This window comes from Oncorhynchus mykiss, chromosome 9, assembly GCF_057628025.1.
Source record: "Oncorhynchus mykiss isolate SJ-2025 chromosome 9, ASM5762802v1, whole genome shotgun sequence".
In the NCBI taxonomy this organism is placed as follows: domain Eukaryota; kingdom Metazoa; phylum Chordata; class Actinopteri; order Salmoniformes; family Salmonidae; genus Oncorhynchus; species Oncorhynchus mykiss.
The window spans coordinates 49,990,403-50,278,760 of record NC_143030.1 but is presented as its reverse complement, the minus strand read 5'-3'; the positions used below and the strand labels follow the sequence as shown (position 1 = coordinate 50,278,760).

General features: G+C 41.9%; 7 protein-coding genes and 2 long non-coding RNA genes across 23 annotated transcripts; 4 read left to right on the top strand and 5 right to left on the bottom strand.

Annotated features, from left to right (window-relative positions):
• Nucleotides 1–16,217: 16,217 nt before the first annotated feature.
• On the bottom strand, nt 16,218–34,598 carry LOC110532191 (serine/threonine-protein kinase 35). Of its 2 annotated transcripts, none has more exons than XM_021615877.3 (3): nt 33,823–34,598; nt 28,933–29,731; nt 16,218–20,417 (listed from the first exon to the last, which is right to left on the bottom strand). In XM_021615877.3, the coding sequence occupies exons 1-2, from the start codon at nt 34,364–34,366 to the stop codon at nt 28,995–28,997; spliced, it is 1,281 nt and encodes a 426-aa protein (XP_021471552.1). In that variant the 5' UTR covers nt 34,367–34,598; the 3' UTR covers nt 16,218–20,417; nt 28,933–28,994. The 2 variants fall into 2 exon arrangements, with proteins under 2 accessions (XP_021471552.1, XP_090040554.1); XM_090184428.1 differs by lacking the exon at nt 16,218–20,417 and adding an exon at nt 24,490–25,705.
• Nucleotides 34,599–51,100: 16,502 nt separating this feature from the next.
• On the bottom strand, nt 51,101–64,806 carry LOC149981243 (uncharacterized). Of its 4 annotated transcripts, none has more exons than XR_016483296.1 (4): nt 62,556–64,806; nt 56,810–57,010; nt 56,080–56,454; nt 51,101–54,258 (listed from the first exon to the last, which is right to left on the bottom strand). It is a non-coding gene; the product is annotated as an uncharacterized LOC149981243 (long non-coding RNA). The 4 variants fall into 4 exon arrangements; XR_016483297.1 differs by having other exon boundaries at nt 56,080–56,366; XR_016483298.1 differs by lacking the exon at nt 56,080–56,454.
• Nucleotides 64,807–122,128: 57,322 nt separating this feature from the next.
• Nucleotides 122,129–124,292, top strand: pdyn (prodynorphin). The gene is made up of 3 exons (XM_021615876.3): nt 122,129–122,229; nt 122,723–122,857; nt 123,317–124,292. Exons 2-3 carry the CDS (start codon nt 122,735–122,737, stop codon nt 123,989–123,991), a joined length of 798 nt encoding a protein of 265 aa, XP_021471551.1. The 5' UTR covers nt 122,129–122,229; nt 122,723–122,734; the 3' UTR covers nt 123,992–124,292.
• A 5,282-nt stretch (nt 124,293–129,574) lies between these two features.
• On the bottom strand, nt 129,575–137,638 carry LOC110532189 (glucocorticoid modulatory element-binding protein 2). 2 transcript variants are annotated; one of them, XM_021615875.3, is made up of 10 exons: nt 137,331–137,638; nt 136,370–136,516; nt 135,882–135,955; nt 133,440–133,564; nt 133,063–133,166; nt 132,186–132,343; nt 132,011–132,085; nt 131,512–131,649; nt 131,146–131,268; nt 129,575–130,928 (listed from the first exon to the last, which is right to left on the bottom strand). In XM_021615875.3, the coding sequence occupies exons 2-10, from the start codon at nt 136,495–136,497 to the stop codon at nt 130,327–130,329; spliced, it is 1,527 nt and encodes a 508-aa protein (XP_021471550.1). In that variant the 5' UTR covers nt 136,498–136,516; nt 137,331–137,638; the 3' UTR covers nt 129,575–130,326. The 2 variants fall into 2 exon arrangements, with proteins under 2 accessions (XP_021471550.1, XP_021471548.1); XM_021615873.3 differs by lacking the exon at nt 137,331–137,638 and having other exon boundaries at nt 136,370–136,687.
• A 4,607-nt stretch (nt 137,639–142,245) lies between these two features.
• Nucleotides 142,246–155,067, bottom strand: LOC110532188 (stathmin-3). Its single transcript, XM_021615872.3, has 5 exons — nt 154,758–155,067; nt 145,303–145,401; nt 144,934–145,127; nt 143,146–143,337; nt 142,246–142,944 (listed from the first exon to the last, which is right to left on the bottom strand). The coding sequence occupies exons 1-5, from the start codon at nt 154,774–154,776 to the stop codon at nt 142,885–142,887; spliced, it is 564 nt and encodes a 187-aa protein (XP_021471547.1). The 5' UTR covers nt 154,777–155,067; the 3' UTR covers nt 142,246–142,884.
• Nucleotides 155,068–159,498: 4,431 nt separating this feature from the next.
• On the top strand, nt 159,499–216,027 carry rtel1 (regulator of telomere elongation helicase 1). 3 transcript variants are annotated; one of them, XM_021615871.3, is made up of 33 exons: nt 159,499–159,862; nt 160,219–160,417; nt 160,701–160,794; nt 160,889–160,970; nt 161,321–161,381; nt 161,690–161,765; nt 162,469–162,553; nt 163,324–163,389; nt 165,944–166,097; nt 167,968–168,006; nt 168,729–168,801; nt 173,219–173,316; nt 173,623–173,678; nt 174,006–174,089; nt 174,198–174,279; nt 178,796–178,928; nt 179,157–179,270; nt 180,929–180,969; nt 181,708–181,793; nt 183,465–183,542; nt 183,707–183,784; nt 188,641–188,787; nt 189,027–189,142; nt 191,909–192,032; nt 199,712–199,892; nt 203,636–203,799; nt 206,714–206,809; nt 211,097–211,310; nt 213,564–213,701; nt 214,429–214,587; nt 214,920–215,144; nt 215,315–215,434; nt 215,781–216,027. In XM_021615871.3, the coding sequence occupies exons 1-33, from the start codon at nt 159,761–159,763 to the stop codon at nt 215,843–215,845; spliced, it is 3,630 nt and encodes a 1,209-aa protein (XP_021471546.3). In that variant the 5' UTR covers nt 159,499–159,760; the 3' UTR covers nt 215,846–216,027. The 3 variants fall into 3 exon arrangements, with proteins under 3 accessions (XP_021471546.3, XP_090040553.1, XP_090040552.1); XM_090184426.1 differs by having other exon boundaries at nt 159,515–159,862; nt 160,209–160,417; XM_090184427.1 differs by lacking the exons at nt 188,641–188,787; nt 189,027–189,142; nt 191,909–192,032; ... (7 more) ...; nt 215,315–215,434; nt 215,781–216,027 and adding an exon at nt 185,011–185,183 and having other exon boundaries at nt 159,507–159,862.
• Nucleotides 216,028–216,852: 825 nt separating this feature from the next.
• LOC100136637 (decoy receptor 3 protein-like) lies at nt 216,853–218,553 on the top strand. The gene is given in 4 exon segments (NM_001124614.1): nt 216,853–216,874; nt 217,095–217,494; nt 217,635–217,817; nt 218,036–218,553. Coding segments are annotated over 4 exon segments (858 nt in total). The 5' UTR covers nt 216,853–216,865; the 3' UTR covers nt 218,302–218,553.
• A 6,289-nt stretch (nt 218,554–224,842) lies between these two features.
• Nucleotides 224,843–254,690, top strand: LOC149981242 (uncharacterized). 8 transcript variants are annotated; one of them, XR_016483521.1, is made up of 7 exons: nt 224,843–225,210; nt 235,005–235,154; nt 240,242–240,327; nt 245,161–245,274; nt 245,366–245,543; nt 245,765–246,272; nt 251,366–254,690. It is a non-coding gene; the product is annotated as an uncharacterized LOC149981242 (long non-coding RNA). The 8 variants fall into 8 exon arrangements; XR_016483520.1 differs by having other exon boundaries at nt 245,161–245,543; XR_016483518.1 differs by having other exon boundaries at nt 245,139–245,543.
• On the bottom strand, nt 248,921–264,180 carry chrna4b (cholinergic receptor, nicotinic, alpha 4b). Its single transcript, XM_090185744.1, has 6 exons — nt 263,574–264,180; nt 260,211–260,383; nt 255,726–255,770; nt 255,296–255,405; nt 252,402–253,899; nt 248,921–249,734 (listed from the first exon to the last, which is right to left on the bottom strand). Exons 1-6 carry the CDS (start codon nt 263,632–263,634, stop codon nt 249,609–249,611), a joined length of 2,013 nt encoding a protein of 670 aa, XP_090041870.1. The 5' UTR covers nt 263,635–264,180; the 3' UTR covers nt 248,921–249,608.
• Between the last annotated feature and the right edge of the window lie 24,178 nt (nt 264,181–288,358).

The window sequence follows — 288,358 nt, the reverse complement described above, 5'->3', positions numbered from 1 at the left end:
ACTGGGACAAGAATTGCAGACCCCGGTCGGACACCATGTCCACCGGGAATCCGTGGATTCAGAAGATGTGCTGCACCATAAGCTGGGCCATCTCCTTGGCCAAGGGTAGTTTGGGGAGAGGAATGAAGTGGGCGGCTTTGGAAAATGGGTCGACCACAGTCAGGATGGCAGTGTTCCCCTCAGATGGGGGGAGACCCATGACAAAATCCAGGGATATATGGGACCAGGGACGGTGAGGGACAGGCAGTGGTTGGAGAAGACCAGCCGGAGCTTGCCGAGGAGTTATGTTCTGTGTGCAGACCGTGCTGGCGGCAACAAACGCGGCAACATCAGGAACCATAGTAGGTCACCAAAAGCGTTGTCGCACGAAGACCAGGGTCCAACTAGAGCCCGGATGACAGGCAAGCCTGGAGGGATGGGCCCACACCAGGACCGTGGAGCAAACAGCGCCAGGAACAAACATCTGGCCAGGCACAAACATCCAGTTATCTGGGCCTCTCACCACGGGTTTGGCTGGGACCTCTGCACCAGGCACGAGGTGGGAAGGATGGTCTTGGGCTCCGGGGTGGTAACCGTGGGGTTATAGCTGCGAGACAGGGCATCCGGCTTGACATTTTTGGACCCCGGCTGGTAGGAGAGGGAAAAGTTGAATTGGGTAAACAGCAGGGCCCATCTCGCTTGCCTGGAGTTGAGGCGCTTGACAGTGCAGAGATACTCCAGGTTTTGTGGTTGGCCCACACAATGAACGGATGTTCTGCCCCTTCTAGCCAGTGCCTCCATTCCTCCAACGCCATCTTCACCGCGAGAAGCTCCCAATTCCCCTCCCCTCCGTAGTTCCTCTCCGTGACGTTGTGGCAGTGGGAGAAGAAGGCGCAGGGATGCAGCTTAAGGTCCAGCGCAGAACATTGGGACAGGACAGCCCCCACTCTGACATTTGACGCATCGGATGTGGTGGTGAAGCTGTGTTTAAGGTCCCGGAATGCCCGGTCAGCAGCAGAGGACCACGTGAACCTTGGTAGATGTGAGTGGCCATGGTGCTGTAACCCTGGATAAAGTGGCGATTAAAGTTGTCGAACCCCAGGACGTGTTGCAGCTGCACCCTGGACGTAGGCTGAGGCCAATCCACCATCATTCTCACTTTCTCTGGATCCATCTGGATACTCCCAGCAGAGATGATGTAGCCCAGAAAGGGAATGGTTGAGCGATGGAACTCACACTTCCGCACTGTTACTTGAACTCTGAAGCATTTATTTGGGCTGAAATTTCTGTGGCTGGTAACTCTATTGAACTTACCCTCTGCAGCAGAGGTAACTCTGGGTCTTCCCACCCCTACCTTGTCACAACACAACTAATTGGCTCAAACTCATTAAGAAGGAAAGAAATTCCACAAATTAACTTTTAACAAGGCACACTTGTTAATTGAAATGCATTCCAGGTGACTACCTCATGAAGCTGGTTGAGAGAATGCCAAGAGTGTGCAAAGCTGTCATCAAGATAAATGGTGGCTACTTTGATGAACTGTAAATATAAAATATATTTTGATTTGTTTCACACTTTTTTGGTTACCACATGATTCCATGTGTTATTTCATAGTTTTGATGTCTTCACTATTATGCTACAATGCAGAAAATAGTCAAATAAAGAAAAACCCTTGAATGAGTAGGTGTGTCCAAACTTTTGACTGCTGCTGTATGTATATATATATATATATATATATATATATATATATATATATATATATATATATATATATATATATATATATATATATATATATATACACACATTATTTTGGCCAATTTGAAATACTTCACATGTATCTAAAAATATATTTTACATTTATTTTTTACCATTTGGGTGTTAGGAGAAATAGTGATATTGCAAAGAAATAGTAGAGTATGTTTGCGTGTGTGTGTGCATAGCCACGAGAAATACGGGTGCTGAGGGCGCTACAGCACCCCATGAAAAAAATCTGATTTTGTAAAAAAAAAAGTAATAATAATTGCACTGGGCCTTTACTAGTCCTGTATTAGCAGACCGATATAGCCATCTGTAGCGGGGGGTAAAAAAGTATTAATCATCTTAAGATAGCTATGTGGGACAACCACATATCACAGTCATAGTAAATACATAGTAAATACATTTTTCCTCATAGCTTTCAGCAAAGTCAGAGCTAGTAAGAGGGAAAGAGTAAAGTGCGAGAAACGAGTCAAGTGCTGTGGGTTTATTTAAGATACTCTTTTAAGAGGTAATGTTTCAGATGTGGGAGAATTTTAGGAAGGTTAAACACCATGGCGGGCTGCAGCGTTCTGGATAAGCTCCAGCAGTTTGTTGCAGTAGTCCAGACGGGAGATGATAAGTGGCTGGATTAAGACCTGTGCCGCTTTCTGTGTGAGGTAGGATCGGCCTTCCCCGGTAGGAAGAGCAACTCTGTCTTGTCGAGGTTGAGCTTGATGTGGTGGACTGACATCCAAGCGGAGATATCTGCCAGGCATGCAGAGATGCGTGTCGCCACCTGGGTGTAAGAAGGGGGGAAGGAGAAAAGTACTTGCGTTTCATCCGCATAGCAATGATAGGAGAGACCATGTGAGGATATGACAGAGCTTAGCATAGAGAGAAGAAGAGAGGACCTAGAACTGAGCCCTGCAGGACACCAGTAGTGAGAGTATGTGATGCAGACACAGATCTTCTCCACGTCACCTGGTAGGAGTGGCCTGCCAGGTAGGATGCAATTTGAGAGCGTGTAGAACCTAAAACACCCAGCCACGAGAGGGTGGCGAGAAGGATCTGATGGTTCACGGTGTCAAATACAGCGGATAGATCTAGGAGGATGAGAACAGAGGAGAGAGAGTCAGCCTTGGCAGTGCGGAGAGCCTCCATGACACAGAGAAGAGCAGTCCTCGTTTGAGTGACCCGTCTTGAAGCCAGACTGATTAGGGTCAAGAAGATCATTCTGAGAGAGATAGCGAGATAGCACGCTCAAGTGTTTTGGAAAGAAATAAAGAAGGGATATCGGTCTGTAGTTTTTGACAACGGGGTCAAGTGTTGCTTTCTTGAGGAGGGGAGTGACTCGGGCCATTTTGAAGTCAGTGGTCAGGGATGAGTTAATGAGGGAAGTTAGGAATGGGAGGTCTCCAGAGTTGGTCTGGAGAAGGGAGGAGGGGATGAGGTCGAGCGGGCATGTAGTCAGGAAGCCAGACCTCACTAGTCATAGGATTTCATCTGGAGAGGGAGGTGAGAAAGAGGTCAAGGCTTAGGGTAATTATTTGTGAGCAGGACCAGTGGATTCAATAGGCTGAGTGAATGAGGAGCGGATATTGTGAACCTTCTTTTCAAAGTGGTTGATGAAGTCATCCACAGAGAAGTAGGAGGGAGGGGGTGGAGGATTAAGGAGGGAGGAGAAGGTGGAAAAGAGTTTCCTAGGGCAGAATCTTGAAATGTAGAGTGATAGAAAGTGGCTTCAGCAGCGGATACATTTTTGCACAGCTGCCCACAGCCCTGCTCTGTAAGCTTGCAATGAGTCACTCAGCCACAGAGCAGGAGGGGAGGTCCGAGCCAGCCCGGAGGAAAGGGGACAGTGCGAGTCATAGAATGGGGAAAGGGAGGATAGCCGAGTCAAAGAGGCAGAATCATGAGACAGGAGGGAGAAGGATTTAGCAGAATGAATAGATGATAGGATAGAAGAGAAGAAAGTAGTGGGAGAGAGAACAAAGATTGAGATGGCGCATGACCATCTGGGTAGGGACTGAATGGCTAGGGTTGGAGGAGAGGGAGACAGAATAGGAAACAAAGTAGTGATCAAAGACCTGGAGGGGGTAGCTGTGACATTAGTAGATGAACAGCCTCTCGTAAAGTCAAGGTCACACATATTACCTGCCTTGTGAGGGTGAGGGGACTTGGAAAGGAATAGGTCAAAAGAGACGAGGGGAAAGAAAGAGTTGGAAAGAAATGAATCGAAGGTAGATATTGGGAGGTTGAAGTTGAGACGTACGAAGAGCCATTGTCAGGAACTGATCTTATTAAGGTGTCAAGGTTATTGAGGATCTCTCTAAGGGCACCTTGTGGGCGATAGAGGACCACAATGTTAAGCTTTAGTGGACATGTGAAAGTGACACCATGGAATTCAAATGAGAAAATGGACAGATGAGTGAGAGAGAAAATAAAAAATCTCTATTTAGGAGAAATGAGTAGCCATGTTCCACCACCGCGACGACCATATGCTATCGGACAATGAGAGAAAATGTAGCCAGATAGAGGTCACATAGAGGCATATACAGTTAAAGTCGTAAGTTTACATTCAGTCATTAAAACTCGTTTTTCAACCACTCCACAAATTTCTTGTTAACAAACTATAATTTTGGCAAGTCGGTCAGGACATCTTTCCAACAATTCTTTACAGAAAGATTATTTCACTTATAATTTACTGTATCACAATTCCAGTGGGTCAGAAGTTTACATACACTAAGTTGACTGTGCCTTTAAACAGCTTGGAAAATTCCAGAAAATGATGTCATGGCTTTACAAGCTTCTGATAGGCTAATTGACATCAGTTGAGTCAATTGGAGGTGTACCTGTGGATGTATTTCAAGGCCTACCTTCAAACTCAGTGCCTCTTTTCTTGACATCATGGGAAAATCAAAGGAAATCAGCCACGACCTCAGAAAAAAAATTGTAGACCTCCACAAGTCTGGTTCATCCTTGGGAGCAATTTCCAAACGCCTGAAGGTACCACGTTCATCTGTACAAACAATAGTACGCAAGTATAAAAACCATGGGACCACATAGCCATCATACCGCTCAGGAAGGAGATGCATTCTGTCTCCTAGAGATGAATGTACTTTGGTGCAAAAAGTGCCAATCAATCCCAGAACAACAGCAAAGGACCTGCTGTAGGAAACAGGTACAAAAGTATCTATGTCCATAATAAAAGGAGTCCTATATCGACATAACCTGAAAGGCCACTCGGCAAGGAAGAAGCCACTGCTCCAAAATCACTGTCATGCCCTGGCCTTAGTTATCTTTGTTTTCTTTATTATTTGGTTAGGTCAGGGTGTGACAAGGGTGGTTTGTTTAGTTTTTATTTTGTATGTCTAGGGGTTTTTCTAGTCTAGGTGTTTGTCTATGGTTGCCTAGATTGGTTCTCAATCAGAGGCAGCTGTTTATCGTTGTCTCTGATTGGGAATCATATTTAGGTAGCCATATTCCTTGGTTATTTTGTGGGTTGTTATTCTATGTTAATTAAGTTGCCTGTTCTGCACTAGCCATATTGCCTCACGGTTCATTTTGTTGTTTTGTTTACTTCTGTTCAGTGTTCTCTCTTTTATTAAAGAGTTATGTTCGCTTATCACGCTGCGCCTTTTTTAATTTTTTTAATTTAACCTTTATTTAACCAGGAAGGGCTCATTGAGAAATCTCTTTTTCAAAAGCGCCCTGGCCAAGATAGGCAGCACCAAGTCATTACAAAGAAATTACAGACAGACAACATGAGAAACTACAAGTAATCTAGTAAAAACCATTGAATTCACAAGAGTATAAAACAGCAAATTAAAAACATTGACAGGTCAGGGAATCAGCCTCAAAATCCTTCATCAGTGATTTAAAAACACCATTCGGGACAAGTTCTTCCAGTTTAAAAGTATTTTGTAAGGTGTTCCAAGACGATGGCGCAGAGTACATAAAAGCCCTTTTACCAAATTCAGTTCGGACATTTGGAACAGTTGGCAGGATAAAGTCCAGCGAACGAAGAAAGTACCCACCACATTTATGAACAATAAAAATACCCAAATAAAAAGGTAGTAAACCCAAAATGGCTATGTAAATAAAAGTATACCAGTGACTAGAGAAGGCCAGCCAACCCTGGTATACAAAGTGCAGTGGTGCGTAAGGGTTATGCAGTTTAAAATAAATCTCAAAGTGCCATGGTAAAGAGTGTCAATAGATCTCAAACACTGAGCGGAAGCATTCATATATAAAATATCCCCATAGTCTAGTAAAGGCATAAATGTAGCTGACACTAGCCTCCTTCTGGCTTCAAAAGAAAAACAGGCCTCATTCCTAAAATAAAAGTTGTTGAATATGCACTTTAAAAGAGAGGCCATCATCAATTAAAATTCCAAGATATTTATGAGGTTACAACCTCAATCTCCTTGCCCTGACAAGTAGTAATAGGTGAAAGGTTCAGAGGTCTATTTCTTGCATTACAAAACACCATTAGTGTAGTTTTGTCAGTATTGAGGATAAGCTTCAATTGACTCAAGGTATGTTGAACAGTATAAAAAGCAGTTTGCATTTTCTGGAAAGCTTTTGCAAGAGACAAGGCACAACAGTAAATAATAGTATCATCAGCATAAAAATGAAGTTGTGCATTTTGGACATTTTTGTCTAAATTATTTATATAAATAGTGAATAAGAGAGGACCAAGTACAGAGCCTTGGGGCACACCATTAAAGACAGACAATTTAACAGACATAAGCCCATCAAATTGAGTGCACTGAGTCTATCAGACAGATAGTTAGCAAACCATGCAACTGCATGCTCCGAAAGACCTACACTCGACAATCTCTGCCTTAGTATAGCATGATCAACTGTATCAAAAGCTTTAGAGATCAATAAAAAGTGAGACAGTGCTGTTTTTTGTCAATGGCTTCAGTGATATCATTTAAAACCTTCATGGCTGCTGTAATTGTGCTATGCTTCTTCCTGAAGCCCGATTGGTACATTGATAAAATAGAGTTAGTAAATAAAATACTCTTTTAGCTGTTCACTTACAACGGTTTCAAGTATTTTCACCAGGGGTGACAGCTTTGAGATTGGCCTATAAAAAAAAGAGTTAGATCTCCCCCTTTTAAAAGTGGTAGGACAAATGCTGATTTCCAGATCTTTGGAATGTTATTACATTCCAGGGTTAGATTGAACAGAGATGTAAGTGGTTCAGCTATGAAATCAGCTGCCAGATTTAAAAAGCAGGGATTCAAAAGATCAGGACCTGCAGGCTTTCTCTGATCTAAGGATTTCAGGGCTTTATGTACCACCTGCATGAGAATGGAAAAAAGCTAAAAGTTTGAACAGTTGTCACTGGTTCATCCACACAGGGTTGTACAGAGACAGAGGACACTGAATCAAACAGCCTACCAGATGATACAAAGTGCTCATTGAAACAATTCAGCATTTCAGTTTTGTCATACAGTGGGGCAAAAAAGTATTTTGTCAGCCACCAATTGTGCAAGTTCTCCCACTTAGAAAGATGAGAGAGGCCTGTAATTCATCATAGGTACACTTCAACGACAGACAAAATGAGAAAAAAAATCCAGAAAATCACATTGTAGGATTTTTAATGAATTTATTTGCAAATTATGGTGGAAAATAAGTATTTTGTCAATAACAAAAGTTTATCTCAATACTTTGTTATTGAACCTTTGTTGGCAATGTAGCATTACTGTTACCAGACATAGACTTCATAGCCTTCCAAAACTTTCTAGGGTCATTCAGGTTATCAATGGTAAAAGAGAAGAAAAGAACACGTAACTGCCCAAAAATAAGCCAATCAGCATCAGAACATGATTTCCTTGCTTTAGCCCAGGCTAGATTACAGTCGTGAATAATACAAGACAGCTCAGAAGAAAACCATGGATTATCCCGCCCTTTAACCCTGAACCTGCGGAATGGGGCATGTTTGTTTACTATTTGGGAAAAACCATCATGGTCTCATCAATATGACGAACGTGACAATAGCCATAAAAAAGCCAGACTACGGTTTGCAACTGCACATGGGGACAAAGATCGTAGTTTTTGGAGAAATGTCCTCTGGTCTGACAAAAATAGAACTATTTGGCCATAATGACCATCGTTATGTTTGGAGGAAAAGGGGGAGGATTGCAAGCCGAAGAACACCATCCCAACCGTGAAGCACGGGGGTGGCAGCATCATGTTGTGGGGGTGCTTTGCTGCAGGAGGGACTGGTGCACTTCACAAAATAGATGGCTTCATGAGGAAGGAAAATGATGTGGATATATTGAAGCAACAGCTCAAGACATCAGTCCGGAAGGTAAAGATTGGTCGCAAATGGGTCTTCCAAATGGACAATGATACTTCCAAGCATACTTCCAAAGTTAAAATGGCTTAATGTGAACAAAGTCAAGGTATTGGAGTGGCCATCACAAAGCCCTGACCTCAATCCTGTAGAAAAGTTGTGGGCAGAACTGAAAAAGCGTGTGCGATTAAGGAGGCCTACACACCTGACTCTGTTACACCAGATCTGTCAGGAGGAATGGGCCAAAATTCACTCAACTTATTGTGGGAAGCTTGTGGAAGGCTACTCGAAACATTTGACCCAAATTTAAAAATGTAAACGCAATGCTACCAAATACTAATTGAGTGCATGTAAACTTCTGACCCACTGGGAATGTGATGAAAGAAATAAAAGCTGAAATAAATCATTCTCTCTACTATTATTCTGACATTTCACATTCTTAAAATTAAGTGGTGATCCTAATCGAACTAAAACAGGATTAAATGTCAGGAATTGTGAAAAACTGAGTTAAAATGTATTTGGCTAAGGTGTATGTAAACTTCCGACTTCAACTGTAGCTTTTAGGGAATATGGTATGGCTCATAAACCCCCCCCCCCCCTCCCCCGCCAGATCAATATATTTAAAATCATCCAGTGTAATCCAGACTCCACATCACCTGACAACTTCAAATGTCATAACAACAGAACAGAGAAGTGCATAAGATGGACAGATGCAATGCCTATGATGGCTCATAGGGGGCACTCTTGCCACGGCATGTTAGTTCAGGGCCATGTGTGGGTTTAGTGGTCTGTAGCCTACTGCCTATAGACGTCACTTCTCTAACCTCTGGTCCCAGCCTAGCTCACAGCACGCAGTCCACTCACAGTATAGAACACTATGTACTAGTGAAGACATTGTACTAGTGAACATTTGTTTCTTTATCTGTGTATTGTAATGTGTCGTTTAAAAAAAAATCACTGATTGACATAGGGGCTCATTTTCTTAAGACATTTTCTTCTTGTTTTTGTTATACAGAACATAGTGAAGCATGTCCTAAATCTCTCTCAACCCTCTCTAAAATCATTTTGTGTGGTTTGTGTATCAAGTTCATGTAAGGCTCTTGTCCAGATAGCATTTACAACTCCAGTCTTGGAGGGCTACTGGGCCTTTACTAGCACACCTGATTCAAATCTTAATCAACTAATTATGGTCTGCAGTTTGGAACATGGTTAGGTGAATCAGTTGTGTTATTGCAACGCTAGAAGGAAAGTCCTGAAGTTGGAGTGCTCTTGTCAGTTAGATATTGGGAAATGTTTCATACCTGTTTGTGTCTGTTGTCACGGGGAAGGGGTCCTTTAGTCATCCTGGGAAATTCTATTTCAATTCAGGAAATTATTCTAGAATCATTTCCATTCATCTGCCGATTTAGTTGGAAGTTAAGTAGAATTAGCCCCGAAGTTAGAGAAGGATGTTTGGAGGATGAACCCTGTTGTAGAGGCTTTAAGAGTGGTGTTACATACTAAAAGGACACGCTTTTCATTCACTTTCCCATTATATTTTCCATAAGCCATCTAGCCAGTTGCCTGTCAGTGCTATACAATTGTATTCAGCAGGGAAACCCTTGTGTGGTGGCATCAGCAGATATTGCACCAATTGGATTCCCATTACCTACATGCAGTCTATTTAAGTTGACCAGTTCTACACATCCCACTGGGCACACACTGGTTGAATCAATATTGTGAAATGACATGGGAACAATGTTGTATTGACGTTGATATGATATGCGACCAATGGAATGCTTCCTCAACGATGGATGTCACGTTCACGCAAGCGCTGGTGTCTCTTGCTGCCATTGCTGTTGCTGCTGTAACTAGCTGTTACTCGCTACGCTTGCTGTTTTCTGATATCCCCCTCCACCAGTCTGGGTGCTGTTTATTTCTTCAGGGGTTTTGGTAGAGCATATCATCACAGAACCATGAGACAGATATTTCACCGGATGCATCCGCTTGGCGTTTCCACTCACTACCAAATATGGTAGTGAGACGAAGCCCAGTGCCAGAAGTGAGAGAAGATGGAACGAGATGGATTTTGGCCAACATTCTGCTAATTTTCTCATTGATGAAACATTTGATCTCAATATCGTTTTCTGTTCCCAAAACTAGAATATGTTATGAACAGAGTGGACTAAGTTGTGTAGACTTTATCATTTGCCAAAGTTGTAAAAAATTGTGTTGTTCAGAAGGCGTGCAAAGGCAAATTGAGTTATTGCAGACGTGCAATTCCCAGAGTAGGCGTTCCCTAATGGAAATATGCAAATGCAGGTTTAGGTTACACCTCCGAAGAATGACGAAGGCCACTTATACATATTCTCGATTTGGGTGTGGGAATTTCCAACTGTATTTGATAAACACCAACAAATAGGGCACTGGCAGCTGTCAGTGTAGCAAGCTAGTTAGCATGCTAACCTTATTTAGCTAGCTAATGTTATCTGTTGTTGCTGTTTTTATAACTACACCATATTCAAAAGATTAGCCAGCTGGCTCTATAGCTGGTTCTGGAGCTGGATTTGTCATAAGAATTGATTTAGGGAAAACATGCTACAGATGGAATCCCCTGGACTATGTCCAACGTTTTGGCATCTTCCATAAATTGCGACCGCGAATCCGCTAAAGAAATAGTTAGAAAGAATAAGATAAAGCTCCGGTAATATGGATAACTATTGAACGATAGCTGATATGCGGTTTTCTACATTGTAATGGACACAGTGCAACCTTTGCTAAGTAGGCTGCTGGCAAGCTTCGGCTGTGGTACAAGTGAAATGATAGGCTTCAATAACTTTGCTCATGATCATGCATGCTGCAAATAACATTGAACTTTGCAGGTGTTTCTTATTAATAAATAATGCCATGCTGGTGGGTGGTAACATTCAAACAAAGCCCAGCCCCGAAACTGAATGTAGACTGAAAATAATTTGTAGGTTATATCATAGGAAAGACACCACATTCACACGGATATGCACAAGTAGGCAGTTCGGATTTGTCAATTCAAGCCCAAATATGTCATACTTTGACTAAAACGATGACTTATTGTCTTAAATCGTTTTGCAACATCGTGGGTAAACTCTGGCCATCGTCTTTCAGCCCGAAACAGTGGATTTCTACTAGAGTGGGTGTTTAAATGAACACGTGCTGTTGCCTTTCTGAACTCCCATATGTCTTTAAACCACATTCTGGAACAGTGTTTGGATGGAAAAAATGTGGCATTAAATATTACATTAGCTTTATCTATAGAGCTCAGTGAGGTAGAATAATAGATTAATGGATGTCTCACTCAACTAATTGAAACTGTTTCCTGATGTTGTCAATGCATATTTTTACATGTGATCAAGGTGGCTGTGTGATACTTACTAAGTGGAATGCGGGTGTTACAGATTTCAGAGAGATTGTTGAGCAAGTTATGTGCTGATGCATGAAAAAGCCACCTCTGTCTATCTGTGTTTGGGTGCATGACTGTGTACTGCAGGAGGTTGGTGGCACGTTAATTGGGGAGGACAGGCTCTTAGTAATGTTTGGAACGGAATTAATGGAATCGAACTCAAACACATAGATTCCATGTGTGTGATACCATTCCATTTACTCCATTCCAGACATTATGATCCATCCTCCCCTCCCCTCTGCAGCCTTCTGTGGTGTGTACCGTGCATGTGTCAGTCTACAGTACATTCTGTCCTAACCATGATTTCCTGTCAAAGGCTTTCATGGCACGTGCCACTTTCAGACCGCAGAAGTCCCCTCGTCCTCAGTCTCTCTTACAAAACCTTTTTCAATTTCCACTCATCTGGGTCACAGGAGGCTGTAGAACAATGCTGGTGCTATTGACTCCCTGCCCACGTCTCGACATGTTACTGATACTCTAATGGCACAAGTGCCAGTGCCTTATCGCACAACAGCCCTTGCCCTTGAATACTACACAAGTGGTTCCACAGTGGAATATAGCAATCAGGAGGCAGATAAAGGGCCACCTTCTTAGGGGTGAATTCCAACTTTCACTTAAGTAACATTTTCTCTTAGTCATGCATTGATGTCAATGGGAGAGTAAGCCAAAACTTGACTTAACTGGAAGTAGGGATTTGCCTCTTAGGCCTTTACTGGCACACTAAACTCCCCAGGGATCAGCTCTTGGCCCAATCAGTTATTAGTCAAAAGTTGCCATTTTGTGATGACTGACATAAAACCTCTTTAACCCGTTTGATTGGCAAGACAGCAACAGGTGTTCTGTGACTTTCAGAACAGTGCAGTGTATCCTCTGTCAGGTGTCTGTACTGCAAGTTACATCACCTCATCTCATGTGCTTCTCCTGCAAGGTAGTTCACATGTGAGAACATATTTGGCTACAGCCCCAGTCAGTGTGAACGTGAAACGCCCTACTCTGCTAACATTACCTGAAGGTGAGTTATTGAGAAGCGAGAGACTGGTCTGACTGTATGTACGGCCTGCGTGTAGCCCATAAGAAATCAAAGGATGTGTAACCAATGTGTGCAAGTGTGTGGATGTGGTCCGTGTGTGTGTGGCATCTGTGTTATGCAAGCATATAAGTGTCTTTGTTTCCATGAGTATGTGGGTCGATGCATGTCTACATTTACAAAACATTAAGAACACCTGCTCTTTCCATGACAGACCAGGTGAAAGCTATAATCCCTTATTGATATCACTTGTTAAATCCACTTCAAATCAGTGTAGATGAGACAGTTGAGACATGGATTGTGTGTGTGTGCCATTCAGAAGGTGAATGGGCAAGACAAAATATCTATTAAGTGCCTTTGACTGGGATATGGTAGTCAGTAGGTGCCAGGAGCACCGTTTTGTGTCAAGAAATGCAATGCTGCTGGGCTTTTCACGCTCAACAGTTTCCCGTGTGTATCAAAAGTGGTCCACCACCAAAACAACATCCAGCCTAGTTCACACAACCATTGGAAGCATTGTAGTCAACATGGGCCAACATCCCTTTGGAATGCTTTCGACTCCTTGTAGAGTCCATGCCCCGACGAACTGAAGCTGTTCTGAGGGGAGGGGGATGTCTATACATGCATTTGTGTTTGCATTCCTATTGCGAGGAGGGGTGTGTGTGTGTGTGTGTGTGTGTGTGTGTGTGTGTGTGTGTGTGTGTGTGTGTGTGTGTGTGTGTGTGTGTGTGTGTGTGTGTGTGTGTGTGTGTGTGTGTGGGGTATTAAACTACGTGTCACCGACACCACTGCGACCCAGACAACCTCCTCAGCTGTCCCACAACTGCTTTTCCAACGTCGCTCACTCTCCCTTTCTTTCTTGCTTTGCCTCTGCAGCTCCATGGGCATAACAACACCCACTCCCCGCCTGGCCCCACCTTACTCTCCTGTTCAAATATGGCTACTTATCTCCAGCCCGCTCTCACTCTCCCAACCTATAGCCCATGTTAAAGTACACGCTGTACCCTGGCACGTTCCCCTGTTAAAGGCCGCCCTTCTGTTCTATAGGCGACGCTAGCTTCGTGTTGTTTTCTCCCAGCTGTGCACAGTCCCAGTCCAAATGTGTTGGATTGGAGAATCGGAGTCTTGAGTGATGAGATAATGTAAAAGTAGGCTGCAATGCATGTATTTTTTTTCTACATATGCCGTATATAGGTGACACATAGAGAAGCTAGTGCATCTGGTGAAGACATGCAAACCTGTGACACACAACTCCAGATGTCTGTGACTTCACTGTGGTCCAAACTGCAGTTGGTTTGTGACCACAATATTTATTTAATACTGTACTCTTAGAAAGGTGTTTGATTAGGTAGCAGAACTTGAACAGGACAAAATGAACAGCAGCAGCTGTCTACATGATTCTAAAATGACATTCCATACTGAACATGAATTAAGAATACCCAGAAAGCCCCTTTTAACCCGTTGAAATATAATCTTTATGTTTTCTAGGAAATTGTAATAAGACCACAATTGAAAGATAAAATAGAATATGATTAGAATAATTATGCTATGTATACCACCATATCAATTGTAAAAATTCTAAATAATATTTTTGGAACTGTGTGATATTTATTGTAATTCTAACACACTGCCCCATATAACACAACATTGTAATATCCCTGACGGTGTCCCAGTTAGCATCAAGCAATTGGCAGGCAGGTGGCCCTCCAATGTGATAACGGAGCACCGTCAGTAACCTTGTACAGAGGCCTTACTGGTGGGCCGCCAGCTTTAGTGTGCAAATTAACCCATCAGAGATGCAAATCAACCCATAAGCAGCAAACTGCTTACCCGCTGGTGTTAGGCCTTGATAGCAGACTGCTTATGGAAGAAGTATCACAGCAAGCAGCACTTTTTTTGTTGCTTGCTGGGGTATTGGGTGCTTTTGGACACTACGCTTGCTTGCTGGTATCCCTACTGGGTCATTACCTCCTATGTCAGAGCTGCCCTTCTCTCAACATCACCCCCCCTGCCCATTTCAACTTCCCCTCCCTCACTCCTCTTTAGCCCACACCGCCCCGCTTCGCCTCCCAAACCTCCCCTCACCGCTCCATATACTCTCAGTACATTGTGTACCCAGCTGAACATGGGAACAAGCTACACATTGTCTGCAGAGCGTGTGCGCTCCTGTGTCTTTCACGTACAGTATTAGAGACAGGGCGGGGCATTTAACATGTTCTGGTCTGATAGTGTGATGACAGCACTCTGTACGTATGGTTCCCCAATACCCCACGTTCCTCTTCTATTGGAAGGAAATACAGGTCAGTCAGACAATAAGAGAGGAGAGACAGGGGTCAAAGTTCCTCTGGACGGCTTTCACTGAGCTTTGTTTTGGACCTTGACCGGGGGGTGGAAGTGGCCATGATCGAAGATAGAGATGGTTGGATAATAACTTCAATTGTGATGAATGACGACTCTAATTCTTCCTTTCTCTCTGTCAGCTTTCTAATAAAGATCAATTATCCTCATCTCATCATTAGCATACACATGCAGGATTATCCTAATTTTATCATTAGCATACACATGCAGGATCATCCTAATTTTACCATTAGCATACACATGCAGGATTATCCTAATTTTATCATTAACATACACATGCAGGATTGTCCTCATATTATCATTAGCATACACATGCAGGGGTAATATGGGCAAAATCTTTGTAATAATTGGTAAGAACCAGCTCAAGACTGGATGACAATGAAGACGTTACCCGTCACTGTGAATTTATTTTGGTTCAAGGAGCGTTGTGAACGGACATGGCCCTTGGCTGTTCCTAGTAGAGGTCGACCGATTATGATTTTTCAACACCGATACCGATTATTGGAGGACCAAAAAAGCCGATACGGATTAATCGGCCCATTTATTTATTTGTAATAATGACAATTACAACAATACTGAATGAACACTTATTTTAACTTAATATAATACATCAATAAAATCAATTTAGCCTCAAGTAAATAATGAAACATGTTCAATTTGGTTTAAATAACGCAAAAACAAAGTGTTGGGGAAGAAAGTAAAAGTGCAATATGTGCTATATAAGAAAGCTAACGTTTCAGTTCCTTGCTCAGAACATGAGAACATATGAAAGCTGGTGGTTTCTTTTAACATGAGTCTTCAATATTCCCAGGTAAGAAGTTTTAGGTTGTAGTTATTATAGGAATTATAGGACTATTTCCCTCTATACCATTTGTATTTAATTAACCTTTGACTATTGGATGTTCTTATAGGCACTTGAGAATTGCCAGTGTAACAGTGTAGCTTCCGTCCCTCTCCTCGCTCCTCCCTGGGCTCGAACCAGCAACACAAAGACAACAGCCACCATCGAAGCAGCGTTACCCATGCAGAGCAAGGGAAACAACTACTAGAAGGCTCAGAGCGAGTGATGTTTGAAACGCTATTAGCGCTATTACTTTCGGGTAACAGGCATTGTGGAGTGCAACGACAGAGAGGCAGGTCGTTATTGCGTTGGACTATTGCAAGATTGAATCCCCCGAGCTGACAAGGTGAACATCTGTCGTTCTGCCCCTGAACGAGGCAGTTAACCCACCATTCCTAGGCCGTCATTGAAAATAAGAACGTGTTCTTAACTGACTTGCCTAGTTAAATAAAGGTATACATTATCAGTTGGAGCTCTGCTTTACTGCAGCTTGGCTACCAAATAAAAGGTCGTCTCTGTGGTCTTTAAAATGACTATAGAAAAGTTATTTTGAAAGTGGTTTATTAGTTTTCATTTTCAGGGATCCACTTCAATGAACAATATATAAAGCGTATAAACACCCAGTTATATAATACCAGTACAAACAGTAATGTTATTTTTGAGGAATACAATGGTGAGAGACAGGGTAATGTGTTGAGCTCGTTAGAACCAAAGTATTGCAACAAAGACACAGCACCTGCGGGTTACCACTGGATTTCTTAACAGCTACTAACGGAGATTACACGGAAATCCGAGCCACAAAAAAAAAAAAAACTGGTTGCAGCGAAAAACTGTAGAATAAAACTAGCAGACCATCTGAACTAAATCAAAACAGGAAAAAGATACATGGAAGACTGACATCAATAAAATGATCAGACTGGAAATGTAGCCTACGCCAACTACGATAATTTAGTTAGCACATTTATTTACAGACAAATACAGCACAGGAGGCTGCTGAGAAGATGACGTCTCACAATAGTGTCTGGAATGGAGTGAATGGAATGGTATCAATGTTCAAAACCATTCCATGTATTCTGTTTCAACCATTACTATAAATTACATTTGTAAAGACTAGGACCAAAATGGTAATACATTAAATGTGGGAGTATAATTTGTTAATGCAATCTGTCTATTCTAGTTGTGCCATGCACTTGGTGGTTAGATACTATAGGTGGTTCAACCAGTTCATAAACGATTAGATCGCTAGCGGAGGTTTGTTTGAGCCCAATGTATATTGGACAATTAATTATAAAATGCAGTTTATGTCATGTGTAATGAAAGATTTGGTCCTAATAAAAAAAGAAGACTTCTTTTTTTTTCTAATTTATTTCAAGAGAAACTGAAGTTGTCAAACATTTACAGCAACAACAAAAAATATGCTTTACTAAAACATTTAATGGCTCAAGTTAGCTTCTTAAACAAAAAAAATCATAATTTACATGATACGTACTGTATACACACACTTTGACATAGGTGTTGAAAGAAGTAGTAGTTCAGGAGAACAGAACACCAGGAATGGTTTGGTTCCTTGTACAGTGAAAGAAGGTTGCATAGAGGAGTGGGTTGGTTTTTAAGCATAATCATTACGGTAGCTGTATGCCTAGTGCTCCCCTTAAACCATGGCAATACACATGTAACCTACATGCAAAGTCTTCACTACTCCCAACAAGATACGACATCATGTATGAACAATAGGTGGCGGAAAGAGCTTCAGTTCCCTTATCATATACAGTATATTTCAACGTAAAACATGAACGTAGAGTAGTCATGCAACAGTAGACGTTGCCATGACGTTAAAGGGAGTGCTCACTTACTTGTTAACACCGAAAGAGGTCAGAGGTTACAAGATGTTTTTCCAGGTAACAAACTGGTCTCTTAAGTAAAGCTGAGTGTCACTGGGTGTACAGTCTAACATTAAAATAGAGGTATCTGAGAAAGAGGTGTGTTAACTTCTGAGATTATCTGTAAAAATAAAAAAAAATCTAAAAAGGCAAAGTTATCTGCAGAGAAGCTTGAAGGTAAAGTATTCAAAATCTCAAACGGCGATCAGAGTAGCTAACGGTAGCGAAAAAAAGAAAATCTGAAAGCGTCTTAGAGGAGTTTGAGGTTAACCTCAGTGAGGTTGGTTGAGGTTAAAGAAAAACTGACTCGGGTCTAAACCTATCACAGTTAAAGAAATGGCCCTCTAAAAACGCAAATTAAACAGGTCTAGACCGAAACCAGTTTAAAAGTAATCTAGTGAGACGGTCTAGTGAAAGACAACGGTCAGAGAAGGAGACTGAGGTAGGACTAGACTATCAAACACAGATCCGAGTGTTTGTCAATAGCCGTTAACGAAAGAAAAGAAAAAAAACAGGAAACTAGACTAGACTAATAAAAAAAAGGAAAGAATGGGTTGCCTTGACACAAGTCCCAACTGAATCCTGGAAACACGTCTATGAATCAATCGTCAACTACCGTGCTCACTTAAAATAAAAGTGAATAGATCAACACAGAGAACATTCCCAATATGCTGTGGTTCAACTGTTTGTTGGTTGGTGCTTGCTGAAGTCCACATTCTGCAATCCAGGATTAGCTTTTTGGAAAGATCCAGCCCTGGTTTAGACTGTCAACCATTACGTGAACGGGTATTGTCACTCGGACTTAGTAAAATACTAGGAAGAGTCATTACAAGTCAGAAACATTGCAAAAAGACACTTCACAATCTAGATGGTAGACTCTTAAGTGGTAGTGTTTGAAAAACGACGACGATGACTATGTGTTTTTGTGTGTGTACAATAGTATCTGTCCATTCAACTGTTATTCCCACACACATCTCGTTTATAGTGAAGTGACACAACTAAAAACGGCTCTATGGTGAGCGAGGAAAAGGTGATTTTTTAAAACCACTTTTTTTTTTAGTCGTGGTGCTACTTGGGGGAACTATTACCAATGCCAAACAATCGACATCCTAAACTGAAGACCCTCCAACAGATACTCAAAAGCCATTCAATTACAAAGATCAGACGTTGTTGATCACAACTGTCCTTTTGATCCCATTCCATAGCATTATTTACATGATGTTATCAGCAAATGTTATGGTTACAATATCCAAAGTCAAAGAAGTAAATGAGAGTTTAAAAGGAATTTCGAAGCGCTCAAAGTTGCCTGCTTTGCCTTTAATTGGCACTAGGCTTAAAGTGAGTCTAAAATCCCCTTTGGTGAGGGTCCTGAATCTTCATACACAAACCTCACATTGAAACCATAACATGTTCACAGTAGCCAACAGCCACATTTCATTATTAATTTCTGTATATAAAAAAAGACACTGTCAATGTCAACTTAAGTGAGTGACATACAATAATGTAAGACTTTTCATCGTAGTTACTAGCTAATCAGTCAATTTTTCGGTCTGAAATTAACATGATTCCGTTTCAAACCAAATGTTTTGGGATATATAACAACCAATTTATATTTAGCCCAATATAAAAATTGTGACATCAGTGTCCACAACTCTGGTACAATTTGGTTTACGCAATAGGTAATTCCCCTAAAACCATTTTATGATCTTATATAGGGAGATGGCACCGTTTGGCTTCAAATGCACGACATAACAATATTATCATATTATATAGGCCTGCTACCAAGGGAAAATGATATACTGCATGTAAAAAACCCCACATCAAACTACTTAGGAATCAAATTGGTTACCCCTCCATTTGATGAAAGTCTAATAAGGCACAAGGGTGTAGAGGGAGGGGAACAGGGGTGTTGATGATGCTGCTTGGTTGATACTAGTGCAATGTGTCCACATTGAGGACAGGGGACATGGGGCGCTGTGTACTGAACTACCCAATATAACCCACCTTTATAAATTGTCTATAAATAAAGTTGTATTGAACTGAATTCACATTTCCAAGTCACAGTATACAAGTCCCTTCTTCTACATCATTATCGTCGGTCGTTTTAGGAATACTTTTTAAAACTCTGGTATAGAGGGTACACAGTGCAACATGTTATCCTCTCCGGTATATACGTGAACGATTATCCATCCATACTAGCCTATGTGGCCCCATCCAACACACGTCAACATCGGAGAAGAAGGAAGAAACAGTACATGTCCGGACCAATTCAAATTAAAAAACAACATTGAGAAAAATGTATTGTGAAAACCAGCTCATCAAATAACAAATGATTATTACTCCTTGTGGCCATTAAGATATACTTTATTAGTCCCTACAGGATGGACATTTCATCTAACCCCCCGGATACACACACATCCACACAAACACACATTAGGTTGGAGAGGTAGGTGGCACCTGCTGGCTCACTCCCGCCATATTTTTTGCCCTCTTCAGCAGTGGGATTCGAACCGGCAACCCTCCAGATGCTGGCCTGCTTCTCCAACCTCAAGGCTACTGCCGCCCCCATTCCAAACCAGGTGTGCCAAGGAACACTTTGTGTTCTGGCATACTTGACCGTCGTCCATTAGTGAATGTCTTTGGGCTTTTTAAAAATAAAAGGTGCGGTGGGGGAAGGGGAGCGGACCTGACTTTTCATATGACTTATTGCATAGCTTTCCCGATAAAGGTGTCCTGATTTTAGAAGCGCTGACCGCAAACCCTCCATTCTTTCACATTTGGGAGCAATTGTAGAGGTTTCACAGTTCAGAGTCCCTTTTTACACCTCTGTACAGATGTGGAATCCCACCTTCAGTTTGTATACCAATCTGTGGAGAAAGAGAGAGAACCAGATGATTGAATGTTCGGCAATATGAAATACAGGCCCACAGGTTATCATTATTCGTTAGGCAGTGCTAATAGTGTACTGTGGAACTCTGATCTGTGCATACAAAATGTATAGCCTATAGAAATATTCCATTATGCAAGGCCATTCAGATGTGCGAGATTGGTGGGATTTAGACCCTGATTGGTTGACAAGTCCGAGATTTCCGATAGTGTCATGGTATAAATACCATGACAACCACTCCAAAAAACAAACACTGAAACTTGATGACGTAACCCAGATCCTTTAGTTTTCGCTTTAATCTCAATGATGCACACTATTAAGTAGTGAAGTACGTGCCATGGATAGGTTGCATAACTCATACCACATGGTATGTGCACAAGTGGGCCAGCTGGACTGATGCATAAAAAGAAACCACTTGACATGAAAAAGACAAACTGCTCGAATGTCATTTAAAAAAATGACACTGATAATTATATTGATATATTGATGATTTTTACAAGTTTAAAAAATAGCTTTTTTACAGTGGTCTCCACTGAGGCTGTAAAAAGTCTGCACAACCCCATGAATCTCCCCCTCGTGCAGCAACCACTGCAGCACTTGTGTTCCATGAGCAAAAGGGCCCCTTTCCTTCACTAACTGCTTGCAGCACTCTCAGCTGCTGTAAGGGCCCTGCGGCAGCTGACACTGTCAGGCTAAAAGCCAGCCATTATGGATTGCTCTTAAGCCCAGAGGGGATCGATCGATGGTGGTAGCCGACTTCACCTCCCATTCATGTGCAGGCTTGTTGAGGAGGAAGACTGTGCCAGGGTCACTTTATTAAGGCAAGCAAAAGAAAATGCTTTCAAATATTTTGCAACGAAAAAATGGAAATGAGCAGTTCTTATTGGAAGAGTCCATGTAGTCCCTTCCTGTTGGTCTGTTAGTGCCTAATGAACACAACCCAGCTAAAGATCCTGTCAAGACTCGTGGGAGGTGGGAGACACCTATTCTGAGCAGAGGGCCATTTAAAGTCTGCTGAAACTACTTTCACCCATGCCACTAGCATGCAGAGCAATTTCTCAAGCAAGACTTTTGCTAGGACTGTCAATGGTTTGAGCTGGGGGAGGGGAAAACTGAACATTTGCTGTTGGCAAAGAGGTTTGGAACTCTATTTTTGATCTATTAACTCATTTACTGCATGGTGCTGTCACCATGGAAGGCCAAAACTCCACCCCACCGAAAAAGGCTGACATTTCAAGCAGTTCTCATAGTAAAAGGGTTTCATCATACTTTTCACAGTATTATTCCAACCTCATAGCGTGGAAATATACTGAACAAAAACAACAATTTCAAAGATTTTACTGAGTTACAGTTCATATAAGGATATCAGTCAATTTAAATAAATTAAATTAGGCCCTAATCTATGGATTTCCCATGACTGAGAAGGGGTGCAGACATGGGTGGGCCTGGGAGGGAATAGGACTACCCTCTGGGAGCCAGGCCCTCCCCTCTCAGATGATCATGCAGGTGAAGAAGCCGGATGTGGAGGTCCTGGGCTGGCATTGTTACACGTGGTCTGCAGTTGTGAGGCCAGTTGGACGTACTGCCAAATTCTCTAAAACAATGGAAGAGGCGGGTTACGGTAGAGAAATTAACATTAAATTCTCTTGCAAAAGCTTTGGTTGACATTCCTGCAGTCAGCATGCCAGTTGCACGCTTCCTCAAAACTTGAAACATCTATTGCAATATATTGTGACAAAACTGCACATTTTAGAGTGCCTTTCATTGTCCCCAGCACAAGGTGCACTTGTGTAATGATCATGCCGTTTAATCAGCTTCTTGATATGTCACACCTGTCAGGTGGATGGATTTTCTTGGCAAAGGAGAAATGCACCTTAATCAGGGATGTAAACACATTTTTTGCACAAAATTGGAGAGAAATAAGCTTTTTGTGTTTTTGGAATATTTCAGGGATCATTTCAGCTCATGTAACAGTTTAAAATGTTGCGTTTATATATAAAACACAGGGAAATCACGTTTTTGACTGCACTCGGTCTTTAAGCTCCTCTTTAGATCTCCAATGTGCCACCCTCTTATACTCAACTAACTATAATAATTTCTGCTCCTGCGTTTTATAAGGACTGAAAAGCCTCAGTCCACCACTGCCAGGCAAGTTCTGTAACAGTGAGTGAGTGAGTGCAAGCAATTAAAACTAGCAGAGGAGTCTGGTCCTCACCCAAACCCGAAACCAGTTATAACATTCTCTGTACGACCACAACAGCACCAGCGAAAACCATTAAAAGCACTTAGGGAAAAAAAAGCAAAAGAGAGAAACTGACAAACTTATGCAACGCAACTTACGCAATGCCCAAGCTCACACCGAGGTTGGCTGTGCCTGCCTGTTTGTTTTCAGGTTTGGGAGGAATTCACCGTTCCAGCCTCAGGTAATTCACCCATCTTGAAGTGATTAGATATCAACGGGGGTTGAGTATTTGTGGGATAGTGGTGATTCATGGTTTCGGTCAGGGTTGGCAAACGTGTGTGGATCTTTGAGACACTCAGTGAAGCTATAGCAGCAGTGAGACTTATCTAAAAAAAATCTGAGTTCATCACTAAAAATATCCCTGAGAGCAAGCTCCTAACTACTTTTTTGCAACAACACCAGCTGATCACGCACGTCTTATCAATAAATGAGAGTTTAAAAAGGCTCCAGCCAGAAGACCAAACTGAGGCTCAGCAGAACAATGCTCAAAGACACACTGTATAGCCTACTCCAGTGTGCCTGACAAAAGAAAGTGATTGAAACCAAAACACAGCACAGATACGGTCGACTCACAACTGTACATGCCAATGCAGAACCCCAGCACTGCCAGTCAGTAACACAGGCAGTCGCAGGCAGGGTGAAACGAGACCGAGGGGTGCATACAGCAAAACAAAGTTCAAAACACCCCGGTTACATAACTAAGCAAAAACGCTCTCGTTCTTGGACACCCGCCCTCCACTCCCCCCAAAAATCATATATAAAAAGTGACCCCCTGTTGGCATTTCTCAATCAACTCAAATGTGTTTAGCTTTCACTGACTTCAGTCACCCCCCCCAACCGGTTTCCATGACAACAAACCTCTATACATACGGTGAGACACACCCACAGAACACATTGAGTACATGCTGTACCATACAGCCAAATCACTGTCTAAACGACACCATTTCCATATAGACTGATAGTAGATGGAGAGAGAGAGAGAGAGCGACTTCCAAGTTTGAACATGCGTTCTTCTGCTCACCTAAAGTGTACCGTGTGCCCTAGGATAGGGTTGAACTAGACCCAGTTTGGAACCTATACACTGTACATAGAAAGACTTGCGTAAGGCACCACAGTCAATATTCCCTGTTGATGTTACTCATGTGCAGGGCACTCAATCTCAATAAAAAAAGATGGCCAACAAAACACAGATGCTCAAAATAAAACAGAACCTCAGTTTAAGTAAAGGCGGGGGAAAAGCTAAAGCGCATTGGCCTGGTTTATCTGGGTAGAGGCACACAGATACACAGGCTGGCAGGCAGAGGACAAAATGTTCCAAACGTGAGCCTCAGTAAACCCTTGCATAGAAGGAGCTAACAGTAACCATAGACCGCTCTGAGAGTGCGCAAGTGTGTGTGTGTGTGTGTGTGAGAGAGACGTTGGACAACAACAACAGTGATGGAGGATGCCCACGGCAGTGGTGGTGGTACTGGACAGAGAAGATGCACTTTCAGTTCAGCCTGATCCTTGAACACTGAAAGGATTTGTATTTAACACAGGTTTAAAACCCCACCACCTCACTGTAAGCCCCCGATAACCCCCTCAACCTACCATATTCACCCCCTCCACCCGCTCTGTGTTCTCAAGATCTAATCCCCCCCCCCCCCCCCCCCCCCCCCCCCCGTGTGACAGATGATGGATTCTCCCATCAGACAGGGTACCAGGGGTGGGTTACATAACAGGCATAACAGATATCCCTGCATCCTGCAGGAGAAAATGAGGCCACTCCACACCGGTCGAGAGACACGCAACACTACGCAGCTGGGCGATATGGCCTAAAAATCATATCTTGATTATTTTTATAGGTGGAGATATATGAGAGATTTTTTTGTTAATGTTCTCTAAGTAAGCTTTGTTGCACAATTAACTTTCAAATACACTGCATTTCAAACAGTCAGCAAAAATCAAATGAATTCAGGGCTTGTGAAGTTATACCTAAGCTAAATATTATCCTTCCACAACCATAATACCCACTAATAATTGAATTATTTTATCAAAATAGTTTTACCTGCTTTTTTGCCATATTCACTGATATGGCTTTCAAGTCAGTCTATGAAAATGCCCTTTTTGTTACAAATTTAACCAGAACAGCTAGTATATCCGTCTTTGGCTAAAATGCTTCTAACAATAAGTGGTACCGCACAACAATCAATATTCATTGATACTTCTGTTTTAGTAGTCTGCTCTGTGTGCAGTTTGAGGAGTTGAAACATAAAAATAGGAGCAATAGAATAGCAATAGTAACTTCAATAGAGGGTAACTTCTCTATTACAGTAAAATAAAGTCAATGTCTTTCGGTGTCAATATGATTCTGTTGGGCCAAATCAGTCAGGAAGACGTGATCGCTCATCTTTGATGTGGTGAGTGGCCGGGGGGAGGTGTTTCCTGTATGTGTGGAAATGAGAAGGTGAACAGTAACAGCAGGAGTGAAGCAGATGAGACCAAAAAGACAGCACGAGAACAAACATTTCTACAAAAGCTTGATTCTTGCGCCCGGCCCTACTTCACAGTTAACTCACTGACACTCATGGCACACTGGGCAGCTGGGAGGGGAGTGGCGAGGGGGAAAAAAGGTGAACGGCAGTCTAAAGCATTGGGGAATGGTCGGAGTGCCCCAAAAACTCTGACCATCTGGGTTCAAGTTCAGATTGGAAGTTCAGATTGGAACTTCAGATATCTAAACCGTCCAGTCCTCAATCTCATCTACGAGAGATTAGGGTTATTAGAAGGATCCTTAGAGAATGAGCACAATCTAACACATTCAACCAATTCCATTAAAATGTGAGCTAACGTAGCGTGAGGCTACTGTCTTAATCCACAGAGGTTTTGAGTTGACACGTTTTTGACGAGATTCTTGACAAGATTGCCCCATTCCTCTGAGCTGTCTGCTGCGTGAAGTCTCAGTTGTATCCCATGCAACCAAGCAGAGCGCTGCATTCCCGTGGGCCCCGACAGAGATCATTGCGGCGCGATCAGCGTTTTTCATGCTGCGGGCGGGAGAGGGCGGTCAGACAGACAACCTTTTAAGTCCAGCAGATTTTCTAAAAGGTTGTCTTTCTGTTGTTTCTATTGTATTAAAAGCACCTCTGTCGCACTATTCATAAAGGCTAATTCTCGCTGACTATCTGCATTGATCCTGCTTTGTACTAACTCTTCTGACTCATCACATACACTGCTGCTCATCATCTATCCTGTTGCCTAGTCACATTACTCCTACCCATACAGAGCCTTCAGAATGTATTCATACCCCTTAACTTATTCCAGATTTTGTTGTGTTAAAGCCTGAATTCTAAATGGATTTCTCACCCATCTGCGCACAATACCCCATAATGCCAAAGTGAAAACATGTTTCCAGAAATGTTTGCTAATTTATTGAAAATTAAATATCTAATTGACATAAGTATTCATACCCCTTTGCTATGACACTTGAGCTCAGGTGCATCAAATTTCCTTTGATAATCCTTGAGTGGCCCAGACATGAATCACATTGAAAATATGTGGAAAGACTTGAAGATTGCTGTTCACTGCCGCTCCCCATCTAATTTAAGAGCTTGAGAAAATCTGCAAGGAAGAATGGAAGAAAATCCCCAGATCCATATGTGCAAAGCAGATAGAGACGTACCAAAGACAACTCAAAGCCGCCAAAGGTGCTGCTACAAAGTATTTCAATAAATTTGCAGAGAATTCTAAAAATATGTTTTCACTTTGTCATTATGGGTTATTGTGTATAGATGGGCGACTTAAAATATATTTAACCCATTTTGAATTCAGGCTGTAACAACAAAATTTGGAATAAATCAAGGGGCATGAATACTTTTTGAAGGGACTGTGTACATATCTAATTAAATAACCTCGTAACCAAGCACATCGACTTGGTACTGGCACCCCTTATCTTTACTCATTGTGCATTTATTCCTTATGTTATTATATTTCTATTATATTACAATGTTTATCTCAGCATTGTTGGGGAAGGACCAGTAAGTAAACATTTCACTGTTAATCTACACCGGTTGTTTACGAAGCATGTGACAAAAAAATTGGATATGATAGGCTCCAACATCGACTAAATATTAATTACATTTATTTTACTCCCACTCCTAAACGTATGCAAAACATAGCTCAAGTCAAGTGTCTGATCTCCTATTCCATTTCGCCTCAACTCTGCTCTCTTCCAAACTATGTCTAGCCTGTTGGCTGAAATAGCCCAATAATGGGCACTACTGATAGCCAAAAATTAGATGTCCCATGTGAGAATCTCTGGTATTTTTAACACATTGTTTAGGCTATTTTTGTGCATTTTGATCTTGCCTATATGGCGTTAAATTCCTGGGACAGGGGTTGCCAAGCAAGCTGCGTCACATACGCCTAAAATAACATTTTCAGGACTAGATCTTGTGGGATGAACAAAATCAGTCCCGCACAGACTTAATTAAATCAGCTCATGAAGAATGGAGCCTGTGGCTCACCCAGTGTCTGACAGTTACTCTTTAAGGGTTTATCATAGTCAAAAATGTGTACGCCTAGCACAACAGCAGTGTTGTAGAATATTGGACGATTGATTTGCAGTTGAGAACTGTGGGGAGGTCCGTGTTCGGGATTATTATCCACCGTGGATGGTGGTCTCAGAGCCTTGTAGCTATGTCACAATGGGAACCCGGACTATTGTGTCTCAGCGTCTGTGGACTATGATTTACACTTTTTGTTCCGTGCTGCATTTCACCCTGGCAATGAGAGTGCCGAAACCTGGGTTCAAAGTACTGGTTTTCTTTCAAATACTTTGAGTGCGAGCAGATCAAGTATTCAAAAGAAACGGGTGTCTTACAGCCAACCACAGAGGCACTGGGAGTAGTCTACTTAGTCTCTCCGAAAAACAAGGTGAGGACATCCACGGCCCAAAGACTAACATGGCACAATGTCCTTAGACGCCCTGAAAGTCCAAATGGCTAAGACAACTGGAATTAAGCAGCCTGCCAAGAAATTCCAATAAGTCATGATCAAATGTGATGTGAGTGTACCTGAGAGGTAAGCAAAGGGCATCGGTTACTCAACTCAGCCCAAGAAGAATAGGGCTTGTTTACAGAGCACTGATACCATCTCCCATACTCACGCAGAGGAGGAGCAGCAGGAAGTGGAGGGCTGGGCCAGGTTTGGCTTTGGAAAGCGGACGAGCCCGACTGATCTGCTCATCTACAGGCAAACATAGTGTTAAACTAAAGGCCCCTGAGGGGATGATCTGTCAGAGCAGGAGAGCGTTATGAAAGAACGGAAAGTGGGCCAGAGAGAGGGAGGGAGCGATGCAGTTTGGAATGGCACTGGCAACCGTACAGGGTACACTTTGCCCCTCAGGGCAGGTAGCATGGTTTTGATTAAAGCCAGAGAGAAAGAAGAAATATAAAAAAATAAAAAAAGAGGGGGAGGGAGGAGCGGTCAGATGAATAAGCAGAAAAACGAGTGAGTCGTAAGAGACTGAGCGAGGGATCTCTGGCATGCAGAATTGCTTGTCTGGACTCAGGACCAGCATGTTTGTATTTGAAATAGCAGACTGTGCGTCAAGGCATTACCAGCAAACCAGTTCTCTTGTGTTGCGGCACTGAGTGCGACTGAACAGAGAGGGGAGGCTAAAGCCTCTACTAAGTCAAGAACAGTTTATCTCAGATTAAAGTCAATGTGGCAGTGAGGAGAATAGCTTTCACTGATTTACATGGGTATTAATACAAGGCTCCCGAGTGGTGCAGCAGTCTAAGGCACTGCATCTCAGTGCTAGAGGCGTCACTACAGACCCTGGTTAGATTCCAGGCTGTATCACAACGGGCCGTGATTGGGAGTCCCATAGGGTGGCGCAGAATTGGCCCAGCGTCGTCCGGGTTAGGGGTTGTCCGTCATTGTAAATAACATTGTAAATTTGTTCTTAACTGACTTGCCTAGTTAAATAAAGGTTAAATAAAAATAAAATAAATAAAAAAGAACTGACCCCCTAGGAATGCGATTCTTGAAAATTAAGTGGAGGCAGACCAAACACATGAGTGACATACTAACAAATCAGGAGGGCACTGACAGGGCTGCTAAACAGCTGACTAATATAGGATCAATTGACAGTGAAATAGGAGCAACTGCTATTAGGTCACATTTAATAAGGGTCAACTCTTCAGTGAAGCTATATGAGTGAGTGAGTGAGCAGGTGAAATGTGTCTATGTGAGAAGGAAGATAACCTACCTGGTAAAAGAGCAGTCCCTTCTCTGACTGACCAGGGGTTGGAAAGGGGAATGGGAGCGGTGTCACGCAGCACGCGTGACTTGGTCCACCCGCTCCTCCAGCTGGAAGGCGTCGGGCCGGTCCTGGGGGTTGACCGCCAGCATGTCCTGCAGCAGCTTCTTCACCCCCTCCGACATGGTGCTGCGTGTCTTCTGCGGGATGTGCAGGACCATCTTGGGGTTCCCCAGCAGCGCCTCGCCCACTGGCACGATCTCGCTGCCCTGCCGCACATAAGTGCCCAGCAGCTCGCGCTTCGACTCAGCGTCAATGAAGGTGATCCGCTCCAGCATGGCCCAGATGATAATGCCCAGGGCGAAGATGTCCGCCTTGGCCGTGTAATGGCCCTCCCACACCTCGGGCGCCATGAAGAAGTCTGAGCCGCAAGTCGACGACAGCCAGAACTTGTTCACGTTCTTGTTGTTGCTGCCGTCCCCGCCACCAGCTGTGGGTTGCTCTTCGCCATCGTTGCCACCGGCGCCAAAGCCAGCGCAGACCTTGCTGAGGCCGAAGTCGGCCACTTTGAGTACAGGAAAGCCCGACTTCTGGGAGATGAGGATGTTGTCGGGCTTGAGGTCGCGGTGCACAATGTTGTTCTTGTGTAGGAAGGCCACGGCGCTGGTCAGCTGACGCATGAAGCTCTTGTTGGTGCGCGGGTCAGGCCGCCGTGACAGGATGTACTGGTTAAGGTCCCCGCCCTCGCAGAACTCCATGACAAACCACAGGTAGCACGGCTCCTCTGGGTAGCCCAGAATCCGCTCACCTGGGGAAAGACAAAATGGCATTAAAGGGTAGCAAAAACACACACACTTGACAGTGAGAGGCCTCATACACTAGGCTTAATTTATCGTAGCTCAGCAATATTGCGGAGGCCTCGGATACCCGCTTACACCCGCTCGCTCCCCTATGCCTTGAGATGATTCTTGGATGAAGTAAAAAGAACAGTGTGCGACTCAGCGTTTTGAGCATACAACAAAGACTGAAGGGAACACAAAGCCAATCTGGTGGCAAGCACCATGGTGCTTTTAATCACTAACATTTATGACAATATGGGATTTCAAGTGTGCCATGACAAAAACTTGGAAAAACAACAAATCACAGTGATGTAGGCTAATGAATGGGACACTAACATGCTGACCACACCACTTGAGTTAGCGTGCGAGCGCTGAAAAATAAACGTACACATACATGTTATTTAACAATTTCACCCAAACCGTTAACGTGCGTATGTGTAGCCAGTCGTTAAAATAGAACTTGGTTGTATTTTTGACGCGCTCGCCGCTCCCATCTCCTCATTGGTTTTTAGGATCATATACCCACGTGGGTAATTGAAAGATGAACTGAGGTCCACATTCCAGTGCAGTTGGTGATGGTAATGCACCTTAAAGTTGGTTGCCAACCTACATATAAAGTCCGAAAAAGAAGCATGAAGGATGAGAAATTACTAGAAACTAACTAGGTTTACCCTTTTATCTGTGGATGAATTGTCAGAGTAGAGGACCTTGTGCATTTCAGGTAAAATAACAACCTAATGTTTATATCTCAGGACAAATTAGCAAGCAACAGCAAGCTAAATTGCCATGAATGTTTCATGCATTTCGACCTGTCCCCAAATTAATATAGTTGGTTCAGAGTTTGTTTTGATATTTCAACCTGCGTGTCCTGATCGCATCTGGTGTGGATGGACAAAATCAACATGTGTGCGATGGCGCGACCCCGGTCAGCATGTAATGGTCTATGGTTTCATTCTGGTCCCCATCAACCAGTAGACTAACATTCTCAATGGGCGGCAAATAATAAATGTACTTATAGCATTATCCCCAACTTGCAACGCGTCCAACATGTTCATGCAACAGTGGAGGAGAGAAATGCTTGTACCAAAACAATGTCTCGCTAATTTGATCCAGATCTGAGGGAAATGACAGAGTGCTCAAGTAACATATGGTACGAAACGGATGCTTCCGATGCTGAGTCATAGGTCAGTCTTTTTATGCTGGCTCGTTAGAAGTTAAATCAGGTTAGGTCGGTTTTAAATATCAAAGCGGGTTTAGCAAGGGTAGGCTGCCATCGTACTGAGCGGTTTTCCGCTTTGAAAACACTAACTACGCCCCGCCCCCTTCCACATCATGTGCAACGATCTCTATTAAAACAAATGGGACTTGTTGCTTAGGCCTAAAAAAACTGTTGCGCACTATCTACACACATTAAGATAGGGCTGTGTGCAGCAGTGCAATCAGCAATGCACTGATCTTGGCTAGGGTATCTGGGACTGTGTCCAAAGACTACAACTCAATGCAAACACAGGTAATCTGTCTGTGCCCTACAATGTTCTGGCTTAGTCAGCATATTTGAGAGCTGAGGAGGGTGAGTTGAACTAATGCAAGCTATAGGACTACAAATCCCTTCAGACAGTCGAGGCCAAGTCCCTCTAGTGTCAGCAACATGGTGGGGTTGAACCTGGGATTTAAATGGGTATGTAAACAGTATCCCAATAACCCCCTTTATCCTATTTGTTTTTCATCCCTGCACTGCCTTCAACATTCAACAATGTCACACCCCCAGTGGGACAAGGGCAGAGAGAAGTTGGAGAAAAAAAACAATAGGCACAACTACCTGTCTCATGAATTGTTTTAAACCACAATGTCAACCATTGTTTTGGTATTGGCTAACGCATTAATTGACTTGCTGATATTGGTACGGTCCGAATAGGCAACATTTTTGCTCATGCAGCTTCTGAGTTCTGAAAACATATGGGGGAAATTTAAATAAAACTTGTTTCAAAATGTAGTATTTCAGTTTATAAAATGCAGGGAGTAACCTAATTGTGCAGATTGTGCAAGATACAATACAACAACTAGCTTACTTTATCAACTCAGACAGAAACTTGTTCCAAGATGGGATCAAGTTGATATTTTCCTGCCGGACAAGCCCTGAGCAACACAATGTAGCTTTGTGAGATGGCATTGCAGACAACACTACAGTGCTGTATCCATGTAGCCTAGCCTACATATAAGACAGTGCTGAAGTGTGTTACCTGAGCACATATTGACCAACAAGCTTTCATAAATATGATGATCATCCTATGTTCATTAGACTTCAGAACACTATGCTCTCAAATCTGTGCAGAAAGTGGGTTAACCTGATCGATATTGATGATAATGTTTAAAAAAACTGCCAAAACATTTCTATTGACTTTTACACTATTTAGCCCAGAGAAGCTCCTTCTGTCTTTAAAATGATGGCTATTGGCTAAAAAGAAGTCTAGATTAATATTTAATTTGTTGACAAGTGTAATGGCCCGAATGGTGACACTTACATAAGGGCATTTCCATGTAAAAGGACCCATGAGCACCAACATGTGAAGTTTATAGGAGCATGTCAAATAAAAGCTAATAGTCACATATATATATATATTTTTTTTTTATTTTTAATTAAGGCATATACATTTTTCAACCAGTTTCAATCCTAAAAATTAGGAATACGCAAAGGTTCTGATTTCTGGTCAAACAGAAAAGGGGTCTTAGATAACATCTACCAGAAAAATACATAAGGTAATATAAATAACACACAATAATGTTGATGTAAAGAACCCTGCCAACTATTACCTACACATATTTAGTTTTGATAAATGATTTGCCTTCTGTACGTTCAGAAAACATTGCCTTATGCTTGGTAATTTTTAAAGATATTTTCTAATTTCTCTCCCTCATGAGGAGGATCATGAAATGTCACAGAAGGTAGACCTACCTACCAATTAGTTACAGTATTTTTACCGATATCATGTTTGTTTTAATAATTAAGTGATGATAACTCATCATTCTGTTACCAAACTTAGCATCTGCACAGTTCTTTCAGTAAATGTGTTTTTGTAAAATGTTCAGTGGAAATAGTTCAAATGTGTCCTTGACTAGAGTTGTATAGATTGAGGAACTTTGAAATCAATGGTTTTTGTTTTGCAACATTTTGAAGTAAAAAAAAGTCAGCCTAATTTAGTTACCGTGGAATTGCCCATTGACAACTATAAAAAGGGCAGCAAAGACAGTACAGGGGCTAAAAGCTCTAAACTTTAAGCCTAGAGATTAAAAACAAGATTCAGAAGTATATTTTTCTCAAATTATAAAAATGTATACTCCTATGTAATATAAATTTTACATTTAGGTTATATAAACTTGATTAGGAAAAATACAATTAAGTGGATTGCATTTAATAATAAGAAAAATTAGGAAATAGCATAGGTTAATATCATAAATTGCATGAAATATTGATTGCTTAATTTAAAAATGTATGCAAATTTGCAACCAGGAGAGGTTTAACTGATGGCCAACTAGAACACTGTGTTCTCTCAAGTGCTGGAAATAGCAAACTGCCTATACAACAGTATGGCTGCGTGAACCTATAGGTGGGACAATCTTTTTTACTAAAAACAAATGTATGACACTGAGCAACGTACAATTTATTACGAAATCAATAATGATGGATAATCTATTCTAGATGTTTACTTACTGCCCTCCCATCTAACAAGTATCCTAATAGAAACAATAGGTAACGTGTTACACAATGTTTTCAACACTTTTGGTTTATTTCCATTATCCACCTCGTTTTTTTTTTTATATGCTGATCAACACTTTTGCAAAATTAGCCTACTTTTTGCAAACAATGGGTAAAACACTGAGCTAGCAGCTAGCTTGCTAATGAAACCATTGTTTTGATTGGCCTGCTCTGTATTGATCACAGATCTAACGAGCAAGCTATCTTATCAATTCAATCGAGTTACTGTCATTAAAAGGGTTACAAGACAACCAAACAGGCAGTGGTTTTCGTCAACGTAAACATGAACTAGCTAACGTTAGTTACCTTTTAGTGAAGTCTCCACCAACCGCAGGTATTGTTTGGACCTTTTATTTCCATGACTCATTTTCTGGGCCATGCCATTCCTTTGTAGCACACATTCCTCAAGCTGCACCACATTCTCGTGTTTCGTCTCCAGGCTTGCCAAGGCCCAGAATTCGGCCAGAGCGAGTTCCACATTTTCGGGAGCGTTGCACTGCAGTTTTTTAACCGCTACCCTTGCCCCAGTCCTCAGAGCAATTGCCTCGAACACTACCCCATAGCTGCCCCTTCCCACCTCCCGCAACAGATTGTATCGTGGTGCCATTACTATAGCATGCTCCAGGTTCTCGTTCTTGGAAAAGTTCATAGAGAAACAGTCCTCCTCCATAGGGACATCGATGTCTTCATTGTTGTTCCCTACCACCAGCGCCCTCAAGACTTTGACCACCTCTTGTTTTACCTCCCGTTTCGTCTTCATTGTGGCGTTCTGTGCTTCAACCAGCCTTTTGAAAGCCCGCAGACTTCTTGGGGTTCTTATCTTTCGCCTTCTCGCGTTGCATATATCCATGACTTCTTTTTAGTTGAAAACAAGTGTTTAGGAAAAATATGTGTATCTTTCATTACTTGAGTCAAAACGAATGATCAAACCTGTGACGTTTAACTGTAGATTAAACGTCAGATAGCCCTCTCTACTTATATGATGCCGCTCTTTGAACAAATTTGATTAATAAACAACTGTACAGCCCCCAATGTACAAAAAGAGAGAGGAGGGAGTGGCTTGCTCCGAATTCTTCTTCTATGATATCATGGCGATCAGCAAACAATAGTTTAAGTGCATGGCGCCACTTACTGTGCTGGGATGTATGATCAATCATGATCTGCCCAATTCTGTACTACCATGAAAATACAATTCTAAACCAAATAAATCACTAACTTCCACCACACCCTGCTGCTTTACACAACCCGAGTCAATTGATAACCTTACCAATAAAAGCAATGAAGTGAACTTTATTCATTATCAAAGTGTCTTTTGACATCGCACATTCATGAGCACAAGATTTCTGAACAGGCCTCGAAACCCTGCCAGGACCATCAGAAGCACCAGCCCCGACTGTAGGTGTCCACTTATTACAGGTACATCCATGTAAGCTCCATCAGTCCGCACTGTAGTTCTACCAATCTGTTTTACAGCCTCTGCATACGATACACCATGACTGATCCTATATCTCTGAGCCTCTCTAGACTCTCCCTGTACCTGGCATCCACCAAATGCTGGATTGTGTTCTCCCCCAGAATTACAGCACTTAACCTTCACATTGCTTCCACATTCACCGTAATCATAAGCCCCTCCACACATCTTTTCTTTCCTTTACACTGAGCAGCTACATGTCCTATTCTTTGGCATTTAAAACACTTCAGTTCATATTGGACAAATTCTCTAACATTCAAACTAAGGAATCATATCTGTGCTTTTTCCAGCAAGACTTTCTCAAACCTCAGCATCACTGATAAGCTTTCACCTCTTTGACCCTCTTTCCTACTGATCAACCTTTAGGCCTCAATCACTCTGCCCCCCTTCACATTTTCTTTAATATCATCTGTGGACAAATATATTCCAATCAAATAAAATGTTATTGGTCACATACATGGTTAGCAAATGTTATTGCGAGTGTAACGAAATGCTTGTGCTTCTAGTTCCGACAGTAATATCTAACAATATGTAGCAATTCCACAACAACTACCTAATACACACAAATCTAAGTAAAGGAATGGAATAAGAATATATACATATAAATGTATGGATGAGCGATGACCGAGCGGCATAGGCAAGATGCAATAGATGGTATAATATACAGTATGAGATGAGTAATGCAAGATATGTAAACATTAGTGGCATTATTAAAGTGACCAATGATGTCAAGTCTGTATGTAAGCAGCACACTCTCTGTGTTAGTAATGACTGTTTAACAGTCTGATGGCCTTGAGATAGAAGCTGTTTTTCAGTCTCTCGGTTCAAGTTTTGATGCACCTGTACTGACCTCACCTTTTGGATGGTAGCGGGTGAACAGGCAGTGGCTCGTGTGGTTGTTGTCCTGGATTATCTTTTTGGCCTTCCTGTGATATCGGGTGCTTTAGGTGTCCTGGAGGGCAGGTAGTTTGCCTCCGGTGATGCATTGTGCAGACCTCACCCCCCCTGGAGAGCCTTGCGCTTGTGGGCGGTGCAGATGCTGTACCAGGCGGTGATACAGCCCAACAGAATGCTCTCAATTGTGCATCTGTAAACGTTTGTGAGGGTTTTAGGTGACAAGACAAATTTCTTCAGCCTCCTGAGGTTGAAGAGGCGCTGTTGCGCCTTCTTCACCACACTGTCTGTGTGGGTGGACCATTTCAGTTTGTCTGTGATGTGTACGCAGAGGAACTTGAAACTTTCCACCTTCTCCACTGCTGTCCCGTCAATGTGGATGGGCCAGTGCTCCCTCTGCTGTTTCCTGAAGTCCTCAGTCATCTCCTTTGTTTTGTTGATGTTGAGTGAGAGGTTTTTTTCCTGACACGACACTCCGAGTGCCCTCACCTCCTCCCTGTAAGCTGTCTCGTTGTTGTTGGTAATCAAGCCTACAACTGTTGTGTTGTCTGCAAACTTGATGATTGAGTTGGAGGCGTGCATGGCCACACGGTCATGGGTGAACAGGGATTACAGCAGGGGGCTGAGCACGCACCCCTGTAGGGCCCCAGTGTTAAGGATCAGCGAAGTGGAGATGTTGTTTCCTACCTTCACCACCTGGGGGCGGCCCATCAGGAAGTCCAGGACCCAATTGCACAGGGTGGGGTTGAGACCCAGGGCCTCAAGCATAATGATGAGTTTGGAGGGTACTATGGTGTTGAATGCTGTAGTCAATGAACAGCATTCTTACATAGGTATTAGGTATAGGCAGTTTGATGGCGATTGTATTGTCTGTGGACCTATTGTTGGCGGTATGCAAATTGAAGTGGGTCTAGGGTGGCAGGTAAGGTGGAGGTGATATGATTCTTGACTAGTCTCTCAGTTACCTTGGCTTTCTTGGGAACAGGAACAATGGTGGCCATCTTGAAACATGTGGGGACAGCAGACTGGGATAGGTATAGATTGACTAATGTTTTACTCAAGTCGGTCACGGAGAAGGAGAGCCCACTGCCTTTGGTAGTGGTTTACGTCGGTGGCACTGTATTGTTCTCAAAGTGCGCAAAGAAGTTGTTTAATTTGTCTGGATGCAAGACGTCAATGTCCGTGACTGGGCTAGTTTCCTTTTTGTAATCTGTGATTGTCTGTAGACCGTGCCACATACGTCTCATATTTGCGCCTTTGAATTGCGACTCCACTATGTCTCTATACTGACACTTTGCTTGTTTGATTGCCTTGCGGAGGGAATAACTACACTTTTTGTTTTCGGCCATATTCCCAGTTGCCTTACCATGATTAAATGCGGTGGAATGTGCTTTCAGTTTTGCGCGAATGCTGCTATCTATCCAGGGTTTCTGGTTAGGGTAGGTTTTAATAGTCACAGTGGACTTCCTTATAAACTCACTCACAGAAGCCCGGAACATTTCCCAGTCTGCGTAATCAAAACAATCGTGAAGGGTGGATTCCGATTGGTCAGACCAGCATTGAATAGTTCTTGTCACGGGTACATCCTGTTTGAGTTTCTGTCTATAGGAGGGGGGGAGAAACATTGAATTGTGGTCAGATTAGCCGAAGGGAGGGCGGGGGAGGGACTTGTATGCATCCCGGAAGTTAGAGTAGCAGTGATCCAGTGTATTGCCCGCACGAGTGCTACAATCAATATGCTGATAAAATTTAGGTAAACTTGTTCTCAAATTTGCTTTGTTAAAATCCAGAGATACAATAAATGCAGCCTCGGGATATATGGTTTCATTTTCAAAATATTATCTTGCTGAGCCTGGCTACCACACAATGTTAACAATCTACCATTTCCAATGAACCAAGCTAATTTCACTTCACCTACCTCTTTCTCTACGGCATTAGTTACAGTAGTCTGATAGGGTGTAAGTGAGGCCCTGTGGTCTCATCAAGCACTATCACCACTTTCCATTCCAACACATAATTACTCTTGCTTCCTACCTTGGCCCTCTTCTGGCTTTCTTTACCATACGCTCCACTGCTGTCTGTACCTCTCTTCTTCCTGTCTTTCAACTAACGACCATTCCGGCCCTTGACCCTTATCCTCCATACCATCAGAACAGACACCCATATTGTTCGTATTCCAGCACAGCTGTTGCTTCACCAACTTTTTTGTCCACACTACTTGCCACCATTTCCCATTAACCTCATACCACATTTCTGTAAAAAACGTTCAACTTAATCAAACAACTCTCACTCAAACAATCAGTCTCATTCGTTTCTAGTCGCACTGCCCTGCGCATCAGAACCCTGACACAAGTTCGCCCTTGCTCCATCTCACAGAAAAAGCAGGGCCATGTTCAATTGCCAAATGTTCTCGAACTTTACAGATAGAAATGCCATGCATAGAACCAATGTGATTCTTTATTCTACATGTCAGAGAGGGATGTTAGTCCTACATAGGGTATTTCCATCTGATACTTCTAAAATGTTCAAATCAAATCACCTTCCCCACATTGAGTATGTTATAGTTCTCCACTGTTACTTTACTTTTAAACGTAAACAATGATCATGCCTATTATATCAAAATGTGTTATGTAATATAAATCAAAGAAAAAATCCCACAAACGTAGGAAAAATATTGTAACAGAGGTAGCTAATACACATTGACATTATGCTGCATTGAGTGTGTTCATAACCAAGTGGGAAGGTGGTAGCCTACCCCTCCAACTGGTAATTACTAGTGGGAAACTTGTGTCATCTCTGACAAAGGCACCATGCACATTTGGGGGTGCCTTTGAGATTTGCCATCTCAGATGTTTTTCTTCTATTTTTTCCTCTGTAATATTACTAGCCACTTAGCAATTTTATGACGTTCGCTTCAGCTAGCCTAGATAGGTTCCCAATCTCCCAACATCATAACTACAGTAGCTACCAAGAAGCCATTTCATGCTATCAATCAAGTTCAAGTGTAATGAACACGATGGGAGACAGAGAGCTGGTTTCAAGCGCAGGGCGCAGCAGGTGTTTATTTGTAAAGGACCACACGAGGAGGCAGGTATCTGGGTCCAGGGGCAGGCAGATGGTCATACACAGGGGTTCCAAAAAGGCAACAGTACAGGCAGGGAAAAGGTTAATAACGTCATCTTGGAGATCAGGCAATAGTTTGATAACTGGAAATCCGAAATCCGGCTAAAGTAGAGGCAGGGAATAGGCAAACAGCGTAGTTAGTAAGGCAGGCCAAAACTATCATACAGGATTAAGGATGATTAAGGATTAAATCACGGGAGAATTAAGTCACGGGAGGATTAAATCATGGGAAAAACAGCGCTATAACTAGAAGTGTGTCACAAAACAAACAATACCTCACAATGATGGGGTGCAAAGAACTGAACTAAATAGTGGGTGATAATGACATACAGTTGTGTGAACAGGTGACCAGAATTCAGGTGATTGGGATCTGGAGAGTGAGCTGAGTTCAGGGGATTTATGTGTTTGAGAGTGTGAGCTAAAAAGTGGGCTGGAAAGTGAGCTGCGTTCAGAGGATCTATGTGTTTGAGAGTGTGAGTTGGAAGCAGACATTACATAAAGTAGCTAGTTTGTCTAACTATCTTAGCTGGCATACCTGCTGGGAAGGTTGGTGTACTTTAGAAAAGCAATAAATAACTAAATGTACTGTATATTTTAGCAGAGATGCATATGTAGTAGTTTTAAGAAAATAATGACCATACAGACAGCTCAAGAGGTATGCTTAGATATGTAGAAAAATATACATATTTTTAAGTTGAATGAAGCATGATTATGACTCAGCTGGTGCTCTCGTGCATGGCTCAGTGTTGCTTGCCTCGAAGTGAGCTTAGAAGGCATTTTGCTTGTCTGGTAGGCTTGCGTCACTGGGCAGCTCGTGGCCAGGTTTCCCTTTGTAATCAGTGATATTTTTTAAGCCCTGCCACATCCGACGAGCATCAGAGCCGGCGTAGTAGGATTCGATCTTAGTCCTGTATTGACGTTTTGCCGGTTTGATGAGTCGGAGGTTGTAGCAGGATTTATTATTAGTGTCCAGATTAGAGACCCGTTGCTTGAATGTGATAGCTCTAGTCTTTAGCTCAGTGCGGATGTTGCCTGTAATCCATGGCTTCTGTTTGGGATATGTATGTACTGTCACTGTGGGGGTGATGTCGTCAATGTACTTATGAATGAAGTCGGTGACTGAGGTGGTAAACTCCTCAATGTTATCAGATGAATCCCGGAAAATATTCCAGTCTGTGCTGGAGAAACAGTCCTGTAGCTTGGCATCTGTTTCAATGGACCCCTTCCATATTGAGAGTGTCACTGGTACTTCCTTAAGTTCCTTGTAAGCATAAATCAGGAGGATAGAGTTAGGGTGAGATTTGCCAAAGGGAGGGCGAGGAACAGCCTTGTATGCGTTTTTGTTTTGTGGAGTAAAGGTGATCTAGAGTTTTGTTGCCTCTATTGGCACAGGTGACATGCTGTGAAAAATCTGGTTAAAATGATTTCAGTTTCCCTGCATTAAAATCACTTGCCTTGAGAAGGCCGCCTCTGGATGTGCATTTTCTTGTTTGCTTATGGCCCTATACAGCTCTGAGTGTGGTCTTAGTGACAGCATCGGTTTCTGGTGGTAAGTAGACAGCTACGTAAAATATAGATGAAAACTCTTGCTAAATTGTATAGTCTGCAGCTTATAATGGGGTATTCTAACTCAGGTGAGCAAAAATGTGAAAGTTCCTTAATATTAGTGCCTCATCACTAAGATGGGCCAACATAACATAGCACATCTCATCTTACCCAGGTTAAGTAACAAAGCCTTACCTATTGCGCTTTTCATCTCTGCCGTGGTAAATGGTGCATTCAACGCATCATTGACATCCTCCCTCCTATCCTCCTATCCCTTCTGACCCCACTCATCCTCTTAATCATCCCTCGCATTTCTTCCACAGGTGTCGCCCTTCCAATGGTGTCACACAACTGACGCCATCATGACCTCTTTGCCTGACGGATAGTTCTCCTCACAAGGACTTGGGCCTGCTTATGTTGAATCAGATGTTGGAAGTTATGCGTCCTTTTCAGCACTCTAAATGCCCTGTTCCTACTCCTCACCATTGCCCCACACTCCTCCGCCTACCATTGGACTGCTGTTCTCTCCTGCCCCACACTCCTCCCATTTTGCCCTTCCAAACACCCACCTGCCTACTCCATTCACTGACACCTCCCACCGGCCTACTGTGCATACTATGAGGTAATGATCACTCCCTACTGTCAACTCCTCCCATACCTCCCACTCACAGATTCCTGCCATCGTACTACGTAGTTACCAGTGAGGTCCAAGGCAGACTCTTTCCCTGTGGCTACATCAATCCCGGTCTCTCGGCCATCATTCAGGCACATCAGATCTTTGATTTCTATCAGATTTTCCATCACTTGGCCATTTCCATCCATTCGTTTCCCCCTCCCCCCAAAAGCGTGTTGTGGGCATTAAAATCCTCACAACAAATGACCTTACTTCTGACTTGGCCCTCCACCCTCTCCAGCACTTCCAGGTCCAATATCTGACAATGATTATAGTAGTTCACTACTTCAGAGGCATTCAGAGACGCTTCCCCTGTTGTTTCGAGCTCATTCGCATACGCATCAACAAAACTCTTGCGTACAAAAGTTTATATTTGTGGTTCTACCGACGGCACTAAGAAGATGGAGTACTGGATGTATTTGTTTACTCTGCTGCAAGCCGCAGTGAGGTGTGAGACTGTAGAGTGTACCAAACACTCAGATAATGCAGAGACCTTGTTAACATACAGCCGGGATGCACTCCATGCCCTACAGCCAAGTAATGTTGGCCGACGTCAGCTAGATCTGCCACCTAAAATGAAATGAAGGAAAAAGAGATGCAGAAATCAAATCAAATTTTATTTGTCACATGTGCCGAATACAATAAGTGTAGAGCTTACCGTGAAATACTTACTTACAAGCCCTTAACCAACAGTGCATTTCAAGAAGAGTTAAGAAAATATTTACCAAATAAACTAGTGTAAAAAAATAAAAAGTATCACAATAAAATAACAATATAGAGGCTATATATACACGATACCGATTGCCGTGCGGTAGCAGAGAGAACAGTCTATGACTTGGGTGACTGGAGTCTTTGAAAAAGTAGTCTCTTCAGGATGGCGACACAGCTGTCTTTCTTGCACCATCGCTTCCACTTTCAAGACCCGTGGATTAGGGCCTGGTCCGGAGTAAGCAGAACGTCCAGAGCTGCCGATTAATTGAAGTAGAAATTGTAATCCAAATCGAGGTTAGTGATCGCTGTTCTGATGTCCAGAAGCTGTTTTCTGTCATAAGAAATTATGACAGAGACATTATTTACAAAACAAGTTACGATCAGCGTAAAAAACACACATAAAATAGGAAAATTGTTCAGGAGCCTGTAAAATGGCTGTTGTCCACTGCAGCACCGTCTAATGTGGCCAACTGGAATGTACAACTTCACAACTGATAAATACCACCTTCCCACTTGGTTATGAATGTAGCGATAGTGAGGTGCCATTGATATGCAAATGAGGGAGAGACAACTATGGTCGCAAGGGTGAAGCATAGTTAGAGCTCTTTAGTTAAATTTTTTAATTTTTTAATGGAATTGAGTGCCGCATTCACATGCTAGTCGGAACTCTAACTGTTTGTACTTATACACGTGCCACATTCAAACAGTTAGCAAGTCGGAAGTTTCGTAGTTCCGAATAGCACGTGAATTCAATATTCCCACAATAACACTGATTTTACACCGAACAAAAATAAATGCAACATGTAAAGAGGACAATAAAAGGCCACTCAAAAATGTGCAATTGGCATGCACCAGAGCTGTTGCCAGAGAATTGAATGTTCATTTCTCTACCATAAGCCGCCTCCAACGTAATTTTAGAGAATTTGGCAGTACGTCTAACGGGCCTCACAGCCGCAAACCACATCTATGGGTTGTGTGGGCGAGCAGTTTGCTGATGTCAATGTTGTGAACAGAGTGCCCCATGTTGGCGGTGGGGTTATGGTATGGGCAGCCATAAGCTACAGACAACGAACACAATTGCATTTTATCAATGGCAATTTGAATGCCCAGAGATACCGTGACAAGATCATGAGGCCCATTGTCGTGCCATTCATCCGCTGCCAACACCTCATGTTTCAGCATGATAATGCACAGCCCCATGCCGCAAGGATCTGTACACAATTCCATGAAGCTAAAAATGTCCCAGTTCTTTCATGGCCTGCATACTTACCAGACATGTCACCAATTGAGCATGTTTGGGAAGCTAAGGATTGACCTGTATGACAGCGTGTTCCAGTTCCTTCCAATATCCAGCAACTTCACACAGCCATTGAAGAGGAGTGGGAGAAGATGCCACAGGCCACAACCAACAGCCTTATTAACTCCATGCGAAGGAGATGTGTTGCGCTGCATGAGGCAAATGGTGGTCACACCAGATACTGACTGGTTTTCTGATCCACGCCCCTGACTTTTTTTTATGGTATCTGTGACCAAAAGATACATATCTGTATTCCCAGTCATGTGAAACACATAGATTAGGGCCTAATTAATTTCTTTCAAATGACTGATTTACTTTTATGAACTGTAACTCAGTTAAATCTTTGAAATTGTTGCATTTTGCGTTTACATTTTTGTTCAGTGTATATTCAAAATGCAAGTTTAAAAATATGTTCTCATAAATTCATAGTGGATAATGCATTTATCTTGTGCATTTGGTCATATTTCTTTGTTTCTCAGCATCCCATCATGCTCATTGTAAACATGTATTTCATCCAGTGCAGCATGTACTTTCATGTGCGCTCAAGCCTGGTACCGAGGGCATGTGTATTAAGGCATGCAATTGTACTGAGATGGGCGTGGGGCCCAGTCAATAATGCCATAATAAAAAAAAGTGGATTTATCCATTTCAGAGCTAAACCATTGAATAAACATCTTCAATATGCCTACTTAAAACACATTTACAGGTTATGAAATTACAACCGTGTGGATAGATACATTGTTATTGTTAATAATGAACAATGACAATAAGTCAATTCAGCTATCCACATATCATATAGTTATTGGTATTACTATTATTGTTGAAATATTACTTATGTTGTGTTTTTGTTGTTATTGTACTATTAACTGTACACCAGTAATAGCTCATAAACATTTTGCAACATTAAGATGGACATTGAAAGTGTGTCAACCACATTCCAGATTCAAAATTATCAACTTTGCCAATCAACAAACTGATAGATCTTGCAAGAGAATTTGTCCAGTCTGCATCTTTGTACCACCCTGGAATTCAATATAGTGCACACCAAACACATAAACAAAGAGCTTACTGGGCATGTTGTCTGGCAGCTGGTCCATCGCCTATTGGTCAGTACAGTGTTTTCTGCAACTGCAATCAAAAGGGGTATTCAGCGGGGCTTAGGAGAGTCCACTGTTGTCAGCAGGAATATAATTGGACTATCAAGACTGTGCTGAGCAGTTTTCATTGATATAAACATGTGTTCACAATCATAATGGATTTTGAATGGCGCAAATAGTTTTAAAAGGAATTGCCATAATTAACTCTCAGTAGAGATCTCGACTGGCTAGAACACTGTAGTCAAGTTGGCACACCTGATAAATAAGATGCAAACAACTTTAAAATGTATTTTTTGGGGGGCTTTGAGCTACATTATGGATTATTGCATTGCTCTCTTTTTTTTTAAATATTCCTTGTCATTCAAGTACAAAGACAACACTGGTGGCAGTAAATACATTTAATCTTATGGACCATCATCGTAAATCATTGATATAAGGTAATATTGGCTTGGGCAATTGAAAGCAAAAGGCAAAGTGGCGGCATCATTTAGTTATTAGTGTGCCTGCGAAGCAACACACTACTGTTATTCGTCATACAATGACTTCTTATTATTATTCCCACGGCTACTCCTCTTACAGCTTTTAAGCGAAACATACCATTTCAACTTTACAGTGCATTCGGAAAGTATTCAGACCCCTTCACTTTTTGTTACAGCCTTATTAAAAATTGATCAAATAGTTTTTCCCTTCATCAATCAACACACAATACCGCATAATGACAAGGCAAAAAAAAAATAACATTTAATTTTAGCAAATGTATAAACAAATTAAAAACAAAAATATCACATTTACATAAGTATTCAGACCCTTTACTCAGTACTTTATTAAAGCACCTTTGACAGTGATTAAAGCCTCGAGTCTTCTTGTGTATGACTCTACAAGCTTGGCACACCTGTATTTGTGGAGCTTCTCCAATTCCTCTCTGCAGATCCTCTCAAGCTCTGTAAGGTTGGATGGGGAGCGTAGCTGCACAGCTATTTTCAGGTCTCTCCAGAGATGTTCGATTGGGTTCAAGTCCGGGCTCTGGCTGGGCCACTCATGGACATTCAGAGACTTGTCCCGAAGCCACTCCTGCGTTGTCTTGGCTGTTTCCTTAGGGTCGTTGTCCTGTTGGAAGGTGAACCTTCGCCCCAGTCTGAGGTCCTGAGGGCTCTGGAGCAGGTTTTCATCAAAGATCTCTCTGTACTTTGCTCCGTTCGTCTTTCCCTTGATCCTGACTAGTCTCCCAGTCCCTGCCACTACCATGCTTCACCGTATGGATGGTGGCAGGTTTCCTCCAGACGTGACGCTTGGCAATCAGGCCAAAGAGTTCAATATTGGTTTCATCAGACCAGAGAATCTAGTTTATCATTGTCTGAGAGTCCTTTAGGTGCCTTTTGGCAAACTCCAAGCGGGCTCATGTGCCTTTTACTGAGGAGTGGCTTCCGTCTGGCGAATCCAACATAAAGGCCTGATTGGTGGAGTACTGCAGAGATTGTCATTCTGGAAGGTTCACCTCTCTGACCAAGGCCCTTCTCCCCCGATTGCCAGCTCTAGGAAGAGTCTTGGTGGTTCCAAACTTCTTCCATTTAAGAATGATGGAGGCCACTGCATTCTTGGGGACCTTCAATGCTGCAAAAAATGTTTGGTACCCTTCCCCAGATCTGTGCCATGACACAATCCTGTCTCGGAGCTCTACAAACAATTCCTTCGACCTCATGGCTTGGTTTTTTCTCTGACATGCACTGTCAACTGTGGGGCCTTATATAGACAGGTGTGTACCTTTCCAAATCATGTCTAATCAATTTAATTTATGACAAGTGGTCTCCAATCAAATTGTATAAACATCTCAAGGATGATCATTGGAAACAGGTTGCACCCGAGCTCAATTTCCAGTCTCATAGCAAAGGGTGTGAATACTTATATAAATAAGGTATTTTTATGTTTCATTTTTAATACATTTTCAAAAAAATCAAAACATATTTTCACTTTGTCCTTATGGGGTATTTTGTGTAGATTGATGAAGAACATTTTGTATTTAATCCATTTTAGAATAAGGCTGTGATGTAAAATAATGTAGAAAAGGTCAAGGGGTCTGAATACTTTGCGATTGCACTGTACATGTAACACAGACCTTTAATGTGTATTCTTCTTCTTTTCAATGTCACCAAAGTGGAGTCGCAATTCAACGACTCAGACACGGGACGCATGTGGCAAGGTCTACAGACAATCCCGGATTACAAAGGGAAAACTCCCCACGTCGAGGACACCGATGTCTTGCTTCCGGACTAGCTAAACAAACACCTTCTTCGCCTGCTTTGAGGATAACACAGTGCCACCGACGCGGTCTGCTGCAAAGGACTGTGGATTCTGCTTCTCCGTGGCCGACATGTATAAGACATTTAAGCGTGTTAACCCTTGCAAGGCTGCCGGCCCAGACGGCATCCCTAGTCGCGTCCTCAGAGCATGCGCAGACCAGCTGGCTGGTGTGTTTATGGACATTTTCACACAAGCAACTAACATAGACATCCAATATAAAATGCCCACCCAGCTCACGTCCTGACCAACACTAAAACAAGGAAAACACAAAAGAACTATGGTCAGAACGTGACATGGTCAAATCAAAGTCAAATCAAATTGTAATTGTCACATACACATGCTTAGCAGATGTGTAGTGAAATGCTGGTGTCACGTTCTGACCATAGTTCTTTTGTGTTTTCCTTGTTTTAGTGTTGGTCAGGACGTGAGCTGGGTGGGCATTTTATGTTGGATGTCTATGTTAGTTGCTTGTGTCAGCACAGTTCTCATTATAGCTTCATGGTCGTTATTCGTTTATTGTTTTTGTATAGTTTGTATTCAGTGTTCAGTGCTTTCTTTAATTTAAAAAATCATCATGAACACATACCACGCTGCATTTTGGTCCGCTCCTTACGACGATCGTGACAGACCATCCCGATAGGTTTGACCAAGTAGTCGGCTAATGGTACGTGCTTGATACTGCTACACCACAGACACCACACTTCTACATGCACTGAAAATAATAAGAAAAAAGTACCAGTTAAGACGGTCCACATGTCAAATGGGAAAAGTGTTGCAGCTGTGTGGGGGGTCATAGTGTGCCATATAGTGAGTGGGAGGCAATGAAGCAGGCAGTGGAGGTGCAACAAGTGAGAGTGGAGAGAAGGGTGTCATATGCTGAGGCAGTGAGGGTGGTCCAGGTCCAGGGAGTTACAGGTTCAAGGGAGAGATGGGTAGGAGCATCTAGACCAGGGATTACGGGGCAGGTGGGCGGCGATATGGTATACATAGATAGGAGAAAGATGATGACGTTCATAGGAGGAGCTATCAATAACAGTGCTAAAGTAGAGTCTAAAACAGAGAGGATTGAGCTAATAGCGAGACATCTGTGTCTGAGAGCGTTCACATGGGAAGAGGTTTGAGATGACCTCAATCAGCCGCGGGTGGAGTCATGTACAGTTGAAGTTGGAAGTTTACATACACTTAGGTTGGAGTCATTAAAACTCGTTTTTCAACCATTCCACAAATTTCTTGTTAACAAACTATAGTTTTGGAAAGTCGGTCAGGACATCTACTAAATAACTAAGTTATTTTTCCAACAATTGTTGACAGAAAGATTATTTCAATTATAATTCTCTGTATCACAATTCCATTGGGTCAGAAGTTTACATACACTAAATTGACTGTGCCTTTAAACAGCTTGGAAAATTCCAGAAAATTATTTCATGGCTTTACAAGCTTCTGATAGGCTAAATGACATAATTTGAGTCAATTGGAGGTGTACCTGTGGATGTATTTAAAGGTCTACCTTCAAACTCAGTGCCTCTTTGCTTGACATCATGGGAAAATCAAAAGAAATCAGCCAAGACCTCAGAAAAACATTTGTAGACCTCCACAAGTCTGGCTCATCCTTCGGAGCAATTTCCAAACGCCTGAAGGTACCATGTTCATCTGTACAAACAATAGTAAGCAAGTATAAACACCATGGGATCACGCAGCCGTCATACCACTCAGGAAGGAGACGCGTTCTGTCTCCTAGTGATGAACGTACTTTGGTGTGAAAAGTGCAAATCAATCCAAGAACAACCACAAAAGACCTTGTGAAGATACTGGATGAAACAGGTACAAAAGTATCTATATCCACAGTAAAACGAGTCCTATATCGACATAACCTGAAAAGCCGCTCTGCAAGGAAGAAGCCACTCCTCCAAAACCACCATGAAAAAGCCAGACTACGGTTTGCAACTTGGGGACAAAAAGCACATGGGGACAAAAATTGTACTTTTTGGAGAAATGTCCTCTGGTCTGATGAAACAAAAATAGAACTGTTTGGCCATAATGACCATCGTTATGTTTGGAGGAAAAGGGGGGACGCTTGCAAGTTGAAGAACACCATCCCAAACGTGAAGCACGGTGGTGGCAGCATTATGTTGTGGGGGTGCTTTGCTGCTGGAGGGACTGGTGCGGCTACAAAATAGATGGCTTCATGAGGAGGAAAATGATGTGTATATATTGAAGCAACAACTCAAGACATCAGTCAGGAAGTTAAAGCTTGGTCTCAAATGAGTCTTCCAAATGGACAATGACCCCAAGCATACTTCCAAAATTGTGGCAAAACGTCTGAAGGAGAACAAAGTCAAGGTATTGGAGTGGCCATCATAAAGCAATGACCTCAATCCGCTAGAAAAATTGTGGGCAGAACTGAAAAAGCGTGTGCAAGCAAGGAGGCCTAAAAACCTGACTCAGTTACACCAGCTCTGTCAGGAGGAATGGGCCAAAATTCACCCAACTTATTGTGAGAAGCTTGTGGAAGGCTACCCAAAACGTTTGACCCAAGTTAAACAATTTAAAGACAATGCTACCAAATACTAATTGAGTGTATGTAAACTTCTGACCCACTGGGAATGTGATGAAAGAAATAAAAGCTGAAATAAATCATTCTCTCAACGATTATTCGGACATTTCACATTCTTAAAATAAAGTGGTGATCCTAACTGACCTAAGACAGGGAATTTTTTCTAGGATGGATTAAATGTCAGGAATTGTGAAAAACTGAGTTTAAATGTACTTGGCTAAGGTGTATGTAAACTTCGGACTTCAACTTTAGGTCACTACAATCACCACAGCACTGCTGTAGAACATACAGTGCCTTTTGTCACATACGTTACAATATCTCAGCTTCCCTAAACAGTACAGTCTAGATTGGGCTTTTTTGTAGACTGAGATGTCTCCTTCCAGTTCAGTCTGTTGTCTACTATTACACCCAAGTACCTATAAGAGTCAACAGTGCCAATCTCTTCACAATTAGTAGAAATGGATTTAAATACATATATATTTTTTTCTTCTAAAAATCTACCACTAGACCCTTGGTCTTCAGTACATTCAGGTCCAAGTAATTGTCCTCGCACCATTTCACAAAGTACTCTGATATATCCCTGTGATGAGCATCGTCTCCTCTCATGACACAGCTTACTATAGCAAAGTCTTCTCTCATGACAGTTTACTATAGCAGAGTCTCCTCTCATGACACAGCTTACTATAACAGAGTCTTCTCTCATGACACAGTTTACTATAACAGAGTCTCCTCTCATGACTCAGTTTATTATAGCTGAGTCATCAGAGAATTTCTGTAAGTGGCTGAGTTCGTTGTTGTGTGTGAAGTAATTTGTGTAAAGGGTAAACAGAAAAGGTGACAGGACCGTCCCCTGCAGTGCCCCCGTGTTTGTACATATCCAAACTGATACTACCTGGTTCAGTCTTACGAACTGTGGTCTACTGGTCAGGTAGTTCACAATCCATTTGATTTTGTGTAAATTTACGTGAATGTCCTTTAGCTTTTGGGCCAGCAGGTGGGGTTGTATGCTATTGAAAGAACTTAAGAAGTCAAAGAACATTATTCTCACCACACAGCCGGGCTTCTCCAGGTGCTCATATACTCTGTGGAGGAAATAGAGCCGAGCATCTTCAACACCGGTTTTGGGTGGTAGGAAAATCGCAAAGAATCCATATAGGTTGCCACCTCAACTCTTAATAAGGGTATTAAAACATGTCAAAGCCATTGGTCTAAAGTCTTTCAGTCCCTCCTGCTTTCTTTGAGATAGGCACTATGCAGGATGTTTTCCATTTAGTAGGAATATCTGATCGTATTAGGGACAGGTTGAAAATATACTGCAGAATGAAAGCCAGTTGATTAGCACGTACCTTGAATCCTCTGGCTTTAACTCCATCAGGCCCTGCTGACTTAATGGGATTGATCCTCTTCAGCTGCTTCCCTACTTGTTCCTCTGAGATGCTCATGGGCTCAGTGCTTCCCAGATCAGAGTCCAGCACCTCCCATATCTGCTGTTGCTCTGCTGAGAAATCATGCTTATCGAATCTGGTAGAAAACTGGTTAAACTCTGTGACTCTGTCCCTTCCCTCATCACGCTGTAGTTGTGCTGTAGCCTGTTATCTTCTTCATACCATCCCAGACATCCTTCATGTTATACGCTTGCAGCTTGCGTTCTAGCTTCAGTTTCTATACATAATTGCCTTTCCCGATCAGCCCTTTAATTTCCTTCTGTACCACTCTCAACTCATCCCTATTTACAGTTTCAAAAGACGTATTTGTCCTGTTCAGTGCGTCCTTGGTTTCCGTTGTGACCCATGGCTTATTATTTGCATTTCACAGTTTTGCTTGGCACCACATTGTCAGGACAGAAGTTAACATAGTCTGTTCAGAAAATACCATTAAGAGCCTCCTCCCAATTGTCTATAAATAAATTCCAATCTGTACCTTCTGTTAGTTTTGACTCTGTTTATTTAGAACCCAACGGACAACTAGTCAAAGCTCAAACCAAGTTTACAAGCACATGTATTTCATACCTTCCTCCTATGCTGAGTGTGATCCTTGCACACCTGGACAGCCAATACATCTCCGTTGCTAGACAGGATTTTAGTGATGCCTGTTCTTTCTCACTTCATCTAACCTGCCCTCAGCCCAAATTCCTCACTCCTCCCCAACTCACGGCTGTCCTACCTTCTCTGTTGACTGGAACCAGACTGTGGCCCTTCTCCTCTCCTTAGGATACCTGCGATTTAACAATAACATGTTCTTCCTGCACTCCCCTTTCTCTCTCAGTAGATTTCCATACCCTCAGTTCTAATATGATAACATGAATAAGGATATTTAATACTTCAAGTTTAGAAGTTAGTACCCAACACTTCAAAGCAGCTCTGTAGTGCCAATCCAGCTTTGGATGTCCATTCGTGAATCACCGCCTGAGTGACGAGATGCCTCTGGACCAGTGGGCGGTATTTTGGTAGCAGCTGGATGAGGTTGTGGTCCGACTGTTCCAGCGGAGGCAGAGCAGTCAAGCAGTAGGCATCATTCACATTGGCGAAGAAAAGGTCTTTGAAAGTAGGAAGTGTCGCGGACGGCAAACAGCGGTGGAAATCTCCAGACATAACAACAGCCGACTCGTGTGATCGATTGAGTAGGCCTGTGGTGAATTTGTGGATAGAGTCTGTGGCCAGGTTTGCGTTTGCGGTCGGCGGGATGTAGACAACCATCACTATCACCCTAGGGAAGGTCTGCAGCCCACTGCTAATAGCTCCACACGAGGAGAACAAACCCTCACCTTCACTGTGACATGGTTAGTGTGGCACCATTGATTGTTCACATACAGACAGACACCTCCTTCCTACTTTTCCCTGAAGGTTCTGAGCTCCTGTCAGCTCTGACGATTGTGAAACCATCCAGCTCCACACGGGAATCAGATATGACCTCCGTTAGCAAACTTTCCGTAAAGCATACTAGACTTGTTTGCCGATGTAATCTCATATGAAGTTGTTGCCTATAGTTCCTCTGTCTATTTTACAAGCGAGCGGACATTTCTCATGATAATGGATGGGAGATAGGGCTTATTTCCTCTCCTCTTGCTTCGTAGTCGTACACCTCGTCAAATGGCCACCGGACTATTTACATTGACCCTCCCTCCATTTGTTTTGTACACTGCTGCTAGTCGCTGTTTATTATCTATGCATAGTCACTTCACCCCTACCTACATGTTCAACTGACCTCAACTAACCTGTACACCTGGACACTGACTGGGTACCGGTACCACCTGTATATAGCCTCGTTATTGTTATATTATTGTGTTACTTTTTATTATTTGTGATTTTTTTACACTAGTTTATTTGGTAAATATTTTCTTAACTCTTCTTGAACTGCACTGTTGGTTAAAACTTCTTAGGGATAGGGGGCAGTATTTTCACGTCCGGATGAAAAGCATGCCCAAAGTAACCTGGTTGCAATTCCTATGGCCTCCACTAGATGTCAACCGTCTTTAGAAATTGGTTGACGTTTTCTTTTGAGAAATGAGGAAGTAGGGCTGTTCTTTGTGAGTGTCAAGCCTAGTGGACTCTTCTGTTTGGTGCGAGAACTGGAACGCGCTTCACGTTGTATTTGTCCGGTATTGAACACAGTATATTCCGTCTTGAATTTGATCAATTATTTACGTTTTAGGATACCTAAGGTTGGATTAGGAACGTTGTTTTAAATGTTTGGACCAAGTTTACAGGTAACTTATTAGATCATTTGTAGACATGTTGGGCGAGTTGGAACCGGTATATTTCTGAATCAAATGCGCCAAATAAATGGAAATTTTTGGGACATAAAGAAGGACATTATCGAACAAAAGGACCATTTGTGATGTTTCTGGGACATGAATGGATGGAAATGGCCAAGTGATGGATAATCTGATAGAAATCCAAGATCTGATGTGCCTGAATGATGGCTGAGAGACCAGGATTGATGTAGCCACAGGGAAAGAGTCTGCCTTGGACCTCACTGGTAACTACTGTAGTACGATGGCAGGAATCTGTGAGTGGGAGGTATGGGAGGAGTTGACAGTAGGGAGTGATCATTAACCCATTGTATGCACAGTAGGCCGGTGGGAGGTGTCAGTGAATGGAGTAGGCAGGTGGGTGTTTGGAAGGGCAAAATGGGATCAGTTTCAGGAGCTGAGTGAGCAGGTGATGGCTCGGGTGGATATGAGAAGGGATGTGGATAGTATGAATAACTGGGTGAGAACAGCAGTCCAATGGTGGACGGAGGATTGTTTTTGATGTGGAGAAGGTGTATAATATGATGTGGAAGGAGGGGTTGTTAATCAACCTTGATATTATGGGGATAGGAGGAAGAATGTACAAATGGATAAAGGATTTCCTGTTTGGAAGTTCTATCCAGGTGAGGGTGGGGAAGTTTCTACCTGATGGATAACGGTACATTGCAGGGGAGCGTGATTAGTGCTCTGTTGTTCTCAATCATGATCAATGATGTTTACTCTCAAGTACAGACAGATATTGGGAGGTCATTATTTGCAGGTGATGGGGCCTTATGGACTCAATCAATCAAATGTATTTATAAAGCCCTTCTTACATCAGCTTATGTCACAAAGTGTTGTACAGAAACCCAGCCTAAAACCCCAAACAGTAAGCAATGCAGGTGTAGAAGCATGGTGGCTTGGAAAAACTAGAACCTAGAAAGAAACCTAGAGAGGAACCAGGCTATGAACCAGTCCTCTTCTGGTTGTGTAGGGCGGAGATTATAACAGAACATGGCTAAAATGTTCACATGTTCATAGATGACCAGCAGGGTCAAATATTAATAATCACAGTGGTTGTAGAGGGTGCAACAGGTCAGCATCCCAGGAGTAAATGTCAGTTGGCTTTTCATAGCTGATCATTCAGAGTATCTCTACCGCTCCTGCTGTCTCTAGAGAGTTGAAAACAGCAGGTCTGGGACAAGGTAGCACGTCCAGTGAACAGGTCAGGGTTCCATAGCCGCAGGTAGAACAGTTGAAACTGGAGCAGCAGCACAACCAGGTGGACTGGGGACAGCAAGGAGTCATCAGGCCAGGAAGTCCTGAGGCATGGTCCTAGGGTTCTGGTCCTCCGAGAGAAATGGAGAAAGAGAGAGAAAGAGAGAGAGAGAGAGAAAGAGAAAGAGAAAGAAAGAGAGAATACCTAAATTCACACAAGAATAAGACAGGAGAAATACTCCAGAAAATACAGACTGACCCTAGCCCCCTGACACAAACTATTGCAGCATAAATACTGGAGGCTGAGACAGGAGGGGTCGGGAGACACTGTGGCCCCGTCCGACGATACCCCCGGACAGGGCCAAACTGGCAGGATATAACCCCACCCACTTTGCCAAAGCACAGCCCCCATACCACTAGAGGGATATCTTCAACCACCAACTTGCCTGGATCCACATTGGTCTGCTTGATTTACAGCAGGGTCTCGTTATATTTAACAGAGAAAGTATTGAGATAATGAGTTAATGTTTTCATATATTTTTGTTCCTCGGATTGGACATAGTCCACTGTACTCAATTGTGTAGGATAGACTACCGCGCAACACCCAATGCTATTCCTATTATTCATTCTGGATATAATAACAACAAATTGCATAGTCTAGTGGGCTTATTCACAACATGATCTAGTAATGAAATAACATGACAAATACATTTTGGTTTCCATGTTACACCTGCCATTTTAAACAATTACAAGGGGCTTGAAGTCTCCTACTTGAACTTGAAGCTTAGAAATTCAAGTATTGGAATAGGCCTACCTTGAAAATCTGGCATTTCCTAAATTTGGTTCTTGAAAAGTCATTTTATAATCTATAATTTCCCCTACGCCCTTATAATTATCTGTGATTTAATTTTTGATCCGTTTGTGAGAGATGTGGCCACTTTTGTTTGTTTCCTGTCACTTCATTTGAAGGGTGTTGCGCTACTCTGTTGCGGTAAAACCACGTGCGGTTATTATAAGGAGAACAATATCTGTTGGCTTTCTATAAAAATGGAATCTGTTTTTGGTCACTTTTTCATTATAAAAACAGCGATGGTGAGATTAATGCTACCTTTATTCATGTATTTATTATGTGTCCCTGTGTCGGCCACATAGGCTACAGAAGCATCGCCATGCATCCAATCGATTTGTCAGACAGGAGTGAAAACCTACAGGACCGTGGCTCTCCAGGAACAGGGTTGGAGAGCCCTGAAGTAGAACCCTTGTGATGGAAATTCAACACCAGGGACACCTGAAGTCAATCTTGAAATGAATCACTCTTTCTTATCAGCAAGCTGGGGAGATTACAAAAAAACTCTGCACACCCTACAGGTCTATCAGAAGCTGTTGGGGTGGTCCCAGCAGTTGTCATACATACGGCTATACACAGACAAGTTATATTTTCATGATTTAGCATAATTAATGAATCACTACTGGTGGCTCACAAGGCTCTCTCTCCAAGTTGAGACCATGAAACTGAGATGCCTCGGGTTGTTCCCATAGTAATATTCTGGGCGTACCGCCAAGTTGAGGAACAGTAATAGTGAGGGTTCCATCATACACGATCAGTCAGTCACCTGTATGAAACTTTCTAATTAGTTATTAGAAAGTAGCATTGATTCGATACTTTGTAGTATTGATTTGATACATAAACATAACATTTCCCTCACATTCCCTCTTTTTATCACTCTGTGATAATTATCGTCACATTTTAACTTAAGCATTAGATCATAGCTTCTATCAAAGAAGGTTATATTAAAATAAGTGAAATCAACACGTTGCACCAAACACTCCATCCTTACAAGCCCTTCACTCTGGGTTTTACAACCTAAAATGCACACACATACACAAGGGATCCGGACACTTAGGCTTGACTAAATCTCTCAATGTTTAACCATTGTTTATATAGTTTTTACCACCATTGGGCTGCAGCGACATCGATTCTGCACCAACTGTTCCTGAGACCACCGGATCTGGCGAAGCCCCATCTTTTCTAGGATCAGGAACTTGTCTGCAGTGCGTTATCCTTGATCCAGGTATCTCTTTCAGAAACCTTCACCACAGTGGGGGTGGTCAGAAGAACTTGGTATGGCCCTCTCCAACAGGGATCCTTCCAACTCTTTCTCCTGAAGTCTTTGACCACCACGAAATCACCTGGGCTCAAACAGTGCTCAGCTCCATCAGCCAAGTTCGGCAAAGACGCCTTCACTTGAGGAAAGAGAGTCTTGAGAACACTGTTAAGGGTGACACAAAACTCAACCATGTCTTCCTCCATTCCTTGCAGGGACAACCTGTTCTGGGCGAAAGGTGCATTTGTCATTCGCATAGGACGGCCAGTCAGCACCTCGTATGGAGAGAGACCAGTTACAGTATGGAATCCGCCAAGGGAAAGCGTCAATCCATTTAGAAAACATGTCAACAATCACCAACCAATACTTGTTCCCCTCACAAGGGGTCAACTCAATGAAGGCCATCATTAAATGCTCAGAAGGTCCTTCAGGCCTTGGATGGAGATACTGAAATGCCGCGTCCAATATTATTAGTCATGCAAATCAAACATTTCTTACATTGTTAGCCCAGAAAATCTTAAGTGTTATTACATACAACCGGGATGAACAATTGGATATCAGAGCAATGTCAACTTACCAATATTACGACCAGGAATACGACTTTCCTGAAGCGGATACATTGTCCGTTCCACCACCCAGGGCATTTGATCTGATTCCAGAGGCCGACCAAAAACAATATTGCCGCAGAAGAGGTAGATGGAGCGACCTTCTGGTCAGACTTCGGAGGCATGCATACCACCCACCGCTTCCAAGTATATTACTCGCCAATGCTTAGTCTCTAGATAACAAGGTAGACAAAATTAGGGCAAGGGTTGCTTTCCAGAGAGACATCAGGGATTGTAATATACTCTGTTTCACAGAAAAATGTCTCTCTCGGGATATGTTGTCGGAGTCGGTAGAGCCACCGGGATTTTTTATGCGTCGCGCCGACAGAAATAAACATATATTTGGGAAGAAGAAGATGCTTCATGTATGCTTCATGAATAACAACTCATAGTGAAATCGTAAAAACATACAGGAACTTAAGTCCTTTTGTTCACCTGACCTAGAATTCCTCACAATCAAATGGCGAATATATTATCTCCCAAGAGAATTCTCGTCGGTTATTATCACAGCCGTGTATATCCCCCTTCAAGCCGATACCATGACGGCCCTCAAGGAACTTCACTGGACTCTATGCAAACTGGAAACCATATATCCTGAAGCTGCATTTATTGTAGCTGGGGATTTTAACAAAGCAAATTTGAGAACAAAACTATCTAAATTAAATCAGCATATTGATTGTAGCACTCGTGCGGGCAATACACTGGATCACTGCTACTCTAACTTCTGCGATGCATACAAGTCCCTCCCCCGCCCTCCCTTCGGCAAATCGGACCACAACTCCATTTTTCTCCTCCCGTCCTAAAGGCAGAAAATCCGAAAATGCACCTGTGACAAGAACTATTCAATGCTGTTCTGACCAATTGGAATCCACACTTCATGACTGTTTTGATCATGCGGACTGGGATATGTCCCAGGTAGCCTCAGAGAACAATATCGATTTATAAGCTAATTCGGTGAGTGAGTTTATAAGGAAGTGCATTGTGGATGTTGTACCCACTGTGACTATAAAAACCTACCCTAACCAGAAACCGTGGATAGATGGCGGCATTCACGCAAAACTGATAGTGCGAACCACTGCATTTAACCATGGAAAGATGACTGAGAATATGGCTGAATACAAACAGTGTAGTTATTCTCTCAGCAAGGCAATCAAAGAAGCGAAATGTCAGTATAGGGACAAAGTAGAGTCGCAATTCAACGGCATGTGGCAGGGTCTACAGGCAATTACAGATTACAAAGAGAAAACCAGCCACATCATAGACACCAACGTCTTGCTTCCAGACAAACTAAACACTTTTTCCCGCTTTGAGGATAAGAGTGCCACCGATGCGGCCCGCTACCAAGGACTGCGAGCTCTCCCTCTCCTTCTCCATAGCTGACGTGAGTAAGACGTTTAAACGTGTTAACCCTCGCAAGGTTGCCGGCCCAGACAGCATCCATAACCGCGTCCTCAGAGCATGCGCAGACCAGCTGGCTGGTGTGTTTACCGACATACTCAATCTCTCCCTATCCCAGTCTGCTGTCCCCACATGTTTCAAGATGGCCACCATTGTTCCTGTACCCAAGAAGGCAAAGGTAACTGAACTAAATGACTATCGCCCCGTAGCACTCACTTCTGTCATCATGAAGTACTTTGAGAGACTTGTCCAGGATCATATCACCTCCACCTTACCTGCCATCCTAGACTCACTTCAATTTGTATACCGCCCCAATAGGGCCACAGACGATGCAATCGATATCACACTGCACACTGCCCTATCCCATCTGGACAAGAGGAATACCTATGCAAGAATTCTGTTTATTGACTACGGCTCAGCATTCAACACCATATTACCCTCCAAGCTCATCATTAAGCTTGAGGCCCTGGGTCTGAACCCCGCCCTGTGCAACTGGGTCCTGGACTTCCTGACAGGCAGCTCCCTGGTGGTGAAGGTAGGAAACAACATCTCCACTTCACCGATCCTCAACACTGGGGCCCCACAAGAGTATATGCTTAGCCCCCCCCCCCTGTACTCCCTGTTCACCCATGACTGCGTGGCCAAGCACGCCTCCAACTCAATCGTCAATCGTCAAGACACAACAGCAGTAGGCTTAATCACCAACAATGACGAGATAGGGTATATGGAGGAGGTGAAGGCACTCGGTGTGTGGTGTCAGGAAAACAACCTCTCACTCAATGTTAACAAAACAAAGGAGATGATTATGGACATCAGGAAACAGCAGAGGGAGCACCCCCCTATCCACATTGACGAGACAGCAGTGGAGAAGGTGGAAAGTTTTAAGTTCCTCGTACACATCACGGACAAACTGAAATGGTCTACCTACACTTCAGGAAGCTGAATAAATGTAGCGTGTCACCTAAAACCCTCACAAACTTTTACAGATGCACAATGAGAGCTTCTTGACAAGCTGTTTCACTGCCTGGTATGGCAACTGCACCGCCCACAACTGCAGGGCTCTCCAAAGGGCGCATCACTGGGGGCAAACTACCTTCCCTCCAGGACCCTTACAGCACCCGTTGTCACAGGAAGGTCAAAAAGCTCATCAAGATGGGCCTCCCGGGTGGCGCAGTGGTTAAGGGCGCTGTACTGCAGTGACAGCTGTGCTACCAGAGACTCTGGGTTCGCGCCCAGGCTCTGTCGTAACCGGCCGCGACCGGGAGGTCCGTGGGGCGATGCACAATTGGCCTAGCGTCGTCCGGGTAAGGGAGGGTTTGGCCGGTAGGGAAATCCTGCGCGCTAACCAAGGTTGCCAGGTGCACGGTGTTTCCTCCGACACATTGGCTTCCAGGTTGGATGGCGCTGTGTTAAGAAGCAGTGCGGCTTGGTTGGGTTGTGTATCGGAGGACGCATGACTTTCAACCTTCTTCTCTCCCGAGCCCGGGAGTTGTAGCGATGAGATAAGATAGTAGCTACTAAACAATTGGATACCACGAAATTGGGGAGAAAAAGGGGTAAAAATCAAGGACAACAACCACCCGAGCCACTACCTGTTCACACCGTTACCATCCAGAAGGCGATGTCAGTAGAAGTGCATCAAAGCTGGGACAGAGATACTGAAAAATAGCTTCTATCTCAAGGCCATCATACTGTTATACAACCATCACGAACACAGAGACTTGAAATCATTGGTAACTTTAATAATGCCACTTTAATAATGTTTACATTTCAAGTTACCATGTAAACATTATTAAAGTGGCATTATTAAAGTTACCAATGATTTCAAGTCTCTGTGTTCGTGATGGTTGTATAACAGTATGATGGCCTTGAGATAGAAGCTATTTTTCAGTGATATTAATCATTCAGTATGTATGTACTGTATTTTATACCATCTATTGCATCTTGCCTATGCCGCTCGGTCATCGCTCATCCATATATTTATATGTATATAGATACTTAGATTTGTGTGTATTGGGTAGTTGTTGTGGAATTGTTAGATTACTTGTTAGATATTACTGCACTGTCAGAACTAGAAGCACAAGCATTTCTCTACACTTGCAATAACATCTGCTAACCATGTGTATGTGACCAATGAAGTTTGATTTGGTTTGGATAGCCTGTAAGAGAGACGTCCTCTGGGGGACCTCAGGAGGCTGAAGATATTTGGCGAGAGGAAACAAAGTTACTGTGTGCAATCTGTTCAAAAAATCAACGCCCTAGTGTCCTCGTGACAAATCTTCTCTGTTTTTGAGCAAACCAAAAAATCGTCAACATACTGAACCTGTGTTACAAGGCGAATTCGGGAAGGGAACCAGAACGCCTCTTTGTAAGGTCTGTGGGTGCTTTTTGGAATTACCACAACTGGTGCAGCTCCTTGCCATCCAATGTCGGTCTTTGGTTTAGCCCACAGTTCTTCAGGGATATATTTTAGCCAATCAATGTGTGAATTATCTTGTAATACCACATACATGGTTTCAACAGGAATTGGTTATTTTCTTGGTGTTATCATTGCAGTAGCTTAGCACGGGGAATAGAAAGTTGTTGTAGAAGCTGACCACTGTCCTTCCCCTTCCCAGGCCACCCAATCAGTTGTTTCCATCACTTTCTTCATCCAAATAACCGCATCTTTCCATTGCTTTCCATTGCTTTTGATAAGCTACAATGGGGAACAGAGCCAGGGACTTCATACAAACCCATCTGAGTATTCGTCAACAACACTCCAGCTGCTACGAAGTCTTCTTCTCTGTATATCCCATTCATGGTTATCTCAACTTCCTCTTCTTTGTTTTGACCATCTCTGTTGATATTCAGGGTCCTCTTCGCATGATGGAACAGCAGCAGTACAATGTAGGTATTCAGACACTTCCCAGTTACCATGCAACGGGGAAGAGAGCGATTGCTCTCTCAGCTGACCCTTAACATGGTGATATTTCAGGTGCCAAGCATAGTAGCAGTTCATCAGGCATGGGAAGATTTAATTTTCTCTCGATCCCAATGACAATCCTTCTTCGGTACAGGCAACAGATGAATTCAAATCACATCAAATCTCTTCCTAATAAATTTACTGGGCAAGCAGAGGAATCGGTGTCTCCATTTGCCCCAGGTGAAAAGTCAAACATTCTTCAGTGAATTCCAGACACTCCAACCGTGTGCATTGTTTTCTTTGAGGGGGAGACAGACATTTTCAACACTGAGACGGCGGCCTCAGTGTCCAACAAAAATGTAATTTTATGTTTGTTCACTAAGATATCAATAAGGGGGTTTTGGGTTGACAAGGTGGTCAATTTTAGCATTTGACAGGTTTCTTCTGGTTCTTCATCAGTGTTCTTCATATGGTTGGTAGCCCCCTCGTCCACTGCCCCTTCCAAATGGATGATTAACCTACACGCTCACAGATAGGGACGGCCACTCTCCTTGGCCTTCTTCAACTGGGCAGTGTGTTGAATGATGCCCTACCTTCCCACAGTTGTAGCAGCTCCAGTCTCTCCTTCCGTCAGCTCCAGGGTCCACTCCAGGACAATGTTTGAAATATACCCTAACTTCCCACAGGTGTAGCCAGTGGTGGTTCTAGCTTATATGGCTCCCTGGGCGACCCCCCCACCCCCTTCAGCCCCCCGACCCCCAAAAAGTGCCATTCTGCACTAACTGTCATTTTTATTCAGACATTTGGAACAACACAAATAAATAATCATAAAAATATATTTAAAAAAGTACTCATAAATATATTAAAGAAGTAACAAAGACAAATAGAAACAAATATGTGTTGATTTGGCACTCGAGCATCATTACATTACCCTGTCAACAAAGAGTCAAGTCCAAAACATTTCGCCTTGGTAGTGTGCGGACTGGTTTTATGTTATTCTTAACGATTTCGAACAAACCAGAAAAAATGCAAGAATACGTCTATGAAACTATAAACAGTTGAAGTCGGAAGTTTACATACATTTACTAGGTTGGAGTCATTAAAACTCATGTTTCAACCACTCCACACATTTCTTGTTAAAAAACTATAGTTTTGGCAAGTCGGTTAGGACATCTACTTTGTGCATGACACAAGTAATTTTTCCAACAATTGTTTACAGACAGATTATTTCACTTCTCATTCACTGTATCACAATTCCAGTGGGTCAGAAGTTTACATACACTAAGTTGACTGTGCCTTTAAACAGCTTGGAAAAGTCCAGAAATGGATGTCATGGCTTTAGAAGCTTATGATAGCCTAATTTACATAATTTTAGTCAATTGGAGGTGTACCTGTGGATGTATTTCAAGGCCTACCTTCAAACTCTATGCCTCTTTGATTGACATCATGGGAAAATCAAAAGAAATCAGTCAAGACATTTGAAAAAAAATTGTAGACTTCCACAAGTCTGGTTCATCCTTGGGAGCAATTTCCAAATGCCTGAAGGTACCACGTTCATCTGTACAAACAAGAGTACGCAAGTATAAACACCATGGGACCATGCAGCCGTCATACCACTCAGGAAGGAGACTCCTTCTGTCTCCAAGAGATGAATGTACTTTGGTGTCAAAAGTGCAAATCAATCCCAGAACAACAGCAAAGGACCTTGAGAAGATGCTGGATGAAACAGGTACAAAATGATCTATATCCACAGTAAAACGAGTCCTATATTGACATAACTTGAAAGGCCGCTCAGCAAGGAAGAAGCCACTGCTCCAAAACCGCCATAAAAAAGCCAGAATATGATTTGCAACTGCATTGGGGATCTGAAAAATGTCCTCTGGTCTGATGAAACAAAAACAGAACTGTTTGGCCATAATGACCATCTTTATGTTTGGAGGAAAAAGGGGGAGGCTTGCAAGCAAAAGAACACCATCCCAACCGTGAAGCACGGGGATGGCAGCATCATGTTTTGGGGGTGCTTTGCTGCAGGAGGGACTGGTGCACTTCACAAAATAGATATACTCAGCAAGAAAAGAAACGTGCTCTCTCTGTCAACTGCGTTTACTTTCAGCAAACTTAACATGTGTAAATATTTGTATGGACATAAGATTCAACAACTGAAACAAACTGAACAAGTTCCACAGACATGTGACTAACAGAAATGGAATAATGTGTCCCTGAACAAAGGTGGGGTCAAAACCAGCTGCATTAAGTACTGCAGTGTATCCCCTCCTCATGGACTGCACCAGATTTGCCAGTTCTTGCTGTGAGATGTTACCCCACTCTTCCACCAAGGCACCTGCAAGTTCCCAGACATTTCTGGGGGGAATGGCCTTAGCCCTCACCCTCCGATCCAACAGGTCCCAGGTATGCTCAATGGGATTGAGATCCGTGCTCGTCGCTGGCCATGGCAGAACACTGACATTCCTGTCTTGTAGGAAATCACGCACAGAATGAGCAGTATGGCTGGTGGCATTGTCATGCTGGAGGGTCATGTCAGGATGAGCCTGCAGGAAAGGTAACACATGAGGGAGGAGGATGTCTTCCCTTTAACGCACAGCGTTGAGATTGACTGCAATGACAACAAGCACAGTCTGTGACATACCACCCGAGACCATGACGGCCCCTCCGCCTCCAAATCAATCCCGCTCCAGAGTACAGGCCTCGGTGTAATGCTCATTCCTTCGATGATAAACGTGAATCCGAACATCACCCCTGGTGAGACAAAACCGTGATTCGTAGGTGAAGAACAGTTTTTGCCAGTCCTGTTTGGTCCAGCGACGGTGAGTTTGTGCCCATAGGTGATGTTGTCGGTGATGTCTGGTGAGGACCTTCCTTACAACAGGCCTCCAAGCCCTCAGTCCTGCCTCTCTCAGCCTATTGTGAACAGTCTGAGCACTGATGGAGGGATTGTGCTTTCCTGGTGTAACTTGGGCAGTTGTTGTTGCCATCCTGTACCTGTCCCACAGGTGTGATGTTCGGATGTACCGATCCTGTGCAGGTGTTGTTACACGTGGTCTACCACTGCGAGGACGATTAGCTGTCCGTCCTGTCTCCCTGTAGCGCTCTTTTAGGCGTCTCACAGTACAGACATTGCAATTTATTGCCCTGGCCACATCTGCAGTCCTCATGCTTCCTTACAGAATTCCTAATGCACATTCACGCAGATGAGCAGGGACCCTGGGCATCTTTCTTTCAGTGTTTTTCAGAGTCGGTAGAAAGGCCTCTTTAGTGTCCTAAGTTTTCATAACTGTGACCTTAATTGCCTACCGTCTGTAAGCTGTTAGTGTCTTAACGACCATTCCACAGGTGCATGTTCATTAACTGTTTATGGTTCATTGAACAAAAATGTGAAACAGTGTTTAAACCCTTTACAATGAAGATCTGTGAAGTTGGAGTTTTACCAATTATCTTTGAAAGACAGGGTCCTGAAAAAGTGACGTTTCTTTTTTTGCTGAGTTTGTTCACAGTATTATGAATTAATTGTGGTTTATTAGATAACATTTCGTAGTGTGACTGATTTTACTAATTGCATTTGTATTGTACAAAGAGGTGCGCTATTTGATCGATTCCCCCGCTTCCCCTACCTCGGGCTTACAGTGGGGAGACCTGAGGTCAACCTACCCCCGCCCCCCTCCCCATCTCGTACTTCTGAGTGGAAGACCTTCCCAGGCAGTAGCATGCCTAGCTCACAAACTAGAATCAGGGCGCCCACTCCGACAAGGTTAATTGAGCCACAGTCCCACATGGTGACATGATCTCGTTAACGTGGTGTGCAAATGAGCGTCAGAAAACTGATCACGCAAATGTTACCATTCCGATTGTTTTTGTGCGGGAGCCTGTGCCGCCTTTGGGCAAGATGCCGCCCTGGGCGGCTGCCCATGCCACCTATACCTAAAGCCGTCACTGGTTGTAGCACCTCCAGCCTCCGTCATCTCCAGCAATAGCCCCTCTGTCTCTACCTCTCTCTCTTGTTTTCCTCGGTTGCCACCATTTTCCCAATGTCCTCTTCCTCCTCCAGAGTAGTCCATCAGCTAAGCCTTCTTCAGTGTCTTTCCATCCTTCGTTTCATTTCATTTAACTGTCTTTCCTTGACCTTCGTTGCTGTCCAACTGGGTTAGGAGGGAGTTAGGGTTAGGAGGCCAACCATCTCCGTGTGCTGGTGGAGGATTTGGCAGTGGCGGATACAAGGTGGGCCCCATGCAAGGCTTCCCCTCAGAGAAAGGCCAGCCAGGCTACTTCTTTTTTATTTTTTTCATCTTACTCTTTCTTCTCCAGTTTCACTTGATTTACCATCAGTACTCTTACTTTTGCATTTTCTGCTTCGCTCTCACACTTTCTGAAATTGTCCCAATTCACTTTAACCTTCTTGTGTTTTCTTTCTTTACTTTAATGTTGGCCTTTCACAGACAGACTCAAGTCTTTCTGTGCTCAGTGTACCATCAACAGGGAAATGTCCATCTGTCCATTTTGTCCTGTCCTCTGTTTGGTTCAGTAACCCCCCAACCAATTATTTTTGCCATTACACTACATGGCCCTTTTGGTTCCCAGCAAGGATCCTCCATTTGACTATTTCCCTTTCCCAAGCTAAAACCATTTGTTGAACTTCCAACTTAACACGTCATCCCACATTCACACAACTCTCACACCTGGGCTAAACCCCTATTCAGTTAATTAGTCATCACTCTCATCCACACACTGTAAAGTCCAAGGAGAACAATAGCACCTCCTCCCAGCTGCCCAATGCACTGAGGCTAGGTAACACGGTCACCACCGATAAATCCATGATAATCGACAATTTCAATAAGCATTTCTCAACGGCTGGCCATGCCTTCTTCCTGGCTACTCCAACCCCGGCCAACATCCCTGCCCCCCCTCCCCCCGCAGCTACTCGCCCAAGCCCCCCCAGCTTCTCCTTCACCCAAATCCAGATAGCAGATGTTCTGAAAGAGCTGCAAAACCTGGACCCAGAAATCAGCTGGGCTAGACAATCAGGACCCTCTCTTTAAAACTATGTTGCAACCCCTATTACCAACCTGTTCAACCTCTCTTTCGTATCGTCCGAGATCCCTAAAGATTGGAAAGCTGCCGCGGTCATCCCCCTCTTCAAAGTGGGTGACACCATAGACCCAAACTGTTACAGACCTATATCCATCCTGCCCTGCAATTCTCGGGCCGGCTCTTTTCTCTGTATATATCAATGATGTTGCTCTTGCTGCGGGAGATTCCCTGATCCACCTCTACGCAGACGACACCATTCTGTATACTTCTGGCCCTTCCTTGAACACTGTGCTAACTAACCTCCAAACGAGCTTCAATGCCATACACCACTCCTTCCGTGGCCTCTAACTGCTCTTAAACGCTAGGAAAACCAAATGCATGCTTTTCAACCATTTGCTGCCCGCACCCGCCCGCCCTACTAGCATCACCACCCTGGACGGTTCCGACCTAGAATATGTGGACAACTATAAATACCTAGGTGTCTGGTTAGACTATAAACTCTCCTTCCAGACTCATATTAAACATCTCCAATCCAGAATCAAATCTAGAATCGGCTTTCTATTTCGCAACAAAGCCTCCTTCACTCACACCGCCAAACTTACCCTCGTAAAACTGACTATCCTACCGATCCCCGACTCCGGCAATGTCATCTACAAAACAGCTTCCAATACTCTACTCAGCAAATTGGATGCAGTCTACCACAGTGCCATCTGTTTTGTTACCAAATCACCTTATACCACCCACCACTGCGACCTGTATGCTCTAGTCGGCTGTCCCTCGCTACATATTTGTCGCCAGACCCACTGGCTCCAGGCCATCTATAAGTCTATGCTAGGTAAAGCTCCGCCTTGTCTCAGTTCACTGGTCACGATAACAACACCCACCCGTAGCGCACGTTCCAGCAGGTATATCCCACTGACCATCCATAAAGCCAACACCTCATTGGCCGCCTTTCTTTCCAGTTCTCTGCTGCCAGTGACTGGAACGAATTGCAAAAATCACTGAAGTTGGAGACTTTTATTTCCCTCACCAACTTTAAACATCAGCAATCTGAGCAGCTAACCGATCGCTGCAGCTGTACATAGTCCATCTGTAAATAGCCCACCCAATCGACCTACCTCATCCCCATACTGTTTTTATTTACTTTTCTGCTCTTTTGCACACCAGTATCTCTACTCTACATCATCATCTGCTCATTTATCACTCCAGTGTTAATCTGCTAATTGTAATTATTCGCTCCTATGACCTATTTATTACCTACCTCCTCATGCCTTTGCACACACTGTATATAGACTTTCTTTTTTTCTACTCTATTATTGACTTGTTTATTGTGTTATTGGCGTGTTTATTGTTTATTCCATGTGTAACTCTGTGTTGTTGTCTGTGTCACACTGCTTTGCTTTATCTTGGCCAGGTCACAGTTGTAAATGAGAACTTGATCTCAACTAGCCTACCTGGTTAAATAAAGGTGAAATAAAAAAATAAAAATAACTTAGTACTATTCCCAAACACACTCAGTAATCTCCCGTATCACTCACTCATTGTTACCTCCTAATCATGCATATGTATCTTCTGCGGTTCCTCTATAGTCTCCATAGTTGTCATACTCTCTACAATGGTCCCTAGCATCAATAGTCCCTGAACATCTATGGTCCCAATAAAATCCATAGTCCCTATAGATATAGCATCTATGGTCCCTACAGCATCTATAGTCCCTCAGCATCTTAAGTCAGAAAATGGGATACCTAGTCAGTTGTATAACTGAATGCCTTCAACATGTAGTCATAAATGCTATGGTCTCTATAGACTATAGTTTTGCCGCTTCCCCATACATATAGAATAGTACCTTGTGCACCTTATGCTATTCTCAGTGGTTCCCCCGACCACATAGACACTTCTCATAAATGCCTAAAATAATACCTTGTGCTATTACCAGTGGTTCTCAGACCACGTAGACACTTCTCATATAAATGCCGACAGATGCTAAACCACAGGACTGTTTTGCTATCACAGACTGGAACATGTTCCGGGATTCTTTTGATGGCATTGAGGAGTACACCACATCAGTCACTGGCTTTATCAATAAGTGCATTGAGGACGTCGTACCCACAGTGACTGTATGTACATACCCCAACCATAAGTCATGGATTACAGGCAACATTCGTACTGAGCTAAAGGGCAGAGCTGCCGCTTTCAAGGTGTGGGACTCTAACCCGGAAGCTTACACGAAATTCCGCTATGCCCTGCGACAAACCATCAAACAGCAAAGCAGGGCTAAGATTGAATCATACTACAAGGGCTCTGACGCTCGTGTTATGTGGCAGGGCGTGCAAACTATTACAGACTACAAAGGGAAGCACAGCTGTGAACTGCCCAGTGACACGAGCCTACAAGATGAGCTACATCACTTCTATGCTTGCGTCAAGGCAAGCAACACTGAGGCATACATGAGAGCATCAGCTGTTCCAGGACGACTGTGTGATCACGCTTTCCATAGCCGATGAGTAAAACCTTTAAACAGGTCAACATACACAAGGCTGTGGGGCCAGACGGATTACCAGCACGTGTGCTCCGGGCATGTGCTGACCAACTGGCAGGTGACTTCACTGACATTTTCAACATGTCCCTGATTGAGTCTGTAATACAAAAATGTTTCAAGCAGACCACCATAGTCCCTGTGCCCAGGAACACAAAGGTAACCTGCCTAAATTACTACAGACCCGTAGCACTCACGTCCGTAGCCATGAAGGGCTTTGAAAGACTGGTCACATCAACACCATTATCCCAGAAATCCTAGACCCACTCCAATTTGCATACCGCCCAAACAGATCCACAGATGATGCAATCGCTATTGCACTCCACTCTGCCCTTTTCCACATGGACAAAAGGAACACTTATGTGAGAATGCTATTCATTGACTACAGCTCAGCGTTCAACACCCTCAAAGCTCATCACTAAGCTAACACCCTCAAAGCTTATCACTAAGCTAAGGATCCTGGGACTAAACATCTCCCTCTGCAACTGGATCCTGGACTTTCTGACGGGCCACCCCCAGGTGGTGAGGGTAGGTAGCAACACATCTGCCATGCTGATCCTCAACACTGGAGCCTCCCAGGGGTGTGTGCTCAGTCCCCTCCTGTACTCCCTGTTCACCCACGACTGCATGGCAGGCACGACTCCAACACCATCATTAAGTTTGCAGACGACACAACAGTGGTAGGCCTGATCACCGACAACGACAAGACAGCCTATAGGGAGGAGGTCAGAGACCTGGCCGGGTGGTGCCAGAATAACAACATATCCCTCAACGTAACCAAGACTAAGGAGATAATTGTGGACTACAGGAAAAGGAGGACTGAGTACGCCCCCATTCTCATTGAAGGTGCTGTAGTGGAGCAGGTTGAGTGCTTCAAGTTCCTTGGAGTCCACATCACTAACAAACTAGAATGGTCCAAACACATCAAGACAGTCGTGAAGAGTGCAAGACAAAGCCTATTCCCCCTCAGGAAACTAAAAAGATCTGACATGGGTCAGATCCTCAAAAGGTTTTAGAGCTGCAACATCGAGCGCATCCTGACCGGTTGCATCACTGCCTGGTACGGCAATTGCTCGGCCTCTGACCGCAAGAAAATACAGAGGGTAGTGCATACGGTCCAGTACATCACTGGGACTAAGCTGCCGGCCATCCAGTACCTCTACACCAGGCGGTGTCAGAGGAAGGCCCTAAAAATTGTCAAAGAACCCAGAATGTAAATATACATTCATGTACATATGTACATACTACCTCAATTGGCCCGACCAACCAGTGCTCCCGCACATTGGCTAACCGGGCCATCTGCATTGTGTCCCGCTACCCACCACCGGCCAACCCCTCTTCACGCTACTGCTACTCTCTGTTCATCATATATACATAGTCACTTTAACCATATCTACATGTCCATACTACCTCAATCAGCTTGACTAACCGTGTCTGTATGTAGCCTCGCTACTTTTATAGCCTGTCTTTTTGTTTTATTTCTTTACTTACCTATTGTTCACCTAATACCTTTTTTACACTGTTGGTTAGAGCCTGCAAGTAAGCATTTCACTGTAAGGACTACACGTGACGAATAAACTTTGAGCTGAATTGTCAGTGGGGTCTCTCCTGCACTCACTCTAGCCTTCTCGTAAGACTAGTTCTATCGTTCTTCTAAGACTAGTTCTAGCCTTCTTCTATACAGTGCCTTGCGAAAGTATTCGGCCCCCTTGAACTTTGCGACCTTTTGCCACATTTCAGGCTTCAAACATAAAGATATAAAACTGTATTTTTTTGTGAAGAATCAACAACAAGTGGGTCACAATCATGAAGTGGAACGACATTTATTGGATATTTCAAACTTTTTTAACAAATCAAAAACTGAAAAAGTGGGCGTGCAAAATTATTCAGCCCCTTTACTTTCAGTGCAGCAAACTCTCTCCAGAAGTTCAGTGAGGATCTCTGAATGATCCAATGTTGACCTAAATGACTAATGATGATAAATACAATCCACCTGTGTGTAATCAAGTCTCCATATAAATGCACCTGCACTGTGATAGTCTCAGAGGTCCGTTAAAAGCGCAGAGAGCATCATGAAGAACAAGGAACACACCAGGCAGGTCCGAGATACTGTTGTGAAGAAGTTTAAAGCCGGATTTGGATACAAAAAGATTTCCCAAGCTTTAAACATCCCAAGGAGCACTGTGCAAGCGATAATATTGAAATGGAAGGAGTATCAGACCACTGCAAATCTACAAAGACCTGGCCGTCCCTCTAAACTTTCAGCTCATACAAGGAGAAGACTGATCAGAGATGCAGCCAAGAGGCCCATGATCACTCTGGATGAACTGCAGAGATCTACAGCTGAGGTGGGAGACTCTGTCCATAGGACAACAATCAGTCGTATATTGTACAAATCTGGCCTTTATGGAAGAGTGGCAAGAAGAAAGCCATTTCTTAAAGATATCCATAAAAAGTGTTGTTTAAAGTTTGCCACAAGCCACCTGGGAGACACACCAAACATGTGGAAGAAGGTGCTCTGGTCAGATGAAACCAAAATTGAACTTTTTGGCAACAATGCAAAACGTTATGTTCGGCGTAAAAGCAACACAGCTCATCACCCTGAACACACCATCCCCACTGTCAAACATGGTGGTGGCAGCATCATGGTTTGGGCCTGCTTTTCTTCAGCAGGGACAGGGAAGATGGTTAAAATTGATGGGAAGATGGATGGAGCCAAATACAGGACCATTCTGGAAGAAAACATGATGGAGTCTGCAAAAGACCTGAGACTGGGACGGAGATGTGTCTTCCAACAAGACAATGATCCAAAACATAAAGCAAAATCTACAATGGAATGGTTCAAAAATAAACATATCCAGGTGTTAGAATGGCCAAGTCAAAGTCCAGACCTGAATCCAATCGAGAATCTGTGGAAAGAACTGAAAACTGCTGTTCACAAATGCTCTCCATCCAACCTCACTGAGCTCGAGCTGTTTTGCAAGGAGGAATGGGAAAAAATGTCAGTCTCTCGATGTGCAAAACTGATAGAGACATACCCCAAGCGACTTACAGCTGTAATCGCAGCAAAAGGTGGCGCTACAAAGTATTAACTTAAGGGGGGTGAATAATTTTGCACGCCCAATTTTTCAGTTTTTGATTTGTTAAAAAAGTTTGAAATATCCAATAAATGTCGTTCCACTTCATGATTGTGTCCCACTTGTTGTTGATTCTTCACAAAAAAATACAGTTTTATATCTTTATGTTTGAAGCCTGAAATGTGGCAAAAGGTCTCAAAGTTCAAGGGGGCCGAATACTTTCGCAAGGCACTGTAAGTCCCCAGGCCCAGATGGATTCCACAGAGACTTCTACAAAGCTTTTTGGCCCCAGCTTAATCATATTCTCATGCCAATGCTGGATGATTTTTGCAAAAAACGGAGCTCTCCCAGACTCTATGCACACAGCTCACATCACAGTGATGTTCAAAAAAGACAAGGACCCTCTATCCTGCTCGTCCTTCCGGCCCATAAGCTTGTTGGATTTCGAATACAAAATAATTACCAAATTGCTCGCCAAAAGACTAAAGAAAGTAGAAACTAGTAGAAACTAAATCCTACCTGCCAGCCCCGTTGCTCTTAAAAAAAGATAACAAAATATTTCAGACTATGTCTACTGACGTTCTACTCAATATACTCTTTAAACTAATTTCCTGTAACCCCTTCTCCCGCATATTAGATCTCAGCCTCTCTCTGTCCCTCTCATACTGCCCACACTGTAGCAATACATGCTCCACGGTCTCTGTTTCCTGGCAATAATCACACTTTCCTGTTGGATGCTTTTTTATCACATGTAATGTCTTGTTCAACCGGCTGTGTCCCACCCTTAATCTTGTAAAAATAGCCTCCTCTCTTCTGTCCCTTCCTGCCGTCCTCCCCTCCCCGACTTTCCTCTGTACTCTTTCCCCTCCACCCCCACATGGGCTGGGACCCAAGGAAATCTTATCTGTATACCCATCTGTCTAATCCTGCCATGGGTTTGTAGCACATCATACATTAGGTCTCGTCTGGTACATAATCTAAAGGACCGGAGACTCATCAACACTGCACATAAATCAGAGCAAATAACTACTCTGTCTTGCTTGACTTCACACACTGCAAGGGCAACAGTATGGCCATCAGCTCCGCCGTATATACAGCCAGATGATCTGTGATACGTTTCCTGACTGCCACCCCACATTCCTGCACTACAATGCTGACCCAGTACGTCCTGTCCTTGGATTTGTTTAATAATCTGTGTAAACCTTTATTTAACTAGGCAAGTCAGTTAGGAACAAATTCTTATTTACAATGACTGCCTACCCCGGTCAAACCCAGACGACGCTGGGCCAATTCTGTGCCGCTCTATGGGACTCCCAATCACAACCAGATGTGATACAGCCTGATACACAGATCGGATCAATGCAACATACATGGTCCTCAATGAGGAACGCCCAGCCCCCACTCCTGCCCTGTCAGACAGCGCATCACATTTAGCCCCTTCTTGCACTTTCCGACCACTCTCTCATTGTGTTCTGCCCAGGTCAGCCTAGTGTCAAAGTATACCCCAAGGAACCTGAAGGCCCCCGCCTTCTCCAAGTTTCTCCCATATAACCTCAAGCATACCTCATCTCCCACCTTCCTCCGGGTAAAGAACACTGTCTGGGTTTACTCTACAGAGAACCTGAATCCCCACATTAATGCCCACCACTGTCATGACGTTGGCCTGGGGGTAGGTTTATGAACTATATTCTGGGGGGGAAATTAACTATATTCTGGCAATTCGACCAATTGAACATATGCGGTGGTTCTTAATGAATATGATGTCTGGGACATTCTCATCAATGATAGGATGACATAAACTCTACAGTGGAAAGTCTGCACATTGTAGTTATCGGAGTCACACGGAATTCAATTTAAATGTTTGAATATAAATTTATTGGTGAAGAGATGAAATGTAATTTTAGCTTCCAAATGAGATATTTGGGTTTTCATAAGGTTAGAGCTCTGCTCAATCAGTGGCCCGCCCCTGTGAAGAGACATGGGTTATAAAACTTTTCAGACACACCCTTCTCGCTCCACTATATAAAGCCTTGACGAAAATGTAACCTCATGTTCCAAGTACGTGAGGTCTGCAGCCTCTGCGTTAAAAGGACTAACATGTCAACTACAGAACTAAGCCAACATCAGCGTGAGCTTTGGTTGCGAATGGTATGAACTTCAAACTCTTATTCACTACAGAAGTGATACCTCCTAGCCGTTGAGGAGGTATCTGGAAAAGAACAGACAGAGTATCTACCACACAACGATGTTACTACAACGTATCCAATTGACCACCAGAGACATTCTTCAAAGGTCAAAGTACTCGGTTGGGCAACACGGCCTTCCATCTACCACCAACCTACCGAAGCGCAGCTCAGAGTAAATATTTATTGCATTTTCCAAAAGGGCGTTAATTTAGAATGCATAAGATACTGTATTTACAATAGCACAGCTTCTCCCTTTTGTTCCTCAGTCTTCCCGCTCTTTCACTCAAACCCAGACCCTTTTCTTTTGTGTAACCAGCTGTCATATCTGTTCTGCCCACTAGGGACGTTTTCCTTTATGACGTAATTTGTAATCAAGGTATAATTCATTCTGTGTATATGTAATTCTGTGTGATTAGTTAGGTATTTAGTAAATAAATAATTAAACCCAATGTTGTATTGCTGATTCAACTTGTTAGCCAGGGTTCGTGAAGATAACCAAGAATTTACAACTTTCAGAAGAGACTGAATTAAGGTGACGATTAATATTGATGCTATTGATGTAAAATATTACTAGGTCTTTAAGAGTTTATTCGGAGGATAACAGCTCTATAAATGTTATTTCGTGGTGCCCCGACTCTCTAGTTAATTAAATTTACATGATTAGCTCAATCATAGAATATTAATTACGGCGAAAGGATTTTATAGAATAGCATGTCATATCACTTAATCCGGGATAGCCAAAGACACGACACCGCTCTACCTCATCAATTGCTTCCTGTACGTTCTGACTATGTATGGCACATTTCTTGCCCTCTTCCATAAGGCCCCATCATCTACAAATAACAATCTCATTAATATACCTGTACCTGAGAGTAAACATCATTGATAAATTCATGAACTTCTTTGACGAAAAGGTCATGATCATTAGAAAGCAAAATACGGACTCTTTAAATCTGCGTATTCCTCCAAAGCTCAGTTGTCCTGAGTCTGCACAAATCTGCCAGGTCCTAGGATCAAGGGAGACACTCAAGTTTTTTTGTACCATGTCTCTTGACACATTGATGAAAATAATCATGGCCTATAAACCTTCAAGCTGCATACTGGTCCCTATTCTAAATAACTACTGAAAGAGCTGCTTCCTGTGCTTGGCCCTCCTATGTTGAACATAATAAATGGCTCCCTATCCACCGGATGTGTACTAAACTCAATAAAAGTGGCAGTAATAAAGCCTCTCTTGAAAAAGCCAAACATTGACAGAGAAAATATAAAAAACTATCGGCCTATATCGAATCTTCCATTCCTCTCAAGATTTTTTGAAAAAGCTGTTGTGCCGCAGCAACTCACTGCCTTCCTGAAGACAAACAATGTATACGAAACGTTTCAGTCTGGTTTTTGACCCCATCATTGCACTGAGACTGCACTTGTGAAGGTGGTAAATTACCTTTTAATGGCATCAAACCAAGGCGCTGCATCTGTCCTCGTGCTCCTAGACCTCAGTGCTGCTTTTGATACCATCGATCACCACATTCTTTTGGAGAGATTGGAAACCCAAATTGGTCTACACGGACAAGTTCTGGCCTGGTTTAGATCTTATCTGTCGGAAAGATATCAATTTGTCTCTGTGGATGGTTTGTCCTCTGACAAATCATCTGTAAATTTCAGTGTTCCTCAAGGCTCCGTTTTAGGACCACTATTGTTTTCACTATATATTTTACCTCTTGGTGATGTCATTCGGAAACATAATGTTAACTTTCACTGCTATGCGGATGACAGCTGTACATTTTGCTCAAACGTGGTGAAGCCCCAAAATGTCCCTCCCTGGAAGCCTGTGTTTCAGACGTAAGGAAGTGGATGGATGCAAATTTTCTAATTTTAAACTCGGACAAAACAGAGATGCTTGTTCTAGGTCCCAAGAAACAAAGAGATCTTCTGTTGAATCTGACAATTAATCTTGATAGTTGTACAGTCGTCTCAAATATAACTGTGAAGGACCTCGGATTTACTCTGGACCCTGATTTGTCTTTTGACGAACATATCAAGACAGTTTCAAGGACAGCTTTTTTTCCATCTACGTAACATTGCAAAAATCAGAAACTTTCTGTCCAAAAATTATGCCGAAAAAAATAATCCATGCTTTTATCACTTCTAGGTTAGACTACTGCAATGCTCTACTTTCCGATAAAGCACTAAATAAACTTCAGTTAGTGCTAAACACGGCTGCTAGAAATTTGACTAGAACCAAACAATTTGATCATATTACTCCAGTGCTAGCCTCTCTACACTGTCTTCCTGTTAAGGCAAGGGCTGATTTCAAGGTTTCACTGCTAACCTACAAAGCATTACATGGGCTTTCTCCTACCTATCTTTCAGATTTTGTCCTGCCGTACATACCTACACATACGCTACGGTCACAAGACACAGGCCTCCTTACGGTCCATAGAATTTCTAAGCAAACAGCTGGAGGCAGGGCTTTCTCCTTTAGAGCTCCATTTTTATGGAATGGTCTGCCTACCCATGTGAGAGACGCAGACTCGATCTCAACCTTTAAGTCTTTATTGAACATATCTCTTCAGTGGGTCCTATGATTGAGTGTAGTCTGGCCCAGGAGTGTGAAGATGAACGTAAAGGCACTGGAGCAATGAACCGCCCTTGCTGTCTCTGCTTGGCCGGTTCCCCTCTCTCCACTGGGATTCTATGCCTCTAACCCTATTACAGGGGCTGGCTTACTGGTGCTCTTCCATGCTGTGAGTCACTTGTGTGGGTTGAGTCACTGACGTGATTTTCCTGTCCGGGATTGCGCCCCCCCCCCCCCTTGGTTTGTGCCGTGGGGGCTATACTCGGCCTTGTCTCAGAATGGTAAGTTGGTGGTTGAAAATAGCCCTCTAATGGTGTGGGGGCTGTGCTTTGACAAAGTGGGTGGGGTTATATCCTGCCTGTTTGGCCCTGTCCGAGGGTATCGTTGGGACGGGGCCACAATGTCTCCCGACCCCTCCTGTCTAAACCTCCAGTATTTATGCTGCAGTAGTGTATGTGTCGGGGGGCTAGGGTCGGTCTGTTATATCTGGAGTATTTCTCCTGTCTTATCCGGTGTCCTGTGTGAATTTAAGTATGCTCTCTCTAATTCTCTCTCGGAGGAGGAGGACCTGAGCCCTAGGACCATACCCCAGGACTACCAGGCCTGATGACTCCTTGCTGTCCCCAGTCCACCTGGCTGTGCTGCTGCTCCAGTTTCAACTGTTCTGGCTGCGGCTATGGAACCCTGATCTGTTCACCGGAAGTGCTACCTGTCCCAGACCGTTTTCAACTCTCTAGAGACAGCAGGAGCAGTAGAGATACTCTGAATGATCGGCTATGAAAAGCCAACTGACATTTACTCCTGGGGTGCTGACCTGTTGCACACTCGACAACCACTATGATTATTATTATTTGACCATGCTGGTCATCTATGAACATGTGAACATCTTGGCCGTGTTCTGTTATAATCTCCACCAGGCATAGCCAGAAGAGAACTGGCCACCCCTCATAGCCTGGTTCCTCTCTCGGTTTCTTCCTAGATTCCGGCCTTTCTAGGGAGTTTTTTATAGCCACCGTGCTTCTACACCTGCATTGCTTGCTGTTTGGGGTTTTTGCTGGTTTTCTGTACATACCTTTGTGACATGAGGATCAGTGTGGCGGATGTGATGTTACCTACCCTTACCAGCTGGGGGCGGCCCGTCAGGAAGTCCAGGATCCCGGTGCAGAGGGAGGTCTTTAGTCCCAGAGTCCTTAGCTTATTGATGAGCTTTGAGGGCACTATGGTTTTGAACACTAAGCTGTAGACAATAAATAGCATTCACACATAGGTGTTCCTTTTGTCCAGGTGGGAAAGGGCAGTGTCGAGTGCAATAGAGATTGCATCATCTGTGGATCTGTTGGGGCGGTATGCAAATTGGAGTGGGTCTAGGGTTTCTGGGATAATGGTGATGATGTGAGCCATGACCAGCCTTTCAAACCACTTCATGGCTACAGACGTGAGTGCTACTGGTCGGGAGTGATTTAGGCAGGTTACCTTAATGTTCTTGGGCACAAGGACTATGGTGGTCTGCTTTGTATTACAGACTCGGACAGGAAGAGGTTGAAAATGTCAGTGAAGACACTTGCCAGTTGGTCAGCGCATACTCGTAGTACATGTCCTGGTAAGACTTGTGAATGTTGACCTGTCTAAAGGTCTTACTCACATCGGCTGCGGAGAGCGTGATCACACAGTCATCCGGAACAGCTGATGCACTCATGCATGTTTCAGTGTTACTTGCCTAAAAACGAGCATAGAAGCTATTTAGCTCGCCTGGTAGGCTTGTGTCACTGGGTAGCTCTCGGCTTTGCTTCCCTTTGTAGTCTGTAATAGTTTACAATCCCTGCCACATCAGACGAGAGTCGGAGCCGGTGTAGTACGATGTGATCTTAGTACTGTATTGACACTTTGCCTGTTTGATAGTTCGTTGGAAGGCATAGCGGGATTTCTTATAAGCTTCCGGGTTAGAGTCCCGCTCCTTGAAAGCGGCAGCTCTACCCTTTAGCTCAGTGCAAATGTTGCCTGTAATCCACGGCTTCTGATTGGGGTATGTACGTACAGTCACTGTGGGGACGACGTCCTCAATGCACTTATTGATAATAGGCCAGTGACTGATGTCATTGCCAACAAAGGGTATATAACAAGACATTGAGATAAACTTTTGTTATTGACCAAATACTTATTTTCCACCATAATTTGCAAATAAATTCATTACAAATCCTACAATGTGATTTTCTGGATTTTCTTTCTCATTTTGTCTGCCATAGTTGAAGTGTACCTATGATTAAAATAACAGGCCTCTCTCATCTTTTTAAGTGGGAGAACTTGCACAATTGGTGGCTGACTAAATTATTTTTTGCCCCACTGTACATGTTATGTTAAAGCTATTGGCCGATAGCTTGTTGGCCTCGCCGGGTCCTTCCCTGGCTTCCAGATTGGTACCACTACGGCCTCCTGCCAGCCACCTGGTAGTTTACCATCCTCCCACACTCTGTTGTACAACACCAATACCTTATCCAGTGCCTCATCACTAAGATGGGCCATAGCACACCTCATCTTTCCAAGGTGAAGTAACCCAGCCTTGCCTATTGCCCTTTTCATCTCTGCCATGGTAAATGGTGCATTCAACGCATCATTTACATCCTCCCTCTTATCCAGCACTCCAGGACGCTCCTCTGTCATTTTCTCTCTCCCCCTCTGACCCTCCTCTGTCGTTCTCTCTCTCCCCCTCTGCCCCTCCTCTGACAAATTTGCAGAGCTATGCACTTGGACAAACACTTTGGCCATCGTCTCTGCCTTCTCCTCATCTGTTACTGCCACATCCGTATCACTTGTCAACACTGGATAGTCCCACTCCCTTCTGACCTCACTTATCCTCTTAATAATCCCCCATATGGGGGGATCACGTGACCCTTGAACGAGATGGCCGCATGAACTAAGAGCTCCGCACAAGTAGTTTCCAATTCCTAATCTTACCTCCACTCCAAGTTCACACTCATTTAGCTTTAGTAAGAAAAAGTCATGGCGGCTACAAAATACAGGTGACATTTTTACCCGGACTCGAGTATTAGCGACGGAAAAAGCCTCCAAGAAGAAGCTAGCTTCAGAAAAAACTAGCGCCATTAGCCAGGAGCAAGAGAACCCGCTCCCCCACGAGGCACAACGAATGCCAACCTCGCACTCTGTCGAAGACATCCTTTCTGAGTTGAGATCCCAACGTACAGAACTAAACACTAAATTAGATGCCATTAATTCTCAGCTCAGTGCGATAGGGGGCAAGGTGACAATCCTGGAAAACGCTTTGCCTGACATCAACAACAAGATAACCATAAACACGGGGCGCCTGGACGAGGCAGAGGGGCGAATCCTATCCATGGAAAACTTATTGACAGATGCCATGGAAACAATAGCATATGCTAAAAAGAAAATCGAGCATCTGGAAGAGAAAACAGAGGACCTGGAAAACAGGGGGCGAAGGAATAATTGTGTTCTATTCAATCTGGGCGAAAAAGAAGAGGGAAACATGCCACTGATCCGCTACATGCAAGACAAACTTCCCGAGTGGCTCCACCTGCCCACCGACAGGCCCATAGAACTCGAGAGAGCTCACCGAGCACTGAGGCCCCCACCAGCAGCCAGACAACCACCGCGCCCAATCACCATACGTTTCCTGAGATTCACCGACAAGGAACGAGTCCTACAGGCGGCGAAAAACAACACCATCACAGTGGGAAACGCCAAACTCGCTTTACACCAGGACCTGTCAGCTGGAATACGCCGAGAATTTGACGAAGTGAAGAAATACTCCATTGACCGAGGCATCTTCAGGGGATTTAAATACCCAAACGAGCTCAGGATTCTTCACCAAGGAGCCTTGCGACACTTCAAAACTCCCGAAGAGGCAAAAAGTTTTTTGAAAGACAATCCTGGCCAATGAGAAACAGACCAATGACTAAATGCGATTAATGCCATTACTAAAGGAGGTAAGGAGGTGATTATTATTTTTTTATCCCCGGATTCCCACCAGATTCCCACCGCAAACGGAACATTTTCAGCTGGGTCTTCACAACTAGCTAACTGCAACCCCGGATGTTAACTCCTGGCTAGCGTTTCCATCCATTTAGCTTGAAGCTAGCCCGGCCAGAGCTCCTGTGCTACCACCGAAGCATACTCCTGGGCTACAATATCCGGACCCACGACAGGTTTATCGATGTCACCGCATGAAGAGGCATAAACAGACTTACCCCATCGCGACGTCCCCCAAAGGCTAACTTTCTAGCCCTTGCTATCTCCTTGCTTGCTAATTCGGCCTGCTAACTGCTAGCTTGTTTAGCCCCGGTCCGCTAACTGCTACCTTGTTCAGCCCCGGCCTACTAACTGTTAGCACAGGCCTGCTAACCGTCTGAATCGCAGCGTCCCAACCACTCACCGGACCAAATATTTTCTTTCAATCTCTTTTCGATTTTTAATTTGATTATACCTTCTGGTAACCTGCCTCACCCAATGTGATACGGAATCGCTATTATTTTTAATTTTTAGTACACATTCAAGAACCTCCAGAAGCTAACCAGCTAACTAGCTACAAGCTATTTAGTCATTGTTAGCCACTGCTAGCGACCTTTACCTTCTGCACAGCCAGCCAGTTTTCTTAACCTGGATAATACTCGCCAGTCTAGCTTCTCTGCCCCGCCCACCGCTGCCCCCTGGACACTGATCACTTGGGTACAAAACAGTATACAACCACAGACACAGCTAAGGACAATAATAAAAAGACTACGACCAACACTACATCACAGCAAAACAACGGGACTTTCTCAACGGTACAGACACCCCACGACCTAGACTATTCTACTTACTGTTAAAAGTACACAAGGAACCGGAGACATGGACAATTCCCTTTGAAGTTCCTCCTGGCAGACCGATTGTCTCAGACTGCAATAGTGAATCCTATAACATTTCACAATATATAGATCACCATATCAACCCTCTCTCCACAAGGCACCCCAGCTTTCTCAGGGACACCTACCACTTCATGGAGAGGATTGGACCCATAGTTGTTCCCTCCCATACACACATATTCACGATAGATATTGATAGCCTATACACCAACATAAATACAGCAACAGGAATACAAGCAATTAGAAATATCTTTAAGAGATACCCAGACAACACTAGACCGGACAAAGAAATATTACAACTGTTAGAAATCAGCCTGACTAGCAATGACTTTTTATTCAATGATCATTATTACCTGCAGGTGGAGGGAACAGCTATGGGCAAAAAATGGGTAATAGATCCAACGGGATGTGTCGAGTTGTTTGGGAACTTGGCTGGGGTGTTCAGAGATTATTATTTTATGTACACCATTTATTTTCCTTTTATGTGAACGCAGCTGTAATTACTATCCACTTTTACCCAGCGATGACTTGCACTAAAGTTCGATTACTGCTCGATGACGATGACTAGTACCTTAAATCTATTGACATGGAACTGCCATGGTCTAGGGCATGCAATAAAACGAAAAAAGATACTATGTGCTCTAAAAAAGGAAAAAGCAGACATTGCGCTATTACAAGAGACACACCTCTGTGATGCTGAACATGCCAAACTCCGCAGAGCTTGGGTGGGACAGGTGTATTTCTCATCTTTCAAATCAAACAGTAGGGGCACAGCCATACTTATCCATAAAAATGTTCCATTCATAATTGACAAAAACATATCTGATCCGGAGGGGAGATTTATTTTGATAACTGGGTCACTATATGGTCAACCAATTACTATATTAAACATATACGCCCCTAACACAGATACTCCTGCCTTCATGTCAAAAATTATGACCCTGTTCAATGAGCATTGTGTCTCCTTTGGCGTGGTGTCCGGAGATTTTAATTGTACCCTTAACCCAACCCTAGACAAATCATCTCAAGTCCCCACCACAAATCCTAGATCTGCAAAGATGTTGAACTCTCTTACTAAAGAGATGGGACTGATAGATATCTGGAGAGAGAATAATAGCTCATCTATGGACTATACATACTACTCTAATGTCCATAACACCTACTCCCGTATAGATTACATTTTTATCCCAAAGAGTTTCATAAATTCAGCCACATGTACAATCGGACCCATAGCACTTTCAGATCACGCCTTTGTCCACCTCTGCTTTGACCTCTGCAAAAACATCCCGAGGTCAAAGAGCTGGAAATTCAACACCCCCATGCTATCAAATGACGAGTTCCATACATTGGTAACTACATGGATAGACAACTACACACAAGACAATAAAGACTCTCCTGTTTCTCCGGCCACAATGTGGGACGCTGCTAACGCCACACTGAGAGGTCATCTAATTGCATATGCTCCCTCTAAGAAAAAAGCAATGGAAGCACACAGGCTAGATCTTGAGAGGGAGCTGGAATGCTGTGAAAAAATACATAAACAATCCCTAGACAGCACCTCCTGGAGTCATCTTAAAGCAGCCAAAGGCAAACTGAATTTGGACTACACTCGGGAGATAAAAAAAAAAAGTTTTCTTTACTAAACAGAAATACCATGAGTATAGCAATAGGCCCAGTAGATTGCTTGCTTACCAATTAAAAAAGGAGCAGTCAGAGCGTACAATCATGGCTATCCGAACAGCAGAGGACGAGGTCACATATGACCCAAAAAAGATAAATTTAACTTTTCATGATTTTTACTGCAAACTATATACCTGAGAGAAAACACACAGAGGCAGAACTCCACTCTTTCCTAGAGGGAATCTCGCTACCTAAACTATCAGAGACCGACCAGGAAGATCTCAACTCCCCCTTCACTCCTGAGGAGATCCTGGAGGCAATTACCTCCATGCCACCTAATAAGTCCCCAGGCCCAGATGGATTCCCCAGAGAGTTCTACAAAGCTTTTTGGCCCCAGCTCAGCCCTATCTTCATGTCAATGCTGGAGGATTTTTGCAAAAACGGAGTTCTCCCAGACTCAATGCACACAGCTCGCATTACAGTGTTGCTAAAAAAAGACAAGGACCCCCTATCCTGCTCGTCCTTCCGGCCCATAAGCTTGTTGGATTTCGACTATAAAATAATTACCAAATTGCTCGCCAAAAGACTAAACACTCTTCTTCCCAAAATAATAAAAGCGGACCAAACTGGATTTATTAGAGACAGACACTCTTCTGATAACATTCGCCGTCTTTTTGATATTATTGATCAAGTAAACGCACAAAAGACCCCTGTCCTGCTGGCTTCACTGGATGCTGAGAAGGCGTTTGACAGGATGGAGTGGAGCTTTCTGTTTTCAGTCTTAGAAAAGTTCAATATGGGCCCAAATTTTATTAAATGGATCAAATCACTATACTCTCATCCAAATGCCATGGTGACTACTAATGGACTGAACTCTGACAGATTCCCTCTGGAACGGGGCACAAGACAAGGGTGCTCGCTGTCCCCGCTGCTCTACTTGTTGGGGGCGGAGCCTCTGGCAGAGCTGATAAGGAGCAATCCAAGTATTATGGGTGTTTCTGCAGGTGGCCTGCAGCACAAGATTTCGCTTTACGCGGATGATGTCTTGCTCTACATATCCAACCCTGAGAAATCCCTCCCTCTCATTTTAGACACAATTGCTCAGTATGGCAAGTTTTCAGGTTATAAGATCAATTTTAACAAATCCACTGTCTGCCCTCACAATATTACACTCACCAGCTCTATGAAGACACTTTGTCCTTTCCAATGGAAAACACACGGGTTCCAATACCTCGGGATCTTCATAACACCAGATCTGAATAGCCTTTTTAAGGAAAATTATCTTCCACTCCTGGATCGAATCAAGAACGATCTCCAAACCTGGATCTCCCTCCCAATTAGCTTAGTAGGAAGAATCAATGTAATCCGTATGAACGTCCTCCCTAGACTAAACTACTTATTTCAGATGCTCCCATGCTATCTCCCAGTTTCCTTCTTCAAAACAACTAACCAAAGCATCACCAAATTTATATGGGACAATAAAAAACCTAGGATCAAGTTTTCCACTTTATCAAAACCTGAATCTAAAGGTGGTCTTGCCCTTCCCTCCCTTCAACTGTACTACTGGTCTGCCCAAATCCGCAACATGCTAACATGGATCACAAACAGACAAGAGTCAACGTGGATTCAGATAGAAGCCCAATCCTGTGGTTCATTGCCCTTAAGCTCAATTATTTATTTAGTGAATTAACTTTAGTGAAGTGGGCAACATAGCCAAAACCTTTGCGATTTACAGCACCCTACTAGCGTGGAGGGACTGTAAGAAATACCTGGGCATTTCCTCCCAAATATGTTCTCACTCGCCTATAGTAGGCAACCCACACTTGCCAAAAGCCCTGAGGGATGCCAACTTTAATCTTTGGCATACTCTAGGAATCAGGACCTTCGTCTCAGCGAATGCTTGAAATAGCTGATAAGAACCTTGATAGTGCTGCTGCAAGTGTTATGTTTTTTGTGTGTTTTTATTTTAATTCTGTTTTTGAGTACGTGTGTGTGTGTATGTATATGTGCGTATGTATGTACGTACGTATGTATGTATGTATGTATATATACATGTACCAAGGAAAATATATAGATTAAGAAAAATAAATGCTTTTATTTGACTTTATCATTCATTTTAATTGTATTTTTATTTTTTCAAAAGTATTATTATTTTTTTTATTTTTTTTTTTTTTTTTTTTTTTTTTTTAAAGCCTGTCACATCTGTGAATGTGGAATGTGTTTTGTTGGTTGATTGAAAAACAAGAAAACTTAATAAAACTTTAAATTGAAAAAAAAAAATAATCCCCCATATTTCTCCCACAGGTGTCGCCCTTCCAATGGGGTCACAGCACTGACGCCAACCTAACCTCTTTGCCTGACGGATAGTTCTCCTCACCTTTGCCTGCTTATGCTGAATCAGATGTTGGAAGTTGTGTGTTCTTTTCAGTACTCTAAATGCCCTATTCCTACTTCTCACCATTGCCCCACACTCCTCCGTCCACCATTGGACTGCTGTTCTCACCCAGTTATTCATACTATCCACATCCCTTCCAATATCCACCCCAGCCATCACCTGCTCACTCAGCTCCTGAAACTGATCCCATTTTGCCCTTCCAATCAGCCACCTGCCTACTCCATTCACTGACACCTCCTCCTTCTGGCCTACTGTGCATACTATGTGGTAATGATCACTCCCTACTGTCAACTCCTCCCATACCTCCCACTCACAGATTCCTGCCATCGTACTACAGTAGTTACCAGTGAGGTCCAAGGCAGACTCTTTCCCTGTGGCTACATCAATCCTGGTCCCTCGGCCATCATTCAGGCAAACCAGATCTTTAATTTCCATCAGATCACTTGGCCATTTCCATCCATTTGTTTCCCCCTCCCCCCAAGAGCGTGTTGTGGGCTTTAAAATCTCCACACCACATTACCTTATTTCTATCCTTGCCCTCCATCCTCTTTAGCACTTCCAGGTCCAATATCTGACACGGATTATAGTAGTTCACTACAACTAGTACCCCTCCCTTCAACCACACCTCCACTACCACATATTCCTGTTCAATATCTTTTCCTAGCATCCTGTAAGGAAGTCATTGCTTTATGAAGGTGGCACAACCCCCGCACCCCCTCCCCCTCCCCCTACATGTCGGTCCCTAAGAACCACTACATATCCCTGTATGATAAACTCTACAGACGGTTTGAGCCATGTTTCCTACACAAAAATCACAGGGTTAGCTGGCATATCCACAATGAACTGCTTGAACTCCTGCCCATTAGCCAACAGGCTTCGAGCATTCCACTGTAGTGCTACCACCATAAATAAGATCCAGTAATATGTGACTCCACCCTCAGCTGATTGAGGGGTGGCAGGGTAGCCTAATGGTAAGAGCATTGGACTAGTAACCAAAAGATTCCAAGTTCAAATCCCTTAGCTGACAAGGTAAAAATATGTTGTTCTGCCCCTGAACACTGTTCATAGGCTGCCATTCTTAACTGATTTACATTTTTAAATAAATTGAGGTTATCTCAAACCTCTTCCCATGTGAACACTCACTATTAGCAGATTCCTCTCTGTTTTAGACTCGACTTTAGCAGTGTTATTGATAGCTCCTGCTATGAACATCACCAGCTTTCTCTTATCTATGTATACCATATCGCTGCCCACCTGCCCCATATTCCCCGGTTTAGATGCTCCTACCCATACCTCCCCTGGACCACCCTCACTGCCTCAGCATATGACACTCCTCTCTCCACTCGCACATGTTGCACCTCCACTGCCTGCTTCATCACCTCACACTCACTATATACCACACTATAAGCACCCCCACAGCTGCAGCACTTTGGTTGTACATCATTGTCTGCTTATATGCCCCCGTTTATTTATCCTATGGTTCTGACTTGGTGTACAGGGAGAATACTGTAAGAACAACCCATGTTCGGAATTCTGTTGCTGTACATTTCAAAAGTGCTAAACAAATAGTTATATTGATTGTGTCCATCCTAGCTCGCTCATGAATGTCTTAATGGAAATTACAGATTGTCTCTTATCGGTTCATCATCCCCTATCATTCTTATCTGATAACCTACCTTGATGTTTAATTCCAAGCTGAAATGTTTCTGATTTGTACATGGTAACATGATTGATAGTGACACTTTTATATTTATTGTTGTTTGACTGTAACACTTACCTAATCTTCCTTGATATTTCATTCTGAGTGAACATCACACTTGGTGTAAATCTTAATTTGCATTCAACATGGCATGTACTTGAAATGACATTGTGAAATACATTTTCATTAATGCTATTGAAATTGTAAGATTATTCCAATGTCTTGATTACCATTTACCTTTTTATGAAATTGAGCACCTTGATAGATATTAAGTCAACTTTGAATAAGAGCGTAATTGAAACTGTACAGCCTGTCAGTCTTCATTGGAGACTACCTGTCCTGGAGGACATCTGCATTTTCTATGGGATTGAGGTCAGGGCTTTGTGATGGCCACTCCAATACCTTGACTTTGTTGTCCTTAAGCCATTTTGCCACAACTTTCGAAGTATGCTTGGGGTCATTGTCCATTTGGAAGACCCATTTGCAACCAAGCTTTAACTTCCTGACGGATGTCTTGAGATGTTGCTTCCATATATCCACATAATTTTCCTGCCTCATGATGCCATCTATTTTGTGAAGTGCACCAGTCCCTCCTGCAGCAAAGCACCCCTACAACATGATGCTGCCGCCCCTGTGCTTTACGGTCGGGATGGTGTTCCTCGGCTTGCAAGCATCCCCCTTTATCCTCCAAACATAATGATGATCATTATGGCCAAACAATTCTATTTTTGTTTCATCAGACCAGAGGACATTTCTGGGATTTCTGGGATTGATTTGCACTTTTCGCACCAAAGTACATTTATCTCTAGGACACAGACCGTGTCTCCTATGGCAGCTGCGTGGTTCCATGGTGTTTATACTTGCATACTATTGTTTGTACAGATGAACGTGGTACCTTCAGGCGTTTGGAAATTGCTCCCAAGGATGAGCCAGACTTGTGGAGGTCTACAATTTGTTTTCAAAGGTCTTGGCTGATTTCTTTTGATTTTCTCATGATGTCAAGAAAACAGGCACTGAGTTTGAAGGTAGGCCTTGAAATACATCCACAGGTACACTTCCAATTGACTCAAATGATGGCAATAAGCCTATCAGAAGCTTCTAAAGATTTTTCCAAGCTGTTTAAAGGCACAGTCAACTTAGTGTTGGTAAACTTCTGACTCACTGGAATTGTGATACAGTGAATTATAAGTGAAATAATATGTCTGTAAACAATTGTTGGAAAAATGACTTGTCATGCACAAAGTAGATGTCCTAACCGACTTGCCAAAACTATAGTTTGTTAACAAGACATTTGTGGAGTGGTTGAAAAGCAATCTTTAATGACTCCAACCTAAGTGTATATAAACTTCCGACGTCAACTGTATGGGTGAGGTCCCTCAGTCAAGCAGTGAATTTCAAACACAGATTCAACCACAAGACCAGGGAGGTTTTCCAATGCCTTGTAAAGAAGGGAACATGTAGGTAGATGGGTAGAAGAAGATAGTAAATATCCCTTTGAACATTGTGAAGTTGTTAATTACACGTTGATGGTGTATCAATACTCCCAGTCACAACAAAGATACAGTCGTCCTTCCTAACTCAGTGGCCGGAGAGGAAGAAAACCGCTCAGCGATTCCACCATGAGGCCAATGGTGACTTTAAAACAGTTACAGAGTTTAATTTCTGTGATAGGAAAAAACTGAAGATGGATCAACACTATTGTAGTTACTCCACAATATTAACCTAATTGACAAAGTGAAAAGAAGGAAGCCTGTACAGAATACAAATATTCCAGAACATGCATCCTGTTTGCAACACGGCACTAAAGTAATATTGTGGAAAGAAATCCTGAATACAAAGTGAGGTGTTTGGGTCAAATCCATTACAACACATTACTATGTATCACTCTCCATATTTTCAAGCATAGTTGTTGTGGCTGCATCATGTTATGGTTATGCTTGTAGTCTTTAAGGAGTTTTTCAGGATAATAAAAATATACTTAATGGAGTTAAGCACAATGAATTCTGGTTCAGTCTGCTTTCCACAAGACACTGGGAGATTAATTCACCTTTCAGCAGGACAATAACCTAAAACACAAGGCAAAATATACACTGGAGTTGCTTACCAATAAGATAGTGAATGTTCCTGAGTGGTAAAGTTACAGTTTTGACTTAAATCTACTTAAACATCTGTGTATCTGAAAATAGTTGTCTAGCAATGATCAACAACCAATTTGACAGAGATTGAAGATTTTTTTAAAGAATACTGGGCAAATGTTGCACAATCCAGGTGTGGAAAGCTATTAGAGATTTAACCAGAAAAACTCACAGCTGTAATCACTGCCAGAGGTGCTTCTACAAAGTATTGACTCAGGGGTATTTCTGTATTTCATCTATCAATACATGTGAAATCATTTCTAAAAACATGTTTTCACCTGTTCATTATGGGGTATTGTGTGTAGATGGGAGAGAAAAAATATATATTTAATCCAATTCAGGCTGTAACAAATGTAACCAAATGTGGAATAAATCAGGGGTATGAATACTATCTGAAGGCACTGTATATACAGAGAAATTATTATATTGATAACACAGGGTTTTATAATAATAAAAAGATGTAAAGTAAAGATCAACATAAAGAGGTGGGCCTACACCCCCAACTCACCATTCCCCCCAGCCCAAAATGTCTCCAAAGAAAGTAATAATAAAAAATAAAAAATAGGTACACTATATAGAGTGCATTTAAAATGTTCAGATCCCTTGATATTTTCCACGTTTTGTTACCTTACAGCCTTATTATAAAATGTATTAAATAATTTCCCCCCTCCTCAATCTACACACAATACTCCATAATGACAAAGCAAAAACTGTTTTTTAGAAATTTTAGCACATTTATAAAAATAAAAAACATCTAGCCACTCTACCATAAGACCTGATTGGTGGAGTGCTGCAGAGATGGTTGTCCTTCTGGAAGGCTCTCCCATCTCCACAGAGGAACTCTGGAGCTCTGTCAGAGTGCCCATCGGGTTCTTGGTCACCTCGATGACCCTTCTCACCCGATTGCTCAGTTTGGCCAGCTCAAGAAAGAGTCTGGGTAGACCAAACTTCTTCCATTAAAGAATGATGGAGGCCACTATGTTCTTGGGGACCTTCAACGCTGCAGAACTGTTTTGGTACTCTTCCCCAGATCTGTGCCTCGACACAACCCTGTCTCGGAGCTCTACGGTCAATTCCTTCGACCTCATGGCTTGGTTTTTTGCTCTGACATGCACTTTCAACTTATATCAAATCAAATGTTATTTGTCACGTGCTGAATACAACAGGTGTAGTAGACCTTACAGTGAAATGCTTGTAAGTATTACAAGCCCTTAACCAACAATACAGTTTTAAGAAAAATAAGTGTTAAGTAAAAAATAGATAATTTTGTTAAGTATAAGTAACAAGTAATTAAAGAGCAGCAGTAAAATAACAATAGCGAGGCTATATATAGGGGGTACCGGTACAGAGTCAATGTGCAGGGGCACCGGATAGTCGATGTAATATGTACATGTAGGTAGAGTTCAAGTGACTATGCATAGATAATAAACAGGGAGTAGCAGCAGCGTAAAAGAGGGGTGGGGGGGGCAATACAAATAGTATGGGTGGCTTAGGGGTAGAAGCTGTTAAGAAGCCTTTTGGACCTAGAGCTCTCCGGTACCGCTTGCCATGCGGTAGCAGAGAGAACAGTCTATGACTAGGGTGGCTGGAGTCTTTGACAATTTTTGGGCCTTCCTCTGACACTGCCTGGTATAGAGCTCCTGGAAGGCAGGAAGCTTGGTCCCAGTGATGTACTGGGCCGTATGCAGTAGCCTCTGTAGTGCCTTGCGGTCGATAGCCGAGTACTTGCCAAACCAGGTGCAGCTGCAGAAATTTTTGAGGCTCTGAAGACCCATGCCAAATCTTTTTAGTCTCCTGAGGCGAATAGGCTTTGTCGTGCCCTCTTCACGACTGTCTTGGTGTGTTTGGACTATAATAGTTTGTTGGTGATGTGGACACCAAGGAACTTGAAGGCAGGTGTGTGCCTTTCCAAATCATGTCCAATCAATTGAATTTACCAATATATATATATATATATATATATATATATATATATATATATATATATATATACACACACAGGATTATACTCTAACCACTTGACAAGTCTACAAGGGTGCCAAATTCAACCTGCGAGTATCTGTCATTACTTTCCTCATGTTTTTACATTTGCTAAATCGACTAACTATACATTATCACTCTCAACACCCAGTCATAACCAAGATTAGGCATACCTGCCACATTGGTGTAGTCTTACAGTTGCCTAGGCTACATGTATTTCATTATGTAATTTCACCCTTTTATACTCTGTAAAAGCAGAGTGACAGCATTATTACTGTAGGCTTACTTTGGATCGCTGGCAATCGTGGATTATATTCAACACAAAAATATTTTTTTTGAACCAAGGGGTATGAGAATATGTTAATTGTGTAAATAATAATCTCAGAAAACCAGAGCTGAATACAACATCAAAAAATATGTAACTCTATGCATTTTTTGTCAAGCAGGACCATACAGTACTGAATGAGAGCAAATTTGACTTGGAAAGTTGTGTAAGGAACAGCTACCAAAAAGTGAAGTTTAAATTCATCATAAATACCATATTCATAGTTTATACTTCTGACTATTGTATCTGTGTTAACAGGCCTACATTTCCAAAATGCATGAAGATATCCTAATGCTGTTTGTGTATGTAGGGCAGAGAACTGACTACTTCTTTTCCAAAGTTTTGCAATATCAAAGCTTGCAATTTTGGGTTACATGAGCATAGGTGTGGGAAGGTTGTATGGGAAAGTCTAAGAAACATGGTTCTCAGAATGTTATGTGGTAGCTGGGCTACCAATGACTTATTATACACAGAAATTAGACAATTTCTATGTCCCTGGGTCTTTCCTGGTGTCTTTCTTTCAGTAGAAATAGATTTGAAAGGACAGAATAATAAATAATCCAGCAGATACTTTATTAATCTATTTAGTTACAACAGATATTCATTTTTTTGCCTTTTTCTCAACTCCCCCAGACAGACGTTGAGAGACACAGGGTCAGCTGCGTTCCAGTGCCTTTGGATTGTGTACAATTTGAGGTTGATTGCCTTGCTCAAGGCCACATTGGTGGTGGTTTGTACCTTGGATCAGAGACCAGCTTGCTGAGCTGAGCTGCCAGCTCAGTTCCCACATGTTCCAGCATACATAGTGCTGTTACCCTAGGTCTGGGATTTCCGAGACTAGCTCTCTAACCTCCAAGCTACCTGCCACCCCTGCATCAACAGGTTAAGGTTAATCTGCAGAGCCCTCACACCCCTCTCAATGTAAAGAACTGAAAATCAAAGTGATTTCAATTACCTGTGGATTGGTTTGTGGCACCACCGGAAGGGAACATAACTTCACTGGCTGATGGTGAGGGTGGTTGGTGGTCGATACTCTAAGAACAGATCAGCGTGGAGTACAATCCCTCCAAGGGGACACAAGTTGGGAGCGGGGGCACATACTACCCATCGAGCATACCTTGGTTGAATCAACGTTGATTCAATGTCACTTGTCAACCTATTGTGATGTGGAATCTATGTGGAAAACACATTCGGATTTAGTCATCCATCAGTATTGTTTTCATCTCATTTCAAACAGCATTGTAAACATTTAAATGAGGGTAAAACGTAAACTTAAATACAATGACTTAACTTGACTAACAGGTTGTTACATCAACATAGTCATCAGAACTATGTATACATTGAAATTGCGTTAATTTGGAGTCACGTGGGACCGCCGAAAAAGATGCCAGCACTTTAGAGCTCTTAATACCCACATGTTAAACACTGAAATTCAACAACATACACTTTTGTTTTTGTCTTAATATATTGACTTGAAGCACAGTTTCATATAAAGATCGTTTACATTTTGAAACAACCACGCTAAAGTGGCGTTATTGGAATGTCGACACACGCTAGAAACTTCTTCAAGCCTAACGCGCGGTACAGAAGGTCACATCAGCTAGCAAACAAACAGCAAGTCCTCCCTAATCCTCCCCACCAAGACAAACAAACATGTAAACCCAAAGAAATCAGTAAATCTGAAGGATCTATTTGAGCAAATGGGAAAGATGAACACGATTTTGCTGATGTTGCATCCGATATAGCCACGATAAAAACAACAACTACCGAGCCAAAGGAAAAAGTTGATGCCATACAAGAGAGGATGGATAACAGCGATAATGATAAGAACAGATCCAGAAAGTAGGGGTGTACATGGAGGAGGAAAAGAACAAATGTTGCTTATGTATACAGACGATATTCTACTGCTGGTCTCTGATCCTCTTCAGTCTGTACCACGATTACTTAGATGCATTGAATCATATTCTAGTATGTCAGGCTACAAAATGAATTGGAATAAGTCGTAAGCAATACCAATTAATGCCATATGTTACTCTGGAACCGCTACCTCATTTCATTTCAAATGGGTTCCTACTGGGATGAAATATTTGGGTATTAAGTTGAGCTCAAATTTGGAGGAAGTGATGGGACTAAAATTTGAGCCACTACTAGTCAAGATTAAGACCAATATAGAAAAATGGGAAAAGATCAAATGTTCTTTATGGGGAAAGATCAACGTGAAATAAAATGGTTGTGGTCCCACAATTTAATTATATCTCTGCAATGTTACCTATGAATATTCCAGACCAGTATTTAAAACAATATGACAAATTAACTAAATACTTTTTGTGGGATATGAAAAAAACCCTGGATTAATATGAAGAAATGTGCTCACCAAGGATGTAGGAGGCTTGGCTTTACCAGATGTTAAGTTGTACAATTTATCATTTGAAATGGCTAAATTGGTGATGCATTGGGGAAAAGGGGATGCTGGCTTGGATTAGATAAAAATAGAGCAGGAACTAAGTTATCATTTCACTCCTGTTAATACTCTGTCACATAGTCTTAGAGGGGAGAGGTCTGTTGATACTCTGTCACATAGTCTTAGAGGGGAGAGGACTTTTAATACTCTGTCACATAGTCTTAGAGGGGAGAGGTCTATTAATACTCTGTCACATAGTCTTACAGGGGAGAGGTCTGTTAATACTCTGTCACATAGTCTTAGAGGGGAGAGGTCTGTTGAAACTCCCAAACCAATTTTGTTACACTCAAAAGAGGTGTGGAGAACAGTACACAAGATATGTGGAATTTCACATCTAAAACAAGGATACTCATCATTGTGGCACAATCCTAGACTACGGATAAGAAAGAAGTCTGTGTACTGGAAACAGTGGCTGACTAAATTAATTCATACTATAGGTGATCTGTACAATGAATATGTTTTAAAGTCATACCCAGATTTGGTACAAAAATATGATGTGGGAGACGGGACATTTCTGGAAATATTTACAATTGAGAGAATGTTTGTTAACCGGCTATCAACGAAATCCAGGAAAGAACCCAATAGCTGAGTATTTGGAATTACCTAAACATAAAGTATACATTTGTTCCTCAATATTTACTCATCTATAGAGTAAAGACTGTAAAAACCTCAGAACAATATGACAAATTGACCTAAAGTGTGAAATTTAACCTGGTTGAAGATCTTGTCCAGCTCAGGGAAGAACATAAGGGAAGCCAGGGGGAAACTTACTCCGTATAAGATACTAGATAGGTTTTTATTGGACCTCAACAAGGCTTCATAAGATGAGGCTGATCAACCATTCTCTGTTGGAAATTCCAAAAAGACACTGGGACATTTTAACACGCAATATAGGATGTTTCGAAATATCTGGAGGAATGGTTGGGGTTAACAATTCCAGTTTCACCAAGAATATGTCTCTTGGGCAATAGAACAGTTACCTAATGTAACAATTGAGGAATTTTCACTGATCACTGTTGGTATTATTAGAGCAGCTAGAGTAATCCTTAGAATTTGGAAGGGTCATGCCACTCCTACTCTGAAACGTTGGATAGAATCAATGTCGGAGGTAGCATCTTATGAACAAATGTTTGCTAGGATCACTGGTAGAAACGGCAATTCTAGAAGCTGGACAAGATTTATTTGTCATGTTTCTAAGACTGAGTGGTGATTACTTATGCTTGTGAACCCATTTAGTTCTGTATTGTGACTATTGTGAGATATTATTTGACTGTGTATATGTGAAACGATGTACACTGAGAGTCGTGAAGCAAGTTCAGGGGGTGAATACGTTTAAAAAATAAATGAGCAAAAAGAAACATGAGCAACAAGAAACACAAACAGTGCACTGACATGAAACAGCCACAATGACGACTGGGGAAGAAACCAAAGGGAGTGACATATAAAGGGCAGGTAATCAAGGAGGTGATGGAGTCCATGCGTGTCATTATGCGCGTGACGCTAGTGACAGGTGTGCGCCCTACCGAGCAGCCTGGTGATCTAGAGACTGGAGAGGGAGCACACGTGACAGTACCCCCTCCCCGATGCGCTGCTTCAGCCGCACGCTGATCAGGAGCAGACCGGTCACCTCTGCTAAGGCATGGGAACCTGTCGATCTGGCTGAGCCGCGGGAGCATGACGACCTAGAGCGCCAGAGAGAGAGCATATGTGACAGTACTCCCCCCCCCCCTGGTGCGTTCGGCTCCAGCCACAGGACGCAAACCACAGGGACGATCCCAGGGATCCGGAGCGGGCCGGTCGCCTCCGCTGAGGTACCTGACTAACCGGCTGAGGAGTGAGAGCCTGATGAGCGGCTGAGACCTCCCCGGTTGCCTCGGTTGAGGCCCGGGAACCTGTTCACCCAGCTTAGGCATGGAAGCATACAAACCGGCTGAGGACTCCCAGGTAGCTCTGGCTCCAACTCCCAAAAAAACACTCCCTGATGCTTCCCTTTGTCGAGTCATCATTCTGCGCATAACCCTGGTCTTGATCTTGATGTCATGCTCAATGTTTTTATGCTGTATAATGTTATTTTATATACAACTTTAACAACATAATTAAACGTTAACAATCTTTGTCATCCTATATTCAATACACACTGAGTATACCAAACATTAGGAACACCTTTCTAATATTGAGTTGCTCTAACTCCTCTAACTTATTTTACACAAGCTGTGGTTGAAAGTCATTTTGGAGTGACGTTGGGTTGATATATGGTATATTGACATCTGATTTGCACAGCCAAATATCAATATTTGAAGGAGATGTATCTTCTTCTTGGATGTTGTAGACAGTGCATTCTGAAAGTATTCAGAGCCCTTGACTTTTTCCACATTTTCTTATGTTACAGCCTTATTCTAAAATGTATTATTAAAAATAGTTTTTCCCCTCATCAATCTACACACAATACCCCATAATGACAAAGAAAAAACACGTTTTTAGACATTTTTGCTAATAAAAAAAATATTTAAAAAATATCACATTTACATAAGAATTCAGACCCTTTACTTTGTTGAAGCACCTTTGGCAGAGATTACAGCCTTGAGTCTTCTTGGGTATGATGCTACAAGCTTGGCACACCTATATTAGTGGAGTTTCACCCATTATTCTCTGCATATCCTCTCAAGCTCTGTCAGGTTGGATGGGGAGCGTTGTTGCACAGCAATTTTCAAGTCTCCCCAGAGATGTTCGATATGGTTCAAGTCCGGGCTCTGGCTGGGCTACTCAAGGACATTCAGAGATTTGTCTGGAAACCACTCCTGCGTTGTCTTGGCTGTCTGAAAGATGAACCTTCACCCCAGACTGAGGTCCTGAACGCTCTGGAGCAGGTTTTCATCAAGGATCTCTCTCTACTTTGCTCCATTCATCTTTGCCTCGATCCTGTCTAGTCTCCCAGTCCCTGTCGCTGAAAAACATCACCACCTCATGTTACTGCCACCACCTCCAGACGTGACGTTTGGCATTCAGGCCAAAGAGTTCAATCTTGGTTTCATCAGACCAGATAATCTTTTGCTTTTTAGCAAACTCCAAGCGGCCTGTCATGTGCCTTTTACTGAGGATTGGATTCCATCTGGCCACTCTACCATAAAGGTCTGATTGGTGGCGTGCTACAGAGATGGTTGTCCTTCTGGGAGGTTATCCCATCTCCACAAAGGAACTCTGGAGCTCTGGCAGAGTGACCATCAGGTTTTTGGTCATCTCCCACAGCGCTAGCTATGCCACTCTCAAGGATAATTAATGGAAACAGGATGCACCTGAGCTCAATTTAGAGTCTCATAGCAAGGGTCTGAATACATGTTTAATTGATTTTTAACATATACATAGTTCTGATGACTATGTTGAAATTAGATTTAAGTAACAACCTGTTAGTCAGGTTAAGTCATTGTTGAAGTGTTACCCTAATTTCAACGTTTACAACCGGTTGAAATGAGATGAAAACAGTACAGGTCGATGACTTTTTGCAAATCCAAATGTGTTTTCCACATAGATTGCACGTCACAATAGGTTGACAGATCACGTTGAAACAATGTTGGTTCAAGCAGTGTGTGCCCAGTGGGTTTGTGCCTCCCACTCCCACTCCAAGCCTTGCGCTTTGTGCCTCCTTGAGCCTCCTTTGCTTTGGGACTGTATCACTCTGATGGTGAAGCGGCTAGTTTCAATAGACTTGGGCTTTTATTCTGGCCTGTTCTGCTCCTGGCTAAATATCTTTCACAAGTTTCAGGGGCACTTACTAGTCTCTGACTCACAAGAATTCGCAGAACTCGCCGTCTTTGTCTCTCTCCCCCTCTTTCTGTCTCTCTTGTTGTACAAAACATGATGTCATTTGCGTTTCCATGACAACCGAAAGACATCATCCTTTTAAAGAAAGTGAAAGGAAATACCATAGATAACAAGAAGCTTTTAATAAATGCTTTTGTGTTACACTGAGTGAGTTCATTACAAGGTGGTATGTATGTGCTAGTCAGATATTTGATAGGAACACATTAGACACCTTGAAATAGGATCCAGAATGATACATTGTCACATAAAAATGCAAAGACCGATGCATGAATACGAAAAAGGAGTGTGTTTATTATGTAAATTACTGTGTCAATTAAATCTGTAAATTAAATTCATTTTCAATAGAATGTTAACATGTTACATTAGTTATTCTGACTCACAGTGTATTTTATGTTATGGTAATTGATGCATCAGGAGTATGTGTACTGATATACGCTCAGTTTGGGTTTTTAAATCATAATAAGATTATATGGACAGGGGGACATGATTCAAGATTAGCACTCCCACTCTGAGACAGTTTGTGAACACAAGCCCAGGGATATAAAATGATAGCCTGGTCCCAGATCTGTTGGTGCTGTAAGTTGAGTGAGCTTTTGTATGTTTTGCTACTGTCTATGCTTCTGTGTATGGTGTTTTTATCTAAACTTTTATCTGATGTGTATGTTTTTATTGTTTCTATGGAACCCAGGACTTTGTGGAAAACAGTGGAGTTGTTATTGCTCTCCTGCCAGCTCCTATGGACATTGTTTGTCTGGCGTGACAAAGTGATGGCATTATTCACGAAAGCATGCAATGTATTTGTTGCACCTTTATTTAACTAGGCAAGTCAGTTAAGAACAAAATCTTTACAATGACGGACTACCCCAGCCAAACCCTAACGACGCTGGGCCAATTGTGCGCCACCCTATGGGACTCCCAATCACGGCCGGTTGTGATACAGTCTGGAATTCAACCAGGGTCTGTAGCAACAGCTCTAGCACAGAGATGCAGTGCCTTAGACCGCTGCGCCACTCGGGAGCCCAAAAATATACGCATTTTCACATGTAGAAATATGTCCCTGAAAAATATAATCACTATTTTCGAAGTGGTCTTTTCAGGCATTCTAACACTGTAGCCTATTGTCCCCAGCTCTGCAGAGGCTAATCTGTCAACAACAAGCGCCCCCTGCTGTTTCCCTGAGTGAACTTCAATCTAAAATTGAATAACATATGATGTTGAAGTGTGGGCAATGATAGTTTCTTAAGAATTTCCATGTGCAGAGACCAGGAGCCGTATCAAGGGTATTAGATTAAGAGTGCAGTCTCATAGTAGTGCTGATGTAGGATACAAGTTCTGACTTTTAGATCAAATTTTACATTTAGCATCCAGAGTCCCTTATAGTCACTTTAAAATCAAGTACAACAGTAAGATCATATACAGTATATATAAATATATATAATATATATATATATAAAATAACAAAGTGAGTGGGGGTAACAAAAGAGTTTGACTATAAATTTAATTTAGATTATTAACCATATCAGTCATTGAATTCACTATTGCCAAAGCTCTATCTCACACTGATCCAGGAACTGCTCTCTCTGCTTTATTTTTGGAGTCTAAGAGACTAACCCAGAGACAGTACTTACAACTCTTGGGCATGGATCAAGCATCTCGGAGTAGGAGTGCTGATGTAGGATCAGGTCCACCATGTCCATACAATGTTATTCATTATGATTGATTGATTCATTCATTCATTATGATGAGTATTTCACAGGGGTCTCATAATACTGAATACATGGAAGAAAAAAAAATGGAAACTATGCTGGGCCAAAAAAGGCATTTAGTGAGATCCTTAAAGAAAATGGTTAATGAGCTCACTAAATGCCTTTTTTTAGCCCGCCATATTTTTTTGAAATGTTTTAAGCGACTTCATAAAAACAGTTTAAATGCATACAATGCTGAAAATGCATCATAGGCAAGTCTACTGTATTCCAAAGTAGATGCTGTTGGAATTTGAATCACACAAAGGATTATGTTCCGTTGTATGAAGTACATATTTTAACTCATTCATCCAAAATTAAGTATATTTCACAAACTCAATAAAATACTCTGGCAATTCACATCAATCTTTTCCTTTCAGTCATAATTTCTGGGTGTTTTAACCCTGAATGTAGGACAGTGAAATGTTTTGAAAATTAGTTTTACTGTCCTTGGTTATGCAGTTATAAAGCAAACGTATTTAATAATTTTGGGAAAATTGGTCCTTGGTCCGGGCCATGTATGTTTTTACGTGAACATGAAGATCTACTTTAAGATGCTGACGTCAATGACGAGAACAACAATGATTGTTCCGCTATTGTAAAGTGGCCGTTATGTTAGTGAGCCTGCGGCCTTGGTCATGAAGGGTCAACAACACATCTATATTTGCCAGCCCAATTATAATACAATAGATTTAGGTACAGGTAAAATATCCTGCTGCTTTGCTTCCTGTGCCAAATCTAATTTGATCCCGTTCCAACTCTGGGACAGAAAAAGAGCCCGTGTCGAGGGTTATAAAACGACAAAATGCTTTTAAGCAGCTCCCAGGAAGTCCAAACACCACGCTGGGTTCGGAGCCACAAAGAGGAAACGTGGGAAGTCAAGCAGGTGACTCCATGATGCATCATTTATCATTAGTCTCCCGAACAACGGCGTCCGCTGTTATCTTCTTCAAATATACATATAGCAGGCCAAGCCCGAGGACTGGATGCCAAACAGAAGGGGGGTTTAGAGTGGATCCAAGCGAGCACTTCCCCATGGTTTGAAAAACAACATCATTAATATTACCATTCATACGGTGCCTTCAGAAAGTATTCATACCCCTTGATTTATTCCAAAATTGATTCCAAAAAACATTTCCTCACCCATCTACATGCAATACCCCATAATGACAAAGTGAAAACATGTTTTTAGAAATGTTAGCAAATTTCTTGAAAATTAAATACAGAAATATCTAATTTACATATATATTCAGACCCCTGAGTCAATACTTTGTAGAAGCACCTTTGGCAGCAATTACAGCTGTGAGCCTCTCTGGTTAATTCTCTAAGAGCTTTCTATTCCTTGATTGTGCAATATTTGCCCATTATTATTTTCAAAAGTATTCAAGCTCTGTCAAATTGGTTGTTGATCATTGCTAGACAACCATTTTCAGGTCTTACCATAGATTTTTTAAGTAGATTTAAGTCAAAACTGCAACTTGGCCACTCTGGAACATTCACTGTCTTCATGGTAAGCAACTACAGTGTAGATTTGGCCTTGTGTTTAGGTTATTGTCCTGCTGAAAGGAGAATTATTCTCCCAGTGATTGGTGGAAAGCAGACTAAACCCGATTAATGATTACAAGCATACACATAACATGATGCAGACACCGCTATGCTTAAAAGTATGGAGAGTGGTCCTTAGTAATGTGTTGTATTGGATTTGCCTCAAACATAACACTTTGTAATCAGGATAATACTTTAGTGCTTTGTTGCAAACAAGATGAATGTTTTGGAATATTTTAATTATAGACAGGCTTCCTTCTTTTCACTCTGTTAATTAGGATAGTCATTTCTTTTTGATACTGTTGCAAAGCTAACTAAAAAGCAGCATTCCCCAAGAGAGGATGGCTTTCACTTCAGCAGTAATAAATTCATGAACTTCTTTGAGGAAAAGATCATGATCATTAGAAAGCAAATTATGGACTCCTCTTTAAATCTGCGTATTCCTCCAAAGCTCAGTTGTCCTGAGTCTGCACAACTCTGCCAGGACCTAGGATCAAGGGAGACACTCAGGTTTTTTAGTACTGTGTCTCTTGACACAATGATGAAAATAATCATGGCCTCTAAACCTTCAAGCTGCATACTGGAACCTATTCTAACTAAACTACTGAAAGAGCTGCTTCCAGTTCTTGGCCCTCCTATGTTGAACATAATAAACGGCTCTCTATGCCCTGGATGTGTACCAAACTCACTAAAAGTGGCAGTAACAAAGCCTCTCTTGAAAAAGCCAAACCTTGACCCAGAAAATATAAAAACATTATCAGCCTGTATCGAATCTCCCATTCCTCTCAATTTTTTAGAAAAAGCTGTTGCGCAGCAACTCACTGCCTTCCTGAAGACAAACAATGGATATGAAATGCTTCAGTCTAGTTTTAGACCCCATTATAGCACTGAGACTGCACTTGTGAAGGTGGTAAATTACCTTTTAATGGCGTCAGACCGAGGCTCTGCATCTGTGCTCGTGCTCCTAGACCTTAGTGCTGCTTTTGATACCATCGATCACCACATTCTTTTGGAGAGATTGGAAACCCAAATTGGTCTACACGGACAAGTTCTGGCCTGGTTTAGATCTTATCTGTCAGAAATATATCAATTTGTCTCTGTGAATGGTTTGTCCTCTGACAAATCAACTGTACATTTCGGTGTTCCTCAAGGTTTTGTTTTAGGACCACTATTGTTTTCACTATATATTTTACCTCTCGGGGATGTCATTCGAAAACATAATGTTAACTTTCACTGCTATGCGGATGACACACAGCTGTACATTTCAATGAAACATGGTGAAGCCCCCAAATTGCACTCACTAGAAGCCTGTGTTTCAGACATAAGGAAGTGGATGGATGCAAACTTTCTAGTTTTAAACTCGGACAAAACAGAGATGCTTGTTCTAGGTCCCAAGAAACAAAGAGATCTTCTGTTGAATCTGACAATTAATCTTGATGGTTGTACAGTCATCTCAAATATAACTGTGAAGGTCCTCTGCGTTACTCTGGACCCTGATCTCTCTTTTGACGAACATATCAAGACTGTTTCAAGGACAGCTTTTTTCCATCTACATAACATTGCAAAAATCTGAAACTTTCTGTCCAAAAATGATGCAGAAAAATTAATCCATGCTTTTGTTACTTCTAGGTTAGACTACTGCAATGCTCTACTTTCCGGCTACCCAGATAAAGCATGAAATAAACGTCAGTTAGTGCTAAATACGGCTGATAGAATCCTGACTAGAACCAAAAAATGTGATCATATTACTCCAATGCTAGCCTACACTGGTTTCCTGTTAAGGCAAGGGCTGATTTCAAGGTTTCACTGCTAACCTACAAAGCATTACATTGGCTTGCTCCTACCTATCTTTCCGATTTGGTCCTGCCTTACATACCTACACGTACGCTACGGTCACAAGACGCAGGCTTCCTAATTGTCTGTAGAATTTCTAAGCAAACAGCTTGAGGCCCCTTGGGTTGTGCCGTGGTGGAACTCTTTGTGGGCTATACTCGGCCTTGTCTCAGGATGGTAAGTTGGTGGTTGAAGATATCCCTCTAGTGGTGTGCGGGCTGTGCTTTGGAAAAGTGGGTGGGGTTATATCCTGCCTGTTTGGCCCTGTCTGGGGGTATCATCGGATGGGGCCACAGTGTCTCCTGACCCCTCCTGTCTCAGCCTCCAGTAGTTTATGTGTTGGGGGCTAGGGTCAGTCTGTTATATCTGGAGTATTTCTCCTGTCCTATTTGGTGTCCTGTGTGAATTTAAGTGTGCTCTCTCTAATTCTCTCTTTCTCTCTTTCTTTCTTTCTCTTTCTCGGAGGACCTGAGCCCTAGGACCATGCCTCAGGACTACCAGGCATGATGACACCTTGCTGTCCCCAGTCCACCTGGCCGTGCTGCTGCTCCAGTGTCAACTGTTCTGCCTGCGGCTATGGAACCCTGACCTGTTCACCGGACGTGCTACCTGTCCCAGACCTGCTGTTTTCAACTCTCTAGAGACAGCAGGAGCGGTAGAGATACACTCAATGATCGGCTATGAAAAGCCAACTGACATTTACTTCTGAGGTGCTGACTTGTTGCACCCTCGACAACTACTGTGATTATTATTATTTGACCATGCTGATCATTTATGAACATTTGAACATCTCGGCCATGTTCTGTTATAATCTCCACCCGGCACAGCCAGAAGAGGACTGGCCACCCCTCATAGCCTGGTTCCTTTCTAGGTTTCTTCCTAGGTTTTGGCTTTTCTAGGGAGTTTTTCCTAGCCACCATGCTTCTACACCTGCATTGCTTGCTGTTTGGGGTTTTAGGCTGGGTTTCTGTACAGCACTTTGATATATCAGCTGATATAAGAAGGGCTATATAAATACATTTGATTTGATTAGATTCGTATTCTGGAGTAACTACAACATTGTTGTTGATCTATTCTCAGTTTTCTCATGTCACAGCCATACAACTCTGTAACTGTTTTAAAGTCACCATTGGCCTCATGGGGAAATCTCTGAGCGATTTTCTTCTTCTCCGTTAGGAGAGTTAGGAAGGATGTTTGTATCTTTGTAGTGACTGTGTATTGATATACCATCCAAAGTATAATTACCATGCTCAAAGGAATATTCAATGTCTGCATTGGAAGACCTCCCTGGTCATTGTGGTGGAATCTGTGTTTGAAATGCACTGCTTGACTGAGAGACCATACAGATAATTGTGCTGTATGCGTGGGTACAGTTATGAGGTAGAAATTCCAAAATCATGTTAAACACTATTTTTTTTTCTCGACATGCCGTTGAGACCCTGGCCACTTCCAGGGCTTTCGAATCTCCGGAGCCCAGAATCAATAACCCGCCGTGTTACTCTGGGGAGCCCACTGAATGCCGCTCGTTCCTCACCCAGTGTGATATTGTGTTTACTCTCCAGCCCAACACTTACTCCAGGAGCACTGCTCGTGTCGCCTACGTCATATCTCTCCTTATTGGACGGGCTCGTGAGTGGGGCACGGCAATCTGGGAGGCAAGGGCTGAGTGTACTAACCAGTATCAGGACTTTAAGGAGGAGATGATACGGGTTTTTGATCGATCTGTTTTTGGGGAGGAGGCTTCCAGGGCCCTGTCTTCCCTATGTCAAGATAATCGATCCATAACAGACTACTCTATTGAGTTTCGCACTCTTGCTGCCTCCAGTGGCTGGAACGAGCCGGCTTTGCTCGCTCGTTTTCTGGAGGGTCTCCGCGCAGAGGTAAAGGATGAGATTCTCTCCCGGGAGGTTCCTTCCAGCGTGGATTCCTTGATTGAACTCGCTATTCGCATTGAGCGACGGGTTGATCTTCGTCACCGAGCTCGTGGAAAGGAGCTTGCGTTCTCCGTTGCCCCCCTCTCCGCATCACTACCATCTTCCTCTGCCGGCTCGGGTGCTGAGCCCATGCAGCTGGGAGGTATCCGCATCTCGACTAAGGAGAGGGAACGGAGAATCACCAACCGCCTCTGTCTCTATTGCGGTTCCGCTGGTCATTTTGTCACTTCATGTCCAGTAAAAGGCCAGAGCTCGTCAGTAAGCGGAGGGCTACTGGTGAGCGCTACTACTCCTGTCTCTCCTTCAAGATCCTGCACTACCTTGTCGGTCCATCTACGCTGGACCGGTTCGTCAGCTTCCTGCAGTGCCTTAATAGACTCTGGGGCGGAGGGCTGTTTTATGGACGAGACCTGGGCTCGGGAACATGACATTCCTCTCAGACAGTTAAAGGAGCCCACGGCCTTGTTCGCCCTGGATGGTAGTCCTCTCCCCAGGATTCAGCGTGAGACGCTACCTTTAACCCTCACTGTTTCTGGTAATCATAGTGAAACCATTTCTTTTTTAATTTTTCATTCACCTTTTACACCTGTTGTTTTGGGCCATCCCTGGCTAGTTTGTCATAATCCTTCCATTAATTGGTCTAGTAATTCTATCCTCTCCTGGAACGTCTCTTGTCATGTGAAATGTTTAATGTCTGCTATCCCTCCTGTTTCCTCTGTCTCTTCTTCACAGGAGGAGCCTGGTGATTTGACAGGGGTGCCGGAGGAATATCACGATCTGCGCACGGTGTTCAGTCGGTCCAGGGCCACCTCTCTTCCTCCACACCGGTCGTATGATTGTAGTATTGATCTCCTTCCGGGAACCACCCCCCCCCCCCCGGGGTAGACTATACTCTCTGTCGGCTCCCGAACGTAAGGCTCTCGAAGATTATTTGTCTGTAGCTCTTGACGCCAGTACCATAGTCCCCTCCTCCTCTCCCGCCGGAGCGGGGTTTTTTTTTGTCAAGAAGAAGGACGGGTCTCTGCGCCCCTGCATAGATTATCGAGGGCTGAATGACATAACAGTGAAGAATCGTTATCCGCTTCCTCTTATGTCTTCAGCCTTCGAGATCCTGCAGGGAGCCAGGTTTTTCACTAAGTTGGACCTTCGTAACGCTTACCATCTCGTGCGCATCAGGGAGGGGGACGAGTGGAAGATGGCGTTTAACACTCCGTTAGGGCACTTTGAATACCGGGTTCTTCCTTTCGGCCTCGCTAACGCTCCAGCTGTCTTTCAGGCATTAGTCAATGATGTCCTGAGAGACATGCTGAACATCTTTGTTTTCGTTTACCTTGACGATATCCTGATTTTTTCACCGTCACTCCAGATTCATGTTCAGCACGTTCGACGTGTCCTCCAGCGCCTTTTAGAGAATTGTCTTTTTGTGAAGGCTGAGAAGTGCACTTTTCATGCCTCCTCCGTCACATTTCTCGGTTCTGTTATTTCCGCTGAAGGCATTAAGATGGACCCCGCTAAGGTCCAAGCTGTCATTGATTGGCCCGTCCCTAAGTCACGCGTCGAGCTGCAGCGCTTTCTCGGCTTCGCGAACTTCTATCGTCGTTTCATCCGTAATTTCGGTCAGGTGGCAGCTCCTCTCACAGCCCTTACTTCTGTCAAGACGTGCTTTAAGTGGTCCGTTTCCGCCCAGGGAGCTTTTGATCTCCTCAAGAATCGTTTTACATCCGCTCCTATCCTTGTTACACCTGACGTCTCTAGACAGTTCGTTGTCGAGGTTGACGCGTCAGAGGTGGGCGTGGGAGCCATTCTTTCTCAGCACTCCCTCTCTGACGACAAGGTCCACCCATGCGCGTATTTTTCTCATCGCCTGTCGCCGTCGGAACGTAACTATGATGTGGGTAACCGCGAACTGCTCGCCATCCGGTTAGCCCTAGGCGAATGGCGACAGTGGTTGGAGGGGGCGACCGTTCCTTTTGTCGTTTGGACTGACCATAGGAACCTTGAGTACATCCGTTCTGCCAAACGACTTAATGCGCGTCAGGCGCGTTGGGCGCTGTTTTTCGCTCGTTTCGAGTTCGTGATTTCTTATCGTCCGGGCTCTAAGAACACCAAGCCTGATGCTTTGTCTCGTCTCTTCAGTTCTTCAGTAGCCTCCACTGACCCCGAGGGGATTCTCCCTGAGGGGCGTGTTGTCGGGTTGACTGTCTGGGGAATTGAGAGGCAGGTAAAGCAAGCGCTCACTCACACTCCGTCGCCGCGCGCTTGTCCTAGGAACCTTCTTTTCGTTCCCGTTCCTACTCGTCTGGCCGTTCTTCAGTGGGCTCACTCTGCCAAGTTAGCCGGCCACCCTGGCGTTCGGGGTACGCTTGCTTCCATTCGCCAGCGTTTTTGGTGGCCCACCCGGGAGCATGACACGCGTCGTTTCGTGGCTGCTTGTTCGGTCTGCGCGCAGACTAAGTCCGGTAACTCTCCTCCTGCCGGCCGTCTCAGGCCGCTTCCTATTCCCTCTCGACCGTGGTCTCACATCGCCTTAGATTTTGTCACCGGACTGCCTTCGTCAGCGGGGAAGACTGTTATTCTTACGGTTGTCGATAGGTTCTCTAAGGCGGCTCATTTCATTCCCCTTGCTAAGCTTCCTTCTGCTAAAGAGACGGCACAAATCATCATCGAGAATGTTTTCAGAATTCATGGCCTTCCGTCAGACGTCGTTTCGGACAGAGGTCCGCAATTCACGTCTCAATTTTGGAGGGAGTTTTGCCGTTTGATTGGGGCTTCCGTCAGTCTCTCTTCCGGCTTTCACCCCCAGTCTAACGGTCAAGCAGAACGGGCCAATCAGACTATTGGTCGCATCTTACGCAGTCTTTCTTTTCGCAACCCTGCGTCTTGGTCAGAACAGCTCCCCTGGGCAGAATACGCCCACAACTCGCTTCCTTCGTCTGCGACCGGGCTATCTCCTTTTCAGAGTAGCCTCGGGTACCAGTCTCCGCTGTTCTCATCTCAGTTCGCCGAGTCCAGCGTCCCCTCCGCTCAGGCTTTTGTCCAACGTTGCGAGCGCACCTGGAAGAGGGTCAGGTCTGCACTTTGCCGTTATAGGACGCAGACTGTGAGGGCTGCTAATAAGCGTAGAACTAAGAGTCCTAGATATTGTCGCGGTCAGAGAGTTTGGCTCTCCACTCAGAACCTTCCCCTTAAGACGGCTTCTCGCAAGTTGACCCCGCGGTTCATTGGTCCGTTCCGTATTTCTCGGGTCATTAATCCTGTCGCAGTTCGACTTCTTCTTCCGCGATACCTTCGTCGCGTCCACCCGGTCTTCCATGTCTCCTGCATCAAGCCCGTCCTTCGCGCCCCCGCTCGTCTTCCCCCCCCCCCCCATCCTTGTCGAGGGCGCACCCATCTACAGGGTCCGTAGAATTTTGGACATGCGTCCTCGGGGCCGTGGTCACCAGTACCTGGTAGATTGGGAGGGGTACGGTCCTGAGGAGAGGAGTTGGGTTCCCTCTCGGGACGTGCTGGACCGTGCGCTGATCGAGGATTTCCTCCGTTGCCGCCAGGTTTCCTCCTCGAGTGCGCCAGGAGGCGCTCGGTGAGTGGGGGGGTACTGTCATGTACTGTCATGTTGTGTCTTGTCTCTGTCCTTTCCCTTCACCCTGTCTCCCTCTGCTGGTCGTTGTTAGGTTACCTTTTCTCCCCCTCTTTCCCCCAGCTGTGCCTTGTCTCCTCCTAACCACCTCGTCACCCCTTTTCCCACCTGTTCCCTTTTTCCCTCTGATTAGGTCCCTATATCTCTCTCTGTTTCTGCTCCTGTCTTTGTCGGATTCTTGTTTGTTGTGTTTCATGCCTGAACCAGACTGTCGTCATGTTTGCTGTAACCTTGTCTTGTCCTGTCGGAATCTGCCGGTCCGTCTGAGCCTACCTATGTTTGGTAATTAAAGAAGCTCTGTTTAAGTTAATTCGCTTTTGGGTCCTCATTCACGCACCGTAACAATTTTTGCAACTTATGTGACTAATTAAGCACATTTATAAACTGCATGGTTCGAGCACTGAATGCTGATTGGCTGACAGCCGTGGTATATCAGACCATATACCACAGGTATGACAAAACATGTATTTTTACTGCTCTAATTACATTGGTAACCAGTTTTTGATAGCAATAAGGCACCTCAGGGGTTTGTGAGATATGGCCAATATATGACGGCTAAGGGGTGTGTCCATGCACTTCCGTTGTGCATAAGAACTGCCATAGCCGTGGTACATTGGCCATATACCACACCCCCTTGTGCCTTATTGCTTAATTATACCCGTGAACTAGTTTAGGCAAGCCATAACAAAGGGGTTGAATAGAGAGAGACTCAAGACCTTTCCACTTTTCATTAATTTGCAAAATTTCAAAATACATAATTCTACTGAGGCATTATGGGGTATTGTGTGTAGGCCAGTGACATAAAACTCTCAATGTAATCTATTTTAATTTTAACACAACAAAATGTGGAAAACGTTAAGGGGTGTGATTACTTTCTGAAGGCACTGTGTACAATATATACTGCATACAGTTGAAGTCGGAAGTTTACATAAACTTAGGTTGGAGTCATTAAAACTATTTTTCAACCACTCCACAAATGTCTTGTTAACAAACTATAGTTTTGGCAAGTCGGTTAGGACATCTACTTTCTGCATGACACAAGTCATTTTTCCAACAATTGTTTACAGACAGATTATTTTACTTATAATTTACTGTATCACAATTCCAGTGGGTCAGAAGTTAACATACACTAAGTTGTCTGTGCCTTTAAACCGCTTGGAAAATAAGTTGGGTGAATTTTGGCCTATTCCTCCTGACAGAGCTGGTGTAACTGAGTTAGGTTTGTAGGACTCCTTTCTCGCACACGCTTTTTCAGTTCTGCCCACAAATTTTCTATAGGATTGAGGTCAGGGCTTTGTGATGGCCATTTTAATACCTTGACTTTGTCCTTAAGCCATTTTGCCAGAACGTAGACCTCCGGTACTGGTGCACGGAATGAACAACCGTACTGGGGGGATCCGTTACAGTAACCAAAAAAGTGTTGAACAAAACAAAATATATTCTAGATTTGAGATTCTTTAAAGTAGTCACCCTTTGTCTTGATGCCAGCTTTGCACCTGCTTGGCATTCTCTCAACCAGCTTCATGAGGTAGTCACCTGGAATGCATTTCAATTAACAGGTGTGCCTTGTTAAAAGTTAATTTGTGGAATTTCTTTCATTCTTAATGTGTTTGAGCAAATCAGTTGTGTTGTGACAAGGTGGGGGGGGGGGGGGGGGTATAGATAAGATTTGGTCTATTTGGTAAAAGACCAAGTCCATATTATGGCAAGAACAGCTCAAATAGGCAAAGAGAAATGACAATCCATCATTACTTTAAGACATGAAGGTCAGTCAATCTGGAAAATTTCAAGAACTTTGAAAGTTTCTTCAACTGCAGTCACAAAAACCATCAAGCGCTATGATGAGAGTACCTCTCATGAGGACCACCACCGGAAAGGAAGACGCAGAGTTACCTCTGCTGCAGAGGATAAGTTCATTAGAGTTAACTGCGCCTCAGTAACTGCAGCCCAAATAAATGCTTCACAGAGTTCAAGTAACAGACACATCTCAACATCAACTGTGAATCAGGCCTTCATGGTCAAATTGCTGCAAAGATACCACTACTAAAGGACACCAATAATAAGAAGAGACTTGCTTGAGCCAAGAAACACAAGCAATGGACATTAGACCGGTGGAAATCTGCCCTCTGATGAGTCCAAATATGAGATTTTTGGTTCCAACCGTTGTGTCTTTGTGAGAAGCAGAGTAGGTGAACGGATGATCTCCGCGTGTGTGGTTCCCACCGTGAAGCATGGAGGAGGTGTGATGGTGTGGGGGTGCTTTGCTGGTGACACTGTCAGTGATTTATTTAGAATTCAAGGCACACTTAACCAGCATGCCTACCACAGCATTCTGCAGTGATACGCCATCCCATCTGGTTTGCGCTTCGTAGGATCATCATTTGTTTTTCAACAGGACAATGACTCAACACACCTCCAGACTGTGTAAGGGCTATTTGACCAAGGAGAGTGATGGAGTGCTGCATCAGATGACCTGGCCTCCACAATCACCCGACCTCAACCCAATTGAGATGGTTTCAGGGATGAGTTGGACTGCAGAGTGAAGGGAAAGCAGCCAACAAGTGCTCAGCATATGTGGGACCTCCTTCAAGACTGTTGGAAAAGCATTTCAGGTGAAGCTGGTTGATAGAATGCCAAGATTATGCAAAGCTTTCATCAAGGCAAAAGGTGGCTACTTTGAAGAATCTGAAATATACAATGTATTTTGATTTGTTGAACACTTTTTTGGTTACTACATGATTCTGTATGTGTTATTTCATAGTTATGATGTCTTCACTTTTATTCTACAATGTAGAAAATAGTAAAAATAAAGAAAATCCCTTGAATGAATAGGTGTGTCCAAACTTTTGATATGCAAAAAAAACGTATTAATTTACTATTTTGCATGTTCTGCTCTAGAATGCTCTGTTCCCTAGGGACAGAATTGGGCAGATATACAACCACATGGCAATATAATATAAGGCATGATCTTATCTTCATAGGCATATAATAAAAATTCACTCCAAGTTTTTGTATTAAATTACTGTGTACTAGGATCTCTTCTCCTACGCCTCCTTATAACTCTTGGCTCTATGATTCCATGACTGAAAAAAACAGTCTGTCTTATTTCGTTCCTTTCCCAGAGCTCCGATAACGTATCCATTATTCATTTCAAATGGTACAAAGGTTCAATGGCACAGTTGAGTCACTCTGCGCTTGTCCTTGATGGCTCCATACATCATAGTCAATTCACAGCTGTCAGTGAAGGATCTGTGGGGAGATGAAACAGTCCTGTCTTATCCCTCTCTGTGGACCAGGACGCACGCAATCCTTTGACTATCTAGTCAATTATCTAGGCAGGATCCAGTTGTTGAATACGTCAAAATGTCTTCTTTTCTATATCTGTCCCAAACTACTTGATTATTTAAAAAAAGAACATGTAAAGCCTACTTACAGGTGATGTAAACATCTACCCTTTTCACACCATTTTCAACTTCTCTTTATTCATCTATTCACCCCTCTAACCCCTCTTCATCATCCATAAACTAGTTCACTTTCATTCATTCATCCCTCCATCTATACCTTCCTTCATCCTTCCATCAATCATACACTGAACAAAAATATAAACATGCAACAATTTAAAAATTTTTGCTGACTGGCATTTCATATAAGGAAATCAGTCAATTGAAATAAATTCATGAGGCCCTCATCAATGGATTTCCCATGAGTGGGACTACAGATATGCATCTGTTGGTCACAGATACCTCCAGCTTCCAGGAATTGTGTACAGATACTTGCGACATGGGGTCGTGCATTATCATGCTGAAACATGAGGTGATGGCGGCGGATAAATGGCACGACAATAGGCCTCAGGATCTCGGCACGGTATCTCTGTGCACTAAAATTGCCATCAATAAAATGCAATTGTGTTAGTTGTCGGTCGCTTATGCCTGCCCATACCATAACCCCACTGCCACCATGGGGCAGTCTGTTCACAACGTTGTCATCAGCCAACCGCTCGCCCACACGACGCCATACACTCTGTCTGCCATCTGCCTGGGTACAGTTGAAATAGGTATTCATCCATGAAGAGCACAATTCACAGCTTCATCAGCTGTCGAGGGCTGGTCCCAGACAATCCCGCAGATAGAGAAGCCAGATGTGGAAGTCTGGGCTGGCATGGTTATATGTGGTCTGTGGTTGTGAGGCTGTTTGGACATACTGGCAAATTTTCTAAAATGACGAAGGCGGCTTTTGGTAGAGAAATTAACATGAAATACTTTGGAAACAGCTCTGGTGGACATTCCTGCAGTCAGCATGCCAATTCCACATTCCCTCAAAACTTGTGACATGTGGCATTGTGTTGTGTGACAAAACTGCAAATTTTAGAGTGGCCTTTTATTTTCCCCAGCAAAAGGTGCACCTGTGTAATGATCATGCTGTTTAATCAGCTTCTTGATATGCCACACCTGTCAGGTGGATGGATTATCTTGGCAAATGAGAAATGCTCACTAACAGGGATGTAAACAAATATGCATAACATTTTAGAGAAAAAAGCTTTTTGTGTGCATGGACATTTTTTGGATCTATAATTTCAGCTCATGAAACATGTGACCAACAATTTACATGTTGCTTTTATATTTTTCTTCAGTGTACAATACATCCATCCGGATACAGGTGAAGTCAGAAGTTTACATGCACCTTAGCCAAATACATTTAAACTCAGTTTTTCACAAACCCTGACATTTAATCCTAGTAAAAATTCCCTGTCTTAGGATCACCACTTTATTTTAAGAATGTGAAATGTAAGAATAATAGTATTTTTTTCTTAATTTAAATAGCCTCTAAATTGTTTATCTTGGGTCAAACGTTTCGGGTAGCCTTCCACAAGCTTCCCATAATAAGTTGGGTAAATTTTGGCCCATTCCTCCTGACAGAGCTGGTGTAGCGGAGTCAGGTTTTAGGCCTCCTTGCTCGCACACGCTTTTTCAGTTCTGCCCAAAAATGTTCTATAGGATTGAGGTCAGGGCTTTGTGATGGCCACTCCAATACCTTGACTGTGTTGTCCTTAAGCCATTTTGCCACAACTTTGGAAGTATGCTTGGGGTCATTGTTCATTTGGAAGACCCATTTGTGACCAAGCTTTAACTTTCTGACTGATGTCTTGAGATGTTGCTTCAATATATCCACATAATTTTCCTGCCTCATGATGCCCTCTATTTTGTGAAGTGCACCAGTCCCTCCTCTAGCAAAGCACCCCCACAACATGATGCTGCCACCCCCGTGCTTCATGGTTGGGATGGTGTTCTTCAGCTTGCAAGCCTCCCCCTTTTTCCTCCAAACATAACGATGGTCATTATGGCCAAACAGTTCTATTTTTGTTTCATCAGACCAGAGGACATTTCTCCAAAAAGTACGATCTTTGTCCCCATGTGCAGTTGCAAACCATAGTCTGGCTTTTTTTATGGCGGTTTTGGAGCAGTGGCTTCTTCCTTGCTGATCTGCTTTTCAAGTTATGTCGATATAGGACTCATTTTACTGTGGATATAGATACTCTTGTACCGGTTTCCTCCAGCATCTTGGGATTGATTTGTACTTTTCATACCAAAGTACGTTCATCTCTAGAAGACAGTACGTGTCTCCTTCCTGAGTGTTATGACGGCTGCGTGGTCCCATGGTGTTTATACTTGCATACTATTGTTTCTACAGATGGACATGGTACCTTCAGGCGTTTGGAAATTGCTCCCAAGGATGAACCAGACTTGTGGAGGTCTACAAGATGTCTTGGCTGATTTCTTTTGATTATCCCATGATGTCAAGCAAAGAGGCACTGAGTTTGCAGGTAGGCCTTGAAATACATCCACCGGTACATCTCCAATTGACTTAACTGATGTCAATTAGCCTATCAGAAGCTTCAAAAGCCATGACAACATTTTCTGGAATTTTCCAAGCTGTTTAAAGGCACAGTCAACTTAGTGTTGGTAAACTTCTGACCCACTGGAATTGTGATACAGTGAATTATAAGTAAAGTAATCTGTCTGTAAACAATTGTTGGAAAAAAGACTTGTGTCATGCAGAAAGTAGATGTCCTAACCGACTTGCCAAAACTATAGTTTGTTAACAAGAAATTTGTGGAGTGGTTGAACAACGAGTTTTAATGACTCCAACCTAAGTGTATGTAAACTTCCGACTTCAACTGCATACTAATCCGACTGTTGAGCTTGAACTCTACAGTACAGTACATCAGCCTCTAACTATTTACACTACCATAAACAATCGGGAACTTTATATTTTCTTGTAGTCACTTTTTTTTTTTAATGGTTAACCTGGCATCCAAACAATTCAAGAAAATACATATTGCTAGATCGATTTGAAAACAACTTGGCTTACATGATGAATAGTTCAAGGTCTGGCATGCGCTTGTCTCTATGAATGTTAAATTGTTTCGTTAAATTGTTTTGTGAGCGTGTACATGTTTGCGAATGTGTACATGAGGGTGCACCATCAATCGGTGTGTCTCTTGCGTCTGTAATGTCATCCATGAGCACACGTGTTTGAAAAGTTTTCAAAAAATATGTATTTGTTTATTAATATTCTGTTTAACCAGAGAAGTCAAATTGAGATTTATATATTTTTCAATTGAGCCCTAGCCAAGAAAGCAGCATGCATATAGTAACACATGCGTGATGAGTGTTTGCCTGTATTGTGTGTGTAGAGGTGTATACAGACCGCATCTGTGTGTTTGTGTGTGTGAGTGTTTGTGCGTGCGTGAACAAGTGGTTGACATTCACAAGGGAAATGTAAACAGCAGTAAAATGACCTTGGTCTCCAAAGATGTGGGAAAAGAAATATGACCACGCTTGGTAACCAAGGATATGTGTGCTCCACTCATCTTTAGAACAGTGATATCAGAATGTGCTTGAGCTGTGTTCTGTCCTATTCTCTCGTCTTTCATGGCCGTCATGAAATCCTATCAAATAATTCACTCAAAGGGGCTTGTTTCGTTACCCATAACAGCAAAAATGTTGACAGACAACATATTTCTGTTTGCTGCAGATAAAGCCACTTCTCAACTGCCTTACGTCAATAATATTAAATTATGTTGATATGGAAGGTTGCATATAAAAGGAAAAAGTGGGTGTGTTCGTTTTCAAGAGTCAACACCATACGCTTGTCTTTCCAATTTCCAGTATTCCCTCATGCTCGTCCTACCACATGCTCGTCTTCCCACATGCTCGTCTTCCCACTTGTCCAAACAATTTCCGGGAAATCCCATCAGCGGGTGGAAATAAAATAAAAAATGGGGTTGTGCATCAGCAGTTTTCTTCTTCTTATATGTCACTCACTAGCTAGGTTTCCATGAACTTATATGTCACTCACTAGCTAGGTTTCCATGAACTTATATGTCACTCACTAGCTAGGTTTCCATGAACTTATATGTCACTCACTAGCTAGGTTTCCATGAACTTATATGTCACTCACTAGCTAGGTTTCCATGAACTTATATGTCACTCACTAGCTAGGTTTCCATGAACTTATATGTCACTCACTAGCTAGGTTTCCATGAACTTATATGTCACTCACTAGCTAGGTTTCCATGAACTTATATGTCACTCACTAGCTAGGTTTCCATGAACTTATATGTCACTCACTAGCTAGGTTTCCATTAACTTATATGTCACTCACTAGCTAGGTTTCCATGAACTTATATGTCACTCACTAGCTAGGTTTCCATGAACTTATATGTCACTCACTAGCTAGGTTTCCATGAACTTATATGTCACTCACTAGCTAGGTTTCCATGAACTTGTCCCGGGATTTTTTTGTAAACATTTTGAAAGTTCCAATAGAAAATAGATGTGGCATATGGTTTTGATATGGTTCGTTTCCATTTAACATTCTTGAGTCGATAAAAACAGCTGGAAGCAATGGCGTCACACCTATAAAAAAAAAAAAAATTCTCGCAAAAACCTAAAGTGTTGAATAAAAATGTAGTGGTTGAAGTTTTTCCATTACCCATTTAGGCAAATTGCGCATTAATAAATTGGTGACAGCCGTATGCCCTCCCCAGGCAGGTCACCCGTGATACAAGTGCGTATTTGACATCACCCTTCCACCTATCTGTTTTATGTCTCAGGTAGCCCACAAAAGCCAGCATGAACAGAATGCAATAATTGACTCACAGTATTTGCCATATTCTAATAATTCTCATGTGCCAACGTATCGCCAACGTTCATGCCATGGTGAAAATTGCACTCCTGTAGAGCTGAAATAATTGGATGGTGAATCGTGCCAGCCAACCAGTAAAGCAAAGCGAAGCAATTCAGGCATTCTTCAAAGTCAGGACAATCTTTGTCCTGCAAAAAAAACATAATTTTTGTAGTTTCACTTTTTTGTTGTTGCAAGCATTAGGCATTTAGCATTAAATGTGGAGTGGAACTGTATAGTTATGTGGTGACATAACGGATAAAAATGTTGTGGATTTTTAGAAAATGTATCCTTTGTCTTTAGTTTCCATTACACGTCACAACGATTTTTGCGACATTTGCATTTGACGAATAAGCCTTGGTCAACAGAAACATGCCTACTGACAGTCACTCAATTAGCCCATGTCACCAACCGGTCATGTCTGACACGTGCCCAGGGGCCCTGACCTCCAGGTGGCCTCAATTGATTTTGTCACTCTCCCTCAGATATCATATCTGTGTGACATAAGTAATGGCAAAATGTGTAGAATTGCAAGAAATTAGCTTTCAAACGACAAACATTTCTCCCCACTCCATGGCAAAATGTGTATAATTAGAGGAAATTAGCTATAGAACTGCAAAAAAGATCTGCTAACATATCCCTCTGTATGTATTAAAATATTGTTTTTAATCCCGGTGCTGAGGTAATGTGAGTTAGTGTGTAGCGCCTAATTGTATATCTAATAGGCTATCCATTTTTTGATCGACTGAAGTGAATGAAACTACAGCAATCAATGTGTGATAATGGCTGGGGCAATTTTTGCTTGTTTTGCTCTTCTCAATAACAGCATTTTAAAGTTTTTAAATTGCATAGAAATGCCTTGGTAACCCACTGGCTCTACAAACCATAGCCAAAGTGTTACGGGTGTGTACAAGTCAGGTGCAGGAGAGCAGAGTGTAGTTAACAGGTGCACTTTTTATTCCGGTCCAAATGAAAGCACATAAGTACATAAATGTGCCCAAAACACGGAACATAAACAAAAGTCTGCCACATGACAATACCCACATAACATAAAACAATTTCACACAAAGACATGGAGGGGAACAGAGGACTAAATACATGCAGTGTGATTAGGGAATGAAAACTAGGTGTGTATGGAACAAGACAAAACAAATGGAAATATGAAAAATGGAGCGGCGATGGCTAGAAAGCCGGTGACGTCGACCGCCGAACACCGCCCGAACAAGGAGAGGAGCCGACTTCGGCGGAAGTTGTGACACAAAGAACTGCAATGAAAAGGCTTTGTAAAAAAACGAACAAAAAATGTATATTTGATCACTGCTTCTCTGTTTGAGAGATGGGCTATTCATTCTCAACAGTATTGTTTTGAATCTATATGGCAATCCCAAGGAAGCCTCCAAAGTGCCATATTGTATGTTACACCCAACCCAATGTCAGTAGCACACGCCTGAGGAAGACACATGATGATTGCAATCATAACACATTTAACTGAGAATTCCCCCATGACAACCTAACAGCAGACTAAAAACAAGTCACCCTCTCCCCCCAGTTGAAAAAGGACAGAAGAAAAAGAAGAACATCCCCCTCAATATTATTTATGGTAATGGTGGAAGTTCATTCTTAACTGCTGCTATGGTTACCTTCACACATGAATAAAGTTGTTGCTAATGCTTTGCTCTACTTTAAAATGCACAAGTTTCTCCCAACAGACTTAGTTCATTGCTGGAGGTGCTAAATGAGGAGGAGTCAAGGAGGGGGCGGGAGAAAGAATGACGTCAAAGAAATCACCATGTAACATAGCATGTCTTGGATGACGCCGTAGTGCTGTGCTGTAACTATTTACTCACGTGAATATCATGGTGTGTTAAAATCTAATGTAGGCTACCTTGTTGTTTGCCTTAGTAGGATATAGGATATACTGTGGACCGTGGTCACCCACACCTCTTTAGAAATACTTTTATACTTAATATTTAGTGAACAATGCACTTATCAAACTAGCAATTCAGTACATCAACAATATACAGGTAACTGCAAAAAAAAAAAAAACACGAGTAAATGAGGGATATAAAGCATATTGAAATCATGTGCTTCCACACAGGTGTGGTTCCTGAGTTAATTAAGCAATTAACATCCCATCATGCTTAGGGTCATGTATAAAAATGCCCAATTAACCATTACTTTGGCTACAAATGGCTAGAAGAAGAAATCTCAGTGACTTTGAGAGGGATCTCAAAAGCCTTTTTCACCTTGCAGGCCTATAGTGCTAAATCTATTTTGTTTTTCAAATCCGTTTTGCAATACTGACTGTCCAAACAGCAAGTTACAAGTGACCAAATTGGATGCATGTGTTCAGACAGCAGTCATTTACTGACATGGCTATGCTAGTTGCCATAGTAACAACAGGTGTGTGCACTGTGGTTTTAGCTGATTGGTGGTGGTGCTCTTGCTTCCTATCACTCCTTGCCTGCCAATGATGTTTCCCAGTTGCTTTGGATGTTCAAAATCATAGTGTAAGAACACTTTCAAAGCCTCAAAGGATAAGGTGATCCAACTTTTTGGCTAGCCACAGCAGTGGTGTGGTCACTTAGCGAGCTAGCTAGGTAGCTGTTTAGCTTTCGGGCACATTCACTAATTTGTTTGTAAACAATTAACAAGCTAGTTAGCTACCACATGTGCTTGTCAAACTAGCACGTAGCTAGCAAGCAGCAAGATATGCCAAATAACAGTCTAAAAACCACTTGAGGGAAAATACATCAGATTTGACCATTCAGACAAGTTGCATGGCCAGGAATCAGATTTGTATCTGACTTCAAACCACCAACAGAGGTGGTTTGAAATGTGGCTTGAAATATCTGATTCCATGTGCTTTTTGGCAGTTCAGACTTGGAGTTGTCAGTTCATTGTTCGCCGATAGGGGATCCTGCGTGTTCTGGGCGTTACTGACACTTATGGGAGATTCTAGAGCGCCACCTGAGACGGTGTTTTCCAGTACCATCAACAAAACACCAAACGATGGAATTTCTCTTGAAAGAATGGTGTCACATCCCTCCAATAGAGAGTTCCAGACACGTGTAGAATCTTGCAAAAAAAAAATCTGTAGGAAACAGTACGTGTGTAATGGCAGAGATATGTCTAGCTTGTGGGAAGAGCAGAGTTTCATTTCAAATGCAAGTGTTTCCAAGATACTGGAGAATGTAAATGTAGATCTCAGCCAAAGACACAACCATTCACACACACACAGAGAGAGAGAGAGAGAGAGTGTGTATATGAGGCAGTATAATAACCAGAGCCAGAGGGCATATATCATCCAGTATCTTGTTTGGAAAGGCCTGAGGAGTGGATTAATAATTTATTTAAAAAGCAGCGTTGACAAACAGAGCCAACCCTACTGGAGAAATAAAATGGTTGTTTGGATACCTAAGCCGGAAGCTAATGTTTCCAGCGGCATGCGTCAAGAATGTTAGTCTATGTGGCAGGGGCACAACTTTGGTTTAAGAAGTGGGGGGGAAATAACATTTTATTTTATTTCCAAACAGCCTACCCGACCGCTCGGAGGCGTCCACATGTTCCTAAAGCCCATCGTTGCCTTGTTTTGTATCACATTCCAATGATAAAACTGGGGGGGACCAAAATTCAATTTCTGAATGTGGGGGGACATGAAAGTTGTGCCACTGCTATGTGGTGTCCATGACTTTAGAGAACCCCACTCGTCTCAATAATTTTGTGGGATCCACTCAACCATCACTCATTGCGTCAGAGGTTTTCACCCCCCAAGTGGAATATGGTAATTATTACATGACATGAGCCTATGCATTTGAAAAACGTGTTGTTTCATGAAGAGTACTTTGAAAGAGATGGGATTAATTGAGGAGTCTGGCGTCGGACAATAGTGAAGCGGTGCGCACACACTTATCAGTCGCCTCTCGCTCAGACTCTCCCCTGATAACGTCAGTTTGGGAAGTAGAGGCGCGCCGAGGCTCAGTGAAAGAAATGGTGCAAATCAAACAGCAGATCAAGACATCAGAGAAAACACGAGAATGCCCACTCAAGGTTGCCTAGGGAACGCTTTGCCAATTTGATTGGAGCTAATTAAAAATGGGACGACGCATCACATTATCTTCATCCAACATTATTGCTCCAATTTATGTTACGGTCATTCTGTAGAAGGGTATCATTTGATGTGTCATAAGCAAAAACACTCAAATGATGTTTGGGTTAAAGCTGCTTAGAGTTCATTCTCATACGTCATACACGAAAAATCAAAGAAGATACAAAGGTTCTGTCTACTAAAAAGCCAATATGAAACAACGTTAATCGGTGCAAAATAACATTTCTCACAAATCATTTCTCAGGAATAACTGGGGATTCCATTCACTCACACCTGCCAGATACTCATTCCCACTTTGCATCATTCTCTGGCAGTCCTTTCTGACAAGACAGAATGTTTCACTAATTTCAAGTATAGGCTACTTCTCTGCTTATGACCTACTTTGATCATCAGATATCGAAGTTATCACATTAACTTCTTGCTTGGATTTACACTATTAATTTCGAATTAAATGTAATTAAATTATTATTATTGTTGTTCAATACATGTGTTTTGGATTAATGTAAAGCATTTTTATTGGGGCCAAGATGCGTAGGCCAATGTAAGACCAAGCATGTTCGTTAACTTTTTACAAAATATATATTCGGGCATTTTATCATGTAAATATTTCAACAACAAAAAACTATTTTAAATGTGTTCTTGAAATCCTACTACTGAATTTGTCATATTTATTCTGGTATTGGTACAAAAAAATATATATAATGAAAAGATAGGCCTATATCAAAACATGACAGTCCAATTCAGTTGATGGTCTTCAGGAGTGGTCAGCTGTGCTCCTGAATGTTTGTTACAACTCCAAGGTTTCTCCCCGATTCAAATAAATAATGTGAGGGGAGACCATTCTGCATCCTTGCTCTTTCAATGAGCTCCAATTACCAGAATTTAATCTTGAAATAAAGTTCATTGTGATTTCTCTATATTGAAGACTTCCTGTTTACACTACTTGACATAAAGAAAACAAACATATGCGGTTATGACTATTCAAGAACCCTATTGAAAGTGCAACTCCTCGCAATTACCTATTGTAACCCAATAACCTCTATGAATGTGCTAGAACGTGTGTGATTATTGAGTTGCCAAGTTTCTGAAGCGAATGTTGAGTGGGCGTCAGAAAATAGAGAGGGGGAGGGAGAGAGGCGGTGACGGGCACGAGTGGGCTTATTTGCGCAATATTTATCTCCCATTGGTCACTTAATAGAAGCTATTCTGATGTTCTTCAGTGACACGACGAAGATTCCGTCAATAAAAAGAAAGACGACAAGCCAGTCAAAAGAAACAACTGTTGGGGAAGAACATACACTGACTTGCATCATATGCGCTCCTGTTCCACCTGCACCTCTCCACGCCTGGGTTGAAACAATTATCCAACATTACTGCGGTATTTATATTTGATTTATTATTCTATTTTTGTCAGTCTGGTTATTACCGTGTACTGGCGTTATAATATTTACAAATAATAACATTTGTTAGTCGTGGGATTGCAGCTGTTACTCGCAATTACTGTATTTTATAATCAGTAATGGACTTGCAAATGTCCTGTTTATTAATCGAAATGCTCCCGTGAAGAATTATACTAGCCTATTACAATTTGGTAAACTGTTGGCAGTTAACATCGTAGACTAATTGAATAGCGTGGTGGCCACACCATTACGCATGGTGCTTGATCAATCAAAAGAGAGAAAAGTTGTGCCACTAACATGGAATTGAAACAAAGACTAATCAAAGTTCAAAACAAATACATGCTTATTGTCGAGGGATATTTAAAAAAAAAAAAAAAAAATCTGTGATAAGTCTAAATCTCATAGGCAAGTGTTACATTTTCCCTGGCAAGTGAACATGACGTTTTCTTCGCGTTTTCTCCTTCATTTCAGGGATTTGGCAAAATGGAGTGGTATGTCCTGGTGTTGATACTTAGCTTGCCATCTTCGACCCAAGCAGACTGCTCTTCCCATTGTCTGCAATGCGCGCAACAAATCCTCAATACAGAAATCCCAGTCAACAGTCTGGTAAGATTTGCTTTACATCATGACAAGATAACTTTGCTTTTATCCAATGGAAACAAACAGAAAGTGTTGTTTTACGTTGATGTGTGTTTATGTATCTATGATGGTGTAATTTTTGTTAATCAAAAATCGTAGAGCGTTGAGCTTGTTGTGGCGGTGCGCAAAAGCTCGTGGCCCATTTCAGCACCATGGAGAGCACGCGTGGATTGTGGAAGCGAGTGAGAATTGTCTTCAGACAAACTTGCCATTTTTCCCAAATGTGTTCTACAGAAGCCTGTGGGCACAAATTAATGACAAACTCAGATTAAATGTTTTCTGTAGTAAACAAACAAAGACATAGAACTGAGTGTAGGTAAATATATTATTCTCCTTCTGCCTACTCTTTTTCTTTTCTAGCCTTCTCATAATGTGGTTAGTAAATTGGCCGATTTTTACTCACTGCTCTTTGCATTTTCCTTTCAGACTTGTACCTTGGAATGTGAGGGAACTCTACTGACCACGGCCGAGTTAGACAAATGCGGGAAGACTCAACAATCGCGTGCAGTGGGCTCGGAGTTCAGCGATGAAGATGCAGGTCCACGGTCCACGCCAGAGAGGGAGGACGACCAAGACGCTTCAATTGCAAACGTGGTCAAGCGTTACGGTGGATTCATTAAACGAATTGACAAAAACAAAAACAAATTGTTAACCTCTCCGTGGCGCGAAAATGGCGTTTATAAAGGAGCATACGCGTTCCCTAAGAAATACGAGGACTTGCTTAGAAAATTTGGAGAGAGAGACCTCTCGGAGTTTTCGGAGGACTATCAGGGCGGAGATGTTGATTCTGAAAACGATATGGGAATGTTCAATGATGATGAAGCTGCAGCAATAAACAAGGTCAAACGTTACGGAGGGTTCTTACGCAAATTTGGTCCAAAGACAAAGTCAAAGAGAAGTGACTCCAGGGAGCAAGGTAGTCGAGAGGAGTTACAAAAGCGATATGGAGGTTTCATGCGAAGGATTCGGCCAAAGTTGAACAACTTGAACACCTTGAAGTGGGACAATCAGAAGAGGTACGGTGGCTTTCTACGTCGCCACTACAAATTGTCCGTTCGTTCAGATGAGGAGCCTAGTTCATATGATGACTTTGGTCTATAGAAAAAACGAACTTCTTTCGCTAATTCACTTGAATTCTCACGATTATCCGTATGTGTGCTACCTATAGCCTACTGCTTACCTGGTTGCACATTGTTGCGGCAGATTTCATATCTGTAAAGCAAAGGCCAATAGGCCTACCTGCTTGTGTCAGTCATGTTTAAACGCTTTCTGTGTTACGGACTTACCCGTGACGAACCAATTAATTTCTGTGTTATTAGTAAAATATTATTTATTACAATATATGATGCTTGTTTAATAAATCATTGAATAAATACATTATTTGTCAAAGTAGTAAGTAAAACTTGTTTGTGTCGCTTGAATGAAAAAAAAAATGTCTAGGCGAATTGATTATCAAACTCCAAAATGACTCATTGAACGCGAGCACACAACCATCCAGCCACCCACACGCACGCCTGATTTATGTACGTAGGCTACCATACAACCTACAAAATTAAAATCGAAATCTTGCCATTCACCTTGTAGCGCAGACACATCCTTGGCCACCACCAACGAACGACCTGTTACCATTCGGAGAGAAAAAAAATACATATACTAATGAGATAACTGTAATATTTCAACAAACATAAAGAATAACAACAGCAAAAACTAGGCCTACAGCATAGCGTACATAGAGGATGATATGGACCTTACATCAGTGGTCTCATTTTTTAAATGAAAATACATTTCTTAATTAAAATCAATCACCCAACTAAATTGAGTCGTGAGGATGAGTGGAAGTGTACTAGCACCATCTTGTGGACGAGTAGCCCAAGAGTAGGCCTTCGTTGCCAAAAGGACAGCGCGGAACGTTGAGCATTGGGAGCGCCAATGCTGCAATGGAGTCCGCTCGAATGATTTACATTGAATAAAACATTGAATAAAATGTTGTAGCCTTTGAAGTTCACTGATTGCAATGGCTATTCTAAGAATCCATCAAACATTTTAAGTTGAAGCATAATATTCCCATCAACTTAAAGACATGGATACAAGGACATATCAAACTCACTGTTGAGCGGTCAGCATTGAGTCCAGCAACTGTTATCCAGGTTTGATGTCATCTGACTTCATATGCCGTAGTGCACCCAAAGCCAACGCACCTGCCGGCAGTCGCTGGCCAAACATGAATATACGGAGAAACAAAGTTTGAGACTTTAGCGCCCCTATCGGTAAATTCTGATATCAAGGTAAGGGGCTAGTGGAATAGCGACACGTCTGAAAACTTGTTTAGAAAACGTATAGGCAGGCTATTGTAACATACCGATGAAATAATATAACAGACTTCCAAGCAGGTAACGAAATCATATTGACTGTGCTAAAACACGCCATATTTCAACATTAAAACGTCAAGCTTACCTATTTCATTGCAGCACGACTAGCCGGTGATATTTACGAGGCAAGTATACTTGCTTGCTTGAATGCTTGCCAATCAAGCTGGGGCATGATCATTTGGTGAATTAGAGAAGACAAGTGATGAATTCTCGCACAAAACAGCTCTAAACCCTGTTTCTGGTCAGAAGAAAAATACAGTACCAGTCAAAAGTTTGAAAACGCCTACTCATTCAAGGGTTTTTCTTTATTTGTACTATTTTCTACATTGTAGAATAGTAGTGAAGACATTAAAACTATGAAATAACACATGGAATCATGTAGTAACCAAAAAAAGGTTAAACAAATAGATTCTTTAAAGTAGCCACCCTTTGCCTTGATGACAACTTTGTACTCTTCAAGCACATCATGGCACTGAAAACAATGGATACACTCTACAAGAGAGCCAAGGAAATGGTTAGGTATGTGAAGGGTCATAAAGTTATAGCAGCAATCTACCACACCAAGCAAAGTGAGAAGAATAAGAGCACCACATTGAAGCTGCCCAGCAACACCCGTTGGGGTGGTGTTGTCATCATGTTTGACCGTCTCCTGGAGGGGAAGGAGTCTCTCCAAGAAATGGCCATATCACAGTCTGCTGATATGGACAGCCCCATCAAGATTATCCTCCTGGATTATGTATTTTGGGAGAGAGTGGTAAGCAGCCTGAAATTCCTGAAACCTATAGCAGTAGCCATTGCACGGATTGAGGGAGACAATGCCATCCTGTCTGATATTTAGACTCTGCTTGCAGATGTAAGAGAAGAAATCCGTACTGCCCTGCCCACTTCACTGTTGCTCCAAGCAGAGGAAACTGCAGTTCTGAAATACATCAAAAAGCGTGAAGACTTCTGCCTGAAACCCATACATGCCGCAGCGTACATGTCAGACCCCAAGTATGCTGGCAAGAGCATCCTGTCTGGTGCAGAGATCAACAAGGCCTATGGTGTCATCACTACCATGTCTCGCCATCTTGGCCTGGATGAGGGCAAGGTTCTTGGGAGTCTGGTGAAGTACACTTCCAAGCAAGTCCTTTGGGATGGAGATGCAATATGGCAGTCGTGCCAACATATCTCATCAGCCACCTGCTGGAAGGGACTTTGTGGATCTGAGGCTCTTTCACCTGTTGCCTCCATCATCCTCCAAATCCCACCAACATCAGCCGCCTCAGAGTGCAACTGGTTCTTGTTTGTGAACACACACACACCAAAGCACGCAACAGGCTGAGCAATACAAGGGTGGAAAAATTGGTGGCCATCGGGGCAAATTTGAAGCTTTTTGAGCCTGACAATGAGCCATCCTCAACAAGGTTGGAAAGTGATAGTGAATATGAGGACTCTGAGTCTGATGTTCAAGAGGTGGACATTGAGAAGGTCCAGGGAGAAGACATGGAAGCCTGAGAGGAAGACAACCAAAGCTTTGTTTTTACATACATCATTTTACATACAAATCATTAAAATCCAGAAGGAAAATATTTACACAAGAAGCAACCTAATATCACACAGTCAAACTCTGTAATTTAGTAAATTCACCATTCTGCGATTCTCACTGTTAAACATCGTGTTCAACACAATGCTCTTTATATCACCATTTGATCTGATCAGTCAATGCCAATTTTTATCTAAAGTAATCTGGTATCATTTCATTTCAACCCAATAAGCAAAAAATAAAACTGCACCAATCTTCATGTTAAACTACTTTTACAAATAAAAAGCAGGAAGAAAAAACACTATATTTACATGAAACTCCCATATGACTTTGTTGAGTAATCTTCTGAATCGCCACAACAAAATGAATTAACTGTTTATGTTGAATGTTTATGTACGTTGAAAGAGTTTTTGGGAGATGCGATGGATCATTGGGGATCATTCAATATTCCCTTTCAATTCAAGTTCAATTTGTAACTAAATCGTTTTTTTTCTATTGGAAGGATTTAATAATTTGCAATTATGTCTACCTATGATAAGGTAAAAGGTTTATGTTTGTTCCATATGATATGGTAAATATATCCAATGCAAAAAACATCTACAGTGGTGCAAAAGACTATTTAGTCAGCCACCAATTGTGCAAGTTTTCCCACTTAAAAAGATGAGAGAGGCCTGAAATTTTCATCATAGGTACACTTCAACTATGACAGACAAAATGAGAAAAGAAATCCAGAAAATCACATTGTAGGATTTTTTATGAATTTATTTGAAAATTATGGTGGAAAATAAGTATCTGGTCACCTACAAACAAGCAAGATTTCTGGCTCTCACAGACCTGTAACTTCTTCTTTAAGAGGCTCCTCTGTCCTCCACTCGTTACCTGTATTAATGGCACCTGTTTGAACTTGTTATCAGTATAAAAGACCTCAAACAGTCACACTCCAAACTCCACTATGGCCAAGACCAAAGAGCTGTCAAAGGACACCAGAAACAAAACCTGCACCAGGCTGGGAAGACTGAATCTGCAATAGGTAAGCAGCTTGGTTTGAAGAAATCAACTGTGGGAGCAATTATTAGGAAATGGAAGACATACAAGACCACTGATAATCTCCCTCGATCTGGGGCTCCACACAAGACGCCGTGGGGTCAAAATGATCACAAGAACGGTGAGCAAAAATCCCAGAACCACACGGGGGGGACCTAGTGACCTAGTGGGGACCTAGTGCAGAGAGCTGGGACCAAAGTAACAAAGCCTACCATCAGTAACACACTACGCCGCCAGGGACTCAAATCCTGCAGTGCCAGACGTGTCCCCCTGCTTAAGCCAGTACATGTCCAGGCCTGTCTGAAGTTTGCATTTGGATGATCCAGAAGAAGATTGGGAGAATATCATATGGTCAAATGAAACCAAAATATAACTTTTTGGTAAAAACTCAACTCGTTGTGTTTGGAGGACAAAGAATGCTGAGTTGCATCCAAAGAACACCATACCTACTGTGAAGCATGGGGGTGGAAACATCATGCTTTGGGGCTGTTTTTCTGCAAAGGGACCAGGACGACTGATCCGTGTAAAGGAAAGAATGAATGGGGCCATGTATTGTGAGATTTTGAGTGAAAACCTCCTTCCATCAGCAAGAGCATTGAAGATGAAATGTGGCTGGGTCTTTCAGCATGACAATGATCCCAAACACACTGCCTGGGCAACGAAGGAGTGGCTTCGTAAGAAGCATTTCAAGGTCCTGGAGTGGCCTAGCCAGTCTCCAGATCTCAACCCCATAGAAAATCTTTGGAGGGAGTTGAAAGTCCGTGTTGCCCAGCAACAGCCCAAAAACATCACTGCTCTAGAGGAGATCTGCATGGAGGAATGGGCCAAAATACCAGCAACAGTGTGTGAAAACCTTGTGGAGACTTACAGAAAACGTTTGACCTCTGTCATTGCCAACAAAGGGTATATAACAAAGTATTGAGATAAACTTTTGTTATTGACCAAATACTTATTTTCCACCATAATTTGCAAATAAATTCATTCAAAATCCTACAATGTTATTTTCAGGATTTTTTTTCTCATTTTGTCTGTCATAGTTGAAGTGTACATATGATGAAAATTACAGGCCTCTCATCTTTTTAAGTGGGAGAACTTGCACAATTGGTGGCTGACTAAATACTTTTTTGCCCCACTGTACATTTAAATGGTATTAATTTGCATGCATTCCCGTTAATTCCCACGGAAAGTTTCCACCTCTGAATATTCATATTCCCCGAAATGTGCAACCCTAGCCCTGAGTGAACCCGATCTAACATCTCTGGAGAGACCTGAAAATAGCTGTGCAGCAGACACTCCCCATCCAACCTGACAGAGCTTGAGAGGATCTGCAGAGAGGAATGAGAGAAACTCCCCAAATACAGGTGTGCCAAGCTTTCAGTGTAGCATTACATCCAAGAAGACTCGAGGATGTAATCACTGCCAAAGTTGCTTCAACAAAGTAAAGGGTCTGAATACTTATGCTGATGTTGAGTTCAGTTTTTTTATTTGGAATAAATTAGCAAATATTACTAAACCTGTTATTCTTTGTCATTATTGGGTATTGTGTCTAGATTGTTTTTACTCAAACTATTGAATCGATTTTGGAATAAGGCTGTAACATAACAAAATGTGAAATAAGTTGAGGTCTGAAAACTTTCCGAATGCACTGTAGACTTCAGTAATTTCAGAGCACACTACAGTGGAAACACGACTAACATTGAACTGTTCTAATTGACAAAAACTCATAGCCCTAACAAATTACAAAGATTGAAGAATTTAGCAAATTTATTTACAAAGTGTACACTCTTACAAGTCCAACAAAACAACCAGTTTGTTCACTTTCAATTTGTTCAAAGCTTTAAAAAGTAGACTCAGCGATATGACATAGATGCATTAAGTAAACAGCATTGTGGGTCAATTTCCGCAAACACTAAGAGCGTTGAAGCACGAGGCTCAACTTCTCCGCTGTTTTGGTTCCCTGGCTGCTACGATCTAACAGCCTGAGGCGAACCCGCGCACATGCGCTGATACTGTGTGTGAGCAAAGTCTTGCATCTCATTTTCAGAACCCAACATAATTAATATTGTAATATTCAACAAAAAGATATATACAGTTAATTCATAGCTGAAATGAAAAATAATTCTGACATTGAAAGATGAGCATTTGTAGAATCTACATTTTTAGCATAATGTAAAGAAATAATGTGAACATGGCACGTACACCCCAGTGAAAATTGACACCTGAGAAGAGCTAAGATCATGACTTTTGAGCAGGGATGGCATCTACTTGCATGTTGGGAAAAACATACACACACGTGCTGGTTCTTAGACTAAAACGGGCAGTGCATGTATACGTTGTTATACATTTTTTAAGTCATCTTTCTAAAGTTTTACTGAGATGGGTGCTTCATAGTTCAACACCACTAGACCTACACTGGTTCCAGCACTTAAACCAGTGAGGACAAACGGGGCCTCAGTTCCTGCTGTGTGTGTGTAATAATATAGGAGTAGTACATCTCTCTAACTCTCCACCTCCACCGTCTCCTTGGCTTCCTGCACCTGAACGTCCACCTGTGTATCCAATGCTGTTACTGCTGCCATACCCTGCAGCGCGTTGTTACCCATGGGCATTGCCACCATGGTGGGGGTGCCCTGGAGCGTGCCCCCTGCAAAGCCCTGCAGCTGGGTTCCCAGCGCGGCAGGCAGCGTGATTAGCTGGTAGCCCGGGCTGACCATCTTGATGAAGGCCGTGGTGGCGGCGGCGCCCTCCTGAACGGCGGCGGCTGAAGAGAGTACCGTCAGATTGGAGGCATCTGGGCCCAACTCGCCCACGGGGGATGTCAGCACCGTGTAGGTCTGCTGGCCGGCACCAACCGCGCCACCCATTGAGAGAACTTTGCACCCAGCAGGCAGGCCCGTGAGCTGGGTGAGGGGCAGGGTGATCTGGGTGGGGGCACTGGACATAACGGCGGGGCCTGAGACGGCGCGGGTGAGGCGGGGGCGTTTCGGCGTGGGTGGCGTGGCCACGGGGGTCAGGGTCATGAGGACATTGTTGAGGTGTTGGGATTTGCTTTTCAGCTCTTTGGCACGTTTCCTGTGCTCGTCACACTGCTGCTCCAGAGCTACGGCAAGAGAAAGCGGTCAAACTTAATACACACCTAGGTCAAACAGTAACATTTCCCATTATTTGCTCAAGGAGCTGCTTCTAAGCCAGTTGCAACAAAAATAATGATGTCTACAAAAAAGAATGTAAAGACTGTCTAGAAAACCCCATAAAAACACAAAACAAGGACTCAAAGACACAATAATGAAGAATGTTATTGTGAGCATTTAACTCACCGACAAGACTGCGTGAATACTGCTCCCTATATCGGTCCATCTGGCTCTTGTGACTGGCCAGCACTTTCTTAACCAGGTCGAGCATGCCAAAGTTCTGCACTATGTTGTTCAGCAGCACAGCGTCTGAGAAGTCAAGGTCCAACACAGAGAGTAGGGAGATGAAAAGACAAGATTGAAGTTAGAATGGCATTAGGATCAGCTCCCACTCCCATTAGCATCAGCTCCCACATGACTATGTTCAATAAATGGGGGAAACATACAAGCTAGTATAGCAATATTACAGAGTGAAAATACCGTAATTAATAAATTTTATAAAAATATTTGAGTGAAATATCCCTTATGATCATCCAACAATATGAAACTGACCATTAACTTGCAGGGGAGGCTCGGTGATGCGCTCCTGCATGCCCTTTAGCACCTCCTGGATCTCCTTCTGGAAGTCCTCCACCACCTCCTCCAGCAGCCCTGCCTCCTTCAGACCCCTCCAGAACGTCACAGAGTCCTCTGGAAAAATGCAAACACACACCATGGAGTTGCTTCTATACAATCAACTATATAGTCTCAAATAGATATTCAAAGAGTTGGATAAAGCACTGTTCAAACCGGATTGCTAGACTTGTGAATTGCCAGTATATAGAGAGTCAGTGTACAACATGGTCACAATTATAACAGTCAATGGATCTAAGTGCTTTAGCACCGTCTCAGGTGATTAGACAAATAGTTGGCCCATTACCTGATTGCTTGTCTGATTATTGAACTTTGAGCGGTCACCTAGCTTCATTTCTAAGCATAGTGGTAAGTTGGAAGAAGAAGGCAGGCTAAAAACTTTTGACATTTAAAATGATAACGCAGAGTTCAAACTCACCTCCTATGGCCGTGACCCATTCTGTGGTCTCGTCTGATGATACTTCTGTTGGAAACGTGGCCTGTGATCCATTCACTAGAACAACAAAATCGTAAGCTTTGAATAACTTACAACTTTACACAAAAAATGCCACACATAAGAGAGTTTAAGGGAATCGAGGCGTGTGTGCGCTTACTGTCGGCTGAGGAGGGGGTGACAGGGACGTAGTCGGTGGACTGCTGGCTTCTGAGTGACACTCTGGTCCCCACTAGGTCAATCTTGGTACTGCGGCATGTGTTGGAGCACACTTTGGAGTGCTGGTAGAAATCCAGCTCGCCAGAGTCCATGATTTTCCTATGGGGAATTGTATTAAACACCATTATTTAGCTGCAAGAGAGAAAGTATTTTTTCTCCAACAAAGTGCAGTGTCATGTTCATTAGGGAAGGGTTTTCCAAAGTCGGTCATGAGGCACCCCTCGGGTACACGTTTTGTTTTTTGCCCCAACACTACGACGCTGATAAAAAATAAAATAAAACATGATGATGAGTTGGTTATTCAATCAGCTGTGAAGTGCTAAAACAAAAAACAAAACGTGCAGCCGGGGGGGGGCCCAGGACAGATTTTTGAAACCCCTGCATTAGGGCACACAACGTTAAATGTTTTAAAAGGTTTTGCAATGGAAAGCGAAAATAAGCGTTTCATGGATAAGTCCAGGAAGCCCCTCCTCGTTTTAGTCCAATTTAAATGTTTTTCTTCAGTTTGGTGCCTAATGAACACTACCCAGGCCAGCCATACTGAACTAGTGCCCTAAAAATCACCTGATATCATGTTATGTCATAGTGCCATCTTGTGGCACATTTGAGAATTGCACAATGATTACATGCGCAAAGGATCATGTTTTGGATAACTTGGGCATGAGTATTTTGAATGCTTCAACTTTTTGATCTACATTTCCACTTTGCTTAGCAGTGGGAACTACAAGAATGCTAAATTACTTGCATGGAGGACCATGTGATTCACATTATAAATGTATTGTGCAAACCCAAATATGCATCCTTTCGAAGCCACAAACCTGATCATTGTGCCGTTCACTCGGATGGCTCTCTTCCAGTCTTTCAGTGTAGATTTCCCAGCCATATAGACAAACTCCTTGGGACTGATGAGATGCTCATTGAACTGGAACACAGATAAACAGACAGATGTCATCAGAGTTGTTTTCATTAGTGAACATCGTAGCAAAACGGTGTGCACTAAAAAAAAATTAAAACAAGCATTTCTTATTGGATAAGTTCAGGTAGTGTCCTCCGTTTTGTCCCAAATTAACAGGAATCAGTACCTCCACAGGTTCCTTCCTTGTTGTGCATATCAAAGGAATAAGTAACCTCAAAATCATGATCCAATAGGACTGAGTTAAATTTTAAAAAATTGCTAGAGTTAAATCAGACTTACTTGGACACATTTGATGTTGATGCCTGGACAAACAAACTTCTTCCAGACCAGAGTGGCCTTCACGTCCCCACAGGTGACCGGGTAGACCACGTCAGCCTCCACATCCATCTCACCTGACAGCTTCACTGATAAGACAAACACATAACACTTCAGTCCTTTTATTTGATTGTTTCAAAACACAAATACAGTACTGATGTGCGGGTCAGCTGTTTGTTCACACGCACCCACCAGCAATTGCTAATAACCCGTCCACAACTGCCCAAATGTGATAAATTGAAAATCTGAAACCTGCACCTGACCCTTTAAAAAAATGCACTGTACAGTTCCCATTTTTTTGTCTCTTGAACATTTATTGAACAATTAAGTTTTACTTCAACATTTCTTCACTTATTTTGTTGAAGATTTAGGCGTATTTAACAGTAGCCTAATGTTTTTCTGAAACATAACAATTCTAACAATGACACCTTGTGCATGCTTTTGTCTTATTGAACTATACTCCGACATTGTCCTTTTTGCCTCAGTGGATCGACGTTAACTTCTCAAAAGCATTTGGTGTGTATTTGGAGTGACTACAGTTAGGCCTTAAAGCTTAGGCTTACGGTGTAATGCCAGATAAAGAATAATTAAAGAAAAACTCTACAAAGGCATTGAAAGCTTTCCACAGGGCTGCTGGCCTATGTTGACTCCACTGCTTCCCACAGTTGTGTCATGTTGGCTGACCATTCTTTGGGTGGTCGACCATTCTTGATACACACGGTAAACTGTTGAGCATGAAAAACCCAGCAGCATTGCAGTTCTTGACACAAACCGGTACACCTGGCACCTACAAAAGGGATTGAGGGATTTAAGTGCTTTGAACAGGGTATGGTAGGCGCAACGGTTTGTGTCAAGAACTGCAACGATGCTGGGTTTTTCACACTCAAGAGTTTCCTGTGTATATCAAGAATGATCCATTATTTACAGTACATTCGTAAAGTATTCAGACCCTTACACTTTTTCCCCATTTTGTCACGTTACAAACTTTATTCTAAAATGGATTAAATAAATGTTTTCCTCAATCTACACACAATACCCTGTAATGACAAAGCAAAAACAGGTTTTTAGAAATGCTAGCAAATGTTTAAAAAAATAAACAAATAAAAAAAATCCTTATTTACATAAGCATTCAGACCCTTTGCTATGAGACTCGAAATTAAGCTCAGGTGCATCCTGTTTCCATTGATTATCCTTGAAATGTGTCCGCAACTTGATTGGAGTCCACCTGTGGTAAATTCAATTGATTGGACATGATTTGGAAAGGCATACAAGGTCCCACAGTTGACAGTGTATGTCAGGGCAAAATCCAAGCCATGAGGTCGAAGGAATTGGTCTTAGAGCTCAGAGACAGGATTGTGTCAAGGCACAGATCTGGGCAGGGGTACCAAAACATTTCTGCAGCATTGAAGGTCCCCAAGAACACAGTGGCCTCTATCATTCTTAAATGGAAATTTGGAACCACCAAGACTGGCCGCCCGGCCAAACTGAGCAATCGGGAGTGAAGGGCCTTGGTCAGGGAGGTGACCAAGAACCCGATGGTCACTCTAACAGAGCTCCTCTGTGGAAATGGGATAATCTTCCAGAAGGGCAACCATCTCTGCAGCACTCAACCAATCAAGCCTTTATGGTAGAGTGGCCAGATGGAAGCCACTACTCATTAAAAGGCAAATGACAACCAACTTGGAGTTTGCCAAAAGGCTCTTAAAGGAGGAAACCTGGCACCATCCCTACGGTGAAGCATGGTGGTGGCAGCATCATGCTGTGGGGATGTTTTTCAACGGCAGAGACAGGCAGACTAGTCATGATCGAGGGAAAGATGAAGGGAGCAATGTACAGAGAGATCTTTGATGAAAAACTACTCCAGAGCACTCAGGACCTCAGACTGGCGCAATGGTTAACCTTCCAACAGGCCAGTGAGCCTAAGCACACAGCCAAGACCACGCGGGGTGGCTTTGGGACAAGTCTCTGAATGTCCTTGAGTGGCCCAGCCAGAGCGCGGATTTGAACCCGATCGAACATCTCTGGAGAGACCTGAAAATAGCTGTGCAGTGACACTCCCCATCCAACCTGACAGAGCTTGAGAGTATCTGTAGAGAAGAAATGGGAGAAACTCCCCAAATACAGGTGTGACAAGCTTGTAGGGTCATACCCAAGAAGACTTGAGTCTGTAATTGCTTCCAAAGGTGCTTCAACAAAGTACTGAGTAAAGGGTCTGAATACATATGTAAATTTGGTATTTCAGTTTTTTTATTATTCATTTTCAAAAATGTCTAAAAACCTGTTTTTGCTTTGTCATTATGGGGTATTGTGTGTAGATTAATGAGAGAAAAAAAACTATCTAATACATTTTAGAATAAGGCTGTAACGTAACAGAATGTGAAAAAAGTCACTTTTATTATTTTTTACCTAAGACTGCCTCCTTTGTCAAAGTGGTGGTGGCATCGGTTTCAGACTCAATGCTTCCATCTGCAAGTTCCTCCCTGAATGGCATAGATAGAGAAACTCCAATGAGTCTACAAACCATAGACAAACTTCAGTGAGTGCTAAACCAACAACAATATGCAGCACCCCAGATGAGAGGGTACAATCAAGCGTACCACTACCAAAGACTAGTCTATAACCGTCTTTGGTAGTGGTACACTTGATTACAAACCTACTACCACTAGTAGGGTTGACCTTTTGAATATATGTAACCTGACTAGGAAGAACTCATCACTAAATAGTGTTTTGTAACATAAGGTATCACTGACTCAAATGACTGAGGTGTGTGTATGGTAAACACAATGAACTAATTAATTGTGTATCAGCCTCTAACACTTCCCTGGCTGGGCTGGAGAAGCGGTCATGGGAATTCACTGATCCTCATACATAGCTCTAGCGTGTCCACCACTCACCCCGGTTGGGTCAGCTCTGTAGCCACCAGCACAGTCTTCACTTCGGCAGCTGAGCCCTCCCCTGCTCCATCCGGCGTTGTCACGACTACCACCTCCTCCACATGAACATTGACCTCAGATGATGCCATGAGGGAGGTTGAGGTCTCACTAAGTGATACGAAGACACAGTTGTGCGCTAATGATAACATTTTTAATTCAAGAGCACATCTCCCTTCAATGTCTTCAAGGCTGGTTTAGCTTGCATGAGATGAGGTGGGCTATTGGCAATTAACAGAAGCTATTGGGCACTTCATTGTGGCTACCACCAACTGGCCTTACAGGGGTGATTATGGCGGTAGGGATCATAAGCTTGGCTTTAATAGGCCCGTTTCAATTGGCTACGTAGCTAAACTAGCGCTGTTAGTGATAAATGTTGTGGAGAGGGCCTGGCTAACTAATCAATATCACATCAATGCTATTATTGAGCGAGTTAGTTGTTACCTACACAGTTCTCATTGCAGCTTGTTCTGTGCTGTAGCTAGCAATAGCAATATTTATGGCGTAAGAAGTTTGCTAAGTAGCTAGCGAGTTAGCTAGCTAAGTGTTTAGCAAGCAAACTAGGCCCAAACAGGGCATGCCGATACAGATAGGGAGACGTATTCAGCTGGATATTTTACAACGTTAGATAAACCATACATTAGAAATTCCATTTCACAGGCTGTAGCTACGTTTTAGCTTGGCAGTTCACGTACAGACAGCGAACGCTACGTCGTGGTGATAAAATAACGTAATCTTTACCGAGCACGGCACGCACGTTACGACGACGGACATATTGAAGCATCCAGTGTTTACGGTCTGCTACTAGCTAGCTTGCATAGTGAGGAGCAGTGGGTTGCTTGTTAACTAGTCACAGAGGCACCTATCTGTCTGTTTTTATAGTAGCTAGCGAACGTGACACTTTTTGAATAGATTCTCGCCTTACCTTTTGTTTTCAGATTTCAGAAATGGCTGCTACTGTTGCAGTGCTCAAGAGTAAGGCTAGTTAGCTGCTTTCGCTAACGTTGACCTAACGAGATGTTTACGGGCGTCGGTTTTGCGCAGTCACGGATGGTGCTATCGCAGAGTTCCATAGTCGTGATAGAGAATTTGGCAATCGATTTGGAGTAATATAATTAATTCGATATTGACATTTCATACTTATTACATTATAATATCACAAGAAACACAATAATTTAAGCAAATATGTTTGTCTTTGCCAGTATTGAATATTAACTGGTCTGTAAAATACCATTCAAGAAAATGCCCGTATTTAAGTAATTAATTCATAACAAACACCGTGTGTTAGTTACCACTTTCATGTTAAACTACATCTTTGACAATATCAATAACTATCTGACAAAGATGGACAGATGGGTCAGTTAGGACAATAGTCAATCATGATTGTTCCTGGTTACAGATTATTGAGCTATTGGCCTAGTTGGTTTATGGGTGCTGCTGGCCTGTCGAGTAACCTAGTCCATAAAATAAATAAAATACAATGCATAATGTGTAGACACATTACTCCTCTGTATTGTTGTCTTACAGTGCATTCGGAAAGTATTCAGACCCCTTGACTTTTTCCACATTTTGTTATGTTACAGTCAGTGGTGTAAAGTGTTTCATAAAAAATACTTTAAAGTACTACTTAATTCGTTTTTTGGGATATCTTTACTTCACTATTTATATTTGACAACTTTTACTTCACTATATTCCTAAAGAAAATAATGTACTTTTTACTCCATACATTTTCCCTGACACCCAAAATTACTGATTGTATTTTGAATTGCAAGCAGGACAGGAAATTGTTAAATTCATGCACCTCCCTGGTCACCTCTATTGCCTCTAATCTGGTGGATTCACTAAACACAAATGCTTAGTTTGTAAATTATGTCTGAGTGTTGGAGTGTGCCCCTGGCTATACTAAATAAAAGCAAGAACATTGTGCTGTCTGGTTTGCTTAATATAGGCTATTTTTAAATTATTTATACTTGTACTTTTGATACTTAAGTATATTTAAAACCAACAACTTTTAGACTTTTACACAAGTAGTATTTTACTGGGTGACTTACCTTAATAGACAATTACTCAAGTAAAAGTGTATCTTTACTTTTACTCAAGTATGACATTTGGGTGCTTTTTCCACCACTGGTTACAGCCGTATTCTAAAATGTATTAAATCACTTTTTTCCCTCATCAATCTACACACAATACCCCATAATGACAATGAAAAAAAAGTGTTTGTGACAGAAACCACTTCTCAGTAAAAGGCACATGACAGCCCACTTGGAGTTTGCCAACAGACACCTAAAGGACTCTCAGACCATGAGAAACAAGATTCTCTGGTCTGATGAAACCAAGATTGAACTCTTTGGCCTGAATGCCAAGCTGGAGGAAACCTGGCACCATCCCTACGGTGAAGCATGGTGGTGGCAGCATCATGCTGTGGGGATGTTTTTCAGCGGCAAGGACTGGTAGACTAGTCAGGATCGAGCAAAAGATGAACGGAGCAAAGCACAGAGAGATCCTTGATGAAAGCCTTCTTCAGAGCACTCAGGACCTCAGACTGGGGCAAAGATTCACCATCCAACAGGACAACAACCCTAAGTAGACAGCCAAGACAATGCACACGTGGCTTTGGGACAAGTCTCTGAATGTCCTTGAGGGGCCCGGACTTGAACCCGATCAAACATCTCTGGAGAGACCTGGAAATAGCTGTGCAGCGACGCTCCATATCCATCCTGACGGAGTTTGATAGGATCTGCAGAGAAGAATGGGAGAAACTCCCAAAATACAGGTGATCCAAGCTTGTAGTGTCATACCCAAGAAGACTCAAGGCTGTAATCGCTGCCAGAGGTGCTTCAACAAAGTACAGAGTAAAGGGTCTGAAAACTTGTGATATTTCACTTTTATAATAAATTACCAAAAATGTTTAAAAATCTGTTTTTGCTTTGTCATTATGGGGTGTGTGTAGATTGATTAGGGGGAAAAAAACTATTTAATACATTTTAGAATTAGGCTGTAAGATCAAAGGGTCTGTTAGGCTGTAAGATCAAATAATCAAGGGGTCTGACTACTTTCCGAATGCACTGCATGTGAAAGGAACATGAACAATGTATCATTATGGATAGGCTACATAGTTCTCTAAGGAAATTATGGATCCCATGAAATCATCATGGAATTGTTATTCAGTGTGTCACTATTTCTATTTTAGGTAGGCCTATATCTATCTTTAATTCTGCATTGTTGGAAAAGGACCTGTAAGTAAGCATTTTACTGTTAGTAAATTCCTGTTGTTATTCCTCTATGGGATTGGTGTCCCTAAACCGGGACAGTTGTTGCTAACGTGCGCTAATGTGACTAGAATGACGTAAGTAACAGCCAACTTTCCAGGACATAGACATGTCTTATATGAAGATAAAAATACCATGCTATTGTTTGAGGAGAGTGCACAGCAACAAAACACATCACGGCAACTGGTTTGATACATTCACCTCTAAAGCTAAATAATGTACTTACATTCAGTAATCTTGCTCTGATTTGTCATCCTGATGGCCCCAGAGATAAAATATAGAGTAGTTTTGTTTGATAAAATCAAATGTTATATTCAAATGTAGGAACTTGGTTCTACAGTTTGAACCCCTGCTGTCTCTGGAAAGAAAGAAAACGCATGTTTTTTGGTTTGTATTATCATTTACCAGATCTAATGTGTCATATTATCCGACATTAATTTCACATTTCCACAAACTTCAAATAGTTTCCTTTCAAATGGTATCAAGAATATGCATATCCTTGCTTCAGGTCCTGAGCTACAGGCAGTTAGATTTGGTTATGTAATTGTACATGGAAATTGAAAGAAATGGTCCGATCCTTATTAAGAAGCATGTGACAAATAAAATTAGATTTGATCTGGTAGGTTTCTCCTATTCATCTGGGGGTGACAGATAAGTGCTCGCCGTCACTAACTAGGTTTATCATATAGAAGTAAAGTCATGCGATGACATTTTGTGTGGTCCTCCCACTAAGACTCGTCGGGAAAGCATGCAGTTTATTAAAGTACAAATTTAATAAATCTGGGGGGGAGTACAAGGGGATGAGCTTGATTCTCCTTTCCCACAGGGTGGTGAAAATGCAAGGGGATGAGCTTGATTCTCCTTTCCCACAGGGTGGTGAAAGTGCAAGGGGATGAGCTTGATTCTCCTTTCCCACAGGGTGGTGAAAGTGCAAGGGGATGAGCTTGATTCTCCTTTCCCACAGGGTGTTGAAAGTGCAAGGTGATGAGCTTGGTGCTCCTTTCCATTAAATATCTAGGGTCTTATTCTGGTGACATGATAATCAATGCTTGATTGCCGTTTGAAAAATGTCAGGGACAGATTATAATGATTAAGCATTATAATATCCATAAACATGCATATTGTAATCTCATTATAGACTATAGGCTATGTGTGCTCTAGCGGCTAGCCAACAGTGCACAGATAACGCTGTTGACTAGAGCGCACTTGCCAATACCAGAGTGGGGACACACCAGAGTGTGGACACTTGCTATATGACGCAATATTGGATGGAAACCTAGCTTCTTTTTTTTGTGTGGCTATAATAGACTTTCAGCTGCATTTAAGTTATTCTACTAGCGGGTCATGTGGATAGAATAGGGTAATAGGGGGAAACTAGCTCCCTAGGGTAACTGCCCTCCACTGTAATTCACAAAAACATACATTTAAAAAAAGTTGTAGATATATTCCAGTGAAGGTAGATCTATATATATTTTTAAATATACACGTAGGGAAGCCTTAAGATAAATAATCCACTTGTTTAAAGAGAAACATTTAGATAACTGGTAATATGTTGGATGAGTGTGTTGGGGGCAACCTCCCCCAAGGGGCTAGTTACCCCTTTATCGTTATGAATGTTTTTCTACCTATCATTTAGACAATGACTATCTCAGTTAGCACTCGTTTATGCTAATTTACTAACTAGCAACTTCACAAGCAGTAAATGCTAGCCAGTTAGCTAGTTAGCATAAGCTGCTAGGAATACTAGCTAGCAACCTTAACGTAACTTAATTTCAGTTGTAAATGTTTCAACTAGTGACTGATAACTTTACAGTTAATTTAACTGTATAGCCTTTTAGCTATTTTACACAGCATTTTATGTCAAATAGCTAGATAGCTATCTACATTTTTAAGAGAGAGCTTTTCAGGCATCTCTCCCCGTTCTCAGTCACAGGTGGGGGCTGGATTAGGTGTGAGCAGTGCAGAAGGTGGGCTCATGAGTTGTGCTCCAATTTTCCTGGGGATAGCTTTATTTGTGACCTACAGGCACAAATTAGAAGCATAAGAAAGTTGCCACATCAATGTTACACTGAGTTAATTAAGGTATTGTTATTACATTTTATATTCTAATGTTATTATTTATATTCCATTCCAATATATTCCAATGAATTATTGTTTTTATTCATTAACAACTATTGAAAACCTTTTGCTCCTGAATGTAATTTTAAAGACTGCTGTGATTTAAAATATTGCATTATTCCAAACATATTTAGTGCAATTGTACATAATGGATTGTATGGAAAAGTAACAAAGAAAATGAATGTGCAGGTGAGTTAAAAATAGGGACTTTACATAAAATCTCCTCATAGTGCAGATATTAATGGTGACATGTGCAACACCATTTCCCTGCATATTATTTGACAACTAGATTTCTCTTTTAAGTATTACTTTCTAAAGAATTTGTAAATAAAACTGATTAAATGGATTTTAACACACTTGTGTGAAACCCCATGCCATAATCTTCTACCGGGGTAACTTCTAAAAACAACATTTCATGAAATAACAAAAAAAAAGTGTAAACTGTAGCCATTTATTTCCCTTTATAGTTTATTTGCCTAAGCATGTCCTTCATCCACATAACAATTTCTTTCCAGGCGTAACTTTTTTTGTGCCAACAATAAGACATTGTTCTTAGGGGAGAGGGCTAGTTACCTTTCAGTACCTTATGTCTTACACCCAAAGGAACATTGACAACATCCAGTACACTCACATTTTATTAGTCTAATACACAATTAGATCAATACAGACTCCCTTTCAACAATCCATGCCATTTATGTAAAAAGCGATGCATGTCAGTGTTTGAGTTTATATGTGTGTGAATTGTATGTATGTTTGTGTCTGTGCATGTGTGTGTGGGCGTGCGCAGCACATTTGAAATTCCAGCCATTAGAATGTATTCCAACCATTTAGAAATGTTAATATCTACTGTTTGAAATGCTGGTGGTGTTGATGTTTTAGTGAGAGAAAAAAATGTCATACTGTAGGGATGTGTAGAGAGATGAAGAGCTATGACAGTTGTGATATCTTGCAGGTAAACTTGTTCCCTATTGAATGACAGATGAGATTGCAGGATGTAGAGCAGAATTATGATTTTTGACACAAAAATTCCTCGCTAAAAACACACTTCACATAAGCTGGGAAATGGGAATTCCTTTCAGTAAAGCCTTCTTATCCAGAAAGGTCTGCTTGCAGCTCCTTGTTCCGGCGCACTTCGGCTGCATGCATCTCCTAGGAAAAACCATTAACACCACAAAGAGAAAACTGTCAAGACACAGGTGACAGGTTGTGTAGTCTACAGCCTAGAAATATGTCAGAGTACTTAGCTAGTTCTGTTCTGAGCATAGAGCTTTATTTCTCTGACCAAGTAAAGGTGGGGCGTCAGACTTCGAAATAGAGAGAGAGAGGAGAGAAAACAAAACAGGCCCTCACCTTCTCACGGAGCCGCTGCTTCAGTGAGTTCAGGTATGCCTCCCGGTTCGCTTTCTTCGCCTCCATTTTGGAGTTGAGCTTCTCTTCCGCCATCTTGCTGAAGTTGTTGTTCTCTTCCATGGCCTTGTGCAGCACCTCCTTCTCATGCTCCCTCCGCTCAGCCAAATGCCTCAGCACCTGAGCCTCCTGGGACTAGGGAGCAAAGAGAAAAAGTGCACTATTTTCATGCACAGATTTTGTTAGCAGTGTATATTTACTGAAAATGAATGTCAGTGTACGGCAGTAGTATGCTAACCCAATGCTAACTTTTATGATTTTCCGTAACCCTAACCCTAACCTCACTTAAATTAACCTAACCCATGTCCCTTAACATAACCTTGACCCTAACCATAACCAATTGCTATCCCTATGCTAAAGTGTTTGTTTGCTGGTAAAATATCCAGTTCCTATTATGTTGTAGGAAAGACTGATGATAAAATAATTTCCCCAATATCAGGGAATTGAATCCAAATGCTACTGAGTAGCCTGATAATTTCTTGTCAAAGCATTCAACCAGATTTTGCAACTCCAATTTGGATTTCTGTTTTAACTGCTTGTCACGCCCCCAGACTTCCACATTTCCCTCCTCCCTACGGTATATTCCAGCAGCGATGACAGGCTCTCCCCATTCATGACTTTTCTTTCCCTCAGGGAACCCAGTGACAGGTCTGGCTGGGTCTGTCTGATACGCAGCGATTAAGCATTGAAGCAGTTCTCACCCAACAACGATAATTAGTCATCAGTTTTTCTATTTAAGTGGAAATGCAAGGTAGAAAAAGGCTCACAGAAAACCCAGGAAATCCCCCTAACTGAACTAGGATAATGAAGCGATGGGTTGCTAGTTATTTATGTTTTCATGAAATGTCAGATATCTGTCTCTTTTTCAAGGTTGTGTTCATTAGGGCATGCGACAGAAAACGTTTTGAAAAGTTTAGCAATGGAAAAAGACAATAGGTATTTCTTATTGGACAAGTCCAGGTAATTTTTCTTCCATTTGTTGCCTAATGAACACAACCATGCTCATTCATGTGTGACAGCTCTGGCATTTCAGTAGAGGGCCTGGATGTCTAGAGAGAGACTGGTATTTGTTTCCCCATCTCATTTATCTTTCCTTCTTCACCTCCTTCTCCCCATTGAGTGATGATCTTTTCCTAATTTCACTTAATCTCCTGTTTACGTCTCTTCTTCCGTCTCTCCTCAGCAAAGTCAATAGCCCTTTACCTAACCAGCTTTTTGTCTCTCTCCTCCTCCTTTTCGTCCCTCCTTTCTCTCCCTCTGTCTTCCTTGCCTTGCCTTCTCTTACCTTAAAAATGTATATAGTTCTGCCTTGAGCTGTTCTTGTCTATTGATCTTCTGTATTATGTTTCATATTTTGTGTGGACCACAGGAAGAGTAGCTGCTGCTTTTGCAACAGCTAATGGGGATCCTAATAAAATACCCAAAACATACCTCTCAGCAAACTAAATTAACATACTTCACATGTTTCTCTCCCCTCCTCCCTGCCTTCCTTCATACACTTGCATCTGTCATCCTCTCTTACCATCCTACTCTCCTCAACAACATCCATGAACTCTATGAACCTGAAATGCTTTTTCCCTCCTCACCCCCCCATCCTCACTTCCTTCTCTTGCACTCACCTTCCCCTCTGTTCCCATCTCTGTCCTCAGCAACCTCCATGAACTTCTTACTCTCTCCCTATCCTCCCTTTTCTTACTCCCTCCCTCCTTTCCCTCCATCCTCTGGTCTTACCTTCCTCCTCTCCTCAGCGGCCTCCAGCCTCCCCTGCAGCTCATCCAGGGAGATATCCCTCTTGGGGGGCGAGGTCAGGGCGGGGGGAGAGGCAAGGGGACTGGGCCTGTCCGGGGACAGGTCGGTGGGGGACTTCAGGATCACCTCAAAGGACTGGCCCGACAGTCGCTTGTTGATGGGCTTCACCTCCAGGTCTATTGAGAGAGACAAGACAAATAAGACACAAAATGGCTGTTGTGCATTACCTTAGATGGGTGGATGCTTTACACATACAATGTAAAGTGTTTTGAGACTAAGAACGAATTTAAAGCCAAAATACATTACATTAATACAATACACATTAAAAAACAAAGCACACTTTGGGCTGACCTCCAAATTGATAGTTGGTGGTGGGGTATGATGTCTGGGGGTATAGGCAGGAGCAGATGAGAGACATCATGGACATTTCCTTGATCTTCTCTGTGTAGGCTTTAAGGAACAAAGAAACAACGAGAGACATGGTAAGATATTCCAATGATAAAAAGGGGAAAATAATCGTCCTATTTTTATATATTTATTTGCCATATTCCTTTGTGACCATGGCAACCATGGCCCCAGGTTTTTAGGAGGAAATGTTGTTAAGACGGCTAGTATTTATTACAAGGCTGTATACAGTGCAGCTGGGATGAGATTGAAGGTGTGTCTGCTATAAAAACGTGAGAGTGCAGTAATAGCACTTTCACATCAGATTGAGTTAGAGACTATTGCATTACCTGCCAACTGGACTAGTTTTTAAATTTCAGCACTTTGGCAGAGTCATGTGGGTGGGTGTGTGTGTGCGAGAGAGAGAGAGAATGAGTGTGCCTGGTGCTACCCATACTGTAATTACAATGCTAGAGATACTTCTAATCTACTTTTACCACTATGCATGGTTATGCAAATCCAATAACCAGGGTCGGATTACCGAACGGACACGCAGGGATACGTGTGTCGTCTCCCCCCCAGGTAGCATATGATAGCAAAATGTGTAGAATAGCAGGACATTTGCTTTAAAAGGGCAGAATTCTGTCTCAGCCTCAATGCATAATTGTGCATTCGGAAAGTATTCAGACCCGTTGACTTTTTCCACATTTTGTTACGTTACAGGCTTTTGATAAAATGTATAAAATTGTTTGTTTTCCTCATCAATCTACACGCAATACTCCATAAGGTTTTTAGAAATGTTTTTGCAAATGTATTACAAATAAAAAACTGAAATATCACATATACATAAGTTCAGACAATTTACTACTTACTACTTTACTACAATTTAGTACTTTGTTGAAGCACCTTTGGCAGCGATTACAGCTTTGAGTCTTGGGTATGACGCTACAAGCTTGGCACACCAGTATATCTGGAGTTTCTCCCATACTTCTCTGCAGATCCTTTCAAGGTCTGTCAGGTTGGACAGGGCGCGTTGCTGCACATCTATTTTCAGGTCTCTCCAGAGATGTTAGATCGGGTTCAAATCAAATCCAGGCTCTGGCTGGGCCACTCAAGGACATTCAGAGACTTGTCCCGAAGCCACTCCTGCATTGTCTTGGCTGTGTGCTTAGCGTTGTTGTCCTGTTGCAAGGTGAACCTTCGCCCCCAGTCGGAGGTCCTGAGTGCTCAGGAGCAGGTTTTCATCAAGGATGAAAACATCACCACAGTATGACGCTGCCACCACCATGCTTCACCGTAGGGATGGTGCCAGGTTTCCTCCAGACGTGACGCTTGGTAATAAGGATAGAGTTAAATTATGTTGACTCAATACAGGGTTTGCTTTCTGCTCTCCGTAACCGTTTAAATGTCTGTCCACATAACCGTGCTCGGAAAAAGTCTCAGGTAGCTTACGCCAAGTGCATTCCTGTAATGTTATTCTAGGTTCAAATGAAATACTAAAACGTACTTACGTGTCCGGTGTCATGAATCTAAGAAGCATTCTAAGATACTACAGTATCCTTCCCCAGATCTGTGCCTCGACACAGTTCTGTCTTGGAGCTCTACAGACAATTCCTTCAACTTCATGGCTTGGTTCATGGCTTGGTTTTTGCTCTAACATGCACTGTCAACTGTGGGACCTTATATAGACAGGTGTGTGCCTTTCCAAATCATGTCCAATCAATTGAATTTACCACAGGTGGACTCCAAACAAGTTGTAGAAACATCTCAAGGTGATCAATGGAAACAGGATGCTCCTGAGCTCAATTTCAAGTATCATAGCAAAGGGTCTGAATACTTAGGTAAATAAGGTATTTCATTTTTAGTAAACATTTCTACAAACCTGTTTTCACTTTGTCATTATGGGGTACTGTTTGTAGATAGATGAGGGAAAAGTGTATCCACTTTAGAATAAGGCTGTAACATAACAAAATATAGAAAAAGTCAAGGGGTCTGAATACGTTCCGAATGCACTGTTTAGAATAGCAGGAAATTAGCTTTAAACTGAAACATTTTCTCTCAGCCTCATGACAAAATGTGAACAATAGCATGAGATGAGCTATAAAACAGCAAATGTTTCTCTCTGACCCATGGCAAAAAGTATAGAATTGCAGGAAATGGGCTTTTAAACTGCAACCTTTTCTCTTTGCCTCAAGACAAAATGTGTACAAGAGCATTATAAAACTGCAAAAAAAAATTGCGGTGCTGAAGGTCAGTTCCCCAGGACCCCAAATGCGGTAGTCCGGCCCTGTCAATAACTCTGGTAAAACCAAGCCCAAAGTTAACCCACTAAAGCTTAAGATGGCTAGCTCTGATAATAGACAGTATTGGGTTGCGTCCATGAGGCACCAAACAGAGAAGAAAAAAAACTGACTGAACCAGCGAGGGACTTTCGTTCTAGATTACTGAATGTTTTACAGTCTTTTCCCTTGCATGCCCTTATGAAAAATAGCTGTGACACAAAGCAACTGTTTAGCATTCTGTCCCTCTGGGTAATGAAGCTCTGTCTAAGGTTCACACCCAGATCAGTCAGCAGAGGCGAGGGAGAAGACGCAGCCTACAGATCACGGTTACACTTAATCAATACAGGTCTAATTACTATTGTGTTTGTTAAAGGTCAGTGTTCTCATTATCTATGGTCTAAGATATGATCAGCAATGTGGGGGACATGTAGCTTTTAGGCTTGTTTGTCAGGGGAATTTAATTTACGATTTCTAGGCTGAAGGCAGGGTTTGTCTGGAGGTCACTGATAGGACACATGAAGGGATTAGCCAAGTGCCAGGATGTACTGTAGTCAGGTTTTGGGGAGTGAACTGGGGCTGAATGGTTTTAATACCATTGAGGTAGAAGGTTTGGTAACACTTTACTTAATGTATGAAGTGTTATTTTGCCATATGGACATTCACAACACCTTATAGATGCAGTCAACATTATGAAACTGTATAACAAAGCAAACAGGTACGAGAGGCCGTAATATGTTGTGAATATATCACAGCTAAGTGGCCTCTCCTGTAGTTTTATTATCCCGTTCATCTTTAAGGTGTTATATGAATGTTTATAAGGCAATGTATAGTAACACCTCATCAGAAGCCCCTTCAAGGAAAGTATGACAGTTTTTCCTTTCACATATTAAAAGGAAAAGATCACCTGCACTCTCCGTAGCACACCAAACACAGGGAAAGACCCACTAATATGGGAGTGCAACCTAGTATGGAAATATCCACTGACTATCAATCAAATCAACTAATAGAAGACTGGTGACCTTTCACCATTTGAATTGCCTTATTGTGTGACTACGCCACCTTCTCTTCTGATGATGAAGATACTGTACTTTACAGCTGAGTATGTTCCCCTTCCTGTCACTGCTCCACAGCAGCACAGAGTTACTTAACATGTAATATTAATCTCATCCAAAGCATTACCCCCGCCCCCTCAACCCCTAAGTTTTCACATGGTCCCTCCCTAGCCCCTGTAGGAACCATGCCACTGAATGCAACCACTGAACAAGTACGGGTTACGTAAGTAGCATGTGCTCCGCAGTCTGTGTTCAGTGGTGTGCATTCTGCAGTGTGACTTGTTTTATGCTTGGCAGGGTGTGTGAGCCATTGGAGTGAATTCACCAGCACCTGTCTCAAAGTACTGCTCAGTTGTGGTGCTTTAAGAAACTCATGCCAACCTACATATTGTATATGAAAGACACCATCTGCTGTAGTATTTCACACCAGTGGTTCAAAACCTGGGGTACGTTTACCCTTAAGAGCAGGGAGAGATAATTGGGACGCGCCCCATGACTGCCTGTGTGTTGGTCCTGTCTGAAGTCAGTCTTCCTTTAATGCTAATGAGGCAGGAGCCTGAGCATGTCTAGACGATTAGCCCCCATAAATACTACTTCCTCTTAAAGATCTATGCCTTTTAAGGTGGCTTGCTGCTGCTGAATAGATAAGCAGGCTGTGGCCCTCATTGTTGCAGCAGATATACCGACCTGCTCTAACTCTCATGGGTACATGAGGAAAGTGGGCACAGCACGCACCCTGGAGTTTTAAAAAAAAAGATCCTTTATTTAAATAGTGCCGTTAATGTTTCAGCTATGTTAGCCTTGCAAACCCATGTAAGGCCCCTTTCCATCGCACTGTAACACAGTGTCGCAGATGATCAGATCCATAAATCATACTGATGGGCTTCCTGCCATGTTAAACACTGCTTCCACATTTGCAGAGATCTGCTACGAATCTGATTTGTCTCAGATCTCTACTAATTACAACTGGGTGTGATGGATTTCAATGCAAGAGATAATTAAGCATGTGTCTCTAATGTATGTGTGTAGGTGAACAGCACCGTGATGCTGAAAGGGCTTAAGCCCGAATATAGAATATGTGCAGGATATAAATATTATCCAAATGTGAGAGTCAGCAACTGCGCAACTTTTTCCAATGCTCATTAAATTGTGTAACATTTACAGTGTAAATGGCAAAGCAAGAGGGGTCAGAGCATTGTCAAATCTGAAAAGGGAAAGATTCTGTGTTATAGCTTTGCTGTCATCCCTGCTCTCATTGCATGAATTGCTATGTTCTGTGAATATTTTGTAAACATTCTTCCAATGTCATCTCAAAGACAGTGTGCAGTACCTTAGAGCAACTGTACATTTGATGTATTTTGTATCTATTGTATTGTGTTTACCCCCATTTTGAAACTGACTGTATAAATAAAAAAAGGTGCAAGTGCCCCCAGACATATTTTACTTGGCAGTTCTATTCAGGAAGAAAACTGCGTACTGCATTGAGCAGCAGACATCTTATTCTCAGCAGGAAGCCTCCATCCTCCCTTTAAAGTTTAAAGTTGCACTGTAAAAGTCTAGGATCAGTTTGCCCTCCCCAAATGCTAGCCTTGTGCATTAGTAGAGGAAATGCAAAACGAACCCCAGACCAGTGTCTAGGGGAAACTTCATCCTACTCCTTATAGAACGCAGGGGCTGAGCTGCTTCTTGAATCATGCCAGGAAACAGCAGAGGATTGTGGCTGCTACACACACCTTTACGATGCACTCTTAAAGGGGCAGAGCACTCAAAAATGTGATTTTTCCGTGTTTTATATATATTTCTACACTATAAAGTTCGAATGATACTGTGAAATTGTGAAAATTATGATAATGCACTTTTAGTGTAAGTGCTGTTTGAAAAGACCACATGACATTTTTGCTTGTTTGGCTGGGCGGGATTTTTAGAATGCCTGGTTAATAGACCAATAAGAAAGATAGTTTGCCCTCCTGTCTCCCAATAACAGCTCGTTTTCAGGTTACATATACCTCCCATTAGGCTTCTCCAATTAGGCCCCTCTCTCAGACTCCCAGACGGACAGTTCCAGCAAAATTCTTGCTTGAGAAATTGCATTTTGCTAAGAATATTTTTTAATATTTTTTTTTATCATTTTAATTTTAAACAATCACAGTAAGGTACTTAATTGTGACCTAAAAATGATTTGATATTGAGAAGAAAATGACTGCATTGGACCTTTAAAGAGAAGGAACATTTTCGACAACGAGGCTGGGTCGCTAGGGTAATCTCAGTGGCTGTTTTTTGCCTGGTCATGTGCTGAATTATTGAGGAGTGATGTCAACTTCCATCCTCCTCTTCCTCCATCCATTTGCGTGTGCGCGCACATCACACAGATATACACACACACAGCTAAAGCCTCACACAGATACATGCACACCGCACAGACACACAAAGCTAAAACTACATATACATAACACATCAGTATACGCACACCTAACACACACCCTTAACGCACGCACATATAGTATGCACACATACACACACGCAAGCCTCCCTCCTGCTGTGCACACACACGATCTTCCATGCTGGTGGGCGTGCATTGTAAATTATTCAAATGCTCTTTTTTTAGAAAGGTATCCTTGCTTGGTTTTCTTCTGAATAATAATCCCTGTGGACCCCCAAAAAACCATCAGTCTACTCCTGCAGTGGAGAGCCAACAAACCCTTAGACCCCCATAACATGGCTGACGTTGCAGAGGCTGAGAGTTCATCTCTACAGCAGTGCCAGAGCCCTAAGTGCCTCAGTAGGAAAGGTAGGTTCATCAGAGAAAGTAAGGAACTGCTGATATTTACCAAGGTGCTGAATATGTCTATGGAGTGTGGCGCTTATTCCAACAGCTCCATGAAGGGGTTCAATGGAAGCAAAAAAGTCAATGCGCTATGATCTACTACATGAGCCCCCCCAATCACACACACGCGCGCGCGCGCACACACAGACGATCACACAAAATAAGTCTATGATGCATAAACGATTGGATTAATCAACCATTTTCACTGTAACCTAGGAGAAAACTAAATCAGACTTTTAGTGGCACAATTTCAGGAAATCCTATTAAATCCTATTTATTTCACTATATGCCCAATCCACAAAAAAAAAAAAAAAAAAAAATTCCCAATCCACAAAATACTGTGCCAAAAGCCCCCCTTCTACAGTAATATAATAGTATCTCCTCCAATAACACTGCCTGACTAACTCGGTGTCGCTTGGGAAATTAAGTAGTTTGAGGCCCTCACATATTTCATGTGCATGCTTCCAGTTGAAACCTTAATATGATTTCTCCTTTGGCTCAGCAGCACCCCTCCTCCCCCTCTCTCTCTCTCTCTCTCTCTCTCCTTACCTTAAGCTCGTGTTACCCTGGCAGCCTCTGCAGATTTGTTTATCACTCTATTTCCAGATCTCTCCATCCTACTATATTTTCTCTCTCTTCTTTGTAAACACTTGCCTTTCTTGTCTTGATCTATTCACGGCTACAAAATATTTCTTTTCAGTCTCTCTTTTCAGTCTCTCCTCACAGGAGACTAGGTACAACTTCAAAAGAACAGACTTTGATCAAAAAGAGCTAGCATGTAACGACATACCACTGGAGGGAACCCAGCAGACACAGAACACCCAGAAGCAAAGAACACCATAGGGGGTTCACCTACTTTCGAGACCACTTAAGAAACAGATACAGATACACAAGCTGTGATACCTCCCCCAAACATTCCAAGAGAAGGTTCCAATAAAATACCTTGTTCCCTTCCCATCAACATTATGTATCCCTTTGTTATAGATCTCAAACTTTCTGGATAGGCAGATTATGTTGGGTGTAAGCAAACATATGATTATAGCTCCACATAGGCCAGCTAGTCGGCTATATTGCTTAACCCTATTTGATACTTTTAGATCCCCGAAGGAGAATCAACCAGGACAGAAGGGAAGGGGGTGAATAATCAGAATGGAATTGGGCCATTGATTGGAACAGAGCGCAACGGTCAAAGCAGTTAAATTTTGACAGGAACTGCGGGCTTGTTCTTTAACCTCCCTCTTTTGATTCGCTCAATTCTCTTCCAGCCGGACAGAGACAATGGCAGAGACAACAAATAAGGACTGACTCTAGCTAGTCTTGGGTAAGGTTTTAATGTGCATTATCTCTATCTGTCCACCAAAAGTGCAACAGTAAAACCATTGTACAAATGTATATACATTAAGTACTACATTTGAGAGTATCATCTTTATAGTAGGCTTTCAGTGAAAAATGGGCATAAAGCATATGTTTAGCTGAGGAGTTAGCTAATTCTTTATTATTATAAGGTAATACACTGTACAGAACAAATAACCTGTATTCCTGTAATACAACTGAACACATGGACTGCTGTCGTATACCCCCCTGATTCTCTGTCGCTAAGGGTGTGGCCGCTACTGCTCAGCACTGAGCTATTGATCCACAGCAAGACACACACACGCACACACACACACACGCACACACACACACACACACACACACACACACACACACACACACACACACACACACACACACACACACACACATACATGATATAGGCCAGCTCTACCAGGAAGAGGGGTGACAAAGTGTTTAAGCTGCAGAATTTAGATATCACACTGGTGTCCAGGTGTCTTTCCTTGAGGATTTTTATATTAGCTCCAGTTCTCTCTCTCTCTCTCCCCCCACTGACTAGGGTGGAGGCCTTAGAGGCTTCTCACTCTCCAATATTTCTCTCTCTCTCTGTTTACCAGCTGAGGTCTAGTGAGCAGGGTGCTACTGCTGGCCCTAGTGGCTAATGTCTGGTGTCGGTCTGCAGTCAATACACATGTGACATTGGCTAATTAGGACTAGGCCAGGCACAACACACCTGACAACCTTTTACATGACATAGACATAAACCATCCAGATTTCAAACCATTTAAGCATGTAAGAAAGGTTTTCTTTGTTTATCTAGTGTGTGTGTGTGTGTGTGTGTGTGTGGTTAACCAATATTACTGCTGAAGACTAAAGATGTAGTGGTTTGGTTCCTGTTTTGTTCTATGAAAACCAGACTACTCCTGTGTGTCCTTTAGAGGACAGTTTGTTTGGCTTACTACAATAACGTTGGTATATGTATAATAGCAATACCAGCTAATCTACAAATTTGATGAATTACTTGTCATTTGTTGCATAGCTGTCTCCTAGTGACTTATCCTTCTGAAGAAGATAATCCTTTATATAATTAAATCTCTCTCTCTCTCTCACACACACACAAACACACACACACACACACACACACACACACACACACACACACACACACACACACACACACACACACACACACACACACACACACACACACACACAATCATAATAAGACATGTTCAAACTTTGGATGAACATTTACACTCATTTTTGAGTAAGTTGCAAGCAAGAAAACCGATGACCAAAATGTTACCTCCCCACATCAGTAGCCTATTCAGCAATTGTATTGCCACAATTGGCCAAATCTATATCATTGCACGTTTTTATTATCTATGACTCCTGTGCTTACTTTTTAAAAATTTAACTGGATAAACATTTCAGTTCTGAGCTTTGATTGGTGCCCATGGGATGCACCCATCATAGTCTATTCATTTCCTCAAATTAATATTGATCAGAAATTGCTTACTGTATGTCATATTGGGGATCTTACATTATTTGAAATGACGCAAATTGTGCTGTAAAACATAACTCGCGCTAAACGACATTGTGACAAAAGGAGTGGTCTCATCTGCATCAGGACCAGTAACCTTTCGTCAATATCACAAAGACTGTCGTTTATACAACGTTTGAAATATTCCATCAAAGGCTTTACTGTTTGAGTGTATATTTAGCGTAATCTAGCGTAATCTAGCATAATGTTTAGTCGATAGGTAGGCTAGGTGACTCTATATGGTAGCCACGTCTGTAACATGAAGTGAGTGCATCCACACGGGTTGCTACTAGTCACCCAGACAGGTCGCACCTCGAGACATCACCAAATCTACAGTAACGCAGCCGACTTTGCTTGAAATAACAAAGCTTTTCCCCGACTCTTACCTGATACTGTGCTCGCCATGGTAACTGACGGGAAAGGCGACGAGGGAGAAGAAATGGTTGTGTATCCGTGTGAGGGTGGAAGCTGTCCGCTGCTGCGTTAATGGACAATGAACAACGCACTCTAGTCAGATCTAACGGGCTGCGGTCTGTCAAGAGGAGGGGTTGAGGAAAGGCGGAGGAGTGAGCGCTTGAAGACACACACGCATGCACGCACACAGGATATGGGTGGCTTTTAGGATGGACAGAGGCAGATGGATGGGTGTATAGGATTATTATCTAAGGCTAACAGAAAATGGTAGACTTCACTTTTGGCACTTTAAGAGGCATGGGCATAGGTGTGGATTAAGGACACCCCTTCAGCACCACTGGCAGTGCCAACGACCACCAACCAATTTGTAGTTTATTTTCGTGTATTCAAATGGCGAGTTGTTTGCAACTGCTTGTACATCTATAGCCAATAGTAAAGTCAGTCAAATGTCTTTGTCTCTAAGTTCACACTCCTAAAAGCTGTCTTTCTCTTCCCACAAACCAAGTTGCATAACCCAAACAATCTATGTCCTACTGTATCTATCTACTCTACATGGGCAAAAGAATGTGGACACCTGCTCCTCGAATGTCTCATTCCAAATTCATGGGCATTAATATGGAGTTGGTCAACCCTTTGCTGCTATAACAGCCTCCGCTCTTCTGGGAAGGCTTTCCACTAGATGTTGGAACATTGCTGCAGGGACTTGCTTCCATTCAGCCGCAAGAGCATTAATGAGGTCGGGCACTGATGTTGAGCGATCAGGCCCGCAGTCGACATTCTAATGCATCCCAAACTTTGGGGTTGGGGTCAGGGCTCTGTGCAGGCCAGTGAAGATATTCTACACCGATCTTGACAAACCGTTTCTGTATGGACCTCACTTTGTGCACGGGGGCATTATCAGGCTGAAACAGGAAATGGCTTTCCCCAAACTGTTGCCACAAAGTTGGAAGAACAGAATCATCTAGAATGTCATGGTATGCTGTAGCGTTAAGATTTGCCTTCACTGGAACTAAGGGGCCTAGCCCGAACCATGAAAAACAGCACCAGACCATTATTCCTTCTCCACCAAACTTTACAGTCGGCACTATGCATTCGGGCAGGTACCTTTCGCCTGGCATTTGCCAAACCCAGATTTGTCCGTTGGAATGCCAGATGGTGAAGCGTGATTCATCACTCCAGAGAACATGTTTCCACTGATCCAGAGTCCAATGGTGGCAAGCTTAACACCAGTCCAGCCGACGCTTGGCATTGCATATGGTAATCTTAGGCTTGTGTTCGGTTACTCGGCCATGAAAACCCATTTCATGAATCTCATGACGAACTGTTTGTGTGCTGACATTGCTTCCAGAGGCCGTTTGGAACTCGGTAGTGAGTTTTGCAACCGAGGACCAACTATTTTTATGCACTACATGCTACAGTACTCGGGTGTCCCGTACTGTGAGCTTGTCTGGCCTACCACTTTGTGGCTGAGCCATTGTTGCTCCTAGACTTTTTCACTTCACAATAACAACACTTACAGTTGACAGGAGCAGCTCCAACTGAAAGGTGGCATCCTATGATGGTGCCACGTTGAAAGTCACTGACCTCTTCAATACGGCCCATTCTACTACCAATGTTCATCTTCGGAGATTGCATGGCTTTGTGCTCGATTTTATACACCTGTCAGCAACGGGTGTGGCTGAAATAGAAGAATGCACTAATTTGAAGGGGTGACCACATACTTTTGTAGTGTATCTATCTTTCTATCTACAGTTGAAGTCGGAGGTTTACATACACCTTAGCGAACTTGGGTGAACTTCGGGTAGCCTTCCACAAGCTTCCCACAATGAGTTGGGTGAATTTTGGCCCATTCCTCCTGACAGAGCTGGTGTAACTGAGTCAGGTTTGTAGGCCTCCTTGCTCACAAACGCTTTTTCAGTTCTGCCCACACATTTTCTATAGGATTGAGGTCAGGGCTTTGTGATGGCCACTCCAATACCTTGACTTTGTTGTCCTTATGCCATTTTTCCACAACTTTGGAAGTATGCTTGGGGTCATTGTCCATTTGGAAGACCCATTTGCGACCAAGCTATAACTTCTTGACTGATGTCTTGAGATGTTGCTTCAATATATCCACATAATTTCCCTACCTCATGATGCCATCTATTTTGTGAAGTGCACCAGTCCCTCTTGCAGCTAAGCACCCCCACAACATGATGCTGCCTACCCATTTTCTGGAATTTTCCAAGCTGTTTAAAGGCACAGTCAACTTAGTGTATGTTAACTTCTGACCCACTGGAGTTGTGATACAGTGAATTATAAGTGAAATAATCTGTCTGTAAACAATTGTTGGACAAATTACCTGTGTCATGCGCAAAGTAGATGTCCTAACTGACTTGCCAAAATATAGTTTGTTAACAAGAAATTTGTGGAGTGGTTGAAACATGAGTTTTAATGACCCCAACCAAAGTGTATGTAAACTTCTGACTTCAACTGTATCTACAGTGAATTCAGAAAGTATTCAGACCCCTTGACATTTTATTACATTACAGCCTTATTCTAAAATGTATTCATAGTTTTTTTCTCTTCAATCTACACACAATACCCCATATTGACAAAGCAAAAACCGTTTTTTTGAACTTTTTGTAAACTTATTACGAATAAAAAACGGAGATATCACAAGTATTCAGACCCTTTACGCATTACATTGTTGAAGCACCTTTGGCAGCGATTACAGCATTGAGTCTTCTTGGGTATGTCCCTACAAGCTTGGCACACCTTTATTTGGGGAGTTTCTCCCATTCTTCTCTGAAGATCCTCAACATGCTGCTTGGTATCCAATCTTTGCACACTCTTGGCATTCTCTCAAGCAGCTTCATGAGGTAGTCACCTGGAATCCATTTCAATTCACAGGAATTTCTTTCCTTCTTAACACGTTTCAGCCAATAAGTTGTGTTGTGACAAGGTAGGGGTGGTATGCAGTAGATAGCCCTATTTGGTAAAATACCAAGTCGATATTATGGCAAGAACAGCTCAAATAAGTAAAGAGAAACGGCAGTCCCATCATTACATCATTACATAAAGGACAGTCAATCCGGAAAATGTCAAGAACTTTTAAAGTTTCTTCAAGTGCAGTCGCAAAAACCATCAACTGCTATGATGAAACTGGCTCTCATGAGGACCGGCACAAGAAAGGCAGACCCAGAGGATAAGTTCATTAGTTAACTGCATCTCAGAAATTGTAGTCCAAATAAATGCTTCACAGAGCTCAAGTAACAGACATCTCAACATCAACTGTTCAGAGGAGACTGCGTGAATCAGGCCTTCATGGTCGAATTGTTGCAAAGAAACCACTACTAAAGGAATCCAATAATATGAAGAGACTTGCTTGGGCCAAGAAACACGACCAAGGGACATTAGACCGGTGGAAATCTGAGAATTTTCGTTCCAACCGCCGTGTCTTTGTGAGACGCAGCACGGTGATCTCCAAATATGTGCTTCCCACCGTGAAGCATGGAGGAGGAGGTGTGATGGTGTTTTGCTGGTTACACTGTCAGTGATTTATTTAGAATTCAAGGCACACTTAACCAGCATTGCTACCACAGCATTCTGCAGCTAAACGCCATCCCATCTGGTATGCGTTTAGTGGGACTATCTGTTTTTCAACAGGACAATGACCCAACACACCTCTAGGCTGTGTAAAGGCAATTTGACCAAGAAGAAGAGTGATGGTGCTGCATCAGATGACCTGGTCAGATGACCACAATCCCCCGACTTCAACCCAATTGAGATGGTTTGGGATGAGTTGGACCGCAGAGTGAAGGAAAAGCATCCAACAAGTGCTCAGCATATGTGGGAACTCCTTCTGTTGGAAAAGGATGTTGGACAATCATTACAGGTGAAGCTGGTTTAGAGAATGCCAAGAGTGTGCAAAACTGTCATCAAGGCAAAGGGTGGCTACTTTAAAGAATGAAAAATATAAAATATATACAGTGAGGGAAACAAGTATTGGATCCCCTGTTGATTTTGTAGGTTTGCCCACTGACAAAGAAATGATCAGTCTATAATTTTAATGGTAGGTTTATTTGAACAGTGAGAGACAGAATAACAATTATTATCTACTTCTGTCTGGCTTTTTGAGATCAACTTCTACAATGAATACATTATGTCTAATTAAGCAATAAGGACCAAGGACTTGTGGTACTGTCTATGGCCAATATACCATTGTGTACACATGACACAATGCAGAGTAAGTACCTGGATGCAGCCATTAGCCTTGGTATGTTGGCCATATACCACAAACCCCGGAGGTGCCTTATTGCTATTATAAACTGTTTACCAAAGTAATTAGAACAATAAAAGTATTGTTTTGTCATACCTGTGCTATAACACTGTTTCAGACAATCAGCATTCAGGGCTCGAACCACCCGGTTTATAAGGCGCTTTTGATAATTTCTGAGTGCTCTGCTAATTTACCAGAAAGAGAGCATACCTCCTAGCATGTTTGTCTGTCTATGAGTGTGGTTGTGTAGTCTGCACGTGTGTGTGTGCGCAAAATGTCTTTGATTTCATATCAATGACACTGCAGGGACAATATCACAGACATTATGTTGTGAATAAAGACTATAAGCATTTGCCACTATACAAATGCAATTCAAGCAAACACATCAACAGTCAGAGCACATAATAATCTAATGTCCATCGAGTTAGTAGATGAGCCTATCAAAAGGCAGCAAAGAGCCATGCCTTTGCGCATGTGTGAAAGCAGTGAGTTCGCGCCAAGCATGAAAGTTGAACCGCACTGACTGTCTTTAATTCCGGTGATTTGAATTCGGGGAGATACATCTTCCATACAGCTTTAGTTATGTTTCAGGTGCTGACCAGTTCTGTCTGTGGCTTGACAGCCGGTACTTGTTAGGTTGCTTTAGCTAAAGAGCTAGTTTACTAATCTGCTAATGTAGCCAGCTAGCAAGCTGCGCGAGCCTGCTGAAAAACGATGCCTCCCCTGACTTTGAAAGGGATAAATGTGGATTTCCCTTTCACCCCATACGAATGTCAGAAGGAATATATGAGCAAGGTGATTGAGTGTCTACAAAACGTAAGTGTGCTTTATGGACCCTCAAACATGCCCATCTTGCTATTAAAGTTAGCAAGCTATCCAGGAAGTGCATTTTTTGTGAAATGTAATTGGCCGTCGGGTCAGATTGAGGTGGGTCAACATGTTCAGAAAAATAAATTAGCTAGCTATCAACCTGAAATAATAAATGCAGGAATTAATACAAATTAATACTTTTAAAAAGTCTAATGTAAACAACCTAGCGACAGTGGAAATGTAAACTCTTAATCCCCATGTATGGACAGTGGCCGCTACACAAACCAACAGATTCTCAGCAGTGCAAGGGGAACGCTATTAAAACTTTTTGGTTGAAACACATTTTAATAAGTGTATTTCAGAAGGTAAATGGGGTTCTGGAGAGTCCGACAGGCACGGGCAAAACCCTATGCCTTCTGTGTGCCACCCTTGCCTGGAAGGACTACTTCAAAGACACAATTTCTGCCAGGAAGATAGCAGAAAAAATGGGAGGAGCAGAGCTTTTCCCCAACACACCATTGGCATCGTGGGGGACCGCTGCAACAGATGGAGACACAACAAGTATGGGCACCACACACATAGCATCTGTTCTGCATGAAAAACGGCTAATCTATCATATAACTGGCATCCCGATGTTGCTGATTGCAAAACTAGGCTAATTCAGCAAAATATGCAGTCCAGTTCACATAGTTTGTATCAGTATTGATCAGATTATGTTGTTTCTCTTAACACGGTTTATACATACTACATTTCGTTTTCTTTAGTAGATCACCATGCTTTTATATTTACACCTGTATGTTAATACCTTTTTTAATCCCTTTTATGATGTCTTTGTCCCTTGTAGCTTATTATACTGATATTCCAAAGATCATTTATGCATCCAGGACACATTCTCAGCTGACCCAGGTCATTAATGAGTTAAAGAACACTTCCTACAGGTAAGGGCCTTCTTGTTAATCCTAGAAGACTCACACCCTTGTGTACGTTGCAATTATCGTCAGTGTTAAAATGGTGTTGTTTTCTGACTTTCAGGCCCAAAGTGTGCGTGTTAGGATCCAGGGAGCAGCTTTGTATTAACCCGGAGGTGATGCGTCAGGAGAGCAACCACCTTAAGGTACAGAAAGGATAGGAATAAAGTTGGAGAGGTCAACACAGCTTGTGATGAATCAACCATATTTTGGTGGACAGTAGAGGTGCAGTGAGCTTCTGTCAATGTGCAATTAGTAGATGTCAAGTCCAGAATGTGTGAGGCATCAAATTAGTGTTCTAATCACTTTACCAAATCCATATGTTTTGCTTCTACAATACATGATTTACAGTTTTCAATATTTATGGTATAAATAACACATTCTGTCCTTTACAACTTATTTTTATCCATAAATATACATGTTAGACATTATTTTGGGATTTCAGAGCCTCAGTTGATATATCCTGAATCTGACTGACATGGTATCCTCTTCCCAGGTTCACATGTGTAGGCAAAAGATATCCACCAGGTCTTGCGTCTTCTACAACAATGTTGAAGGTATGTGTGTAAGGAGATTGAGAGAGGATGGCTCATACCACAGAATTAAATAGAACACTACTATAATATATTAAACTAGTAATATGTGTATCTTTATGCCTGGTACTGTTTTTAAGCACTGACTTTTATTATCCTCTATGATTGAGGGCATCGACAAAATCTAGTAAAAACAGAAGTTCATAAGCTGTTGTGTACAGCTGTCTCACCCCCTCCCCCAACATAGTAATTGTCATTTACCAATAGTTTCATTAATTAAAATCCCTGCAATTAATTGTGAAATCGGATCTTTGATTTTCTCCCATCTCCAGAGAAGAGCATGGATAAAGACCTGGTGAACTCCATTTTGGATGTTGAAGATCTGGTGAAAGCTGGCAACAAGCAAAGGTATGAAATCTCCCATTCCACCTCTTCTTGTACTATTCCACCCCTTCTTCCAAACCCCTAGCCTCACCAGCTTGGCTACAAACCGGTATCATTAGTCTTGTTTGTGGAGGGCATATTGGAATATTAATGTCTCTGGAGCATTTAAGCTGCGAAGGCTGTTTCAGGGGATGCTGGTTGCCAGATATGAAGGCTTTCAGTTATAGCTGGAGCCATCAGTTAGAGTATGGCAGCCTACTGGATTCCCTCTGATGTGCCACCCCCACTGGCAACTAATAGAAACCTGGGAAACAGGAGGATGTATTTTGAGGCATTATGTATTGTAATTAATTTGTCTTGCAATTCAGATAGGCAGGGGGTGTAAGGACTAGAGGCAAACTTTTGGATGTAGCTATATGGGATTTGTAATTATTCACTCAACTACAGTTTTGCCAGGGAGGTTTAGTTTGAGACTTGTGTTTTTACAAGGTCAATTCTTTTCATACTTATTAATGAAGATTCATTGAATTCAGTCTTTAACCTGTGCCTATCATCTTCATTCCAAATCACACTGAACTCATCTGTTTTTTTCTCTCTGCCATACTCTTTCTTCATGCAATCATTGACTTATTTCTGGAGAGGACTTTTTAATATCCCTATTTTGGAAATGTATTGGTTTACTGGAGCATCCCTTTTTCTTTGTCTCACAGTTGCCTTGTTTCCATAGGGTCTGCCCATACTACCTCTCACGCTCCTTGAAACAGCAGGCAGAAATCATATTCATGCCTTACAACTATCTCCTGGACCCAAAGGTGAGCCAAGTGTTCCTCTGTGATTCTGAGAATGCGAGGCCATATGGGTCGTATTTATTACTGCACACTGTAGCAAATTGTTTTGCACAAAAACAAAGGTTTCGTATTGGATAAGTTAAGGTAGTCCCTCTCTTTCCAAGTCTGTTGTCTTCTGTTTGGTGCCAAGTGAATATGACCCTGATGTATGAGGAGGCACAATAATTTCTCCCTGAAAATGGTCTTGACCGTTCTTTAGCTTTATAGTACTAGCAAGTCATTTACTTAATCAAACAAGAATTCACAGAGGATCATACAGTATATCCAATGCTACCAAGTAAGATTTGTTGACCTGTCAGTTGACTGGCTTTGTTGAATCAAATGTAACTGCTCATTATGATGTATTATTGTTGAATCACACTAAAGAAATGTGTGGTCTCTTTTCTCTCTCTGCAAAGTTATAATGCAATATTTTAGATTTCAGTTTCAGTTAGTTGCTTAATAGTAGTACAAATGTAGGCTTTGTTAGAAACTGCTGTGTCATGCCTGCCTTGAAAGGGTCTGTAAGTGCTGCTTTTAGGTACTTGGTCAATCTTACTTACAGCACAGGTTTCTCATGTGCTAGCCATTAAACCCCTGTCAGGCTTATTTTAGACTGCTATATTAGCATGTTTTAGTCATGACATGGATGCATACAGACTACATATTGGCTTTTAAAATCTTGTAAAGTAGATTTTCACAAAATTGTGCTCTTTTCACAATTCATTTTACATTTCTTCCTCGTTGCTTGACAGAGTCGCAGGGCGCACAACATCGAGTTGAAAGGGGCAGTGGTCATTTTCGACGAAGCGCATAACGTGGTAAGTTGGACTGCAGGTCTCCTTGGTTTATTCATGAGCAATGGAGGTCATTGATAATTGATGATCCCCTTCTTCACCCAACACCATTTTGAAACATCTAAGTTACATGAAGATATAAAGCATTCTGCCTCTCTTAAAGGAAAATGATAATACAATTTTAAGGTAGTCGATTATCCAAAGCACTTTTTTTTGGCTAAATGCCTTCATCGGGGCACAATAGGAAGATATATTTTTTTATAAGAGGATGTTGATGCACATTGCAACTTGTGCACACCGTTCTGCAAAAAATATATGTAAAACTGCAAGTTGCAAAAAATACCACCAACACATTTCATCAATAATCACTCCCCTATGTATTTATATGGAAAGTAAAGCTAAATCTTTTAATTTGTCTCTTTACTTCAGCATATTGGATTTGAGATCAAATGCTTCGTGAGTCAACTGTACAGAATGTCACCTTTTTTTATTTGAGGGTATTTTAATACTTCTCTGTTTTATCCCAGTTATTTTCTATCCTCTACCTTCAGGGTTGTGTTCACTAAAGCACACTGTAAAACATGAAAATCCAAAAAGTATTACTGGACAAATTCAGGTAGTACCTTGCCTTTTTACAACCTTTTCTTCCTACTGAACAACACTATCCTGGTGTGTCCTATTAATCCGCCTCCAGCCAGAGCCAGTGTGGCAGCCTTCCGTGAGAGAGCCTGAGAACAACCTGCTCTCCTCTGGGTGTTATGCAATCTGGCCACTGCCTGATCACACACACCGCACTGCAGTCAGTGTACAGCCTCCCTGCCTGCCCTTTTAGACCACAACCAGATCGGAGTGGGGTACGGAATAGAACATGGGGAGGCGATGTGCAAGTCACGCAAGGCTGTTGTTGCCCAGCCTCCCAGCACTAATAGGAGCCTCTGACTTTGCAATAATAACCCGGCAGTCATATGCTCCAAAACCAACTCCTCATGGCTACCAAGAACAAACGTCGCACAGCACTATAACATTGTGGAACATGGTCATGAATAGAGTCAGAGAGGCATATTTGTTATAAATAGTACATTTCTATCCACAATGTTTGCCTACTGAACGTGGCCCTGATTGGCTTCTCCCCCTGTGAGAAAAATGTCCATTATCATCATTATAGCCCTCGTCACACTGTTGGCTTTCCTTTACAACTATTGTTTTTCACTGTGTGGATAGAGAGTTGAGCTATATTTATTTCAGTAAGGCAGCAGTAGCTGTTGTCTGCTTTTGTGAAACTAAAGAGCAGCCATAAAATGACTGCCAAACAAACAGAAACTGCAGAGCACGAGCATGACTAAGCCAAATAATCGAGATCTGCATCCATAGTGTGTCGACACTGCCACCCCTAGTCCCCCCCAAGCCCCAACTTCAATCCATTTTTATAGGTTGGAAGAAAAAACGAGAACCAGCCACGTTGATTTATTTATTATGTCTCCATTTTAATTTCAGGCAAAACTGGTTTGCTTTCAGTGGCAGCCTCCTGTCTCTCTGTGTCTTCCTCCAACCCCCCGCCCCGTCCAGGAGTTTGGAGTTATTACAACTTTGAGAACAATCTGGAAGGCTGCCAAGTGGCTGGCTGTTGTCTCTACAGTCTCCCAACTCTGATTGCCTACTGCAGTACTATACAGTTTATTTGGAAAGTATTCAGACCCCTTCACTTTTTCCACATTTTGTTACGTTACAGCCTTATTCTAAAATGGATTAAATAAAACATTTTCCTCATCAATCAACACACACAAACCCATAATGATTAAGCAAAAACAGTTTTTTAAGAAATTGTTGCCAATTTATTTTAAAAAAATAATATTTTTTTTACATAAGTATTCAGACCCTTTTGCTATGAGACTTTCATTGATCATCATTGAGATGTTTGTACAACTTGATTGGAGTCTTCCTATGGTAAATTCAAGTTGACAGTGCATGTCCGAGCAATAACCAAGCCATGAGGCCAAAATAATTGTCTGTAGAGCTCCGAGACAGGATCGTGTATAAAAACATGTCTGCAGCATTAAAGGCCCCCAAGAACACAGTGGCCTTCATCATTCTTAAATGGAAGAAGTTTGGAACCACCAAGACTCTTCCTAGAGCTGTCCTTGAGTGGCCCAGCCAGAGCCCGGACTTGAACCCGATCTAACATCTCTGGAGAGACCTGAAAATAGCTGTAAAACGATGCTCCTCATCCAACCTGACAGCGCTTGAGAGGATCTGCAGAAATTATTCACCAACATCCTAATATATTCCTCCATTAGAAAGGTTTAAGCATAGCGGATTACGGTTCAACAATTACCAGGTATTACGAGACCATTTTTCAGGTATTTAGCACTTTGTGCAAAACTCATGAACAGGAAAATATCCATTAGGCACTAAACGGAAGAAAACTGACAAACAGGGATGGACTACCTGGATGTTTTGAAAACAAAGTACTCCTTTTCATTTGCAAAACAAAGGAAACTGTTTCTGTTGTTTACCCTTATGAACATGAACCACTGTAAATGTTTCCTCTGACTGCTCTGACCACTTAAAATGCCCACAGGAAAAGATGTGTGAGGAGTCCACATCCTTTGACCTCACGCCCTACGACCTGGCATCAGCTATCGATGCTGTGGACAAGCTGCTAGCGGAGCAGGCCAAAGAGGCCGGGCGAGGAGACGTCTCAGAGGACTTCAATATGGAATCCATAAATGGGGGTCAGAATAATTATTGTCCACACAATTTGCAAACTCATTGTAAGGACAAGCATTCATGATTTACAGTGCCTTGCGAAAATATTCGGCCCCCTTGAACTTTGCGACCTTTTGCCACATTTCAGGCTTCAAACATAAAGATATAAAACTGTATTTTTTTGTGAAGAATCAACAACAAGTGGGACACAATCATGAAGTGGAACGACATTTATTGGATATTTCAAACTTTTTTAACAAATCAAAAACTGAAAAATTGGGCGTGCAAAATTATTCAGCCCCCTTAAGTTAATACTTTGTAGCGCCACCTTTTGCTGCGATTACAGCTGTAAGTTGCTTGGGGTATGTCTCTATCAGTTTTGCACATCGAGAGACTGACATTTTTTCCCATTCCTCCTTGCAAAACAGCTCGAGCTCAGTGAGGTTGGATGGAGAGCATTTGTGAACAGCAGTTTTCAGTTCTTTCCACAGATTCTCGATTGGATTCAGGTCTGGACTTTGACTTGGCCATTCTAACACCTGGATATGTTTATTTTTGAACCATTCCATTGTAGATTTTGCTTTATGTTTTGGATCATTGTCTTGTTGGAAGTCTTGTTGGATTGTCTTGTTCCCAGTCTCAGGTCTTTTGCAGACTCCATCAGGTTTTCTTCCAGTATTGTCCTGTAGTTGTCTCCATCCATCTTCCCATCAATTTTAACCATCCTCCCTGTCCCTGCTGAAGAAAAGCAGGCCCAAACCATGATGCTGCCACCACCATGTTTGACAGTGGGGATGGTGTGTTCAGCTGTGTTGCTTTTACGCCAAACATAACGTTTTGCATTGTTGCCAAAAAGTTCAATTTTGGTTTCATCTGACCAGAGCACCTTCTTCCACATGTTTGGTGTGTCTCCCAGGTGGCTTGTGGCAAACTTTAAACAACACTTTTTATGGATATCTTTAAGAAATGGCTTTCTTCTTGCCACTCTTCCATAAAGGCCAGATTTGTGCAATATACGACTGATTGTTGTCCTATGGACAGAGTCTCCCACCTCAGCTGTAGATCTCTGCAGTTCATCCAGAGTGATCATGGGCCTCTTGGCTGCATCTCTGATCAGTCTTCTCCTTGTATGAGCTGAAAGTTTAGAGGGACGGCCAGGTCTTGGTAGATTTGCAGTGGTCTGATACTCCTTCCATTTCAATATTATCGCTTGCACAGTGCTCCTTGGGATGTTTAAAGCTTGGGAAATATTTTTGTATCCAAATCCTGCTTTAAACTTCTTCACAACAGTATCTCGGACCTGCCTGGTGTGTTCCTTGTTCTTCATGATGCTCTCTGCGCTTTTAACGGACCTCTGAGACTATCACAGTGCAGGTGCATTTATACGGAGACTTGATTACACACAGGTGGATTGTATTTATCATCATTAGTCATTTAGGTCAACATTGGATCATTCAGAGATCCTCACTGAACTTCTGGAGAGAGTTTGCTGCAATGAAAGTAAAGGGGCTGAATAATTTTGCACGCCTAATTTTTCAGTTTTTGATTTGTTAAAAAAGTTTGAAATATCCAATAAATGTCGTTCCACTTCATGATTGTGTCCCACTTGTTGTTGATTCTTCACAAAAAAATACAGTTTTATATCTTTATGTTTGAAGCCTGAAATGTGGCAAAAGGTCGCAAAGTTCAAGGGGGCCAAATACTTTCGCAAGGCACTGTATCCCGCCCCCCCTATATTCATATGCAGAGATCAATGAAGTAATGTCCTCCTGGTTCCATTGATTGAGTAACGTGTGAATTGTATTATGACAATAATTTTACTACATTGTTCAATTTGAAACGGAGACAGTTTTTTTTTATTTGAAAGTGCCACCTGTAATAATTATTTCATTCCAGGTTTGAAATTGGACATAACCACCATTGCTAAAATAAAACGTAAGTTATTTTATCCTGTTTGTCATGCAACCATCATACACTCCTCTCTTAAAAGGAGCATTCAGCAGTTGCTACTTCCATTTTTGAACTTATAAATGAATTATATGTACCCAATGATTCATGAAGAATTTAACTTATAAATGTCTTATGAGCTTAGTCGTACCCCATCAGAACCCAAAATATAAGCTTGTTTTATGCCAATGGTTGTAAACAAAGAACATTTTAAACAAAAACTATATATATTTTTTAACTTTAACCTTTATTTATCTAGGCAAGTCAGTTAAGAATAAATTCTTATTTACAATGACGGCCTACCAGGGAATCATGCCTTTGTTCAGGGGGCAGAATGACAGATTTTTACCTTGTCGGCACGGGGATGCGATCCAGCAACCTTTCGTTTACTGGCCCAACTCTCTAACCACTAGGCTACCTGCCACCCCCTATATAGCTTCAACACATGGTTAAAACTATCATTTTGATTTGGATGGTCAGTTCTTGCATCTCTAGCCCTATGCATTTGAGAGTGGTTACATTTCTCCAGCCCCATCCCTCAGCTTTTTACCAAACCAGGGCAAGGGAGACAGCTTTGTTATTGTTTCTACTGTTGATTGCTGCTTTAAGAAGAATGGGATTTCATCAATGAATGTGTCTAATGGTTTAAATGTGTAATATCGTAGAGATTGCACTGCACAACTCCCTCCTTACATAAATGTTTTTTGCAGAGATACTTCTGGATCTGGAGGCTGCCATTGACTCTTACGACGTGCCGGACAAGGGGATCACCAAACCTGGAAGGTGTGTGCTTCTGGGTTTTGCAGAGGGTATACGTGATATTAATATTGAGATGTTTTTGATTTATGGCTGTCCTCACCGCCCAAAAGAGAATTAAGGATAAAGTCGGTGCATTTATTTTGGAACTCACCTCATAGCACCATTGCAAAAGCACTTGACAGGCTATGCATTTGGTTACTGCTGTCATCTCCAAAGATAATGAAGGGTAAAGCACATTTTACACTTCATGCACATTAGTGTATTTTTTTTGTAATGCCCTTCAAAGCATCATGCTTGCATTTACAGTGCCTTCAGAAAATATTCACACCCCTTCACTTTTTCCATATTTTTTTTAATTTAAAATTGATTTAAATTGAGAGATTATGTAACTGGCCTACACCCCATAATATCAAAGTGGAATTATGTTAAAAATGAAAAGGTGAAATGTCTTGAGTCAATAAATATTCAACCCCTTTCTTTTTTTCTGTAGCAAGCCTAAATACAGTGCATTGGGAAAGTATTCCAACCCCTTGACTTTTTCCACATTTTGATACGTTAGTCTTATTCTAAAACTGATGAGAGAGTGTTTTTATTTAATCCATCTACACACACTACCCCATAATGGCAAAACGAAAACAAGTTTTTAGAAACGATTGCGAATATATTAAAAATAAAAAAAACTATTCAAACACTGCCAAGACTGTGCAAAGCTGTCATCAAGGCAAAGGGTGGCTACATTGAAGAATCTCAAATATAGAATATATTTTGATTTAACACTTTTGGTTACTACATGATTCCATATGTGTTATTTCATTGTTTTAATGTCTTCAATATTATTCTACAATGTAGAAAATAGTTTTAAAAAAGAACGAAAACCCTTGCATGAGTAGGTGTGTCAACTTTTGACTGGCACTGTATAGACAGTGCCTTTGGAAAGTATTCAGACCCATTTACTTTTTTTCACATTTTGTTACATTACAGGCTTATTCTATAATGGATTAAATAAATATACATTTTTGCAAATATACAGTGCCTTGCGAAAGTATTCGGCCCCCTTGAACTTTGCGACCTTTTGCCACATTTCAGGCTTCAAACATAAAGATATAAAACTGTATTTTTTTTTGTGAAGAATCAACAACAAGTGGGTCACAATCATGAAGTGGAACGACATTTATTGGATATTTCAAACTTTTTTAACAAATCAAAAACTGAAAAATTGGGCGTGCAAAATTATTCAGCCCCTTTACTTTCAGTGCAGCAAACTCTCCAGAAGTTCAGTGAGGATCTCTGAATGATCCAATGTTGACCTAAATGACTAATGACGATAAATACAATCCACCTTTGTGTAATCAAGTCTCCGTATAAATGCACCTGCACTGTGATAGTCTCAGAGGTCCGTTAAAAGCGCAGAGAGCATCATGAAGAACAAGGAACACACCAGGCAGGTCCGAGATACTGTTGTGAAGAAGTTTAAAGCAGGATTTGGATACAAAAATATTTCCCAAGCTTTAAACATCCCAAGGAGCACTGTGCAAGCGATAATATTGAAATGGAAGGAGTTTCAGACCACTGCAAATCTACCAAGACCTGGCCGTCCCTCTAAACTTTCAGCTCATACAAGGAGAAGACTGATCAGAGATGCAGCCAAGAGGCCCATGATCACTCTGGATGAACTGCAGAGATCTACAGCTGAGGTGGGAGACTCTGTCCATAGGACAACAATCAGTCGTATATTGCACAAATCTGGCCTTTATGGAAGAGTGGCAAGAAGAAAGCCATTTCTTAAAGATATCCATAAAAAGTGTTGTTTAAAGTTTGCCACAAGCCACCTGGGAGACACACCAAACATGTGGAAGAAGGTGCTCTGGTCAGATGAAACCAAAATTGAACTTTTTGGCAACAATGCAAAACGTTATGTTTGGCGTAAAAGCAACACAGCTGAACACACCATCCCCACTGTCAAACATGGTGGTGGCAGCATCATGGTTTGGGCCTGCTTTTCTTCAGCAGGGACAGGGAAGATGGTTAAAATTCATGGGAAGATGGATGGAGCCAAATACAGGACCATTCTGGAAGAAAACCTGATGGAGTCTGCAAAAGACCTGAGACTGGGATGGAGATTTGTCTTCCAACAAGACAATGATCCAAAACATAAAGCAAAATCTACAATGGAATGGTTCAAAAATAAACATATCCAGGTGTTAGAATGGCCAAGTCAAAGTCCAGACCTGAATCCAATCGAGAATCTGTGGAAAGAACTGAAAACTGCTGTTCACAAATGCTCTCCATCCAACCTCACTGAGCTCGAGCTGTTTTGCAAGGAGGAATGGGAAAAAATGTCAGTCTCTCGATGTGCAAAACTGATAGAGACATACCCCAAGCAACTTACAGCTGTAATCGCAGCAAAAGGTGGCGCTACAAAGTATTAACTTAAGGGGGGTGAATAATTTTGCACGCCCAATTTTTCAGTTTTTGATTTGTTAAAAAAGTTTGAAATATCCAATAAATGTCGTTCCACTTCATGATTGTGTCCCACTTGTTGTTGATTCTTCACAAAAAAAATCCAGTTTTATATCTTTGTTTGAAGCCTGAAATGTGGCAAAAGGGGCCTCCCGGGTGGCGCAGTGGTTAAGGGCGCTGTACTGCAGCGCCAGCTGTGCCATCAGAGTCCTGGGTTCGCGCCCAGGACTCTGGGCTCTGTCGTAACCGGCCGCGACCGGGAGGTCCGTGGGGCGACGCACAATTGGCCTAGCGTCGCCCGGGTTAGGGAGGGCTTGGTCGGTACGGGTGTCCTTGTCTCATCGCGCACCAGCGACTCCTGTGGCGGGCTGGGCGCAGTGTACGCTAGCCGGGTGGCCAGGTGCACGGTGTTTCCTCCGGCGCATTGGTGCGGCTGGCTTCCGGGTTGGATGTGCGCTGTGTTAAAGAAGCAGCGGCTTGGTTGGTTATGTATCGGAGGACGCACTACTTTCAACCTTCGTCTCTCCCGAGCCCGTACGGGAGTTGTAGCGATGAGACAAGATAGTAGCTACTACAACAATTGGATACTACGAAATTGGGGAGAAAAAGGGGTAAAAAAAAATTTTTAAATTAAAAAAAAATAAATGTGGCAAAAGGTCGCAAAGTTCAAGGGGGCCGAATACTTTCGCAAGGCTGTATTGCTGTATTACTGTATTAACATTAAAAAACAAATGTCTTATTTATATATGTATTCAGACCCTTTGCTATGAGACTCGAAATTGCATCTTGTTTTCATTGATCATCCTTGAGATGTTTCTACAACTTGATTGCAGTTCACCTGTGGTAAATTAAATTGATTGGACATGATTTGGAAAGGCACACACCTTTTTAGAATAAGGCTGTAATGTAACAATGTGGAAAACTTTCCGAATGCACTGAACAATTATCTGTGAATTCCCTCAGTCGAGCAGTGAATGTCAAACACAGATTCAACCACAAATGCCTTGCAAAGAAGGGCACCTATTGGTGGGGGGGGGGCAGACATTGAATAATACAAGCCTTTGAGCATGGCGAGGTTATTAACCACACTGGATGGTATATCAATACACCATCACTACAAAGATAGAGGCGTCCTTCATAACTCATTTGCCGGAATGAAGGAAACTACCCAGTGATTTCACCATGAGCCAATGGTGACTTTAAAACAATTAGAGTTTAATGGCTGTGATAGAAAACTGAGGATGGATCAACATTGTAGTTACTCCACAAGCTAGCTAAATAACAGAGTGAAAATAACTACAGAATATGAACAGAATATTCTAAAACATGCATCCTGTTTGCAATAAGGCACTAAAGTAAAACTTCAAAAAATGTGGCAAAGAAATGAACATTATGTCTTGAATACTAAGCTCAGGCAAAATCCTAGAGGAAAACCTGGTTCAGTGTGCTTTCCAATAGACTCTGGGAGACAAAATCAGCTTTCAGCAGGACAAAAACCTAAAACACAAAGCCAAATATACACTGGAGTTGCTTACCAAGATGACATTGAATGTTCCTAAGTGGCCTAGTTACAGTTTTGACTTGAAAATGGGTGTCTAGTAATTGTCAACAACCAACTTGGCAGAGCTTGATGAATGTGCAAATGTTGTACAATCCAGTTGTGCAAAGCTCTTAGAGACTTACCCAGAAAGACTCACAGCTGAAATCTCTGCCAAAGGGGATTCTATCATGTATTGACTCAGGGGTGTGAATACTTATGTAAATGAGAGATTTCTCTTTTTCAATAAATTTGCAAACATTTCAAAAAGCATGTTTTCACTTTGTCATGATGGGTTATTGGGTGTAGATTGGTGAGGATTTTTATTTATTTAATATGTTTAGAATTCAGGCTGTAACACAACAAAATGTTGAATAAGTCAAGGGGTATGAATCGTAGAAAGCGCTCATCCACATTTTGTACACTTTAAACCATCCCTTTCAGCTTCATCTACGAGTTGTTCCAGAAGGCTCACCTCACATTTGACACAAGGACGCCCATCTTTGAAGCCCTGGAGCAGATCACTGGATATCTGGCTGGAAGTGAGTCTGTTCATATGGCTTCCCCTTTATTCAGCCATTCTGATGTGATATCAAGTTCAAATCTAAAATAACATTTTGAAAGCTAATTCAATACATTCTAAAACGTTATTATTGAGCTATTGTATGTCCACTTGTCTGAAGTCCTGAGTCATTGTAGTTTTAGGATTTAAGTTAAGCCTTCCATTATTTGCTTTCACTTTTCACTGCCTTTTCTAGTACTGTACCTTACATTGTCATTTGAATGCGGAGTGTCTGAACATAGTTAGTGATGGAGGTGATACTATAAGTGTTTATTTCTTTTAACAGAACCAGGCATATTCATGAACACAACTGGATTACAGAAATTGGCGGACATAATTCAGGTTTGGTGCACTTTTAAAGCGTTGTTTTTTTTCTTTCATGTATTTATTTTTAATAAAAATTTTACACTAAGATGTTGAGCACTTCTCAGACCTAATGATTTTCAGAGGGTTTCCTGTCCTACAGATGGGACAGAGGGAAGTAAAGAAACGGGATCAGGGAAAGAAAGAAGAGGGGGATGATATAGAGGGATTAGAGAAGGGAGATGTGGTTGAAATAAAGTAAAATACAAAGCATTGGAACAGGAACAATGTCCTTGTTTTAAGTCTATCAATGTATGTCCAATGTGAATACTGTATCATGTTTTTTCTCTTCTTTTATCTCACTAGCTGGTGTTCTGCGTTGATACACAAGAGGGCAACAAAGGTGCAAACATGACGCTCAACATGCAATCCAGCACCACTAAATTTAAGGTGTGTAATAGTCACTATTTCATCTGTATCTGGAAATACAAATGCCAATCAGAATTGTAAATTTGAACCATGGTTTTAATACTATTTTACACACATCCTCTGTCGCAGGTCCATATCCATAAAGACACCAGCCATCATAAGAAAAAACAAAATACTGATGTGTGGTCTTCATCTTCCTCCAAAAAACAAGGTAACAGTCTGTGTCCGTCATTGAACAAATAAATTTCTTCAAAAATGGAGAAGAGAGATTTCATTTTTCACTTTCGCTTACCGGCGAATGCAGCTAGCTAGTTTAGCCTACACAAACACCCGGCTCAGAGAGAGATGCTTATGTTCGCTACCTGGCTATGGCTATCCAAAACTGAAACTCTTCTAAGTCAAGCTGAGCTTTTGGTTTTCTTAATTTATTGCCACAGGCCCGCCGGTGTAAATGCTAAACTGTTTGCCGACTGTACACTCTACTGCATGATTGTAGTGGGTTTACTAATGCGTCAGTTCTATTAGCTATGCTAACTATGACGTTAGCTAGCTAATATGTTGACAACAATGTAGGCTGTGTAGCAGTTATGATATGAAGGTTCGACTTGGAACGTTTTTTTTCTGTTGCCTGGTCACAGACCACTAATGTGTTGTGCACTGAAGTCCACAAACAAAAGGAAAATGTGATAGAGGAGGATAGATGAGAGAGGAGGATAGCGCATAGATGTGAGAAGGAATTGCAATGAGCAAAGTGGAGGATAGCGCATAGATGTGAGAAGGAATTGCAATGAGCAAAGTGATCATGCTGTTTGTATGTGGCTGCAATGAAAGTGAACTGTGTTTGCATGTGATCAGGGGTGTATTCATTCCGCCAATTCTGTAGAAAAACATTTCTTAAACGGAAGAAAACCGAACTAAACAGCCATAAACATACCAGAATTTGTCCAAATGAAACTCCAATGGTTAGACTAAGGATTACAACTTAGATCAGCAAGGCAATATAATGTGTCGCTGTCTGTCACCTTGATTACTAAAATGTTTCTCTCAACCTGTGCACCTACATTGTAAACCTTCATTCATAGGCTAGGTTGTAGCAACCTCATGATGGCTATAGGGAATATTTGAGTCTCATGTAGTAGCCCAAACATATCGATGTTACATTGAGCTGGGTGAATGGAATATGAATGATATGCTGTACTAGAAATAAGGTCATGCTCATAATTTTTTACTTTTTTTTTTTAATTGTCCTCCCTCATCTTAAACGGTACCGACCACCACAGGTAGATATTTCCTTTATTATAACAAAATATTCTTCAAACCTAAAGGTAAGTATTTTTATATACATATTCTTTAAAATTTTTCAAAATAATAAACAGGCAGTAACACTATGAACACTGATCTCAAGTTGCCTAGACAAATGGGTTAATACTCTGTAGGACTACAGTATATAGCACTACGCAGTGGTGAATTAGAGATACATCAATGTGAGGTGGCCTCTTGAGGACTCCATTATAACTTGATTGGTAGCCTCCAATCATGATTTACAGTGCATTCAGAAAGTATTCATACCCCTTGACTTATTCCACATTTTGTTGTTACAGCCTGAATTCGAAATGGATAAAGTATAAAAAAAACATAATGATGCCGTGAAAACATGTTAATTAGCTAATTTATTGAAAATGAAATGGAGAAGTACTACATTTACATAGGTATTCACACCTCTTTGCAAATTGAGCTCAGGTGCATCCAATTTCCTTTGATCATCCTTGATGTCACTACAACTTGGGAATCCACCTGTGGCAAATTCAATTATTTGGACATGATTTTGAAAGAAACACACATGTCTTTATAAGGTCCCACAGTTGACAGTGTGTGTCAGAGCAAAAACTATACCATACCAAGGAACTGTTCATAGGTCTCTGAGAGAGAATTGTTCTGAGTCATATATCTGGGGAAGGGAATAAATAATTTCTAGTGTTGAAAGTTTCCAAGCGTACAGTTCCATTGGGGAATGGAAAAAATATGGATCTACCCAGACTCTGCCTAGAGCTGGCCGTCCAACCAAACTGACCAACCGGGCAAGAAGGACCTTGGTCAGGGAGGTGACCAAGAACCCAATGACGAACTACAAAAGTTATTTGGCTGAGATGGGAGAACCTGCCAAAAGGACAACAGTCTCTGATTAGAGAAATGTTACACTTTGGCCAGAATACAAAGCACTTTGTCTGGAGAAAACCAGGCACAGCTCAACACCCATCTAATACCATCCTAACCGTGAAGCATGGTGGTGGCAGTATCATGCTATAGGGATGCTTTTTAGAGGCAGGGACTGGGAGACTGATAAGGATAGAGGGAACAATGAATGTAATCAAATACAGGCAAATCCTTGATGAGAACCTGCTTCAGAGTGCAAACAACCTTCGACTGGAGCGAAAATTCAGAACAAGAATGTGAATGTCCTTGAGTGGCCCAGCCAAAGCCCAGACTTGAGTCCTATTGAAAATCTGTGGGAAGACTTGAAGATTGCTGTTCACCACCACTCCCCATCTAATTTAACCGAGCTTGAGAAAATCTGCAAGGAAGATTGGGAGAAAGTCCCCCAATCCAGTTGTGCAAAGCTGATACAGACGTACACATACAAGATGACTCAAAGCTGTAATCGCCGCCAAAGGTGCTTCTACAAATTATTTCATTTAAAATAAATGTTTCTAACATTTCTAAAAACATGTTTTCCCTTTGTCATTATGGGGTATTGTGTGTAGATGGGTGAGAATGTAATCAATTTTGAAAGCAGGCTGTAATAATAGAACAAAATGTGGAATAAGTCAATGGGTATGAATACCTTTTGAAAGCACTGGCATTGGGCGACGTTATGATACAATATCGCCCAACCCTTTGAGACACACCGTCGATGGTAACGACATTGTGATGTAACAGACGATAGTTTTTATATATTTGATATTTTTTACAGAAGATATTTTTACCTATTTGTACATGACTGGCACCGCTGGAGTCGGGCAGTGCACAATTCTGACCTCCCAGCCGGGTGACATGCCAATTCACCTTCCTATTCCCATTTGCCATTGCCTTTTTCAATAAAAATATATATATAGACTTAGCCTACTATTAACATAATGCAAGAGTAGGCCTACAATGTATGTAGATGGAGCGGAGAGTGCCAAAAGCTGTGCAAAATGTCAGATGACATTTATCTCACTCACCTCCAATGTCGGATGATCATGGGCCTTATGCAGCAGACACTCCTTTTTATTCTGGCTTGTTTTAAACACTTCATTACCCATTTTGGTCCCAATCGCCATTCTGTTTGAATGTGACATGTTGGTGTAAGCATATTTTTCATGATTAACATTAACATGGATATAGGAGGCCAATACAGAGTTTTATCTTAGAAAGTTTTGTGAATAAAAACATGATATGGTAATGAAAGCGAGCGAGACAACCAACAATTGCAATATAGAATAATTAAATGGGAAGTTTAGACAAACCTTATACATTTCTGGCTTCCACCTGACAAGTTGTGTGCCGCAGGAAAATCCTTGCAAACCAACAGCCAATGATATAGGCCTGCACTAAATATAAATTGTATTCAATAAAGTTTGCAGTAAACGTTACATGTACAAGTTAAACTTCTAAACAGATATTTATATTATTGTGGAAGTGTTTATTCATATCCCTGAATTGCGCAATAGGTGTTATGTAAGTCGTCACAGGGAACAAAAAATGTATGTCGCCTATAAAAAGAATAACCCACATTTGGATAGGCTACAAATTAAGCTAATTAGCTCTCCCAAGAAGACTGCCCAGTGATTGTCTTCTATGGTGAACATGTGCTCTCAGTTGAAATCGTCCGAAATCACCATTTGGAAAGGGTCTCGTGTCACATCGTAGGCCTACAACGTTGGGTTCCAAATCACCATTCAAAGTTATCAGTACCACATATCACAATATGATTGGTTTATATTTATTCATTTGCACACAAGAAAATACAATATTGGTAAGATGATTTCCACATTGTAGTCTAATGATTAGACTTTCATCGGTGGTTTGTGCATGACACAGGCTGCATTACAGATCGTTTCCTGCATTACTAGGCAACGCAACGCCCCAGGTAAAAAATAAATAGATGATACAATCGCATATCAGTGATGTCTGGACAGGTTGATGGGACAATGTGTCATGCCAGACATCGCCCAACCCTAGGAGGCACTGTATCTAATGGAAACAAGATGTTTCATGTATGTATTTTGAACACTGATATCTCAGTCTGTATTCACAAAGTGTGTCAGTGTAGGAGTGCTGATTTTAGGATCAGTTTGGCCTTTTCGATCATAATGAATAAGATTATATTGACGGGGGACCTGGGGCTTTATTTACCAAGCGTCTCGGTGATCAGCACTCCTACTCTGAGGCGATTTGAGAATAAAGGCCCTTGTACTACAGGTTGACATTGAGATCCCTGTACATTATAGAACAGAAGTCCACTGCTCTCCTCCTTGAAGAAAATCTGAATCAACCGGTCACTGTAGATCCAGCTAGAGGCAGTGTTGCTTGGCCATTCTCCATCCAAATTCTGTCTGCAGGCAACTGAGCTAGACAGAGTGTATTATGGACATCTGCGCTCATGTTTGGACCGAGTTCCCCGGTTGAATGATGTACCATGGTGTTTTGCGATTTTATGAAACCAGTGGGGATGTGGTTTATTCCAGGAAATGTTCTGAGTTACTGGTGCTTCTCGCCTGGGTTCAGCATGCAGGAACTGGTGAGGCAGGGCGTGCGCAGCATCATCCTCACCAGCGGGACCCTCTCCCCTCTGTCCTCGTTCACCTCCGAAATGCAAATGTGAGTGTGTCATTTGTCAACCACACACACACACATGGGAAAAAAGCTGTAACCGGATATTAGCCATCAACTTTGTTATTACCTACTTGTCTTGTCATTCACATGTTGGTCATTTAGCAGATGCTCTTGTCCATAACATAAGAGACAGTTCTGTTTTTGTGTTTTTTTTCTACTGACCTTTGGTTTCCTTTTTTGGGTTTCACTTCTCTTGACCCCTTGCCCCCACAGTCCCTTTCCAGTATGCCTGGAGAACCCCCATGTGATTCAGCATGATCAGATCTTTGTCAGCATAATTGACCGCGGTCCAGACGGCGTGCAGCTCAGCTCAGCATTTGACCGCAGGTGGGCACCTCCACTGCTGTGACTACCCTCTCTGGGGGGGATATACAGTGCCTTTGGAAAGTATTCATACGCCCTTGACTTTTTCCACATTTTGTTACATTACATCCTTTTTCTAAAAATGTATAAATAAAAATCATCACTCATCAATCTACACACAATACCCCACAATGACAAAGCAAAAACAGGTTTTTAGAAATGTAAGATCGTTTATGAAAAATAAAAACGTACATTTCACATACGTATTCAGACCCTTTACTCAGTACTTTGTTGAAGCACTTTTGGCGGCGATTACAGCATCAAGTCTTCTTGGGTATGACGCTACAAGCTTGGCACACCTGTATTTGGGAAGTTTCTCCCATTCTTCTCTGCAGATCTTCTCAAGCTCTGTCAGGTTGGATGAGGAGCATTGCTGCACTGCTATTTTCAGGTCTCTCCAGAGATGTTCGATCAGGTTCAAGTCCGGGCTCTGGCTGGGCCACTCAAGGACATTGAGACTTGTCCTGAAGCCACTCCGCGCTGTCTTGGCTGTGTGCTTAGGGTCGTTGTCCTGTTGGAAGGTGAACCTTCGCCCCAGTCTGAGGTCCTAACCTGCTCCAGAGTGCTTTTCATCAAGTATCTCTGTACTTTACTCCGCTCATCTTTGCCTCAATCCTGACGAGTCTCCCAGTCCCTACATCTGAAAAACATCCCCACAGCATGATGCTGCCACCACAATGCTTCACCGTAGGGATGGTGCCAGGTTTTCTCCAGACGTAACGCTCGGCATTCAGGCCAAAGAGTTCAATCTTAATTTCATCAGACCAGAGAATCTTGTTTCTCATGGTCTGAGAGTCTTTAGATGCCTTTTGGCAAACTCCAAGCGGGCTGTCATGTGCCTTTTACTGAGGAGTGACTTCCATCTGGCCACTCTGCCAATAAGGCCTGATTCATTGAGTGCTGCAGAGATGTTTGTCCATCTGGAAGGTTCTCCCATATCCACAGAGGAACTCTGGAGCTCTGTCAGTGAGCATCGGGTTCTTGGTCACCTCCCTGACCAAGGCCTGTTCTACCGATTTCTCAGTTTGGCCGGACGGCCAGCTCTGGGAAGAGTCGTGGTGGTTCCAAACTTTTTCCATTTAAGAATGATCGAGACCACTGTGTTCTTGGGGACCTTCAATGCTACAGAAATATTTTGATACCCTTCCCCAGACAATTCCTTCGAACTCATGGTTTTTGATCTAACATGCACTTTCAACTGTGGGACCTTCTATTGACCGGTATGTGCCTTTCCAAATCATGTCTAATCAATTGAATTTACTGCAGGTGGACTCCAAGTTGTAGAAAAATCTCAAGGATGATCAATGGAAACAGGATGCACCTGAGCTCAATTTCAAGTCTCATAGCAAAGGGTCTGAATACTTATACTGAGTAAAGGGTCTGAATAAGCTATTTCTGTTTTTTTTTTAAAAATAATTTCTAATTTCTTTCTAAAAACCTGTTTTCGCTTTGTCATTATGGATTATTGTGAATATTTTTTAATATTTTATCCACTTTAGAATAAGGCTTTAACGTAACAAAATGTGAAAAAAGTCAAGGGGTCTGAATACTTTCCGAAGGCACTGTATATATGATAATATCATTCTAGTTTAATTAACACACACTCACTATTTGTTTCAAAGGTTTGTCCCTGAAAACATGGCATCTTTAGGGAACACTGTTGGTAAGATGAATATATCCTACAAATTAATATCTGTACGTTCTTGATTTGCGGTGGCATTTGTGTATCTTGCCTTTGCAACCATGAGAGAAACTAAGTTACACATCATAAATGTTTTTGTATATATTGCAATGTTTATCAATGTTAAAACCATAATGCCAGTCCTTTTTATACTGCAAAATGTTATTTGTGCATTGTTTAAAGTACTTGGGGTAATCAAAATGACTTGTCCCAGTAGTGAGGTGTAGAGTTGTAGTGAGATGTTTTGGGGATTTAAAGGGATCTTTCATTTTTTTTTCAATGATCCAAAGTGAACAAAATTATTTAATGTATTGATTTAATAACAACAACAAAGGCTATTCAAATATATATTTTTTTTACTAGTGTAATGTGTATCCTTAAATTTTATTTCATTGGTGTAAACACCTTGAAAATCACTCATTACAGAGATATACAAGGACCTTGAGAATGACCTCCAGTGGCAAATTGTTATCGGGGGAGGGGTATATTATAGGGATACTATGGAATTTTAGCAATGATGCCCGTTATCTACTTCCCCTGAGTCAGATGAACTCGTGGATACCATTTGTATCTCTGTGTCCAGTATGAAGGAAGTTAAAGGTAGTTTTACTAGACTTCCATCCATTGCTCTAATGCTAGAGAGCATTGGCTCGATAAACATACTGGAGACAACCCATTCTACTAAATTACCTAAATTATTTCTCCTTTTTCTTTCTGCAGTGAATCTGGGCCGCGTTGTCCCTCACGGTTTGCTGGTGTTCTTCCCCTCTTACCCTGTGATGGACAAGACTCTGGAGTTCTGGAGGGTGAGTGCAGCTCAGGGATCCCTCAGAAAAAAGGTTGTCACCATATGAACACCCTCAATTCAGCAACTTCTTTTAAATTCCACCCATACGTTGATAACTTTTTCTATGAAAGTACTTTTCAGGTTAGGATTTGAATATCAATCCATTTCCTGCAGTGAATGAGTTTGTGTTGAATTGACCCAAGGCCTGATGTAGAGGTAGCCTTGTATGTGTACAGTATGTGCTAATGCCGACTCTACACTTCTATGGTTACCTACACATGGCAACAGTCGTTGCCATGCGTTGGTAACTGCGTGGATGCAAGGTCTGGACAATGACATCACCGTAATGCAGAAATTCAACGCTGGAGCAGGCATAGGACCAGATCCAAAGCAGTGTATGTTGCCTAGACGGCTGAGGACAAGCGGTGTTATAAATCATAGATTAAAGACCTTATCCAGTGCCTTCGGAAAGTATTCAGACCCCTTCACTTGTTCCACATTTTGTTACGTTACAGCCTTATTCTAAAATGGATGAAATAAAAAAAATCCTCAGCAATATACACACAATAACCCATAATGACAATTTTTTGCTAATTTATAAAAAATAAAACGGGGATCTTATTTACATAAGTATTCAGACCCTTTGCTATGACACTTGAAATTGAGCTTGGGTGCATCTTATTTCCATTTATCATCCTTGAGATGTTTCTACAACTTGATTGGAATCCACCTGTGGTAAATTCAATTGATTGTACATGATTTGGAAAGGCGCACACACACGTCTATATACTGTCCCACAGTTGAAAATACATTTCAGAGCAAAAACCAAGCCATGAGGTTGAAGGAATTGTCCGTAGAGCTCTGAGACAGGATTGTGTCAAGGCACAGATCTGGGGAAGGGTACCAAAACATTTCTGCAGCATTGAAGGCCCCCAAGAACACAGTGGCCTTCATTCTTAAATGGAAGAAGTTTGGAACCACCAAGACTTCCTAGAGCTGTCTGCCTGGCCAAACTGAGCAATTGGCTGAGCAGGGCCTTGGTCAGGGAGGTGACCAAGAACCCGATGGTCACTCTTGACAGAGCTCTGGAGTTCCTCTGTGGAGATGCGAGAACAACCCTAAGCACACAGCCAAGACAACGCAGGAGTGGCTTTTGGACAAGTCTCTGAATGTCCTTGAGTGGCCCAGCCAGATCCCAGACATCTCTGAAGAGACCTGAAAATAGCTGTGCAGCAATGTTTCCCTGACACTGCTTGAGGGTGTTCTTCAGAGGAGAATGAGAGAAACTCCCCTAATACAGATGTGCCAAGCTTGTAACGTCATACTCAAGAAGACTTGCTGTAATCACTGCCAAAATGCTTCAACAGGGTACTGAGTAAAGGATCTGAATACTTATGTAAATGTGACGTTTCATTTATATAAATAAATAAATAGGCTAACATTAATAAACCTGCTTTTGCTTTGTCATGGGCTATTGTAAGTAGATTGAGGGGGGGACAATTGACCAATTTTAGAATAAGGCTGTAACGTCACAAAATGTGGGAAAAGTAAAGGGGTCTGAACTCTTTCCGAAGGCACTGTGTGTGTGTAGGGGATCCTCCCGCTTCATTATTGATGCTGAGCCTGTGATGAGAATCCTTGGTCTTACTTAATATAATAACATGCTCTTCTATGCCTGCTTTTTCCCCAGGCAAACGGGCATGCCGACCGCATTGAAAACATAAAGCCCATGTTTGTGGAGCCCAGGGGAAAGGGGACGTTCACGGAGGTCAGTGCTGCAGACATTCCCATTTAAAACGCTGCATGTATTTTGTCACTACCTGCAGGTTCGTGACCGTAACAGTAAATGACCGTTATCATGGGAATGTTTCTCCTGCACGATCTTTAGTACAGCGAAGCTAACTTAACCCATACCATTTCCTTTTTGTCTAGATAATTGATGGTTATTATGAAAAAGTCAATGACTCGAAATCTAAAGGGGGCAGCTTCTTTGCGGTCTGTCGGGGAAAGGTAAGACCTGTTTGTTTGTCATGGTCAGTCTGTCTTCCCTATATCCTTGCCTGAAGTACTTCCTCTGCTCTGAAGGCTTTATAGCACTTACTGGTTCAGATAGTCGCCCACACACATACTGTAAATCACTTCTACCAAAAGGTCACTGTTTACCCTCCATGGCCTAACATCGTCATGTTAGGGAAACATAGCATGCTACCTCATTTTTAATGTCAACACAGCAGTTCCTGATTTGGCAAAGCAGAATGTCACCAGGCCTCATTGGAAAAACAGCACACTATTATACGAGACCAAATTAACACATTCTACAGCACAACGACAGAGTCATTTTCTGGGAATGCTTTAAAGTCCAAAAGTTGTGGGCAGAGTTAGAAAGTTGGCTGTCAGAAATATTACAATCTAAATTTACTTTCAATCTTTCTGTTTGCATATTTCAAGACATTCCATATAAGGGTGCAGCAGTGGTGTGCATTCATGGATGTCAAGGGAAGCCAGGCTTCCTGAAAAAATTAAAAGAAAAAAAAAACCACATTATTTTATGTCTTTCGTCTGTGTTTCATAATTTACCCTTACATTCAGCCTCTTGCGAATTAATCTCGGCAGGAGAAAGCGTCCGAGCAAGCGAAACAGCGCCCCTCTGTCACTTTATGTGTAGCCCATCTATCTGTTTCTGTCTGGTCAAAAAGAGTCAAATTGTTGCCGCAATGTAAGCCAGCGAGCATTTGGCCTCCCTTGATAATAAAATTAAATGAGAGCCAATCAGCGTTGAACTAAATGAGCTCAACTGTGAATGGTCCTGGCACACCCCAAAAAAGTTTAGGGAAGCCTGTTTCGTTTTGTCATTGCCACACCAATCACAACAAAAACCAAATGTCATTGACAGAAAAACTTCTGAGCTCTGGTGGCTGGCTACCTAGCTAAAAGTGGCCCTTTCCTAAATTAGTCCTGAATGGAGATAGGGGTTTGGACTTGTGGTTTTAGTTAATTCTCCGTGCTGGCCAATCAATGATTATTATGCCGATTCTGAACTAACTAACTAACTAATTCATTCATAGTGCCCCTTGCCTGGAAGTTCATTATGTAGCTAAATGTAGTAGACTATTGTTGCCTCTGAAAGGAAGTTATGCTAGGTAGCAAGAATTTAAGCCAGATAGCCTAGGACAACAAAAAATAAGAGTGTAGACTACTGTATAACTGATTCATATACCATTTTGGCAACATGAAAGAAGAGGATGGCATTGGTGGTTATCTACAGGTAGGGTGAGTCTATGTTTCTTTCTTCTTGCAAGCACCCACACACACACATATTAACGCAACATGTAAAGTGTTGGTCCCATGTTTCATGAGCTGAAATAAAATACCCCAAACATTTTCCATATGCACAAAAGGCTTCTTTCTCTAAAATGTGTTTTATATTTCTGTTTATGGGCATTTCTCCTTTGCCAAGATAATCCAAACACCTTACTGGTGTTGCATTGCAATTGGCATGATGACTGCAGGAATGTCCACCAGAGCTCTTGTCATAAGCCGTCACCAACATCGTTCAACCATCCTCACAGCCGCAGACCACGTGTAATCATGCCAGCCCAGGATCTCCACATCCGGCTTTTTCACCAGTGGGATCGTCTTGAGACCAGCCACCAGGACAGTTGATGAAACTGGGTTTGCACAAACTGTTAGAAACCATCTCAGGGAAGCTCATGTGTGTGCTTGTCGCCCTGAACAGGGTCTTGACCATACTGCAGTTTGGTATCGTAACGGACTTCAGTGAGCAAATGCTCACCTTCAATGGCCACTGGCATGCTGTAGAAGTGTGCTCTTCATGGAAAGGCATAAGGTCAATGAACACAATGGCATTTTATCGATGACAATTTGAATACACAGATACCGTGATGAGATCCTGAGGCCTATTGTTGTGCCATTCATCCGCCACCATCACCACATGTTTCGGCATGATAATGCACAGCCCCACGTCGGAAAGATCTGTAAACAATTCCTGGAAGCTGAAATGTCAGTTCTTCTATTTTGAAAGTGTCTGTGACCAACACATGCATATCTGTATTCCCAGTCATGTAAAATCCATAGATTAGGGCCTAAGGAATTTATTTAAATGGACTGATTTCTTTATAGGAACTGTAACTCTGTAAAATATTTAGAAATTGGTTGCATGTTGCGTTTCTTTTTTTCTCAATGTATTTAGCTTATGTTGATTGGACTGGATTGTTTTTGGTATCTTTTAGTTGTCACTGTATTAGACTAAGCATAGGTGATTTTGATTATATTGAAATGTTAAAGCTGGAACAGTATAGGCAGCTCCTGTTTTCTTAGCGACTTGTGGTAGCCTAACTCTGCATGGTTCTAAATCAATAGTAGTTTAGTAGTCCAAAAATGTCTGAAATAGTAACTTGTTTGTTACATGCAATATGCTTTGTGGACTTCACAGGACAGATGTTGCTCTCCGGTTTTGTGATGAAACACAGGTGTGGTTGAATTTATTCTGCCACTCTGTCTTTTTATTGTCTCGGCCTTAAGCCGAGACAATAAATAATAATAATAATTTATTTTTTAAATCACTCAAAGCCAAGCCAAGGAAGAAAAATAGCCATATTACAACTTATGTGTTGTGATAATTGAGTTGTTTGCTCTATAACCTGTTAGTTCATATACTAACAGGTTATAGAGCAAACTCCGCTACTGGGGTGTAGTAAGACATCTGATGGGCTGGATGATACTGTTCCCGTCAATTATCCATAAAAAAAAAAAGTATGCTTAAACTGGAAATCAGCCAATCCTCCATCGTTAAGACAATGGAAAAATCATATACTTCATTATTTCAGTATTGAAAGAGCGCATGCGATGGAGAGGAACAAAGTAATGTAATTTGAGAACGTAGCAGAGACGTGTGAGAAAATGTGTCTGGATGTTTGTACCTCAGTATGTTGTCTGATTGTGTAAAAACAAAAAGAAGAGGGGAAACCTGCACACATGCCTCCGAGTCCTAGGCATTGCTCATACCTGAAAAATACTGCATTGTTTGAGAACCATTTCCCAGTAGAGAGAGAGATTTGAAATGGTGTCAATACAACCAGAAACTGGTTGATGCCGTATGACCTCATTATGACTTAATTTCAACCAGTTTTGCCCATTGCATCATCTTAAGCACTGGCTGCTGTTCTGTTATTATGATTTTTAATTAAAACAAATAATGTACTTGCATTTGTTTCTGGAGTGTGTCCCGTCGTTGTAATCATTTCGAGTTTCACAATGTTGGAAGATGTTGTCCCCTTTTTGTTCAGTCTCAGTGGAGGGAGGGAGCTGCTCTTTACTTCCCTCCGCTGAGACTGACCATTAGATTCAAGCACCTGCCAGACCAGTGGAGAATTTCTTTGGGGGGGGGATAATATATTTTCAATCGTCAATTTTATGCTCACTCAGCTGTGCTTCACAAGTACTACAACAACTGATCTATTACTGGTGTGATAATACCTCAAGTTTTGAAATATTATTTAGAAATGGTCTGAGAAGAACAACATTGGCAGGGCAATTCAAGCATATCCAGTATGCAGTAATGTATTGGGCTAAACCTACTGCACAAACCTCGTTGTTCTAGAACTGTAAAAGGTTCATGTTTAAAATACAAAACAAATCTGAGCGGTAGATCTCGGCTTGCATTTTGACTCGAAGTGAAGTTGACCACTACCTCAGCTGTCATGGCAAGATATCCAAACCTCTTAACGAGGTCGCTAAGTGTTAGGTTAAGGTCTCTACAATTTTGACAACGCATGGAGACATCACTCAGCCCGTGAACGGGACCGTTATCATCATCTGACACTAATTAGCATAACGCAACGGACATAAATCTTCCTAGAAAATATTCCTATTCATGAAAATCACAAGTGAAATATATTGGAACACAGCTTAGCCTTTTGTTAATCACCCTGTCATCTCAGATTTTCAAAATATGCTTTACAGCCAACGCTAGACAAGCATTTGTGTAAGTTTATCATAGCCTAGCAGAGCATAATGCCTTGCTAGCAGCAGGCAAACTTGTCATGGAAATCAGAAAAGCAATCAAATTAAATTGTTTACCTTTGAACTTCGGATGTTTTCACTCACGAGACTCCCAAGTAGACAGCCAAAGTTAATTTTTTCCCAAAATATTATTTTTTGTAACCGAAATAGCTCTGTTTGTTCTTCACGTTTGGCTGAGAAATCGCCCGGAAATTGCGGTCACCACAACGCCGAAAAATATTCCAAATTAGCTCCATAATATCGATAGAAACATGGCAAACGTTGTTTAGAATCCATCCTCGAGGTGTTTTTCTAATATCTAGAATCTAGACAATTCCTTTTTCTCTAGGACCGATTGGAGTAATGGCTACCTCTGCACTTTACGCGAGAATCTCTCTCGGAGCCACCATGTGACCACTTACGCAATGTGCCCCCATACGGCTATTCTTAAACAGAAATGTGTAAACCTACGTCACAATGCTGTAGACACCCTGGGGAATACGTAGAAAGCGTAAGCTTGTTGATGGTACATTCACAGCCATATAGGGAGTCATTGGAACGCAGCGCTTTCAAAACCTGGGGCACTTCCGGATTGGATTTTTCTCAGGCTTTTGCCTGCAACATCAGTTATGTTATACTCACAGACAATATCTTTACAGTTTTGGAAACGTTAGTGTTTTCTATCCAAAGCTGTCAATTATATGCATATTCTAGCATCTTTTCCTGACAAACGGGAACGTTTTTTTTCCGAAAATGAAAATACTGCCCCCTAACACCAAGAGGTTATTAAGCCCATACATGGTATTTTCTGTGTGCCTTGATTGGTTTCTTTGTACCTCTGCCAGGCCAGTGAGGGCCTGGATTTTGCTGACACGTATGGCCGAGGGGTCATAATCACTGGCCTCCCGTTCCCGCCCCGCATGGACCCCCGGGTCATTCTGAAGATGCAGTACCTGGACGAGATGTGCAGGAAGAAGACCCCTGGGGTGCAGGTATGGAGGAAGCCCCTTCGCTGGTCCTCTGACTGATGATATATTACAGGATTTATTAGGACTTCACTAATAGCTACCCTTACAGAAGTGAAGTTCATGTAAATTGTCAATTGACAACTTTTTTTCACTGAAAACAAAACATACTTTAAAACATGTTTTTGGCAAAGCTGTTCATGCACTAAGAAGTTGGACATCTAGTTAATATTTGTGTTTCTCTGCCTTTCTATGTGTGTCGGTAGTACCTGTCGGGGCAGAACTGGTATAGACAGCAGGCGTCCAGGGCAGTGAACCAAGCTATTGGAAGAGTCATTCGTCACCGTGATGACTACGGGGCTATCTTCTTGTGCGACCACAGGTCAGTATTGTATGCTGGTCATTTCAGGTGATCATCAGGGGTGCATGCTGGTAATTTCAGGTACATCGGGTACAGTTGAAGTCGAAGTTTACATACACTTAGGTTGGAGTCATTTAAAACTTGTTTTTCAACCTCTCAATAAATTTTGCACACGCTTTTTCAGTTCTGCCCAAAAATGTTCTATAGGATTGAGATCAGGGCTTTGTGATGGCCACTCCAATAACTTGACTTTGTTGTTCGTAAGCCATTTTGCCACAACTTTGGAAGTATGCTTGGGATCATTGTCCATTTGGAAGACCCATTTGCGACCAAGCTTCAACTTCCTGACTGATGTCTTGAGATGTTGCTTCCATATATCCACATAATTTTCCCGTCCTCATGATGCCATCTATTTTGTGAAGTGCACCAGTCCCTCCTGCTGCAAAGCACCCCCACAACATGATGCTGCCACCCCCGTGTTTCACGGTTGGGATGGTGTTCCTCGGCTTGCAAGCCTCCCCCTTTTTCCTCCAAACATAACGATGGTCATTATGGGCAAACAGTTCTATTTTTGTTTCATCAGACCAGAGGACATTTCTCCAAAAAGTACGATCGTTGTCCCCATGTGCAGTTTCAAACCGTTTGGATTTTTTTATGTCGGTTTTGGAGCAGGGGCTTCTTGTGTCATGCACAAAGTAGATGTCCTAACCGACTTGCCAAAACTATAGTTTGTTAACAACAAATTTATGGAGTGGTTGAAAAACAAGTATTAATGACTCCAACCCAAGTGTATGTTAACTTCTGACATCAACTGTATATTCAAGTAGGACCAGATCAGCCTATATTCTTCAGGCAGCGTTGGTGACGGAACATGACGTGCCTCTAGTGGTTGACATTGTAAACATCACATGACCGGGACATCAACTAGATTGTCCTATAAGATTCTAGTCATCATCCTTTGCCTGATAACTCCTACAGTACCAGTCAAACGTTTGGACACATCAACTCATTCCAGGGTTTTCCCTTTTTACTGTTTTCTACATTTTAGAATAATAGTGAAGATATAAAAACTATGAAATAACACATGAAATCATGTAGTAACCAAAAAAGTGTTATAAAATGTATTTGTTTATTTGAGATTCTTTGAAGTAAGCACCCGTTGCATTGATGACAGCTTTGCACAACTGGAATGCATTTCAATTAACAGGTCTGCCTTGTTAATTTGAATTTCTTTCCTTCTTAATGCGTTTGAGTCAATCAGTTGTGTTGTGACAAGATAGGGTTGGTATACAGAAGATGGCCCTATTTGGTAAAAGTTTAAGTCCATATTATGGCAAGAACGGCTCATATACTCAAAGAGAAACGACAGTCCATCATTACTTTAAGACATGGTCAGTCAATCTTTGTGAGACGAAGCTTAGGTGAACGGATGATCTCCGCATTTGTGGTTCAAACCGTGAAGCATGGAGGAGGTGGTGTAATGGTGCTTTGCTGTTGACACTGTCAGTGATTTATTTTGAATTCAAGGCACACTTAACCAGCATTGCTACCACAGCATCCTGCAGCGATTCGCCATCCTATCTGGTTTAGGCTTAGTGGGACTATCATTTGTTTTTCAACAGAACAATGACCCAACACACCACCAGGCTGTGTAAGGGCTATTTGACCAACAAGTAGAGTGATGGAGTGCTCCATCAGCTGGCCTGGCCTCCACAATCACCTGACCTCAACCCAATTGAGATGAAGAGTGAAGGAAGAGCAGCCAACAAGTGTTCAGCATCTGTGGCAACTCCTTCAAGACCGTTGCAAAAGCATTCCAGGTGAAGCTGGTTGAGAGAATGCCAGGAGTGTGCAAAGCTGTCAAGGCAAAGGGTGCTACTTCAAAGAATCTTAAATATAACATATTTTGATTTGTTTAAAAAAAATTCAGTTACTACATGATTCCATATGTTATTTCATAGTTTTGATGTCTTCCCTATTATTCTACAATGTAGAAAATAGTAATAATTAAATGAAACCCTTGAATGAGTAGGTGTGTCCAAACTTTTGACTGGTACTGTACAGTATGTGCAAGTCATCACTTGTCACCATCAATATAAAATATTAATGCTTTTGCGATTTTAGGAATCACCAGCTATTATGTGGAAGTTGAAAACATCAGCTATCTCACCTATGTATGGGTAAGGTAGTGTTAGGTTTCAATTTTGAATAAGTAACTCACGGACACTAGCGAAGCTTAACCAAGTTTAATTCTTCCCAAAGGGTCAGTATCGTCAGACCGACTCTTACAGTTTTGGTAACACTTTCTAATAACAGTCAATAATAAACCAATTATAAAGCATTTAAAGTTTGCTCACCATTTCTCCCATTTGTAAATGTTAGTTTACAAGCTAGTTATTCACAACTTTTATTAATAAATAATTCAGACGTTTAATATAGGTCCTTTTAAACTGTTTACTAATCATTAGTTACGTTTTTTTTTTGTGGTTCCTAATATAAAGTGAGGGCTATCTAGGCTATACTTTATAAATGTTTTGAGTGACCCGTGTAATTTCTCACAAAAAGATGGACATTGGTAGACATTCCAGCAGTGCCTGATGCTCTTTTAAGGTGTCAAAAGTGGCTTAAATCATATCAATGATAAAGAATAAGCAGTAGCTTACCAACCTTTTCCAGTGTGGTAGTAATGAGTTATAAATGCCTTAAATTATTTATTACTGAACGTTAGTGTTACCAGAGTTTTTCCTATCATGCAACTCTATAGTGTACGTTGGCTATTTCCTCCAGGTTCAAAAGCACAGACGCACGTGCCCAGCTACCCTCATGGATAAGGCCCTACGTGCGCACTTACGACAACTTTGGAAATGTGGTCCGTGACGTGGCTCAGTTCTTCAGAGTTGCACAGAAACATGTAAGTGGGTCAAGCAGAAGAGTACATCTTGAGTGACTTTCTGACTGCTTGAGAGAGAACCATTAAATTATACATTTGGAATGTACTGTAATAATAACCCTTAAAGGAAAGGTTCACCCATTTTGAATGTTTTTGTTTTTGTGCATCTGAGTAATGTTATATCAATGCCCTGGGTCATTTAAAAAAAAACATGTATTTCACCTTTTATTTAATCAGGTAGGCTAGTTGAGAACATGTTCTCATTTTCAACTGCAACCTGGCCAAGATAAAGCAAAGCAGTGTGACACAAACAACAACACAGAGTTACACACAGAATAAACAAACACAGTCAATAATACAATAGAGAAAGTATTTTATACAGTGTGTGCAAATTAGGTAGGATAAGGGGGGTGAGGCAATAAATAGGCCATAGTGGCGAAATTATTACAGTATGGCAAATTTAACACTGGGGTGATAGATGTGCAAAAGATGTGTGTGCAAGTAGCGGTACTGGGGTGCAAAGGAGCAAAATAAATAGCAATATGGTGATGACGTAGTTGGATGGGCTATTTAGTCGTTTTTGATCTCAGCCCCTATCGAATACACACTTCCACTAGATGTCAACCGTCTTTAGAACGTTGTTTCAGGCTTCTACAGTGAAGGAGGGCCGGATGAGAGCTGTTTGACTAAGGGGTCTGGCAGCAGCCTCGTTCTCAGTCACGCGCATTTCACATGAGGTAGCTCTCGTTCCATTGCTTTTCTACAGACAATGGAATTGTCCGGTTGGAACATTATTCAACATTTATGATGATAACATCCTAAAGATTGATTCTATACTTAGTTTGACAAGTTTCTTCGACCTGTAATATAACTTTTTGAACTTTTTGTCCGACTGGACCAAACGCCCTAACAAAAGAAGCTATTTGGTCATAAATGATGGACAAAACAAACATTTTATTGTGGAACTGCGATTCCTGGGAGTGCATTCTGATGAAGATCATCAAAGGTAAGTGAATATTTACAATGCTATTTTTTTGACTAATGTTGACTGCGCAACATGGCAGATATTTATTTTGGCTGGTTTGAGCTCTGGGTGCGGTACTCAGATTATGCTTTTTTCATAAAGTTTTTAAAAAAATCTGACACAGCGGTTGCATTAACATTAAGGAGAAATGTATCTAAAGTTCTATGCATAACACTTGAATTTTCATCAACATTTATAATGAATATTTCTGTGAATTCATGTGGCTCTCTGCACTATCACTGCATGTTTTAGAACTACTGAACTTAACACGCCAATGTAAAATGAGATTTTTAAAAATAAAAATTAACTTTATTGAACAAAACATACATGTATTGTGTAACATGAAGTCCTATGGGTGTTATCTGATGAAGATCATCAAAGATTAGTGATTAATTTTATCTCTTTGTGCTTTTTGTGACTCCTCTCTTTGGCTGGAAAAAAGGCTGGGTTTTTCTGTGGCTTGGTGGTGACCTAACATAATAGTTTGGAGCTTTCGCTGTAAAGCATTTTTCAAATCGGACACTGGCTGGATTAAGGAGAATTTTATCTTTAAAATGGTGTAAAATACTTGTATGTTTGAGAAATTAGATTTATGACATTTCTGTTGATTTTTATTTGGTGCCCTGCAATTTCATTGGCTGTTGGCGAGGGGTTCCGCTAGCGGAACGGGGTTCCCAGTCCTAGACAGGTTAGTGTGAGTGGAAGGAGAGTTTACAGTCTAACCAGACACCTAGGTATTTTTATTTGCCCACATATTCTAAGTCCCAACCGTCCAGAGTAGTGATGCTGGACGGGTGGGTAGGTGTGGGCAGCGGTCGGTTGAAGAGCATGCATTTAGTTTTGCTTGCATTTAAGAGCAGTTGGAGGCCACGGAAGGAGAGTTGTATGGCATTAAAGCTCGTCTGGAGTTTAGTTAAGTGTCCAAAGAAGGGCCAGAAGTATACAGAATGGTGTCGTCTGCGTAGAGGTGGATCAGAGAATCACCAGCAGCGAGAGCGACATTATTGATGTATACAGAGAAGGAGTCGACCTGAGGATTGAACCCTGTGGCACCCCCATAGAGACTGCCAGAGGTCCAGACAACAGGATTTGACACACTGAACTCTGTCAGAGAAGTAGTTGATGAATCAGGCTAGGCATTAATTTGAGAAACCAAGGCTGTTGAGTCTGCCGATAAAAATATGGTGATTGACCGAGTCGAAAGCCTTGGCCAGGTCGATGAATACAGCTGCCCAGTATTGTCTCTTATTGATGGCGGTTATGATATCGTTTAGGACCTTGAGCATGGCTGAGGGGTGCACCCGTGACCAGCTCTGAAACCAGATTGCATAGTGGAGAAGGTACGGTGGGATTCTAAATGGTCGGTGATCTGTTTAGCTTGGCTTTCGAAGACCTTTAGAAAGGCAGGGTATGATAGATATAGGTCTGTAGCAGTTTGGGTCTAGAGTGTCTCCCCCTTTTGAAGAGGGGGATGACCACACCAGCTTTCCAATCTTTGGGGATCTGACGATACGAAAGAGGTTGAACAAGCTAGTAATGGGGGTTGCAACAATTTCTGCATATAAGTTTAGAAAGAGAGGGTCCAGGTTGTCTAGCCCTGCTGATTTGTAGGGGTCCAGATTTTGCAGCTCTTTCAGAACATCAGCTATCTGGATTTGGGTGAAGGAGAAATGGGGGAGGCTTGGGCAAGTTGCAGTGAGGGTTGCAGGGCTGTTGACCGGGGTCGGGGTAGCCAGGTAGAAAGCACGGCCAGCTGTAGAAAAATGCTTATTGAAATGCTCAATTATAGCAGATTTATCGGTGGTGACAGTGTTTCCTAGCCTAAAGCCATGGACTTTACTGTGTCCCAGAACTTTTTTGAGTTTGTGTTGCAGGATGCAAATTTCTGCTTTGAAAAAGCTAGCTTTGCTTTCCTGACTGCCTGTGTATATATTGGTCCTAACTTCCCTGAAAAGTTGCATATTGCGGGGGCTATTCGATGCTAATGCAGAACGCCACAGGATGTTTTTGTGTTGGTTAAGGGCAGTCAGGTCTGGAGTGATCCAGGGGCTATATCTGTTCCTGGTTCTACATTTTTTGAATGGGGCGTGCTTATTTAAGATGGTGAGGAAAGCACTTTTAAAGAAGAACCAGGCGTCCTTTACTGACGGAATGAGGTCAATGTCCTTCTAGGATACCCGGGCCAGGTCGATTAGGAAGGCCTGCTCGCTGAAGGGTTTTAGGGACTGTTTGACAGTGATGAGGGGTGGTCGCTTGAAGGCAGACCATTACGGACGCAGGCAGGCAATGAGGCAGTGATCGCTGAGATCCTGGTCGAAGACAGCAGAGGTGTATTTAGAGGGCAGGTTGGTTAGGATGATATCTATGATGGTGCCTGTGTTTACGGATTTGGGGTTGTACCTGGTGGGTTCATTTGTAATTTGTGAGAGATTGAGAGCATCAAGTTTAGATTGTAGGCTGGCCGGGGTGTTAAGCATGTCCCAGTTTTGGTCACCTAGCAGCACGAGCTCTGAAGATAGCTGGAGGGCAATCAATTTGCATATGGTGCCCAGGGCACATCTGGGGGCAGATGATGTTCTATAGCAAGCGGCAATGGTAAGAGACTTGTTTCTGGAGAGGTGGATTTTTAAAAGTAAAAGCTCAAATTGTTTGGGCACAGACCTGGATAGTAAGACAGAACTCTGCAGGTTACCCCTGCAGTAGGTTGCAACTCCGCCCCCTTTGGCAGTTCTATCTTGTTCGAAAATTTTATAGTTAGGGATGGAAATTTCAGAGTTTTTGGTGGTCATCCTAAGCCAGGATTCAGACATGGCTAGGACATCCGGGTTGGCAGAGTGTTCTAGGGCAGTGAATAAAACAAACATTAGAGGAGGCTTCTAATGTTAACATGCATGAAACCAAGGCTTTTACAGTTACAGAACTCAACAAATGAGAGCGCCTGGGGAATGGGAGTGGAACTAGGCACTGCAGGGCCTGGATTAACGTCCACATCACCAGAGGAGTAGGATAAGGGTACGGCTAAACCCTAAAAGAAGTGGACATTAGTACGTTCAGAACAGAGTAAAGGGAGTAGATTTCTGGGCACAGTGGAACGGATTCAAGGCATAATATACAGTCAATGCTATGGTAGGATGTGAATACAGTGTGGCTAAACCTGTGCATAGAGTGACGTTCAAAGAGTCTCTAGGAATATAATTTAAACCAGGTGATGTCACTGCATGTGTGGGAGGTGGAACTAAAGTGTTAACTAAGGCGTATTGAGCAGAGCTAGAGGCTCTACAGTGAAATAAGGCAATATTTACTAACCAAAACAGCAATGGACAAGGCATATTGACGTTAGGGAGAGGCATGCGTAGCAGAGTGATCATAGGAGTCCAGTGAGTGGCTTCAGGCAGCTAGCGGGCCAGGGCTAGCAAGCTAGCAGAAGGGCCTTTTTAGGGACGTCGCGACAGAAGAAAGTCTGTTGTGGCCCCCTCGTGCTGTTATGTCGGCAGACGGCAAACCAGGTCCAATGGGCCTCTTAAGCTAACAGTCCAATGTGCTCTAGACAGCTAGTAGGCTTACGGCTAGGCGGGACGTCGCGACGGAGGAGCCAGTTGAGAGACCCCCTCGGGCGAATCACGTCAGTAGTCCAGTCATGATGGGTCTGTGGGGGTCCAGGCCAGCCGGCAAAATAGGTATTGAAGCCCAAGGAGTGGCTCATGGGCCTAGCAGATGAGCATAGCAAGGCTAGCTCCAGGCCAATTGGTTCTTGCTTCAGGACAGAGACGTTAGCCAGGAGTGGCCACTCAGATAGCAGCTTCCTAGCTGCGATGATCCAGGTGGGAGGGAAGAAATGGTTCCAATCAATTTATGTTTTCATGTGTATCTGAGTTATTGGTGTTCAAGCAGAGGCACTGTGATAGTTGCTCTCATTACACTGGAAATGAATAGGAATACGACTTATAGATCGCGAAAACCTCTATCATACATGTTAGATTTCAGTACTGGCTGACATTGCAACTCGGGAGGATGTCTTCTCTCATTTTGCGATATTCCTTCCTTAAGAAATGTGTAATTTAACGGAGGGTCTAGGACATTTTTCCTATTTGTCTGCCTTTTTAGTCCAGGGTGCGTTGCATGGTGCCGTTGCCAGATATATTATAGAAAGGAGATATGAATCCAATGAATGGAGGAACGTACAGTGCATTTGGAAAGTATTTAGACCCCTTGACTTTTTCCACATTTTGTCACTCTACAGCCTTATTCTAAAATGGATTAAATTGTTTTTCCCCCTCATCAATCTGCACACAATATCCCATAATGAGTTTTTTTTTCTTGTGGAATTTTGCACATTTATTAAAAATAAAAACCTAAAATATCACATTTACATAAGTATTCAGACCCTTTACTCAGTGCTTTGTTGAAGTACCTTTGGCAAAGATTATAGCCTCGAGCCTCGGCATGATTGATGGAGTGCTGCGGAGATGGTTGTCCTTCTGAAAGGTTCTCCCGTTCTCCACAGAGGAGGTCTGTCAGAGTGGTCATTGGGTTCTTGGTCTCCTCCCTGACCAAGGCCCTTCTCCCCCGATTGCCCCATTTGGACAGGTGGCCAGCTCTAGGAAAAGTGTTGGTGGTTCCAAACTTCTTCCATTTAAGAATGATGGAGGCCACTGTGTTCTTGGGGACTTTCAATGCTGCAGAAATGTGTTGGTACCCTTCCCCAGAAATAAACCATTTAATTCATTTTAGGATAAGGCTGTAACAAAATTTGGAATAAATCAAGGGGTCTGAATACTTTCCGAATGCACTGCATAACGTCCCACCCAGCAGACTGTCGACCAATTGCGTTCACGTTGTCATAGTGCGTCATGTGGTTGCTAAGCTAATCGTCACACAATCCCTTTAAGTCCATGTATATTTCGAGAAACGTGCCTATTTCCCTTTTAAGTAAGTATTGTCATGATTCCAAAGCTATAACATATTAACATATTGCAAGTTAATTTGTTTTAAAGATTTGTAATATTGTACTTCTTGTTGATGAAATTCGTGCTAATGTAACATTTTTGAGCTAGTACCCAATAGACTCTTTGAAGGAGAGTGCTCCTTGTCCCAGAATCATCCAGAATGCGCTGCTGGCTGAATGTTTTGGCACTTTTCTTAAATAATTCCTTATTTCTTCTAATAATTGTTGAAATTTAAACATTTATTTTGGTCTCCACACACAATTTGAACCATTTTAGTTTTTGGTAAAAATTCTGAAAAGAAAAACAAATGGCATGGACAAAATGATTAGCATTTTATACTCGGTTTGGCCAAGATACCTGACATGCTTTTCGTAGCCATCAGCTCTACTGGTTGGTTTTGCCCACTCTTCAGCTGCAAACTGCTCCAATTCTGCTATTTTTGAGGGGTGGATTCGACAAACTGCTGTTTTCAGAGCTCACCATGGGATTCAGATCTGGAGTGGCCAGCGTTTATTCCAGAACAGTCCATCTTGTCTCATCGCTACAACTCCCGTACGGGCTCGGGAGAGACGAAGGTTGAAAGTCATGCGTCCTCCGATACACAACCCAACCAAGCCGCACTGCTTCTTAACACAGCGCGCATCCAACCCGGAAAGCAGCCGCACCAATATGTCGGAGGAAACACCGTGCACCTGGCAACCTTGGTTAGCGTGCACTGCGCCCGGCCCTCCACAGGAGTCGCTGGTGCACGGTGAGACAAGGATATCCCTACCGGCCTAACCCGGACGACGCTAGGCCAATTGTGCGTCGCCCCACGGACCTCACGATCGCGACTGGTTACGACAGAGCCTGGGCGCGAACCCAGAGTGTCTGGTGGCACACCTGGCGCTGCAGTACAGCGCCCTTAACCACTGCGCCACTCCTCCCGAGTGTTTATTCTTGAACCATTCCTGTGTGCTTTTTGATGTTTGCGGTCCTTGTCCTGCTGCAAGACCCACCACCTTCAAGGGATGCCCCGTTTTTGGAGACTGGGTTGAATAGTGGACTCAAACACCTTGATAATCTGCTGATTTCATGATGCCTTGTGCCTCCGGTGCTGGCGGCAAAGCAACCCCACAGCATTATCAAACCTCCCCCATGTTTCTTGAATCTTGTTTTCTAAATTAAAATTGTAAACTTAAAGTTTCAAAAACAAATGTTTCTGCAATGTTGAGAATCCACATAACTGTGTGTGTGTGTGTATATATAAATATAAATATATATATATATAAATATATATATATATATATATATATATAAATATATATATATATATATATATATATATATATATATATATATATATATATATATATATATATATATCTATATCTATATCTATATATATATATATATATATATATATAAACAAATAAATAAATAAAACAAATGTGCAAGGGTGCCAATACATTTGGCCGGAAATGTACATCTTTCCTCAGAACTGTAACCAAGATTTTTCGTCAGAACTGAAGCCTACATGTAGCCTTTCCTCAGAACAGGGAGTCAATCTCCCTCGATTACACTGTGGGTAGTGTCAATGGGTGATTCAGAGTTGCACAACTGGGGATGAAACTGTTATATTCCTCCATTTGGTTTTGTTGTTTCACTGCAGATGTGAGACACCAATTGTTTTTGTTGAATTCTGACCTTAATTCTAACCTCTGAACTCTTTGACTGTTCCAATGTCCCAGAGGCCTCCTCCAGAGAAGAAGCCTGCAAAGGGGAGTTGTGGTGGGGCGGTACACTCTGCAGATGCCCAGTGTGTCAGCACCGGACACTGCCACTACTCCGAGAGCTCCACCAAGGGAGGTTTCGCCCAGAAGGCCAAAGTACTGGACTCCCACGTGCCCAGTCTGAAGAGGCGACGGCTGAGTGAGTATCTACACCGCACATGCAGTGGCACCAAGCATGGTTTGAGTGAACGTTTTAGTTGCTTAACAATATGTCTCCTTAGGCTTTTGCTTCTCATCAGTTCTCTGTCATGTGCAGATCTGCGTTAAATACCTATTAAGTACTATTTGAGATGTACTTAACGCTTCCTGCGGCGGGGGTACAGGTTAGTCGTGGTAATTTGTCCATGTAGTCACTTTAGCCCTACCTACATGTACAAATTACCACAACTAACCTGTACCCCAGCACGTTGACTTGGTACTGGTACCCCCTTCATATAGCCTCGTTATTATTTTGTTTGAATTTTTTTTCTTTCGTTTAATTAGTAAATATTTTATTTATTTACTATTTATTGAACTGCATTGTTAGTTAATAGCTTGTAAGTAAGCATTTCACGGTAAGGTCTATATATAACATCCGGCACCGACAGAGATGGCCGCCTCGCTTCGCGTTCTCAGGAAACTATGCAGTATTTAGTTTTTTTTAATGTATTATTTTTTACATTGTTACCCCAGGAAATCTAAAGTTTTATTACATACAGCCGGGAGGAACTATTGGATATAAGAGCAACGTCAACTTACCAACATTACGACTAGGAATACGACTTTCCCGAAGCAGATCCTCTGTTTGGGCCACCACCCAGGAAAATGGATCGGATCCCAACCGGCAACCCAAAATTACGGCGCCGCAGGAGGGGCAGAAGAAGCGGTCTTCTGGTCAGGCTCCGTAGACGGGCACATCGCGCACTGCTTCCGAGTTTACTACTTGACAAGGTAGACAAAATCTGAGCACGGGTTGCCTTCCAGAGAGACATCAGTGATTGTAATGTTCTTTGTTTCAAGGAAATGTGGCTCACTTGAGACATGCTATTGTAGTCGGTACAGCCACCTGGTTTCTTCACGCATCGCGCCAACAGAAACAAACATCTCTCTGGTAAGAAGAAGGGCGGAGGTATGCCTTATGATTAACGAGACGCGGTGTGATCATAACAACATACAGGAACTCAAGTCCTTTTGCTCACCTGACCTAGAATTCCTTACAATCAAATGTCGACCGCATTATCTACCAAGAGAATTCTCTTCGATTACAATAAAATCCGTATATCCCCCCCAAGCAGACACATCAATGGCCCTGAATGAACTTCATTGGACTCTATGTAAACTGGAAACCACATATCCTGAGGCTGCATTCATTGTAGCTGGGGATTTTAACAAGGCTAATCTGAAAACAAGACTCTAAATTTTATCAGCATATTGAATGCGCTACCCGGACAGAAAAAATCCTGGACCATTGTTACTCAAACTTCCCCGATGCATACAAAGCCCTACTCCGTCCTCCTTTGGGAAAGTCTGACCACTACTCCATTTTGTTGCTCCTAGCCTATAGACAGAAACTAAAACAGGAAACGCCCGTGCTCAGGTCTGTTCAATGCTGGTCGGACCAATCTGATTCCACCCTTCAAGATTGCTTCGCTCACGTGGACTGGGATATGTTCTGCATAGCGTCGGACTATAACATTGATGAATACTCTGATTCGGTGAGCGAGTTTATTAGCAAGTGCATCGGTGATGTTGTACACAGCAATTATTAAATCCTTCCCCAACCAGAAACCGTGGATTGATGGCAGCATTCGTGCAAAACTGAAAGCGCGAACCACTGCTTTTAATCAAGGCAAGTCGACCGGAAACCTGACCGAATACAAACAGTGTAGCTATTCCCTCCGCAAGGCAATCAAACAAGTTAAGCGTCAGTATAGAGACAAAGTAGAGTCGCAATTCAACGGCTCAGACACGAGGTATGTGGCAGGGTCTACAGTCAATCACGGACTACAAACAGAAAACCAGCCCCGTCGCGGACCACGATGTCCTGCTCCCAGACAAACTAAACAACTTCTTTGCTTGCTTTGAGGACAATACAGTGCCAACGACACGGCCCGCTACCAGAAACCTGCCGGCTCTCCTTCACCGCAGCCAACTTAGAAAGCTAAGGTAACTGAGCTAAAGGACTATCGCCCCATAGCACTCACCTCCATCATCATGAAGTGCTTTGAGAGACTAGTCAAGGATCATATCACCTCCACCCTACCTGACACCCTAGACCCACTCCAATTTGCTTACCGCCCCAATCGGTCCACTGATGACGCAATCACACCGCACACTGCCCTAACCTATCTGGACAAGAGGAATAGCATTGTAAGAATGCTGTTCATCGACTACAGCTCAGCATTTAACACCATAGTACCCTCCAAACTTGTCATTAAGCTTGAGACCCTGGGTCTCCACCCCGCCCTGTGCAACTGGGTCCTGGACTTCCTGACAGGCCGCCCCCAGATGGTGAGGGTTGGAAACATCTCCACCCCGCTGATCCTCAACACTGGGGCCCAACAGGGGTGCGTTCTCAGCCCTCTCCTGTACTCCCTGTTCACCCATGACTGCGTGGTCATGCATGCCTCCAACTCAATCATCAAGTTTGCAGATGACACTACAGTGGTAGGCTTGATTACCAACCAAGACGAGACGGCCTACAGGGAGGAGGTGAGGGACCTCGGAGTGTGGTGTCAGGAAAATAACCTCACACTCAACGTCAACAAAACAAAGGAGATGATCGTGGACTTCAGGAAACAGCAGAGGGATCACCCCCCTTATCCACATCGACGGGACAGTAGTGGAGAAGGTGGAAAGTTTTAAGTTCCTCAGCATACACATCACGGACAAACTGAATTGGTCCACCCACACAGACAGCGTGGTGAAGAACCAACCTCAGGAGGCTGAAGAAATGTGGTTTGTCACCAAAAACACTCACAAACTTCTACAGATGCACAATCGAGAGCATCCTGTCGGGCTGTATCACCGCCTGGTACGGCAACTGCTCCGCCCACAACCGTAAGGCTCTCCAGAGGGTAGTGAGGTCTGCACAACACATCACCCACCGGGGGAAAACTACCTGCTCTCCAGGACACCTACACCACCCGATGTCACAGGAAGGCCGAAAAGATCATCAAGGACAACAACCACCCGAGCCACTGCCTGTTCACCCCGCTATCATCCAGAAGGCGAGGTCAGTACAGGTGCATCAAAGCTGGGGCCGAGAGACTGAAAAACAGCTTCTATCTCAAGGCCATCAGACTGTTAAACAGCCACCACTAACATTGAGTGGCTGCTGCCAACATACGGACTTAATCTCTAGCCACTTTAATAATAAAAAATTGGATGTAATAAATGTATCACTAGTCACTTTAAACTATGCCACTTTATATAATGTTTACATACCCTGCACTACTCATCTCATATGTGTATACTGTACTCTGTACCATCTACTGCATCTTGCCTATGCTGTTCGGCCATCGCTCATCCATATATATTTTTATGTACATATTCTTATTCATTCCTTTACACGTGTGTGTGTGTGTATATAAGGTAGTTGTTGTGAAGTTGTTAGATATTTTCTGCATGGTCGGAACTAGAAGCACAAGCATTTCGCTACACTCGCATTAGCATCTGCTAACCATGTGTTCCATTGTACTGGGTGGTCAAACTAAATCAAGCGCAGCTGTAATATATGAAAGTCTCTAACCAGGTTAGTCTTGTTGATGATACAAAATCTCTTTTTCAGGAGAGACCTGAACCATTTGCCACAGGTCTGGTCATGTTTGTGGGTCTGGAAGTGACTTGTCTCATCACCTCTTATCACTTGTCTCATGACCTGTCTCCTGTTTCTGTTCTCAGATGAGCATGGCGGCAGTGAGGGGAACGGCATGGCTAGGCTGTGCATCGAGTACGAAACGGAGATGGAGGCGAGCCGGAGGAGGCCGGCCGGCCTGCTAGACGCCCTGGAGCACAGCGACTGCCGTTATGGAGATGAAGACGAGGCCCTAGGGGGCGAGGAGAGGGTACACTTGGCTTTACTACAGAAACCTCTGTCTGAACAGATGAGTTGGAGGATGGTGGTCCTTCGAAATAATATCAAGGAATGTTTTGCTGAACATGTCTGGTTAAACTGATGCAGAAGGAGAAATGCATGTTGCACTGCTTTGATGCAACTGCCAATATCGTTTTACCAGATCAAGCTGAGTCCTTGACTCACTTAGGGAAACCGTCCTTAAGTGATGAAATAAGGAAACTGATTGGTAAACGCTAGGAACCCACAGCATTGAGCAAAAAAACGTGTTTTAGTTGACTAAATATGAGCTAGCATACAGTTGAAGTCAGAAGTTTACATACACTTAGGTTGGAGTCATTAAAACTTGTTTTTCAACCACTCCACAATTTTTTTGTTAACAAACTATAGTCTTGGCAAGTCAGTTAGGACCTCTAATTTGTGCATGACACAAGTAATTTTTCGAACAAATGTTTACAGACAGATTAGTTCACTTTTAATTCACTGTATCACAATTCCAGTGGGTCAGAAGTATTTATACACTAAGTTGACTGTAAACAGCTTGGAAAATTCAATTTAGAAGCTTCTGATAGGCTAATTGACATAATTTGAGTCAATTGGAGGTTTACCTGTGGATGTATTTCAAAACCTACCTTCAAACTCAGTGCCTCTTTGCTTGACATCATGGGAAAATCAAAAGAAATTAGCCAAGACCTCAGACAAAAAGACCTCCACAAGTCTGGTACATCCTTGGGAGCGATTTCCAAACGCCTGAAGGTACCACGTTCATCTGTACAAACAATAGTAGGCAAGTTTAAACACCATGGGACCACGAGGCCGTCATACCGCACAGGAAGGAGACTCATTCTGTCTCCTAGAGATGAATGTTCTCTGGTGCGAAAAGTGCAAATCAATCCCAGAACTATAGCAAAGGACCTTGTGAAGATGCTGGAGGAAATGGTTACAAAAGTATCTATATCCACAGTAAAACGAGTCCTATATCGACATAACCTGAAAGGCCGCTCAGCAAGGAAGAAGCCACTGCTCCAAAAAAGCCAGACTACATTTTGCAACTGCACATGGGGACAAAGATTGTACTTTTTGGAGAAATATCCTCTGGTCTGATGAAACAAAAATAGAACTGTTTGGCCAAAATGACCATTGTTATGTTTGGAGGAAAAGGGGGGACGCTTGCAAGCCGAAGAACAGCATCCCAACCGTGAAGCATGGGGGTGGCAGCATCATGTTGTGGGGGTGCTTTGCTGCAGGAGGGACTGGTGCACTTCACAAAATAGATCATTTCCCTTCCTCATGATGCTATGTGGATATATTGCAGCAACATCTCAAAGATATCAGTCAAGAAGTTAAAGCTTGGTCGCAAATGGGTCTTCCAAATGGACAATGACCCCAAGCATACTTCCACAGTTGTGGCAAAATGGCTTAAGGGCAACAAAGTCAAGGTATTAGAGTGGCCATCACAAAGCTCTGACCTCAATCCTATAGAAAATTTGTTGGCAGAACTGAAAAAGTGTGTGCGAACAAGGAGGCCTACAAACCTGACTCAGTTACACCTACTCTGTCAGGAGGAATGGGCCAAAATTCACCCAACTTATTGTGGGAAGGTGGTGGAAGGCTACCCAAAACGTTTGACCCAAGTTAAACAATTTAAAGGCAATGCTACCAAATACTAATTGAGTGTATGTAAACTTCTGACCTACTTGGAATGTTATGAAAGAAATAATTCTCTCTGCTATCATTCTGACATTTTAAGTGGTTATCCTAACTGACCGAAGACAGGTAACTTTTACTAGGATTAAATGTCAGGAATTGTGAATACTTTATTAGATAATATTTAAATATATTATATATATTTAATATAAGCTCTATCTATTTCTGTTACTCCCCTCATCCAATTGTCTACAATATACTTATACTGTTTCTTTGATTTGATTATTTAATTTAACATTATTAAATCAAACTGATTAAATCAAATATAATTTCATACTTGTAATCAATGAAAAGGGAAACAATAGCATTATGTTTCATTATCGCTAGCAAGTATGTGGCGCTTGCTAAGCACTACATACAGTTTCCAGTAATCCGCTCACTAAGATTTTGTAAAGCCATACAGTCATTTTGTATCAGCACAATTAAAAGGTCACACATTTAATTACAGGGCTTATACTACCCTTCAAATGACATATTCACAGTGGTTGAGCACCTTTTATAATGACCAATTGTTTACTCTTTTTTTCTAAATGTAATTTCCCACTTAACGCTGAGCGAACAAACAAAGGATGTGTGTTTATGGTTCGAACAAAACGCTCTCCGGTTCCAATTTCCAAAAGCCATGTGGAGGCGGTGGTTGTCTCAATACACATGTTTAGTAAGTTAGGAAATAAATAATAACCTGCAAGCTTAGGCTAGTTATTGGATGTGGTAACACTACTTTTGAAGTTAGTCAGTCAAGCACTATAGACTTTGTTCCTTCAAATATCTTAGCATGCAACTTAGAATGAGCCAAAGTATTGGGCATGTATTCAAAGTGCTGTAGTATGGAGATTGTAACGTCACCATATGATATATTTGAGTTGAGGGGGGGGAAACATATCCCGTCTGTTCTTTCACTCAATAGTTTCCTGAAATAGCAATGTCCTAAAGTATTTTATTTATTTTTTAAATAATTTTTCCTTGGTCACGATGGATCAATCAATAGACCATGATGAGAAAATAATATAATAAGCTCATATAAGGTTCTGTTTTTATTATCCAGGGACGCTATGAGCTGAGGTAGTGTAAGGTAACGGCTGTTGACAGCAGATTTAGGAGGACCATACAGTAGGTGATCATAGCAAAAGTGTATGTTTTAGAATAAATGTAGTACTGAATAAAACTGCTGCTGATGCTAACGGTTCCATTCTGTTTAGGCTAATCGCATATCCACGCTGTCTCTTCAGTACGACAAGCGCGTGGATGACGAATTGCATGGTGGAAAACGAAAAATCAAAGTGGTCCAAGAACGGGTATGTGAAACACTGCATGTCTAAACACAACTGCTGTTAAAAGCTCTATAGCGCACTAAGTTTGAGGCCTGTGTGTAACTCATCCTCACGCTTCCCCCAACTCATACCCTATAAGGCTAACGCTAAGACTAGCCCCCAATTCCAACACACTGTCTTCATACCACAGTCACAAGAGCCTCTCACTCCATTGTTTATGTGTCACCCGCGTTGTTGATCCCTATCATCATTGGCACAAGGATGCGTTGGCTGGGGTTTGTGGAACAAAATACATTGAACGGGAGTTCCATTATTTACTCTGGCACGGAGGTTTCTGTGTGTGATACTGACTCACGGAAAATCGTGCTGTGCATACCTATTGTTGAGTCTTGTCTGTTTGGCCAACCGTGAACATCCTCATGGTTTGTATTAATATTACCTAGGTACAATGAAATGGCACTGTCATGTTGTGGAAATTAACTTGTGACGCAATATAAGTTTTGAATCTGTGAAGGAAACTCATTGAGACACATTAACATTTATAAAATTGGCTAAATAGGTTTTCAAGAGAAATTCACAGAATGGACTATGAAAAATGTGTAGTTTAATTTTGTCCAGATAGTTTTATCAAATATACTACCGTAAAACTTAAATTAATAGCCTGGGCATTTATTTGCTTCAGTCACTGAACACAATCGCCGCTTATTAGCGTCAGGCTTCTTTCTATATGAGCCAGGCGTCTCTGACTGAGAACTCAATACACTTAAGGATTTTGTCAAGCCAACCTGCACTAGCAGTGAAATCAGAGGCCCCACTGTCACTCAGTCTCATAGATCTCCTTTGTGTTCATGACCAGAGCGGTGTCCATTGTAACCTTGTAAACAATTCATTTAGACCCAACAGTTATTTGAAACATACATTTATTTGCTGAAATGTGTGCCAATGCCCAACTATTAAAAGTCTTAAGTGTTTAATTTTTTTTTTTAAGTTTTACGATAAGTTGTAGGTTTATTTCACACTATGGTGAATCAATCCTGTGGTATGGTGGTTCTTTGAATTGCGGTGGCATTGATTTGGGCAAAGCATTTAGGAAATAATTTACTTAATTTTGGGGGGATTTGTTGAAATGTAATTTGTTTCGATCTAACTATTCTAAATCATCTAAATATTTAAAATAACTTGTACCATTGCGATAACATTGTGCCACCACTAGGAGTAGTAACACCACTGACACATTTTAGGTCATTGAGGATTTTCTTAAATGGAGGCCACAGATGCATAAAATGAACGATTATTAACCTGTTTAAAAGAACATTTACTAAAGTGATATGATTAATATTTTTGTTCACAATGTAATTAGCCTTCATTTAAATTGAGTAACACCAATGACACTTTGTATTTAGATGCACTACATGAGCAATGGAATCCTCATATTTTACATACTAAAAGGTTAATTCTTTAATATAGACCCCTCCCACAGTAATAGTTTGCTATTGGAGGGAATGCTCAAGGTCCCTGTATATCTTAGTAATTAATTATTTAACACCAATGACACAACTATTGACAACCATTTTGTCACAAATGCGTGACGGAGGGAAAAGTTTGTCAACACAGGCTTGATTGAACTACACTGAAAAAAATATAAAAGTAACATGTAAAGTGTTGATCCCATGCTTCATGAGCTGAAATATAAGATCCCTGTTTTTGTGCGCTACTTTGACAAGATAATCCATCCACCTGACAGGTGTGGCATATCAAGAACCTGATTAAACAGCATGATCATTACACATGTGCGCCTTGTGCTGGGGACAATAAAAGGCCACTCTAAAATGTGCAGTTCTGTCACACAACACAATGCTACAGATGTCTGAGGGAGCATGCAATTGGCTTGCTGACTGCAGGAATGTTCACCAGAGCTGTTGCCAGATAATTTGTTTATGTTAAATTCTCTACCATAAAACGCCTGCAACATCGTTTTAGAGAATTTGACCGTAAGTCCAAACAGCCTTAAAACCGTAGACCACGTGTATGGCTTCGTGTGGCCGAGCGGTTTGCTGATGTCAACGTGAACAGTGTCCCACGGTGGAGGTGGGGGTATGGTATGTGCAGGCATAAGCTACGGACAACAAACACAATCGTATTTTGTCGATGGCTATTTGAATGCACAGAGATACCGTAACGAGATCCTGAGGCCCATTGTCGTGCCATTCATCCGCCGCCATCACATCATGTTTCAGCATAATGCACAGCTCCATGCCGCAAGGATCTGTACACTATTCCTGGAAGCTGCCAGTTCTTCCATGGCCTGCATACTCACCAGACATGTCACACATTGCGGATGGTTGCAATGCTCTGGACCGACGTGTACGACAGCATGTTCCAGTTTCCACAAATATCCAGCAAATTCGCACAGCCGTTGAAGAGGAGTGGGACAACATTCCACAGGCCACAATCAACAGCCTGATCAACTCTATGCCAAGGAGATGAGTCACGCTGAATGAGGCACGTGGTGGTCACACCAGATACTAACTGGTTTTCTGATCCACGCCCATACTTTTGTTTTTTAAAGGTGTCAGTGACTAACAGATGCATATTTGTATTCCCAGTCATGTGAAATCCATAGATGGGTGGATTTCCTTATGATCTGTAACTCAGTCAAATCTTTGAAATTGTGGCATGTTATGTTTTATTTTTGTTACTTTTACTGCATAAGAAAACTTAAGGTGATTGGTTAAAATTGTGTGACACCTCAGAATTTCTAAATCCTGGAGGGACTGCAAAGTATGGAGTAGATTTTGCTCTCTCTTTTGTCCCCTTGTTTTGAATGTTTTCCACAGTACACTCCATGGTGATGACCTCGTACAATTCCAAGCAATCTTCCTTCCACCTCGTTTATGCCCCTTCAAACAGCTCTCACTCAAATGTTATGGAGTGGAACTGTATGAGTGGAGGGAGAGACAGAGGTACAGTGCCTTCAGAAAGTATTCAGACCCCTTGAATTTTTCCACATTTTGTTAGGTTACAGGATTATTCTAAAACATTTTTTATTTATTATAATAATAAAACAAATCTACACGCAATGCCCCATAATGCAGAAACAGGTTGACATTTCTGCTAATTAATACAACAACAAAAAAACTATCACATTTACATAAGTATTCAGACCCTTTAATCAGTGTGAGGTCCTGAGTGCTCTGGAGCAGGTTTTCACCTGAGTGCTCTGACGCTTGGCATTCAGGCCAGAGAGTTCAATCTTGGTTTCATCAGCCAGAGAATCTTGTTTCTCATGGTCTGAGAGTCTTTCAGTGCCTTTTGGAAAACTCCAAGTGGGCTATCGTGCCTTTTTTACTGAGGAGTGGCTTCCGTCTGGCCACTACCATAAAGGCCTGATTGGTGGAGTGCTGGAGACATGGTCGTCCTTCTGGAATGTTCTCCCATCTCCACAGATTAACTCTGGGACTCTGTCTGTGATCATTTGGTTCTTGGTCACCTCCCTGACCAATGTCCCTTCTCCCTCGATTGCTCAGTTTGGGAGGGCCGCCAGCTCTAGGAAGAGTCTTGGTGGTTCTAAACCTTTTCCATTTAAGAATGATGGAGGCCACTACATTCTTGGGGACCTTCAATGCTGCATTAATACTTTGGTACCCTTCCCCAGATCTGTGCCTCGACACAATCCTGTCTCGGAGCTTTACGGACAATTCCTTTGACCTCATGGCTTGATTTTTGCTCTGACATGCACTGTCAACTGTGGACCTTTTATATAGGCAGGTGTGCCTTTCCAAATCATGTCCAATCAAGTTGTAGAAACTTCTCAAGTATGATCAATGGAAACAGGATGCATCTGAGCTCAATTTGTAGTCTCATAGCAATAGGTCTGAATAGTTATGTAAATAAAGCATTTCTGTTTTTTTATTTTAATACATTTGTAAACATTTTTAAAAAACTGTTTTCGCCTTGTCATTATGGTGTATTTTGTCAACTTTTTGAAATATTTTTAGAATAAGGAAGTAATGTAACAAAGTGGAAAAGTCAAGGGGTCTGAACTTTCCGAAGGTACTGTAAAGGGACTTCTATAGTTTTGGGGGGCATACAGTTATCACACGCTAACTCATCATTTCTTGTGACAGTTTTATATGTGCTTCAGCATAAATACCTTACAGGCACATCTCCCCACAGCGTTGTTCAAATAACTTAGGTATCATTTCATTCGCCAACCAAATGAACACAGTGAAATACCCTTGCATCTGTCATGGCTAGACACACTAAGATGTATGACACACTAACAAACCATATCTCTCCCACCTCCCATAGAAAATCCCTCTGTCTCCTAATGTGTCAGAGGAGGGCAAAGCGGGGAAAGCCAAGTCGTTCCTGGCGGAAATGAAAAGGTCGCTGAGTCAGGTGAATTTCCAGCGAATCATGGTGGCCCTGCAGACGTACAAACAGATGGATGACCTTGACGAACTGCTGGCCGAGGCAGCCGACCTCTTCACCGGGGACACCAACACTCACAACCTGCTCCGAGGTGTGTGTGTGCTTGTGGGTTCAGCTTGTATAGTAATGGATCTCGGCCTTGTGTGTTCACTGCTGGGCTCATCGGAGTCATCAGGTCACTCTGACTCAGCTAGAGAAAATGGATCCTACTCAATGGTACATTCTAATGTTAAAGGAAAACATTTGCTGCATGTGCCTGACGCGTGTGTGTGTGTGTGTGTGTGTGTGTGTGTGTGTGTGTGTGTGTGTGTGCACAGCCTGTCCAGGAGTGGGGGAGGGCATGATTGAAGCATAGGGAAAAAATAACTAGCAATCAGAAGTCGCATCGCTTGAAGTCGCACCCCTCTTGCATACATTGACCCCGGATGACAACGATGGCTGTCATTTAGGCTTGTCCAACCTAGAGTTCTCATCGGGCCTGAAAATGAGGCTGGTCTTAACCAAGCCCGGTGAGCTGAAGGTCCGACATCACAGAAATGTAATGAGTCCAACCCCCCCCCCCCCCCCCCCCCAAAAAAAACTTTTCTAGAAAACAGTACATTGATTTAAACTGGTGTTAAGAACAATGCGGCGGAGTTGGGAGGGAGTGGAGTGAGGAGATGAGGAAACAGCCCTTGTCTTAGAAAAGAGAAGAGCTGAAAACTCACCTTTTTGTTATGATAAACTGGATGGCAAATATTGGATAAAGTCAGCAAATGCAGTTGGTGTGTTATTTCTCCCTTGACTCGCATATAGGCTATAGTAGCCTTATATAATCTATCGAGCTGTTAGTGCGTCCTGTTTTCTGTCTTAAGTAATTTAGCCTACTTAAATATACAGTATCTCAATCAAACATTCATTCATTTCATTACACAGCATACAAGTAATTTATGCCTTTTAAAGCTGAAATTCTTAATGGTGAAACTGCCACGTCCGTTTGCAATATTATAACAACATAGAAGTTACTGCAAATGACAGACACCGTCTCTTTCCCTTGGACATCATTGCACTCGCAATTTGGAATATAAAAAATATATTTCATTTAAATGTTTTATTTAACTAGGTAAGTCTGTTAAGAACAAATTCTTATTTACAATGACGGCCTACTCCGGCAAAACCTGGACGACACTGGGCCAATTGTGCGCCGCCCTATGGGGAAAACGGACGGATGTGATACAGCCTGGATTCGAACCAGGGACTGTAGTGATGCCTCTTGCACTGAGATGCAGTGCCTTAGACCGCAGTGCCACTCCGGAGCCCAATATGTACTGCAATTTCACTTCCACCCTGTCAACAACAACAAAACAAAAATATTACGGCCTTGACGCTGTTTGCCCCGACTGTGTATTTAATATTTAAATACAACAAGCATTTTATTTTTTAAATAAAATTCTTATTCAAATTCTTAAGAGCCTTTAAATATTTTCTGCCATACATCCATTTGAAAAATCGCTCAAAATCCCTGTTTTGAATGCATAGTTTATTCCGAAATAACTGCATTAAGCCTATGCCTGATTAGGAAAACATTTTGATAAATTATGGGTCTACTTTAGAAAGTTTTCAAGGTATTTTGTTTGAATGTGTCGCGTTAACAGATGCCATTGGAATAATGTGGCTGCTGAGACACCGCAGTAGTAAAAGCTGCTAAGACACGTATACTTTTTTTTCCTTCTTAAACACAGCGTGGCAAGGCCGCAACCCACCTGACCTGAATCAATTCTTGGAATTTGAGGTCGACCTGGTATAAGACCATAGGGTTCGGGCTGACAATGAGAACTGAAGTCCAAACATGAGCCACTCCTGTGTGACAGTCAAAAGATTTTCCTGGTTCTGTAATGTCTACTGTTTTTGGTCATTACTGTCAGTTTTCAAATAACTTCAAGAGAATTACATTAATCAACATTTTGACTGTAACAGGACTTTGAAATCATTGTCACCAGAGAATCCATTAGAAGCGGGATGTTAAAAGTGGTCATGGACAGTCATAGCCAGCACATGAGTAATGCAGTTGATGGTATAATGTAAGTTATGCAGGAAAAAGGAAGTTAGTTACACAAGTTCTCTTGTGGTGAGTCATGAATTAAGTCACATGTACACAAACGTTACACAAACTTTAGTGTAGCGTAGATCTTCTCTCTGATACAAGATTCCAAGGAAATTGTGTAAACTATGAACTGGCAAACTGTAGTATTGTATTCCTGTTTTTAGGAAATGTAACAATTTTCAAGATATACATGGCAAATATCACAGGTTTGTTCATACAGATATGCACTGGGGTTTGACCTCAAACCTTACTGTATTTCAGGATTCTACCAGTTCATACGACCCCACCACAAGAAGAGATTTGATGAGAAGTGTGTGGAGCTGACTGGCCAGGGCTGTGGCTACAAACCCGATCACTCTCTCTCAAAGGAGGAGAAAGAAACGCTGATGCAGAACGGGGGTGTGCAGTCAATTCCTAGTTTCTGACACTGACCACTAGGATGCATTTAGTAACACTGTATTTTCCAGACATGTCAAGAGACTGGATAGAGTGTGATTGTACATGTGATGCATGAGTCATTTCACATTTAAGCAAGGATACCTTTGTGCAGCAAGATGACACCCACCCAGTGTCTTGGCTTAATCATACCAGTTCGTGACTCCTGAATCATTACATTCTGACTAGCCCAATCAGGGCCAGCCCTAGACTTTTGGGGGCCCTAAGCGAGATTTGGTTGGGAGGCCCCACACCTCATGGACAAAACATTTTAGTGGCCCCCTCTTCACGACGGCAAGAGAAAAAAAAATAAAGTGAATTTCCTGCAATTCTACACATTTTGCCATGGGGAGTGGAGAAAATGTTGCAGTTTTAAAGCAAGCTTTCTGCAATTCTAGACATTTTGCCATGGTGTGGGGGAGAAGTTTAGCAAAAATGTCATGTAATGACTGACATAACAAGAGACTCACAGCCTAATGTAGAAATTGCACCTTGTTTTTTCTACTATGCTAATAACTCTCCCAGGGGCCCTAAGTGACCGCTTATGTCACATATGCCTGGAGCTGGCCCTGAGCCTAATTGTCAGACAATTATGACCATCTTTGCAGCAAGGCTTCAAAAATGCAACTTAGTGTTTTTGTATTTCACCCCCTGAACAACCCAGTAACCTTGATTTGCTTTTGTTTTAAAGCCAAGCCGGGAAAGCTGACGAGTGTTGCTGTTGCTTCTGATTCAAGCTCCTCCTGCAGTCAGCTCAACGCCAGTCTGCTGCTTAATAAAGGTGGCCATCACCTTGGAATCCACGGATTGACTACAGAGGAGCATTTGCCAAAGAATAAAGTGCTTACAGGTACTGCTAGATACCTGGAGTGTATTCCGTGAGATGGAATGTTCATAACGTTTCAGATAGAAATGTTACAAATTAAGCTGACACAATTCCCTACAACGTTGTTCAAACTTTCGCCATGACAGATGTGGTGTTATTTTTCCAATCTTTTGCCAACCAAGTTATGCCATGAAATACCACCACATCTTTCATGGCTATGTATGAGCATGACACAAAGATATGGGAGGCCACATTCACGCATATACTGTATAAAAGTTGACATGCTTTTTTTTTTTTACTGGTTTGGCCAAATCCTGACAGGATTGGATGTGTTTGTCTTGTTCTGTGCTCACCAGTTGATGATCCTAAATGCGAAGGCCAAGCACCAGTCCAGTCTGCTCAGAAGAGTCAAATCTACGTCAGTTTCATAGCAGATGTGAAAAAATCCATTGGACTTGAGAAGTCCAACCAACTGTTCTCAGCTATTCAGAGCTATAAGAAGACCGACAACTATGATAGCCTGGTGGGCACAGTAGTGAGTTTGTTAACTGAGAAAAACGAAGACTTTAACCTCCTTAGCAGTAAGTTCTTGCCTATTAGAGTTGAGCGTCTTGGCAAGCACAGTTCTTTGCATTCACACTTAAATCTGAAATTCAATTAAATCAAATCTTAACATTTGAACAAACATCGATGAACCATGAAATGCTATGGCATAGATGCATATTATTTTTGTCATCCTTTGTGTCCCTAGCATTTGCCCTGTTCATTCGGCCTCACCATAAGAAACAGTACAAAGAGATGCTGGATGCCTTGATAGGTGACTCCACAGGCTCAAGTGCTTCCTCTGGGATTTCAGGCCAACTAATAAAAGGTGAATGTACAATTCGCAAGTGCCTTCAAGAGAGAATAACTTGTAGCAATTCAGGAGAAGTCCTTGTATTGTCAGCACTATTGTAACTACAGTGAGCATAAAGTCTATATAAGTAATTATTGAACCCATTATTTTTGTTTAACAGGTGTTGTTAATTAACACTTTGGTAGTGTTAAACAGCTGGTTTGCAATAATGACCATTTTAATTTAATAATGTAGTAATGTGATTAAATGTAATTTAACAACGTTAGAGTTGAAAAAGACATAAGCATATAAAAGATGTGAACACATTAACAGAATTTTACAGTGTCAACCAATTTTCAATGCACTTTTGGGTCTCTTTCAGTTTCGACGCCTGGGAAAGCACAAAGGAAGATCTCCTCTTTCTTTCCCAGCAGCCAAAGGAAATGAAAGCTGTTGGAAATGGAGCCTCTAAGAAGAATCCCCCTACTCTGATGCTGCTAGCTTTTTATTGTATGGAAATTGTGGTAAAAAGTTAGGGTTTTGTGGTGTTGTAATAAATGTATGCAGATTATGGTAATATTTTCCCAACATATTTTATAACTTTTTTTATTAAACAAATGTTGATGTGATTGTTTCTTTTGTTATTATATCATGTAAGATATTGATCCAAATATTAGGTTATTTACCACACTCAGTTGTTTTCTTATCAGAAAGGCTTTGATGGGTGCTAAGAGCTGCTTTGTCAACCTCCTTTACACATAATCAACTGAAATATGACAGTATCGAAACTGTTAAATTAACTGTTAGACATAACACTTTCTCCTGAAGTATACACTACTTGTTCACACGTGAGCACATCAGGATGGGATAAATTATTGGTATGCAAACAACCTATGGTCTTGAACATATGTTGCATTTCGTATGGTATATATTAATTTGTGGATGTCCATCGTCCATTAAGTATGATATGTTACGAATTTGCAAAACGTACAATGTTACGAAATCGCGAAAATATTGCCCGATTTCCAATTTATTGTGACTGAAGTTAGCTAGCTGGGGGGAGGGTTCGCATAAACTGTTAAGGGAAGGATTAGCTAACATGCTATGGAGTTGAAAAGTAGGAAATAGTTGCAACGGTTGTCACTGAGATTCGAACACAACTTTTGGGTTGCTAGACTTCGCTTTATACACCCGACCAAATACCCGCCTTTCGTTTTTGCCTTAAGTAACCTGACTTATTTAACCATACCAAAGGTAACATATATTAATTTGACTGTCCCGGATTTATGTTTAATATGTTACGTCTAGTTTATGTAACACCAAAGACAAAACTGATGCTGCGGAAGCGGTAATTTTGCTCTTGTCATTGGAAAGGGCTTCCCCGAGTATTAGTCATCAGCGATGTAGGCCCTATAAATTCAAAAGACGAACATGTTAACATCAGTTGCTAGCTGACTAGAGAGAAAAATGCATCCGGTGAGTATTATTTCTCTGCTCAAACATAGCGAGCTCTTCAGTGCCTATGGGAAATAAATGAATATTAGGCTATGGTGTAGGCAAGGCTATTTAACTCTTGAAGCTGAACGCCTCAAATTAAATAGTAATTTGCTGGATTTGGACAGTCATATTGAGAGACGTAGACCACACAAAAGTTATGATTGATTCTAAATGATAACATTACTCTTTCTTCCAATAGCTGACAAATTGTTTTCTGCCTCTCCTGGTATTTGCGCTCTGTGGTGGCAGCGTGCCAGTGTCAGGCGCTCACACGCCGACTTATATCTGGAGAGATGACGCGACAGGGGATTCCCTTACGTGCGACCTATGCGCTCCTGGAACATACTTACTGAAGCATTGCACAAAGGACCGCAAGAGCGACTGCGGACCTTGTCCAAAGTCCCACTACACAGAGATCTGGAACTACATCGAGCGGTGTCAATACTGCAATCGTTTTTGCACGGCTGATGAGATTGAAAGCGTACCGTGCACCCAACTGCACAACCGACAGTGCGAGTGCAAGGACGGGTTCTACATGACACATGGGTCATGTTCAAGGCACAGAAGGTGTCCACCCGGGGAAGGGGTAATCTCTAATGGTAGGTTAAGTGATATGTTTGGCTACCTTTCATAATGAATACACCTTTTCCACTGCTATGTTTCCAGTTGGCTCTGCAAACCACTGCAATCTGTTTACAGATTAAATACACTTTGTATGATCAATATACTTATTTTCCAGGAACCGCACACACTGATGTGAAGTGTGAACCTTGCCCAGTGGGCTTCTTCTCTGCAGTGTCCTCCAGTAGGAAAGCCTGTCAGAAGTTTTCTGTGTGCCCCCCAGGTCGCACCACTATACCTGGCAATGACATGAATGATGTTTACTGCTCAGCATGTACGAATGGTTCAAGAACACATGAAGGTGAGAATATTTTGTCGGTTCTGTTTAGTCTTTTGTAGGCATGGGGAAAAACATTTATTCATGATAATTGTTTTATGTTTTCTTATCTACCAGAACTGAAAATGAAAAGCCTTAATTGTGTGTCACAAAAGGTGGAATTATTTATTGTAATGCAGTCAATTAATATGGTCTTGGTTTCTCTCCTTTTCTCTTTCTCTCTCACTCTCTCAACCACTCAGGTGAAGCTATCTGTGATGGGGAGTTGATGGAATTCCTGTCACTGCAGATCCTCACACCAAGAAAGGACAAAAGACTGGTGGCTGTGCTCAGGAGGAGTGCTGGTAAAGCCACAACCAATAATGCAACTGTACTAGACCTCCTCAAAACTATTAAGAACAAAGCTGGCAAACATTTTGCTATTCAAATGCGTGATATCCTGAACACAGACAGGCTGCTCCATTTAAGAACTAAAGTTAACAAATGGTTTCTCCATATGAATTTATAGGGCTAATAGAAATCACCACATATTGTAAACAGTTTATTTTCTTCATGTTTTTGTTTTGTATCCATTATCTTATTTTATTCTTATTTAATGTTGTTTATACACCTTGTGGGTGGGGGCAATGGTTTAAAAAAAATAGAAGACTAGTGTTTTGTCGTTGAATTCCTCATTGTGCAGTATATCAGAATATATCACTATGTTGCCAAAAAAGTTCAAGACTTATTGTTTCCCTTCAATAAAATGCATTCAAAACGACTAACTATTTCTGCTACTTTCTTAGGCTAAACAAATATATGTTTACACCTATGCAGTACCTTTAGCAATAATAATAATAAACGTCTACTTTAGTGAAGAAAACAATTATGACAGGTGTGTTGTAATTAAAATGAGTGGTGTCCACTGATTTAAATGCAGTCTTTATGCATTATAAAGAGGGAAAACCCAGATATTCACAATGTTTGTGATGTTTCTTCATGCAAAATAGATTTGTGGTTTAAAATTAGATTAAGCTGCTTTATTTTAGGGGTTTAGTGAAGGCGGGTCATGTTTTACCCTTAGGACAAGGGCAGTATACAGAATGTTAAGACTACACAAGGGTTAATGTTTCAGAAACACAACCAGTCATGTTTTCATCTGATTGTCAAACAAAGGCGCTCCTGTAAACTACCCTCGCACATTCGTTCATTCACAAAATCATTTCAGCATCCAAACTGTGCACCAGCAATTTGATGAATGGAGAAACATCCCTTACAAAACACCTACGTGTATTTTCATTAGGCCTACACTTGTAGCCTGAATTGATTCATCCACTGTTGTCCACGCGCTCCTCGGTCTCGGCCACTCATCTCTGCCTTGTCCTCAAGCGTCTCGGCCACTCATCTCTGTCTTGACAAAATGTAAGTGTTCTTCTCATATCACAATTTGGAGCGAAAACCACCCGGTTTCTAGTCAATTATCTAATTTGTCATGAGGCTGACATGCAATAATGTTAAATAATGGTGTAAAAGCTTATAGTTTTTTGGGCATGTTGTATTAATTGTGATAGGCTCACATTTTACCGGTACGGCTTACCACCACCATATATTTTGCTTGGACCCCGTACTGGCCTGTACCGCCTTAGTTTCAAGTTTTTAATGTCACATGCACAATTACAGTGAAATTACTTTATTGCAAACTCAAAACCCAACAATGCAATAATCAATAACAATGTATTACTAGAAAAAAACATGAGAAATAACAATAGGAAATATGAAATACACAAAGTATGTACAGTGGGGCATAAAAAGTATTTAGTCAGCCACCAATTGTGCAAGTTCTCCCACTTAAAAATATGAGAGACCTGTAATTTTCATCATAGGTACACTTCAACTATGACAGACAAAATTAGAAAAAAAATCCAGAAAATCACATTGTAGGATTTTTTATGAATTTATTTGCAAATTAGGGTGGAAAATAATTATTTGGTCAATAACAAAAGTTTCTCAATACTTTGTTATTTACCCTTTATTGGCAATGACAGAGGTCAAACGTTTTCTGTAAGTCTTCACAAGGTTTTCACACACTGTTGCTGGTATTTTGGCCCATTCCTCCACTCCTCCTCCTCCACTCCCTCGTTGCCCGGGCGGTGTGTTTGGTATCATTGTCATGCTGAAAGACCCAGCCACGTTTCATCTTCAATGCCCTTGCTGATGGAAGGAGGTGTTCACTCAAAATCTCACGATACATGGCCCCATTCATTCTTTCCTTTACACGGATCAGTCGTCCTGGTCCCTTTGCAGAAAAACAGCCCCAAAGCATGATGTTTCCACCCCCATGCTTCACATTGACTTTAAAGGCTGTGGTAAGAGAAAACTGAGGATGGATCAATAACATTGTAGTTACTCCACAATATTAACCTAAATGACAGAATGAAAATAAGTCTGTAAAGAATAAAAATATTCCAAAACATCATCCTGTTTGCAATGAGGCACTAAAGTAATACTGCAATGAAGTGGCAAAGAAATTAACTTTTTGTCCTGAATACAAAGCACTATGTTTGGGATGAACACAACACCTCACTGAGTACCCCTCTTCATATTTTCAAGCATGGTGGTGGCTGCATCATGGTATGGAAATGCCTTCATTTGGATAAGAAGAAATGAAAAAGAGCTAAGCAAGGGCAAAATCATAGAGGAAAACCTGGTTCAGTCTGCTTTCCAACAGACGCTGGGAGATAAATTCACCTTTAAGGAGGACAGTAACCTAAAACTCAAGGCCAAATATACACTGGAGTTGCTTACCAAGATGACATTGATGACATTGAATGGCATAGTTAGCAATGATCAACAACCAACTTGACAGCGCTTAAAGAGTTGGGCAAATATTGTCAAATCCAGGTGTGCAAAGCTCTTAGACGCTTTCCCAAAAAGACTCACAGCTGTTATCGCTGCCAAAGGTGATGATATAACATGCATTGACTCAGGGGGTTGAATACTTATCTAATCAAGATATATTACTCTTTTATTTATCATTGATCACATTTTTTGGGGGGAATTTTTATTCAACTTTGACATTACAGAGTATTTTGATCATTAACAAAAAAGAAAATATATTTGAATCCCAATTTATAACATAACAAAATATGGAAAAAGTCAAGGGGTGTGAAAACTTTCAGAATTAACTATGTATATGTTTATCTGTGTCTGTATTTTCCATTAATTTCTAGTGGATATGCCATATGGTTATAGAGAAAATTGTCTAATTAATGAAAAAATTATCTAATTAACAATTACTTTAAATGAACTATTTACTTTTTTTCACAACTGCCACCAGTTTGGCACCAAAATATTTACAACAAAGACATATTGACATAAAAGTGTGTAAAAAAAGAAGTATATTTCATGCTGAAACCCTCATTTTAAACACCAATGGTATTCTCTAAGTTTTTATGATTTATTTTTATGATTATGTTTTACAGCTTTGTCATTACATTTTTTACATTTTAAAATCATCTTATTTGATTATTTTATATATTTTACATGTGATAAGGCCACACAGAGAGCCAGAGATAATTACAGACACCTGGGGTGGCTGGTAGCCTAGTGCTTAGGTAGGAGAGCCAGCAACATGAGGTTTGCCAGTTTGATTTCTGGGTCCAACGGGAAAAATCTGGTGGGAAGTGAGCTGGCAACCGGAGGGTTGCTGATATCAAATCTTAGATGCCATTTCCTGCTGTGTGCCTTTGAGCAAGGTAATTAATGCCCAACAACAACAGTTCTCCGGGCACCCAGTGTGGCAGCCTCCTGCACCACTTCAAAACCTGTATATGTACAGTGGCAAGAAAAGTATGTGAACCCTTTGGAATTACCTGGATTTCTTCATAAATTGGTCATAACATTTGATCTTCATCTAGGTCACAACAATAGACAAACACAGTCTGCCTAAATTAATAACACAAACAATTATACGTTTTCATGTCTTTGTTGAACACAGTGTGTAAACATTCACAGTGCAGGGTGGAAAAAGTATGTGAACCCTTGGATTTAATATCTGGTTGACTTTCCTTTGGCAGCAATAACCTCAACCAAATGTTTTCTGTAGTTGCGGATCAGACATGCACAACGGTCAGGAGGAATTTTGGACCATTCCTGTTTGACAAAACTGTTTCAGTTCAGCAATATTCTTGGGATGTCTGTTGTGCACTGCTCTCTTGAGGTCATGCCACAGCATCTCAATCGCGTTGAGGTCAGGACTGACTGGGCCACTCCAGAAGGCGTATTTTCATCTGTTACTTAAACTCAGGCAGACCTACCCGGAAAATACTTTTTAATTTCACAAGCTCCCTAAACAGCAGCTCCCTAAGTTCACTCCAAAAAATCCCAACTGTTTCAAATGTTCAAACTCAGGCATCCTCATTCACTACATAAATTCCCACCTGTTTAAAGTTGTCAAACTCAGGCATCCCCATTCACTACATAAATTCCCACCTGTTTATAGTTGTCAAACTCAGGCATCCCCATTCACAACATAAATTCCCACCTGTTTATAGTTGTCAAACTCAGGCATCCCCATTCACAACATAAATTCCCACCTGTTTATAGTTGTCAAACTCAGGCATCCCCATCCACTACATAAATTCCCACCTGTTTAAAGTTGTCAAACTCAGGCCTCCCCATTCACAACATAAATTCCCACCTGTTTATAGTTGTCAAACTCAGGCATCCCCATTCACTACATAAATTCCCACCTGTTTAAAGTTGTCAAACTCAGGCCTCCCCATTCACAACATAAATTCCCACCTGTTTATAGTTGTGGAAAATCAGTCTGTCAGCGTGCAACGAAAAGGACGCGCGCCTGCTAATTTTATTTTATTTTTCTATTGAACAAACTTCTTTCCGCATGACATATTATAGTTTATTTACATTTTAAGGTACCTGAGGATTGCATAGAAATGTAGTTTGACTTGTTTGAACAAAATTTAGTGGTAGCTTTTTGGATTCTGCATGTTGTCTGCATGTTGAACGAGTGGATTACTGAAATCGATGGTGCCAACTAAACAGAATTTTTGCGATTATAAAGAAGGATTTTCTATAACCAAACAACCATTCATGTTGTAGCTGGGACCCTTTGGATTGCAAACAGAGGAAGATTTTCAAAAGTAAGTGATTTATTTAATCACTATTTGTGATTTTATGAAGCCTGTGTTGGTTGAAAAATATGTTGTGGGGTGCCTCAAACAATCGCATGGTATGTTTTCGCTGTAAAGCCTATTGTAAATCGGACAATGCGGTTAGATTAAAAATAATTTAAGATTTGAACCGATATAAGATTTGTATGTTCATAAATATTTAATATTACAATTATTTATTTGAATTGCGCACCCTCCAATTCCACCGGATGTTGTCGACAGGTGTCCTGCTAGCTGGACGCCTAGCCTTAAGAAGTTCTCTGTCATACAGTATTGTCTCCATCATGTGGGTTGTGTGTATTATTCTAGCTTATTTTCCAATGACAGCATGGAAAAGTCCTTTCTGTACTGATACAGATATTTGATTGTTGTCACACCCTGATCTGTTTCCCCTGTCCTTGTGATTGTCTCAACCCCCTCCAGGTGTCGCTTATTTTCCCTGGTGTATTTATCCCTGTGTTTCCTGTCTCTCTGTGCCAGTTTGTCTTGTATGTCTTTCAAGTCAACCAGCATGTTTTCCCGTACTCCTGCTTCTATTCTCTTTTTGCTAGTCCTCCCGGTTTTGACACTTGCCTGTTTTTTGACTCCGTACCCGCCTGCCTGACCATTCTGCCTGCCCTGACCTCGAGCCTGCCTGCCACTATGTATGAACTGGTTTTAACCTTTGGTCGTGGACAGGCAATTCTCTTGCCTACGCCTTTTGGATTGATTAATACATATCAAAGACTCAAACCATATGCCTCCTGTGTCTGCATCTGGGTCTTGCCTTGTGCCCTTATAATTGTCTTCATAATCTGCCTGCTAAACTCATCAAAAAAAGAAACGTCCTCTCACTGTCAACTGTATTTATTTTCAGCAAACTTAACGTGTACATATTTGTATGAACATAAGTTTCAACAACTGAGACATAAACTGAACAAGTTCTTCAGACATGTGACTAAAAGATATGGAATAATGTGTCCCTGAACAAAGGGGGGGTCAAAATCAAAACTAACAGTCAGTATCTGGTGTGACCACCAGCTGCAATAAGTACTGCAGTGCATCTCCTCCTCATGAACTGCACCAGATTTGCCAGTTCTTGCTGTGAGATGTTACCCAACTCTTCCACCAAGGCACCTGCAAGTTCCCAGACATTTCTTGGGGGAATGGCCCTAGCCCTCACCCTCTGATCCAACAGGTCCAAGACGTGCTCAATGGGATTGAGATCCGGGCTCTTCGCTGGCCATGGCAGAACACTGACATTCCTGTCTTGCAGGAAATCACGCACAGAACGAGCAGTGGCATTGTCATGCTGGAGGGTCATGTCAGGATGAGCCTGCAGGAAGGGTACCACATGAGGGAGGAGGATGTATTCCCTGTAACGCACAGCATTGAGATTGCCTGCAATGACAACAAGCTCAGTCCGATGATGCTGTGACACACCGCTCCAGACCATGACGGACTCTCCACCTCCAAATCGATCCCGCTCCAGAGTACAGGCCTTGGTGTAGCGGTCATTCCTTCGATGACTAAAACTTTTTCGGGATAGGGGGCAGCATTTTCACTTTTGGATAAATAGCGTGCCCAATTTCAACTTCCTGCTACTCATCCCCAGAATATAAGATAAGAATATTATTAGATTTGGATAGAAAACACTCTGAAGTTTCTAAAACTGTTTGAATCATGTCTGTGAGTATAACAGAACGTATGTAGCAGGCAAAACCCTGAGGACAAATCATTCAGATTTTTTTGTTGTTGAGGTCATTGTGTATTCAATGACCTTTCTTTGGGAAACTAGATTTCTCAGGGACTTGTTTGCAGTTCCTACCGCTTCCACTGGATGTCACCAGTCTTTAGAAATTGGTTGAGGTTATTCCTTTGTGTAAGAAGAAGTACGGCCATCTTGAATGAGTGTGATTTGAAGTCTACTTTTTGAGAGAGGAGCATGACTTGAAAAGTAGTGTGAGTTTGTTGTCTTCCTGTATTGAACACAGATTGTCCTGTATTCAATTTGATCGATTATTAATGTTTAAAAATACCTAAAGTTGTATTACAAAAGTAGTTTGAAATGTTTTGGCAAAGTTTACAGGTAACTTTTGAGATATGTTGTAGTGACGTTGCGCAAGTTGGAAGCTGTGTTTTTCTGGCTCAAACGTGCCAAATAAATGGACATTTTGGATATATATCGACGGAATTAATCGAACAACAGGACCATTTGTGATGTTTATGGGACATATTGGAGTGCCAACAAAAGAACCTCGTCAAAGGTAAGGCATGATTTATATTTTATTTCTACGTTTAGTGTAGCGACTGCAAGGTTGAAATATGCTTTCTCTCTTTGTTTACTGTTGTGCTATCATCAGATAATAGCATCCTATGCTTTCGCCGAAAAGCCTTTTTGAAATCCGACATGGCTGGATTCACAACGAGTGTAGCTTTAATTTGGTATCTTACATGTGTGATTTAATGAAAGTTTGATTTGTATAGTATTTTATTTGAATTTGGCACTATATTTTCCCTGGCTATTGGCCAAGTGGGACGCAAGCGTCCCCCCTATCCCAGAGAGGTTTTTAACATGAATTCGACCATCACCCCTGGTGAGACAAAACCGCGACTTGTCAGTGAATAGCACATTTTGCCAGTCCTTTCTGGTCCAGCGACGGTGGGTTTGTGCCCATAGGACACGTTGTTGCCGGTGATGTCTGATGAGGACCTGCCTAACAACAGGCCCACAAGCCCTCAGTCCAGCCTCTCTCAGCCTATTGCGGACAGATTGAGCACTGATGGAGGGATTGTGCGTTCCTGGTGTAACTCTGACAGTTATTGTTGCCTTCCTGTATCTGTCCCGCAGGTGTGATGTTCGGATGTACCAATCCTGTGCAGGTGTTGTTACACGTGGTCTGCCACTGCGAGGACGATCAGCTGTCTGACCTGTCTCCCTGTAACGCTGTCTTAGGCATCTCACAGTACGGACATTGTAATTTCTTGCCTTGGCCACATCTGCAGTCCTCATGCCTCCTTGCAGCATGCCTAAGGCATGTTCACGCAGATGAGCAGGGATGCAGGGCATCTTTCTTTTGGTGTTTTTCAGAGTCTGTAGAAAGGCCTCTTTAGTGTCCTAAGTTTTCATAACTGTGACCTTAATTGCCTACCGCCTGTAATGTTCATGAATTGTTTATGGTTCTTTGATCAAGCACGGGAAACAGTGTTTAAACTCTTTACAATAAAGATCTGAAGTTTTTTTGATTTTTATGAATTATCTTTGAAAGACAGGGTCCTGAAAAAGGGACGTTTCTTTTTTTGCTGAGGTTATGTTGATTTGTTTCACTGTTAGTCACAGTTTTGGTTCTCAAAGAGCAAGGTTATGAAAACAAATGCTTGTGCTCTCTTTACATAAGGACTTCAGCAGCTAATGGGGATCCTTAATAAATACAAATACTGTACAAATTGCAATGCCTTTTTAATGGCTTATTGTACTACTATTGAATGGAATTGGACCCTTTTTCTCCCCAATTCTGTGGTATCCAAGTTACCGTCTTGTCCAATCGCTGAGAATCCCTTACAGACTCGGGAGAGGCGAAGGTCGAGCCTCTGAAACACAACCCAGCCAATCCACACTGCCTGCCAGCCGCACCAATGTGTCAGAGAAAACACCGTACACCTGGAGACCGTGTTAGCGTGCATTGCGCCCGGCCCACCACACGAGTCACTAGTGCTCAATGGGACAAGAGCATCCCTGCCGGCCAAACCCTCCCCTTACCCGGTTGCGGCCGGCTGCAACAGAGCCTGGACTCGAACCAGGATCTCTTGTGGCACAGGTAGCACTGCAATGCAGTGCCTTAGACCACTGCACCACTCGGGAGGCCTACTCTCATCTAATTTTAAGCCAAAAATACATAATGCACATAGATGGGTTAGCTGACAACCGTATGAAAACAACACGCACACTTCAGTGGGGCAGAAGGCTGTATGTTGCTGTGATTTTGGATGGCCATATCGCTAGCAACAATGACAAGAAGCTACCATGTGGAAAATCATTGTTCTTGATATCATGTCTTGTTTTGAGGCGTCTATGCTAACATGGCGCAAATTCGATAGCTAGTTAACCGACAGTAGCAATATATTTGAGAGACAACAAGAGCTCATTTTCAATAAACATCGGAGACTAAATAAAGTTTACATGTTGTCAACGATCTAAGCCAACCCCATCCGTTTAGCCCCATACAGTTGAAGTCGGAAGTTTACATGCACCTTAGCCAACTACATTTGAACTCAGTTTTTCACAATTCCTGACATTTAATCCTAGTAAAAATTCCCTGTCTTAGGTCGGTTAGGATCACCACTTTATTTTAAGAATGTGAAATGTCAGAATGATTTATTTCAGCTTTTATTTCTTTCATTACATTCCCAGTGTCAGAAGTGTACATGCACTCAATTAGTATTTGGTAGCATTGCCTTTAAATTGTATAACTTGGGTCAAACCTTTCGGATAGCTTTCCACAAATTTTCCACAATAAGTTGGGTGAATTTTGGCCCATTCCTCCCAACAGAGCTGGTGTAACTGAGTCAGGTTTGTGTGCCTCCTTGCTCGCACACACTTTCAGTTCAGCCCACAAATTTCCTATAGGATTGTGGTCATGGCTTTGTGATGGCCACTCCAATACCTTGATTTTGTTGTCCTTAAGCCATTTTGCCACAACTTTGGAAGTATGCTTGGGGTCATTGTCCATTTGGAAGACCAATTTGTGACCAAGCTTTTTTCTTGACTGATGTCTTGAGATGTTGCTTCAATATATCCACATCATTTCCCTACCTCATGATGCCATCTATTTTGTGAAGTGCACCAGTCCCTCCTGCAGCAAAGCACCCCCACAACATGATGCTGCCACCCCCGTGCTTCACAGTTGGGATGGTGTTCTTTGGCTTGCGAGCACCTCACTTTTCCTCCAAACATAACGTTGGTCATTCTGGCCAAATAGTTATCTTTTTGTTTCATCAGACCAGAGGACATTTTTCCAAAAAGTACGATCGTTGTCCCCATGTGCAGTTTCAAACCGTAGTCTTGCTTTTTTATGGCAGTTTTGGAGCAGTGGTTTCTTCCTTTCTGAGCGGCCTTTCAGGTTGTGTCGATATAGGACTCCTTTTACTGTGGATATAGATACTTTTGTACCTGTTTCCTCCAGCATCTTCATAAGGTCCTTTGCTGTTGTTCTGGGATTGATTTGCACTTTCTCACCAAAGTGCGTTCATCTCTAGGAGACAGAACGCGTCTCCTTCCTGAGCGGTATGACGGCTGCGTGGTCCCATGGTGTTTATACTTGCGTACTATTGTTTGTACAGATGAACGTGGTACCTTCAGGATGAACCAGACTTGTGGAGGTCTACACATTTTTTTCTGAGGTCTTGGCTAATTTCTTTTGATTTTCCCATGATGTCAAACAAAGAGGCACTGAGTTTGAAGGTAGGCTTTGAAATACATCAACAGGTACACATCCAATTGACTCAAATGATGTCATTTAGCCTATCAGAAGCTTCTAAAGCCATGACATAATTTTCTGGAATTTTCCAAGCGGTTTAAAGGCACAGTCAACTTAGTGTATGTAAACTTCTGACCTACTGTAATTGTGAATTAATCTGTCTGTAAACAATTGTTGGAAAAATTACTTGTGTCATGCAGAAAGTAGAAAGTCCCAACCAACTTGCCAAAACTATAGTTTGTTAACAAGGAATTTGTGAGTGGTTGAAAAACGAGTTTTAATGACTCCAACCTAAGTGTATGTAAACTTCCGAGTTCAACTGTAGTTGCGCAAAAGTCAGTGTTGTTGCTAAACAACCAACCCGTATATAATCTTTATACAGTTATCTATGCTGATTTATACAACTGGCGGGTCTAGTCCTGAATGCTGATTGGTTAAAACCACATTCCATTCGGTGTCTATTCCATAAGTTACCATTGGCTAAAGCTTTGATGTTGAAATGCCTGTTTACTCTGTTCCATCTAACTGTCTAATCAGCCCAGCCAGGCAATTTATGAACTTGATCTCCACTATAAAAATCAATTAGACATTATCTCACATTTCTTTTAGACTAGCATTTAGTTTTCAACAGTGGAGATTTGTATAAACCTTGCCTGTCTGCCTCTCTGACATTTGCAACATTGTTTCAATATACACATTTGTGTTGTGTTCTGAAATGTTCACTTACAACTGAATCTACTCCTTCCACAACTGAATCTACTCCTTTCTCAACAGCTCTTACCCTCTCAGTCAACCCTAGCTCAATCACTGGCTGAGAAAGAAACCAAGGTGGGATAGTAGGAAGAACCATAGATGAGCTAAACTCCCTCCCAAAATGCCATTGCCTATCATAGGGATAGGGAATGTCAAGTCATTCTATGGATAGGGAATGTCAAGTCATTCTAGGGATAGGGAATGTCAAGTCATTCTAGGGATAGGGAATGTCAACTTCTTTATCATGTATTTTATTGTGGACAGACATTGACAAATGTCCCTTCTAATTCCATAGGCAAAAATGTCCTGCATGGGGGGAAAACCATGAGACTATTCATTAATGACAGCTAAGTAGTAGGTTACCTTTGGTGAAGACTCCTTTCCTAATGTTTTCATGAAGGCCAAAACTTAAATAATTTTTATTTGACATGATAAAGAATATCATTTGTTTCTGTGTAATGGTACAACATAGTCTTGACACTAGAGGGCAGACACAGACAGGGAGCTAGAGATATCTATGCAGCCATTCTATAGACATTCCCTTTAACAATGGTGCATTTTCTTGTTTCATACAAGAAAACGTATATTAAATATAGATATGATAAATAACAGTAATGTCCAACATGTGTGACTATATTAAGCATTTAGACCTGAGTTGGAGTTGGTGAAATATACCTCCCCCTCACGTGAGTGACAGTTGGAAAGCCAATTTCTGACTGAACCATTTATTAATCAGACAAATCATAGAAACGCTACTCCATGTCTCCATCTAGGGAGACAAACAAAGCATCACACAGTCTAATGCACTAACTTTTGAGTCCTTTTTCTTACAGTAAACCATTTTCTCATGGTTGATGATCACACACATTAGTTACACTTTTCCATTATGTTGGAAGAGGTCAAGACTGTTTAACATACAGCCTACATCTTCATGAAAATGGATGTAAGAAATTAATGTATTCTTAGTGCTTTGGACCCCGGCACACATGTACAGCCTAGGCTACCGGAGTTGGCATGGGTTTGAATCAGACCCATGCCATTCTGACTCGCAAACTCCCCTACCCTTCCGTTCTCCTCTTTACTGCCCCACCTCAATAAAATAAAATAATTTTAAAAATATCTAAAAAGAATACATGTATAACTGTCCAGTAAGCAAGCATTCCATAACTGAAGGTGGCAGTATTGCCATCCTTTACTTTATACCTGTTCAAACAACACACTCTAGGTGGCAGTATGTATCCTTTCAGTTTGTTTTCTAACTCATAGAACTTGTAGAAAAAGACAATTGACTACTTCAAAATGTAGATGGCCTCAATGGCACTGCCCGTGCGTTCACATATATACAGTAAAGATTATAGCTTTATTCTCTCTGTTTACCACACATGACTGGGAAAAATATATTTGAACAGCCCTCTAACTGGTAATTACTAGTGGGAAACGTTACCAGTTGTGAAGTCGCAAATACCAGTTGGATGCCTTCACATGCTTTGAACTCATTGAGAAACGCCCAATTGGCTAATGGTCAAAAATGGCTATCAAGCTTGTAAACCAATTATAGTGTTGAAAAAAAAAAAAAAAACATTAACAGATTACTTTAAAAAAAACTATGTTTGTAGTTGCATATAACTGCCGAAAATGTGGTTATCGAGGTAATTTCCTTAATAGGTGACAACAGAGGTCAGCATATGGGAGCCCTCATGAAAAAGTACTACTGAATTGCAAAGGGATTGTATAGTGCAGTGGTTACCAAACTTTTTATAGTCCCGTACCCCTTCAAACATTCAACCTCCAGCTGCATACCCCCTCTAGCACCAGGGTCAGCGCACTCTCAAATGTTGTTTTTTGCCATCAGTGTAAGCCTGCCACACACACACTATACAATACATTTATTATACATAAGAATGAGTGAGTTTTTGTTACAACCCAACTCGTGGAAAGTGACAAAGAGCTCTTATAGGACCAGGGCACAAATAATAATATAATGATAATCAATCATTCTGACTTTATTTAACCATCTTACATATAAAACCTTATTTATTCATCGAAAATTGTGAATAACTCACCACAGGTTAATGAGAAGGGTGTGCTTGAAAGGATGCACATAACTCTGCAATGTTGGGTTGTATTGAAGAGAGTCTTTGTCTTAAATCATTTTCCACACACAGTCTGTGCTTGTATGTAGTGTTCTAGTGAAGGCTGAGAATCCACTCTCACATACACTACCGTTCAAAAGTTTGGGGTCACTTAGAAATGTCCTTGTTTTTGAAAGAAAAGCTATTTTTTTTTGTCCATTTAAAATACCATCAAATTGATCAGAAATACAGTGTAGACATTGTTAATGTTGTAAATGACTACTGTAGCTGGAAACGACAGATTTTTTGTGGAATATCTACATATGTCACGCCCAGGCCTTAGAGTGTAACGGTTTTCCTCCTCTTCTGAGGAGGAGTAGGAAGGATCGGACCAATATGCAGCGTGGTAAGTGTTTGTCATATTATTAACCTGAACTGAACACTACAATACAAAGTAAACAAAAAAGAACAACCTAAACAGTTCCGTCTGGTAACTAATACAAAGACAGAAAACAACTACCCACTAATCATAGTGGGAAAACAGGCTGCCTAAGTATTGGTTCTCAATCAGAGACAACGATAAACAGCTGCCTCTGATTGGGAACCATACCAGGCCAAACACAGAAATACAAAAACATAGAACAACACATAGAATGCCCACCCCAACTCACGCCCTGACCAAACTAAAATAGAAACATAAAAAAGGAACTAAGGTCAGGACGTGACATAGAGAGCCTTTTTATTTCTCTATTTGGTTAGGTCGGGTGTGATTTGGGTGGGCATTCTAGTTTTTCTATTTCTTTGTTGGCCGGGTATGGTTCCCAATCAGAGGCAGCTGTCTATCGTTGTCTCTGATTGGGGATCATACTTAGGCAGCCTTTTTTTCCACCTTTAGTTTGTGGGATCTTGTTTTCATGTAGTTCCTGTGAGCACTCCAGTCGTTACGTCTCGTTTGCTGTTTATTGTTTTTGTTGGTGAGTTTCATTTTAATAAACATGTGGAACTCTATGCACGCTGCGCCTTGGTCCGCTCATTTCAAAGAAAGTGACAACATAGGCATACAGAGGCCCATTATCAGCAAACATCCCTCCTGTGTTCCAATGGCACGTTATGTTAATTAATCCAAGTTTATCATTTTAAAAGGCTAATTGATCATTAGAAAACCCTTTTGCAATTATGTTAGGACAGCTGAAAACGGTTGTTCTGATTAAAGAAGCAATCAAACTGGCTTTCTTTAGACTAGTGCAATATCTGGAGCATCAGCGTTTGTGGGTTCGATTACAGGCTCAAAATGGCCAGAAACAAATAAAAAAAATTCTGATACTCGTCAGTCTATTCCTGTTATACAATCTAATGAAAAATTAAAGTTAGGATACTCCAAAATCAATGGGAACACAATCACAGATTCATTAAGGACATCTCCCATATGACTCATACACTGAGTATAAAGCAATTTTACTGTGGTAATGTAAAGTTCTGGCACCCTGAAGCCCACAGTAACACTGCATAAATCAAATCAGACTTTCTGAACCGCAAGCTGGGGAGTGGGGAAGTCAACCCTAAGGCAGGGGGTACTGGTGGCTTACAAGGAGGGAGGAGCACCAAGAGGAGCCTAAGCGTGAAGCTGTTCCAGGCGTTGGAGATCCAGAGGCTAACTGAGTCCCTGAGCCGATGGACTAGGAGTTAAGGAAGGGAGAGATACTGTGGCACTCGCCTCGCTGACGTCATGTCTTAAGATGGATGCCCAACACCCATACTGAAGCACTTTACCAGCAATCATATTTGAATGACGCTATTGTTTCTAAACAATTTAGCCTACACTTATGTCAATGCTAGATGGATCTTTGCTGGTCTGAGATGGGTTTAGAACTTGCAGCATGTCACATACATTGCCTTCAGAAAGTATTCATACCCCTTGACTTATTCCACATTTTGTTTCAGCCTGAATTCAAAATGTATTAAAAATATTTTTTTTCTCACCCATCTACACACAATATCCCATAATGACATAACTGAAAACAGAAATATCTAATTTACATAAGTATTTACACCCCTGAGTCAATACTTTGTAGATGCAACTTTGCAGCAATAACAGCTGTGAGTCTATTTTGGGGTAAGTCTGTTCCACACCTGGATTATCCAATATTTGCCCATTTTTATTATTTTCAAAATTATTCAAGCTCTGTCAAATTGGTTGATGATCATTGCTAGACAACCATTTTCAGGTCTTGCCATTGACTTTCAAGTAGATTTAAGTCAAAACTGGAACTTGGTCACTCAGGAACATTCACTGTCTTCTTGTTAAGCAACTCCAGTGTAGATTTGGCCATGTGTTTTAGGTTATTGTCCTGCTGAAAGGTGAATTCACTCCCCAGTGTCTGGTAGAAAGCAGACTGAAGCAGGTTTTAATATAGGATTTTGCCTGTTTAGCTTTATTACATAAAAAATGTTATACTGAAAAACGACCTTGTCCTTAACGATTACAAGCATACCCATAACATGATACAGCAACCACTATGCTTGTAAATATAGAAAGGTACTCCATAATGTATTGGATTTCCCTAAACTTAACACTTTGTATTCAGAACAAAAAGTTAATCGCTTTCCCACATTTTCTGCAGTATTACTTTATTGCCTTGTTACTAACAGGATGCATGTTTTGGAATATTTGTATTCTGTACAGGCTTCCTTTTCCCTCTGTCAATTAGGTTAGTATTGTGTAATAACTACGATGTCCATCAGTTTTCTCCTATCACAGCATTTAAAAAAACTGTTTTAAAGGCACCATTGGCCTCATGGTGAAATCCCTGAGCGGTTTCCTTCCTATTCGGCAACTGAGTTGGGAAAGACGCCTGCAAATTTGTAGTGACTGGGTGTATTAATACACCATCCAATGTGTAATTAATAACTTGAAAAATTATATTACAAACACTGTTATTGCACACAGAGTGAGTCCATACAACTTGTTATGTGACTTGTTAAGCACATTTTTACTCTGAAACTTATTTAGGCTTGCCATAACAAAGGGGTTGAATACTTATTGACTCAAGACATTTCAGCTTTTAATTTTTTATTAATTTGTAAAAATGTCTTAACACAATTCCACTTTGACATTCAGAGATTGTGCGTAGTCCAGCGACAGAACATCTACAATTAATCAATTTTAAATTCAGGCTGTAACACTACAAAATGTGGAAAAAGTTAAGGGGTGTTGTCACACCCTGACCATAGAGAGCTTTTTATTCTCTATGTTGGTTATGTCGGGGTGTGACTAGGGTGGGTCATCTAGGTGATTTATATTTCTATGTTGGCCTGGTATGGTTCCCAATCAGAGGCATCTGTTTATTGTTGTCTCTGATTGGGCATCATATTTAGGCAGCCATTTCCCCTTTGTGTTTTGTGGGATCTTGACTTTGTATAGTTGCCTGTGATCACTATAGCAGCTTTGTGCATTTATTATTTTCTTTGAGTTTCACTTCAAAATAAAGAGGATGGAACCAAACCACGCTGCATCTTGGTCCACTCATTATGATGAGCGTGACAGGTGTGAATAATTTCTGAACACTGTACAGCATGTCCCCATTAACCCAATGCAGGTCCACCCCCTCTTAGACCTCGATAAAATCTCCTCCAGCTGTCTTCCTCTATAGCAACTCTTTTGTAGATGTACTTCTATAGTGTAAGTCTCTCTAAAGCAACTCCTTCCCATGTCTTAGTAGTTCCTAATTAAACCACTGTTTCCTTTGTGTCTCCCCTCAGAGATTCAGCCATGGTGACACACCTGGAGGAGAAGCTGTCTGCAGCCTGCTAGTACAGCAGAAGGCCCATGAGCACTCAGCCCAGAGGGAGAACAGGAAGGTCGATACTCACAAGAAAATTACTGAGTTTAGACCACACAGTCCTCCCATGGTCAGAATGAACAAAATGTTTTAGTCACCTGTTAAAGTGATACTTTGGGATTTTGGCAATGAACCTAAGGATACAAATGCACAATTTCTAACTAGTGTTAGCATGCTAGGAGATTCCATAGACTTCCAGTCATTGCGCCAACGCTAGTTGGCATTGGCTCACAAAACTACCTCTAACTTCCTTCATACTGGATGCAGATACAGTACATACAAATGGTATCCATGAATTCATCTGACTGGGAAAGTAGATAAAGGTATTAATTGTCAAAATCCTGAAGTATGTCTTTAAGCCTATTTAATCTAATGGACTCAAAAGACTTTGGCTGACTTAAGACTTTTTTTTGCCTTTTTTAAGGAGCAGTCAACTGGCTACCTGCATGAGTGCTTTCTGTTAATATCGGTCCATTTCTGTTTATGAAATGGAGACATGGGTTGCAGCACTGGAGATTTTAAGTGTGGGTCAGTTGGTAATGATCCTCTCTTATCAACAGGTTGAGCCATGACACACTTGAATTAACTCTTGGTCAGAGACAGCTACACATAAGACGATATGACAGATTTAGGTTTCAGGTCCATGTCTTCTGTCGTTTTTTTCAATATCCAACAATACAACTAACCATTTCCTTCTGTGTTTGGAGTGGACTGGTCACTCTTGACATTCTCTCAACCTGCTTCATTAGGTAGTCACTTGAAATGCATTTCACTTAACAGGTGTGCCTTGTTAAAAGTGGATTTGTGTAATTTTTTTCCTTAATGCGTTTGAGCCAATCAGTTGTGGTGTGACAAGGGAAGGTTGGTATACAGAAGATTTGGCTAAAGACCAAGTCCATATTATGACAAGAACAGCACAAATAAGCAAAGAGAAACTGCAGTCCAACATTACTGTAACACATGAAGTTCTTCAAGTTTCTTCTAGTGCAGTCGCAAAATCCATGAAGCGCTATGATGAAACTCTCATGAGGACCACCACAGGAAATGAAGACCCAGAGTTACCTCTGCTGCAGAGGATAAGTTCATTAGTTACCAGCCTCAGATTGCAGCCCAAATAAATGCATTACAGAGTTCAAGTAACAAACACATCTCAACATCAACTGTTTCTTAGGAGACTGCGTGAATCAGGCCTTCATGGTCGAATTGCTGCAAAGAAACCACTACTAAAGGACACCAATAAAAAGAAGAGACTTGCTTGGGCCAAGAAACACAAGCAATGGACATTAGACCCGTGGAAAATCAGTCCATTGGTCTGATGAGTCCAAATGTGAGATTTTGGATCCATCTGCCATGTCTTTGTGAGACGCAGAGTAGATGAACGGATGATATCCACGTGTGGTTCCCACTGTGAAGTATGGAGGAGGAGGTGTGATGGTGTGGGGATGCTTTGCTCGTGACACTGTCAGTGATTTATTTAGAATTCAAGGCGCACTTAACCAGCATGACTACCACAGCATTCTGCAGCGATACGCTATCCCATCTGGTTTGCGCTCAGTGGGACGATAATTAGTTATTCAACAGGACAATGACCCAACACACCTCCAGACTGTGTAAGGGCTATTTGACCAAGAAGGAGAGTGATGGAGTGCTGCATCAGATGACCTGTCCTCCACAATCACCCGACCTCAACCCAATTGAGATGGTTTGGGATGAGTTGGACCGCAGAGTGAAGGGAAAGCATGTGTGGGCACTGCTTCAAAAGCATTTCAGGTGAAGCTGATTGAGAGAATGCCAAGATTGTGCAAAGCTGTCATCAAGGCAAAGGGTGGCTACTCTGAAGAATCTAAAATATAGAATATATTTTGATTTGTTTAATACTTTTTTTGCTTTCTACATGATTCCATATGTGTTATTTCACAGTTTTGATGTATAAAATAGTAAAAAATTAAGAATCTCTTGAATGAGTAAGTGTGTCCAAACTTTTGACTGAAACTGTATATTTTGCAATGTTTTCAGAAATGATTGTACATTTTTAATTATTTGTAAATATAAACCTCATGCACAACAAAAATTGAAGTGTACTGGAAATATTTTTTTTTGCTCAAGAAAGTCTTTGTTTTCATATTTGTTTTTCTTACGAAAACTTTGACAGATTTTGACAGAAGAAATTGGAATAGTTTTGACCAGATGTGGCTGCCAGCTTTGATGGGCTCTCGCCCACCTCAAATGTGATTTTTATTCACTTGGGGATTGAAACCTTGGGAGTTCAGAGACCTTTTGGGAGTTTTGAAGTGAAGCCCTTCCCTTCACCCCGCCTCCCGCCTTCTTCATACTCAGCCTCTTTGAAGCTACTGCTATTGTCTCTTTTTATTAAATAATGAAATTGGAGAATGAGTTCTTCTCCGCTTACACAGACATTGTCTGAAGCAGCCGTGTGATGGGGGTGTGGTGATTGAATCTACTGATCCAGACGGACATTTTTTAGCAATCTCACTCTTGGTCTTTCAATTATTTTATTAAAAGGTTGAAATCGTGATTCAGAATATAAGGTGACTTCACGCTTTTGAGAAAGTAGTGTACTCATGGCTGCTTTGGTACAGATGCTTTTGCTATCATCTATGAACACTTTCTATTTGAAGGTGACCTATGAATAAAAATGGATGCTAATGTTTCGAATAATAATGGGTGGGGGGGCTGGACAAGTCTCCGCTGTGCCGCAGACAGCTGTAATGGTCCACTAATATAGGAATATTAAAGTCCCAGTGCGCTACTTTTGTGAAAGGATATTATATATATATATAATCTCTGTATACCCGTCGCAAGACCCACTGGTCGATGCTTATTTATAAAACCCTCTTAGGCCTCACTCCCCCCTATCTGAGATATCTACTGCAGCCCTCATCCTCCACATGCAACACCCATTCTGCCAGTCACATTCTGTTAAAGGTACCCAAAGCACACACATCCCTGGGTCGTCATTGTAAATAAGAATTTGTTCTTAACTGACTTGCCTAGTTAAACAAAGATTCAATAAATAAATATATAGATATTATTTTCTTCAGATTTTTCAGGGGGTCTCACAAAGACACATGCTAGTGTGGCGTTAAAATAGAGGTGGAGACAACTTCAACATCGAAGTCAAATTATTCAAAGATTACAATACTATAAAGACAATGTATGTAACATCGTAAAAATCAACCCTGTCCAGAGACTATTTGGATAAATGCGTTGCGCCGTTCGGAGATGCGCCATTCGTAGCCTACTCTGTAGCTTAACCCTTTTCTGTTTCTACTGTGTGCATTAGGGCCTAAGTGTCATTTTATTTATACTGTAGATTAATTGTATTTTGTACACACATCAAGATACTCAGCTCGTCCATCAGTGACCCAGAGAGAGAATGTGTTTGTGCGTGTATGTGAGCATGCGTGACTGTGTATGTGTTTCACACATATTTCTTGGGCCTCATGCTCTAGATTCATTAGCTGTTGGGTTTCCAATGTTGTTCGCCTGATGCATTTAGACTGATTGGCCTTTTAAGAGGTCTTCCCTGCTAAATGGCACTCATCCCAGCTAGGCTTTTGTGATTAAGGAGATGTGATTGGAGAATTGATTGGGTGGTTCTTTGACAGATGTTTTACATAGGGATTGCATATAACCTTTCCACTACCAACAGGACAGCCAGGCTACAAGCTAATTGGAATGACTGAGCCTCTGCGCACTCGCTGCGGTGCTCATCTGAACTCTAGAACATATCGTATCTTCCTTGTCCCCTTGTGTATCTGTTACTTCTGATTCATACACAATAATATCCCATGCCAATTTTGGCCATTAATTGTTGCAGCATTTTATTTTAGGGATCCGATAAATACTTTCTTACGGAATTGATTATCCACCAATTCCATTAACCTTTAAACTATAGGCATTACAAAGATTTATTGGCTAATCAATTGGAAAATGGGTATCAGAAACCAATGACTTTCATATCCCACTGCACTGCATTATCATTTTAGGTGGACCTTTTGAAAGACAGGGAAAATGTATCCTTCCTTCTTTCCTTCCTCCTTTCTGTCCTTCCTCATCCCTTCCTTCTTGCTGTCCTTGCTCATCACTTCCTTCTTTCCGTCCTTACTTGTCACTTTCTTCTGTTGGTCCTTCCTCATCCCTTCTGTCTATCCTCATTCCTTCCATCGATCTGTCCTTTCTCATACCATATCTCTTCATTCTCACCCTATCTTCCTCATCCCTTCCGGCCATAGCCCTATATAGAGATTGTCTATATATGAATCTGGTGACAATATATTTGACTGGATTTAATAGGCTGAAGGTGATGCATGGGAACAGGGCTGTAAGAAACCAAGCAGATCATTGACTGCCACATAGCGCAATGGATTTTTTTCAGATATTTGAAGGTTGACTGTTGCACTGGTTTCGCTCTTGTACTCAGTGTCTATTTGCAGTATCTGTTTGCCTAATCAGATTTGACTCATTAAACTCAAACTATGCTGATATTCTCCATTTTTAATCGGTTATCAAAGCGTTTGAAAATCAAGCTGGAAAAAAAATCACAAAGATAATTAAAGGTCCTTTTTTTCAAAGATGAATTGAATAACCTGATATTTTGTGCTAATTATTAAGTTAATTTAGTTCCATGGCCTTTTGTCTCCAACTATTTAAATATTGCAAATGGTGCAAACCAACAAAGAGAAGATTGATATTAGTATACTACAATATGCCATTAACTACTTGAGTTTGTACAGTATGTCCATTTGCCATTGCAATAATGCAGACCATAGTCTTAGTCAAAGTCTTGTGTCTTATCCAGACCATCATTATTCCATCAAGAAATGTAATTTTCTACCCACTATTGTGTATCAATGGGAAACTAAAATGTTGTTTTTGTTTTTTTAATTTCCATTTTGATTTGATTATTTCATTGAGCACAAGTACCCTGAAAGATTCGGACAATGTGGTGTTCTCGACTTATTCTAGAGTGTAACGTAAAGGGCATACTTTCGAATTAATACAATCCAAGTTAACTTTTATTTTGCATTTGCTGAAGTCAGTGAACACTGCAAGTATTTCACCTTTTTAAAAGTGCTGTGCTTCCATATCGTGCCTAATGGCAATTTTTTTCTGTCTGTGTTTTTCTATACACAGATCAATGCTAGTTCCTGTGCTGAGGCAGTGGAAATACAATCATCGGACTTGAGGTCAGGACTGAGGACATCTGTCTGAGCCTTCAGGTGAAACATTAGATACTTTCATTGAGGCTGAACAGCAGTGTGCATTGAGCTGTGAGACCGAAGAAAAATAAAATATAACTTAATTGCCATTGTGTCTCAAGATTAATTTCAGTATTTAAGAGGTGATCAGTGAGCTTATACCACTCAAAGGTTAGGAATGGAAGAGGGGTTTATCCAAAAGTCAAGATTCTGAAAGTTTCAATTAAGTTTTTCATATGTTTCTGGCAGTTTTTTCTTACTGATGTACAGTACCAGTCAAAAGTTTTTCTTTATTTTTTACTATTTTCTACATTGTATAATAATAGTGAAGACATCCAGACTATGAAATAACACATAGAATCATGTAGAAACCAAAAAAGTGTTAAACTAACCCAAATATATGTTATATTTTAGATTCTTCAAAGTAGCCACCCTTTGCCTTGACTTGATGACAGCTTTGCACACTCTTTGCATTTTCTCAACCAGCTTCACCTGGAATGCTTTTCCAGCAGTCTTGAAGGATTTACCACATATGCTGAGCACTTGTTGGCTGCTTTTCCTTCACTCTGCGGTCCAACTCATCCCAAACCATCTCAATTGAGTTGAGGCCGGTGGTGATTGTGGAGGCCAGGTCATCTGATGCAGCACTCCATCACTCTCCTCCTTGGTCAAATAGGCCTTACAAAGCCTGGAGGTGTGTTGGGTCATTGTCCTGTGGACTAACAAATGATAGTCCCACTGAGCGCAAACCAGATGGGATGGAGTTTAGCTGCAGAATGCTGTGGTAGTCATTCTGGTTAAGTGTGCCTTGAATTCTTAATAAATCACTGACAGTGTCACTAGCAAAGCACCCCCACACCATCACACCTCCTCCATACTTCACAGTGGGAACCACACATGTGGATATCATCTGATCACCTACTCTGCGTCTCACAAAGACACAGCGTTTGGAACCAAAATCTCACACTTGGACTCATCAGACCAAAGGACAGACTGGTCTAATGTCCATTGCTCGTGTTTCTTGGCCCAAGCAAGTCTCTTCATCTTATTGGTGTCCTTTAGTAGTGGTTTCTTTGCAGCAATTTGATCATGAAGGCCTGATTCTCCTCTGAACAGTTGATGTTGAGATGTGTCTGTTACTTGAACTCTGTAAAGCATTTATTTGGGCTGCAATCTGAGGCTGGTAACTCTAATGAACTTATCCTCTGCAGCAGAGGTAACTCTGGGTCTTCCTTTCCTGTGGCGGTCCTCATGAGAGCCAGTTTCATCATAGCGCTTGAGGTTTTTGCGACTGCACTTGAAACTTTCAAAGTTCTTGAAATTTTCCGGATTGACTGAACTTCATGTCTTACAGTAATGATGGACTGCTGTTTCTCTTTGTTTATTTGAGCTGTTCTTGCCATAATATGGACTTAGCCCTATTTGGTAAAAGACCATCTTCTGCATACCACCCCTACCTTGTCACAACACAACTGATTGGCTCAAACGGATTAAGAAGGAAAGACATTCCAGAAATTCCCTTTTAACAAGGCACACCTGTTAATTGAAATGCATTCCAGGTGACTACCTCATGAAGCTGGTTGAGAGAATGCCAAGTGTGTGCAAAGCTATCATCAAAGCAAAGGGTGGCTATTTGAAGAATCTCAAATGTAATATATATTTTGATTTGTTTAACACTTTTTTGGTTACTAAACTCGACAAAAAAAAACGTCCTGTCACTGTCAACTGTGTTTATTTTCAGCAAACTTAACATGTGTAAATATTTTTATGAACATAACAAGATTTAACAACTGAGACATAAACTTAACAAGTTCCACAGACATGTGACTAACATAAATGGAATAATGTGTCCCTGAAGAAAGGGGGGGGTTCAAAATCAAAAGTAACAGTCAGTATCTGGTGTGGCCACCAGCTGCATTAAGTACTGCAGTGCATCTCCTCCTCATGGACTGCACCAGATTTGCCAGTTCTTGCTGTGAGATGTTACCCGACTCTTCCACCAAGGGACCTGCAAGTTCCCAGATATTTCTGGGGAGAATGGCCCTAGCCCTCACCCTCTGATCCAACTGGTCCAAGATGTGCTCAATGGGATTGAGATTTGAGCTCTTTGCTGGCCATGGTAGAACACTGACATTCCTGTCTTGCAGGAAATCACGCACAGAACTAGCAGTATAGCTGGTGGCATTGTCATGCTGGAGGTTCGTGTCAGGATGAGCCTGCAGGAAGGGTACCACATGAATGAGGAGGATGTCTTCCCTGTAACGCACAGCGTTGAGATTGCCTGCAATGACAACAAGCTCAGTCCGATGATGCTGTGACACACCGCCCCAGACCATGACAGACCCTCCACCTCCAAATCGATCCCGCTCCAGGGTACAAGCCTCAGTGTAACGCACATTCCTTTGACGAAAAACCTGAATCCAATCATCACCCCTGGTGAGACAAAACCTTGACTCATCAGGGAAGAGCACTTTTTGCCAGTCCTGTCTGGTCCAGCGACGGTGGGTTTGTGCCATAGGCGACATTGTTGCCGGTGATGTCTGGTGGGGACCTGCCTTACAACAGGCCTACAATCCCTCAATCCAGCCTCTCTCAGCCTATTGCGGACAGTCTGAGCACTGATGGAGGGATTGTGCTTTTGTAGTGTAACTCGGGCATTTGCTGTTGCCATCCTGTGCCTGCCTCGCAGGTGTGATGTTTGGATGTACCGATCCTGTGCAGGTGTTGTTACACGTGGTCTGCCACTGCGAGGATGATCAGCTGTCCGTCCCGTCTCCCTGTAGCGCTGTCTTAGGCGTCTCACAGTACGGACATTGCAATTTCTTGCCCTGGCCACATCTGCAGTCCTCATGCCTCCTTGCAGCATGCCTAAGGCATGTTCACGCAGATGAGCAGGGACCCTGGGCATCTTTCTTTTCACGTTTTTCAGAGTCAGTAGAAAGGCCTCTTTAGTGTCCTTAGTTTTCATAACTGTGACCTTAATTGCCTACCATCTGTAAGCTGTAAGTGTCTTAACTACCGTTCCACAGGTTTGTGTTCATTAATTGTATATGGTTCATTGAACAAGCATGAGAAACAGTGTTTAAAACCTTTACAATGAAGATCTGTGAAATTATTTGGATTTTTACGAATTATCTTTGAAAGACAGGGTCCTGAAAACGGGACATTTCTTTTTTTTGCTGAGTATGTTTTTAAAAAGTCAGTAAATGAGTCTGAATGAACTGTTTCGCTGCCAGACAAGGCTCCACTTTTAGCCAGGTCAGTTTCTTTTTTTTGCTGAGTTTACATGATTTCACATGTGTTATTTCATTGTTTTGATGTCTTCACTATTATTCCACAATGTAGAAAAATAGTCAAATTAAGAAAACCCCTTGAATGAGTAGGTGTTCTTAAACTTTTGACTGGTGCTGTCTATGGACTGCTTGGACTGAAATAAACACACATTGGCAACGTTCAAACAAATACTTTATTTTTATGAAATAGAAGTCTAATAAATCCCGCTGGTTAAGGGTTGAATAGAAACTACATTCTGGAATGATAAGGAAGACAATATCATGTGACATATCAGCCATCAATGAAAACACCAAACAAGCATATGGATGAATACAAATCTAAATCCTCTCCAGTTATGCAATTTGTTGTTTTGTGGATTAACACTTGAACTCCAAAATGAACTCTTTTGCATATGTCTTAAATTTCACACCATCTATATTACATGAACAGATGCAGTCACTGCACTGGCACACTGTATTACATTGACTTGTGTGTTTCAACATCATATAGTTCTTCTATCACTGTCTTTTGTTTGACAGAAAACTATGGACCCACAGTCTTTGATGAGGCTACTGGTAACCAGTAATGTGTTCATCAAATCCATAGTGGTTTCAAATCCGAATGTAACAACTCAGAAGTTATTCAATAGAGATACATTTGAATAGCAGTGTTACAAGAGAAATACAAAATCATACAGTGAACAACATTTAACCAAGATTTGAACGATAAAACTATTGTCCATGTTTAATAAAAAAATAGACTTTGTGCTCTTTTCATTGACAAGTTACCTTTGTTCCATCATCAAAATCGATATCTAACAGCTGAGACTGCAAATATGGTTAATTAAATCGTGCTCCTGAAACAAATTGAGAATCAATTTCACTCATCACCCAAACACAGGTAATCAACATTGTGTTGATTCATCAGGTTGTAAAATACATTTGTGAACTTTATTATGATCTGTGAGTCCCTATTGCTGATTATTATAATTGCCTTAGGATGGTGAACATACTTTTGGTAATGTAGTGTACGTGGACACCTGCTCGTCAAACATTTCATTCCATAATCATGGGCATTAATATGGAGTTGGTCCCCCCTTTGCTGCTATAAAAGCCTCTACTTTTCTGGGAAGGCTTTCCACTAGATGTTGGAACATTGCTGCGGGAAATTGCTTCCATTCAGCAACAGCAGCATTAGTGAGGTCGGGCACTGATGTTAGGCGATTAGGCCTGGCTCGCCGTTGGCATTCCAATTCATCCCAAACGTGTTCGATGTGGGTTGAGGTCAGGGCTCTGTTCAGGCCAGTCAAGTTCTTCCACACCGATCTTGACAAACCATTTCTGTATGGACCTCGCTTCATGCATGGAGGCATTGTCATGCTGAAACAGGAAAGGTCATTCCCCAAATTGTTGCCAAAAAGTTGTAAGCACAGAATTGTCTAAAATTTCATTCATTGTATGCTGTAGCGTTAAGATTTCCCTTCACTGGAACTAAGGGGCCGAGTCCAAACCATGGAAAAGAGCCCCACACCATTATTCTTCTTCCACCAAATTTTACAGTTGGCACTATACATTCGGGCAGGGAGTGTTCTTCTGGCATCCGCCAAACCCAGATTTGTCCATTGGACTGCCAGCTGGTGAAGTGTGATTCATCACTCCGGAGAGCGCATTTCCACTGCTCCAGAGTCCAATGACGGTGAGTATTACTGTCCTGTGAAGATCCGAATGGGTCAGATCAGATCAGCTTGGAAATGGATGACAGTATCCAGACCCTCTCTCACCCACAGAAGGGACGAGGGAGCTGGTGGGTGGTTGACAGCTGTCATAAATTAAAGGAGAGGAGATCCAGAGAACATCCCTCTCCAAATTAACACCTTTGTCTCCAGAGATTTTTCCCGCTGAAACTCTAACATGTTCTAAAGCGAATACTGGAAAAATATTCCTAACATGGGGAGAGGTCTAGAGGTGAGCTAAAGAATAATAATTTCACATGGTTTGTTATTTTGTGATGTCATTAAGTGTTATAAAGGATTTTTGTAACTTTAAAAGTATATACACTACATGTACGAAGTCTCCATCCTTTACGTTGTATATGAACTATGAAAAATGCTGAACGCATTTTTGTTAATATAGGAATGTGAATTTAGGAGCCATGCAATAATTTGTCTCCTATAATTTTTGCACAGTAAGTAGCCACACCCCGAGTGAGGTCAGAGAGCGTGTCAGCCTGATGGAACCGTCCCTTTGGACCAGAGTGTATAAAAGGGATGAACCAGAACACCGCCAGGCTGCAGCTGTACGTGTAAAGTGGTTTGAACCGTGAATACCAACACAAGGTGGAGAAGAGAACTCCCATCAGACAATCACTGGTACAGCTGAATAGCTGTCCTAAGAAAGTATCTAAGAAAAGCTCCTTTAAGTGGGACCATTCTACTACTCTTCAAACCATCCTATTCTACTACTCTTCTCAAATCATTATTATTCTACTAATCATCACCAATGCGAACCGTCGACACGGCTGGCTAGCCCATCTTCCAAGGAGCATCTTCCAGAGTGAACAACAGTAGAAGAAAGGGGAGGGGAGACCCCTTTTGGACAATCAGAGCCTTACAAGCGTCCCGCTGAAAGGCCCAACACCCTTCCTAAGGAGGGCTGGTTCCGACAGAGATCCACAGCATACGAAGGCATATAAAAGTAAATACATTCATGATTTCTTACTCCAAACTGCTGGCGGATTATGTGCAAAGTATATGGTTAGAGTACTTCCTAAAATGTATCAACGATAAGTGTCTCTTTCTCTCCCTCTCCATGTTGTTGTGTAAGAAGCAGCCATATGTTGTGTCAGTCTGCTAGGGACCTTTTCCTAATGTATTAAGTGTGTATGTTTATCCTGTGTTATTATTTAGTTAGCTAGTAAATACATAATTAAACCAATTTGTGCAGTACTGAATCATAAGTAAGGCTGGGTTTTTTGCAGATGCAGGAGGTTACGACTGTTCAGAACGATGATATGATACAAGGTTATGATTAATACGTTGACTGTTTTATGGATGTGATGGGTTAAGTTTAAATTGGGAGATGGTAAGTCTTTCAACAACCGCTCTCGTGGTGCCCCAAATTCCTAATGAGTAAATTGTTACGTCATTCATTTAATAGGGTAACAATTAAACATAGTTAGTTGATTAGATAAATAACAGTCATCAGATTAATGAGAGTAAAGTCACGACACACCACTCCAGCCAAAGCTTGGCATTGCGCATGGTGATCTTAGGTTTGAGTGAGGCTGCTCGGCCATGGAAACCCATTTCATGAAGATCCCATTGCTTCCAGAGGCAGTTTGGAACTCAGTAGTGAGTGTTGCAACAGAGGACAGATGATATTTATGTGCTTCAGCAGTTTCCACTTCATAATAACAGCACTTACAGTTGAGCGAGGCAGCTCTAGCAGGGCAGAAACTTGCCGAACTGACTTGTTGGAAAGGTGGCATCCTATGATGATGCCACGTTGAAAGTCACTGAGCTCTTCAGTAAGGCCATTCTACTGCCAGTGTTTGTCAATGGAGATTGCATGACTGTGTGCTCAATTGTATACACCTGTCAGCAACTGGAGTAGCTGAATCTACTAATTTGAAAGGGTGTCCACATACTTCTGTATACAGTGCCTTGCGAAAGTATTCGGCCCCCTTGAACTTTGCGACCTTTTAACACATTTCAGGCTTCAAACATAAACATATAAAACTGTATTTTTTGTGAAGAATCAACAACAAGTGGGACACAATCATGAAGTGGAACGACATTTATTGGATATTTCAAACTTTTTTAACAAATCAAAAACTGACAAATTGGGCGTGCAAAATTATTCAGCCCCTTTACTTTCAGTGCAGCAAACTCTCTCCAGAAGTTCAGTGAGGATCTCTGAATGATCCAATGTTGACCTAAATGACTAATGATGATAAATACAATCCACCTGTGTGTAATCAAGTCTCCGTATAAATGCACCTGCACTGTGATAGTCTCAGAGGTCCGTTAAAAGTGCAGAGAGCATCATGAAGAACAAGGAACACACCAGGCACGTCCGAGATACTGTTGTGAAGAAGTTTAAAGCCGGATTTGGATACAAAAAGATTTCCCAAGCTTTAAACATCCCAAGGAGCACTGTGCAAGCGATGATATTGAAATGGAAGGAGTATCAGACCACTGCAAATCTACCAAGACCTGGCCGTCCCTCTAAACTTTCAGCTCATACAAGGAGAAGACTGATCAGAGATGCAGCCAAGAGGCCCATGATCACTCTGGATGAACTGCAGAGATCTACAGCTGAGGTGGGAGAGTCGTATATTGCACAAATCTGGCCTTTATGGAAGAGTGGCAAGAAGAAAGCCATTTCTTAAAGATATCCATAAAAAGTGTTGTTTAAAGTTTGCTACAAGCCACCTGGGAGACACACCAAACATGTGGAAGAAGGTGCTCTGGTCAGATGAAACCAAAATTGAACTTTTTGGCAACAATGCAAAACCTTATGTTTGGCGTAAAAGCAACACAGCTCATCACCCTGAACACACCATCCCCACTGTCAAACATGGTGGTGGCAGCATCATGGTTTGGGCCTGCTTTTCTTCAGCAGGGACAGGGAAGATGGTTAAAATTGATGGGAAGATGGATGGAGCCAAATACAGGACCATTCTGGAAGAAAACCTGATGGAGTCTGCAAAAGACCTGAGACTGGGACGGAGATTTGTCTTCCAACAAGACAATGATCCAAAACATAAAGCAAAATCTACAATGGAATGGTTCAAAAATAAACATATCCAGGTGTTAGAATGGCCAAGTCAAAGTCCAGACCTGAATCCAATCGAGAATCTGTGGAAAGAACTGAAAACTGCTGTTCACAAATGCTCTCCATCCAACCTCACTGAGCTCGAGCTGTTTTGCAAGGAGGAATGGCAAATGGTCTCTCGATGTGCAAAACTGATAGAGACATACCCCAAGCGACTTACAGCTGTAATCGCAGCAAAAGGTGGTGCTACAAAGTATTAACTTAAGGGGGCTGAATAATTTTGCACGCCCAATTTTTCAGTTTTTGATTTGTTAAAAAAGTTTGAAATATCCAATAAATGTTGTTCCACTTCATGATTGTGTCCCACTTGTTGTTGATTCTTCACAAAAAAATGCAGTTTTATATCTTTATGTTTGAAGCCTGAAATGTGGCAAAAGGTCGCAAAGTTCAAGGGGGCCGAATACTTTCACAAGGAACTGTATATCATTTATGTCATCAGGCAAAACTAAATATCAGATAAACAAACTGTGATAGGGTGTGATTTTTCCTGATGAACCACAAATTCCTTTTTTTTTTTTACATTACCCTCAATTTAATTGAAACTGATTAATTTAAGTCTCAGCATTTCAAGCCAATGAATCAGAAACCTTCCATGTCACCTCTGACACTGAGGTAGGGGTGGGTGTGTGTGTGTGTGTGTGTGTGTGTGTGTGTGTGTGTGTGTGTGTGTGTGTGTGTGTGTGTGTGTGTGTGTGTGTGTGTGTGTGTGTGTGTGTGTGTGTGTGTGTGTGTGTGTGTGTGTGTGTGTGTGTGTGTGTGTGTGTGTGTGTGTGTGTGTGTGTGTGTGTGTGTGCAGTAATTCGTAATACATTGGTGAGGACTTGGGCTACGCAGCTCAATGTCAAAATGGAATTTTGAAGGATGTTTTCACTGTCAGCCTTTTGGCCTCATAAAGAATTCATATGCTCTGTGGAGTCAATGAAAGACACACCCCCTCCATGTCTTAGTGAATAACCTCATGATAACCTGTGCGCAATGGCATCCACAAATAAAGACAGTGGCTTACACGTTCAATCTAAAAATCAACAAAAAATGCATAAAATACCATAAATCAACCACTATTAGAAAACCTAGAAATATATTGGCCTAGAGAGACTCACAGGTAACTTTGCATTGTAACTCTGTGTCGCTTGTCTTTAATCTTTCTCGGAATCGGACTTCCACACAGTTTCACTGTGTCTGGAATCTAGGTTTCTAGATCATTCCAGCCAGCCAAGGAGGAAGGAATAGTCCCAGTGTTCCCAGTATACACACTAGTACAAACATCCACAGAAATATCCTGTCAATGACCATGGCCACATACTTCCAGTCCTCCTTTACCTGATGGAGAAGAAGAAAAGAGATGAGATGGTCATTTCAAATATCCACACCACACCACACATACATTTTACAGGCTGTCAATTTCTGCCCTTGATTGATTTCTCGCGAATGGATGATTTTTTTCAGTACAAGTGGAAGCTATCCCTTCAATGTCAGTGATTCCCAGCTTGCTTATGAAATATTCAGGACAACATTGTAAAGCCTTATTTGTTTCAAAGAGAAGTATACACTGGCTAGAGCTCCTGGCCATATACTTTAGCTACATTGTGCTACTATCTTTTGCAGAGACCACCAATCTTTGCCTGGGAATTGACCTGGCCTGTTTATTCAGCAGCTTCTCTTCACAGTAGAAACAATCCTCAATTGCTAATCAAAGCTTGTCTGTGTCACACCTGTTTGCCTATGACTCTCATCTATCGATATATCTTTACCAAGGACTTCAAAGTGGTTTGCTGCCTATTGGTTTTCTGCTTGCAATACCACAACCTTGGTGTGCTTCAAAAGAAAACGCAGGAACTTTATCTCAAGGACACCTGGAAAGACATGTATTGTCAAATTTAGGGGAGCGGCCATCCACTAAATATGAAGGAATGGATTTGGCAAGGTAGTGAGAAAAGTCTCAAATGTCATTTTTTTTCTGAATACCCCAGAGCTAAACCTTACTTTTACCGAAAGCCTTTTCATGTGGATCATGACTACAATATACAGTATATCAGGGGTCTCCAACCTTTTCTAGCATCACTTTAAAAAAATGAAACGTGTTGCGAGCTACTTGTTTTTTGCTAGTTTTCAAATAGGTACATTCTTCTCCTCTCCCCTGCAACTCTTCCCCGGGTCTATAGTGTACAAGATAAAGTAGTGCACTGTGTTCTATACCTTGTAAAATAATGGTTAATAAACAACTCTAAGGGGGGCCCCATAAACTCAGTTTTATATTTTCCCAAATTTCTGCCCTTGATTGAATTATTATTATTTTTACTCTCAAAATTACAATTGTTCCTAGAGAAACAACGAAATTGGATGTTCTGAGTCCTTCTCAATGCTTAAATCACATAAGACAATTTCTTTTGAAAACTAACAAATAGATTTTTTAGTGTAATTTCCCTTAAATTGTGCATCTAACCCTATTACAGGGGCTGAGTCACTGGCTTACTTGGGCTCTTCCATGCCGTCCCTAGGGGTGGGTTGAGTCACTGACGTGATATTCCTGTCCGGATTGGCGCACCCCTTGGGTTGTGCCATGGAGGAGATCTTCGTGGGCTATACTCGGCCTTGTCTCAGGATGGTAAGTTAGTGGTTGAAGATATCCCTCTAGTGGTGTGGGGGCTGTGCTTTGGCAAAGTGGGTGGGTTTATATCCTGCCTGTTTGGCCCTGTCCGGGGGGTATCGTCAGACGGGGCCACAGTGTCTCCCGACCCATCCTGTCTCAGCCTCTAGTATTTACGCTGCAGTAATTTATGTGTCGGGGGGCTAAGGTCAGTCTGTTATATCTGGAGTATTTCTCCTGTCATATACGATGTCCTGTGTGAATTTAAGTATGCTCCCTCTAATTCTCTCTCTTTTTATATTTTTCTCCTTTCTTTCTTTTATTTTCTTTCTTTCTTTCTTTCTTTCTTTTCTCTCTCTCGGAGGACCTGAGCCCTAGGACCATGCCTCAGGACTACCTGGCCTGATGACTACTTGCTGTACCCAGTCCACCTGGTCATGCTGCTGCTCCAGATTCAACTGTTCTGCCTGCGGCTATGGAACCCTGACCTGTTCACCGGACGTGCTACTTGTCCCAGACCTGCTGTTTTCACCTCTCTAGAGACAGCAGGAACAGTAGAGATACTCTGAATGATTGGCTATGAAAAGCCAACTGACATTTACTCCTGAGGTGCTGACCTGTTGCACCCTCGACAACCACTGTGATTATTATTATTTGACCCTGCTGGTTTTAGGCTGGGTTTCTGTACAGCATTTTGTGATATCAGCTGATGTAAGAAGGGCTTCATAAATACATTTGATTGATTGATCAAGTGTGTGAGGAATGTGCCGGTCTAGCAATGGTTGTGTACTGCTGCTGCTCATTTCATGGCAAAGTTTGCAAATAACAAATAATAGATACAAATGACGTCCTTACTAATGAAATACTTCTGCCAGGCAAATGCACTTTGGAGTTTACATTTAATTGAGATGGTTTTGTGGAAAGTCAAGACAACCCACAAGAAAGTTATCAAATCAACTACACACGTAGTGATAGACAAATGCACGCACCACAATATTGCTGAAAATGTATTGGCTGATACTGTGTTAGGTTTGGCTTTTTAAGCCAATAGTGGCAAACCAGGGGTGGGAGAATGTTTTGTTGATTTGATAGTAGCTGGGAGCTTGCGGTGTCTGATACTTGTGAGATTTGTTTATGACAGTTTGCAATGGAAAGTTTGCATGTATTTTCAGAATTGTTTGGCGAGCTACTCATATGTGGGCTGCAAGGTACAGTACTAGTAGCTTGCGATCGACCTGTTGGAGACCCCTAGAGTATATCAAGTCATAGGGCTACCTTGCGACAAGATCTTCGTAGAAGACAATGCTACTTTCAACATTGAGAGAATGTTATAAAAAACATTTATGGTTCATAAGGAAATTAAGGACCTCTGACAGAAAAGGTCATGTCAACAAACTCACTGAGAAGTCGGCGTCCTCTGCCCTGAGGTGGTCAGCGATGTACTGCACACCCTCTATGGCCCTTCTCATCGACGGGGATATTCTGTGGACCATGGTTTCCCGGATCACTAGGTCAACAGTGGGCTCTGTGGAGGAGGCTCTAGCTAGTTGGTCTAGCAGGACCTGTCTCTTTAGCCTTCCTTCACCTACAGCCTCTCGGCCCTTGCCACCACCAGCAACCCCACCCCCTTCCTCGTGCAGGCAGCAGTACTGGAAGCTGTGGGAGCGGCAGCGGTGCCCGACCCTTTGGGGGGGCTCCCAGTTAGACTCCCTCTGGTGGTCAAACACGTGCTCTACACTGTGGCTCCGCCCGTTGGGGGACAGTATTTGTGGCTCGTCCCGGGGAAGAGAGTGGACTGGACCCAGGGGACCCAGCGGCAGAGACGGGGGGGAAGAGCATGGAGTGGAGGAGTGGGTTGAGCAGGACAAAGGGGAGGCGGTGTTCCCGAGCTTGCCAGGCTCCTCAAGCAGGATGGAGTACTGGCTGGAAGGGGAGCGGCAGAAGAGCTGGGGGGCCTTGATGGGGTGCTCCTCCAAGGGCAGGCCCTGGGTAGGAGAGGGAGATGGTGAAGGGGAAAGGGCCAGGATGTTGGAGCTGTCAGAGGGGGTGGCAGGCATTGTGTGTCCCAGCTGTCCAAGCTGTCCTAGCCCCGTTTCCACCCCGGCCCAGAAAGACTGCGACTGACTGGCTGCTGTCGAGGAGCTGGTCCGGTGCATCATCTCAATCAGCTTCCGGCAGTTCTGCTTGGCGGTGGCCGGTGGCCGCTTCATGAAAAGCACACGAGGCACCAGGTCCAGGAAGACCCGGCGCACCCAGTGCGGCATGCCGTGGGTGCGCGGCGAGCGGTGGTGGACGTTGAGCACAAAGACGGTGATGATGATAGATAGGGTGACAAAGATCATTGTGAAGAGGAGGTACTCGCCGATGAGCGGGATGACCAGCGAGGTGGACGGGATGATCTCGGTAATGAGCAAGAGGAAGACGGTGAGAGACAGCAACACAGAGATACACAGGGTGATCTTCTCGCCACACTGGGAGGGCAGATAGAAGACCAAGACAGTCAGACAGGAGATCAACAGACATGGTATAATCAGGTTGATAGTGTAGAAGAGCGGCAGCCTGCGGATGATGAAGTAATAGGTGATGTCGGGGTAGATCTCGGTGCAGCACTCGTACTTCTTGGTGTTGTACTTGCCCACAGCGTTGATGATCACCCACTCGCCGCTCTCCCAGTAGTCCATCTGGTCCACATCACTGGCTATGCTGATCAAGTCGATCTTGGCACGGTCGTAAGTCCACGAACCAAACTTCATCTTGCAGTTCTGCTGGTCGAAGGGGAAGAAGGTGACGTCAATGCTGCAGGAGGACTTGTAGATGGCCGGCGGCATCCACTTGATGCGTCCGTCGTAGAACAGGTGGGCCTTGGTCAGGTGGGTCACCGCGAAGTCACCATCAGCGCTACAGAGGAAATACATTAGAGAAGTAGCAACCTCTTGAATGTGTTATTCATGCAATATCATCATTGGAAACATGGCAGTTACTTTAAGGATTTCTTAAGTCAGCATTGGTTTCCAGACTTATATTAGCACTAAGCATTTGTGAAGAATTTAACAGATCAAAACCCAGTGTTATTCATGAACAATTTTACACAATATAACATTATATTATCACTGACTGCATGTTCGGGTACAATAAGGAACACACCAACAAGCACAATTTTTGAGCAACAACTGCCATTTAACTACAAAATGCATGTACTCATGTACTGAGTTTGCAAAATTCCCCAATGCATTGTGCCTGCCTGCTGCCAACAATAAATGTAATTTGTGTACTACTAATAATTGACTGAGCTTTGAACTCATGCTTCCATGTTTGCTTGGGCTATTTTCACATTAGACCACACGTGTTAATTTGTTGATTTCATGAAACTAAAAGTCTGGATGCAATGAACTGCGAAAGGTGATGATGTTTCTTTGTGATATCCAATCATTCACAAATGTCTGTATGGTTTACCTAGCCACCAGCCCAGTTATGAAAACCCAGCTGCAGGTTAGAAATCCAATCTAGCTATCCTTATCAGCTTACTGTCCTTTTACAGGATGTAAAATGTGTCCACCAGTGGGTACCCGTCAAAGGGATACATGTTGTCTTTGACCTCCCAAAGCACATCCAATCACATTTTGTCCCCTATTCCCCTCCTAGTGTATTGCATTGTGCAATGTAATAAATCAAATATGTTTTGTTTATGACCAGGCCCATTTTGACTGACTTCTCTCGGATCTATTTTAGCCAAATTTAAGTAATGACAAAGGACGAAAGATTTGGCTCGATGCTTAAATGCTTCCAGCTGTTCTTAAACTCATCCCATTTGTTGTGAAGGGATTTCCCCAACCGCAATCGTTATATAAGACGATATACATAAGCCGGTTCTGGTTTTCCTTTTTCGTTCAGTCCACGCATTCGGTTCCACTCCATAACGGTGACAAACGTTAATGATCAGTCTACTCTGGAGAACACTTGAGGGGGCAAAAGCGAGGGGCTGAGGGCATGACTACTAAATCCCCCCCCATATGTTCACTATTGGAATGACCCTTGAGATGGGGAAGCTGACTCATGCAGGTCCCAATGGGGATTCCCCAGAGTGGAACTGAGGGACAGACTAAGCAAAAAAGGAGAATTGGAATTTCGAGTCGGAATTCGGAATCAAAAATCGAAAATCGGAATATGCATCAGTCAATATTGAAGTCTTTCATAACGACTTGTTGTCCAGCTGTCAAACTATTACACTGTTAGTTTCGGTACACCTTAGGCAACTTGTTTGAAGTGAAGGATTGCCTAAAAACAAGTACTTTACTTGTTATAAAGCACAATATCAGGCCTCCAGATGATTTCCGACGGGATGCGGATGGAGGTGACATTCTCGTACTCCTCTGGGTTCCAGCGGAGTTTATAATCATTCCACTCCTGCGGGGAATAAAGATTAAATGTTCTATTCATGCAGGCACGTTACATTACAAATAATATGTCAAAGGTAAATGTGCAATACTATCATGCCAATTGCTCTTGCCGTGACCGCACTCTCCGAGGGTGTGTTGGGATATGTAAAAAATACATTATCATTTCACACATGCATATAATACACACTTAGATAAGCACCCACCTAATTATAATTATTTTTTAATTATAGTTCATAGAGATCAATTATATTCTATTCTATTTGTGTTCTATTGAATTCTATGGTCCAGTTAATGTAAAATGGAGCTCTGCATTTGATTCGAACGTACTTGTTTCACCCAGACGTTGGTCGTCATCATCTGGTTCTTCTCATCCTGTTTGCACAAAAAAAATAATGGAGTTGAAGGGTGTACCGTAAAAAATAAAAATATATATACTGTGCCTTCGGAAGGTATTCAGACCCCTTGACTTTTGTTACACTACAGCCTTATTTTAAAATGGATTAAGTAAAAAATAAATCCTCAGCAATCTACACACAATACCCCCATAATGACAAAGCAGAAACAGGTTTTTAGAAATGTTGCACATTTATTAAAACTAAAATTCCCATTTACATTAGTAATCAGACCCTTTGCTATTAGACTCTAAATTGAGCTCAGGTGCATCCTGTTTCCATTGATCATCCTTGAGATGTTTCTACAACTTGATTGGAGTCCACCTGTGATAAAATTGTTTTGATTGGACATGATTTGGAAAGGCACACACCTGTCGATATAAGGTCCCACAGTCGACAGTGCATATCAGAGCAAAAATCAAGCCATGAAGGAATTGTGCGTAGAGCTCCGAGACAGGATTGTGTCGAGGCACAGATCTGGGGAAGGGCACCAAAACATTTCTGCTGCATTAAAGGTCCCCAAGAACACAGTGGCCTCCATTATTCTTAAATGGAAGAAGTTTGGTACCACCAAGACTCTTCCAAGAGCTGGCTGCCCAGCCAAACTGAGCAATCGGGAGAAAGGGCCTTGTTCAGGGAGGTGACCAAAAACCCTATGATAACACTGACAGAGCTGAGAAACAAGATTCTTTGGTCTGATGAAACCAAGATTGAACCCCATGGCCTGAATGCCAAGCGTCACGTCTGGAGGAAACCTGGCACCATCCCTACGGTGAAGCATGGTGGTGGCAGCATCATGTGTGAGGATGTTTTTCAGCAGTAAGGATTAGTCAGGATCGAGGCAAAGATGAACAGAGCAAAGTACAGAGAGATCCTTGATGAAACTCTGCTCCAGAGCGATCAGGACCTCAGACTGGGTGGAAGGTTCACCTTCCAACAGGACAACGACCCTAAGCACACAGCCAAGACAAAGCAGGAGTGTCTTCGGGACAAGTCTCTGAATGTCCTTGAGTGGCCCAGCCAGAGCCCTGACATGAACCCAATCAAACTTCTCTGGAGAGACTTGAAAATAGCTGTGCAGCAATGCTCCCCATCCAACCTGACAGAGCTTGAGAGGAACTGTAGAGAGGAATGGGAGAAACTCCCAAAATACTGGTGTGCCAAGCTTGTAGCATCAGACCTATGAAGACTCAATACTGTAATCGCTGCCAAAGGTGCTTCAAGAAAGTACTGAGTAAAAGGTCTGAATACTTACGTAAATGTGATATTTTTTATTTATTTTTTATAAATTGCCAAAAATGTCTAAAAACCTGTTGTTGCTTTGTCATATTAGGGATATTGTGTGTACATTGATGAGGAAAAAGAAATGATTGAATCAATTTTATAATAAGTCTAACGTCACAAAATGTGGAAAAAGTCAAGAGGTCTGAATACTTTACCAAGGCATTGTGTGTATATGTATATACAGTGGGGAGAACAAGTATTTGATAACCTGCAAAAATCGGCAGTGTTTCCTACTTACAAAGCATGTAGAGGTCTGTAATTCTTATCATAGGTACACTTTAACTGTGAGAGACAGAATCTAAAACAAAAATCCAGAAAATCCCATTGTATGATTTTTAAGTAATTAATTAGCATTTTATTGCATTACATAAGTATTTGATCAGCTACCAACCAATAAGAATTCCGGCTCTCACAGACCTGTTAGTTTTTCTTTAAGAAGCCCTCCTGTTCTCTACTCATTACCTGTATTAACTGCACCTGTCCACACACTCAATCAAACAAACTCTAACCTCTCCACAATGGCCAAGGCCAGAGAGCTGTGTAAGGACATCAGGGATAACATTGTAGACCTGCACAAGGCTGGGATGGGCTACAGGACAATAGGCAAGCAGCTTGGTGAGAAGGCAACAACTGTTGGCGCAATTATTAGAAAATGTAAGAAGTTCAAGATGACGGTCAATCACCCTCGGTCTGGGGCTCCATGCAAGATCTCACCTCGTGGGGCATCAATGATCATGAGGAAGGTGAGGGATCAGCCCAAAACTACATGGCAGGACCTGGTCAATGACCTGAAGAGAGCTGGGATCACAGTCTCAAAGAAAACCATTAGTAACACACTACGCCGTCATGGATTAAAATCCTGCAGCGCATGCAAGGTCCCCCTGCTCAAGCCAGCACATGTCCAGGCCCGTCTGAAGTTTGCCAATGACCATCTGAATGATCCAGAGGAGGAATGGGAGGTCATGTGGTCTGATGAGACAAAAATAGAGCTTTTAGGTCTAAACTCCGCTCACCGTGTTTGGAGGAAGAAGAAGGATGAGTACAAGCCCAAGAACACCATCCCAACCGTGAAGCATGGAGGTGGAAACATCATTCTTTGGGGATGCGTTTCTGCAAAGGGGACAGGACGACTGCACCGTATTGAGGGGAGGATGGATGGGGCCATGTATCGCAAGATCTTGGCCAACAACCTCCTTCCCTCAGTAAGAGCATTGAAGATGGGTCGTGGCTGGGTCTTCCAGCATGACAACGACCCGAAACACACAGCCAGGGCAACTAAGGAGTGGCTCCGCAAGAAGCATCTCAAGGTCCTGAAGTGGCCTAGCCAGTCTCCAGACCTGAACCCAATAGAAAATCTTTGGAGGGAGCTGAAAGTCCGTATTGCCCAGTGACAGCCCCAAAACCTGAAGGATCTGGAGAAGGTCTGTATGGAGGAGTGGGCTATATCATTTTTTTTCTTCCAAAAACATTCTTAATCTATAGACACATAAGGTCACACAAATATTCAGGGAGATTGCGCTGCTTTGCCTCAAATTACCTACTAATGTCAACTTTGGTGTGGGAGGTAGCCTAGCGGTTAGAGTGTTGGGACAGTAACCAAAAGTTGGAAAAATCTGCTGTTCTGCCCTTGAGCAAGGCAGTTAGTCCCCACAACAACTGCTCCCTGGGAGTCAATGATGTGGACCTTGATTAAGGCAGCCCCCTGCACCTCTCTTTGTGTTTAAACTGCAATATGTAATTTAGTGGGCGTCCCAACCAAATTCATATTGAAATCTGCATTATAGATCTGTTATTTTTATTGAAAGCAAGTCTAAGAAGCGGTAGATCAGTTCTATGTGCGCTATTTCAATTCTTGCTGTTCTTAAGTTTAACTTTTGCGTCTTATACTTTAGGTTTTTGTACATCGCCTTCAAATGAGCTGAAAACACAATATTGTGGGTATTGAAAAGATACTTCACAGCAGTTTAGATGGTACAATGATAAACTGAAATTAGGCAAACTATTAGAATTTTTGCAACCAGGAAATGGTGGAGCGATTTCTGCATGTTGAACCTTTAAATGCGGAAGACACATTTCGGTTGAATGCATTCAGTTGTGCAACTGACAAGGTATCCCCTTTCCCTCCTTTCAAAATTCTTATCAAGACGTTCCAAGATGAACATTTGGGTTAAAGTATGCCAAGTGGTGAATAATGTATGATAATACAGCCCTGTAAAGCATTTTGAAAACCCAAACAATATGCTACCCACAAGTACTTGTTGAATTTCTAATGAGCAGCTTTTTGGTCCCTAAACGCCTATGTCCTATTTGTTCCAAGAAAGCCATATGCTTCATGACTAAGTTACAAAATAAACATTAGACAAATGTGTGAATACAACACAACGTAACATTCCTTTTGGAGAAAAAAAATCTGCCTGTGTTCTCTGCTCACAAGTGCCAACCACAGAGCTGAGCTGTCACTTCTTCTCACAGGTTTCTTTTTCCCAATTCACTGTCCCCATATACCACCCTGCTGCCTGAGAGGACTGAGACAGGACTATGAGGACGCCCTTGGGTAATCTTTGGCCGGTAATTCTAGCCAGAAATGACTCTTTTAGAGGCAGAAAAGCAGGCAAGTGTAGAGAGTAAGCCTTTTAATTGTGTGTCAACATTGTGAGGACCGTCCCCCTAGGAAACATGGTACACAAGTTTAATCTAAAGCTTTTAGTTAATGAGTTAAAGGCTGTGAAGACCAATGATTGTATTTGCCTTTTAAAATCCAACCCGCTGTATAGGTTTATTCCACGTCTCGAGTCAATAACTTTCTCATAGTTTCTTGGGGGGGGGGGGGGGCGCTTTAAATTCTTGAAATGAATGGTCCTGGCATAGGTCTTGCCCCTGAGACACAACCTGTCTTCAACCGTGTTTCAGCCTATCAATAAGACTAAAAACAGATCAAGTCATGTTTGAAAAATGTATATTGCACTAGAGTGTGTCCAAACTCAGTGAATCCTAACTTCTTCCTAAATCCCTAGTTTCCTTTTGACATGTGGAAATTTGACTGAAGTTTAAGTTAAAGATTTAACCCCAGTGCGTGCATCTGTCATTTACAACAAAATTATGTGAATAACTAAAGGAGTTGTTTGAGTTTGCTAACCACGTCGATGAGCTGGGCGATGGAGAGGCCAAAGTGGACCAGCACCACATCGGAGGTGTTGGCCACAGGCCGGGACAGCTTGTTGTAGCGGGCAAACAGGTTCTTGAGAAGCCTCTCCTCAGCGGCATGGGCAGCACGGAAAGCATGGACCCGGGGTCCACCAAGAGGACAAACTGGGGGGAAGAAGAAAGACAATCGTCAGGGTGTCCAGTTCCACACACAGCTTCGGAAAACAACAAGCTACTGCATTTTGGTACAGTATCAAATGAAAGTGTTTGAAAATAGATCTTAGGCCACTGCTTACTTGGGCTACATACAGTGGACATGTGAATGTTTAGGCTGACCCTCTGTGAAATACCCTCTGTGATATTCATTTATCATTAACTCAATAACCTACCATCGTCCCTTTTCTATTGGTATTTTTTTGTTTCAGGGTATTAATATGATGTAATGAAAAACATACACCCATGTGCAATCAGGAAGTAAATCGTGGTCTTTTCATACAAGTCAGACAACAATCGTCTAGTATCTCACTCCTGATGCTTGGCTAGTACCTACCAACTATTCGGCTACTTTGTTTGATTTGACATTACCATCATTAACTCCTTCTGTAGAGCTCATTTCCATCATTAACTCCTTCTGAAGAGCTCATTCCCATCATTAAGTCCTTCTGGAGAGCTCATTCCCATCATTAACTCCTTCTGAAGAGCTCATTCCCATCATTAACTACTTCTGGAGAGCTCATTCCCATCATTAACTCCTTCTGGAGAGCTCATTCTCATCATTAACTCCTTCTGGAGAGCTCATTCCGATCATTAAGTCCTTCTGGAGAGCTCATTCCCATCATGAACTCCTTCTGGAGAGCTCATTCCCATCATTAAGTCCTTCTGGAGAGCTCATTCCCATCATTAACTACTTCTGGAGAGCTCATTCCCATCATTAACTACTTATGGAGAGCTCATTCCCATGTCTATTCTCCTTTTTAGATTCTTGGATTCTTTTAACCTTTACACATACTTTTGCATTGGACCTTTAACTGCCCTACATTTAAAGACAGAGTATAATCCTGTGTGTCATCTAAAATGAGAGATCTATTAGACACAGAAATTGAGAGGCCACACATATGCAACACTGCATACAAAGTGTAGACCCCACCCCTCCCCCCACCAAAAACTCCTATCTTATAATGAGTTTCTCTCAAGCAGACAGCCATCGTAAAAACAGCTCTTTGCATTTGGATAGGAGGTGTAATCTGAAAGAAGGGGACCTCTGCTGAGTGTTGGCATATGGTAACATAAGACAGTATCAGATCGAGAAGGAAGCAGAAGAGGATCAAAAAGAGGAATGAAGGCTGAAGGCAGTTGGAGTACGTTGTTTCTCTCACGCTTATACATGCTGATGGCGTGATCAGATGAAAAACCTCTCATCCCCCGCTTTTTCTCTCTTTTCTTTCTTCCCCTCTCTCTCTCTCTCTTTTCTTTCTTCCCCTCTCTCTCTCTCGCTCTCTCTCGTCTCAGTCGCTCTCTCTCGTCTCAGTCGCTCTCTCTCACCATCTCTTCCTCTCTCTCTTTCCCCCCTCTCTCTTTCTCCGTCCCTCCTCCTCTCCCTCCCATTCGGCTCAGATGAGGGAACTCAATTACATCCCTCCTTTTTAGAATCGGCTCACATAGCAGGGAGGATGACCTAACAATGTCTGAGAACAATTAGGAGAGGAGTGAGAGCAAAGTCTGGGGGATATTTAAGCCCAGTCTTTTATTTATTCATTATTTCTCTGCCATTGCACATGTATTGAGTACTGTACATACACAGCCCTATATGATGTTAATTGCCAAGTCAAACAGACTCCTGCAAAAGATACCTAAGTATGAACATGAACAATGGTGAGTCGGTGACACCGTGCATCTTAGTATGCTGCCCTTACACTCAGGTCCTCATCTCCACTCAATCAAAGCTGATGGGCTGTCCTTCAGTTGTCTGAAATCTGGCATCCTCTTCTATTTTTAAAGGCTCAGGATCAATAACGTATTAAATGGATCTACTTATTTTTTCTTCTCTCCGTTTACACCTGGATCTGTTTGACATGTCCAGACACCGGACAACCTTGAGACGAGCCAGGGAAACCTTTCGTTCCAATAACTGCTGGGAGGGACAGGTATGTTTGACCCTATCGTTGCATTTTGACTTACACGCTTTGTCGCAGACAAAACAAGAGATATGCACCCTGCATGGCTTCTCAATAGATACAAGTTCATTTTCAACACTGAGGGTAGGTGTCTATATCAGTCTTATTTTGGCTCTTGATTGACTGTTCTTTACAATGGTCTCTATCTATTTCTTAGCCACTCCTTACTGGCAAAGGCAACATTTAAGCAATAAGGTCACAAGAATATTCCTTTAGCCTTGGTAGATTGGCCATGTATCACAAACCCCAGAGGTGCCTTATTTCTATTATAAACTGGTTACCAACATAATTAGAGCAGTAAAAATAAACGTTTTGTCAAACCTGTGGTATACGTGATATACCACGTCTGTCAGCCAATCACCATTCAGGGCTTGAACCACCCAGTTATCTTAAACGATTATCATCATCCTCACTGTGTAATTGTGAATGAAATCTGTTTACTGTAAAACAATGACTTCTTTTAACTGACACAACTAGGTGAAAAGCTTCTGTGTATCTGAATGTGACTGGTAAAGCCTGGTGTGGGTCTCTCCTGTAAAATACATGTGTGCTCTCCAGTGACATATCAAATAAGTGGTTTCCTTTGGCTTGTATGAATATTGAGTGTACCTAAATCTGTCCTCCTTATGATGAGTATGTTTTCATTAGTCAATAGTGTATGCACTGCTCAGGAGGCTGCTGGGGGGAGGACGGCTCATAATAATGTCTGGAACGGCGCTAATGGAATGGCATCAAACACATGGAAACCAGCCGTTACCATAAGCCCATCCTCCCCAATTAAGGTGCTACCAACCTCCTGTGATGCACACCATATTCCAACTCCCTCGCAACAACTGAATCCAAACAACAAGCACAACAGGGAATCCGTCTCTCAAAAGCAGGCTTCAAATCAAATGTGATCCATAATCAAAATGTGTCATTGCAAATCATTGTCATAAACAACTGATATTGTGTGGGGTGTATATATTTGAGAATATTTGATATTACATTTGTTATTGATCGCATTGCAAATATACACATCTGTAACATACAATTCATGTTCTATCATTACATAATCTAAACCATTTATGATCTATAGGAAACTGTAAAGTCAAGTCCAACAAGCATGTCAATGATCAGCCTATAAACTGAAACTCAGAGACAACATCAATTAAAGACAGTCGAATTTCACAAGACTTTACCTTGAGAAGGATGCACGAAGAAAAGTGCGCTCAACACGCGTAAGCACCTGGAAAGATTCATAGTGCATACGCCAATGGGCAGTTTCCAGTAGTCAACTCTCTCCTATATTCGGTGCGCTTCGGTCTTTTAAAGGGTGTCAAATCCCCTTTAATCAACTTGCATAAATGTTCTACCAGCTGGATGTGGGATGGCTTGTCCAACCCGTCAAGTCGCCAACAAAACAGAAAGGTTGTAGATAGATGGTTAAGATCTCCTACAGTCTTTGGTTGGAGACAAAGTAGAGCTCAAATCAGTCTTGGAGTCTTCGTGAAGGACATACTGCTTCTCCATCTGCATGTTTCTCCTCTCAGTGACCAGCTGGCTAGTATACATGAATATGAATGACCACAAGCCCTTCTGTTCTGTCCCTTAACTCACCATCTCAAAGTCTCTCCTCGTTCCCATGGAATCCTCAAGCCAAGTGTGGCTCCCCACTCTCTCTTTCATTACCTCTCTCTATCCTCCTCCTCCCCGCCGCCTCTAATATCTCTCTCTCCTCTCTCTCCTTTCTCTCCTCTCTCTCTCTCTCTCTCTGCTCACACTCTCTTTCCCTCTCTGCTCACACTCACTCTCGCTCAGTTGATTTTGTTTTTTTAACCTGTGTGTCATGATCGCGTCTGGTGGGATAGACAAAATAAACATGTGGACGATGGTGCACGCATTCGCGTGTCTGGTGTAGTCAGCATGTTACCCTTGAGTTCTAAAGTCCAAATTCTGTCCACAGTCCAGCCATTTGTTTTCACCTCTTTATCCTCTCTTACCTTTCATCCTGAATGATATATCTTCATCTTCCTCCCCCTTTCTCACCTGACATGGTCCCCCCCCCTCTAGCCCTAGCTGTCTCTATGCAGCATCTCAACTCCCCCTTAGACAGATAAAGCCTCATATTTTTTGGACCAAATGCTCTCCTATCACTCCATTCTACACATTCCATGTACTGGCATACTGTATATGAGGCCTTTCATAGTCAAGAGGTGAGCATGAACCATACAGCTTTTCACTTTTTGATGTACTCAAGGATGATAAAAAAAAGATTTGGGTATCGGCATTGAATAGCTGAGAAGGGTGCTCAGACAGAAGAAAATGGTTTTAAAAGAAGCTTCAATCAAGCGTTTACCCATTTACCTTACACTGTCTGCTTAAGCAAAAACACTGCATTGAAAACTATAATGTAGTTAGGAAATAGGAGTGGCATGATGACTAAGAGGCATTTACTTGTCGGATACTGAGTTCCTTTTCAACGCACAGAGTGCCCACAGAGAGAAGCCTCCACAATACATGTATTGATTTTCCAAATCAAAGACACTCTCTCCAACAAGCGATGACTAACACGGACTTGACAGATGAATAGATAGATTTCTCTCCTTCTTTCGCTACACAGCAAACACGGGGCAGATGTGTGGGGTGAGTGTTCTGTCCATTCTGTTCATCTGTGTTGGCGAGAGAAAATACTTGATCAGTGACTGTTTGCTCAGACTCGATAATGAATTACTTCAGCGGATTAATTCAGGACATATTTTGTGGGAAAGACAGGAAGTACATAAAGACCAATTAAGGTTGGGTTTTGTTGACACAAACAAACAACCTTCAATGATGAGGCAGATCATCTGTGCTTTTGGCTTGTTGCTGGGGGGTGGGAGGTGGAGAAAAGGAAAGAAAAAAAGAAGCTGTTTCATTAAACCTGGTGAGGAGAGAAATGAGGGGTGGGATTCACTTTTGGCACTGGCCTCCTTAATAATTCAGCGAAGGAAGTGACACGGGGGGTGGGGGGGGGGGGGGTGTTCACAATAGGTAATAAGAACATGCTAGATAGTGTGAGCCTGGCTATAGCGATGGAGAAGTTAGGATATTCGAGATTCCTCCATTGTAGAGTATCCACAGTAGAACAGCACCATCTATTCCAGAGCAGCATTGAAACAACCCACCAGACTAACAACGATCTAAACTGTAGATCAGGTGTATCTAAAGAGAAAGACAACGATGATTAGGAGGATATATAGATAGATTATAGATTAACATTTATATATTTCATGTTAATCAAATAACTGTCCGTAGTCGCAAGGGAATCCCTCGCTACCAAAATAGTTCCATTATTGATGGGTCCCAAAACCACTGAAGCATCTCAAGGTATAGATCAAAACACACAGAGCTCCCTTGATATGTGTGTGTGTGTGTGTGTGTGTGTGTGTGTGTGTGTGTGTGTGTGTGTGTGTGTGTGTGTGTGTGTGTGTGTGTGTGTGTGTGTGTGTGTGTGTGTGTGTGTGTGTGTGTGTGTGTGTGTGTAGCCACGTAGTTGCACTCAGAGAGCTACAGCACCAGTCAAAAGTTTGGACACACCTACTCATTCAAGGTTTTTTCTACATTGTAGAATAACAGTGAAGACATCAAAACAATGGAATAACACATTTGGAATCATGTAGTTACCAAAAAAGTGTTAAACAAAATAGATTTTAGATTCTTCAAAGTAGCCACCAATTGCCTTGATGACAGCTGTGCACACTCTTGGCATTCTATCAACCAGCTTCACCTGGAATGCTTTTCCAACAGTCTTGAAGGAGTTCCCACAAATGCTGAGCACTTGCCGGCTGCTTTTCCTTCACACTGCGGTCCAACTCATCCCAAACCATCTCAATTGAGGTTGGGTGAATTAAAAATAAACAATATTTCACCTTTATTTAACCAGGTAGGCAAGTTGAGAACAAGTTCTCATTTACAACTGCGACCTGGCCAAGATAAAGCAAAGCAGTTAGACACATATAACAACACAGAGTTACACATGGAGTAAAACAAACATACATTCAATAATACAGTAGAAAAATAACTCTATATACAATGTGAGCAAATGAGGTGAGATAAGGGAGGTAAAGGCAATAAATAGGCCATGGTGGCGAAGTAAGTACATTAAAGCAATTAAAACACTGGAATGGTACATTTGACAGTGGATGAGTGTGCAAAGTAGAAATACTGGGGTGCAAAGGAGCATAATAAATAAATAAATAAATACAGTAGGGGAAGAGGGAGTTGTATGGGCTATTTATAGATGGGCTATGTACAGGTTCAGTGATCTGTGCGGTGCTCTGATAGCTGGTGCTTCAAGCTAGTGAGGGAGATAAGTGTTTCCAGTTTCAGAGATTTTTGTTTTTGTTTGTTGAATTTTACCCCCTTTTTTCGCCCCAATTTCGTAGTATCCGATATATATATATTTTTTTAGTAGTTACTATCTTGTCTCATCGCTACAACTCCTGTACGGGCTCGGGAGAGACGAAGGTCGAGTGTCATGCGTCCTCCGAAACATAACCCAACCAAGCCGCACTGCATCTTAACACAGCGCGCATCCAACCCAGAAGCCAGCCGCTCCAATGTGTCGGAGGAAACACTGTGCCCTTAGCGACCTGGTCAGCATGCACTGCGCCCGGCCCGCCACAGGAGTTGCTAGTGCGCGATGAGACAAGGATATCCCTACCGGCCAAACCATCCCTAACCCGGACAACTCTAGGCCAATTGTGCGTCGCCTCATGGACCTCCCGGTCGCGGCCGGCTGCGACAGAGCCGGTCGCCACCCGGGAGGACCTCAGTTTCAGATATTTTTGTAGTTCGTTCCAGTCAATGTCAGCAGAGAACTGGAAGGAGAGGCGGCCAAAGGAGGAATTGGCTTTGGGGGTGACAAGTGAGATATACCTGCTGGAATGCGTGCTATGGGTGGGTGCTTCTATGGTGACCAGCGAGCAGAGATAAAGCGGGACTTTACCTAGCAGGGTCTTGTAGATGACCTGGAGCAAGTGGGTTTGGCGACGAGTATGAAGCAAAGGTCAGCCAACGAGAGCGTACAGGTCGCAGTGGTGGGTAGTATATGGGGCTTTGGTGACAAAACGGATGGCACTGTGATAGACTGCATCCAATTTGTTGAGTAGGGTATTGGAGGCTATTTTGTAAATGGCATCACCGAAGTCGAGGATCGGTAAGATGGTCAGTTTTATGAGGGTATGTTTGGCAGCATGGGGGAAGGATGCTTTGTTGCAAAATAGGAAGCCAATTCTAGATTTAACTTTGGATTGGATATGTTTTATGTGAGTCTGGAAGGAGAGTTTACAGTCTATCCAGACACCTAGGTATTTGTAGTTGTCCACATATTCTAAGTCAGAACCGTCCAGAGTAGTGATGCTGGACGGGCGGGCAGGTGCAGGCATCGATTGGATGAAGAGCATGCATTTAATTTTACTTGTATTTAAGAGCAGTTGGAGGCCACGGAAGGAGAGTTGTATGGCATTGAAGCTTGTGTCGAGGGTTGTGTCCAAAGAAGTATACAGAATGGGCCAGAAGTATACAGAATGGTGTCGTCTGCGTAGAAGTGGATCAGAGACTCACCAGCAGAAAGAGCGACATCATTGATGTATACAGAGAAGGGAGTCAGCCCAAGAATTGAACCCTGTGGCACCCCCATAGAGACTGCCAGAGGCCCGGACAACAGGCCCTCCGATTTGACACACTGAACTCTGTCAGAGAAGTAGTTGGTGAACCAGGCGAGGCAATCATTTGAGAAACCAAGGCCGTTGAGTCTGCTGATGAGGATGTGGTGATTGACTGAGTCGAAAGCCTTGGCCAGGTCAATGAATATGGCTGCACCATATTGTTTCTTATCGATGGCGGTTAAGATATTGTTTAGGACCTTGAGCGTGGCTAAGATGCACCCATGACCAGCTCTGAAACCAGATTGCATAGTGGAGAAGGTACGGTGGGATTCAAAATGGTCGGTGATCTGTTTGTTAACTTGGTTTTCGAAGACCTTAGAAAGGCGGGGTAGGATAGATATAGGTCTGTAGCAGTTTGGGTCAAGAGTGTCCCCCCCTTTGAAGAGGGGGATGACCGCAGCTGCTTTCCAATCTTTGGGAATCTCAGATGACACGAGAAAGGTTGAACAGGCTAGTAATAGGGGTTGCAACAATTTCGGCAGATCATTTTAGAAAGAAAGGATCCAGATTGTCTAGCCCGGCTGATTTGTAGGGGTCCAGATTTTGCAGCTTTTCAGAACATCAGCTGACTGGATTTGGGAGAAGGAGAAATGGGGAAGGCTTGGGCGAGTTGCTGTGGGGGGTGCAGTGTTGTTGACCGGGTTAGGGGTAGCCAGGTGGAAAGCATGGCCAGCCGTAGAAAAATGCTTATTGAAATTCTCAATTATAGTGGATTTGTCGGTTCCTATCCTCAGTGCAGTAGGCAGCTGGGAGGAGGTGCTCTTATTCTCCATGGACTTTACAATGTCCCAGAACTTTTTTGAGTTTGTGTTGCAGGAAGCACATTTCTGCTTGAAAAAGCTAGCCTTGGCATTTCTAACTGCCTGTGTATATTGGTTTCTAACTTCCCTGAAAAGTTGCATTTCACGGGGGCTGTTCGATGCTAATGCAGAACGCCACAGGATGTTTTTGTGTTGGTTAAGGGCAGTCAGGTCTGGAGAGAACCAAGGGCCATATCTGTTCCTGGTTCTACATTTCTTGAATGGGGCATGCTTATTTAAGATGGTGAGGAAGACATTTTTAAAGAATAACCAGGCATCCTCTACTGACGGGATGAGGTCAATATCCTTCCAGGATATCTGAGCCAGGTCGATTAGAAAGGCCTGCTCGCTGAAGTGTTTCAGGAAGCGTTTGATAGTGATGAGTGGAGGTCGTTTGACCGCTGACCCATTACGGATGCAGTAGATATGGGGATATCCGGGGATATGGAGAGAAAATAGGTCAGGTATGCTCTGGTCTGAGTCGCGATGTACAAAACTGGTGACAGCTTTCCGAGCTAAAGGATAGCTGATGACCACTAGCCGTGGTTAGCTGAATACTAACGTTAGCTAGTGAGCTGGCTAGCTTCTGTTGTAGATTTCGGTTAAGTGGTGAATAATACTTTTGAAAAAAAAACAGATCCGCACCATATTTGGTGAGAGTGTTTTGAAGTTGAGTTTTTAGAAAAAAAATATAGAAAAGATATGCGGAGAAAAAGAGAAAAAGAGATCAAATATTTATACACGGGACAAGACGAGGACAAAGGACGTCTGACTGCTACGCCATCTTGGACAATCGTGGTGATTGCATTGCGGAGGCCAGGTCATCTGTTGCAGCAGTCCATCACTCTCCTTGGTCAAATAGCTCTTACACAGCCTGGAGGTGTGTTTTGGGTCATTGTCCTGTTGAAAAAGAAATGACAGTCCCATTAAGAGCAAACCAGATGGGAGGGCGTATCGCTGCAGAATGCTGTGGTAGCCATGCTGGCTAAGTGTGCCTTGAATTCTAAATAAATCACTGACAGTGTCACCAGCAAAGCACCCATCACACCTCCTCCTCCATGCTACACGGTGGGAACCACACATGTGGAGATCATCCGTTCACCTACTCTGCGTCTCACAAAGACACGGCGGTTGGAACCAAAATCTCAAATTTGGACTCATCAGACTAAAGGACAGATTTCTACTGGTCTAATGTATATTGCTCGTGTTTCTTGGCCCAAGCAAGTCCCTTCTTATTATTTGTGTCCTTTAGTAGTTGTTTCTTTGCAGCAATTTGACCATGAAGGTCTGATTCACGCAGTCTCCTCTGAACAGTTGATGTTGAGATGTTTCATCATAGCGCTTGATAGTTTTTGCGAATGCACTTGAAATTTGACTGACCTTCGTGTCTTAATGTATTGATGGACTTTCATTTTTCTTTGCTTATTTGAGCTGTTCTTGCCATAATATGGACTTTTACCATAGGGCTATCTTCTCAATACCACCCCTACCTTGTCACAACACAACTGATTGGCACATTAACAAGGAAAGAAACACCACAAATGAACTTTTAACAAGGCACAACTGTTAACTGAAATGCATTCCAGGTGACTACCTCATGAAGCTGGTTGAGAGAATGCCAAGAGTGTACAAAGCTGTCATCAAGGCAAATGGTGCCTACTTTGAAGAATCTCAAATAGAAAATATATTTGATTTGTTTAACACTTTTTTGGTTACTTACATGATTCCATATGTGTTATTTCATAGTTTTGATGCCATCACTATTATTCTACAATGTAGAAAATAGTAAAAATTAAGGAAAACCCTGGAATGAGTAGGAGTGTCCAAACTTTTGACTGGTACCGTATGTTTTGCCTGAGCGCGTGACAGACCATCTGTGTTCGTCACACACTTTACCACTTCACACACACAGGTGCGCACATACACATACAACATATGCTCACGCCACGCACGTATAAACACATGAGATAAGACCAGCAGTCAAAGATACGCTTTGATTCCTGGGAAGTGGATTGCTCCTTTAAAAGATAATTTGTTATCTTGCTTTCGACTAGAATATGCATAGGTATTCAGGTGTAATTAGATTACACTCCATCCCTTTACGTTTTAAACAACATGATGCCATTGGTTCTGCAACCGTATATCACATTTATTACAAGATTAGCATAGCTGACCATGGTCACACTAAGTTGAACTAGCTCCCTCAGTCTACCGAGGTTGAAGCCAAATTTGAAACTCTTGAGCAAAGGGAAATATTGACATGCTTCGATGCCAACCCCAAACACACCTGTACCAGCCCAAGAGGTGGTTGAAGACGGGTGGTAAAAAGGTGCCAGGACAGGGCATCTGCATGGTGTGTGCGATCTGTTGACTACACGGAATACAACCACCTTAACAAAAGTCAATGACTGAACCAGGAAAATGTAAACTTTCTGTATATGTTGATGTTAAAAGAAATACATTTAAATGTGATTATTTTCCACATAAGCAGTAGAGAATGTAATCCAATACCCATTGTCATGGAGTGATGAGAATTCATACATTGTCTATGCACCAGAAATGTCATTTTGTAAATCACTAGATGACAATCTGCGAGATAAATGGATTAAACATTGAATTGAGACCACATTGAGACATTGACTACGATAGTTTGAAGACAAGATGCTATAGGCCTACTGCCCGTCCAATAAGTTTCACTGACAACATATTACAACTGATGTGCGAGATCTATACCACTGATGACAGAGAATATCAATATGAAGAGATGTAATTCTATTAAATAATGCATTGTCCACAAAAGACATAATAGTTTCACAACACTATATATTACATGTAGGCCTATCAAGCAATTCAAAGTAGGAATGTTGATCTCACTGTGATATGAAAGGCAAAACTGATCCTAAATCACCACAATCCTGAAATGCTTGACACACATACACAGTACAGAGGCTATTTGCATGTGGAAGTTTCTTGGAGACCACTTTTAAATAAGTCTGTACATTTTTGAACGGATCTTCAGCGATACTTCCGCGATACCTTTTGAATCCAGCTTAGTGTGTTGATCAGTCAGTGTCACTGATCAACAGAAAAAAATAACTTTACCAGGACCATTAAAACTTCTTCAGGATTGGTGTCCCTTCCACGGGACGGTTGAGCTAACGTAGGCTAATGCAATTAGCATGAGGTTGTAAGTAACAAGAACATTTCCCAGGACATAGACCTATCTGATATTGGCAGAAAGCTTAAATTCTTGTTAATCTAATTGCACTGTCCAATTTACAGTAGCTATTACAGTGAAAGAATACCATGCCATTGTTTGAGGAGAGTGCACAATTTCAAATCAAATCAAATTTATTTGTCACATACACATGGTTAGCAGATGTTAATGCGAGTGTAGCGAAATGCTTGTGCTTCTAGTTCCGACAATGCAGTAATAACCAACGAGTAATCTAACCTAACAATTCCAAAACTACTACCTTATACACACAAGTGTAAATGGATAAAGAATATGTACTGTACATAAAGATATATGAATGAGTGATGGTACAGAACGGCATAGGCAAGATGCAGTAGATGGTATCGAGTACAGTATATACATATGAGATAAGTAATGTAGGGTATGTAAACAAAGTGGCATAGTTTAAAATGGCTAGTGATACATGTATTACATAAAGATGCAGTCGATGATATAGAGTACAGTATATACATATACATATGAGATGAACAATGTAGGGTATGTAAACATTATATCAAGTAGCATTGTTTAAAGTGGCTAGTGATATATTTTACATCAATTTCCATCAATTCCCATTTTTAAAGTGGCTGGAGTTGAGTCAGTGTGTTGGCAGCAGCCACTCAATGTTAGTGGTGGCTGTTTAACAGTCTGATTGCCTTGAGATAGAAGCTGTTTTTCAGTCTCTCGGTCCCTGCTTTGATGCACCTGTACTGACCTCGCCTTCTGGATGATAGCGGGGTGAACAGGCAGTGGCTCGGGTGGTTGTTGTCCTTGATGATCTTTATGGCCTTCCTGTGACATCGGGTGGTGTAGGTGTCCTGGAGGGCAGGTAGTTTGCTCCCGGTGATGCGTTGTGCAGACCTCACTACCCTCTGGAGAGCCTTACGGTTGTGGGCGGAGCAGTTGCCGTACCAGGCGGTGATAGAGCCAGACAGGATGCTCTCGATTGTGCATCTGTAGAAGTTTGTGAGTGCTTTTGGTGACAAGTCAAACTTCTTCAGCCTCCTGAGGTTGAAGAGGCGCTGCTGCGCCTTCTTCACGATGCTGTCTGTGTGGGTGGACCAATTCAGTTTGTCTGTGTACGCCAAGGAACTTAAAACTTACTACCCTCTCCATTACTGTCCCATCGATGTGGATAGGGGGGTGCTCCCTCTGCTGTTTCCTGAAGTCCACAATCATCTCCTTAGTTTTGTTGACGTTGAGTGTGAGGTTATTTTCCTGACACCACACTCCGAGGGCCCTCACCTCCTCCCTGTAGGCTGTCTCGTCGTTGTTGGTAATCAAGCCTACCACTGTAGTGTCGTCCGCAAACTTGATGATTGAGTTGGAGGCGTGCATGGCCACGCAGTCGTGGGTGAACAGGGAGTACAGGAGAGGGCTCAGAACGCACCCTTGTGGGGCCCCAGTGTTGAGGATCAGCGGGGTGGAGATGTTGTTTTGAACATGAAAAGCTATTAATATACATATTAGGCACATTTGGGAAGTCTTGATTCAACATTTTTTTAAGAAATACAATGGTTCATTGGATCAGTCTAAAACATTGCACATACACTGCTGCCATCTAGTGGACAAAATCTATCTAAATTGCACCTGGGCTGGAATAATACATTATGGCCTTTCTCTTGCATTTCAAAGATGGTACAAAAAAAATACAAAAGAACGGTTGTTTTTTTCTTTGTATTATCTTTTACCAGATATATTCTGTTATATTCTCCTACATTCCTTTCAAATTTCCACAACGTTCAAAGTGTTTCCTTTCAAATGGTAACAAGAATATGCATACCCTTGCTTCAGGGCCTGATGTACAGGGAGTTAGATTTGGCTATGTCATTTCAGGCGAAATTGAAAAAAAGGGGCGTATCCTTAATAGATATCATCTCTCAAGTGGAACTACTGATTAAGAAAACAGCAATGGTTATAGGTATTGGTAAGGTTTCTTCATGAACGTTAATCAATAGTTACTGAACAGAAATTAACTTAAAAATCAATAGCTCAACAGTTAATAATTCATTCACTTTCTTATTTTTCCACTAATTGGTCTTTTGACCAATCAGATTAGCTCTTTTGCCATTAATTGGGCAAAATATCAGAATGTGTAAACACAGCCTAAGAAATTGAAAGCAGATGGTGTTTTCAAATATTTCTGTGTACTTTACAAGGTACAGTGCCTTCAGAAAGTATTCACACCCCTTGACTTTTTCCCCAAAATTGTGTTACAGCCTGAATTTAAAATTGATTAAATTGGGGGAAAAATAGTCACTGGCCTACACACAATATCCCATAATGTCAAAGTGGAAATGTTTTTGTTCAATTCTTACAAATACGTTTTTTTTAAAGCTGAAGTTTTCAACCCCTTTGTTACGGCAAGCCTAAATAAGTTCAGGAGTAAAAATGTGCTTAACAAGTCACAATAAGTTGCATAAACTCACTCTGTTTGCAATAATAGTCACTACCTCATAATATCATCAAATCAAATCAAATTTATTTATATAGCCCTCCGTCCATCAGCTGAAATCTCAAAGTGCTGTACAGAAACCCAGCCTAAAACCCCAAACAGCAAGCAATGCAGGTGTAGAAGCACGGTGGCTAGGAAAAACTCCCTAGAAAGGCCAAAACCTAGGAAGAAACCTAGAGAGGAACCAGGCTATGTGGGGTGGCCAGTCCTCTTCTGGCTGTGCCGGGTGGAGATTATAACAGAACATGGCCAAGATGTTCAAATGTTCATAAATTACCAGCATGGTCCAATAATAATAAGGCAGAACAGTTGAAACTGGAGCAGCAGCACGGCCAGGTGGACAGGGGACAGCAAGGAGTCATCATGTCAGGTAGTCCTGAGGCATTATCCTAGGGCTCAGGTCCTCCGAGAAAGAGAAAGAAAGAGAAAATTAGAGAGAGCACACTTAAATTCACACAGGACACCGAATAGGACAGGAGAAGTACTCCAGATATAACAAACCCACCCTAGCCCCTCGACACATAAACTACTGCAGCATAAATACTGGAGGCTGAGACAGGAGGGGTCAGGAGACACTGTGGCCCCATCCGAGGACAACCCGGACAGGGCCAAACAGGAAGGATATAACCCCACCCACTTTGCCAAAGCACAGCCCCCACACCACTAGAGGGATATCTTCAACCACCAACTTACCATCCTGAGACAATAATAGTGACTACCTCATCTCTGTACCCCACACATACAATTATCTGTAAGGTCCCTCAGTCGAACAGTGAATCACAAACACAGATATAACCACAAAGACCAGGAAGTTATTCCAATGTCTCGCAAAGAAGGGCACCTATTGGTAGATGGTTAAAAATAAAAAAGCAGATATTGAATATCCCTTTGAGCATGGTAAAGTTATTCATTACACTTTGGATGGTGTACTGTATCAATACACCCAGTCACAACAAAGATACATGCGTCCCTCCTAACTCAGATGCTGGAGAGGATGGAAACCACTTAGGGATTTCAACAAACTGAGGATGGATCAACAACATTGTAGTTTCTCCACAATACTAACCTAATTGAAAGAGTGAAAAATTCCAAAACATTCATCCTGTTTCCAACAAGGGACTAAAGTAATACTGCAAAAAAAAAGGTGGCAAAGCAATTCACTTTTTGTCCTTAATACAAAGTGTTATGTTTGCGGCAAATTCAATACAACACATTACTGAGTACCACTCTCCATATTGTCAAGGTGGCTGCTTCATGTTATGAGTATGCTTGTAATCATTAAGGACTGAGGATTTTCTTTGAAAATATATATAAGAATTTATCAAATCTACAAGCAACTCTTAACTATTAATAACACTATTATTATAGTGGGAGATTTTAATATGGTCTTAAATACCTCTATGAACTGGAAAGGAAATCGCACTACAAACTATCACCATCAGGCACTTAAGGAAATCATGAATGTCATGGATATATTGGAATTAGTGGATATATGGAGACCCTGACCTAGTGAGATATACATGGCGGAGGCTTAATCAAGCTAGTCGTCTTGACTACTTTCTTATGTCATTCTCTCTGGCACCAAAAGTTTAAAAAAGTGTTGATAGGGGACAGAATGTGGTCAGATCATCACATAATTGGCATATATATTACTCTTACAGAATTTCCACGTGGGCGAGGATATTGGAAATGTAATCAAAGCCTACTGGATGATAAATTGTTTATAACGAGGACAGAATAATTTATAACTGACTTTTTCCAACACAACATAGGTACAGCAGATCCCCTTATTATATGGGACACTTTTAAATGTGCCTTTAGAGGCCATGCAATTCAGTACTCATCAATAAAACAAAAGCAATTTAGATCAAGAGTCCATATTAACAAAGGAAATTGAAGAACTAACAGTACAGTTAGATAGCAATGAAAACTGTACCATAGAGGCACAGAATAAGTTAGAGGAAAAACAAAAAGAAATGGAGGAACTTAATTCAAGAAGGATCCAGTGTAATATATTATAAAAATAAAGCAAACTGGATGGAATATGGGGGAAAATGCACCAAATTCTTTCTCAATGTTCAATATAGAAATGCTACCAAAAAATGTACTGAAACTTGTTACTAATGATGGAGTCACGCATGATTCACCAAATTATATTTTGAAAGAGGAAGTAAAGTACTTTAAGAATATGTTTCCGTTTCAGTCTCCTCCATCTCCCCTAACTGAAACTAATTGTATGGATTTTTTTCCTAATAATAATGTCAAATAAACATCTGTACAGAAAGACTCATGTGAAGGCCAAATTACAGGGGAGGAACTTCTTGATGCAATTGGGGCCTTTAATAAGGCTAGGAAAACTCCAGGGCTGGATGGCATACCAGTGGAAGTATACAAAACCTTTTTTGATGTACTCAGAGGACCATTATTAGCATGTTTTAACCACTCCTATTTAAATGGTAGATTATCAGACACGCAACAAGAAGGTCTGATATCAGGATTACTGAAACAAGACCCATGTGGTATATATAAAGATCCAGTCCATAAAAAAAATTGGAGACCTCTTACACTTCAGTGTTGTGATGCAAAAATCCAAGCAAAATGCTTGGCGCATAGATTTTAAAAAGTATTGTCAGATAATTATTCATCCTAATCAGACAGGTTTTTACATGGACTATATATTGGAGATAATATAAGACAAATGAAATATTTGACACCAGGCCTGGTTTTCATAGCTGATTTTGAAAAGGCTTTTGATAAAGTACGACTGGAGTTTATATATAAATGCCTAGAATATTTCAATTTTGGGGAATGTCTTATAAAATGGGTTAAGGTTATGTATAGTAACCCTAGGTGTAAAATAGTAAATAATGGCTACATCTCAGAAAGTTTTTAACTATCTAGAGGAGTAAAACAAGGTTGTCCACTATCGGCATATCTGTTTATTACTGCCATCAAAATGTTAGCTGCTAAGATTAGATCAAACAATAATATTAAGGGATTAGAAATCCGTGGCTTAAAAACGAAGGTGTCATTGTACACTGATGATTCATGTTTTCTTTTAAAACCACAATTACAATCACTCCACGGCCTCATAGATCTAGATACTTTTGCTGTCCTCTCTGGAATAAAACCAAATTATGATAAGTGTATTACGTATTGGATCACTAAAAAAATGAAAATGTTACATTACTGTGTAGTTTACCAGTTAAATGGTCTGACGGAGATGTGGAAATACTCGGTATACAAATCCCAAAAGAAAGAAATTATCTCACTCCAATACATTTTTATAGAAAGTTAGCAAAAATAGATAAGATCTTGCTACCATGGAAAGGAAAATACCTGTCTATTTGTGGAAAAATCACCCTGATTAACTCTTTAGTCATATCACAGTTTACCTATTTACTTACGCTTTTTAAATTATGTGAACAAAAATATTCAATTTTATTTGGAATGGCAAGCCAGACAAAATGAAAAGGGCCTATTTCTATAACGAATATGAATTCTGAGGGCAGAAATGATTAAATATTAAAGCATTAGACTAAAGGCATCAGTCATACAAAAGTTATACTTAAATCCAAAAGGGTTATCTAGTAAATTGGTAGGAATGTCTCATCCTATGTTCAAGAATGGCCTTTTTTTCCCCTTTATTCAGATTACACCTGCTCACTTTCGGTTGTTTGAAAAGGAAATAATCTAAAAAATATCGTTATTTTTTTAACAAGCCTTAGAAAGTTGGTTGCAATTTCAGTTTAATCCAACTGAAAAGACAGAACAAATAATACAACAAATACTGTAGTTAAACTCAAATATACTAATTGATTAAAAAAAACATTTTTCAAATAGATTTTTAAAAAAGGTATCATTTTAGTGAATGATATTATAAATAGGACTGGTGGAGTTATGTCACACATGCAGCTAACACAGACATATGGAAATGTCTGCTCTACCCAAAATTACAACCAATTAATTGCAGCATTACCACAAAAATGGAAGAGGCAAGTAGAAGGGGAAAAAAGTAAGGAACTTGTTTGTCGGCCCTGTATTAAAGAACATAAATTGTTAAAGAAAAGTGTGATAAATAAAAACACATACCAATTTCATTTAAGGACCAAAAATTGACAGCTGTGCCATATAAATAGCAAAATAGTTGGGAAGAGATTTTCGATGTACCCATTCCATGGCACATGGTTTATGAATTGATACGCAAAACAACGCCGGATTCAAAACTTCAAATTTTTCAATTTAAATTACTATACAAAATTCTTGCAACCAATAGAATGTTGTATATATGAAGGATACAATCTTCCCAGGTCTGCAGATTCTGTTGTCAGGAAGCAGAGTCATTAGATCATTTGTATTGCTATTGTCCATTTGTAGCTCGTTTTTGGTCACAGGTCCAGGAATGGCTGAAGAATTGCAACATTTGCCTAGAACTAACGCTGCAGATAGCAATACTGGGTAATTTGAAAAGACATAGTCAATCAATCAATAATATAATAATTATTTCAGCAAAAATTTTTATTTTTTATTTACAATCTGTAGAAGCTATGAGAATAGAAAGGTTCAGTACTTTTGTGAAGCATCACAGCACAGTTGAAAATATATGGCAAACAGAATTCCAAAATGGATGATGTTGAGAGATAGATTGGAGAGGTTGAATGGAGCTGAAGGGTGGGACTAATATCAAGATACCCAATGTAAAACATACAGGGTCTATAAAATGTATATAGGTTCAGAAATGTTGTGAAATAGCACAGTTACAAATAGAAATCAAACTGAATGGACATCAGAAATAGAGGAAGGACTAAAAACAAACCAAACATAACTATTGTAAAATAGATTGTGTCTGTAAAATGTATATAACATGTATAAACTGAAGGAAGAAGCCTAAGTGTTTATTAGTTTACTCCAATTGGGGGAAGGGTGGTAGGGTTTGCAGGGAATAATAAAGGTGTATTCTTAAAAAGTTATGTATGTCTATATAGGTATGTGTATGTATATATGTGCATATGTAGGCATATATATTTACCCCAAAAATATATGGGCGATTGGAAATGATGCAGACAATTACATTGATGGAAGCAACAATCTTTCCACAAAATTAAGCTGATCCACCCCGTAACAAAAAGGACAGGAGTTTTTCAGGATAAAAAGGAGATAGAGAATGGAGCTAAGCACAGGCAAAATCCTAGAGGAATCAGTCTGATTTCCACAAGACTGGGAGATAAATTCACCTTTCAGCAGGACAATAACCTAAGACATGAAGCCAAATTTACACTAGAGTTGCTTACCAAGAAGACAGTGAATGTTCCTAAATGGCCGAGTTACAGTTTTGACTTAAATCTACTTGAAAGTCTATGGCAAGCAGTGGTGATTTTAGCATGTAAATCGTGGTGGTGCAAAAAAAAAGTGGGATACATGCTAGCGAAGCCACTGCACAACACTAAACAATACATTAATTGCACTATAACGGTGACAAACAGTGCCCACAAACTGTTAGGGCCTACATAAAGCTGTCCCAAAAGCAAAGACCCAACAGTAGTCCCAACACCTTACCACTGCTACACCTGGCTATCAGCGGAGCCTTGTCTGGCAGCGAAACAGTTAATTCAGCCTCATTTACTGCCTTGTAAAAAACATAGCTGATATGGCTACGGCATAAGGGGACGACAAGTGGATAAGTGGATAAGAGGCAATCCGTCATTTCGATTAAGACATTAATGAGCAAGCGACGACGGACGTAGTAAATATAACTATTTGTTCAGCACTTTTGAAATGTACAGCGACAGAATTCAGAATATGGGCCGTTCTTACAGTGTACTCCCTGCACACCAAGTCAGAACCGTAGGATAAATAAAGGGGGCATATAAGCAGACAATGAAAGCTCTTACAATATTCAATGATTACATTTCTCTAAAACAGATTATAGGCTACATGTGCACCACCAAGTTAGAACAGAAGGTGAAATGAAGAGGTGAAAACCAAATTACTAGGGTAAGGCACACTGAACGGCGTTTGGGTCTTTGCGTGTCAAAAAAAGAAATAACACTATTTTACTCGTTAAATAAGCTTTTAAATTGAACCGTCAAATAACACAATTATATTATAGAATGTTGTGTGTGCTGAATTTGCACATGCAAGCCAAACGCCACCACTAATATCAGTAGCACTGTCAAAGCTGTACCAAAAAAGTCTGCAAACAATCACACACCGGCCACAAACGATGTGATTACAATACCGCGTTGGTGAAAATAGACCAAATTATTAAGGTAAGGCACATAGGCTACCAACAGCTTACTACACAACATACACTTAGTATTACTTTCTTAGTTATGGTATGCATATCTCCCGGGCTCCCGGGCTCTCCCGGGCTTTGCTCACTTAAGCAGGAAGGTGGCTCGGCAATCCTTTGTGGGCTAATTTTGTAATCAAACTTTGGCATCAAAGTCTGGCATTCTCTGGATTCATGGTGAGAACTCGGGGGAAAAAACACACAGTCACTCCACTGAATAGCAGGCTAGCGATTGCTTTGCAATGCTTGCAGTTAGCCACTGATTACTTCCAAACCACTCATTGTTGAATTAGCGATTTTCAACTTGTTGTGTAATGGGTATGTCCAATGGCCGATGAGCACCGATACGTTTTATCTGCAAATTCTCTTCATTATTTCTCTTCATATGACAAGGATTAAAAAGGATTTACCAGTAGATTGTCGACTTGATTCATGATGACTGCTAGCTAAGATTTTGAAAGTAAGATGTTGACATGAGTCCAATCAAAGCTACTGTACTGTACATATAACGTGATTTGACGTCATTTTATCTGTGGCCAATGACCTTGAGCCTTCTTGGAAGGGCACTTATAATACAACTCTACGGCAGGACCCAAAGGGCAGACGTTTTTGATGTCTACTCTTACTAAGGACTTAGACTTGGCCTGTGGCGTAGTGTCCCCATGAGTGACAGAACACTGAGCCGGTGCTATGCTCCTATTTTCTGCTGGCTTGCCCCACCACCACAGAAAGCACTGGGATAGGCTGAAACACCTACATTTTGAAGCTGCCTTACTCAAGAAAACAAAAAATAGACCATGTTTGTATGCAGCTTTATTAATTCAATTATATATATATGTTTTTTTACATAGTTTGCAAACTGATATGTGACACTGACATGTGACACGTAAAATAAAAAAAACACCTGCCCTGAATGATGGGTCGCCACTGAATGCAAGACATGAAAATGGTTGTCTAGCAATGATCAACAACCAAATTTGGCAGAGTTTGAACATTTAAAAAAAATAATAAATGGGCAAATGTTGCACAATCCAGGTGTGGAAAGTACTTAGAGACTTACCCAGAAAGACTCAAAGCTTTCATCGCTGCCAAAGGTGCTTCCACAACGTATTGACTCTTGGGTGTGAATACTTATGTAAATTAGTTATTTCTGTGTTCATTTTAAGAAATTTTCTATGTTCACTTTGTCATTATAGGGTATTGTATTTAATCAATTTTGAATTCAGGCTGTAACAAGTGGAATAAGTCAAGGGCTTTCTGAAGGCACTGTATATCCGCTTTCTGAGTTTGGAACGCTTCAAATGTCTTTCTTAAAAAATGGTCACATTATCTACCACTGCGTGTTTACTTGACCGTTCAGCTGACACCAATTACTTGAGTATGTGCCATAGCTTACATTATTGATCTGAAGGTGTGTAAGATACAGTACAGAGGTTAGTGTTTACAAAGTCGCCTTATTGTAAAATTGAAAAACACTCATTTGTTAAACCTTTTGATATTGCATTTACCCCATTCTGCTTGCATTGCTGTGTCAGTGTTTTCTTCTTGACATGGACACACTAACTCTTGCTAACGAAGGACAACAGAAACACACAAAATACTGTATGTCCAAATAAATAAAAAAAAAGGTGAGGAGTCAGAATACCCTGATGACTTTGCCAGTTCATTAATATGGTTCTCTCCCTCTCCCTCTCTATCCCTGGAGGGTATAATCTGTTGGAAACACAATATTACTTTATATTACACACTGTTTGCATCATAGTGTGTGCTGTGGTCTCAGCGTAATTACAAATGGGAAATTAAACGCATCAGACAGGAAGGATCCTGCGATCATTGCCCTCCCCAAGGTATCTCATTCCCCCATATAGAGGTCCCACCCCCACAATGCATATTTGTTTTTAACACTATAAGTGACCTTAAGTAGCGTGATGTTAAATGAAACAAAAGCTCCTGGGAGATGGTGTTTGAGGTACAGGAAGCCAGCAGCGAGATCTTTCTAGATCCTTATTGGTCAGTTATTACTGTGGGGTACTTGTCATGATTGACAAAAAAAAGGGGGTCTTAGTTTTATCAAAACTGGTATCCCGTCCCGTAATGTGAGGATTACAAAACGTAATCATAACAAAAAGATTGTTTGATATGTGTAACTACTCAAATATTCTACTTGGATAACAGGAAACTATTTGTAATGGAATTGAAAATAACCAAACATATCGAGAAGAACGTTGAGGTTTTATATTGGTTTATTACTGTACTGTATGAAGATTATTTTGCTGATATTATGGCTTTCCAATGTAGTCTTAATACTTCTTAAGTTTTTATTTTAATCAACCTCCAATAACCTTCTTATAATTAATATCTGAGCATGAATAAGGAGGATAAATAAGGCTACAGGCCTTACCCCAATCATATGGCTGCAGAATGCAATTATGATCGGAGGATATGTTTAATGGTGATTCATGGTATAAACTGTATGGGGTTATGTTTAAGGTTATGGTATGTTCTCTCTCTCTGGTGTGTTGAGGACATCTGAGGGAGAAAGAGCTGAGGATGCTCCTCTGGGAGTCTGAGTGAGTCAGAGGTGTGACCAGCTTCTTTATTCCAAATACATTCTAAATATTGGGATATTTCCCCTCTCCTAAAGAAAAAAAAGTTTTGCGTGTAAGAAAGCTAGGCTTATGTAAACGTAAACTAGTGTCGTGTTAAAAGCTTTGGCACACTTTAAATATCATATTTGTATTATATAAATAATGCATTTGAAACTGGGTCTGGTTGGAATTAAAATCAAGAACAAATTCATTTAGATAGTACAGAAATATTTGTACATATTGTATTGTATGTATCGACCACTTACTGGCGAGATGAGTAAAAGGCTTGACGAATAAAACGTTGAAATAGAACAAGGAATTAGGAAGCTGCCGACTGCGAAATGTCAAGTAAATTAGAGGATTTCCAATGCATAATAAGAGCTATTTATCTCCGCTATGTGCAAACCACACGCTGACACTGGCCTGCTTGCATTTGGGTTTCCCTCGCATGTTGGGAATGACTCCCTCATCCATCACAACTCAACATGACAGGCCACCATGGCAGAACGCGCCAGGGACCTGCCTGTGAAGTGTCAACTCTGATCCCAGTTTGCTCATCTTACACCATTACCCAACCAGCCATGTGCAACTGTCCCAAAAGGTGATCCGTCAATGAAATCATCAGCGCTGAGAAAATATATCACCAGTCACCACTTATGCACCTCAACGGTGTGTGTGCGAGCCTGTTGATTGTTGAGGCTGTGGCGTGTTCAGTTTGGTGGTCAAAGTCACCCCCATTGGTGTCAATCCAGCCAGCTACAGATTGGTAATGGCACATGTAGTCTTTCTTACAACTATTTGTATTAACAAAAATACATTTAATTTACTCTTTATTAATTCCTTTCAAACTGAGACTACAAACACAACACAATACAGTGAGTGCTAGTCTTGGGCGGTATACCGTATACTGGGGCATGTACGTTTTTCAATAAGTTGTCATGTTTGTAGCTACTTTTAAGTAAATACTGTACCTGCAGTCAACTTGTGCAATATAATAGGAGAGAAAGCAGATTGTGTTCTTCATTTCACCTGTAACATTAGTTTACTTTACATTAAAAAGGCCATCAGACTGCTAGACAGGATTCATTAGCACATCATAGGCGGCTGCCTATAGACATGAATTAGGAATCACTGGCCACTTTTAGAAATGGATCACTAGCCACTCTAATAATGTCTCCGTATCTTGCATTACTCATCTCATATGTATAAACTGTACTCTATACTATTCTGTGGTATCTTAGTCACTTTAATTTGTGTGTAAATATTGCATCACCCATTTCATATGCATATACTGTATTCTATACTATGTCACTGTATCTTAGTCCAATGCCGCTCTGACATTCTTAATCCATTCCTTACTGAGATTTACGTATATTTTGGGTATATGTTGTGAAACTGTTAGATATTACTTATTAGATATTACTGTCGGAGCTAGAAGCACAAGTATTTCGCTACACCCACAATAACATCTCCTAAACACTCGTATGTGACCAATAAATTTGATATGATTTAGATTTTTACCATAGCACAATGGGAGAAAGCTAGAGCAGGTGAGTCCAGCTGTGTATTGACAGGGGTCACATTTTATATTGAAAGTCAGTGTTTTATGCCTCAATAGAGTGACCAGGGACATGCATGTATAGTTTCACAGGAAATACATCAGTGCAACACATTCGGCAGAAAATTCTTTAGGAACATGGTGAAGTAAAAGTTGTCAAAAATATAAATAGTAAAGTAAAGTACAGATATCTCCCAAAAACTACTTAAGTAGTACTTTGCTCTAATGAACACCATACAGGAGGAACATCAGGTACTGTACAGTGTGCTACCTCAAGGCAAGAGAACTCCTCAGAGATCTAGATGGAAGTCATTTATCTGTCTCAGCATTTTGGGAGGTTGAAAGCTGGGGGGTGTTCCTCTCTATATTCTTTGCACCACTGGTATTGTGATGGTTTTGGGATGCTCTGCTGCCTCGGGACCTGGACGACTTGCCATCATTGAAGGAACTATCAATTCTGCTCCGTATCAGATAATTCTACGGGAGAATGTCACCCCATCCGTCCATGAGCTGGAGCTGGATCTGAAGCACAGCTGGGTCAAGCAGCAAGACAATGATCCAAAACACACAAGCAAGTCCACATCAGAATGGCTTAAAAGCAAAACATTTTGTTACCATTGGAGACAAACCCAGAAATGTCGCCGTTAAAGCAGTTCTGCATTAAAGAGTGGGCCAAAATTCCTACACAATGATGTTAGAGATTGATCAACAACTACAGGAAGTGTTTGGTTGCAGTCATTGTGACTAAACTGCGGCAGGTAGCCTAGTGGTTGGGCCAGTAACCGAAAGGTCACCGGTTCAAATTCCTGAGCAGGCAAGGTGTGAAAAAAAAGATTCCGTTAGGCCCTTGAACAAGGCAGTTAATTAAAACTGCAGTCTGTAATAATAATTTAAAAAACAGCCGCCTGACTGTTTTTTGGTAAACAGCTGAGACACGGGGTTGGAATTTTTTTACCACTTTACCACTTGCTGCTGTAACTATTGTTGTTACTCTCTATGCATTGTCTGTTTCTGCTAGCCCACCACCACCCAAGCCTGCAACCGGTTTGGCTCTGCTTTTGTTCCAGGGGGGATTGGTATAGGATTTAACTTTGCTATGGCAGTGAGATGCCCTGAAACTACAGAACCTAACGCCAAGACCTAATGTATTGCCATTTAATTTAGAAGAAATTGTTAAACGAACGTAGTGTTCCCTGTCTGAACTATGATTAATTTAAAAGTTTTTAAAAATGTACGTACAAATCACAGACTGCACCTTTAAAACAATTGTGCAGATCACCTCTTGGCCTTAGTAGTTCTACCACTCAAAAAAGTAGTAGAAGAGTGTTTATTCCATACAAATATGGCCGCTGATATCTTTACCTTTACAAGTGCCATGCCTACTCTGAACCAGTGCTTTTCAGATGTCATTACAATCACTGTATTAGATCACTGGGTTCAAATGCCAAGACCTCTTTGAATTTGGGTAAGCCATTTATTGCATTACAACATGAATAATAATTACTGTGCACTGTGCTGGTGGACTGCTACAGTTGTTTGGATCTGGCCTAACAGAGGACTATAGAACATAACATTTGATTTACCGACACTACACATACCGACACTACATTACCAAAACTATGTGGACACCTGGCATTAATATGGAGTTGGTCCCCCTTTGCTGTTATAGCAGCCTCCAATCCTATGGGAAGGCTTTCAACTAGATGTTGGAACATTGCTGCAGGGACTGGCGTCCACGCATTGGAGCAGGTAGCGTTCTCCTGGCATCCGCCAAACCCAGATTTGTCCTGTTGGACTGCCAGATGGTGAAGAGTGATTAATCACTCCAGAAAATGTGTTTCCACTGCTCCAGAGTTCAATGGCGGCGAGCTTTACACCACTCCAGCCGACGCTTGGCATTGCGCATGGTGAGCTTAGGCTTGTGTGTGGCTGCTCGGCCATGGAAACCCATTTCATGACGCTCCCGACTAACAGTTCTTGTGCTGACGTTGCTTCCAGAGGCAGTTCGGAACTCGTTAGTGAGGGTTGCAACCGAGTACAGATTATTTTTAAGAGCTATGCACTTTGGCACTTGTCGGTCCCGTTCTGTGAGCTAATGCGGCCACTTCGCGGCTGAGCCGTTGTCGCTCCTAGACGTTTCCACTTCACAATAACAGCACTTGCAGTTGACCGGGGCAACTCTAGCAGAGAATAAATTTGACGAACTGACTTGTTGGAAAGGTGGCACCCTATGACATTGCAACATTGAAAGGCACAGAGCTCTTCAGTAAGGCCATTCAACTGCCAGTGTTGGTCTATGGAGATTGCTTGGCTGTGTGCTCGATTTTATACACATGTCAGCAACTGGTGTGGCTAAAATAGCCAAATCCACTCATTTGAAAGGGTGTCCACATGCTTGTATATAGCATATTTTAAGTTTCGAAGTCTGCCAATAATGGTCCTTGTTCAGTCATCTAAAGAAAACAATGGATAGTAATCTGCTGTTGCTGCAACCTGAGGGCTGTGCCAATAGTTCCCAGCAATATGCCTTATTACATCTGAATATTTAGGCATAGCCTCACTGAGTTATGTTGTACAGCTGTTTTATTTTGACCACCCTCCCTGTACAAAGAGATAGTACTGAGTTATTGTCTCCATTCTTCCACCAGCTACAGATAAATGCCTCTTTTGTCCCTTGTGGCGCAATTAGCAAGGTCTCACTCGGAACACTGCACATCGACATCCATCTTCAAGTCAACTCCTTTAAAACAAAGGTTTGGCTTTAACACAAATGACAGCCAAATAATGACCGTCCAGAGTATTTTTAGTCCCTGGGAAAAGTGAGAGTGCTATTCAAAGTGCCATTTAATTATATCCCGTGATTACCCACGTCTTGATACACACCTCTTAATTCACTTGATGAGTCTGGGCGCTGACGCCTTTGGGCATTTATCCAGTGCCTCTTTTAATCTAATGGAAGCTGTACAAATTGGTGTCCAGAATGAGTCCTTAACTGTTTTGCCCTTGTCTCACTCACACAATCTAATGAGCAGTCCTATTTCACATTCCTGAATACAGATTTGTCATTTAGTAAAAGTGCAGCACACATTACATCAACTTGAGGACAAGATGGCATACAGTAAGGATATCAACACCCAAATCAAATCAAATGTTATTGGTCACACACACATGGTTAGGAGATGTTATTGCGAGTGTAGCGAAATGCTTATGCTTCTAGACCCAACAGTATCTAACAGGTAATATCTCATTTGTTAACAACAAGAAATATAAATGATTAAGTCATTTGAAGGATAAGAGGAGATGAGACAACTCCAGTGGAATGGGACACACAAAGACCATTACCTTTCT

What these genes read in the sequence shown, in the direction of transcription:
- LOC110532191 (XM_021615877.3), bottom strand. Translation starts at nt 34,366, where the DNA reads ATGGATATATGCAACGCGAGAAGGCGAAAGATAAGAACCCCAAGAAGT. An exon ending in GGTGGAGACTTCACTAAAAG is followed by an intron (nt 29,732 to 33,822) that starts GTAACTAACGTT and finishes GTCTTTCCCCAG; the next exon opens with GTGAGCGGATTCTGGGCTAC.
- pdyn (XM_021615876.3), top strand. Translation starts at nt 122,735, where the DNA reads ATGGAGTGGTATGTCCTGGTGTTGATACTTAGCTTGCCATCTTCGACC. An exon ending in AAATCCCAGTCAACAGTCTG is followed by an intron (nt 122,858 to 123,316) that starts GTAAGATTTGCT and finishes TTTTCCTTTCAG; the next exon opens with ACTTGTACCTTGGAATGTGA.
- LOC110532189 (XM_021615873.3), bottom strand. Translation starts at nt 136,557, where the DNA reads ATGTTATCATTAGCGCACAACTGTGTCTTCGTATCACTTAGTGAGACC. An exon ending in ATGGGTCACGGCCATAGGAG is followed by an intron (nt 131,650 to 132,010) that starts GTGAGTTTGAAC and finishes GCATTTTTCCAG; the next exon opens with AGGACTCTGTGACGTTCTGG. An exon ending in GCCTCCCCTGCAAGTTAATG is followed by an intron (nt 131,269 to 131,511) that starts GTCAGTTTCATA and finishes TTGACTTCTCAG; the next exon opens with ACGCTGTGCTGCTGAACAAC.
- LOC110532188 (XM_021615872.3), bottom strand. An exon ending in CACCAACTATCAATTTGGAG is followed by an intron (nt 145,128 to 145,302) that starts GTCAGCCCAAAG and finishes CTCTCTCAATAG; the next exon opens with ACCTGGAGGTGAAGCCCATC. An exon ending in CCGCTGAGGAGAGGAGGAAG is followed by an intron (nt 143,338 to 144,933) that starts GTAAGACCAGAG and finishes TTTGCTCCCTAG; the next exon opens with TCCCAGGAGGCTCAGGTGCT.
- rtel1 (XM_021615871.3), top strand. Translation starts at nt 159,761, where the DNA reads ATGCCTCCCCTGACTTTGAAAGGGATAAATGTGGATTTCCCTTTCACC. An exon ending in AGAAGACCCCTGGGGTGCAG is followed by an intron (nt 188,788 to 189,026) that starts GTATGGAGGAAG and finishes GTGTGTCGGTAG; the next exon opens with TACCTGTCGGGGCAGAACTG. An exon ending in AACGCTGATGCAGAACGGGG is followed by an intron (nt 213,702 to 214,428) that starts GTGTGCAGTCAA and finishes TTTGTTTTAAAG; the next exon opens with CCAAGCCGGGAAAGCTGACG.
- chrna4b (XM_090185744.1), bottom strand. Translation starts at nt 263,634, where the DNA reads ATGAATCTTTCCAGGTGCTTACGCGTGTTGAGCGCACTTTTCTTCGTG. An exon ending in CCAACGTCTGGGTGAAACAA is followed by an intron (nt 255,406 to 255,725) that starts GTACGTTCGAAT and finishes TATTCCCCGCAG; the next exon opens with GAGTGGAATGATTATAAACT. An exon ending in GATATTGTGCTTTATAACAA is followed by an intron (nt 253,900 to 255,295) that starts GTAAAGTACTTG and finishes TTTCCTCTGTAG; the next exon opens with CGCTGATGGTGACTTCGCGG.